The sequence below is a fragment of the Lathyrus oleraceus genome, chromosome 7 (assembly GCF_024323335.1).
Source record: "Lathyrus oleraceus cultivar Zhongwan6 chromosome 7, CAAS_Psat_ZW6_1.0, whole genome shotgun sequence".
In the NCBI taxonomy this organism is placed as follows: domain Eukaryota; kingdom Viridiplantae; phylum Streptophyta; class Magnoliopsida; order Fabales; family Fabaceae; genus Lathyrus; species Lathyrus oleraceus.
The window spans coordinates 109,420,248-109,708,605 of NC_066585.1; the positions used below are offsets into that span (position 1 = coordinate 109,420,248).

General features: G+C 36.7%; 1 protein-coding gene, 1 long non-coding RNA gene, 16 other non-coding genes and 5 pseudogenes across 24 annotated transcripts; 5 read left to right on the top strand and 18 right to left on the bottom strand.

Moving 5' to 3' along the window:
* Positions 1 to 27,596: 27,596 nt before the first annotated feature.
* LOC127108050 (endoglucanase 5-like) lies at positions 27,597 to 67,356 on the top strand (annotated as a pseudogene).
* On the top strand, positions 31,177 to 43,194 carry LOC127102279 (respiratory burst oxidase homolog protein E-like; annotated as a pseudogene).
* Positions 32,278 to 32,473, bottom strand: LOC127109492 (U2 spliceosomal RNA). The gene has a single exon (XR_007796770.1). It is a non-coding gene; the product is annotated as a U2 spliceosomal RNA (small nuclear RNA).
* Positions 35,769 to 35,964, bottom strand: LOC127109562 (U2 spliceosomal RNA). Its single transcript, XR_007796836.1, has one exon. It is a non-coding gene; the product is annotated as a U2 spliceosomal RNA (small nuclear RNA).
* Positions 41,250 to 41,410, bottom strand: LOC127109010 (U1 spliceosomal RNA). The gene has a single exon (XR_007796500.1). It is a non-coding gene; the product is annotated as a U1 spliceosomal RNA (small nuclear RNA).
* Positions 62,266 to 62,461, bottom strand: LOC127109503 (U2 spliceosomal RNA). Its single transcript, XR_007796781.1, has one exon. It is a non-coding gene; the product is annotated as a U2 spliceosomal RNA (small nuclear RNA).
* Positions 65,717 to 65,912, bottom strand: LOC127109573 (U2 spliceosomal RNA). Its single transcript, XR_007796847.1, has one exon. It is a non-coding gene; the product is annotated as a U2 spliceosomal RNA (small nuclear RNA).
* On the top strand, positions 67,344 to 207,000 carry LOC127108048 (respiratory burst oxidase homolog protein E-like; annotated as a pseudogene).
* Positions 67,408 to 163,218, top strand: LOC127108049 (respiratory burst oxidase homolog protein E). Of its 7 annotated transcripts, none has more exons than XR_007795946.1 (8): positions 68,912 to 69,136; positions 69,223 to 69,338; positions 69,450 to 69,558; positions 89,085 to 89,244; positions 89,330 to 89,518; positions 89,595 to 89,723; positions 89,901 to 89,978; positions 163,076 to 163,218. XR_007795946.1 is itself a non-coding variant. In XM_051045412.1 (7 exons), exons 2-7 carry the CDS (start codon positions 69,272 to 69,274, stop codon positions 89,904 to 89,906), a joined length of 660 nt encoding a protein of 219 aa, XP_050901369.1. In that variant the 5' UTR covers positions 68,911 to 69,136; positions 69,223 to 69,271; the 3' UTR covers positions 89,907 to 89,921. The 7 variants fall into 7 exon arrangements, 5 of the variants coding, with proteins under 5 accessions (XP_050901366.1, XP_050901368.1, XP_050901365.1 ...); XR_007795947.1 differs by lacking the exon at positions 163,076 to 163,218 and adding an exon at positions 90,069 to 90,137; XM_051045412.1 differs by lacking the exon at positions 163,076 to 163,218 and having other exon boundaries at positions 68,911 to 69,136; positions 89,901 to 89,921.
* LOC127109021 (U1 spliceosomal RNA) lies at positions 71,195 to 71,355 on the bottom strand. The gene has a single exon (XR_007796510.1). It is a non-coding gene; the product is annotated as a U1 spliceosomal RNA (small nuclear RNA).
* On the bottom strand, positions 90,481 to 90,641 carry LOC127109160 (U1 spliceosomal RNA). Its single transcript, XR_007796541.1, has one exon. It is a non-coding gene; the product is annotated as a U1 spliceosomal RNA (small nuclear RNA).
* Positions 127,650 to 127,845, bottom strand: LOC127109515 (U2 spliceosomal RNA). Its single transcript, XR_007796792.1, has one exon. It is a non-coding gene; the product is annotated as a U2 spliceosomal RNA (small nuclear RNA).
* On the bottom strand, positions 131,046 to 152,132 carry LOC127108052 (uncharacterized). Its single transcript, XR_007795948.1, has 2 exons — positions 152,042 to 152,132; positions 131,046 to 131,115 (listed from the first exon to the last, which is right to left on the bottom strand). It is a non-coding gene; the product is annotated as an uncharacterized LOC127108052 (long non-coding RNA).
* LOC127109149 (U1 spliceosomal RNA) lies at positions 131,047 to 131,207 on the bottom strand. Its single transcript, XR_007796540.1, has one exon. It is a non-coding gene; the product is annotated as a U1 spliceosomal RNA (small nuclear RNA).
* On the bottom strand, positions 148,866 to 149,037 carry LOC127109738 (uncharacterized; annotated as a pseudogene).
* On the bottom strand, positions 151,972 to 152,133 carry LOC127109207 (U1 spliceosomal RNA). The gene has a single exon (XR_007796546.1). It is a non-coding gene; the product is annotated as a U1 spliceosomal RNA (small nuclear RNA).
* LOC127109728 (U2 spliceosomal RNA) lies at positions 155,821 to 156,020 on the bottom strand. The gene has a single exon (XR_007796995.1). It is a non-coding gene; the product is annotated as a U2 spliceosomal RNA (small nuclear RNA).
* LOC127109032 (U1 spliceosomal RNA) lies at positions 163,488 to 163,648 on the bottom strand. Its single transcript, XR_007796519.1, has one exon. It is a non-coding gene; the product is annotated as a U1 spliceosomal RNA (small nuclear RNA).
* Positions 203,490 to 203,685, bottom strand: LOC127109527 (U2 spliceosomal RNA). The gene has a single exon (XR_007796803.1). It is a non-coding gene; the product is annotated as a U2 spliceosomal RNA (small nuclear RNA).
* Positions 207,001 to 207,470: 470 nt separating the features above from the next.
* LOC127109310 (U1 spliceosomal RNA) lies at positions 207,471 to 207,631 on the bottom strand. The gene has a single exon (XR_007796625.1). It is a non-coding gene; the product is annotated as a U1 spliceosomal RNA (small nuclear RNA).
* Positions 207,632 to 257,053: 49,422 nt separating this feature from the next.
* LOC127102280 (respiratory burst oxidase homolog protein E-like) lies at positions 257,054 to 270,853 on the top strand (annotated as a pseudogene).
* LOC127109678 (U2 spliceosomal RNA) lies at positions 267,745 to 267,940 on the bottom strand. Its single transcript, XR_007796949.1, has one exon. It is a non-coding gene; the product is annotated as a U2 spliceosomal RNA (small nuclear RNA).
* Positions 270,854 to 270,932: 79 nt separating the features above from the next.
* Positions 270,933 to 271,089, bottom strand: LOC127109333 (U1 spliceosomal RNA). The gene has a single exon (XR_007796646.1). It is a non-coding gene; the product is annotated as a U1 spliceosomal RNA (small nuclear RNA).
* Between the last annotated feature and the right edge of the window lie 17,269 nt (positions 271,090 to 288,358).

The window sequence follows — 288,358 nt, forward strand, 5'->3', positions numbered from 1 at the left end:
TTTATTTATGATGCCAATTTTGCAAAATAAAACATGAGGTGGCCCTTACAATGAACCATTACGTTTCGGGCAAAACGTATGGCTTCCATGCAAATAAAATTGAAAACAGAAAAATATTACTCTTCAAGTAGAGTGACAGTGATGATCTTTTCGGCCTTCCAGTTCTGGACTTCCATTCCTGGTACGCACGGCTTTATCCATTGATCAATCTCACAATCACTGTCGACTTCTTCACCCACCATACAGATGTGATCTGGATCCAGCATTCCAGCACTGGTGAATGTGAATGACGGACGACATCCTCTGCCTTGTCCAGACGAGCCTCGGCCCGGCTGATAACCCACTCCGAATTTGTCTTTCTTGGCGGCGATGTCCCTCATCTTCCCCCAACCAGGAGCTTCTCCACTCTTCACCACCTCAGCGGCCTGCTTATACGAAGAAATGGACGGTTTCTCCTCTTCTTTGGCAAAAAGAGCATTCTCCACCTTGACGGTTTCGAATGCTTGACTTGGCGTTTCCCATATATCACCGTCCATTTCAACATACTTGAACGATGATAGGTGGCTGACGAAGATATCCTCCTCTCCACAGACTGTGACGACCTGCCCGTCCCAGATATACTTCAATTTTTGGTGCAAAGTCGAAGTCACTGCCCCAGCAGCATGAATCCATGGGCGACCCAACAGACAACTGTATGTCGGCTGAATATCCATGACATAAAATACCGACTTGAACACCTCAGGCCCGATCTTCACCGGGAGCTCCACTTCCCCAAACACTGCCCGCTTAGAACCGTCAAAAGCTCTCACTATCAGGTCAGTGGGCGTCAAAATTAACCCTTCACAGTCCAGCTTCGCTAGAGCTTTCTTTGGCAACACATTTAAAGAGGAGTCAGTATCAACCAACACGTGCGAGAGCACGACCCCCTTACACTTCATAGCAATGTGCAAATCCCTATTATGATTCCTCTCATCCACAGTTAGATCTAAATCAGTGAAACCCAGCCCATGACTAGCATTGACATTTGACACCATCGTCTCCAACTGATTGATTGTTATCTCCTGGGGAACATAGGCTCTCTTTAGTATCTTCAGCAAAGCCTCTCTATGCCCCTCGGAGCTTAACAACAAGGACAAGATTGAGATCTTGGATGGAGTCTGCTGCAAGTGGTCAACAAGTTTGTACTCTGACTTCTTGATGATTCTCAGGAATTCTTCAGCTTCATCATCAAGTTCTTTCTCCGACCCACCAGGCGCCGGTGTCACCACAGGAGTACCTTCATTTATCACTTGTTTCCCTCTTGCCTTGGCTAAAGCCTCGGCCTTATCTTTCTTTTCTTTTTCTCCTTCCCCATTTCTCAAAGCATCAGGGGCAAACAACCTTCCACTGCGAGTGAAACCACTGGGTCCGACATTATCCACCTTTGAAACGGTGGTTTCACCTGCAGTCTGATCCTCCAACTTCTCCCCATTACAATAGACTTCTCCACCATAATGCCATGGCACGGCGTCATCTTTATCATAAGGAATTGGCCCAGGTACCGTGGTAGTAACTAGAGTCGCATCGGCCAACGTTGACAAATCAACCAGGTCAAAATAGATGGTTATGGTGGAGACATCTTCCTTCCCCAAATCAATCTTCTCAAACCTGAGACTTCCCTCATCCATCAGCCTCTGGACAGCCTCCCTCAAGAGTACACACCCATCGGGAACAACGGCGCACGCAGCACAACAGTCATCACAACCCGGAAAGACCCCATTCTGCAACAACTGTCGTTTGACCTCAGCCAACAGAGTCTTCAATTGATTTACACTCATCAACCCGATTCTGCCCTCTTCAGCAATTGCATTCACCCCCATTTGACCATGCGCGCGCATGGGATTAACATTAAGATTTGGAGACGGTGCAAGATTGATTGCCTTAGAATCCACCAAGTCCTGGACCACATGCTTAAAAGCTTTGCAATTTTCTACATTGTGTCCAGGGGCACCCGAGTGAAATTCACATTTGGCATTCTCATCAAAACTGGGAGGCCTCTGATCAGGTCTCAACGGTGCCAACGTCCTCAGCTGGACCAACCCCAAATCCTTCAACTTCTTCAGCAAGAATGAATAGGTTACATATGGTCTATCAAATTGACGATCATTCATTCGCCCTCGCACCTGATACCCAACCCTCTGCGGTCTCTGTTGAAATGGCTGCCGTTGTTGTTGCGGTTGTTGCTGTTACTGTTGTTGATTATCAGCAGGAATAGTTACCGCAACAGTGTGCTGGTAGTAACGATCCCTACTCTGTCCCTTTTGGGTATACACAACACTTGTATCACCCTCCCTTTTCCTCTGACCGTTTCCAAAGGGCTTCTTCGATCCAGATGACGAAGCATTACCCTGAATCTTCCCCAGCTTCAACCAACTTTCAATTCTTTCCCCAGCCACCACTATATCAGCAAAGTTAGTAACCGGGCAACCAACCATTCTTTCAGCAAAGGTCCCCTGCAGGGTACCCATAAACAGATCTGACATTTCTCTATCCACCAACGGAGGTTGGACTCGGGCAGCCAGCTCCCTCCACCTCTGTGCATATTCCTTAAACCCCTCATTAGGCTTCTGAGACATACCCTGCAGCTGGGTACGACTAGGAGCCATGTCAGCATTAAACTGGTATTGTTTAAAGAAGGCATCTCCAAGATCTTTCCAGCTTTTAATGTCAGAAGACTTCAACTTAGTGTACCATTCCAGAGACCCTCCAGACAAATTGTCCTGGAAGAAGTACATCCAAAGCTTTTGGTCCACGGTATAAGCAGAAATCTTACGGACAAAAGCCTGGAGGTGAGTTTCCGAGAAAGAACTCCCATTATACTTGTCAAACGCGGGCGCTTTAAACTTTTGCGGGATCACAATCCCCTCGACCAACCCCATGTTCAACATATTGACAACCCCCAGAGTAGCATGGCTTTCCAAGGCCCTTATTTTCTCCGCCAGTACCTGAATCTCTTTATTTGGCGGTTGAACACCGTATTGGCCAAATTGTTCATTCAACATAGAGAACTGATCTGCCTCCCTGTCCTCCTCTCTATCCTCCTCAGCCCCAAAGAAAGGAGGGAACAGACTGTCCTTCAAATTATTGCCCACCAGACCGGGTCTACCGCTTGTGGCAGCACCAAAACCCCCAGCATTGTTGATCACCACGCCAGCAGTTGTCTTCTTTCCAAGATCTCCTCCATCCCTGGAACCACCAAGGCCATGGTTAGAGACACCTTCTAAATTGACACCACTGTTAGCAGCTGAAGCCCGCTCGAGCTTCTCCACTTTATCAGCAAGTGCCTTCTGGCCCACAGCAAACCCTTGCATGACATTAATCAGTTCGTTCATCTTCTCCTTCAGTTCAAGAATATCTGCGTTGGGTAGATCCATCAGCCTGGGTGTATTGCGTCTGGTAAAGTATCTGTGCGGACGGGTTGTGTGCAAGGGAATGACTCTATGCGCACGAGCAATGATTCCTGAAACAACCAAGCACGTTAGAAACCGACACCTGCAAAATAGAAGACAAGTTATTATGATTATGCATGAATGCAATGTCTATCCACATGAGGAACACTCTGTCTTTCGATCTTGGCTTCGTCGAGACAGATAATAATCCGGCAGCAATATTCTGACATTGATCGAATGATTTCATCATACAGATCAGAGATATATGATTTAGCAAAGATACCACCTAACCATGTGTGTGCTGTGTGAGTGCATACAGGAAAGCAAGTAAAGCTTGAAGATCAATCACTGAATGAAAATAACCACTGTATACCAAAAGTGCACTACAAGTGCAAAAGTCATACATCAGGCTGATACGAGTCAAATTACAATTCTCCAGAATCAGAAAGAAAATACAAACAAGTGAATTCCGTCAACAGGCCTGACGGTAATCCAACACAAATAAGAAAGGTCTAGACTGACGAAGGTCCCACAGAAGGCCCTACATCATCAACCATCCTGGTAAACTTCGCGGCGAACCTGAGCTCGGTATTCTCCTGCTGCAATCTCCCCACATCCTTCTGGTGAATCTTCATCTGTCGGAAGTAATGATCTCTCTCAGCAATGTAGTGATCTCTCTCGGCAATATAATGATCTCTCTCAGCAATGATCTTCGCGTTCTCTGTTTCCTTAATCTTCAGCTTTGCCTCTCACTCGGCGATAAGGACTCTGACCCTGTCTTCCCTCTGATCCCTCACAAGGATTTGTCTCCTCTTCTCATCTTCAATGACCTTCGAAGCTCTAGTCAACCTCTTATTGGTGATGTCGTGCTCCCTTATGGATGACTCTAAAGCTTGGCTGACCTTGCCATAGTAAGCGGTGTCTATCTCAAAGCGCTTCACCATAAGAGCATGTCTCTTATCCTGGTCTTCCATTTTCCCTTTGATTTCCTGATTAGCCATTTGGACTCTAGCAACACTCATCTCCAATTCAGTCTTCTCTGCATGCAGCTGATCTCTCTCCCTCTCCATCTCTAGGAACTCTTCCATACTGACAGAAGAATGTGATTCCTCAATCAACGGATACCAAGGATCAACCACAGGAAATGGTAGACAAGTGAGCTTCACTCTCTTGCTAAGCCAGTCATCAAACAGAGGGAAAGACCTGTTATTAGCTCTACCCCAAGAAAACTTGCCTTTCCTTTGAATGTTGCGCCATGCATCAGACACTTGCCTCAACCGTGACTGGTTGCCCTCAACCGGGAAGTACAAAGTTTCCTGAATCTCACTCTTGAGAGGAGGAACCTCCATAGCGAATCCCATTTGTCTCTTAAGAAGTGTCGAGTTATAATTAATGCAACCCTGAACTCCTATAAGAGGCACATTGGGAAAACTCCCGCAACTGCAAATGAAGTCCTGTCCAACCCCACTACTGTGAGTCCAAGCTATGTCTTTGGCCCGCAAATCCATCAACTTGGTCGCCCAATTGACAGTATGGTCAAGAAGAACAAAAGCACCCCTGGAAGGCAAATATCCCATAAACCATTTGTATAGTAGCTGAGCACAACACCTAATCAATCCCCCACGCCTCTTCTCGTTCCGATTATGGACCGAGTAGTAAACATCCCCAACCAGGGTAGGAATAGGATTCTTCTGAGCAAACAAACGGATGGCATTAATATCCACAAAGTTCTTCTGGTTAGGGAATAGGACGATACCATAGATGCCCACAGCAATCAAAGCATAGACAGCTTTCCAATCACCTAAAACAGCATGCTCCTTGGCCTTAGCCTCTAGGAAACTCAGATGAAAACCAGGCAACTTTCCCTTCTCCTTCAGACCTCCTTTAGTCACTTCTGGACTCAAATAAAGAGCACGGGAGATCCTACTAATATCAGGTTCTTCCTTAGTAGCATAGAAAGGAACTTGATTTCTGATCTGAATGCCCAAGATACCAGCATAGTCCTCCATCAAAGGCCCTAACAAGTGATCCGGGAAGACGAAACACCTCAAACCAGGGTCATAAAACTGGAGAAGAGTATGGATGGCGCTCCTATCCCTGTCAATGAGCCTGAAAACCATCTTCAGAATACCCCCATACGTCTCACGGAACATCCCCACATGGTCAGGTGTAATCAATGTTATCATCTCCTTCAGCACACTGATCTCTGGATCAAAGAAACTATAGACAACATCGTCCTTCAAACCAGGCCTCATATCCGAGCAAATAAGTCTCTCAACCAGGATCTCAATCCAAAATGTTCCCTACATATGGATAAACATGAGTTAGATGCGGATAAATGCAAAATGAGAATGATGCTGATGTATGAATGCAACGCATTGTGCCATCCTCCAAGTCATCTGATCATTCACTGCACTGAGTTGCAGCCTATGAACTGATCACACCCATCTGAAGGAATATGTAACCACAAATCCCACTCAGGGTTCCGAAATAAACGGAACTGAAGAATACGTCACCATCATCACCAGAGATCCTCTGAACAGATAACCACAAGACCCTCTGAACCAGCCCAGGGAATCCTGAAATAAACGGATCCCCACTGATAAATACCACGGACAGAACTCCGGCGTCTCAGAAATAAATATCCATAAATCCGACTTGTAAAAAGGACCCAATAGTCACCAACAAAGAGTCACCATCAGAACGTTGTTGAATAGACAGTTTTGAAGTGTCGGGTTTTTGTTATCGTATCCACAGAGATTGTAAGATATCACTGCCGTTCAATGGTTGAATTAATCTTAACTTATAGTAACACTAGGGTTTTGGGTTTTAATCAAGTTATCTTGCATACAAAGTAATTAATTGCGGTAAAAGTTACGTTTTGATTAATATGAGAAATATTGTCAGGGTTAGGTTTCAATGATTACACTTGCTTTGCATGTTTTTGCACGGTCAACAATATTATAAACTCCTTTAGATGATAAATAATTTCACAAAGTCCTCTCAATGCGTTTCTCTCGAACACCCATTGTGAGTTTTGTCATTTTGATCCATTGTTTCTCTCGAACACAATCTATCAAAAAGACAACGTTTTGTTTCAACCTTATGGTGAACAAAATCATTCGTTACTATCTCTAGCTAACAAACAAGTTTGGATGAAAACCTAGGTCAAGAATCGGTAAACATCTCTCGATCAAATACCAACACAAAGAGTTTTAAATAGAAACAAAGTTTTCATCATATATTTACCGTTAAAGAGTTTACATATGAGGATCCTTACATTTACATACAAAGCTTGGAAATCACCTACATCTAACCTTGACAAATGGAGACTTAGCTACTCATTTTCATGGTAGCTTGGTCGGCAAGTAAGAAAAGAGGGTTGATCAACATCCAAGTCGAATGATCGAAGTTGGATGGGAATCCACCTTCTTTTTGTGGAAGATGGTTGCTAGATGAAGAGAAATGAAATTAGGGCATAAAATCCCCCACAAAGCAATGCTGTAAAATATCTAAGAGAAAGTACAAAAAATGGAAAAGTTGGTAAAAAGTGGTATATAGTGGTCTAGTGGCACCTGCTACTTATAGACAAGTGCAGAACTGTCACGTTCGCTAGGCGAGCAGAATGGCTCGCCTAGCGAAGGCCAAAAATGGGCACAAAATGCCCCTGCGCCCAGAGAAAACTGGGCCTGTGGAACTGTCATGTTCGCCTAGCGAACAGACCTTCGCCTAGCGAAGAACTCGCTTCAACCTTCGCCCCAGCGAGGTTGAAAGGTTTTGCTACTGGAATGCTCGCTGGGGACTCGCTAGAGCCTCGCCTAGCGAGCTAGTGCTGGCTGCTCTTTTCACCAAAACAGACTGAATTCGCTGCCACTTCGCCTTCAGTTCGCCTAGCGAATTAATTAACCAATTTACTGGAGCCTTTCGCCAGGAGCTCGCCTAGCGAAGGTTTTGCTTCGCCACATCCTCGCCTAGCGAGCTGGCAGATAGAATGCTTGTTTGCTTTGGTTCCTTTGCCAATTTTTTTGTGTCTTCATTATCAATTAATTCATGCCTTTCCTGCACAATAACACACACATCAAAGGCACCAAGCTTGTTTATCAATGTAATGCATTCCATGTAAAATGAATGTGGTTTTGGCAATTTTAGCAAGGCAAAAGAGTGAAAGATGCCCACATATGATAGCTCAAATAAGCACTTTTGGGCATCTAACAACTCTCCCCAACTAGATTCTTGCTTGTCCTCAAGCAAAGTATGCCTCTTTGAAGAACAAGAGGATTTGCTTTTAAGAAAACGGTTTTTCCGAAGTTGGATAAACGGCTCAAACACAAGCGAAATCCGCAAATACACGTTTCCAACGGTTTTGAATAAAATAATACATAAGAACTAAAACTTAAATAGCAATGCAAAATATATATCTATCTACAACAATGCTATTCTGAATGAATCATCCTATCTCTCCTCTTCGAATAAGGAATGAAGATTTAACGCGTTTGCAACCGCGGGACTAATCTCACTCTCTAACAAATAATGAAGAAATCAAACAGATTCATACAATGTCTAATCAATCATAAATGGTACTGTGGAAGCATAAAGATCACTAAGGGCTTTTCGGTTGAAGCTTGGTCGGGTTAACAAACAAGGGTCATTTCTAAGGCCATTGAAACGAAAGTGCCGATGCAAAAGAGACATTCACAGTAATATTCACACTACTCGACTTTGTTTCCTTTGTTTCTTATTTGTAACCTTCACAACACATATTCCACAACTCAACTCTTATTTTTCACTATTTTTCTTCCAAGCAAGCATTCATTTTCATTTTTTTATATTTTTTGTTCTTTTCTTTCACATCAAATGTACAAAATAGATGTTTATTTTCTACATTTTCTATACATATTTTTTTTATATGCTTGCTCGGTTTTTTCTTTTCATTTTCAAAAGCTGTGGTACTTACCAATTCTTTTTCGTTCTCCCCAACTTATTTCTTCCACAACCTAAGTGAATGCTCTTAACTTTTTACGGCAAAAGAACAATAATCAAGATTTTTCGGGTTGTAAAAAAAAACATTTTTGAGATCTCGCTTTATTTCAAGCCGAGATTCAACTGTTCAGGCTCAAAGGGGTTAACAAGTACTCTCTCTGCTCACAGGTAAGTTGTTTTTGGATGTAGTTGTGCTCGAAAGAAAACAAGTGCCTTGATCATTTCTAATTGCTTCCACAATTTCACAATAATAACAGACAAATAATGAATCAAATGAATCAACAAAACTTATTAGACTCCAGCATTTAAGTGTACAATGGAGGTTTCCTCACCATATATGGTTCTAAGTTCTAGATGAAACATTCATTCAATTATGTTGCAAAAAGACAATATTCTATTTACCAACAAGAGTAAAGTTCCTAATGCATTCTAAAATTCTAGCCGACGGTAACCATGTACCTTAGCTTCATTCACTTGTTATTCTTATCATTGCCATCCAAGCTCGGATGCACCTTCATTGGGTACTTCTTGAGGAGCAACCAATCTAGAAGGGTTTGCCACTCATTCAACCAAAAATTTATTAAACACACAAAATTAACAACAAACATAAATAATATTAACTGAAAAAATAAAATTTTGTTCGTGGGGGACAAAACACCCCAATAGTACAACCCATTGGTCAAAATACAAAATTCAAAAGTACAAAATAAAAATGCCATAATAATAAAAAAAAACTGAAATACAAAAAAAACAAAAACTTAACCCAGAAAGGGCTCAAGACTCCTCCTCACTACCGGCCTCTGAACCGGTCTCCTCATCATCATCCTCATCATCATCATCAGCTCCCACCCCCTCAGAATAGACTGGCACGTCCACGGGCCAATTTGCATTAGTCAGAAACTGCTCCCGTGTCATCAAAGCATGTGCACCACTACCCTGCAGCTGCAAACGCTGCATCGAGTCGTGCATGTCAATCATAGCCCTCTGTGATGCTGCCATCCACTGGAAATTGTATTCACACGCAGCCCTCAGGTATGGATCGACCCTGGGAGTAGAAGCACTAGGACCATCAGAAACCCTAGTGCTACCTGAGGCTGCACTGCTGCCGGTGGCCTTAGCTCTGCAGTATTTTGCCACATACCGGTCATCAATAGGAGCCGGGATCCTAACCTGACCCCGAGACGGAAGTCGCACTCGTGCCTTAATGCACAGGCTCATAATCAAACAAGGGAATGCAAGAGGGCAATTCACCCGAGCCCCCGACTTCAGTCCGCTCTCTATTACCGTCTTTAGCTCATTGGCAATGATCCTCGCCACATCAATCTCAACATTGGCGAGGATGGAATGTACTAAGTGTGCCACTGGGATCGGCACAGTAGATGTGTGGGATTTGGGTTGTATGTTGGTCAAAACCAGAAGAAGAATCAGCTGAGCCATGGGAGTCATGTCCTCCCGATGATATCTCATAGGAACCCCAGATGGGTTCGGCTCAACTGATTTCCCTGGTAAAAGCAGGGCGGCTGTAATTGCTGGGATATCCTTGTGCAGCCGGAGGTCAATATGGTACTGGTCTCTTTCATCAGCACCCAGCTGAAGCGGCTCCCCGAGGATTTGGTTGATTGTATCCCTGTCAAAAGGAACTGGCCGACCGGCCACTCTAGAGACCCAAGTGAAGGGCTCATCATCATCTGGCAATGCGTTAGCGTAGAACTCCCGCACCGTAGCGATGTCATAGTGTTCCAAGGGATTTATCAACCTATCCCATTTCTTAGTATCAATCAACCCGGCAAAACTCCGATACGTGCCCTGTGGGTTAATCAGAAAACGCTTCTCAGGCAAAATGTTTCGCTTCTCCAAAGCGATGTACCGTGCCGCTTGTTTCGGGCCCACAAACTTGTCGTGGTCGAATTGGATCGGCACGGTTCGTGAAGTAGTTGCCGCTCCCTTTCTTTTCTTGCCAGCACTTGATCTTGACTCCATTCTGCAAAACAAGAGATAAAGCAACAAACACGAAACAAACAGATTAGAAATTAAAACATAAATCAAAATTCTGCTATGTTCGCTGCTGCTTCGCCTAGCGAAGTTGCAGCGAACTCTCGCCCCAGGTCGCCTAGCGAGCTGCTAGCGAACCTTACGGGTTTTGGGGTTTTCTGCATTTTCAAAATTGTTTCCCCAAAACCTGTACATACAAGGTTTCCACAGCAAAACCCAATGATTCCTCATGACAATGAGTTGTTCTATGCTATTGGGGATACCTAATTTTATGGAAAACCTAAGTAAGAGTAAATCCCCAATTTAAAAACCTAAATGCACAACATTGCAAACTCCCAAAATTGCATGCAACCTCAAGGTTCCTATCACACCTATCCTATTAACCATTCAAAGTTGGAAATAAATAATGCAACAAAAGAAACATGCAATAGGGCAAACCTTGAGGTAAACGGATTTGGAAAGGAGAAGTGGAAAGTGTTTGCAATTGACCGACACACAAATGTTGTTGATATGGATGCACGGTAGAGAATTTGAGAAGGGAAATCGCACACTTCAGCAGAGCAGTTCAGAAGAATTTTTAGGGTAAGGGCAAAACTGCCCTGCTGAACTGTTTAAATATAACAGTACTGGTGCGCTCGCTACTGCCTCGCCTAGCGAGCAGCCAGCGAGCGCGCTCGCTGCAGCCTCGCCTAGCGAGCTGCAAGCGAACATGACAGCAAGTGCTTTTGCAAATGCAGCACTTGCATGTCATCCAATACTCATACAACATCAAACATAAAACAGGAAATACTTACAATGTTGGGGTGCCTCCCAACTAGCGCTTGTTTAACGTCGGCTAAGCTCGACGGTGCGATGCTCACAGAGGAGCATCGAGCGGCTGAGCACAACTCTCGCGATCCACATGACCGCCGAGATACACTTTCAATCGTTGGCCGTTCACGGTCCAACTGTCTTTCTCGTCCATGTCTTCAATGATAACGGCCCCGTACTCTTTGACTTCTTTCACCCGAAATGGCCCGGACCATTTCGATTTCAACTTCCCGGGAAACAACTTCAACCGGGAGTTGAACAATAAGACCAATTGTCCGGGCACGAATTCTTTGGTTCGGATCTTTTTGTCATGATACTTCTTGGCTTTTTCCTTGTACAACCAACTTGAGTGGTATGCGGCATTGCGCATCTCCTCCAACTCAAGTAGTTGTACTTTCCTTTTGTTACCGGCCAACTCATGTTCAAAATTTAGAAATTTAAGGGCCCACAAGGCCTTGTGCTCCAATTCAACCGGCAAATGGCAAGTTTTACCAAATACCAATTGAAACGGAGTTAGGCCAATTGGAGCTTTAAAGGCCGTACGGTAGGCCCATAATGCTTCGTCCAATTTTTGGGACCACTCTTTTTTAGAATTGGACACGGTTTTTTCTAGGATTCTCTTAATCTCTCGATTAGAGACCTCCGCTTGCCCGTTAGCCTGAGGGTGGTACGGAGTTGTCACCCTATGCGACACACCATAATGTTTTAGAATTGTTTCCAAAGGTGCATTGCAAAAGTGTGACCCTCCGTCACTTATCAACACTCGGGGAGTTCCAAAACGGGAAAAGATGTTTTTCTTTAAAAAATTTATCACCGTTTTGGCGTCCGCCCGAGGTGAGGCAATCGCCTCAATCCACTTTGAGACATAATCAACAGCAACAAGCATGTACTCATTCCCGTAAGAGGGTGGGAAAGGTCCAACAAAATCTATGCCCCAACAATCGAACACTTCCACTTCTTGGATATTTTGGAGAGGCATCTCATCTCTCTTACCTATCCCACCACTTCTTTGGCAACTGTCACAACTTTGCGCATGGGTATGTGCGTCTTTAAAAATAGTTGGCCAATAAAATCCCGATTGAAGAATTTTAGTGGCCGTTCTAACCCCATTATAATGACCGCCATAAGGCGAGTTGTGACAATGCCAAAGGATGCTCTGGGCTTCATCACCAGTTACGCATCTCCTTAACAGGTTATCGCTACCCAACTTAAACAAGTATGGGTCATCCCAAACATAATACTTCGCATCCGAAAGGAACTTCCTCTTTTGGTTCGAAGTTAGATCGGCCGACACACATCCACTAGCCTTGTGGTTTGCAAAGTCTGCAAACCACGGCCTAACTTGAACCTTAAACAATTTTTCATCAGGAAATTCTTCCCGGATTTCCTTTTCAGATGCGGTAACCTCGACATTCACCAAGCGGGATAAATGATCCGCTACCAAGTTTTCCGACCCCTTCTTGTCTTTAATTTCGACATCGAATTCTTGTAACAAGAGGATCCAACGGATGAGCCTTTGCTTCGAATCCGGCTTGGTCAGCAGATATTTAATCGCCGCGTGGTCGGTGTACACCACGACTTTAGACCCTATAAGATAGGACCTAAACTTTTCTAGCGCATACACTATTGCGAGTAGTTCTTTTTCCGTTGTGGCATAATTTATTTGAGCCTCGTTAAGAACCTTACTCGCATAATGTATAGCATGAAAAGTTTTGTCCTTTCTTTGGCCAAGTACCGCTCCAACGGCATAGTCACTCGCGTCACACATTAGTTCAAAATTTTCATTCCAATTGGGAGCGACTATTATTGGAGCGGTAACCAATTTTTCTTTTAAAACCTCGAAAGCTTGCAAACAATCGTCAGTGAAGAGAAATACCTGATCTTTGGCGAGTAAATTGCTCAAAGGTTTAGCCACCTTTGAGAAGTCCTTGATGAAGCGCCGGTAGAACCCCGCGTGCCCCAAAAAACTACGGATGCCCTTCACATTGACCGGAGGGGGTAATTTTTCAATTACATCAACTTTAGCTCTATCCACTTCAAGCCCCCTTTTAGAGACTTTGTGGCCTAGCACAATCCCCTCGGTCACCATAAAGTGACACTTTTCCCAATTTAGCACCAAATTAGTCTTCACACACCTTTCCAACACCGTCTTCAAATTTGCCAAGCATAGACTAAACGTCCCACCAAACACCGAGAAGTCATCCATGAAGACTTCCATTGTTTTCTCTATTAGATCGGCAAAAATAGCTTGGACACATCGTTGGAATGTCGCCGGCGCATTGCAAAGCCCAAAAGGCATTTTTCTGTATGCGAACACTCCAAACGGACACGTGAAAGCCGTCTTCTCATGATCAACCGGGTCAACCGCAATTTGGTTGTACCCGGAGTAGCCGTCTAAAAAACAGTAGTATTGTTGGCCCGATAGTCTTTCAAGCATTTGATCCATAAATGGGAGTGGAAAATGGTCCTTACGAGTCGCGGTATTCAACCGTCTATAATCTATACACATTCTCCATCCCGTGGCAACTTTAGTCGGGATCAATTCGTCTTTGTCATTACGGATTACGGTCATTCCACCCTTCTTCGGAACCACGTGCACGGGACTAACCCACGGACTATCCGAGATCGGGTAAATCATTCCCGCATCCAAAAGCTTCACCACTTCCTTTCTTACAACCTCTTTCATCGTAGGATTTAAGCGGCGTTGTGGTTGAGCCACCGGCTTGAAATCCTCCTCCATCAAAATCTTGTGCATACAATAGGATGGACTAATTCCTTTAAGATCGGAAAGAGTCCAACCCATAGCTTCTTGATTTGTCTTTAGCACAAATATGAGACGGGCTTCTTCTTCAATTGTCAAAAGGTTGCTTATGATAACCGGCTTGTCCTCGGTATCATCAAGGAATACATATTTCAACGTCGAAGGTAACTCTTTTAATTCAATTGACGCTTTCTCGTCAATTACCTCCTTCTTCAAATTTTCTTCCTCTACTTCCCACGGTTGTAGGTCTTCCAAGCTATCAAGTTCCTTCAAGCATTCCTCAAGAGCTAGCTCCTCTTCAACAGTGAAAACCTCCAATGAGTCGTCGAGAGCTAACTCCATAGGAGATATCTCGTGAATATGCTTTGAAACTTCCATAATAGCGTCTTCGATCACATCGATTCGAAAGCTATCATGTCTATCCTTGGAATGCTTCATCGCCTCGAATAGATCAAAGGTGACCTCCTCATTTTGAACACGCACCTTCATTAAACCGTCATCAACATCAATCATCATTCTTGCGGTCTTCATGAATGGTCGGCCCAATATGAGCGGAGCATCATCATCTTCCTCCATATCAATTACAATGAAATCCACCGGGAAGAAGAATTTGTCGACCTTTACCAACACATCTTGGGCTACGCCATGAGGATGGGTCGTCGACTTATCCGCCAATTGTAATGTCATTCGGATGGACTTAATCTCGATGTTGCCAAGCCTCTTGATAATTGACAAAGGTATAAGATTTATGCTCGACCCCAAGTCAATAAGTCCCTTTCCGACATACACATCACCAATTTTAACCGGCAATGTAACTCTTCCCGGATCAACCTCTTTCTTAGGAAGCGTCCTTTGAATGATGGCACTACAGCTCGCATCAAGGACGATGGTCTCCGGTTCCGTATACCTCCGCTTTTTGGTTAGTATGTCCTTCATGAACTTGGCATACTTTGGCATTTGTTCCAAAGCTTCAGCAAACGGAATGTTTATTTGTAATTGCTTAAAAATATCCATGAACCGGGCGTAATGCCGTTCATTCTCCCTTTTTGACGGGGCATGAGGGTAAGGAAGGTTTTGGACAGGAGTAGCGCTCACTACCTCCTTCCCTTTCGCTATTCTAGCGCTTTTCCATCTCGGCTTCTTCACTACCTCCCTTATTACCTCATCATTTTTATTCTCCTCAATCTCCACATTTTTTCATTTTCAACTTCACCATTATTTTTATTCTTTTCAACTACTTCCTCATCACTCCACACTCCTACTTCACCATCAACATTTTCTTCCACTATTTCCTCCTCAATCTCCCTCTCTTTCTCTCTTTTTTCACTCGCCATTCTTTTTTCGTTTTCACTACCCAACTCCCTTCCACTTCTCGTCACAATCGCCTTACAATGCTCCTTAGGATTTGTTTGCGTATTGGCCGAGAAAGAAGGACCGGTTTGTTGTTCAGCTAGTTGCTTGGCAAGTTGCCCAACTTGAGTTTCAAGATTTTTTATGGCCGCGTCATTACTCTTTTGATTGGCCATTGACATTTGCATGAATTGCGTCAATGTCTCTTCCAATTTAGAATTGACTACCGGCGGTTGTTGAGATTGATACGGATTTTGGGGAGGATTTTGACGGCTAGAAGAACCACCTCCATAACCTTGGTTATGATAATAGTTGCTTCTAGGTTGGAACCCTTGGTTCCCTTGGAATTGTTGTTGTTGTTGTTGTTGAGGGTGCGGTTGATAAGGTTGTTGTTGTCTTGGTTGATAGTCCCGTTGATTGGCCATATAGTTCACTTCGTCAAAGCAGGGAGGTGGACAAAATCCGGTGTCATGTTCACCTTTACAAAGTTCACAACAAGCTATTTGTTTAGCTTTTGACGGTTCTCTTAACTCTTTGATTTGTTGCGTTAAAAGTTCCACTTGTTGTGAGATGAGCTTGTTTTGGGCAAGTATGGCATCATTCGTCCCTAACTCAAGCACTCCCGCCTTCTTCAAAGAATTTCCACGACTTTGACTTTGAAGATCATTCAAAGCCATACGGTTGATAATGTTGGTGGCTTCTTCGGCACTCTTTGACATCAACGAGCCACCCGAGGTGGCATCCAACAACGTCTTACAGTTTGGTTGAAGTCCATTTCTGAAGATATGGATTTGAGTTAATTCATCAAATCCATGCCCTTTGCATTTCCTAAGCATGGACTTGAATCTCTCCCACGCTTCATTTAAAGATTCATTGGTTCCTTGAGAAAACACCGAGATGGCCGTCTTTGATTCCATGAATCGGTTATGAGAGAAAAATCTTTCAATGAATTTCTCCTCTAACACATTCCAATCTGTCATTACGGCAGGTGTTTGATCGAGATACCAATCCTTTGCTTTACCGAGCAAAGCGTGAGGAAATAAACGTCTGAACAACGGAAGCTCCTGAGCCTGATCCACTCCGGCAGCCAATGCTATCTCATAAAATTTTGTGAGAAAAGCAAATGGGTCTTCATGGTCCATTCCGGTGAATGGACTCCCATATAATAAATTCAGAGTTCCCGTCTTCATCTCAGCTTGCCTTCCAGTTTGGTTGGCAAACTGAGCGGTGTTCCTTGGACTGTTGATACATGGAGTAGAGATCGGTGGTGGTGGTTGTGGCTCCATGTTTGGTACAAATGTGTGTGGATTGGTGGTTGAAGAACTTTCTCCTTGCTCTTGACGTTGCCTTGCCTGTTGCCTCCTACGTCTTGTTTTGCTATTGAGCCTCCTTGCGGTTCTCTCGATCTCAGGATCAAAAAGAAGTTCGTCCACAGGGATTTTCCCTCGCATAAAACGTAAGCTGCACACTAAACCAAACGAATTACAAGCACAAGTCAAAAATTCACAAGCTAAAACTTAAACAACCAATGCGATGCTCGCAATATCAATTTACAATCCCCGGCAACGGCGCCATTTTGTTGAATAGACAGTTTTGAAGTGTCGGGTTTTTGTTATCGTATCCACAGAGATTGTAAGATATCACTGCCGTTCAATGGTTGAATTAATCTTAACTTATAGTAACACTAGGGTTTTGGGTTTTAATCAAGTTATCTTGCATACAAAGTAATTAATTGCGGTAAAAGTTACGTTTTGATTAATATGAGAAATATTGTCAGAGTTAGGTTTCAATGATTACACTTGCTTTGCATGTTTTTGCACGGTCAACAATATTATAAACTCCTTTAGATGATAAATAATTTCACAAAGTCCTCTCAATGCGTTTCTCTCGAACACCCATTGTGAGTTTTGTCATTTTGATCCATTGTTTCTCTCGAACACAATCTATCAAAAAGACAACGTTTTGTTTCAACCTTATGGTGAACAAAATCATTCGTTACTATCTCTAGCTAACAAACAAGTTTGGATGAAAACCTAGGTCAAGAATCGGTAAACATCTCTCGATCAAATACCAACACAAAGAGTTTTAAATAGAAACAAAGTTTTCATCATATATTTACCGTTAAAGAGTTTACATATGAGGATCCTTACATTTACATACAAAGCTTGGAAATCACCTACATCTAACCTTGACAAATGGAGACTTAGCTACTCATTTTCATGGTAGCTTGGTCGGCAAGTAAGAAAAGAGGGTTGATCAACATCCAAGTCGAATGATCGAAGTTGGATGGGAATCCACCTTATTTTTGTGGAAGATGGTTGCTAGATGAAGAGAAATGAAATTAGGGCATAAAATCCCCCACAAAGCAATGCTGTAAAATATCTAAGAGAAAGTACAAAAAATGGAAAAGTTGGTAAAAAGTGGTATATAGTGGTCTAGTGGCACCTGCTACTTATAGACAAGTGCAGAACTGTCACGTTCGCTAGGCGAGCAGAATGGCTCGCCTAGCGAAGGCCAAAAATGGGCACAAAATGCCCCTGCGCCCAGAGAAAACTGGGCCTGTGGAACTGTCATGTTCGCCTAGCGAACAGACCTTCGCCTAGCGAAGAACTCGCTTCAACCTTCGCCCCAGCGAGGTTGAAAGGTTTTGCTACTGGAATGCTCGCTGGGGACTCGCTAGAGCCTCGCCTAGCGAGCTAGTGCTGGCTGCTCTTTTCACCAAAACAGACTGAATTCGCTGCCACTTCGCCTTCAGTTCGCCTAGCGAATTAATTAACCAATTTACTGGAGCCTTTCGCCAGGAGCTCGCCTAGCGAAGGTTTTGCTTCGCCACATCCTCGCCTAGCGAGCTGGCAGATAGAATGCTTGTTTGCTTTGGTTCCTTTGCCAATTTTTTTGTGTCTTCATTATCAATTAATTCATGCCTTTCCTGCACAATAACACACACATCAAAGGCACCAAGCTTGTTTATCAATGTAATGCATTCCATGTAAAATGAATGTGGTTTTGGCAATTTTAGCAAGGCAAAAGAGTGAAAGATGCCCACATATGATAGCTCAAATAAGCACTTTTGGGCATCTAACAAACGTGCATCCGTAGGAATCAACCATCCCCTCATAGGTGAATTCTAATCAGGTCATCCTAAGGCGGATAATGATCTCGACAATCGGGCAAAGATACTCAACGGGTTTGCCCTTTCGGGTGTGCCGTTGCAGCTCTCATAAGATCGTCTAAACCAAAGATCCGGGAAAGAACGGTCACCGAAGTCAATAGCTCAAAAGAGGTAACTAGACCAAAGTGGAATACTCCACAATGGAAGAGCTCTCTCAGATGAACCTCGTCCGGCTTGTGATATGTCATGTCGCAACAACATGCCCAACCAACATGTGAGGAACGTGAGACCACACTAATCCTAGGTGTATGCTCAGGCCTGGGTTTTAGCCCCACTCAGAACACCCACCCCAAATCATAGGACCCAACCCGTACAGAATCAACACGATGATAACATGATGCATGCAAACATTTATGCAAATATATATACAACATAATAATTATAAATGCAATTAATATAGCAGTACAATCAACCTAAACTATCCTAGAGAGCGCTAGGAATGACTCGCTTAGGGAAGATGGACCAGCAGAAAGGTCAACTTCTAAGTCCCCAGCAGAGTCGCCAGCTGTCGCATCCGCGAAAAACAACCGGCGGAAAAAATAAAACAAACAGAGCCGCCACCGTGCGTTATTTATCCCAAAAGAGGGAAAGGAAACGCTCGAAGTAAACCTGGAAAAGATATGGTCTCGCGACCAAAGAGAGATGGGATCGGGAGTCGATTATGCGAAGGGAAGGTATTAGCACCCCTACACATCCGTCGTACTCGACGGGATCCACGCTCAAAGGGATAGAAGAAAGGTTGCTAAACACTGCTCAAAAGAATGCACGCACACTGAAATAAAACACAGATGGAAAAAGGGGGAACGGGCTCGCTAGGATATCGCATCATATGCCTATGTATCTCATCTGGAATGAGAATCAGAGCTACCATAGTTCGGCTAACACACGCCAAACAAAAACCCACACGGGAAACCGACTGCCAATCGTTGGACTTACGTCATACTCCACACAAACAGGCAAACCTGGAAACCGAATGCCAATCGCTAGACTTACCTCAGACTCCGGACAAACAAACCACACACAGGAAACCAACTGCCAATCGCTGGACTTACGTCAGACTCCACACAAACAAACACCAATAGGATACGGAATGCCAATCGCTGGTCTTACATCCATCTCCTAACACACACAAGAAGGTTAACAAACAAACAAGTTAATAGGGAGTCCGGCACTCGAGCCTAATAACTGTCAAGAAAACACACACAAAAAAAGAAAAGGGCGCCCGAAGAGATCTCGTACGATCTCCTGCCTACGTACCTCATCTGGTATGAGGATCAGGGCGACGTAGTTCCCCTACGCAGGGAAAGAACTTCTAACCTAACCAGAGACTGGGAAATGACAAACTAGAAGGGAGACTGACTCGAGCCTAATAGTTATCATGTAAATTCACCATGGTCCTAGGTTAAGGTTTCTATCTAACTTGCATAGGGAGCAAGCTATCCTAAACAAGCACAGTCAAACAACACAAGCACAATAAACAACCACACACACTATATGCAATTAATTGGGCTCATACAAGGTTAGGCTGTGAAACACAAGCCAACTGGAATCGGGTGTAGTTAGCTCTTAACCCTAACATTGAGAGTTAGGGTGAAGCAGATGAAATGGGAAGTAAGGATAAGACCTCACAGCTCTTATCCCTGGCCTGGGAGAGCTTGACTCAAAATAGAAGATGTGGGAGTTCAGAATGTAGGAACTCTTCTCCACAGATGACTGACACAACATAGATCTTGGGCTATTATCCACAATGCATCAACACAAGGTGTGTGAGCAAAGTGAATGACACACTGAGTAGCAGGAGATGGATTACACATCTCTTTTATCTGCCAATCGCCTCTTAAGAGGTCTTTACCTGCTTGGCACAAAAGTAAACATTCACAAGCATTGCCTCTTAAGGAGGGCTTCAGACAGGTGCCTGCCCACATAACAAAACAGGTCTTCCAGACTACATGAAGTCAAAGGAATTATACCTCAGTGGTTAAGCAACCAAGCAAAGCAAAGTTCACAATGAACTTAAAGCAACTTAAGTACCTGTGGAAACATCAGACAAATCAATACAGTACTCAGACAAACAGACAATAGTTAATAAGCAACAGACAATCCCAATGTACAAAAAGGTGTAAGCCAAAAGGCCAACTCAAATGAGTTACCATCAACCTACAAAACCCACAAGTGTTAGTAATCAAGATCAAACATCAATGCTCAAGTGATGAAGCAACATTAACCATGGAACTTGGATGTTAAACCTGAAATCAAAGCTCAAACATAAGCCACCAACCACTAGGTCAAAGCCTAGGGTCAAAGATGGAGAAAAAAATTCAAAACAGAAGCTGAAAATTAACATGAATCAACTTCAAACACATCTTGAAATAATCCAAAAGGTCTCATACCAATATCATCTACCAAATCCATTTCATGATCAATTGAAGTTCAAGGCAATTTTAAAGCTCAAATGTGACCAACCAGAATGAAAAATCTCAATTAAATCAGAAATGATCCAAACAATTCCAAGAAAATTCATGAGCAATCACAACATTCATAATATGCATCACACAAAAAATCAGGACAATTGGAGATCATTTGGTAAGGCAAACACATCACATAAGTTGAACATCAAAAGGTGTGACACAAATTGTCACACCAACTTAACACAAGCATAAAACATAGATGACAATTGATAAAAATACCAAATCAACACCAAAATGTCAAGCAAAGTCTCTAGTTTCATCTTGCAAATTTCCAGATTCATTGGATCAAAGACCAGCATTTCACAAATGAATAAGCAAGGCAATGTCAAAATAGCATACATGTTCAAATATCCTAGGGCAAAAAATTATCCAGCCAAGCACAACTTTCAAAATCATGGTGATAAAAAAGTAGAGAGCACAAGGATCATAATGCAAAAAACCTGGTATTTTTTGGAGCAATATTCAATTTGTTTTGATTTTTTAAAGATTGAAAATGAAATGAAATAAAATGTGACAAATAAAATGAAAGGAAATGAAATATTAATTAATATATTTGAATAAATTGGCGCCAGCAGCTAAACGCTGCCGTTTCATTTAATTGCTGGCAAGTCAAAGCGCAGGTCAAAGCAACTGGCCAATGGGAAGCGCGCATGGGATTCAGCATGAACCAATGAGAATTAAACCCTAAAACACCTACAGCCACAGATTAATGTTGCAGAAAGGATCCAAAAACGTTGCCAAAACTCAATCATCATCTTCTTCGTCACACGTTCATGAACAGTGTTATGCATTCAAGAACACCAAGAACAAATTCTCCAGAACTTAAAAACAAGCATGGCATCGTGTAGGTCCTTCAACGTAGAGCATGAATCCACAAATATTCCATCAAGAAACATCAAGATACGCATGAATCGAAGCAAACAAGAATCAACATCAAACATTCAATCAAGCATATCTCCATGTACAATGCATCATTTCGCACGATTTAAAGCTCAGCATGACCACAACAACAAGATCTACAATAATATCATAAGAATTTTGAGAATTAAGAGGATTGACTTGTAACCTCTTGAAGAGCAGAAGTTGGAATTTGTGTTGTCCAGGCCTTGCAATGCTCCAAACTTCCTCTATGCAGCTTGTAGAGTTGATTGGATGAGAGATTAAAGTTCAATTGTGCACGAATCCTCTAGAATTTCAAATCACCATTGATGCTTCATGCTTTGAATATGCTTCCATGTGCCACGATTCTCTTGAATTCTACCTCCAAACTTGCTCAATGATGCTTTAGAATGATGAATCAACCAAGAGAAATGCAATTTGTTTGAAGAAATTGAAAGAAAATTTGAGAGAAAAAGTTTGGAGTTTGAGATCTAGATCTGAAATTATGAGAGCTAATTGAAAAACAGTTATGGTTTAGGCTTATATAGGTTCCACTAATCAAGCTTTAATCAAGTTTAAGCCAATGCAAAGTGTAATTAGTAAGAATGAGGTGTAAGTGCAAAATGAGACTTTTCACCCTATGCATGAAATGCATGGTGAATAGTGCACGAATTTGCTTTCAAATTCACTTCAAAATTCATTTTGGAGCCAATGGTAGTGGAAAAAAGATCAAGCCATGCGCCAATTTTAAACTTCATATTTTCCCTCCAAAAATCAAGTGAATTTCCAAATGTTCATGTGATGATAATTTGTACAATGCAATGCATGATTTGGAAACTAGAGGTCAAAATAAGAACAATGCAAAAAGAGCCATCCAATTTGGAGTTTTGGTTGAGAAGTTATGCCCATTTGAATCTTCAAGTACACTTTGCCATGTTTTGATCATATCTCCTTAACCACACATGAGAAATTGATGATCTTGGACTTTTTGAAAATGGGAGAGAAAGATCCACAACTTTCATGTTCAACAAAATTTCATTTGAAGCTTTCTTGATGATGTAATCTTGAGTTGAAGTTGGATCAAAACCTTTCCATTTTTGGCAAGTTTGAATTATAGGTCACTTTCTATTTTTGGAATGTTCTGACCTGACTTTAAATTCTTCAATGTTGATGTTTGAAATGTCAAATGAGACTTGTTTGAACATGAATGAAGTATCTCTAACCACTTCCCACCTCCAAATCCAACAGTTGACCTGACAGTTGACTTTTGTGGTTGACAGATGACTTGGTCATGCACTGATGATTCTGAGCCTCAACCACTTGATGAAATGGAACCAAAATGAAACCCTAGCTTATACAAGCTCAATAAAATCCCATATGATGATCTCCATCTCATTAAAGACCTCATCTCCTTGCAGAGCCTTGACTAGAAGAATGCAACTGATTAGGGTTGACCAGAGGTCAAAACCCTAATCCCAAGGAGTCTGATCAGGAATAATGAACCATGATGATGATGGTGTACCATTTCAACCAAGACAATGCCCAACCTCCTTGAGGAACCAATAAACCCTAATTGAAGCACAAACCTCAGATGATTAGTGATCAATTCATGAGACCCTCAAGCTTGAATCTTTTAACCTCTCTATCTTCTGAGAAAGACCTAGGAGGATGACTTGCTTATTTCACATGATATGCAAAGATGTAATGCCTAATGCCCTAAAAATGAGATGCAATATGCTAAGCTAGCCCCAAGAGAGGAGGGCAAATTTTGAGGTGTTACAAAAACCTCTCAAAAAATCAAACAAGAATAAACAACCATTTTCAACACAAAAACAGAACCAAAAAGTTAACAAAGTTTAAGCTAAAATCATTACCCAAAAATATTGAAAAATGGTAGGTTGAAATGATGTTTAACTTAGATATGAAGCAAGGGGCTTGGGATGAAAGTGTTTATGATGGAAGTATAGTGAAGGAGCTGAGTTGTGAGTGTTAGAGAATAAGGAGCTTTGAAAAAAAACATGAAAGAGGACAAAAAAAGTTGGTGGGGTGACTTTTCTAAGTGAGAAAGATTTTTTGTTTTGACCTAGGTTTGGAGAGGAGAGTAAATGGTACTTGGACAAAACTTTTGGGGGCTAGGAAACATGAAAAATGAGGGGAAATAGTGCTCTATTTATACGGGAAACAAAGGGGTTGAAGTGGGTGAACCAAAGGGTCCACTGTGTAAAAAATAGAGCTATTTCTGCTGTCTGCGCAGGTGTAATCGGTTACCCCAATTAGGGTAATCGATTACACAGTCCCAAAATGGCCAAAAAATCAATTTTTGGTCTGGGTAATCGGTTACCCTGATTAGGGTAATCGATTACCCAATCAATTTATTTTTATTTTTATTTTTATTTTTTAGAACTTCAACCGGATAACCCCAGTTTTTTTCGGGTGTAAACACCATGCCTTAAGTCCGTGTAATATGTATTTAGTTATGAAAGTTCAATGAAATTATGATGATGAAATAATGAAAGCATGTATGTGCAGTATGGCCATGGATCAAATGAAGATTGTATCGGGGTAGGGACAAAATTGGGGTATGACAGGTGCCTTAGATACATCATCTAGGAGACTCCATAATCCTCTTCCTTTAACATACATCTTGAACTAAAATTCCCATAAAAAATAGTTATTGCCAGTAAAACAAACACAAAATGATCTCTTTCTTTTTCGGAAGCCATTTGAAATATTATGCTACTAGATATAACCTCGCCAATTATTCTATTATTATAATAATAAAAAGCAAAGCAATGAAACAATACTAGTGTACCAACCAATTAGAAACACGCAAGCCAACATACAACAACAAGAACATAATCTAACCCACAAGGTTTGACCAATCAATTAGAAACAACAAACCCACAAACAGTAACAAAAAATAAAACCCATCATTAATATAGATTTTAATTAGTTTATAGTATATGTATTACAAAAGAAAAGAAATATACCTCTTCATGTCATGCATGCCTAGTAGGATGGACTGCATAATGATAAAGTAAGGAGGTGTCTAATGGCCCTCTCGAGTAACTCTCCAATGGGGCATCGGGATCGCCAGCGGCTTCCTCCTGGGATTTAGGGGCTTCATGGTTAACATGGGCTTCATGAACTTCAGGTTCTACTACATCATATTCCTAAGATGTCTGGGAGAGTCGGCTATGAGAACTAGACGGTGTGTGACAATGATTTCCTTTTCTTTAACGCCTCGAAGAATAAATAGAGGTTTGGGTGGAACTTAAAATATGGCTTTCTCGAAGGTAAAATCCTTCCCCGTGTCATCTCCCATTCTCACTTGCCAGATAGAGGAATCACCACTACTTATATACCTCTCAGTTACAAATCAAGTGATGAGCTTAATACTCGTCTGGGAGACGAATAAGGTATAAATTCCCATTTGTTTTGTAAGTAAGGTGTTCAGAGGAACTGCAACACGATATCAAAAGATTGAAAAGTTGGCGCTTACCATTGTAGTCACAACGAGAAAGTAGTGACCATATTTCCAGGGTCATAAGATCCTCGTGAAAATAAACTATCATATTTGACAAGTCTTGAAAAAACCAGACATGACATGAAAAACGATGTCCTGGGTTATGGAACTTTCAGAGTATAATATCCGTATGTCCCAAGAGGAAGCATAAAATCCCAATCTCTGGCAGATTTTGTGACATAGTTTAGCTCGCATATAGACGAGAAGACACCTCTAGAGTGTACACTACCGGTCGATGGTGCCTCAAATGTGAATGGAAGTAGCGCCATAGTCTTGGAAGGTCCTGACGAAATACTGATCAAGAAAGCACTTAAGTTTGAGTTCAAAGCTAGCAATAATCAGGCAGAGTATGAAGCCCTCATTATCAGTATGGTCCTCACCCTTGAGATGAGAGCCTCCCAATTGATAGCCAAAAGCGACTCCTAATTAGTCGCCAACCAAATCTTTGGGCAATACTAGGCCAAATAACCTCACTTGATAAAATATCTACACAATGTACACAGTCTATCCTCACAGTTTGCATATTTTGAAATAGAACATGTTCCCCATGAACAAAACTTTCAGAGCAGACCTTATGTCCAAGCTTTCTAGTTAAAAAACGACAGGGTTTAACATTACAATGATCCAAGAGACTCTCACTGCCTCAATATTGATGCAAGTGAAGTTTACTCCTTGGAAGTTATTCATGAGTCTAGTTGGATGTTGTCCATACTGCAGTACCTGCAGGAAGACGAACTCTCACCATATGAAGGAGAAGCAAGGAAGGTCCGAAGACAAGCCTCCAAGTACACCCTTATAGCAATAAAACTTTATAAAACGAGGAGAGCCTCTCCAATACTGCGATTTATGAGAGAGCATGAAACTGCCATAGTATTCATCGAAGTTCACAAAGGAGTGTGCGACAATCATAATGGTGGAAGAGCTCCCGCCCACTAATTACTTAGGGTGGGATACTATTGGCCTACTCTGATGAAGGATATCACTTCTTTCATTAAGAAAAGTGACCAATGTTAGAGATAAGTTGACCTTCACCATGCCCCGACTGAACTTCTTCACTCAATGCCCTGACCTTTATACCAGTGAGGAGTGGACATCTTAGGCTCGTTCAGGTGCCAATTAAAATTCTTGATTGCGGAAGTAGATTACTTTACAAAGTGGACAGAGGCAGAAGTTATCGCCAAGATCACAATTGAAAGAGTTTGACGCTTCTACTAGTAGAGAATTATGTGCAGGTTAAGACTTCTTAGGGTCATTGTCTCTGACAATTAGACCCAGTTCGCTAGTGACACAATCAATGTCTTTTGTCGAGAAGGACTTACAATCTCATCAACCATACTCAATATAACTTCGCTTGATGGACTAATATTTTTCATTAAACAAGTTATTTAAACTCCTCGTCTGAGAGATTTGGAGTTTCCTCGAGCGTGACCCAACATATAAATCCCGCCCAAAAGGCACAACTAAAGCCTAGACTAAGAGACTTAATTTCAGTCTTGTCTGGGGGATTTATAGAAGTCTCATCTAAAAGGTCCAACACCTCGCTCGAGGGACTTACAGTCTCATTAACCCGACTCAATAAAACTTTGCCTGAGGGACTAAAATTCCCCATTAAATAGGCCATTTAAACTCCCCGTCTAAGAGATTTGGAGTTTCCTCGGGTGTGACTAACATATAAATCTCGCCCGAGACCCGACTAAAGTCTAGCCTAAGAGACTTAGTTTAAGTCTTGCCTAAGGGGTTCATAGAAATCCCCCCGAGAGGTCTAACGCCTGGCCTAAGGGACTTATAGTCTCATCAGTCAAACTCTATATAACTTCACTTGAGGGACTCGAAACCTAGTTAGTATGGTTCGCCATGCCGTATCATCTAAAAAATTATGGCCTCAAGATACTCTAATGCACGATAGACACTTATAAGATTAGGTAATTCTAATATTATAATTTATTAATACTTTCATAATTTAAATAAAAGAGTTAAAGTATTAAATTAACACACTCTTAGATGTGTCACACCCCCTATCCCTAAAATTGAATTAATCTATAAGTAATGCACTCTAAGATTAGGTAATGCAAATCATAAAACAATTAATCTATAAGTAAATCATAGAAATTGAATTAATTAAAAACTCATAAGATCACATTCTATAATTGAATTAAAGGGAGGGATATAATAATTTAAAAATATAAATACATATAAAAATGAACTATAAAATTTGCCGGGTAAAAGGAATTGGGAGAGCTGCCACTCGCTCCTTTTTCTTTTCACAAATTCAAAGAGTTGAAAACAAAAATCAAAGTTTTGAGCCTAACAACATCACTAGTCATTTTTCTTCAAGAACCGTTCCTTTTCCTTATTGTCTCTCAAATACCCATTTCTCAAAACCCTTCCTTTTTGAGATTCAACCGTCATCTCAGCTTTGTGATAAGCAAGGTTTAAAACGACAATGATTTTTGTGATTTTGGTATGTATAGGTGTTACTCCGCCGATTGCGGTCATCGCGGCGTGAATCAATCACAATTTGTTCTTTATCACAAAAGTAGTGAATAATCATTATCAGCATCTTTCGATACTGTTTTGTCTCTGCCGTGTCTCTGCCGTTTCCGCGGTAATAGACCGTTTTTTAAAACCTTGGAGATAAGTACTAGCTTATCATCTTCAAGTTAGTTGTTTTGTATTGAAAGCTTAGGGTATCTTTTAATTGATTTATCTATTTCATCAGTCCTAGCATATCACATGTCTATCTCTTTTTTTTCAGCTTATTTTGACATCTTTCCGTCATAGTTTATAAAAATTGCTTATAGTTTGTATGAAAACATTTTAAATTTAGTTTATCTTTTGTCATAGAGAATAGCTTATATCACAAGCATTTTTATGAGAATCCCTTAATTGAGTTGTTTATCCAAACATGAACTTATTTTGTCAAGATTGAGCTTATGATTCTGGAGTTTGATATTGAATATATATGACTTTAGTACTTTGAGATTAGTGATATCATATCATGCTCAAAGCAAGTTATTACTACCAACCTCTACTTTTAATAATGCATTATAAGCTTTTCTCATAATCCATTTAGCCTACAGTCATGACTAATGGCTACTAATCACATTCATTATAAATATGACTTTGATACACTTTTGATCCATAATGTTTGAGATATGAATGAATCAAAATGTTCAACATCTAGACTGCTGTTTTTGTTGGACACAAAGGTTCATTCATGTGTTGAGAAAATTCCAAAAAGTTCATCGAATTCTGATTTGAAGATTTGTGATAAAGATCATTTTCATATAAGAATTCGCTTTGGTTATAAATATGTAATGCTCTTGGTCATTAATTGTTCTTATCTTCATTGTTGTGGTTTTGAAATGTAGAAGCATTGGGATTCGAAGAGCAAAAAAGTTACAAAAATGCCATGGAAGCAAGTAAAAAATGGAAACTAGCATCTTTCCATTTTAGAGAAAGGTGATAGTATGAGGGTTTTAGCTGCAGAAATGGAGATTTTAGGTGATGGTCTATGCTTGTTTTTTTAAAGGAGGAACCAACCTTTTAGTTTTTGAGTATATGGGAAATGGTAATCCTTTTGAAGCTCTTCATAGAAATAGAAAGTATGAGAAGGTTGCATGGGATTGGAATCACAGGTATAAAATTGCATTGGGAGGTGCAAAAGGGATTTGTTATTTGCACCATGATTGTTCTCCACCTGTTTGTTATTCGTAGGGATCTAAAATCTAGCAACATCTTGCTTGATGAAGATTATGAGAAAATTGCTGAATTTGGTGTTGCAAGGTTTGCTTAAAAATAGCCTTTTTGCTGGCACCCATGATTATATTGCTCCAGGTATGTTTCGATAATGCTTTCAACATGAAATTTTAATATACTGTTTTTAGTTTCAAAAGTATCTCATGCTTTGTTTACACAATTACTGTTTGTGACATTTTATCATAAGCATTATGGAACTACAAATGCAGCATAAAAGTATTTTGAGGTATCCGCAACATCGCATTGACCGTATTTTCCTGTCATATAATTGTCTGCAGCATAACTGCAATGATTTAATAGCATGCTTGTATGCAAACTATATCAAACAAATGGTGAATATGGAAGAACAATGTACAACATATTTTTGGACATAATCAAAATGTTTGAGATATGTTAAAAATTTCATATGCAAAACTGTCTTAAGGAAAAAAGAATTGGCAGAGCGTCGGGAAAACGATTTGAGAGAAGGCTTGCTACTATAGAAATAAGACTCCCCGACTTAAAATCGATTTCTTTTTGTCTTGTTTTCCAATATGCAATAGAGACTAAGTGCAATTTCTTCTCTAGTATTATTATTATTTCACATATGTTCCAACATAATACTACACCATTTTGGATCCATTTAAGTCCCACATTGCCTAGAATATCACACAGGCAAGTGCTTATAAATGTCTGACATGCTAGTTAGTTCGCCGAGCTGAGTTGCGCCAGCTTGTGACCCATGTGGGAGCATCAAGGTGATGGAACATGGCTAAGGCTTAACAGGTTGGGTTGGTGGTTGCAGGGTTGGTGGTTGCACCATGTTGGCCTGCCCACTCCAAGTTGTGAGTTGACCCATGGGACTTGTGCGAAGGCACAAGTCTTGTGTGTCTTAGACAGGAGGGTATAGCGTGAGGCTGGTTTCACAGAGCAGCGAACACTTCCTACTCTTGACAGTGGAGGGATCACGGGCCGCTGCACCTCCAGCCCACAACACCTGGTGAGCCTAGCCCCTTGAACCAACTGTGCTTACAATGTTATAACATGTCTATCTCTTGTTTTCAACTTATTTTGACACGCTCTCCCTCCATCCAAAGTGCTGATTTGAACATTTGTGATAAAGATTATGATCATAGAAGAATTATGTTTGGTTATAAATATGTAATGTTCTTGATCATTGTTGTTATCTTCATCGTCGTGGTTTTGATCTGTAGAAGCGTAAGGATTCCAAGAGAGCAGCGAACACTTCCTACTCTTGACAGTGGAGGGATCACGGGCCGCTGCACCTCCAGCCCACAACACCTGGTGAGCCTAGCCCCTTGAACCATCTCTTTTTGTTGGTGGGCGAGGTTATGATATTAAGCTTGCCAACTGTGCTTACAATGTTATAACATGTCTATCTCTTGTTTTCAACTTATTTTGACACGCTCTCCCTCCATCCAAAGTGCTGATTTGAACATTTGTGATAAAGATTATGATCATAGAAGAATTATGTTTGGTTATAAATATGTAATGTTCTTGATCATTGTTGTTATCTTCATCGTCGTGGTTTTGATCTGTAGAAGCGTAAGGATTCCAAGAGAGCAGCGAACACTTCCTACTCTTGACAGTGGAGGGATCACGGGCCGCTGCACCTCCAGCCCACAACACCTGGTGAGCCTAGCCCCTTGAACCATCTCTTTTTGTTGGTGGGCGAGGTTATGATATTAAGCTTGCCAACTGTGCTTACAATGTTATAACATGTCTATCTCTTGTTTTCAACTTATTTTGACACGCTCTCCCTCCATCCAAAGTGCTGATTTGAACATTTGTGATAAAGATTATGATCATAGAAGAATTATGTTTGGTTATAAATATGTAATGTTCTTGATCATTGTTGTTATCTTCATCGTCGTGGTTTTGATCTGTAGAAGCGTAAGGATTCCAAGAGAAAAAAGTTTTAAAAATGGAAACTAACATCTTTTCACCAACTCAATATTGGTGTTGAGGAAATAAGTCATTTGGATGAAGATAATTTATTCCGCCATGGTGGTATCAGAAAGATTTATCAAGTCGCGTTGAAGAAAAACGGCATGATAGTCGCTGTGAAGCAACTAGACCAAGTTGATGGTTATATTGCTCCAGGTATGTTATGATAATGCTTTCAACAACAAATTTCAATATACTGTGTTTTAGTTTCAAAAGTATCTCATTTTTTATTTACACAATCATTATGTGTGTTATTTTATTATAAGCATTTGCGGATTCGAACCCATGTAGTCAGGAAATCCCTCATCTGCCACAGCCGTACAATCTAGATTGTTGAATTAATTAAGATTAGATGGTCTACATTTAGATTTCGTAATCGAGTCTATTATACAAGGTCGGATGTGAGACATCAAATCTTGATCGGATGGTCCAAAATGTTGACTTTGTCAATTGTGCGATTTCATAATTGCAAGAAATGCATATTCATAATGATTATATTAAGCATGATTTTGAATGCAATATCAAAATAGGAACGAGTTGATTATGTTGGTGACACAGAGCATGCACTGCTGCTAAATAGAAACATTTGGAGAGAAAATCTTTCACATGTTAAGTGCAATGTCAAAGTAGGAACGAGTTGGTTATGTTGGTGGGAGCCAAAACTCTACGGTTGCAACCAGTTATATGACAGTTGATATCAGAGAAGCATTAGGCATGTTAGCAGCATTGAAGTGGGTGTGAGAGCTGATCTTTAAGCAAGTTATTTTGTGGACACTTTCAGCTCAGCTGTGCTTGGTAGAAGTTGTTTTGTGGACACTTTCAGCTCAGTTGTGCCTGATAAAGAGTTGTTTTGTGGACACTTTCAGCTCAGCTGTGCCTGGATTATAACGTGTTTTCAATACGATCAAATTAAAACACGAGTTTATTTGAAGGGAGGTTGAATTGGATGTTGAGTTTTTCTAAGAGCACAAAGACTTGACAATTATGATTATCATGCTGCTTTGAAACTGTTTAGACATAAATTCTTTATTTGTGATAAATCATTTTATAGTAGTGAATTCTTTATTTGTGATAAATCATTTTGAAACTGCTTAGACAACATGCTGTAAAGATAAAATATGATTATACAAGTTTTACAGTAGTAAACTATGAAGTAATGTAAAATGTCAAAACAGAAAATAAGATTATAATTTGAACTAAATTTGGTGGGGTGTGCCGGGCTATTGCTATAGTGCAACGCAAAAGCAACACTTGAGAGACCCAATAGCAAGCTATTGTAGTGGACTCTCCCCCTCAAGAAATAAATTTAATATCGTGTGAACCATTGGCTCACATATCAGATATTAAACTGATAAGAACAGATACTACACTTGATCTTAGCCAAAAGGCCGAGAAAGGTATGAGTTGAAATGTATGCTAATTGTGTGTTTTATATCTGACATCTTTTCTGCTTCTTTGTTATATCGCGATGTGGGACTTTAATGCATTATTAGGCTTTATTCTCAAAGCACATGATTTAGTGAAGTAAGCTAAAGGACAATAATAGAGCAAGTATTGACAGTGTTTAATAAAATATGGATTTGATGACTTATAATGTTTCGTGTTCTAGTTAGTGTGCTTGACAAAGATCTTAGTGTGAAAAGATTTGTTTTTTAAATGCTACCTACTAAGTCTTCTCCTTTTTTTCTTTGCCGAATTGCTAGTTCAGTTCAAGTGAACCCTATTTTTTATATAAAAATAATAGCTGTTTGTTATGGCAGAACAATCAAAATTTATTGCAGCTGAAGATCCTTTTTAATAAACCAAAATGGAAGATTTTAACTTAACATGCATTGGATAACAATTTCATTGGTAAACGTTAATTTACTATAAACTAACTTTTGAGTAGAATTGTATACCTTAGTGTTGAGGGAGAGTGTTAGAGTTCATTTGTGTATATGATTATGTATAACCTTGTATATATACTCATACACTAGTAGTCATTCTTTTTACTAATGAATGAACATTTATCACAATCTCTATATGTGTTTTTTTATATACCTCCATCATTTTATGAGAACTATAACTATAACAGCTAGGAGATTTCATAATGGAAGTATATTCTTTAATAGATACATATAGTGTTAGATAAGTCAGTTGGTTATAGCATTAGTTAGTTTTAGACAAGTGATAGAATTAAGCTTGCCAGCTGTGCCTATATATAGATGCTACTGCATCATAATGTGAAAATTCAATCCATAGAATTGTTTTTTTCCCTTTTCCAATTCTGCTCAACTTTAAGATATAGAAATCTTTAAGGTTGTGATGAATTAAGTAAATCTTTTCCTTTATTACTCGATTGCTTATTAAAATAGGGAATAAAGGATTGGTGACTTTGTTCTTGCATAGACAATAAACATGGCAGAAACATGTTTTTTAATGAAATGTTAATCTGCATTTTGCATTTTGGAATTTTATTTTCCTGTATTTTCAGTCAACCGCTATTTGATTGAATTCTTGCTTGCCTATGGCGGCAATATCGGCTGCAGCATTTTTGGATTACAGTGTTATAACATGTCAAAGGTACACGGGCTGTTGCACCTCCAATCCACAATATTGAAATAAGGAATGTAGGATTTGTGACTTTTTTCCTCTTAAAGATAAGATAGAGATGTAAAACATGATATTTTCCATATGAAATTGTAATCTAGATTAGGACCAAAGAATTAATGGCATCTTCCTGATAATCTTAAGGTTCATTACTTTCCTGAATTAAATGTTGATGGAATGCTAATTATGAGGAAGCATTAGAGAATTTTGATTCTGTTTTAGGAACAAAGTCTGAAGTTGAAGAAGCAACATGCTAAATTTGATTCTGTTTTAGGAACAAAGTCTGAAGTTGAAGAAGCAACATGTTGCACCTGAACCATTTCTTTTTGGCGGTGGGGTTCATAATTAGATTGAGTTATTCATGTCTATCCTTCGAACCGCTTAAAAAATTATGAATGCTTTACCTTAAATTTCTATGACTTATAATCCTTAATTTCACTTCCAGTTTGATGTGCGTCATTCCTTCACAAAATAAAAGCAAACAATATTAAACCTCTCAAAATTTTCAGACTTAGTGGATTTTCCATATGTTTAACAAATGGTCATAAATTTGCAGCGAAACTAAACTAAATTATCTCATCTAATGAGATTCTACATAATTATAAAATAAATAGAGTGAGCCCAACTCATTCAAAAGAGTTTCGAACAGTGTAATAAATAAAAAGATTTAATTTCGAAGCATCCAATTTGGTAGGAGTATATCTGGATTAGGATAAAACTAATTAATGGTATCTTCATGATAATCCTAATGTCCATTACTTTCTTTTTTAAATTCCTAAGGAATGTTGAGCCAGTTTTGGGAACAAAACCAGAGCCTGATGAAGCAGCAGTGGCAAGTTATAATGTTGCTTGATGTTACTCTAAGCTAAACCAGGTATATATGGTTGTTCACTTTACAAATTGTATGTACTGCATTTCACTACTTCACTACTGTCAATGGTTTTGGATCATTTTTGTGAGTGTATTTAGTTTGTGTATAACTTTTTGAATAGATTAAATCCCTCTATATATGTAGTGACTAATTTGGTCCAGTAATCCCTCTATATATGTAGATCTAATCCCTCAATAACATCTTTTCAATGGTTAGTGTTATGACATGTCAAAAGTGATTGAGGAGTGTCGAGTTCAAAATAAGTCATTTAAAAAACCATGTTCCATCTGAATACTATACAGATTTATATCCATTAAGTCTCACATTGGCTAAAATATCATACATGTAGGTGTCGTAGCACCATGTTTGTTCACTTTTATATATGTACCGATTAATTTGGTCCAATATCCCACTGGAAATTTACCCCCCTTGTTACAAAGTACCATATGGTAAAGGCTCCTTGGACCCACTTGTAGATTTTTTTTACCACAAAGGCCCCTTTTCAAAACTGTTGGAAATTTTTACCAGTAATATTTACGGCACTTTTTATTGGCTTGGGGTTGTGCCTTGGTCTTTCCCAGGCACTTTTTATTGACTTGGCAAAATCTGGACACGTGGAGACACAGAGCATGCACTGCTGCTAAATAGAAACATTTGGGGAGAAAATCTTTCACATGCTAAATGCAATATCAAAGTAGGAACGAGTTGGTTATGTTGGTGGGAGCCAAAACTCTGCGGCTGGAACCAGTTATATGACAGTTGATATCAGAGAAGCATTAGGCATGCTAGCAGCATTGAAGTGGGTGCGAGAGCTGATCTTTAAGCTAGTTGTTTTGTGGACACTTTCAGCTCAGTTGTGCCTGGTAGCGAGTTGTTTTGTGGACACTTTCAGCCAGCTGTTCCTGGTAGCGAGTTGTTTTGTGGACACTTTTAGCTCAGCTGTGCCTGGATTGTAACGTGTTTTCAATACAATCAAATTAAAACACTAGTTTATTTGAAGGGAGGTTGAATTGGATGTTGAGTTTTTTTAAGAGCACAATGACTTGCCAATTATGATAAATCATTTTACAGTAGTGAATTCTTTATTTGTGATCTATCGTGATCAATCGTTTTGAAACTGCTTAGATGATAACATGCTGTAAAGATAAAATATGATTATACAAGTTATACAGTAGTAAATTCTGAAGTAATTTAAAATGTCAACAGAAAATAAGATTATAATTCGAACTAAATTTGGTGGGGTATGCCGGGCTATTACTATAGTGCAACGCAAAAGCGACACTTGAGAGACCCAATAGCAAGCTATTGTAGTGGACTCTCCCCCTCAAAAAATAAATTTAATATCGTGTGAACCATTGGCTCACATATCAGATATTAAACTGATAAGAACAGATACTACACTTGATCTTAGCCAAAAGGCCGAGAAAGGTATGAGTTGAAATGCAGTCTAATTGTGTGTTTTATATCTGACATCTTTTCTGCTTCTTTGTTATCTCGCGATGTGGGACTTATAATGTTTCATGTTCTAGTCCGCGTGCTTGACAAAGATCTTAGTGTGAAAAGATTTGTTTTTTAAATGCTACCTACTAAGTCTTCTCCTTTTTTTCTTTGCCGAATTGCTAGTTCAGTTCAAGTGAACCCTATTTTTTATATAAAAATGATCGCTGTTTTATATTAAATTCTTGTGTTTGTTTGTTACTACAGGTAGAGTTGGTGGGAGGGTACTATGATGCAGGTGATCATGTTAAGTTTGGGTTGCCAGCGTGACAATGCTTGCATGGGGAGCTATTGAGTTTAGCAAGGAAATAACAGACTTAAACCAAATCGGACATACACTGCGGGCCATTAAATGGGGAACTGATTATTTCGTCAAAGCGCATACTCAGCCTAATGTTCTTTGGGGACAGGTAAGACCAGTGCAACTAATCTGGTTGAATGTTAAGTGTGCTTATGGCGTAAAAAACAATTGTTTTTTTCTGTGAAACTTCAGGTGGGTGATGGAGTTTCTGATCACTACAGCTGGGAACGTGCTGAAGACATGACGACTCCGAGAACTGCTTACAAAATTGATGAACAACATCCTGGTTCTGATCTTACAGGTGAAACTGCAGCTGCATTGGCGGCTGCAGCCATAGCTTTCAGGACATACAACTCTTCTTACTCTAATCTCTTGTTAGTCCATGCAAAACAGGTAAGTGTGAGTGTACTAGCAATACACTCTCCGCTTCGCGGAGATTTTCTCAAAATATACACTCGTTGTGGAGTTATTAATATTCTTCTATCTGTTGCAGCTCTTCACGTTTGCAGATAGATACAGAGGGCTATATGATGAGTCCATATCCCGTGCTCACCAATTATATGCTTCTTCTGGCTATTCAGTGAAAGAATTCTCCTGGGACAACAAATATGCCGGTGTCCAGACCCTCCTATCAAAGGTAATAATCAATTGTGACTTGGTTCAAGGAATCATGCAATAAAAACTAAATGGTCAAATCCAATTTGTAGGTATTACTAGAAGGTAAAGCTGGTCCATATGCATCTATACTAAAGCAATATCAGGCCAAAGCAGATTATTTTTCCTGCGCCTGTTTGCAAAAGAATGACGGTTAGAGTGTCCAGAAAACTCCAGGTTAGTTGTCTTAACAATCACTTGAAAGAAACAGTCAGAGAAAAGTATCATCATATCATTTTATTTCTGCTTGTGTTTTCTCTTTACTAGGTGGCTTATTGTACTTGCATGATTGGAACAACATGCAGTATGCTTCCTCTGCCGCGTTTCTTTGCCAAATTGAGTTTCTCATGTCTATCCTTCCAACCGCCTAAAAAATTATGAATGCTTTATCTTAAATTTCTATGACTGATAATCCTTAATTTCACTTACAGTTTGATGTGCCTATCAAGTTTGACACTATCCTTCAAAAAATACATCTGGTGAGCCTAGTCCCTTGAACCATCTCTTTTTGGCGGTGGGGTTCATAATTAAATTGAGTTTTTCATGTCTATCCTTCGAACCGCTTAAAAAATTATTAATGCTTTACCTTAAATTTCTATGAATTATAATCCTTAATTTCACTTCCAGTTTGATGTGCATCATTCCTATCAAGTTTGACACTATCCTTCAAAAACTAAAAGCAAACAGTATTAAACCTCTCAAAATTTTCAGACTTAGTGGAATTTTTAGTGGATTTTCCATATGTTTAACAAATGGTCATAAATTTGCAGCGAAACTAAACTTAATTATCTCATCTAATGAGATTCTACATAATTATAAAATAAATAGAGTGAGCCTAACTCATTCAAAAGAGTTTCGAACAGTGTAATAAAAAGAAGAGATTCTACAACTTGACAAAGTACCTTATGGAGCATTATAGGACCTCCACACCCCCTTTATTCAGACACTGTAAGTCATTGCCTCCCTCACGAGAAGCTTTGAACTAAATTTAGTGGGATGTGCCAGGGTTTGAAGTAGTGCAATCCAAAAGATCTTAGTCAAAATGTCGAGAAAGGTATGAGTTGAAATACATCATCATTTGCCAATATAATACATGAAGGATATGCAATGTATTTCCCAACTTGTGTATGATTGTCGGGCCATGAAGAACACAGTGAGAGGGTTTCGTAGGCCTTTGATAGAACTAAGCAAATCATCATTTGCAAAGGTGATTGTCAAGATATAAATTGTGAATGTCCTTTCTATTGTGATTTTGCAGTGGCCCATAATATTATGGTAAAATACAAGCTAATATAGTTTATACAACCATAATATTATTGACTGCAAAAACTACATTGTTTATTAGTTTGATGGCTTACAATGTTTCATGTTCCATTATCGTGCTTGACAAATATTTTAATGTGGAAAGATGTTTCTTTAAGCGCTACCTACCAATTCTTCTCCTTTTTTTGTTTTTGTTGAATTGCTAGTTCAATTCAAGTGAAAATCATTTTTTTATATAACAATGAGAGCTGCTTGGTATGGTAGAAAAATCAATATTACTGCAGCTTTAATTAACCAGAGTGTGAATTATTTAGCAGGTTTGTATCCTTTAGTGTTGAGGGAATGTTAAGAGTAAGAAATTGATAGAGGTGTCACTTGCTCTTTTTATTCTTGTAAAGACGAGACATATAATTTGCATTGCTTTGTTTGAGACAAAAAAAGATTTAATTTCGAAGCATCCTGAAAAGTTCTCAATTGTATCTGCTGATTTCAATAACAAAAAGCCAACATACAAATCCCTTTTGATTAGCATTGAAGGTGTAACAGGAATCACAATGGTTACTTTGATGGTTATATCATTTACTCTTGCAACTAGCCAGTTTCGACGAAATGCAGTAAATCTTCCTTCACCAATCAACAGATTGACAGGATTTAATGCATTCTGGTACTCGCACCATCTTCTCGGTATTGTTTACATTCTTCTGTTCATTCATGGATCTTTCTTGAATTTGACACATAAGTGGTACCAGAAAACGGTAAGAACTTCGACCACAATCTTCGTGGGTATGGAAGAATAGTGAGCGATGATGAATGTACAATAACATATTTTTTACTTTTGATGTTAGACATGGATGTATATCTCTGTTCCGTTGTTGCTGTACATTGCAGAACGTACTCTACGAACTCGTAGATCGCAACACTATGCAATAAAAGTTTTGAAGGTAATAAAAATAAACCACACTCCATTGTCTGCTTTTAATGGTTTGATAATAACTTCCATTTAATTTTTCTAAATTTGACTTGGCAGGTTTCAGTGCTACCAGGAAATGTCTTCAGCTTAATCATGTCAAAGCCTAATGGATTCAAGTACAAAAGTGGCCAGTACATATTTTTACAATGCCCGAAAATCTCTCCATTTGAGTGGTGAGTGTGGTTCTTCTCTTAGGTCAATTTTTAATCATCCTAAATTTTACAGTCCACTACTAGCACATGCAAATAAGATCTTGATTTTTTAGCTAAGTGTTCACATTCGAACAGTAGGTGACTGGACACAAGAACTTAAGCTACTTTTCACCGAAGATGGCCAATTGGCTCCGGTAAATTCCAGCTCAACATTCGGAGAACTAATAAAAATGGATCAAATAGGGTAAGTATAGATCATGTAAAAGTTTTTAAAAAAGGGTTTATAATAGAACTGAAATTTAAGAATTTTATCAAAGTTTTCAGGCTGCATCAACCGCATTTGATTATAATTATTCACAAAATTAAATATTATGACGTGACTATACTTTAAAACTTCAACTCATATGCTTTCTAATAATTTCAACTTACAAAATTGTAAATCATTCAAACTAGAATTTTGTTACAGACAGCCGAAGCTGCTCGTAGATGGCCCTTACGAAGCTCCAGCACAAGATTACCAGAATTTTGATGTATTGCTGCTCATAGGATTAGGTATTGGAGCAACACCCTTCATTAGTATTCTCAGAGATCTTCTCAGTGACACGAGAACAATTGACGAACAAACGGTACACTCCTTGCTCTTGTTTAGTTATTTTTATAATGTTGATTACATTTTGTCATCACCTGTAAACTTTAACAAGGCCAAGTGCAGGACTCAAACACAGAAACAACAAAATCAGATGAGAGTTTCAATAGTTTCACCTCTTCAAATGTAACGCCAGGAAGACACAAGAGATCGCAAAGGATTACAAATGCTTACTTTTATTGGGTTACCAGAGAACCTGGATCTTTTGAATGGTTTAAAGGAGTAATGGACGAAGTTGCAGCAATGGACCACAAAGTAATATTCAATTCTTAATTATATAGTATCAAAAAATAACTATTCTTGTTCTCTTTATATTCTTAACCATTGTTAGGGGTTGATTGAGCTGCACAACTATCTCACAAGTGTTTATGAAGAAGGTGATGCAAGATCAACCTTAATCACAATGATCCAAGCATTAAACCATGCCAAACATGGTGTTGATATTCTATCAGGCACTCAAGTGAGATCTTCAATACTTTAAGAACTATTACTGTTTCAATTCATTTATTTCATCTCCAGTTAAAAACTAACCAAAAATTTATTGTTTTTTCACTACTGTCATTGGTTTTGGACCATTTTTGTGAGTGTATAACTTTTTGAATAGAATAAATCCCTCACTAATTTGGTCCAGTAATCCCTCTCTATATATGTAGATCTAATCCCTCAATAACATCTTTTCAATGGTTAGTGTTATGACATGTCAAAAGTGATTGAGGAGTGTCGAGGACAAAGTAAGACATTTAAAAAACCATGTTCCATCTGAATACTATACAGATTTATATCCATTAAGTCTCACATTGGCTAAAATATCACACATGTAGGTGTCGTAGCACCATGTTGTGACCCATATGGGGCCACCAAGGTGATGGAACAAATAAAACTTGACAGTTTAGGCTGGTGGCTGCACACTCCTGGCCTACCCATTCAAAAAGTTAAGATTTGATCCATAGTACTTGAGCTAAGGCACGAGTCTTATAGGTCTTAGACATGACAGTAGGGATCACAGACCACTGCATCTCAAGTTCACAACATTGGTTGGTTCTAGTATTTACAACTTTTCCTTTTAAAATAGTTCTAATTAATATATAATTGTTTTAATGGTGAACATATTAATTGAGCCTACAAATATCCCACTTTTCCTTTTAAAACCACTGCATTTAGTAAGAAAAGTTGACAATTTCATGTAATATACAAAAATTAAATAATCCTTCCAAAAAATTTCATATAAGAATAGGAAGGGGCCGCGCGAACGCAGGCCCCCACTGCAACAAATTATGATGTAGGTTCCACCACATGGGTAGACCTTAGGATAGCACCCCTCCTAAGTGCAATGGAGGTCACTCTCCTAGGCCATGGTCCTTCATGATCAACCATTGACCCCATCCAGGTAAGTAATTTGCATTGTCGATATTTAAGTTATTTTAAACCCTTGCTTATCTCAATATTTTCCCTTTCTTTCGATGTGGGACTCTTGGACTCAACTACTAGTAGGCAATGCATTTCCTATCCTCTCTACCGCTGCTTTTTATTTTTTCACTTGCAAGCTACCAATTTTAAGCATGACGACTTCCCTTTGGCTTTTTATTGAAATTTGGTATTTGGACATCAAATTTAAGAACTACATCTGGATGAATTTTAACTACCCTATCCATGTGTTTAATACTTAGATTTTTTACTAGATAGCTGAATGAAGACTAACTAGCCTATTCTATACAACTGCATCATCAGAAAACTCTGTAGACATTAACTCGAACTTGTGTTGAAGTTGATTTTCCGCTGCATAACATGCAGTCGGTTGGTGCACTTGATTTCATGAAAGCAATTACACTAACAAGTTAATTAATAACTTTATCAAAGAAAGTGATTAATTTAAAGGTGTGGTCTTAGTAGTTGGAATGCAAAAGGTAGGATTTAGCTTTGTTTTCTACTTTTAATTCACTTGTATAATATTCTAAGTAGTCACATAACATTCTCTCTCCATCGGGAAATGATTCGTTTTGACTTAAGACTGAGTAGTATTATTTGAACATCACAGATTCTCCCCGTACATAAAGGCGGTATATAAAATACATTCAACACATTAGTTGACATGACTAAAATTTAAAAACAACACAAAATTATATATGTATACAGAGTGTCTCAGTAACTAAAGTCTGGGGTAGAGCAAGCATAAAGATGCACGGCTATCTTGAAAAATATTTACTTTAACCAATGTCTGTCTGTCTAATATCTTATGCCAAGGTTAAATGGTAAAATTTAATTCTCAAGGTTGCTAATGCTATTAATGACAATCAATTTATTTAAATGGCTGAGGTGTTTGATGTATAGAAAGGGAAAGCCATTGGTTAACAAAAAAAAAGTATTTTCAATAAAGTAGAGAGAATTGTGTAACTCCAATATGTTTGAGTTAAGAGTTGAAAGAGTTAGAAGACTCTTGTTCAAAATCGGATGTTGGATAAAATACTAAGATAACAACGACATTTGTTTACCTACAAAATAATTATAATAAAGTGATAATTAATTTCTCCCCGATGTTTAAGATGTACTTTCGATCCGTTATTAAAAAGATTAGATGAATCATTTATCAATGAGAATGCAATCAATGTCATCAAATCATTTCTTGGAATATTTAATAAGAAATAACTCGTTTGTGTGGGCACAAGAAGTGGTTTTGTTCATGCAAAGAAGTGGCTCTCATTTTTTGCAACAACAAAATTAAATAGGTAAAAACTCTTATTTTCTCTTTTTGTTAACTAATAATTTTGAAATATAACATTTGTTAGAACAAGACTGAATTTATAGTTTCCTGAAATGCTAAAAACCAAAGGAGAAAAGCCCTCGTAAAAGTTGATTTGTTTCCCTTCAAATAAATTCATCTATAGTCTATGAAATACTTTTCTAATTAAGTTCAATTTAACAAACACCAAGTCCTAAGTCCTTAAAGAAGTGGCGACTCAGAATCACTAGGATTAGTCTTGTAAGCAAATTATTAGGCTTTATTTTCAAAGCACATGATTTAGGGATGTAAGCTAAAGGCAAATCACATAACAAGTTTTGACATTCTTTAATAAAATATGGATTTGATGACTTATAATGTTTCATGTTCTTGTGATTTTTGTATATGATAATGTGTAACCTTGTATATATACTTATACACTAGTAGTTATTCTTTTTACTAATGAATGAACATTTATCACAATCTCTATATGTGTTTTTTTTATACCTCCATAATTTTTTTAGACCAATTGTCAAATACACATATTGAAATCAACTCTATAATGGAGTTTGGGAATGAATATTGTATTACCGATAATTGAATCACAAAATATTATTCTATCATCACATCAACTTTTATATTGACAAAACTTGAACATTTGAATTACAATCAGTTTGGCATGCTTATTATTAAATATTATACCAATTTGTATCCATTAAATTTCACATTGGCTAGAACATCATGCATGTAGGTGATTATAAATGTCATATATGTTAGATGGTTTACCAAGCGAAGTAGTGACAACTTGTGACCCATGAGGGGGCACCAAGGTGATGGAACATGATAAGGCTTAACATGTTGGGCTTTTGTGGCTGCACCATGTTGGCCTGCCCGACCCAAGTTGAGAGTTGAGACATGGTACTTGAGCAAAGATACGAGTTTTGTAGGTCATAGACATAAGGTACGTGTGAGGTTTGGTTCACAAAACAACGAAGGGTGATGTTCACAAAACTTTATGTACTGATCACACATCCTATGAAAACCTCGAAATGTTCTTGTACTTTGGGTTCTATGTTCGAGGTAAATATTATTTGATGATTATTTAGGTTTATTTTTCATATTACTTGTGGTTCAAATCATCTCTTTATTTGAGGTTCATGGTTATCAGGGAGATTGAAATAATTGTTACTTAATTTAGAAGATTACTTGAATTCAAAGAAAAGGACAAAGTTAGAATAAAAAGAAGATTTCACTCATTTATTAGAAATCCAGGATACAATGCATATGTTTGAAATACAAATTAAAAGAATGGATTACAAGAAAAGAGGATTAAAAAATTATATCTTTAGGGTACAATTGACTTTTTGGTCATGATTATGTTAAGTGCTAATTTCCAACAAATTCTATCTTCTATCAAGCTTCACTTCCATGGCTTTTTCTTCACTTTCCAATGTTGCTTCAAGTTCATTATTCCACTACAATGTTCACTTTTTACAAGGAAGAAGGTACACCAAGTTATACATTCATATCATGAAGTTAAATCATTAAAAAGTCATGAAAATCTCAAGAAATAAAAGGAAAATGTTGCATTATATAGTGATTTCAAGATTTGTTTTTTCAACACTTTCGAACATTGATTCATGCCCGAAAATTCAGAAATTCATTCATTAGTTTACACCATTCAAAAGTTTTTTTTCCAACATAAAACCACTTCTCAAAAGCACTTGAAGGCATGAGATAATTCACCAAAAAATCAAGGCAAAAGTGGTGAAAAACCCAAGGCAAAAACATTTAAATTCAAGTTAATTACTAGTGACCATTTGCCTTATATTCCAACTTGGTACTTTTACAAAATCCAAACATCCTTGGTCTCTAACTAACTATGCATCCACAATCATTCAATTATACAGTTAACCCTTAAATACCATAACTACCAAACTAACACAAAAAAACATCCTAACACACACAAATTCTAACTTCCATTTTCAATCAAACTTTCATTCAATCCTAATCATTCTTAACAATTAATCTAAGGGTTGAAAGTGATGATCCGCAACTAAGAATTAAATTAATTTCTAACCATTGGTAAGCTTATTACTTGGATTATAATCCAAGGGTGTTCATTCACTTGCAAAGTCTATATAAACATGTCATTTCTCACATTTTTGGAGCTAGACAACCTAACTAACCTAACTAGAAAAACCACCAAAACTAACATAATTCACAACTAACCATTACTCTCCCACTATTTTTTTCTCAAGTTCTCTCTCTTTTCTTCACTCCCTCACCATCACCAAAGTTCATATTCATCACCCTCTAGAATTTCACATTGAAGTTCTAACCTGGTGGAACTTTGTCACAATCCAATTTCAACAAATTATCAATCAACAATTCATACATTATTACCAACAATCATTATCTAAAGTTTATCAAGATTCATCAACAATCATCATCCAAAGTTCATAAATTCATGTTTATTCATCAATATTCTACATTCAAGATTCATCTTCTACATTCATTCATCATCAATAATAATCATCAAGCTTGGAAGTTAATTGAATTAAATGAGCTTATTCTTGAAGTATTTTGGGTTTCTCTTTGACAATCTGATTTTCAACACTAATCAGGGAAAACCTCCACTCTGTCGGTAATCCTACATCTCTTCCACACCATTGCCATGAATTATTAGATGTTTGCTTGTTGATTAATTTAAACCACTGTTGTAAATTGATTATTAGAATAATAACTTATTTGGCATAAGACACATAAACTTGAAATATTGATTATTTTATTCTTAACTATTAATAACACGTGAATACATCAATAGAATTGATTTTTTTGTCACGATTATGAATATGTGATTATTTTTTCAAATATCATTGTAACAAATGTGAATCGATCGATTCTTTATACATTTTGTTCTTCACCTTTTCGATCGATTCTTCAAAATTTGTGGCTCATTTGTAAAATTTGATTGCACATTTGGATTCCTTGTGAAAAATTGAGTCTGGTGTATAGAATTTGCATATTGTTTATTGGATTTGGTTATTTTGGTAGATTAAATTCAAGAAGCTATGAACAATTGAAGAACATTGATAAATAAGCCCAAAACGTACAGTATGCTAACATGTGTCATGCTGATTTTTCTTTTTTCTCTTTCTCTCTTTGTGCCACATGGTGCAACGTGATTAGTGTTGTGCATGCATATAAGACGAAATAGCACATGAGGACAAAACAAATTGATTCCACGCATGAGTATGTCGTGTGCCCCCATTATCACAACCATTGGATATGGCGCAATCTGATCCAATGGCCAGCAACGACTCTTTTATTCAGTGTTGACTATCTTGATGGTGGATCCTTGACCACGCATTTTTGTTTGACCAGGCTATGGGCCTTTGTTTTTTGGATCGGTGTTGTGCCATCGTTTGCTTTCCAACCCCCCTTTAATTAGGCCAAATCCCCTTGACAACTTTACATCTAAATTGTTTCTTTTAATCTTATTTTTCTCACATATTAAAATAGACATTTTAGGTATACATGATTCATTAGATTTAATTTCTTTTAATTGCATTTAATTTTGGTAAAATTTAATTTTTAATTCAATTAATTAGGATTAGCTTTTAATTTAGTTTAATTGCTAATTTATTTTAAATTTTATTTCATGTTTACATTAGAGATTATGATTAACCTTGATTAATTTCAAATTTTATAATGCCTTGTTTCTTTCTCATTTTCATGTGATTAATATGCATTTTTTAGCATGATCATATCCTTTATTAGTTGATCAAGTTCAATCTTGATCAATTAATTGTGATGGCAAATATGTTCAGTCCTTATTTTAATGATGTCAAATCTTTCTAATCGCCCATAACATGTCTTTGAATAATATCATCATAGCATAAAATGCATTCATCCTCTAACGTGTTCAAAATATAGGTTCAGCGTGTCCAAGCATATAGGAGCATATCATAGATGTGAATCATGCACTTGATCATAGTAAATATCCTAGGTTCATAGGATATCAGTTTAAATTGGTCAAAATACATCTCGAATTGAAAAGTTTAAGAACTGTGAGTCGACTCATGACTCAGAGTAAAACTCTCGGGTCTGAACAGGTCGAGTCACAGGTCGACTCAATCCTGGGAAACCTGAATGAGTCGAGTCATCCACTTATTACGTCGACTCATTGCCTATTGTCTTTTGAACCATGTAGCCACGGGTCGGAACAGGTCGAGCCATAGGTCGACTCAACCCCGTTAAAAACTCTGTTCGAGTCGACTCATCGCCTGTTTTACTTAATTTTCTACTGTGTAACTTTGCAAAATATTTATGATATGTTTGTTATTTGGTACATGCATCATATAAATATTCAAGTGTCTCTTCTTCAATAAATAACAAGAAAAGTGAAAGATATACACCAAAGTGTTCATCATCTTCATTCTTCATTGCATTTCTCAATAATCACACATAATAATCTTTGTTGAGCATTGTGCATTGCTGTTGTGATAACGTCCAAATAAGATTGGATTATCTTAGTTTGGGTCGAGGCTTTGTGTGTGTTTTTATTGAATAAAACCATTGGGGTTTTGTCCTCCAAGAATTGGGGGATTTTGCACTAACCTTTGCTTCGCAGATTCAGCCGAGTGAAAAGTTTGAAGAACAGAAGGTTCAGTCAAACAAGTAACGGTAACCGGAGGATTTTGAAGAAAGCTTAGGGTTCAAGCGACTTGCGTTCGAAATTAGTCGAGCTGAAGTTTTGGGGAACATGGTGTTATTGCAATAAGGTAGCGGTAACCGGAGGTTTGTTCGAAGCGCTTGAAGGACCTGGTTCAACTCGAATCAAGGGGAGAGAATATGATATGCAACAACTTTAGGGGTTGATTGGTGGTGATCATTTATTCTCTTGTGTTAACTTTGCAACGTGTTAATAAAAACATCTCAATTCTAGATTTAGAATTGATGACAGACGTACCCTAAGCGAGAAAGAAAGGGAAACCTCCTCAACAAATCCGGTCTTGTTCTCTCTATCTCTTAACTCTTTAAATTCTGCATTAATTACGGTTTGTGTGAAATTAATAGTAAAATAAATATCGCTTGATTGTTATGCATAGTAACTGTTCGATAAATTAGTCCAATCACTTTGATTGCAGCTGAGTAAAATTTTGCACATTCAATTTGAGTGAAATTGAAACTTGGTGGGGAGTGCACACCAAGTGTTCGATAAAATTAATCTCGCACAAATTTAGTAATATTTTACTTGATCTCTTATTATGTTTAAGCATTATTAGAGGTAATGATATCAAGAATTATCGTGGTTAATCGATTGATTTAGATAGTGGTTGATTATCTATATCTTAGTTATTCCATTCGGTTTCACGCATATCCGATCTTTCCATTAATGGATCATTTAGACGATTATAATCTAGGGTGTTTCCGCAATTATTGAAAATATTTTTAAAAAACGCTAAATTTCAAAACTGATCTATTCAACCCCGCTTCTAGATTTGTACTATCATCTAACAAGTGGTATCACGAGCGCCAGTTCATCTAGTGCTCCGTATATAACTTTTTAGAAAATGAGTAACGATCCTAAATGGGCGTACAATAGGGCGCCTATTTTTACCGGTGAAAACTATAATTATTGGAAAGATTATATGCGTATCCATATCAACTCCATTGATAGGAAAGTATGGAAAGTCATCCAAGATGGTCCTATGGAAATAACCATGACCAGTGCGGATGGTTTTGTTATACCTAAACCTGAAGCATAATGGAATGAAGAAGATGAGAAAAAGTATAGTTGTGATTGGAAAGCCATAAATATGCTCATTGTCGCCTTAGGTGTTGATCAGTATTATAGGGTTCTCCATTGTACTAGTGCTAAATCTATGTGAGACTCATTGCAAATTACCCATGAGGGAACCAATGATGTCAAACTAGCTAGAATCAACACTTTAACTCAAGAATTTGACCTTTTTCATATGGAAGATGGTGAAACCATTACCGATATGCAAAAGATATTTTCTCATCTAATCAATCGGTTAAATGCTCTTTGTAGAAATACCTCTAATGATGTTGCTACTAATAAAATTTTAAGATGTCTTTACAGGGATTGCCTACCAAAGGTCACCGCGATTAAGGAAGCCAATGATCTAAGAACATTGGACATGACAACATTGTTTGGCAAGCTTCAAGAGCATTGCTAATTTTGTTGTTGTCCATTGCTAATGGTTTGGCTTTTTTTTTCCGCAATAGGTGATCATGTGCATGATGATTGCAACAAGTATTATGTCCTATAGAAAGTGCACTTTGTTTTCCTCTGTTAGCAACACATCAGGGCTTGTGCACCATAGCATGGTTCTTGATTTGGTTTCACTATTCTGCAGCAGTTTGGTACTTTTTTATTCAGATCTGGATATTAATGCTTCTGATTTGGTTTGAGCAGCTTGTATGTATTGTGTTCCGACTTGTCTCATGTGTTAATGTACTACAAGGTTTTTTGTTTCAACTGTGAATGCAACAATTAGCATGGTTAGTGATTGAGGATGGAATATGCCATGTTTTATTAGGCACAAGCCTGTTGTAGGTCGCATGCTTGGTATTTATCATAGACTGGTTTGTTGTGGCTACATTCTATCATGAATGGCTACGTGGAAGGTTTGGAATTGATGTGTTACTGCATTGGGTTGACTTATTGCAAGAGTTATTTTGTAATTGCACTATAGGATCAGTTATGGCATTACATTTGGTTGCTCGTAAATTGATGATGCATTATGACATGGTTTCATGCTTTGTAGGATATATGCATTGAGATGGTTTTGTAGGGTTTGTGCTAAGTTAAGCAATGCGTTGGTTTACAATTTGATCCGTAGCTGCATTCCTGAATTATATTGCACGTCCATAGGATAGGCTGCAAGCGTGGTTCACTTTAGTGCAATGATGCATGAAAATTTATTGACTGGTTGTTACTGATGCACTGCAGGGATGGTTTGTCCTTATGGTACATTGTAGGTTTGTATGGTTTCATGGCATGTTGATGTACGATCTGTCATGAATTGGATGCAATCTGCATGATGTTTTCTCTTGTTTTTCTGCAGGTATGAAATTGTTTCATGTTCTGGCTTGTGATTGCTTGGCAATTATGCCATGACTGCTTGTGAATAGGTTCTGACTTAGGCTATACTGCAAGTGGATTGTTGGTTATGAAATTCGGCTTATGTTTATGCTGGTGTGGTTAACTACTACAGGTTATTGCCAGCTTGCTACCCAATACACTTAGTTCAGGGCTGAGTAGCTTATGTTTGACATGGCATCAAATATGGTTGGTTGTTATTATCTTGGTCGGGCTAGCTAATTGCTTTGGCTTGATTTGTGCAACAAAATTGCAGGTATGGTATGTTGGTTGTAAGTTGATATCCATGTGGTGGCTTGGTTCATGCATCATAGTGGTTCAACATTACTCCAAGCTTGGGGGGGAATGAGCCACTTGCCATTGATCAACTAAGAGTAAACATGGATCATGGAAAAATTAGGGATGGACTTATGATTAGGATTGGGAAATTAGGGTTTGGATAAATTTGGGTTGACTTTGGTCAAAGTTGACCAAAAAGTCAATTGTTGATCAAAGTCAACATTTCCATTTTTCTTTTTTTTTTCACATGGAATATACATTCTCATGATTTGTATGGAATGGAATGGATATGAATGAAATTGGCTTAACTTTGAAATGAGTTTTGTACTTGTATGATCTTGAATTTGATATTTGATCATAAATTTGAATTTGAACTAAATGAACATGACTTGGCATGTATTATATAGATTGAAATGGAAAACGATAAAAGATAATGAAATGAGTGAAACATCTAACATGAACCAAAGGATGCCAATAGTAAATGAAACATAAACCTAGCAATGACAAAAATGGGCAATGACCATGACATGACCAAAGACCCGTGGATCAAACACCAATGGCATGAAGTGTATTTGTGGGAATTGAATAAAGGATCAATGGCCATATGAACAACCATGGATAACCTAACAAGACTGGAAATGGGCAGATGGAATGATCAGATGAAACAATTATGGATGTAACATATGGGAGCATGAGATCAATGGGGATCAAAACCAAGGAACCAACATGAATGGTTATGAACAAATGATCATTGGGTGAAGCTTGATCACACCAGATAAAACCCATATAATGGATGAAAGAGAATCAGATGAAGCTATGGCTATAAGTGAATGCTAATCAAACCAAGGAGACCTCCATAATAAACCATGAATAAGAGTGCCTGGAATGGATCTTGACCAAGCAAGTGAAGCATACGCACCATGGAATGATGATGTGCCAATGAAACGGGGTTAGGAGCACACCAAATGGGTGATAGCTGTAATTAGGGTTTATGGGGTAAATTAGGGTTTGGGGGATACCGTGATCAAGTGAGGATCCCAAACTAGGGTTTTGCTTCACCTAGAAGCCAGAGATGGATCACCAATGTTGGGCACAATGCACAAGCTTCAAGAGCTACCTCCAATTTAGGGTTTGATAGTTTGAGCCACCTCTATTTATAGGGAAACCCTAGCTTCCACTAGGTGTAAGCACAAAGCTTTGAATCCGTGATACATGTCCTCTTATATTGGACCATGACTATGCAGATGAAATGAATGATCACAATGATATGCAGATGATTAAGATTAGTGACCTAGATGGACTTTGTGAAGGGTAGGGTGAATTTTTGGGTATGACATGTACCATGCCTAAACATACAAGTGGCATGACACTTCATACATTTCAAGGCCATTAGATAGGAATGAATTGGTTAGAGGAAATTCTAGCTACAAGTATGCTTGAATCTCAACGTCACACGTGGAAACACAAAACAATAAATGGGGTTAGCATGAGATCAAGTCAAATGGATGAGAATGATGCAAAAAATGTAAGCACATTCAATGGTTTAAATCAATTCTAATGGTAATGGATTAATCAATGAAAAGTAATCAAAGATCTATCATGTGGTCATGGCAAATGAACTAAGGTACACAAGACATTCACCATCTAAATTGAAGTGGGATTTTCAATTTATCAATATGATCACAAACCAAGTGAATCAATTAAAAGTCAATTGAAAAATGAGTATTAATTCTAAAGATTAACAATCTATCTAAGCATAAATTATGATCAAACTTAATCAAAATGAGAAATTCTCAATCAAAATTACGATTTGAAACCTAATGGATATGATCATGGAAATCATCATACAATGGTCAAATTGAATGGAAATTTAATCTAAAATCTAACCATGGTAAAATCAACCATTAACCTTGTTAATCAACACAAAAATCCACAAAAATAATTATCAAAACCTAATGACTAATACTTTAATCATGGCAAGGTTAATCAATTATGAATTAAATCTGGAAAATCAAGAACTAAATCTAATCTAAAAAATTATTAAACCTAATTTCTAAATCCTAATTAACTAATTGATTCTAACTATGGATTAAACTAATTAATCAACAAAAAATGCTAATTCCTAATATCTAAAATCAAGGACTAACCTAAATCACAATTAGATCAATCATTCAGCACCAAAACCCTGATTTTCATTAGCCATAACCATTGAATATATGATGCTTGTTAGTAAATGTTAATCATGAATGAATGATGTGTATGAATGAGATATGGATGAGGGTAGATGGATCTCGAGTTATAGGTCAGATGAAAAGCAAAAATGGATGGAAAATTTTGGGGTATGACAACCTTTGATGAATTGTTAATCAAACCAATGAATCCTCCATGAATGACCAAAGGACCCAGATGATCCTTAAGCTTGAATGTACACAAAATAGATGATAGTGCCATAGCTGAAAATTAGGGTTTCAGGGACTTGAATGATCCTGATGATACTTGCAATATGAAAAGTTCCAATACAACCATGGCCATCACATGAAGCCTAGCTTGGGGACTTAACCTTCCTTCCATGCCTTGTGTCATTGAGGCCCTTAAATCCATGATTTTATGCTTTTCCTCAATGCAAATGAAATTTACATGACACTATAAATATGTATATGAGATGAATGCTTATCAGGATATGCAAATGCTTAGGGTTAGTGACCTAGATGATCATTGTGAAGGGTATGGTGAATTTTAGGGTATGACATCCCTAAGGCAACTTGTGAATGAATCAACTAATGGCATGAACTATGATGATGTGCACCACAATGAATAGATGGACAATAACCAATTAATCAATGCAACAACCAGTCGAGGTTTAATCAATCACGCACAATGCAATGAAACATATGATCACCAGATGGATAGGGAATAAGCCTCACATTTACCAAATAATCTTGATGGATCCAAAACCCTAGACACAAGGTAGCCCAAATCCACAATGCAAAAGATATAGTGGGTTAGGGTTTCAAACAAAACACAAAGCTCCACAAACAACATCTCCAACCATGGGCCCACAATTGAGGTTTAGAAAGTCAAGTCAAAGCACAGCAAGTCAAACACAAGATCTCATATCATCAAAATCAATAATTAGGGTTAGGATGCCCATATGAATACCATGGTGTAGAATTCATGGGTCAAGGTCCCAAAGGATCCAGAAATTAGGGTTTCACTCCTCATTATGAGCAATACCATAATCTTCAAGCCAAAACTCTGATTTTCATTAACCATAAACCTTGAATCTACGATGCTTGTTAGCAACTGTTAATCATGAATGAATGATGCGCATGCATGAGGCATGAATGAATATAGATGAATCTCAAATTATATATTAGATGAAAAGTAAAAAGGGGAGGGACAATTTTGTGGTATGACATATGCCCTGTTTAATATTTTTGAGCCTGAAGGTATGAATAATAACGACTTTCAAACATTCGTGGTAAAAAAGGATTAAATACCAAAATAACCAATAAATTTGCCCGTAGAGAATGAATGAAATGGGTGAGGTGTAAGGTAAGGGTACTAATGGAAAATTATTCAATGGATGATGTATAGGCTTTTTGTATATGATTATCTATTAGGAATTAGCTGATTATGGGGAAAAATAGGTCAATTGTACAAAGGGAATGTTTCGTAAAGGTGTGCATGAAATATGCAATATGCCATGTATGCAGGGTATGACTTATCTCTTTCATGTCTTTATGTTTTTTTTGTCTTTCTCATTCTTTTTTTTCTTTTCTTGCCTCCACTAACCAATTTTGGCATATGATTGATGATTAAGGTATTCCAGCAGGATTCCGTGAAGGTAAAAGAATCAGGTGTTTGCAAAAGGCAAATACTAGAGAAAGTAAAACTGAAGTGAGATCTCCTACAAAAGGCAGAGAGATGTCTTGAAAAAGACAAGTAGATCAATTGAGGAGAGACCTTCTCATACAATAGGTAGCAACGACTCCTTATCAAGAGAGACCTTCTCAACCGAGGGCTTCATAGAAGTCCCACCGGGAGGTCCAATGCCTCGTCTGAGGGACTTACAGTCTCATCAGCCAAGCTCAATATAACTTCACGTAAGGGACTAAGATTTCCCCTTAAAAAAGTAATATAAACTCCCCACCTAAGAGACTTGGAGTTTCCTTGGGTGGGACTAAACATATAAATCTCGCCCAGAGACGAGACTGAAGTCTGGCCTAAGAGACTTAATTTCGATCTTTTCCGAGAGCTTGATATAAGTTATGCCTGAGAGGTCCAACACTTCGCCTAAGGGACTTACAATCTCATCAACCATACTCAATATAACTTCACCCGAGGGACTGATATTTCCCATTAAACAGGTTATTTAAACTCATCGTCTGAGAGATTTGGAGTTTCCTCGGGCGTCATCCAACATATAAATCCCGCCCATGAGGCACAATTGAAGCCTAGCCTAAGAGATTTAATTTCAGTCTTTTCTGAGGGCTTTATAGAAGTCCCATCTGAAAGGTCAAACACCTCGCTTGAGGGACTTACAGTCTCATTAACCAGACTTAATATAACTTTGCCCGAGGGACATAAATTCCCCAATTAAATAGGTAATTTAAACTCCCTGTCTAAGAGATTTGGAGTTTCCTCGGGTGTGACTAACATATAAATCTCGCCCGAGACCCGACTAAAGTATAGCCTAAGAGACTTAGTTTAAGTCTTGTCTGAGAGGTTCATAGAAATCCCCCTCGAGAGGTCTAACGCCTAGCCTAAGGGACTTATAGTCTCAATAGTCAAACTCAATATAACTTCACTTGAGGGACTCGAAACCTAGTTAGTTTGGTTCGCCATGCCATATCATCCAAAAATTTATGGCCTCAGGATACTCCAATGCTCAATAGTGTAAAAGTATTTTCCCTTTTATCAAAGCCCTTGTGCTTGAGGGATTGTGAAGTGTTATATTCATAAAGGCTTAGCTAAGGCGGGAAGGTTGTAGCTCTCACAAGGGGTAATGACCATATGCCTCCCATAAGGGGAATCATCTTGTCCTACATGTCTCATACTCGCTAAACCATGAGAAACATGGAGAGATACATTTCTTGGTCAAAGTGAAATCAAAGTTAATAGTTGATTTACGTCCTCCGAAAAAATAGGGATTTAATGGTCCGCAATTGACTAGTGGGTAGTTACCATTCTCAAGGAAATCCTAGACCCTCTATAAATACTTCTCCCCTAACGGGAGATAAACATGATACAATTAACCCAACACAACACTTATACACAGAGCCTCTCACCTTACGTGAGTTAACCCTTTCACATTGCCACAAACTCGATAATCACCATGCACGGCCTCTCGCTATCGCGGGCAAGTCCTAACTCTTATAAAACTACTAAGGTCTCTCAATATCCACCGTGAAAATAATTATATCACAAAAAAATGATTATCTTATGAAAAATATTTACAACGATGGATTGACATATCTACTAAAAAGATATTTAAATCATTTCACAGTATTGGATAAAAAAGAATATATTACAAGTAAGTTATTTCATTTTTTTGTTCTTAGACATTTATAAGACTAGGTAATTCTAAATAAAAGAGTTAATGTATTAAATCAACACACTCTTAAATGTGTCACAACCCCTATGCCTAAAATTCTATCAATACAAATTTATTAAGGTAATGCAAAACATAAAACAATTAACCCATAAGTAAAGAGATTAATTACTTGTAAAAAATTTTACACAATCGATTCATCACCATCACCCGTTTGCATTACTTTATAGATTTTTAAAATAAAAATTAAACTTGTTTCAACATCCAACGACTATGATTAACTTTGTCCGAGGGACAATAGTTCCCCATTAAATAGGCCATTTAAACTCACCGTGTAAGAGATTTGGAGTTTCCTCGGGTGTGACTAACAGATAAATCTCGCCCGAGACCCGACTAAAGTCTTGCCTAAGAGACTTAGTTTAAGTCTTGTCTGAGGGGTTCATAGAAATCCCCCCGAGAGGTCTAACACCTGGCCTAAGGGACTTATAGTCTCATCAGTCAAACTCAATATAACTTCACTTGAGGGACTTGAAGCCTAGTTAGTCTGGTTCGCCATGCCATATCATCTAAAAATTTATGGCCTCAAGATACTCCAATGCTCGATAGTGTAGAAGCACTTTCCCTTTTATCAAAGCCATTGTGCTCGAGGGATTGTGAAGTATTATATTCATAAGAGGCCTAGCTAAGGCGGGAAGGTTGTAGCTCTCACAATGGGTGATGACCATATGTCGCCCATGGGAGGAATCTCCTTGTTCTATATGTCTCATACTCGCCAAGCCATGAGAAACGTGGAGAGATACGTTTCTTGGTCAAAGTGAAATCAGAGTTAATAGTTGATTCACGTCCTCCGAAAAAAAATAGGGATTTAATGGTCCACCTTTGACTAGTGGGTAGTTACCATTCAAGGAAATCCTAGACCCTCTATAAATACTTATCCCCAAAACGGAGATAAACATGATACAATTAACCCAACATAATACTTATACACAAAGCCTTTCACCTTACGTGAGTTGACCCTTTCACATTGCCACAAACTCGATAATCACCATGCATGACCTCTCGCTATCACAGGCAAGTCCTAACTCTTATAAAACTACTAAGATCTCTCAATATCCACCGTAAAAATAATTATATCACAAAAAATAATTATCTTATGAAATATATTTACGATGGATTGACATGTCTACTAAAAAGATATTTTAATCATTTCACAATAAAGAATATATTACAACTAAGTTATCTTTTTTTTTTAATTCTTAGACACTTATAAGATTAGGTAATTTTAATATTATAATTTATTAATACTTTCATAATTTAAATAAAAGAGTTAAAGTATTAAATTAACACACTCTTAAATGTGTCACACCCCTATCCCTAAAATCCTATCAATACAAATTTATTCAATTAAGGTAATGCAAATCATAAAACAATTAACCTATAAGTAAATCATAGAAATTGAATTAATTAAAAACTCATAAGATCACATTCTATAATTGAATTAAAGGGAGGGATATAATAATTTAAAAATATAAATACATATAAAAATGAACTATAAAATTTGCCGGGTAAAAGGAATTGGGAGAGCTGCCACTCGCTCCTTTTTCTTTTCACAAATTCAAAGAGTTGAAAACAAAAATCAAAGTTTTGAGCCTAACAACATCACTAGTCATTTTTCTTCAAGAACAGTTCCTTTTCCTTATTGTCTCTCAAATACCCATTTCTCAAAACCCTTCCTTTTTGAGATTCAACCGTCATCTCAGCTTTGTGATAAGCAAGGTTTAAAACGACAATGATTTTTGTGATTTTGGTATGTAATGTATAGGTGTTACTCCGCCGATTGCGGTCATCGCGGCGTGAATCAATCACAATTTGTTCTTTATCACAAAAGTAGTGAATAATCATTATCAGCATCTTTCGATACTGTTTTGTCTCTGCCGTGTCTCTGCCGTTTCCGCGGTAATAGACCGTTTTTTAAAACCTTGGAGATAAGTACTAGCTTATCATCTTCAAGTTAGTTGTTTTGTATTGAAAGCTTAGGGTATCTTTTAATTGATTTATCTATTTCATCAGTCCTAGCATATCACATGTCTATCTCTTTTTTTCCAGCTTATTTTGACATCTTTCCGTCATAGTTTATAAAAATTGCTTATAGTTTGTATGAAAACATTTTAAATTTAGTTTATCTTTTGTCATAGAGAATAACTTATACACAATCATTTTTATGAGAATCCCTTAACTGAGTTGTTTATCCAAACATGAACTTATTTTGTCAAGATTGAGCTTATGATTCTGGAGTTTGATATTGAATATATATGACTTTAGTACTTTGAGATTAGTGATATCATATCATGCTCAAAGCAAGTTGTTACTACCAACCTCTACTTTTAATAATGCATTATAAGCTTTTCTAATAATCCATTTAGCCTACAGTCATGACTAATGGCTAATAATCACATTCATTATAATGTTTGGGTATAAATATGACTTTGATACACTTTTGATCCATAATGTTTGAGATATCACTGAATCAAAATGTTCAACATCTAGACCGCTGTTTTTGTTGGAAACAAAGGTTCATTCATGTGTTGAGAAAATTCCAAAAAGTTCATCGAATTCTGATTTGAAGATTTGTGATAAAGATCATTTTCATATAAGAATTCGCTTTGGTTATAAATATGTAATGCTCTTGGTCATTAATTGTTCTTATCTTCATTGTTGTGGTTTTGAAATGTAGAAGCATTGGGATTCGAAGAGCAAAAAAGTTACAAAAATGCCATGGAAGCAAGTAAAAAATGGAAACTAGCATCTTTCCATTTTAGAGAAAGGTGATAGTATGAGGGTTTTAGCTGCAGAAATGGAGATTTTAGGTGATGGTCTATGCTTGTTTTTTTAAAGGAGGAACCAACCTTTTAGTTTTTGAGTATATGGGAAATGGTAATCCTTTTGAAGCTCTTCATAGAAATAGAAAGTATGAGAAGGTTGCATGGGATTGGAATCACAGGTATAAAATTGCATTGGGAGGTGCAAAAGGGATTTGTTATTTGCACCATGATTGTTCTCCACCTGTTTGTTATTCGTAGGGATCTAAAATCTAGCAACATCTTGCTTGATGAAGATTATGAGAAAATTGCTGAATTTGGTGTTGCAAGGTTTGCTTAAAAATAGCCTTTTTGCTGGCACCCATGATTATATTGCTCCAGGTATGTTTCGATAATGCTTTCAACATGAAATTTTAATATACTGTTTTTAGTTTCAAAAGTATCTCATGCTTTGTTTACACAATTACTGTTTGTGACATTTTATCATAAGCATTATGGAACTACAAATGCAGCATAAAAGTATTTTGAGGTATCCGCAACATCGCATTGACCGTATTTTCCTGTCATATAATTGTCTGCAGCATAACTGCAATGATTTAATAGCATGCTTGTATGCAAACTATATCAAACAAATGGTGAATATGGAAGAACAATGTACAACATATTTTTGGACATAATCAAAATGTTTGAGATATGTTAAAAATTTCATATGCAAAACTGTCTTAAGGAAAAAAGAATTGGCAGAGCGTCGGGAAAACGATTTGAGAGAAGGCTTGCTACTATAGAAATAAGACTCCCCGACTTAAAATCGATTTCTTTTTGTCTTGTTTTCCAATATGCAATAGAGACTAAGTGCAATTTCTTCTCTAGTATTATTATTATTTCACATATGTTCCAACATAATACTACACCATTTTGGATCCATTTAAGTCCCACATTGCCTAGAATATCACACAGGCAAGTGCTTATAAATGTCTGACATGCTAGTTAGTTCGCCGAGCTGAGTTGCGCCAGCTTGTGACCCATGTGGGAGCATCAAGGTGATGGAACATGGCTAAGGCTTAACAGGTTGGGTTGGTGGTTGCACCATGTTGGCCTGGTGGTTGCACCATGTTGGCCTGCCCACTCCAAGTTGTGAGTTGACCCATGGGACTTGTGCGTGTGTGTCTTAGACAGGAGGGTATAGCGTGAGGCTGGTTTCACAGAGCAGCGAACACTTCCTACTCTTGACAGTGGAGGGATCACGGGCCGCTGCACCTCCAGCCCACAACACCTGGTGAGCCTAGCCCCTTGAACCATCTCTTTTTGTTGGTGGGCGAGGTTATGATATTAAGCTTGCCAACTGTGCTTACAATGTTATAACATGTCTGTCTATCTCTTGTTTTCAACTTATTTTGACCCATGGGACTTGTGCGAAGGCACAAGTCTTGTGTGTCTTAGACAGGAGGGTATAGCGTGAGGCTGGTTTCACAGAGCAGCGAACACTTCCTACTCTTGACAGTGGAGGGATCACGGGCCGCTGCACCTCCAGCCCACAACACCTGGTGAGCCTAGCCCCTTGAACCATCTCTTTTTGTTGGTGGGCGAGGTTATGATATTAAGCTTGCCAACTGTGCTTACAATGTTATAACATGTCTATCTCTTGTTTTCAACTTATTTTGACACGCTCTCCCTCCATCCAAAGTGCTGATTTGAACATTTGTGATAAAGATTATGATCATAGAAGAATTATGTTTGGTTATAAATATGTAATGTTCTTGATCATTGTTGTTATCTTCATCGTCGTGGTTTTGATCTGTAGAAGCGTAAGGATTCCAAGAGAAAAAAGTTTTAAAAATGGAAACTAACATCTTTTCACGAGGTTATGATATTAAGCTTGCCAACTGTGCTTACAATGTTATAACATGTCTATCTCTTGTTTTCAACTTATTTTGACACGCTCTCCCTCCATCCAAAGTGCTGATTTGAACATTTGTGATAAAGATTATGATCATAGAAGAATTATGTTTGGTTATAAATATGTAATGTTCTTGATCATTGTTGTTATCTTCATCGTCGTGGTTTTGATCTGTAGAAGCGTAAGGATTCCAAGAGAAAAAAGTTTTAAAAATGGAAACTAACATCTTTTCACCAACTCAATATTGGTGTTGAGGAAATAAGTCATTTGGATGAAGATAATTTATTCCGCCATGGTGGTAACCGCTGCACCTCCAGCCCACAACACCTGGTGAGCCTAGCCCCTTGAACCATCTCTTTTTGTTGGTGGGCGAGGTTATGATATTAAGCTTGCCAACTGTGCTTACAATGTTATAACATGTCTATCTCTTGTTTTCAACTTATTTTGACACGCTCTCCCTCCATCCAAAGTGCTGATTTGAACATTTGTGATAAAGATTATGATCATAGAAGAATTATGTTTGGTTATAAATATGTAATGTTCTTGATCATTATTGTTATCTTCATCGCCGTGGTTTTGATCTGTAGAAGCGTAAGGATTCCAAGAGAAAAAAGTTTTAAAAATGGAAACTAACATCTTTTCACCAACTCAATATTGGTGTTGAGGAAATAAGTCATTTGGATGAAGATAATTTATTCCGCCATGGTGGTAACAGAAAGATTTATCAAGTCGCGTTGAAGAAAAACGGCATGATAGTCGCTGTGAAGCAACTAGACCAAGTTGATGGTTATATTGCTCCAGGTATGTTATGATAATGCTTTCAACAACAAATTTCAATATACTGTGTTTTAGTTTCAAAAGTATCTCATTTTTTATTTACACAATCATTATGTGTGTTATTTTATTATAAGCATTTGCGGATTCGAACCCATGTAGTCAGGAAATCCCTCATCTGCCACAGCCGTACAATCTAGATTGTTGAATTAATTAAGATTAGATGGTCTACATTTAGATTTCGTAATCGAGTCTATTATACAAGGTCGGATGTGAGACATCAAATCTTGATCGGATGGTCCAAAATGTTGACTTTGTCAATTGTGCGATTTCATAATTGCAAGAAATGCATATTCATAATGATTATATTAAGCGTGATTTTGAATGCAATATCAAAATAGGAACGAGTTGATTATGTTGGTGACACAGAGCATGCACTGCTGCTAAATAGAAACATTTGGAGAGAAAATCTTTCACATGTTAAGTGCAATGTCAAAGTAGGAACGAGTTGGTTATGTTGGTGGGAGCCAAAACTCTACGGTTGCAACCAGTTATATGACAGTTGATATCAGAGAAGCATTAGGCATGTTAGCAGCATTGAAGTGGGTGTGAGAGCTGATCTTTAAGCAAGTTATTTTGTGGACACTTTCAGCTCAGCTGTGCTTGGTAGAAGTTGTTTTGTGGACACTTTCAGCTCAGTTGTGCCTGATAAAGAGTTGTTTTGTGGACACTTTCAGCTCAGCTGTGCCTGGATTATAACGTGTTTTCAATACGATCAAATTAAAACACGAGTTTATTTGAAGGGAGGTTGAATTGGATGTTGAGTTTTTCTAAGAGCACAAAGACTTGACAATTATGATTATCATGCTGCTTTGAAACTGTTTAGACATAAATTCTTTATTTGTGATAAATCATTTTATAGTAGTGAATTCTTTATTTGTGATAAATCATTTTGAAACTGCTTAGACAACATGCTGTAAAGATAAAATATGATTATACAAGTTTTACAGTAGTAAACTATGAAGTAATGTAAAATGTCAAAACAGAAAATAAGATTATAATTTGAACTAAATTTGGTGGGGTGTGCCGGGCTATTGCTATAGTGCAACGCAAAAGCAACACTTGAGAGACCCAATAGCAAGCTATTGTAGTGGACTCTCCCCCTCAAGAAATAAATTTAATATCGTGTGAACCATTGGCTCACATATCAGATATTAAACTGATAAGAACAGATACTACACTTGATCTTAGCCAAAAGGCCGAGAAAGGTATGAGTTGAAATGTATGCTAATTGTGTGTTTTATATCTGACATCTTTTCTGCTTCTTTGTTATATCGCGATGTGGGACTTTAATGCATTATTAGGCTTTATTCTCAAAGCACATGATTTAGTGAAGTAAGCTAAAGGACAATAATAGAGCAAGTATTGACAGTGTTTAATAAAATATGGATTTGATGACTTATAATGTTTCGTGTTCTAGTTAGTGTGCTTGACAAAGATCTTAGTGTGAAAAGATTTGTTTTTTAAATGCTACCTACTAAGTCTTCTCCTTTTTTTCTTTGCCGAATTGCTAGTTCAGTTCAAGTGAACCCTATTTTTTATATAAAAATAATAGCTGTTTGTTATGGCAGAACAATCAAAATTTATTGCAGCTGAAGATCCTTTTTAATAAACCAAAATGGAAGATTTTAACTTAACATGCATTGGATAACAATTTCATTGGTAAACGTTAATTTACTATAAACTAACTTTTGAGTAGAATTGTATACCTTAGTGTTGAGGGAGAGTGTTAGAGTTCATTTGTGTATATGATTATGTATAACCTTGTATATATACTCATACACTAGTAGTCATTCTTTTTACTAATGAATGAACATTTATCACAATCTCTATATGTGTTTTTTTATATACCTCCATCATTTTATGAGAACTATAACTATAACAGCTAGGAGATTTCATAATGGAAGTATATTCTTTAATAGATACATATAGTGTTAGATAAGTCAGTTGGTTATAGCATTAGTTAGTTTTAGACAAGTGATAGAATTAAGCTTGCCAGCTGTGCCTATATATAGATGCTACTGCATCATAATGTGAAAATTCAATCCATATAATTGTTTTTTTCCCTTTTCCAATTCTGCTCAACTTTAAGATATAGAAATATTTAAGGTTGTGATGAATTAAGTAAATCTTTTCCTTTATTACTCGATTGCTTATTAAAATAGGGAATAAAGGATTGGTGACTTTGTTCTTGCATAGACAATAAACATGGCAGAAACATGTTTTTTAATGAAATGTTAATCTGCATTTTGCATTTTGGAATTTTATTTTCCTGTATTTTCAGTCAACCGCTATTTGATTGAATTCTTGCTTGCCTATGGCGGCAATATCGGCTGCAGCATTTTTGGATTACAGTGTTATAACATGTCAAAGGTACACGGGCTGTTGCACCTCCAATCCACAATATTGAAATAAGGAATGTAGGATTTGTGACTTTTTTCCTCTTAAAGATAAGATAGAGATGTAAAACATGATATTTTCCATATGAAATTGTAATCTAGATTAGGACCAAAGAATTAATGGCATCTTCCTGATAATCTTAAGGTTCATTACTTTCCTGAATTAAATGTTGATGGAATGCTAATTATGAGGAAGCATTAGAGAATTTTGATTCTGTTTTAGGAACAAAGTCTGAAGTTGAAGAAGCAACATGCTAAATTTGATTCTGTTTTAGGAACAAAGTCTGAAGTTGAAGAAGCAACATGCTGCACCTGAACCATTTCTTTTTGGCGGTGGGGTTCATAATTAGATTGAGTTATTCATGTCTATCCTTCGAACCGCTTAAAAAATTATGAATGCTTTACCTTAAATTTCTATGACTTATAATCCTTAATTTCACTTCCAGTTTGATGTGCGTCATTCCTTCACAAAATAAAAGCAAACAATATTAAACCTCTCAAAAAATTTTCAGACTTAGTGGATTTTCCATATGTTTAACAAATGGTCATAAATTTGCAGCGAAACTAAACTAAATTATCTCATCTAATGAGATTCTACATAATTATAAAATAAATAGAGTGAGCCCAACTCATTCAAAAGAGTTTCGAACAGTGTAATAAATAAAAAGATTTAATTTCGAAGCATCCAATTTGGTAGGAGTATATCTGGATTAGGATAAAACTAATTAATGGTATCTTCATGATAATCCTAATGTCCATTACTTTCTTTTTTAAATTCCTAAGGAATGTTGAGCCAGTTTTGGGAACAAAACCAGAGCATGATGAAGCAGCAGTGGCAAGTTATAATGTTGCTTGATGTTACTCTAAGCTAAACCAGGTATATATGGTTGTTCACTTTACAAATTGTATGTACTGCATTTCACTACTTCACTACTGTCAATGGTTTTGGATCATTTTTGTGAGTGTATTTAGTTTGTGTATAACTTTTTGAATAGATTAAATCCCTCTATATATGTAGTGACTAATTTGGTCCAGTAATCCCTCTATATATGTAGATCTAATCCCTCAATAACATCTTTTCAATGGTTAGTGTTATGACATGTCAAAAGTGATTGAGGAGTGTCGAGTTCAAAATAAGTCATTTAAAAAACCATGTTCCATCTGAATACTATACAGATTTATATCCATTAAGTCTCACATTGGCTAAAATATCATACATGTAGGTGTCGTAGCACCATGTTTGTTCACTTTTATATATGTACCGATTAATTTGGTCCAATATCCCACTGGAAATTTACCCCCCTTGTTACAAAGTACCATATGGTAAAGGCTCCTTGGACCCACTTGTAGATTTTTTTTACCACAAAGGCCCCTTTTCAAAAATGTTGGAAATTTTTACCAGTAATATTTACGGCACTTTTTATTGACTTGGCAAAATCTGGACACGTGGAGACACAGAGCATGCACTGCTGCTAAATAGAAACATTTGGGGAGAAAATCTTTCACATGCTAAATGCAATATCAAAGTAGGAACGAGTTGGTTATGTTGGTGGGAGCCAAAACTCTGCGGCTGGAACCAGTTATATGACAGTTGATATCAGAGAAGCATTAGGCATGCTAGCAGCATTGAAGTGGGTGCGAGAGCTGATCTTTAAGCTAGTTGTTTTGTGGACACTTTCAGCTCAGTTGTGCCTGGTAGCGAGTTGTTTTGTGGACACTTTCAGCCAGCTGTTCCTGGTAGCGAGTTGTTTTGTGGACACTTTTAGCTCAGCTGTGCCTGGATTGTAACGTGTTTTCAATACAATCAAATTAAAACACTAGTTTATTTGAAGGGAGGTTGAATTGGATGTTGAGTTTTTTTAAGAGCACAATGACTTGCCAATTATGATAAATCATTTTACAGTAGTGAATTCTTTATTTGTGATCTATCGTGATCAATCGTTTTGAAACTGCTTAGATGATAACATGCTGTAAAGATAAAATATGATTATACAAGTTATACAGTAGTAAATTCTGAAGTAATTTAAAATGTCAACAGAAAATAAGATTATAATTCGAACTAAATTTGGTGGGGTATGCCGGGCTATTACTATAGTGCAACGCAAAAGCGACACTTGAGAGACCCAATAGCAAGCTATTGTAGTGGACTCTCCCCCTCAAAAAATAAATTTAATATCGTGTGAACCATTGGCTCACATATCAGATATTAAACTGATAAGAACAGATACTACACTTGATCTTAGCCAAAAGGCCGAGAAAGGTATGAGTTGAAATGCAGTCTAATTGTGTGTTTTATATCTGACATCTTTTCTGCTTCTTTGTTATCTCGCGATGTGGGACTTATAATGTTTCATGTTCTAGTCCGCGTGCTTGACAAAGATCTTAGTGTGAAAAGATTTGTTTTTTAAATGCTACCTACTAAGTCTTCTCCTTTTTTTCTTTGCCGAATTGCTAGTTCAGTTCAAGTGAACCCTATTTTTTATATAAAAATGATCGCTGTTTTATATTAAATTCTTGTGTTTGTTTGTTACTACAGGTAGAGTTGGTGGGAGGGTACTATGATGCAGGTGATCATGTTAAGTTTGGGTTGCCAGCGTGACAATGCTTGCATGGGGAGCTATTGAGTTTAGCAAGGAAATAACAGACTTAAACCAAATCGGACATACACTGCGGGCCATTAAATGGGGAACTGATTATTTCGTCAAAGCGCATACTCAGCCTAATGTTCTTTGGGGACAGGTAAGACCAGTGCAACTAATCTGGTTGAATGTTAAGTGTGCTTATGGCGTAAAAAACAATTGTTTTTTTCTGTGAAACTTCAGGTGGGTGATGGAGTTTCTGATCACTACAGCTGGGAACGTGCTGAAGACATGACGACTCCGAGAACTGCTTACAAAATTGATGAACAACATCCTGGTTCTGATCTTACAGGTGAAACTGCAGCTGCATTGGCGGCTGCAGCCATAGCTTTCAGGACATACAACTCTTCTTACTCTAATCTCTTGTTAGTCCATGCAAAACAGGTAAGTGTGAGTGTACTAGCAATACACTCTCCGCTTCGCGGAGATTTTCTCAAAATATACACTCGTTGTGGAGTTATTAATATTCTTCTATCTGTTGCAGCTCTTCACGTTTGCAGATAGATACAGAGGGCTATATGATGAGTCCATATCCCGTGCTCACCAATTATATGCTTCTTCTGGCTATTCAGTGAAAGAATTCTCCTGGGACAACAAATATGCCGGTGTCCAGACCCTCCTATCAAAGGTAATAATCAATTGTGACTTGGTTCAAGGAATCATGCAATAAAAACTAAATGGTCAAATCCAATTTGTAGGTATTACTAGAAGGTAAAGCTGGTCCATATGCATCTATACTAAAGCAATATCAGGCCAAAGCAGATTATTTTTCCTGCGCCTGTTTGCAAAAGAATGACGGTTAGAGTGTCCAGAAAACTCCAGGTTAGTTGTCTTAACAATCACTTGAAAGAAACAGTCAGAGAAAAGTATCATCATATCATTTTATTTCTGCTTGTGTTTTCTCTTTACTAGGTGGCTTATTGTACTTGCATGATTGGAACAACATGCAGTATGCTTCCTCTGCCGCGTTTCTTTGCCAAATTGAGTTTCTCATGTCTATCCTTCCAACCGCCTAAAAAATTATGAATGCTTTATCTTAAATTTCTATGACTGATAATCCTTAATTTCACTTACAGTTTGATGTGCCTATCAAGTTTGACACTATCCTTCAAAAAATACATCTGGTGAGCCTAGTCCCTTGAACCATCTCTTTTTGGCGGTGGGGTTCATAATTAAATTGAGTTTTTCATGTCTATCCTTCGAACCGCTTAAAAAATTATTAATGCTTTACCTTAAATTTCTATGAATTATAATCCTTAATTTCACTTCCAGTTTGATGTGCATCATTCCTATCAAGTTTGACACTATCCTTCAAAAACTAAAAGCAAACAGTATTAAACCTCTCAAAATTTTCAGACTTAGTGGAATTTTTAGTGGATTTTCCATATGTTTAACAAATGGTCATAAATTTGCAGCGAAACTAAACTTAATTATCTCATCTAATGAGATTCTACATAATTATAAAATAAATAGAGTGAGCCTAACTCATTCAAAAGAGTTTCGAACAGTGTAATAAATAGAAGAGATTCTACAACTTGACAAAGTACCTTATGGAGCATTATAGGACCTCCACACCCCCTTTATTCAGACACTGTAAGTCATTGCCTCCCTCACGAGAAGCTTTGAACTAAATTTAGTGGGATGTGCCAGGGTTTGAAGTAGTGCAATCCAAAAGATCTTAGTCAAAATGCCGAGAAAGGTATGAGTTGAAATACATCATCATTTGCCAATATAATACATGAAGGATATGCAATGTATTTCCCAACTTGTGTATGATTGTCGGGCCATGAAGAACACAGTGAGAGGGTTTCGTAGGCCTTTGATAGAACTAAGCAAATCATCATTTGCAAAGGTGATTGTCAAGATATAAATTGTGAATGTCCTTTCTATTGTGATTTTGCAGTGGCCCATAATATTATGGTAAAATACAAGCTAATATAGTTTATACAACCATAATATTATTGACTGCAAAAACTACATTGTTTATTAGTTTGATGGCTTACAATGTTTCATGTTCCATTATCGTGCTTGACAAATATTTTAATGTGGAAAGATGTTTCTTTAAGCGCTACCTACCAATTCTTCTCCTTTTTTTGTTTTTGTTGAATTGCTAGTTCAATTCAAGTGAAAATCATTTTTTTATATAACAATGAGAGCTGCTTGGTATGGTAGAAAAATCAATATTACTGCAGCTTTAATTAACCAGAGTGTGAATTATTTAGCAGGTTTGTATCCTTTAGTGTTGAGGGAATGTTAAGAGTAAGAAATTGATAGAGGTGTCACTTGCTCTTTTTATTCTTGTAAAGACGAGACATATAATTTGCATTGCTTTGTTTGAGACAAAAAAAGATTTAATTTCGAAGCATCCTGAAAAGTTCTGAATTGTATCTGCTGATTTCAATAACAAAAAGCCAACATACAGATCCCTTTTGATTAGCATTGAAGGTGTAACAGGAATCACAATGGTTACTTTGATGGTTATATCATTTACTCTTGCAACTAGCCAGTTTCGACGAAATGCAGTAAATCTTCCTTCACCAATCAACAGATTGACAGGATTTAATGCATTCTGGTACTCGCACCATCTTCTCGGTATTGTTTACATTCTTCTGTTCATTCATGGATCTTTCTTGAATTTGACACATAAGTGGTACCAGAAAACGGTAAGAACTTCGACCACAATCTTCGTGGGTATGGAAGAATAGTGAGCGATGATGAATGTACAATAACATATTTTTTACTTTTGATGTTAGACATGGATGTATATCTCTGTTCCGTTGTTGCTGTACATTGCAGAACGTACTCTACGAACTCGTAGATCGCAACACTATGCAGTAAAAGTTTTGAAGGTAATAAAAATAAACCACACTCCATTGTCTGCTTTTAATGGTTTGATAATAACTTCCATTTAATTTTTCTAAATTTGACTTGGCAGGTTTCAGTGCTACCAGGAAATGTCTTCAGCTTAATCATGTCAAAGCCTAATGGATTCAAGTACAAAAGTGGCCAGTACATATTTTTACAATGCCCGAAAATCTCTCCATTTGAGTGGTGAGTGTGGATCTTCTCTTAGGTCAATTTTTAATCATCCTAAATTTTACAGTCCACTAGCACATGCAAATAAGATCTTGATTTTTTAGCTAAGTGTTCACATTCGAACAGTAGGTGACTGGACACAAGAACTTAAGCTACTTTTCACCGAAGATGGCCAATTGGCTCCGGTAAATTCCAGCTCAACATTCGGAGAACTAATAAAAATGGATCAAATAGGGTAAGTATAGATCATGTAAAAGTTTTTAAAAAAGGGTTTATAATAGAACTGAAATTTAAGAATTTTATCAAAGTTTTCAGGCTGCATCAACCGCATTTGATTATAATTATTCACAAAATTAAATATTATGACGTGACTATACTTTAAAACTTCAACTCATATGCTTTCTAATAATTTCAACTTACAAAATTGTAAATCATTCAAACTAGAATTTTGTTACAGACAGCCGAAGCTGCTTGTAGATGGCCCTTACGAAGCTCCAGCACAAGATTACCAAAATTTTGATGTATTGCTGCTCATAGGATTAGGTATTGGAGCAACACCCTTCATTAGTATTCTCAGAGATCTTCTCAGTGACACGAGAACAATTGACGAACAAACGGTACACTCCTTGCTCTTGTTTAGTTATTTTTATAATGTTGATTACATTTTGTCATCACCTGTAAACTTTAACAAGGCCAAGTGCAGGACTCAAACACAGAAACAACAAAATCAGATGAGAGTTTCAATAGTTTCACCTCTTCAAATGTAACGCCAGGAAGACACAAGAGATCGCAAAGGATTACAAATGCTTACTTTTATTGGGTTACCAGAGAACCTGGATCTTTTGAATGGTTTAAAGGAGTAATGGACGAAGTTGCAGCAATGGACCACAAAGTAATATTCAATTCTTAATTATATAGTATCAAAAAATAACTATTCTTGTTCTCTTTATATTCTTAACCATTGTTAGGGGTTGATTGAGCTGCACAACTATCTCACAAGTGTCTATGAAGAAGGTGATGCAAGATCAACCTTAATCACAATGATCCAAGCATTAAACCATGCCAAACATGGTGTTGATATTCTATCAGGCACTCAAGTGAGATCTTCAATAATTTAAGAACTATTACTGTTTCAATTCATTTATTTCATCTCCAGTTAAAAACTAACCAAAAATTTATTGTTTTTTCACTACTGTCATTGGTTTTGGACCATTTTTGTGAGTGTATAACTTTTTGAATAGAATAAATCCCTCACTAATTTGGTCCAGTAATCCCTCTCTATATATGTAGATCTAATCCCTCAATAACATCTTTTCAATGGTTAGTGTTATGACATGTCAAAAGTGATTGAGGAGTGTCGAGGACAAAGTAAGTCATTTAAACAACCATGTTCCATCTGAATACTATACATATTTATATCCATTAAGTCTCACATTGGCTAAAATATCACACATGTAGGTGTCGTAGCACCATGTTGTGACCCATATGGGGCCACCAAGGTGATGGAACAAATAAAACTCGACAGTTTAGGCTGGTGGCTGCACACTCCTGGCCTACCCATTCAAAAAGTTAAGATTTGATCCATAGTACTTGAGCTAAGGCACGAGTCTTATAGGTCTTAGACATGACAGTAGGGATCACAGACCACTGCATCTCAAGTTCACAACATTGGTTGGTTCTAGTATTTACAACTTTTCCTTTTAAAATAGTTCTAATTAATATATAATTGTTTTAATGGTGAACATATTAATTGAGCCTACAAATATCCCACTTTTCCTTTTAAAACCACTGCGTTTAGTAAGAAAAGTTGACAATTTCATGTAATATACAAAAATTAAATAATCCTTCCAAAAAATTTCATATAAGAATAGGAAGGGGCCGCGCGAACGCAGGCCCCCACTGCAACAAATTATGATGTAGGTTCCACCACATGGGTAGACCTTAGGATAGCACCCCTCCTAAGTGCAATGGAGGTCACTCTCCTAGGCCATGGTCCTTCATGATCAACCATTGACCCCATCCAGGTAAGTAATTTGAATTGTTGATATTTAAGTTATTTTAAACCCTTGCTTATCTCAATATTTTCCCTTTCTTTCGATGTGGGACTCTTGGACTCAACTACTAGTAGGCAATGCATTTCCTACCCTCTCTACCGCTGCTTTTTATTTTTTCACTTGCAAGCTACCAATTTTAAGCATGACGGCTTCCCTTTGGCTTTTATTATTGAATTGGATATTCCAATTGAATTGAAATTTGGTATTTGGACATCAAATTTAAGAACTACATCTGGATGAATTTTAACTACCCTATCCATGTGTTTAATACTTAGATTTTTTACTAGATAGCTGAATGAAGACTAACTAGCCTATTCTATACAACTGCATCATCAGAAAACTCTGTAGACATTAACTCGAACTTGTGTTGAAGTTGATTTTCCGCTGCATAACATGCAGTCGGTTGGTGCACTTGATTTCATGAAAGCAATTACACTAACAAGTTAATTAATAACTTTATCAAAGAAAGTGATTAATTTAAAGGTGTGGTCTTAGTAGTTGGAATGCAAAAGGTAGGATTTAGCTTTGTTTTCTACTTTTAATTCACTTGTATAATATTCTAAGTAGTCACATAACATTCTCTCTCCATCGGGAAATGATTCGTTTTGACTTAAGACTGAGTAGTATTATTTGAACATCACAGATTCTCCCCGTACATAAAGGCGGTATATAAAATACATTCAACACATTAGTTGACATGACTAAAATTTAAAAACAACATAAAATTATATATGTATACAGAGTGTCTCAGTAACTAAAGTCTGGGGTAGAGCAAGCATAAAGATGCACGGCTGTCTTGAAAAATATTTACTTTAACCAATGTCTGTCTGTCTAATATCTTATGCCAAGGTTAAATGGTAAAATTTAATTCTCAAGGTTGCTAATGCTATTAATGACAATCAATTTATTTAAATGGCTGAGGTGTTTGATGTATAGAAAGGGAAAGCCATTGGTTAACAAAAAAAAAAAGTATTTTCAATAAAGTAGAGAGAGTTGTGTAACTCCAATATGTTTGAGTTAAGAGTTGAAAGAGTTAGAAGACTCTTGTTCAAAATCGGATGTTGGATAAAATACTAAGATAACAACGACATTTGTTTACCTACAAAATAATTATAATAAAGTAATAATTAATTTCTCCCCGATGTTTAAGATGTACTTTCGATCCGTTATTAAAAAGATTAGATGAATCATTTATCAATGAGAATGCAATCAATGTCATCAAATCATTTCTTGGAATATTTAATAAGAAATAACTCGTTTGTGTGGGCACAAGAAGTGGTTTTGTTCATGCAAAGAAGTGGCTCTCATTTTTTGCAACAACAAAATTAAATAGGTAAAAACTCTTATTTTCTCTTTTTGTTAACTAATAATTTTGAAATATAACATTTGTTAGAACAAGACTGAATTTATAGTTTCCTGAAATGCTAAAAACCAAAGGAGAAAAGCCCTCGTAAAAGTTGATTTGTTTCCCTTCAAATAAATTCATCTATAGTCTATGAAATACTTTTCTAATTAAGTTCAATTTAACAAACACCAAGTCCTAAGTCCTTAAAGAAGTGGCGACTCAGAATCACTAGGATTAGTCTTGTAAGCAAATTATTAGGCTTTATTTTCAAAGCACATGATTTAGGGATGTAAGCTAAAGGCAAATCACATAACAAGTTTTGACATTCTTTAATAAAATATGGATTTGATGACTTATAATGTTTCATGTTCTTGTGATTTTTGTATATGATAATGTGTAACCCTGTATATATACTTATACACTAGTAGTTATTCTTTTTACTAATGAATGAACATTTATCACAATCTCTATATGTGTTTTTTTTATACCTCCATAATTTTTTTTAGACCAATTGTCAAATACACATATTGAAATCAACTCTATAATGGAGTTTGGGAATGAATATTGTATTACCGATAATTGAATCACAAAATATTATTCTATCATCACATCAACTTTTATACTGACAAAACTTGAACATTTGAATTACAATCAGTTTGGCATGCTTATTATTAAATATTATACCAATTTGTATCCATTAAATTCCACATTGGCTAGAACATCATGCATGTAGGTGATTATAAATGTCATATATGTTAGATGGTTTACCAAGCGAAGTAGTGACAACTTGTGACCCATGAGGGGGCACCAAGGTGATGGAACATGATAAGGCTTAACATGTTGGGCTTTTGTGGCTGCACCATGTTGGCCTGCCCGACCCAAGTTGAGAGTTGAGACATGGTACTTGAGCAAAGATACGAGTTTTGTAGGTCATAGACATAAGGTACGTGTGAGGTTTGGTTCACAAAACAACGAAGGGTGATGTTCACAAAACTTTATGTACTGATCACACATCCTATGAAAACCTCGAAATGTTCTTGTACTTTGGGTTCTATGTTCGAGGTAAATATTATTTGATGATTATTTAGGTTTATTTTTCATATTACTTGTGGTTCAAATCATCTCTTTATTTGAGGTTCATGGTTATCAGGGAGATTGAAATAATTGTTACTTAATTTAGAAGATTACTTGAATTCAAAGAAAAGGACAAAGTTAGAATAAAAAGAAGATTTCATTCATTTATTAGAAATCCAGGATTCAATGCATATGTTTGAAATACAAATTAAAAGAATGGATTACAAGAAAAGAGGATTAAAAAATTATATCTTTAGGGTACAATTGACTTTTTGGTCATGATTATGTTAAGTGCTAATTTCCAACAAATTCTATCTTCTATCAAGCTTCACTTCCATGGCTTTTTCTTCACTTTCCAATGTTGCTTCAAGTTCATTATTCCACTACAATGTTCATTTTTTACAAGGAAGAAGGTACACCAAGTTATGCATTCATATCATGAAGTTAAATCATTAAAAAGTCATGAAAATCTCAAGAAATAAAAGGAAAATGTTGCATTATGTAGTGATTTCAAGATTTGTTTTTTCAACACTTTCGAACATTGATTCATGCCCGAAAATTCAGAAATTCATTCATTAGTTTACACCATTCAAAAGTTTTTTTTCCAACATAAAATCACTTCTCAAAAGCACTTGAAGGCATGGGATAATTCACCAAAAATTCAAGGCAAAAGTGGTGAAAAACCCAAGGCAAAAACATTTAAATTCAAGTTAATTACTAGTGACCATTTGCCTTATATTCCAACTTGGTACTTTTACAAAATCCAAACATCCTTGGTCTCTAACTAACTATGCATCCACAATCAATCAATTATACAGTTAACCCTTAAATACCATAACTACCAAACTAACACAAAAAAACATCCTAACACACACAAATTCTAACTTCCATTTTCAATCAAACTTTCATTCAATCCTAATCATTCTTAACAATTAATCTAAGGGTTGAAAGTGATGATCCGCAACTAAGAATTAAATTAATTTCTAACCATTGGTAAGTTTATTACTTGGATTATAATCCAAGGGTGTTCATTCACTTGCAAAGTCTATATAAACATGTCATTTCTCACATTTTTGGAGCTAGACAACCTAACTAACCTAACTAGAAAAACCACAAAAACTAACATAATTCACAACTAACCATTACTCTCCCACTATTTTTTTCTCAAGTTCTCTCTCTTTTCTTCACTCCCTCACCATCACCAAAGTTCATATTCATCACCCTCTAGAATTTCACATTGAAGTTCTAACCTGGTGGAACTTTGTCACAATCCAATTTCAACAAATTATCAATCAACAATTCATACATTATCACCAACAATCATTATCTAAAGTTTATCAAGATTCATCAACAATCATCATCCAAAGTTCATAAATTCATGTTTATTCATCAATATTCTACATTCAAGATTCATCTTCTACATTCATTCATCATCAATAATAATCATCAAGCTTGGAAGTTAATTGAATTAAATGAGCTTATTCTTGAAGTATTTTGGGTTTCTCTTTGACAATCTGATTTTCAACACTAATCAGGGAAAACCTCCACTCTGTCGGTAATCCTCCATCTCTTCCACGCCATTGCCATGAATTATTAGATGTTTGCTTGTTGATTAATTTAAACCACTGTTGTAAATTGATTATTAGAATAATAACTTATTTGGCATAAGACACGTAAACTTGAAATATTGATTATTTTATTCTTAACTATTAATAACACGTGAATACATCAATAGAATTTATTTTTTTGTCACGATTATGAATATGTGATTATTTTTTCAAATATCATTGTAACAAATGTGAATCGATCGATTCTTTATACATTTTGTTCTTCACCTTTTCGATCGATTCTTCAAAATTTGTGGCTCATTTGTAAAATTTGATTGCACATTTGGATTCCTTGTGAAAAATTGAGTCTGGTGTATAGAATTTGCATATTGTTTATTGGATTTGGTTATTTTGGTAGATTAAATTCAAGAAGCTATGAACAATTGAAGAACATTGATAAATAAGCCCAAAACGTACAGTATGCTAACATGTGTCATGCTGATTTTTCTTTTTTCTCTTTCTCTCTTTGTGCCACATGGTGCAACGTGATTAGTGTTGTGCATGCATATAAGACGAAATAGCACATGAGGACAAAACAAATCGATTCCACGCATGAGTATGTTGTGTGCCCCCATTATCACAACCATTGGATATGGCGCAATCTGATCCAATGGCCAGCAACGACTCTTTTATTCAGTGTTGACTATCTTGATGGTGGATCCTTGACCATGCATTTTTGTTTGACCAGGCTATGGGCCTTTGTTTTTTGGATCGGTGTTGTGCCATCGTTTGCTTTCCAACCCCCCTTTAATTAGGCCAAATCCCCTTGACAACTTTACATCTAAATTGTTTCTTTTAATCTTATTTTTCTCACATATTAAAATAGACATTTTAGGTATACATGATTCATTAGATTTAATTTCTTTTAATTGCATTTAATTTTGGTAAAATTTAATTTTTAATTTCAATTAATTAGGATTAGCTTTTAATTTAGTTTAATTGCTAATTTATTTTAAATTTTATTTCATGTTTACATTAGAGATTATGATTAACCTTGATTAATTTCAAATTTTATAATGCCTTGTTTCTTTCTCATTTTCATGTGATTAATATGCATTTTTTAGCATGATCATATCCTTTATTAGTTGATCAAGTTCAATCTTGATCAATTAATTGTGATGGCAAATATGTTCAGTCCTTATTTTAATGATGTCAAATCTTTCTAATCGCCCATAACATGTCTTTGAATAATATCATCATAGCATAAAATGCATTCATCCTCTAACGTGTTCAAAATATAGGTTCAGCGTGTCCAAGCATATAGGAGCATATCATAGATGTGAATCATGCACTTGATCATAGTAAATATCCTAGGTTCATAGGATATCAGTTTAAATTGGTCAAAATACATCTCGAAACTCACTTTGAAAAGTTTAAGAACTGTGAGTCGACTCATGACTCCGAGTAAAACTCTCGGGTCTGAACAGGTCGAGTCACAGGTCGACTCAATCTTGGGAAACCTGAATGAGTCGAGTCATCCACTTATTACATCGACTCATTGCCTATTGTCTTTTGAACCATGTAGCCACGGGTCGGAACAGGTCGAGCCATAGGTCGACTCAACCCCGTTAAAAACTCTGTTCGAGTCGACTCATCGCCTGTTTTACTTAATTTTCTACTGTGTAACTTTGCAAAATATTTATGATATGTTTGTTATTAGGTACATGCATCATATAAATATTCAAGTATCTCTTCTTCAACAAATAACAAGAAAAGTGAAAGATATACACCAAAGTGCTCATCATCTTCATTCTTCATTGCATTTCTCAATAATCACACATAATAATCTTTGTTGAGCATTGTGCATTGCTGTTGTGATAACGTCCAAATAAGATTGGATTATCTTAGTTTGGGTCGAGGCTTTGTGTGTGTTTTTATTGAATAAAACCATTGGGGTTTTGTCCTCCAAGAATTGGGGGATTTTGCACTAACCTTTGCTTCGCAGATTCAGCCGAGTGAAAAGTTTGAAGAACAGAAGGTTCAGTCAAACAAGTAACGGTAACCGGAGGATTTTGAAGAAAGCTTAGGGTTCAAGCGACTTGCGTTCGAAATTAGTCGAGCTGAAGTTTTGGGGAACATGGTGTTATTGCAATAAGGTAGCGGTAACCGGAGGTTTGTTCGAAGCGCTTGAAGGACCTGATTCAACTCGAATCAAGGGGAGAGAATAGGATATACAACAACTTTAGGGGTTGATTGGTGGTGATCATTTATTCTCTTGTGTTAACTTTGCAACGTGTTAATAAAAACATCTCAATTCTAGATTTAGAATTGATGGCAGACGTACCCTAAGCGAGAAAGAAAGGGAAACCTCCTCAACAAATCCGGTCTTGTTCTCTCTATCTCTTAACTCTTTAAATTCTGCATTAATTACGGTTTGTGTGAAATTAATAGTAAAATAAATATCGCTTGATTGTTGTGCATAGTAACTGTTCGATAAATTAGTCCAATCACTTTGATTGCAGCTGAGTAAAATTTTGCACATTCAATTTGAGTGAAATTGAAACTTGGTGGGGAGTGCACACCAAGTGTTCGATAAAATTAATCTCGCACAAATTTAGTAATATTTTACTTGATCTCTTATTATGTTTAAGCATTATTAGAGGTAATGATATCAAGAATTATCGTGGTTAATCGATTGATTTAGATAGTGGTTGATTATCTATATCTTAGTTATTCCATTCGGTTTCACGCATATCCGATCTTTCCATTAATGGATCATTTAGACGATTATAATCTAGGGTGTTTCCGCAATTATTGAAAATATTTTTAAAAAACGCTAAATTTCAAAACTGATCTATTCAACCCCGCTTCTAGATTTGTACTATCATCTAACAAGTGGTATCACGAGCGCCAGTTCATCTAGTGCTCCGTATATAACTTTTTAGAAAATGAGTAACGATCCTAAATGGGCGTACAATAGGGCGCCTATTTTTACCGGTGAAAACTATAATTATTGGAAAGATTATATGCGTATCCATATCAACTCCATTGATAGGAAAGTATGGAAAGTCATCCAAGATGGTCCTATGGAAATAACCATGACCAGTGCGGATGGTTTTGTTATACCTAAACCTGAAGCATAATGGAATGAAGAAGATGAGAAAAAGTATAGTTGTGATTGGAAAGCCATAAATATGCTCATTGTCGTCTTAGGTGTTGATGAGTATTATAGGGTTCTCCATTGTACTAGTGCTAAAGCTATGTGAGACTCATTGCAAATTACCCATGAGGGAACCAATGATGTCAAACTAGCTAGAATCAACACTTTAACTCAAGAATTTGACCTTTTTCATATGGAAGATGGTGAAACCATTACCGATATGCAAAAGATATTTTCTCATCTAATCAATCGGTTAAATGCTCTTTGTAGAAATACCTCTAATGATGTTGCTACTAATAAAATTTTAAGATGTCTTTACAGGGATTGCCTACCAAAGGTCACCGCGATTAAGGAAGCCAATGATCTAAGAACATTGGACATGACAGCATTGTTTGGCAAGCTTCAAGAGCATTGCTAATTATGTTGTTGTCCATTGCTAATGGTTTGGCTTTTTTTTTCCGCAATAGGTGATCATGTGCATGATGATTGCAACAAGTATTATGTCCTATAGAAAGTGCACTTTGTTTTCCTCTGTTAGCAACACATCAGGGCTTGTGCACCATAGCATGGTTCTTGATTTGGTTTCACTATTCTGCAGCAGTTTGGTACTTTTTTATTCAGATCTGGATATTAATGCTTCTGATTTGGTTTGAGCAGCTTGTATGTATTGTGTTCCGACTTGTCTCATGTGTTAATGTACTACATGGTTTTTTGTTTCAACTGTGAATGCAACAATTAGCATGGTTAGTGATTGAGGATGGAATATGCCATGTTTTATTAGGCACAAGCCTGTTGTAGGTCGCATGCTTGGTATTTATCATAGACTGGTTTGTTGTGGCTACATTCTATCATGAATGGCTACGTGGAAGGTTTGGAATTGATGTGTTACTGCATTGGGTTGACTTATTGCAAGAGTTATTTTGTAATTGCACTATAGGATCAGTTATGGCATTACATTTGGTTGCTCGTAAATTGATGATGCATTATGACATGGTTTCATGCTTTGTAGGATATATGCATTGAGATGGTTTTGTAGTGTTTGTGCTAAGTTAAGCAATGCGTTGGTTTACAATTTGATCCGTAGCTGCATTCCTGAATTATATTGCACGTCCATAGGATAGGCTGCAAGCGTGGTTCACTTTAGTGCAATGATGCATGAAAATTTATTGACTGGTTGTTACTGATGCACTGCAGGGATGGTTTGTCCTTATGGTACATTGTAGGTTTGTATGGTTTCATGGCATGTTGATGTACGATCTGTCATGAATTGGATGCAATCTGCATGATGTTTTCTCTTGTTTTTCTGCAGGTATGAAATTGTTTCATGTTCTGGCTTGTGATTGCTTGGCAATTATGCCATGACTGCTTGTGAATAGGTTCTGACTTAGGCTATACTGCAAGTGTATTGTTGGTTATGAAATTTGGCTTATGTTTATGCTGGTGTGGTTAACTACTACAGGTTATTGCCAGCTTGCTACCCAATACACTTAGTTCAAGGCTGAGTAGCTTATGTTTGACATGGCATCAAATATGATTGGTTGTTATTATCTTGGTCGGGCTAGCTAGTTGCTTTGGCTTGATTTGTGCAACAAAATTGCAGGTATGGTATGTTGGTTGTAAGTTGATATCCATGTGGTGGCTTGGTTCATGCATCATAGTGGTTCAACATTACTCCAAGCTTGGGGGGGAATGAGCCACTTGCCATTGATCAACTAAGAGTCAACATGGATCATGGAAAAATTAGGGATGGACTTAGGATTAGGATTGGGAAATTAGGGTTTGGATAAATTTGGGTTGACTTTGGTCAAAGTTGACCAAAAAGTCAATTGTTGATCAGAGTCAACATTTGGTCAACGTTTCCATTTTTCTTTTTTTTTCACATGGAATATACATTCTCATGATTTGTATGGAATGGAATGGATATGAATGAAATTGGCTTAACTTTGAAATGAGTTTTGTACTTGTATGATCTTGAATTTGATATTTGATCATAAATTTGAATTTGAACTAAATGAACATGACTTGGCATGTATTATATAGATTGAAATGGAAAACGATAAAAGATAATGAAATGAGTGAAACATCTAACATGAACCAAAGGATGCCAATAGTAAATGAAACATAAACCTAGCAATGACAAAAATGGACAATGACCATGACATGACCAAAGGCCCGTGGATCAAACACCAATGGCATGAAGTGTATTTCTGGGAATTGAATAAAGGATCAATGGCCATATGAACAACCATGGATGACCTAACAAGACTGGAAATGGGCAGATGGAATGATCAGATGAAACAATTATGGATGTAACATATGGGAGCATGAGATCAATGGGGATCAAAACCAAGGAACCAACATGAATGGTTATGAACAAATGATCATTGGGTGAAGCTTGATCACACCAGATAAAACCCATACAATGGATGAAAGAGAATCAGATGAAGCTATGGCTATAAGTGAATGCTAATCAAACCAAGGAGACCTCCACAATAAACCATGAATAAGAGTGCCTGGAATGGATCTTGACCAAGCAAGTGAAGCATACGCACCATGGAATGATGATGTGCCAATGAAACGGGGTTAGGAGCACACCCAATGGGTGATAGCTGTAATTAGGGTTTATGGGGTAAATTAGGGTTTGGGGGATACCGTGATCAAGTGAGGATCCCAAACTAGGGTTTTGCTTCACCTAGAAGCCAGAGATGGATCACCAATGTTGGGCACAATGCACAAGCTTCAAGAGCTACCTCCAATTTAGGGTTTGATAGTTTGAGCCACCTCTATTTATAGGGAAACCCTAGCTTCCACTAGGTGTAAGCACAAAGCTTTGAATCCGTGATACATGTCCTCTTATATTGGACCATGACTATGCACATGAAATGAATGATCACAATGATATGCAAATGATTAAGATTAGTGACCTAGATGGACTTTGGGAAGGGTAATGTGAATTTTTGGGTATGACATGTACCATGCCTAAACATACAAGTGGCATGACACTTCATACATTTCAAGGCCATTAGATAGGAATGAATTGGTTAGAGGAAATGCTAGCTACAAGTATGCTTGAATCTCAACGTCACACGTGGAAACACAAAAACAATAAATGGGGTTAGCATGAGATCAAGTCAAATGGATGAGAACGATGCAAAAAATGTAAGCACATTCAATGGTTTAAATCAATTCTAATGGTAATGGATTAATCAATGAAAAGTAATCAAAGATCTATCATGTGATCATGGCAAATGAACTAAGGTACACAAGACATTCACCATCTAAATTGAAGTGGGATTTTCAATTTATCAATATGATCACAAACCAAGTGAATCAATTAAAAGTCAATTGAAAAATGAGTATTAATTCTAAAGATTAACAATCTATCTAAGCATAAATTATGATCAAACTTAATCAAAATGAGAAATTCTCAATCAAAATTACGATTTGAAACCTAATGGATATGATCATGGAAATCATCATACAATGGTCAAATTGAATGGAAATTTAATCTAAAATCTAATCATGGTAAAATCAACCATTAACCTTGTTAATCAACACAAAAATCCACAAAAATAATTATCAAAACCTAATGACTAATATTTTAATCATGGCAAGGTTAATCAATTATGAATTAAATCTGGAAAATCAAGAACTAAATCTAATCTAAAAAATTATTAAACCTAATTTCTAAATCCTAATTAACTAATTGATTCTAACTATGGATTAAACTAATTAATCAACAAAAAATGCTAATTCCTAATATCTAAAATCAAGGACTAACCTAAATCACAATTAGATCAATCATTCAGCACCAAAACCCTGATTTTCATTAGCCATAACCATTGAATATATGATGCTTGTTAGTAAATGTTAATCATGAATGAATGATGTGTATGAATGAGATATGGATGAGGGTAGATGGATCTCAAGTTATAGGTCAGATGAAAAGCAAAAATGGATGGAAAATTTTGGGGTATGACAACCTTTGATGAATTGTTAATCAAACCAATGAATCCTCCATGAATGACCAAAGGACCCAGATGATCCTTAAGCTTGAATGTACACAAAATAGATGATAGTGCCATAGCTGAAAATTAGGGTTTCAGGGACTTGAATGATCCTGATGATACTTGCAATATGAAAAGTTCCAATACAACCATGGCCATCACATGAAGCCTAGCTTGGGGACTTAACCTTCCTTCCATGCCTTGTGTCATTGAGGCCCTTAAATCCATGATTTTATGCTTTTCCTCAATGCAAATGAAATTTACATGACACTATAGATATGTATATGAGATGAATGCTTATCAGGATATGCAAATGCTTAGGGTTAGTGACCTAGATGATCATTGTGAAGGGTATGGTGAATTTTAGGGTATGACATCCCTAAGGCAACTTGTGAATGAATCAACTAATGGCATGAACTATGATGATGTGCACCACAATGAATAGATGGACAACAACCAATTAATCAATGCAACAACCAGTTGAGGTTTAATCAATCACGCACAATGCAATGAAACATATGATCACCAGATGGATAGGGAATAAGCCTCACATTTACCAAATAATCTTGATGGATCCAAAACCCTAGACACAAGGTAGCCCAAATCCACAATGCAAAAGATATAGTGGGTTAGGGTTTCAAACAAAACACAAAGCTCCACAAGCAACATCTCCAACCATGGGCCCACAATTGGGGTTTAGAAAGTCAAGTCAAAGCACAGCAAGTCAAACACAAGATCTCATATCATCAAAATCAATAATTAGGGTTAGGATGCCCATATGAATACCATGGTGTAGAATTCATGGGTCAAGGTCCCAAAGGATCCAGAAATTAGGGTTTCACTCCTCATTATGAGCAATACCATAATCTTCAAGCCAAAACTCTGATTTTCATTAACCATAAACCTTGAATCTACGATGCTTGTTAGCAACTGTTAATCATGAATGAATGATGCGCATGCATGAGGCATGAATGAATATAGATGAATCTCAAATTATATATTAGATGAAAAGTAAAAAGGGGAGGGACAATTTTGTGGTATGACATATGCCCTGTTTAATATTTTTGAGCCTGAAGGTATGAATAATAACGACTTTCAAACATTCGTGGTAAAAAAGGATTAAATACCAAAATAACCAATAAATTTGCCCGTAGAGAATGAATGAAATGGGTGAGGTGTAAGGTAAGGGTACTAATGGAAAATTATTCAATGGATGATGTATAGGCTTTTTGTATATGATTATCTATTAGGAATTAGCTGATTATGGGGAAAAATAGGTCAATTGTACAAAGGGAATGTTTCGTAAAGGTGTGCATGAAATATGCAATATGCCATGTATGCAGGGTATGACTTATCTCTTTCATGTCTTTATGTTTTTTTTGTCTTTCTCATTCTTTTTTTCTTTTCTTGCCTCCACTAACCAATTTTGGCATATGATTGATGATTAAGGTATTCCAGCAGGATTCCGTGAAGGTAAAAGAATCAGGTGTTTGCAAAAGGCAAATACTAGAGAAAGTAAAACTGAAGTGAGATCTCCTACAAAAGGCAGAGAGATGTCTTGAAAAAGACAAGTAGATCAATTGAGGAGAGACCTTCTCATACAATAGGTAGCAACGACTCCTTATCAAGAGAGACCTTCTCAACCGAGGGCTTCATAGAAGTCCCACCGGGAGGTCCAATGCCTCGTCTGAGGGACTTACAGTCTCATCAGCCAAGCTCAATATAACTTCACGTAAGGGACTAAGATTTCCCATTAAAAAAGTAATATAAACTCCCCACCTAAGAGACTTGGAGTTTCCTTGGGTGGGACTAAACATATAAATCTCGCCCCAGAGATGAGACTGAAGTCTGGCCTAAGAGACTTAATTTCGATCTTTTCCGAGAGCTTGATATAAGTTATGCCTGAGAGGTCCAACACTTCGCCTAAGGGACTTATAATCTCATCAACCATACTCAATATAACTTCACCCGAGGGACTGATATTTCCCATTAAACAGGTTATTTAAACTCATCGTCTGAGAGATTTGGAGTTTCCTCGGGCGTCATCCAACATATAAATCCCGCCCATGAGGCACAATTGAAGCCTAGCCTAAGAGACTTAATTTCAGTCTTTTTTGAGGGCTTTATAGAAGTCCCATCTGAAAGGTCAAACACCTCGCTTGAGGGACTTACAGTCTCATTAACCAGACTCAATATAACTTTGCCCGAGGGACATAAATTCCCCATTAAATAGGTCATTTAAACTCCCTGTCTAAGAGATTTGGAGTTTCCTCGGGTGTGACTAACATATAAATCTCGCCCGAGACCCGACTAAAGTATAGCCTAAGAGACTTAGTTTAAGTCTTGTCTGAGAGGTTCATAGAAATCCCCCTCGAGAGGTCTAACGCCTAGCCTAAGGGACTTATAGTCTCATTAGTCAAACTCAATATAACTTCACTTGAGGGACTCGAAACCTAGTTAGTTTGGTTCGCCATGCCATATCATCCAAAAATTTATGGCCTTAGGATACTCCAATGCTCAATAGTGTAAAAGTATTTTCCCTTTTATCAAAGCCCTTGTGCTTGAGGGATTGTGAAGTGTTATATTCATAAAGGCTTAGCTAAGGCGGGAAGGTTTTAGCTCTCACAAGGGGTGATGACCATATGCCTCCCATAAGGGGAATCATCTTGTCCTACATGTCTCATACTCGCTAAACCATGAGAAACGTGGAGAGATACATTTCTTGGTCAAAGTGAAATCAAAGTTAATAGTTGATTTACGTCCTCCAAAAAAATAGGGATTTAACGGTCCGCAATTGACTAGTGGGTAGTTACCATTCTCAAGGAAATCCTAGACCCTCTATAAATACTTCTTCCCTAACGGGCGATAAACATGATACAATTAACCCAACACAACACTTATACACAGATCCTCTCACCTTACGTGAGTTAACCCTTTCACATTGCCACAAACTCGATAATCACCATTCACGGCCTCTCGCTATCGCGGGCAAGTCCTAACTCTTATAAAACTACTAAGGTCTCTCAATATCCACCGTGAAAATAATTATATCACAAAAAAATGATTATCTTATGAAAAATATTTACAACGATGGATTGACATATCTACTAAAAAGATATTTAAGTCATTTCACAGTATTGGATAAAAAAGAATATATTACAAGTAAGTTATTTCATTTTTTTGTTCTTAGACATTTATAAGACTAAGTAATTCTAAATAAAAGAGTTAATGTATTAAATCAATACACTCTTAAATGTGTCACAACCCCTATGCCTAAAATTCTATCAATACAAATTTATTAAGGTAATGCAAAACATAAAACAATTAACCCATAAGTAAAGAGATTAATTACTTGTAAAAAATTTTACACAATCGATTCATCACCATCACCCGTTTGCATTACTTTATAGATTTTTAAAATAAAAATCAAACTTGTTTCAACATCCAACGACTATGATTAACTTTGTCCGAGGGACAATAGTTCCCCATTAAATAGGCCATTTAAACTCACCGTGTAAAAGATTTGGAGTTTCCTCGGGTGTGACTAACAGATAAATCTCGCCCGAGACCCGACTAAAGTCTTGCCTAAGAGACTTAGTTTAAGTCTTGTATGAGGGTTTCATAGAAATCCCCCTGAGAGGTCTAACACCTGGCCTAAGGGACTTATAGTCTCATCAGTCAAACTCAATATAACTTCACTTGAGGGACTCGAAGCCTAGTTAGTCTGGTTCGCCATGCCATATCATCTAAAAATTTATGGCCTCAAGATACTCCAATGCTCGATAGTGTAGAAGCACTTTCCCTTTTATCAAAGCCATTGTGAAGTATTATATTCATAAAAGGCCTAGCTAAGGCGGGAAGGTTGTAGCTCTCACAATGGGTGATGACCATATGTCGCCCATGGGAGGAATCACCTTGTTCTATATGTCTCATACTCGCCAAGCCATGAGAAACGTGGAGAGATACGTTTCTTGGTCAAAGTGAAATCAGAGTTAGTAGTTGATTCACGTCCTCCGAAAAAAAATAGGGATTTAATGGTCCACCTTTGACTAGTGGGTAGTTACCATTCTCAAGGAAATCCTAGACCCTCTATAAATACTTATCCCCTAAACGGAGATAAACATGATACAATTAACCCAACATAATACTTATACACAAAGCCTTTCACCTTACGTGAGTTGACCCTTTCACATTGCCACAAACTCGATAATCACCATGCATGGCCTCTCGCTATCACAGGCAAGTCCTAACTCTTATAAAACTACTAAGATCTCTCAATATCCACCGTAAAAATAATTATATCACAAAAAATAATTATTTTATGAAATATATTTACGATGGATTGACATGTCTACTAAAAAGATATTTTAATCATTTCACAGTAAAGAATATATTACAACTAAGTTATCTCTTTTTTTTAATTCTTAGACACTTATAAGATTAGGTAATTTTAATATTATAATTTATTAATACTTTCATAATTTAAATAAAAGAGTTAAAGTATTAAATTAACACACTCTTAAATGTGTCACACCCCCTATCCCTAAAATTCTATCAATACAAATTTATTCAATTAAGATAATGCAAATCATAAAACAATTAACCTATAAGTAAATCATAGAAATTGAATTAATTAAAAACTCATAAGATCACATTCTATAATTGAATTAAAGGGAGGGATATAATAAATTAAGAATATAAATACATATAAAAATGAACTATAAAATTTCCCGGGAAAAAGGAATTGGGAGAGCTGCCACTCGCTCCTTTTATTCTTTTCACAAATTCAAAGAGTTGAAAACAAAAATCAAAGTTTTGAGCCTAACAACATCACTAGTCATTTTTCTTCAAGAACAGTTCCTTTTCCTTATTGTCTCTCAAATACCCATTTCTCAAAACCCTTCCTTTTTGAGATTCAACCGTCATCTCAGCTTTGTGATAAGCAAGGTTTAAATTGTGAATGTCCTTGCTATTGTGATTTTGCTGTGGCCCATAATATTATGGTAAAATACAAGCTAATATAGTTTATACAACCATAATATTATTGACTGCAAAAACTACATTGTTTATTAGTTTGATGGCTTACAATGTTTCATGTTCCATTATCGTGCTTGACAAATATTTTAATGTGGAAAGATGTTTCTTTAAGCGCTACCTACCAATTCTTCTCTTTTTTTGTTTTTGTTGAATTGCTAGTTCAATTCAAGTGAAAATCATTTTTTTATATAACAATGAGAGCTGCTTGGTATGGTAGAACAATCAATATTACTGCAGCTTTAATTAACCAGAGTGTGAATTATTTAGCAGGTTTGTATCCTTTAGTGTTGAGGGAATGTTAGAGTAAGAAATTGATAGAGGTGTCACTTGCTCTTTTTATTCTTGTAAAGACGAGACATATAATTTGCATTGCTTTGTTTGAGACAAAAAAAGATTTAATTTCGAAGCATCCTGAAAAGTTCTCAATTGTATCTGCTGATTTCAATAACAAAAAGCCAACATACAAATCCCTTTTGATTAGCATTGAAGGTGTAACAGGAATCACAATGGTTACTTTGATGGTTATATCATTTACTCTTGCAACTGGCCAGTTTTGACGAAATGCAGTAAATCTTCCTTCACCAATCAACAAATTGACATGATTTAATGCATTCTGGTACTCGCACCATCTTCTCGGTATTGTTTACATTCTTCTGTTCATTCATGGATCTTTCTTGAATTTGACACATAAGTGGTACCAGAAAACGGTAAGAACTTCGACCACAATCTTCGTGGGTATGGAAGAATAGTGAGCGATGATGAATGTACAATAACATATTTTTTACTTTTGATGTTAGACATGGATGTATATCTCTGTTCCGTTGTTGCTGTACATTGCAGAACGTACTCTACGAACTCGTAGATCGCAACACTATGCAATAAAAGTTTTGAAGGTAATAAAAATAAACCACACTCCATTGTCTGCTTTTAATGGTTTGATAATAACTTCCATTTAATTTTTCTAAATTTGACTTGGCAGGTTTCAGTGCTACCAGGAAATGTCTTCAGCTTAATCATGTCAAAGCCTAATGGATTCAAGTACAAAAGTGGCCAGTACATATTTTTACAATGCCCGAAAATCTCTCCATTTGAGTGGTGAGTGTGGTTCTTCTCTTAGGTCAATTTTTAATCATCCTAAATTTTACAGTCCACTAGCACATGCAAATAAGATCTTGATTTTTTAGCTAAGTGTTCACATTCGAACAGTACGTGACTGGACACAAGAACTTAAGCTACTTTTCACCGAAGATGGCCAATTGGCTCCGGTAAATTCCAGCTCAACATTCGGAGAACTAATAAAAATGGATCAAATAGGGTAAGTATAGATCATGTAAAAGTTTTTAAAAAAGGGTTTATAATAGAACTGAAATTTAAGAATTTTATCAAAGTTTTTAGGCTGCATCAACCGCATTTGATTATAATTATTCACAAAATTAAATATTATGAGGTGACTATACTTTAAAACTTCAACTCATATGCTTTCTAATAATTTCAACTTACAAAGTTGTAAATCATTCAAACTAGAATTTTGTTACAGACAGCCGAAGCTGCTCGTAGATGGCCCTTACGGAGCTCCAGCACAAGATTACCAGAATTTTGATGTATTGCTGCTCATAGGATTAGGCATTGGAGCAACTCCCTTCATTAGTATTCTCAGAGATCTTCTCAGTGACACGAGAACAATTGACGAACAAACGGTACACTCCTTGCTCTTGTTTAGTTATTTTATAATGTTGATTACATTTTGTCATCACCTGTAAACTTTAACAAGGCCAAGTGCAGGACTCAAACACAGAAACAACAAAATCAGATGAGAGTTTCAATAGTTTCACCTCTTCAAATGTAACGCCAGGAAGACACAAGAGATCGCAAAGGATTACAAATGCTTTCTTTTATTGGGTTACCAGAGAACCTGGATCTTTTGAATGGTTTAAAGGAGTAATGGACGAAGTTGCAGCAATGGACCACAAAGTAATATTCAATTCTTAATTATATAGTATCAAAAAATAACTATTCTTGTTCTCTTTATATTCTTAACCATTGTTAGGGGTTGATTGAGCTGCACAACTATCTCACAAGTGTCTATGAAGAAGGTGATGCAAGATCAACCTTAATCACAATGATCCAAGCGTTAAACCATGCCAAACATGGTGTTGATATTCTATCAGGCACTCAAGTGAGATCTTCAATACTGTTCAATTCATTTATTTCATCTCCAGTTAAAAACTAACCAAAAATTTATTGTTTTTTCACTACTGTCATTGGTTTTGGATCATTTTTGTGAGTGTATAACTTTTTGAATAGATTAAATCCCTCACTAATTTGGTCCAGTAATCCCTCTCTATATATGTAGATCTAATCCCTCAATAACATCTTTTCAATGGTTAGTGTTATGACATGTCAAAAGTGATTGAGGAGTGTCGAGTTCAAAGTAAGTCATTTAAACAACCATGTTCCATCTGAATACTATACATATTTATATCCATTAAGTCTCACATTAGCTAAAATATCACACATGTAGGTGTCGTAGCACCATGTTGTGACCCATATGGGGCCACCAAGGTGATGGAACAAATAAAACTCGACAATTTAGGCTGGTGGCTGCACACTCTTAGCCTACCCATTCAAAAAGTTAAGATTTGAGCCATAGTACTTGAGCTAAGGCACGAGTCTTATAGGTCTTAGAAAGGACAGTAGGGATCACAGACCACTGCATCTCAAGTTCACAACATTTGTTGGTTCTAGTATTTACAACTTTTCCTTTTAAAATAGTTCTAATTAATATATATTGTTTTAATGGTGAACATATTCATTGAGCCTACAAATATCCCACTTTTCCTTTTAAAACCACTGCATTTAGTAAGAAAAGTTGACAATTTCATGTAATATACAGAAATTAAATAATCCTTCCAAAAAATTTCATATAAGAATAGGAAGGGGCCGCGCGAACGCAGGCCCCCACTGCAACAAATTATGATGTAGGTTCCACCACATTGGTAGACCTTAGGATAGCACCCCTCCTAAGTGCAATGGAGGTCACTCTCCTAGGCCATGGTCCTTCATGATCAACCATTGACCCCATCCAGGTAAGTAATTTGCATTGTCGGTATTTAGGTTATTTTATACCCTTGCTTATCTCAATATTTTCCCTTTCTTTTGATGTGGTACTCTTGGACTCAACTACTAGTAGGCAATGCATTTCCTACCCTCTCTACCGCTACTTTTTATTTTTTCACTTGCAAGCCACCAATTTTAAGCATGACGGCTTCCCTTTGGCGATTATTATTGAATTGGATATTCCAATTGAATTGAAATTTGGTATTTGGACATCAAATTTAAGAACTACATCTGGATGAATTTTAACTACCCTATCCATGTGTTTAATACTTATATTTTTCACTAGACAGCTAAATGAACACTAACTAGCCTATTCTATACAACTGCATCATCAGAAAACTCTGTAGACATTAACTCGAACTTGTGCTGAAGTTGATTTTACACTGCATAACATGCAGTCAGTTGGTGCACACTGATTTCATGAAAGCAACTACACTAACAAGTTAATTAATAACTTTATCAAAGAAAGTGATTAATTTAAAGGTGTGGTCTTAGTAGTTGGAATGCAGAAGGTAGGATTTAGTTTTGTTTTCTACTTTTAATTCACTTGTATAACATTCTAAGTAGTCACATAACATTCTCTCTCCATCGGAAAATGATTCGTTTTGACTTAAGACTGAGTAGTACTATTTGAACATCACAGATTCTCCCCGTACATAAAGGCGGTATATAAAATACATTCAACACATTAGTTGACATGACTAAAATTTAAAAACAACACAAAATTATATATGTATACAGAGTGTCTGAGTAACTAAAGTCGGGGTAGAGCAAGCATAAAGATGCACGACTATCTTGAAAAATATTTACTTTAACCAACGTCTGTCTGTCCAATATCTTATGCCAAGGTTAAATGGTAAAATTTAATTCTCAAGGTTGCTAATGCTATTAATGACAATCAATTTATTTAAATGGCTGAGGTGTTTGATGTATAGAAAGGGAAAGCCATTGGTTAGCAAAAAAAAAGTATTTTCAATAAAGTAGAGAGAATTGTGTAACTCAAATATGTTTGAGTTAAGAGTTGAAAGAGTTAGAAGACTCTTGTTCAAAATCGGATGTTGGATAAAATACTAAGATAACAACGACATTTGTTTACCTACAAAATAATTATAATAAATATAATGAATTTCTCCGCGATGTTTAAGATGCACTTTCGATCCGTTATTAAAAAGATTAGATGAATCATTTATCAATGAGAATGCAATCAATGTCATCAAATCATTTCTTGGAATATTTAATAAGAAATAACTCGTTTGTGTGGGCACAAGAAGTGGTTTTGTTCATGCAAAGAAGTGGCTCTCATTTTTTGCAACAACAAAATTAAATAGGTAAAAACTCTTATTTTCTCTTTTTGTTAACTAATAATTTTGAAATATAACATTTGTTAGAACAAGACTGAATCTATAGTTTCCTGAAATGCTAAAAACCAAAGCAGAAAAGCCCTCGTAAAAGTTGAATTGTTTCCCTTCAAATAAATTCATCTGTAGTCTATGAAATACTTTCCTAATTAAGTTCAATTTAACAAACACCAAGTCCTAAGTCCTTAAAGAAGTGGCGACTGAGAATCACTAGGATTAGTCTTGTAAGCAAATTATTAGGCTTTATTTTCAAAGCACATGATTTATGGATGTAAGCTATAACAAGATTTGACATTCTTTAATAAAATATGGATTTGATGACTTATAATGTTTCATGTTCTTGTGATTTGTGTATATGATAATGTGTAACCTTGTATATATACTCATACACTAGTAGTTATTCTTTTTGCTAATGAATGAATATTTATCACAATCTCTATATGTGTTTTTTTTATACCTCCATAATTTTTTTTGACCAATTGTCAAATACACATATTGAAATCAACTTTATAATGGAGTTTGGGAATGAATATTGTATTACCGATAACTGAATCACAAAATATTATGCTATCATCACATCAATTTTTATACTAACAAAACTTGAACATTTGAATTACAATCAGTTTGGCATGCTTATTATTAAATACTATACCAATTTGTATCCATTAAATTCCATATTGGCTAGAACATCATGCATGTAGGTGATTATAAATGTCATATATGTTAGATGGTTTACCAAGCTAAGTAGTGACAACTTGTGACCCATGAGGGGGCACCAAGGTGATGTAACATGATAAGGCTTAACATGTTGGGCTTTTGTGGCTGCACCATGTTGGCCTGCCCAGCCCAAGTTGAGAGTTGAGACATGGTTCTTGAGAAAAGATACGAGTTTTGTAGGTCATAGACATAGGGTACGTGTGAGGTTTGGTTCACAAAACAACGAAGGGTGATGTTCACAAAACTTTATGTACTGATCACACATCCTATGGAAATCTCGAAATGTTCTTGTACTTTGGGTTCTATGTTCGAGGCAGATATTATTTGATGATTATTTAGGTTTATTTTTCATATTACTTGTGGTACAAATCATCTCTTTATTTGAGATTCATGGTTATCAGGGAGATTGAAATGATTGTTACTTAATTTAGAAGATTACTCGAATTTAAAGAAAATGACAAAGTTAGAATAAAAAGAAGATTTCATTCATTTATTAGAAATCCATGATACAATGCATATGTTTGATATACAAATTAAAACAATGGATTACAAGAAAAGAGGATTAAAAAATTATATCTTTATGGTACAATTGACTTTTTGGTCCAACAATTGATTTCTTGGGTCAATTGTTGATCATTGACTCGATTTTGACTCTTGAATTTTCTTAGACCTACTCTACAAGAAATTGATCAAATGAATCACCATTATTCATCAAAAATGACTTATGTCATGATTATGTTAAGTGCTAATTTCCAACAAATTCTACCTTCCATCAAGCTTCACTTCCATGACTTTTTCTTCACTTTCCAATGTTGCTTCAAGTTCATTCTTCCACTACAATGCTCACTTTCTACAAGGAAGAAGGTACACCAAGTTATACATTCATATCATGAAGTTAAATCATCAAAAAGTCATGAAAAACTCAAGAAATAAAAGGAAAATGTTGCACTATGTAGTGATTTCAAGATTTGTTTTTTCAACACTTTCGAACATTGATTCATGCCCGAAAATTCAGAAATTGATTCATTAGTTTACACCATTCAAAAGTTTTTATTTTCAACATAAAACCACTTCTCAAAAGCACTTTAAGTCATGGGATAACCCACCAAATATTTAAGGCAAAAGTGGTGAAAAACCCAAGGCAAAAACATTTAAATTCAAGTTAATTACTAGTGACTATTTGCCTTACATTCCAACTTAGTACTTTTACAAAATCCAAACATTCTTGGTCGCTAACTAACTATGCATCCACAATCATTCAATTATACAATTAACCCTCAAATACCATAACTACCAAACTAACACAAAAAAACATCCTAACACACACAAATTCTAACTTCCATTTTCAATCAAACTTTCATTCAATCCTAATCATTCTTAACAATTAATCTAAGGGTTGAAAGTGGTGATCCGCAACTAAGAATTAAATTAATTTCTAACCATTGGTAAGCTCATTACTTGGATTATAATCCAAGGGTGTTTATTCACTTGCAAAGTCTATATAAACATGTCATTTCTCACATTTTTGGAGCTAGCCAACCTAACTAACCTAACTAGAAAAACCACCAAAACTAACATAATTCACAACTAACCATTACTCTCCCACTATTTTTTTCTCAAGTTCTCTCTCTTTTCTTCACTCCCTCACCATCACCAAAGTTCATATTCATCACCCTCTAAAATTTCACATTGAAGTTCTAACATGGTGGAACTTGGTCACAATCCAATTTCAACAAATTATCAATCAACAATTCATACATTATCACCAACAATCATTATCTAAAGTTTATCAAGATTCATCAACAATCATCATCCAAAGTTCATAAATTCATGTTTATTCATCAATATTCTACATTCATTCATCATCAATAATAATCATCAAGCTTGGAAGTTAATTGAATTAAATGAGCTTATTCTTGAAGTATTTTGGGTTTCTCTTTGACAATCTGATTTTTAACACTAATCAGGGCAAACCTCCACTCTGTCGGTAATCCTCCATCTCTTCCACGTCATTGCCATGAATTATTAGATGTTTACTTGTTGATTAATTTAAACCACTGTTGTAAATTGATTATTAGAATAATAACTTATTTGGCATAAGACACATAAACTTGAAATATTGATTATTTTATTCTTAACTGTTAATAACACGTGAATACATCAATATAATCGATTTTTTTGTCACAATTATGAATATGTGATTATTTTTTCAAATATCATTGTAACAAATGTGAATCGATCGATTCTTTATACACTTTGTTCTTCACCTTTTCGATCGATTCTTCAAAATTTGTGGCTCATTTGTAAAATTTGATCGCACATTTGGATTCCTTGTGAAAAATTGAGTCTGGTGTATAGAATTTGCATATTGTTTATTGGATTTGGTTATTTTGGTAGATTAAATTCAAGAAGCTATGAACAATTGAAGAACATTGATAAATAAGCCCAAAACGTACAGTATGCTAACATGTGTCATGCTGATTTTTCTTTTTTCTCTTTCTCTCTTTGTGCCACATGGTGCAACGTGATAGTGTTGTGCATGCATATAAGACGAAATAGCACATGAGGACAAAACAAATTGATTCCACGCATGAGTGTGTCGTGCGCCCCCATTATCACAACCATCAGATATGGCGCAATCTGATCCAATGGCCAGTAACGACTCTTTTATTCAGTGTTGACTATCTTGATGGTGGATCCTTGACCACGCATTTTTGTTTGACCAGGCTATGGGCCTTTGTTTTTTGGATCCGTGTTGTGCCATCGTTTGCTTTCCAACCCCCCTTTAATTAGGCCAAATCCCCTTGACAACTTTACATTTTATTTTTTTAATTTCTAAATTGTTTCTTTTAATCTTATTTTTCTCACATATTAAAATAGACATTTTAGGTATACATGATTCATTAGATTTAATTTCTTTTAATTGCATTTAATTTTGGTAAAATTTAATTTTTAATTTCAATTAATTAGGATTAGCTTTTAATTTAGTTTAATTGCTAATTTATTTTTAATTTTATTTCATGTTTACATTAGAGATTAGGATTAACCTTGATTAATTTCAATTTTTATAATGCCTTGTTTCTTTCTCATTTACATGTGATTAATATGCATTTTTTAGCATGATCATATCCTTTATTAGTTGATCAAGTTCAATCTTGATCAATTAATTGTGATGGCAAATATGTCCAGTCCTTATTTTAATGATGTCAAATCTTTCTAATCGCCCATAACGTGTCTTTGAACAATATCATAGCATAAAATGCATTCATCCTCTAACGTGTTCAAAATATAGGTTCAGCGTGTCCAAGCATATAGGAGCATATCATAGATGTGAATCATGCACTTGATCATAGTAAATATCCTAGGTTCATAGGAGATCAGTTTAAATTGATCAAAATACATCTCAAAACTCATTTTTGAGAGTTTAAGAACTGTGAGTCGACTCATGACTCGGAGTAAAACTCTCAGGTCTGAACAGGTCGAGTCACAGGTCGACTCAATCCTGGGAAACCTGAATGAGTCGAGTCATCCACTTATTACGTCGACTAATTGTCTATTGTCTTTTGAACCATGTAGCCACGGGTCGAAACAGGTCGAGCCATAGGTCGACTCAACCCTGTTAAAAACTCTGTTTGAGTCGACTCATCGCCTATTTTACTTAATTTTCTACTGTGTAACTTTGCAAAATATTTATGTTATGTTTGTTATTTCGTCTATGCATCATATAAATATTCAAGTGTCTCTTCTTCAACAAATAACAAGAAAAGTGGAAGATATACACCAAAGTGCTCATCATCTTCATTCTTCATTGCATTTCTCAATAATCACACATAATAATATTTGTTGAGCATTGTGCATTGCTGTTGTGATAACGTCCAAATAAGATTGGATTATCTTAGTTTGGGTTGAGGCTTTGTGTGTGTTTTTATTGAATAAAACCATTGGGGTTTTGTCCTCCAAGAATTGGGGGATTTTGCACTAACCTTTGCTTCGCAGATTCAGCCGAGTGAAAAGTTTGAAAAACAGAAGGTTCAGTCAAACAAGTAACGGTAACCGGAGGATTGTGAAGAAAGCTTAGGGTTCAAGCGACTTGCGTTCGAAATCAGTCGAGCTGAAGTTTTGGGGAACATGGTGTTATTGCAATATCGTTCGAAGCGCTTGAAGGACTTGGTTCAACTCGAATTAAGGGGAGAGAATAGAATAGGATATGCAACAACTTTAGGGGTTGATTGGTGGTGATCATTTGTTCTCTTGTATTGACTTTGCAACGTGTTGATAAAAACATCTCAATTCTAGATTTAGAATTGAGGGCAGACGTACCCTAAGCGAGAAAGAAAGGGAAACCTCCTCAACAAATCCGGTCTTGTTCTCTCTATCTCTTAACTCTTTAAATTCTGTATTAATTACGGTTTGTGTGAAATTAATAATAAAATAATTATCGCTTGATTGTTGTGCATAGTAACTGTTCGATAATTTGGTCCAATCACTTTGATTGCAGCTGAGCAAAATTCTGCACATTCAATTTGAGTGAAATTGAAAATTTGTGGGGAGTGCACACCAAGTGTTCGATAAAATTAATCTCACACAAATTTAGTAATATTTTACTTGATCTCTTATTGTGTTTAAGCCTTATTAGAGGTAACGATATCAAGGATTATAGTGGTTAATCGATTGATTTAGATAGTGGTTGATTATCTATATCTTAGTTATTTCATTCGGTTTCACGCATATCCGATATTTCCATTAACGGATCGTTTAGACGATTATAATCTAGGGTGCTTCTGCAATCGTTGAAAATATTTTTAAAAAGCGCTAAATTTCAAAAATGATCTATTCAACCCTACTTCTAGATTTGTACTATCATCTAACAAGTGGTATCACGAGCGCCGGTTCATCTAGTGCTTCGCATATAACTTTTTAGAAAATGAGTAACGATCCTAAATGGGCGTACAATAGGGCGCCTATTTTTATCGGTGAAAACTATAATTATTGGAAAGATTGTATGTGTATCCATATCAACTCCATTGATAGGAAAGTATGGAAAGTCACCCAAGATGGTCCTATGGAAATAACCATGACCAGTGCGGATGGTTTTGTTATACCTAAACCTGAAGCACAATGCAATGAAGAAGATGAGAAAAAGTATAGCTATGATTGGAAAGCCATAAATATGCTCATTGTCGCCTTAGGTGTTGATGAGTATTATAGGGTTTTCCATTGTACTAGTGCTAAATCTATGTGAGACTCATTACAAATTATCCATGAGGGAACTAATGATGTCAAACTAGCTAGAATCAACACTTTAACTCAAGAATTTGACCTTTTTCATATGGAAGATGGTGAAACCATTACCGATATGCAAAATATATTTTCTCATTTAATCAATCGGTTAAATGCTCTTTGTAGAAATACCCTTAATGATGTTGCTACTAATAAAATTTTAAGATGTCTTAACAGGGATTGCCTACCAAAAGTCACCGCGATTAAGGAAGCCAATGATCTAAGAACATTGGACATGACAACATTGTTTGGCAAGCTTCAAGAGCATGAGCAAGAGCTCGTGAATCTTGAGAAACATGAGAAGAATCAAAATAAGGAGAAGAAGGAGAAAAATAAGAACACCAAAAGGAAGTCTATCGCTTTAAAGGCTTCAAGATATAAGTCATCCATCAATGATGCATGTGAGAGCGAGTCAAGTGATGATGATAAAGATTCGAATGAAGACATGGGGTTGTTCGTAAGGAGGTATAACTGATACCTTAAAAAAATGAAGTCCAACATTCAGATAAAAATCTTGTCAACTATAGAAGATAATAGAAATTCCCGAATCGAGAGGAAGGTAAGACAACTAAGTCAAAAGGATCATGCTTTAATTGTGGAAAGGCGGGTCACTATAAGTCGGACAATCCCTTAATGAAGAAAGACAAAGGAAAAGACAAATGCCACAATAAATCTAGCAAAGCTAGAAGAGCATACATTGCATGGGAGAGCGATAGTGAGCCCTCAAGTGATGAAGAAGAAATTGTCAATCTTTGTCTTACAGCTCATCAAAAGAAGAAAAAAGAATGTAAGTCATTCCAAATATGATCATGCTGATAAATTGTCTTATGTTGATTTGCAAAATGCCTTTAGTACTCTACACAACGAGGCCAAGGAAGCTTTTAAACGCTTGGCCTCAAATAAGAAAATTTTCAATCATTTAGAAAAGAAGATTTATGACTCCGAAAAGGAATTAGAAACTCTTAAGAAATCTATGATACATGCTACTAAAGGCAAAACTAAAGACGATAAGGGATTTTGGTTTAGATGGTATGGATGTGAAACTTGTCACATTTGGCAAAGAGAGGTTAGAACTCTTCAAGCTAAATTAGACAAGGCTTTACAACCTAAAGTTACCTTTGTTATTGATCAATCACATTTTAGAAGTAACATGAATAATCCTTATCAAAAATACACTTATGTGGTAAAGGATCTGTAAGACCCTAATTTTGACCCTAAGATCCCTCATGGCATCATATCATTTGCTCATTGCATTGCCTGAAGGATCATATCATGTGTGGCTCTTTTACCCTAGGGGTTGGGACTTGTGTGAGTTGGTTTGAGACCACCAAGAATGCTTGTATTGTATATTATTGCTTTTATTAGTTGTTTACTAACCAAATTCACAAAAATATGTCACTAACTCTTTTTGTTTTGAAGCTCAAATGATCATGTGCTCCCATGCTCCTATGAGGCTCCTGAGCTCAATGAAGTGGCTAGATGAAGATGAGAACATGCATGAAAATGGTCTACAAAGATCCTAATCATCATATATGTCTCCCAAGTATCTCAATTTGCCAATTTTATCAAGATAACCCAAAGGACTTGAGGATTGTTTCCCAAGGAAACCCTAATTCAATTGTGCATTGATTGTGCCTTGATCATGAAGCAACCTCAACCTATGATCAAAATTAATCAAGGGAAGTTCTTTAATTCATTATTTTATGCATATATGAGCATATTTGAGGCCCCTCAATCATTCATTCATCAAGATTTGAAGTTTGGCCTTGAGAAGTTGACCAGTCAAGTCATCTGACTAAACTGAGGATCACTGAGAGATAACTTGTGACGTGTTTGTCAAATGAAGATTACCCCAAGAGAAAAACTGTTCTTAAGAACCATATGAACAACTTTTATGTTCATCAAAAATCCATTTTAAACTTGTAAGGTCATCATTCATTTCAAAACATTATAGGTCATTTTGATTGAAACCCTAATTTTGGGTCAACTTCCCAAGGACCTAACTTCCTTATTTTTTATGATTTTGAGGTGAGACCAATTGCATTGGAAATCTTAATATGTCTAATTCAAATGTTATGTTGGGAAAAATTTCATAATCCTAAAATAAATACATGTGATAATACAAAACATTATAGGTCACTTTGGACCTAAGCCATTGAATTTGAAAAATGTCCAACTTCAAGTGCCCATAACTTTCTCATGAAAAATCCAAATGATTCAAAATTTGAGTCTAAATTTATTATATTTAAAAGATCTACAACTTTGATGTTGGAGGTTTTTCCATTTTAGGCTTGCATCATTGAAACAGAAGGGCTTAAAAGTGCTTGCTTGTGGTGAAAATTTTCAAAGGGAACCTAGACATGTTTTGTACCCAAAACTTCACAGCCAATTTTCATAAATTTCCAAACTCCAAATTAATTTTTTCCCAACATGACCTTTGTTCTTTATTTCAGGGGCTTTCCAACCATTACTCACATTAATTTTTTGGACTTTCCATGAGTGAGTTTCGAAGAGCTTAATGTTTATGTTCATTTTTGCAATTCACTTTGTAACTTCATCTGCAAGCAAATGCAGCTCCAATTACACGTCCAATTCACTTACATTTGATCTCAGCATGGATTTCCTTTCACTCTTGGGCCTCACATGCGACTGTACAGGCCCATGCAAGAGGAATTCAAATTCCATGCACACGAGCCAAACATTGCATTGCATCACATACAGCTATAAATAGAGGTGCCTTGAGCTTCATTCTTCAACCACAAGGAGATCTGAAACGCTGCTGAATTGAAAACCAAACTCTCACCTAAAGGAATTTCAGTTTTCTATTTCATTTTCAAGCTTGAATTTCAACATCATTAGTTGATCTTCACAGCTCAATTCCTTAGCCTTGCATCATCATTATATTTCCAGATCAAAATTGGATCGAGAGCTTTGACAATTCGTGCTATTTGAAGCTCCATTTCAGAGGTATATCACCAAACTTCCTTGATCTAGATCTTGCTATACAATGTGAATTGCTTTGGTTTTTGTTGTTTTCTGAAGTCCTCAAGCATGAGGCAGGCTAGTGGTGGTCTCAATTTTGCAAATCGTGCCATTTCAGTTCATGTACCATGATCTTCGAGGTCATGTTTCTCTTTAATTAGGAATTTTGAGGAGAATCCATGGTTACAGGGGTGATGTACATCACCTCAGCTTCATTTTGATACCTTATTTTTTCATTTTCATTGAGGTCTGATTTCCTGCGCGTGGTGGCCGGAATTGGTTGTTTGGCCGAAGAAGATGGTGGTTTCCACCACCATCCCCACGTGGAAGCCTTGGAACCATTGGATGATGCTGAAATGTTATAATCCTGGCCCTTGCTTGCATTGACTTATTTTAAATCCAGATGTAGCGCGCTTGACTTTGGTCTTTCGTGCATCCGCACCTCTGAGCCCTAAGATCAATGCCACGTCAATTAATGAAATGATCCAGTGGCTGCGCATTTTTGTAATTTTCTTATTTTCTGATTAATTCCATTTAATTCCTTTTATTTTCAAATATTCATAAATATTTTATTTGAAGTCACAAAAATATGAGACCAATGCCAAAAAAATTCTTGAAAAATCTAGTTTCATATTTTGCTTTTTAATTATTTTTGTGACTTCATTTAATATTTTTTGTGAATTATTTGGTTTTTAATAGTTTTAATTCATTTTAAAATACTTCTTGATATTTGAAAAAACCAAAAATATTTTCTTAACACATATGGATCATGATAAGTCAAGGAAAAGTAGTCTCATCAATTTCTTAATTGATTCGAGATTTATTTGAGATTTTAATTCATATTGTGTTATTTTTGTTGTTTTTAATTGTTTTTAAATAGTTTCTGATTTCAAAAATTGTTTAGAAAAATTGTCAAAGCTTGTTTGACTATGTTAGACCTATGAGAATTTAATTGGACTTGTTGAAGTTGATTTGAATTGAATTTGAGGTTTGACCATATTTTGTCCATTTTATTTTGCATTTATTTTTAATTCAAAAAATACCCAAAAAATATGTTTGACTTGTTGACTTGTAACCTTCATTTCTCTTCTGTTTAGCATTGGTTGATGATGATTTGATTCACTTTTAATCAATTATGTTTGACATTTGAATTCTCTTTCCATTCATTTCATCTTCATCTCTTTCTTTCTATTTTTTGGCCAATGAGTTAATGTCTTATGGTTGGTCTTGACAAATGAGAGGTTTAACCTTCTTTGATCCAAATCAAACTCAACTTGATCCAAGATCAAGTGAGTTGCTTTGTGTCCAAGATAGGTTGCTTCTTGGTCAAGCAAAAAACCTAAAGCCCATATAAGGCCTTTCCTTTTTTCTTTTGGCATGGCAAGTTTTTGGAGCTTGGCTTACTAGTCATGATCTCTAACTTGTGTTTATTTGCCTATAATTTTATTGATCGACCTCAGATAGGTGTGACTACTACATTAGTCCACTTATGATTGCTTAACATAGCGCTAAATTGTCTTATGACAAACTAACATAACTTCACTAATTACTAACTTTAATTTGAGCATTTAATTTCTTGCAATTTACTTTAATGCAATTTACTTCTTGCTCATTTATTCATATTGCTTTTCATTTTGCTCACTTGAGCACATATTTTATGTTTATGCCATTTTCCTTTTGCTCATTTGAGCTCATTATTGTATTTAAATATATTGTTGTCTTGTGTTGGTTTTGCTTTTGTTTGTGTGAACCCAATGTAAAAAGGAGAAAGGACTTAGAATTAGGACTTACCTATGTTTAAAGGAGTTAAAGAGCAAGTAGGCCTCATGCCTTTAGAATGCTAAATTTGTTGAAGAGCAACTAGGCCTCATGCCTTTAGAATGCTAAATGTCCAAGTTGACATCAAATGACTTCCTTTCCAAAACTCTTTCTTTGTCCATTACCCTTATTGTGTTGTGAACTTTTTTATGTTTTCTCTTGTGTGATAGGGATTCCATCTTGAGATAGTAAGAAGGACCATTGTCATGGTAGCCAAGTTATGAGAGACAAGCCAAATGGAGATCCTAGGAGCTTGAATCTGATTTGTGTGATTGCTTGTTTGTTTGTTAAGTCCAAAGGAAAGAAGCATCTTGAGTCATCTCTATGATTTCAAGAAAAGGAACTCCAAGGGTTTTATCTCTTTCTCTTATCTTTGTATGCTTTAGGACTAACCCTTCTCTTCTTCTCCTCACTCTAACCCAATCCAAAATAATCTTTTCTTTAAACTTTGACATTGTTTTCAAATTAGAAACCTAGGCCTTATGCCTTTGACTTTTCAAGCTCATCTTTATTAATACTCATTGTGAATGAATCTTAATCCAACTTTGACCTCATTTTGTAAATAAATCTAACTTGTAAATACAACTTACTTCAAGGTGATTTTGTGGTTCCAATGGCCACCTTTGTTAAGACTTTTCATAAACATTAGTTATAGGTTTGAGTTATCATAGTGGTTGATGTAAACCTCACCTTATCCTTAGTGATTGGATTATAAGTCTTCCATACTTATTATAGGGTTAACCCCTCACTAGTATGTTGAAGCCTTCCTCACACGGTGGATTGTTGGTTTAGGTTGAGTTTTCTCCCTTTGATAACAAAAGACCTTAAGGCTTTTGATCAAATCAATTCACCAATCTTTATGATTTTTACCCCGAACTACGAGGTTTTGATCCTACCTTTGTGATGGTACGTAGGCAATGGGTTCATCAATTCAAACAACAAAATTGTAAATATAATCTATTCTTTCCTCATCCCCCAATCTTTTGCACATATTTTCACAAATACCAACCTACAACACATGTTTGCAAAAAGAGGTTCCCTTAGAGTACTAAGGATGTTTTGGGTGCGTAAAACCTTCCCATTTCATAACCAACCCCTTTATCTAGATCTCTGACATTTTTATTAGTTTTTGATTTGATAAAACTTCTTACTTGGCTTTTGTTCGCTTTTTTAGCATTTCCTTTGGACAAATAAAAGTTCGGTGGCGACTCAAATTGTATGTTCACTTTTGGTTTAGTCAATAAACCTAAAGCTAACGAATACCCCGCTACAGGATCAAGTTAGCAAAAGCAACTCTCATCTGAACTTAAATTGTCTATATTGTTGCAAAAAGGGACATATTATTGCTAAATGTCGATTTAGAAGATTTTTAGTTCCTAAATGCATTTTTCAATGGTTGCCTAAATGCAACCAAAGTTTCACTCATACACTAGGACCCAATGAAAATCGGGTACCTCCTTCCCTTGTTTAAATTTGTAGGTGGAATGTCTTAAGGATACGGAGAGAACATGGGTTCTTGATAATGGATGCTCAAGACACATGGCGAATGCCACTTCCTTGTTCTTTGACTTTGTGGCTAAGAAGAAAGGGTTTGTAACCTATGGTGACAATTGAAGCTAGACGATATATACCCGAACGTATCGCACACTCGAACATACAACAGAGTCGCCATCGAACTTTATTTATCCCCAAAGGGAAGGGAAAACATCGATAAAACCCGGGGGAAAGAGATATGTTGGGTAATGAAGTCGGTTATGCAAGGGGAAGGTATTAGCACCCAAACATCCATGGTACTCCATGGGAACCGTTTTGATTGTTCTCGCTCGAATAGGTGTTAACTAAAGATTACTCGCAAAAGAATAGGAAAAGGAAAGAAATAGATAAAGTGCTCGGTGAGGATTGGGGCCCTCATGCCTACGTATCCTCATAGTGCAATGAGGAATTCAGAGCTCCGTAGTTCGAAGAACTAGTGGTGGGAGATGAAAAGAAGTGTGATAGAAGTATGGCCTGAACCAAAGAATAGTGTTGTTTCAACTCCAAGAGAGGGGTGAAGACGTGAACCCAAGAGTAAACAGGTACGAACCAACAAGTGAGGGGTCTAAGATATGGTGTCACTGTATTGGAATAACCGAAAAGAAAGGGTTGCCTAAATACGACTGCAAAGTACGTAAGGAGATGTTTGTCTAAGCTACAAGGTCTGACAAGACAAACAAATCGGCTCTTAGTTCACAAAAAAGGGGTACAAGATGGAGCACAAAGGTATAGTGTATTTGGCTCAAAGAATAGGTATATCACATGAAGTGGATGAAGATAGAGTATGAAGGTATCATGGAGATGAATGGAAGAATGCCCTAGGGCAGGAGTGATAAATAAGTATGCTCACGGAGGATTCGCACCCTCGTGCCTACGTATTCTCACCGTGCCATGAGAAAATTAGAGCAATCGTAGTTCATCCCACTAGGGCTGAAAAGAAAGAGAGATTCGATAGGATTGCCCAGAGGCGAGGTAGATTGCTTAACAAGTAAGGACGTGGTACTAACTAATAATGGTAATTAACCACAAGAACAAATGAGATATTTCCAGAGTCTGAACTCCATAGGGCAAGATAGATGAGTGTCATAGTCTGAACTAAATACAAGGCAAAGAATAGATTCCCAGAGTCTGAAATCAAAGAGGAAAATGAGATATAATGTCAAAGTTTGAATTTGAAGTCAATGTCAAAGGCTGCCAGAGCCTGAACTCCATGGGCAAGATGGATAAGCATGCCATAGTCTGAACTATAAGGAAAAGGAACTGATTTGAATGCCAGAGTCTGGACTCCATCTGGTAGGAAGAGTATCATTCCAAAGCACGAACTGTATGTGCAACGCAAAAGGTAGCCAGAGTCTGAACTCAAAGGGCTGGATAAATGAATTCCAATGTCTGAACTGTAAGGCAGGGTAGTATGTTAAAGTATGAAATGTATAGCCAAAATCAAGATAGCTAGAGTATGAACTCAATAGACCGAGGATGCCAAGATCTGTATCTTATGGGCAAAGAATAAAGCCAGAGTCTGAACTCCATGGGCTAAAGAAGCTTACCAAGGTCTGCACCTTGAGGGCAAGAAGCAAAGCCAGAGTCTGAACCCCATGGGCTAAAAGAAGTCGCCAAAGTTTGTACCTTTAGGGCAAGAAGCAAAGCCAGAGTCTGAACTCCATGGGCTAAAAGAAGCTTACCAAGGTCTGCACCTTAAGGGCAAGAAGCAAAGCCAGAGTCTGAACTCCATGGGCTAAAAGAAGTCACCAAGGTCTGTACCTTGAGGGCAAGAAGCAAAGCCAGAATCTGAACTCCATAGGCTAAAGGAGGTTACCAAGGTCTGCACCTTGAGGGCAAGAAGCAAAGCCAGAGTTTGAACTCTATGGGCTAAAAAAGCTTACCAAGGTCTGCACCTTGAGGGCAAGAAGCAAAGCCAGAGTCTGAACTCCATGGGCTAAAGAAGCTTACCAAGGTCTGCACCTTGAGGGCAAGAAGCAAAGCTAGAGTCTGAACTCCATGGGCTAGAAGAAGTCGCCAAGGTTTATACCTTGGGGAAAAGGATAAAGCCATAGTTTGAACTCCATGGGCTAAAGGAAGTTGCCAAGGTATGCACCTTAGGGCAAAGGATAAAGCCAGAGTTTGAACTCCATGGGCTAAAGGAAGTTGCCAAGGTCTTCACTTTGAGGGCAAGCAGCAAAGTAAGCCATAGTCTAAACTGAAAGGCAATGCATGAAGCTATTGATTGGGAAATGGGTATGTGACCCTTGCATGAACTGAATGAGGATTGAATGATTGATCGTTATATATAATAGATTGATAAACAAGATAAGGTAGATTGGTAAATAAGGTAGCCCGCGAAGAATCCGAATTCTCCTGCCTACGTATCCTCATAGTGCAATAAGGAAATCAGAGCTTTCGTAGTTCAGCCCACTAGGGCTGAGAAGAAATTGATTAGAGGCAAGAAGAAATGGAATTATTGAAATTAAAGTGATTTGAATTGAATGGAGAGACTTGATAGTCACTGGATGAGAATCACACTAACTTTCAAATGGAGGGAGAAGAGTCTTTGTAGTTGTTTCTTGCATGAAAGATGAAGACTTTATCACTCGTTAGATTTGAATTGCACTAAATTCTATGAACGAAGGTGAATACGATGAGCGCTGAATCATACATCCCATACCCAAAGATACTCAGAATGGGGGTAGGAATACTCCAGTCTCACTCATTCTCCATTACTTAAGGCTCGTATCGTACAACTTGATTAATGATTGATAAGTTGTTAATGTCGTCCTTGCTTTTGCTTGTTTTTGCTTTGTGAAGATAAACTTGTTAATCGTATAGTTAGAATCGTACTAAAGTCTATGAATAGAGGTGAATACGATGAGCATTTGGTCATATGTCCCATACCCAAAGATACTCAGAATGGGGGTAGGAATACTCCAGTCTCACTCTTTCTCTATTACTTAAGGCTCATGTCACACTATTCTACTTTGATTTGACAAGCTTTTGAAGATGTCACCTTTGATGTGCTTGAATAATCCACTGCTTGGTATGATTGAGGATGCCTTGATCGAGAATCTAACTTGAGGCTTCAAGCTCCACAACTTAGAGAAAAAGTCTTATTAAGTGAGTAAGGGTCTTTTGGCCACTCAATTTAGACTGTGGAATTATACAAGATCAAAGGATTTAATTAATTAAAATTTATTTTGATCAATTTAATCGGGGGTTTTGTTTTAGTTTTGAGGGGAACAGATTTTGGATCTAATCAAAGTTAGTAATTGTTAGAAACTATCCTAAGGGATCATGCATTAGAAGTTGATCGAATATTCTAAGTTAGAAGTCTTAAGGGAGCATGTGCAAATTGGTCAAGATGTTGGTTAAAATTCTATGTTAAGTCCTAAAAGTGTAAGGAAATGATTAAAATTCTATGTCAAATTCTAATCCTAAAGGGATCATGCAATTTTATCATTAAAATAACAAAATAAACCCATAAGAGCAAAATGGTCATTTACAAAATATTTAATTAGTACCAAAAGATTTACTTCTAATTAAAACCTAAAAATTGCTCAAGTTCTAAAATCTATGCTAACCTAATGTTTAGAAATTAATTAAATTCTAAAATCAAATAAAACCTAATTTTAATCTAATTAAAATTCCCTAATTTCTAATAAAAACCTAAGAATCTAATTAAATCCCAAAGTCTAATTAAAATTCTACAATTTCTAACAACTTAATTAACCTAATTAGCAAGCACTAATCCTAATTAAGCCTAAGTATAATTTGATTAAGCTAAAAAGGATGCAGAATTAGAAAATAGGGGTTTGTGAAGTAAATGGGCTCAAAGTATCATGGCCCTTGAATCTCTTGCATGGGGGGTGCAGCAATACATAGGGTATGCTGAGAGCATGTTTGGGCCTTAAGCCCGAGTTGAATAAACCACAAGAAATCGGTTCAGGTCCAATAATCCGGATATCCAAGCCTGAATGAAAGGATCCACTCTCTTATGTAAAAAGATAAGGTCGCAAACAAACAACACAAAGTTGCAGCCGACCGTTTGTTCGCCGTGATCTCCGATCCAATCTCCGTCGTTCCAGAGTCATCGCACTCTATCGTCGTGTTCAAGCCGGAAGTAAAACCGCGTACGTCAAGAATCTCCGTGTTTGCCGAGATTCTCCGTCATTTTTTCATCCTCGTCAACGCACCTCCATTGTCGGGGCTCGTTCAAATCAAAACGCCGACTCTGCCTGAAGCTCCGCCGCTACCTCACGAAGTTGCTCCTCACACAAACGCGTCCACGCCACACGTAACGACCTCACCAAGTTCTCGCCATCTCCAAACAGGACTCGCATTGTGGATTCGGGCGATCAAATTCCGGAATCGGACTCACATTGCGGTTTAGGGAAACGAATCACATCTGCACCTCGCGATCAATTTTAAGGAGAAGAGGGATATAATACGTACCTTATCTGAATTTTAGAGCAACAATGTCGGTGGCGTCACGATTTTTCAGTAACAATTTTCTTTCCTCTCTTTTGCTTTTGCTTCTTGTTTCTTCTGTTATTTCTTCTTGGTGACGTTGTTCTCCGTTGATTGCAGGTGCAACGAATCGAACACGGGGATGAGGTCAAGCTGAGTCGGTTAAAGCCTCAAGGAGATAGCTTTAATGGCTATGAGAATAGAGCTCTTAGTGAGAGGTTCAGGGGGGAGAATGAGGGAGAAGACTCAAAGTGAATTGAGCAACCCCACTCAAAGTGAAATGAGGTATGCTTTATAGATTTCCCACCTTCTTCCTCTTCTCTTTCTGTTATGGATTCAGTTAGAGTTAGTTAGAGTTAGATGAGAGTTGGTTAGAATTCTGTTATGGATGTTGAAAACAGTTGGAAAACAGTTAGATGGTTGGTTTAGAAGTTAGTTATGAATGAATTTTTTCTGTTATTAGTTAGGGATAAAGAGTGAAGTGACGCTCATTAGCCTGTCGCTGGCGATGTTGGTCATTAGTGATTGCAAGTAAGGACTCAGTGATAGTCCGATGTGCTTGCTCACTACGCTGCTGGGAAGCTACTATAAAACTCATATTATCTGTCAGTTGTTGGTTTATGGTATTCAGGAGGGTGTCATGCCTTTCCTCACGAGCCAGGTGCTCGCGCCACATCTCCTTGGTGATGTAGAAACCGGAAGTGGTACCTGCAAAATGGTGAGAAGAAGAAGGTGCAGTGTGTGCAAGTGATGTGGTAGGGATATCATGAGTAGGTGATTGGTCGCGCCGGTCATACTCATCATCGGTCCCTTGCTCATCGTCCATAGGAACGTTAGGTGGCAAAGGACCGGTAAAGGGTGGAGCGTCAAGATCATACGTCCAGTTCCTTGCATGTCGCACATCTGTACACTGAGAGCAAGGTAAAACAACACTGGGTATAGTTGCACCATGGATCATTAGGTGAAAACCACCTGCTCGCCGCACCTTGTATAATTTCATATCTTTCAAAAACTTTAAGTTAATGGTGCGGTGAGGGAGTGGTTCCAAGGTGGCCAACTCAGCGTTAAGATTTAATGCTTTAGCAATGGAGGTAATCAAACCACCGAAAGAGATGGTTCCTCCCCTTTTAAGGATGGCAGACATATGGGCCAACATAAAAGGAACAGGATTGATCCTGCGATTAGTGAGACAACCCTCTAAAAACAGCAACTCACGAGCATTTACTTTGTTAGAATTCTCCCGGCCAAATATGGTACATGCCAAAAGGTATCTAAAAATACGTATGGTCGGGTTATGAATATTAGAAGCTAAAATTCCTTCAAATGAAGTCACAACCACATTAGATAATCTATTCCAAAAAGTAAATGCTTCGAGTGCCCACTCAGCATCTAAGGGTGTCTCACAGATAGCACCCTCACCGTAAGACATTCCTAGTAAACCCGCTAAAGCATCGGTAGTATACTCGTATTCTACATTAAACATTCTAAAACAGACGGTACCTACCGTGCTAGCAGTGCCAGGGTAAATAGTGTAAATTAGGGAACTCAAAAATCCCCTATTGAGCCTATCGTAGGTGGGTGCTTTACTAGCAAAAATATCGTGTAATCCTAAATTATCAAGCATGTCGAAAACACTATCGTATGTGCCTAAAGTGTACAAACAATCTTCGTCAACATACCTGGTAGCGAGGATCTCCCGAGTTTGCAATTTTTGCAAAATCTTGTTTTGTCGCTCACCGGGTTTTCCTCCATGAAGAATGATGTTGTTAAACTCCATTCCGGCCATTAATGGTGATTGTAGAGAAAAATTGGTATTTATAGGAAGGAAAATAAAAATGGAGTTTTAGTGGGTTTTTGATGGAGAAATAAAAAAGTGAAGTTTGGAAATGGTAATGGCTTGGAGTCAAAATGAGAAAGTTGGGATTTTTTTTGTGAACTTTGGTGGAGTTGTGAGAAGAAGAAAATGGGTTTGGAGAGGTTGAAGAAGGTGAAAATGGTGAAAATGAGGATTCTGCCCGTTAAAGTTGCAAACTTCATGGCGTCTGCCATGAAGCTTATGGCGCCCGCCATGTCTTTGGGTTTGGTTGGGCCGGATTTGGTCAATGCTACTTGGGCCTCAACTCTTTTGTCATCATTTCTGTAGGAATGGGGGTGCACATAGGTTTCTATGAATGTTGTTTTTTGATTTAAGCTTGATAAAACAAAATAAAATAAAACAAAATAAAATAAAATAAAATAAAATAAAACAAAATAAAATAGTAAAGTAAAATAAAATAAAATGGACATAAAAACATAATAATAATAATGCATATATATATGAAGAGTCAATAATAATTCACGAGTCCAGAGATCTTATGAAAGATAAAGCAAGCATAATGTCAAAGGAAACAATAAAAATAAGCATGAACAATAAATAACGGGAAAATAGGGAAATTCAAACGGTATTTCTTGGTTCATGATGGCATCAATGCTCAGGGTATAGTGGAGCCTCCTCGACTTCGTATCCTCGAAGCTCTGTGATCTGGCGTCGGAGGTCGACAATCTCATCATTTAGTATATCGGTTTCAGTGTCATGTGAGGCAATTGATACTTCGACCTGCAAAGCAACGTCAACAAGCTCCTGACGAAGCTGGGCTATCTCCATGTGAAGCTTAACCAATTCAGACTGCATGCTTGGAGTCTGGAGATTTTGATTGTTGGTGCGGATTTTGATTCTGATAGGTGCGATTTTCGACTCGTCTACTGTCTCTCCCTGTCCTTCTATGGCGTAGGCCCAGTTGGCCTGATCAGTAACACAAGTTACTTGAGGGTCAGGTAACGTGAAGTAGTGAATAGTCTCACCCTCGATTAAGAGCCTGTATTAACCCGGTTAGAAAGAAGATCTCGTTATGAGGCCACGGTCCAAACAGAAACCAATATCCATCAAGGTGTAGCTGCAATAAGACGCCAGGTGAGATAGTCTTCTATTAAGTCCCAGAGCTGAGGCTATATGAGTCACCGTGCTTCCAACGTGTATAGGGCTCGCAGCGGAGTGAGCATTAAGATATAGACTCTCGATCAGGAAAGCTCCACAATCTACTGGGCGTGATTGAGTGGTACAGTACATGAAAACGATCTCTTCAGCACTCACATGCGTATTCGGGTCACTCTTCCCCAGGAAGGTGTGGGTAATGATCATCTGGAAGTATCTGAAAGCAGGGTTGTGAATCTTGTTGGAGATTTGGGTGGAAGGGTCATGACTACCTCCACACGTAATGTCACTCCAAAACTTCTCGACGTCTCGGCTCAGGAAATAGCTCATGGGGAGCTCAGATGAAGCATCATAGGCAGTCTAAAATCCAAGCAAGTCGTCGAAACGCTTGTGGTTGAAGGTGTATTCTGCCCCAAACAACCTGAAATTAATGTATCCACCATCACTAGCGTGACCAAAATAGGGCTCATAGGTCAGCGAGCTCAGAAACTCCAAAGTCAGGTTCCTGTAAGTCACATGCATAACATCAGTATATTCATCCCACTGCAACTGATTGCACAAATGCCTGACACTAGGCTCAATGCCTAATGCCTCCATGCAGCTCGAGTCGGGATATTTGGTGGGCAGCATTGGACACTGGGAAAGCATGACGTAGCACTGCTCTTGAACTGGGTCACGAAAGATTACTGACATAATATCGATATTCTCCATTCCTGAAAAGTTAGATTAGAAACAGAGGACACCTGAAATCGCAAATATCATAACTATTAGTCTCCACATAGATACATATATATAAAACAACTAAAAATATAAATTGAAATAGTAAAAGTAAAGGAAAAGAAATCATGGGAAAATAGTGATAAAACCCCAAATGAAGAATGGTCTCGCAACCAAGAGAGGATTCATAAGTCGGTTATACAAGGGGAAGGTATTAGCACCCCTTACATCCATGATACTCCATGGGAACCACTTGCTCGTATCAATGCGTATGAATGTTGTTTATCTGTATGTTGCTTGCTATCGGGAATGAGATGGAGAGAGAAAACAAGTTTTAAGTTAGTGTGCTCGCCAAGGATTTTGGCCCTTGTGCCTACGTATCATCATAAGTGCAATAAGGAAATTAGAGCTCCGTAGTTCGACTCACAAATGGAACATTTGTTTGGTTGTTTTTACTGAACAATATTGACGCTCGTGGGCTACTGTTCACTTGTTTGTATACTCTATCATGAGAGCGGGAAGTATTTTCTTGTTTGCGATAAAGTGGATGCGCTTGGATCACACTCTAGCAGTTAAACATTACATGCTCATACATGGAGACTTAAGTGTCGTTCACGGTAGAACGGAAGTAACACATCATTTTTGAAAGGTTTGAAGAGAGTGAGCCAAGGCAAAAGATGATTTGATTTGTTGGGGTTGATTTTATGTACGGAGACAAGCATCAAACCCTTGGCTAGATACAATCAACAATCCAAAAAATCGGGAGTTGAGAGGACAATGTTATCCTAACCACTCTTTTTTGTCCAAAAGATATTTGAATTGTGAAAAAAGTTTGGCAAGTCTAACCATTGGAACTTAAAGGGAGACAAGTATCTGACCCTTTACTAAGTACGATCAACAATCAGAATACTTGGGAGTCGAGAGGACAATGGAGTCCTAACTACCTTTTTTCTCCCTCATAGCACCTAGATCTAACTTGTTTGAGTCATTAGATGTTTTAAGGGGGAAGTCAAGTGTCGGGTCCTAAAGCTAGATACGACCGACAACGCAAGTACTTGAATGTTGTGTACAAGCATGTACATCCTATTTTTACATTCCAGTTTGTTATGAAAATGGTTTTAAAAAAGACACTTGACGTTGGATTAAGTGTTTGAGTTTATTATGAAAAAGTTTGTGAAGAATGGAGGTGAGAGATATAATGAGGTTGAGAAGAGAATGGAGAAGAGATGTGGATCATGGATCATGGAATGAATGGGAAATATTTGATGTTGGATCAAGTATTCGCGTTGCAATGGTGTGAGTTTTATTTGGAAAATAACTTGGCGTTGGATCAAGTACGTTTTGTTTCTTTTGAAATATTTTATTTATCGTTTTGTTTTTATCTTTTTAATTATCATGCATGATGAATTGACAAAAGCATAAACCTAAACTATTACATCTTCATGGGGTGGGGGGACATTTAACCCACGATAGGGGGGTGGATCCACACAATACACCATAAATGGAAATGGAAATACAAATTAAAAACCACGTGTCATGCCTAGACCATACAAGTGATATGATACTTCAAACAATACAAGCTAATTGAATGAATAAAAGTAAAATGGGTAACTTTGATGATTTGAATCTCATATTCACATGTCAACACAAAAACAACAAATGTGGTTAGTATGCATTAACAAAATGGAAATAAAATGCTTAAAACGAATGCATGAAATGGTGAAATGATGGAGTGATATGATATTATGATCAGTTAAAACAATAGACATGTTAACACATCATATCAAATTGAAATATCATTTTCAATTTGGTTCTAATAACCACAATCAAAGAACGAACCATTAACTTGGAATTAAAGTCACACAATACATGAACATGACATGTGAAATTAAATCAATTCTTTATTCCTAACATGACATATTAATTGAATTAACATGGAAAAATATTAGTGATCACACAAACCAAAAATCCAATGGTTAATCAATATAATATTATAGGCATTTTCTAATGATTATCAAATGAATTGAATTACTATCTAACACATCTAATTAAATTACTAAGTGAATAATTAGCAATTAAATGGATTTTTACTAATATTGCAAACAACAATAAAAATCAAAACTCAAGAATTACAATCAAGATGTTAAAATCAAGAATCAAAATCATGAAAAAAAAATAGCATGGAAAAGTCAAGAAAAATAATTAAAATAAATAATGAGCGAGGGGGTTTACATTCTGGAACTATGGGTGCAGAAGCAAAATAGATGCATGGGCCTATAGGTTTAAGGCCCATTGAATATTGCCTTCAGGAAAGTGGGTGTGAAATGAAAACAAGGGGTGAAGGCCAAGTATCCAGCACAAGGCCCATGTTTATAGGCCCATCAACAACTTAGCCATGGAAAAGAATTCAGCACATGGTGAATTGGATCATTAAGCCATGAAGCCTAAGTCAAAGGGCACATGTGAGGGTCATTGATTGGGTGCTGAAAATGAATTCAAAATAAAACACGCACCACACTCACTCTCAACTCGGGTCAACACTCCCTCTCCTCATCGCCATGGACCACTGCGCCAGAAATTGCTTCCAGCGGCAGTGGCCACCAAAACATGAATCTCAACCATCATCTTGTCTGTCTCTCTCTCCTCTCCATGAATATCATGTTAATTTCATAAAAAATAAACCTAACTCACTAACAGAATCGGGATCCTCAAGAACCCTAATTTCAAGATCTTAAATTAAACGCCTCTCCCCGAGAATCAGAGCCCAAGGGATTGGGGCTTCGATTCCCATAGCTCTTCTCTGCATCATGGTGACAAAGAATTAAATGAAATAAGGAATTTTGAGATTCACCTTGCGAAAGGTGACGACGGTGACAACGATGATGGAACCTCTGTTTCCAGGTAATGACTTTATTCCCTTCTTCCCCGCTCTTGACTCTGATTCCTTCTTTTCTCCTTTTTTTCTTCTTCTTAATTCTGAGATGTTGTTGATTGGAGAGTGAGGAATATGAATGTTGAAGGTTGAGGGAAAGTGCAGGTTGAATGATGCAGGTGATTGATGAAGATGAAAATTGAGAATGAGAGAACAAGGGAGAGCTTTTGAATTAGTGATGATGAATGATGAAGATGTTGATCCTCTTTTGATGAGAGAGTGATTGGTGATTGGATGATGAATGATCGTCGATTGACGAATAAGTGGTTTTGTTATTGGTGATGATGAATGAATAAAAAATGGATGGGAAGGTGATGATTATGCTTTATAGTTTGTTAGGAACTTAGGGATTGGTGAGGATCAGTTAGAGTTTTCAGTTATGTTTAGTTGGAGTTTGTTATGAGATATTATTGCTGACTCCAATGCATTAGCTGACAGTTAGGTTAGCTAGTTATGTTTTTGGTGAGGTGGCATCATGTTAGTTTTGTTATGTTAGTTGGATAGTGTTGGCTCAGTTTAGAGGTGGTTCAATTAGCCAGCTAGTTGAATTGATACGGTGTTTAATGTTATGTCAGTTAACTTGTGCTGCTACTGACTTGGCCCTGTAGGGTATGCATCACACTTTGGCATAACTATGCCTCATTTTGACTTGGTTTGATGTGGTGCAACATGGTTCTGCAGGCATATAGTGTGGTGCATTGCTTGCTGCAATAACTTGGTCAAGTTGTTTTCCTACGGGTGTTCATATGCATGATGACAAATTGCTTGATGATTGCTTAGCTTGAATGGTTAATTTGTAATGAAATACAACTTAGGTCATTATGCTTCTGTGAGTAAATTATGTTGTTGTCCATTGCTAATGGTTTGGATTTTTTTTTTGCAACAGGTGATCATGTGCATGATGATTGCAACAAGTATTATGTTCTATAAAAAGTGCACTTGGTTTTCCTCTGTTAGCAACACATCAGGGCTTGTACACCATAGCATGGTTCTTAATTTGGTTTCACTATTCTGCAGCAGTTTGGTACTTTTTTATTCAGATCTGGATATTAATGCTTCTGATTTGGTTTGAGTAACTTGTATGTATTGTGTTCCGACTTGTCTCATGTGTTAATGTACTACATGGTTTTTTGTTTCAAATTTGAATGCAACAATTAGCATGGTTAGTGATTGAGGATGGAATATGCCATGTTTTATTGGGCACGAGCCTGTTGCAGGTCGCATGCTTGGTATTTATCATAGACTGGTTTGTTGTGGCTGCATTTATCATGAATGGCTATGTGGAAGGTTTGGAATTTATGTGTTACTGCATTGGGTTGACTTGTTGCAAGAGTTGTTTTGTAATTGCACTATAGGATCAGTTATGGCATTACATTTGGTTGCTTGTAAATTGATGATGCATTATGACATGGTTTCATGCTTTGTAGGATATATGCATTGAGATGGTTTTGTAGGGTTTGTGCTAAGTTAAGCAATGCATTGGTTTACAATTTGATCTGTAGTTGCATTCCAGAATTATATTGCACGTCCACAGGATAGGCTACAAGCGTGGTTCACTTCAGTGCAATGATGCATGAAAATTTATTGACTGGTTGTTACTGATGCACTACAGGGATGGTTTGTCCTTATGGTACATTGCAGGTTTGTATGGTTTCATGGCATGTTGATGTACGATCTGTCATGAATTGGATGCAATCTGCATGATATTTTCTCTTGTTTTTCTGCAGGTATGAAATTGTTTCATGTTCTGGCCTGTGATTGCTTGGCAATTATGCCATGACTGCTTGTTAATAGGTTCTGACTTAGGTTATACTGCAAGTGGATTGTTGGTTCTGAAATTTGGCTTATGTTTATGCTGGTGTGGTTAACTACTACAGGTTATTGCTAGCTTGCTACCCAATACACTTAGTTCAGGGCTAAGTAGCTTATGTTTGACATGGCATCAAATCTGGTTGGTTGTTACTGTCTTGGTCAGGCTAGTTAATTGCTTTGGCTTGATTTGTGCAACAGAATTGCAGGTATGGTATGTTGGTTGTAAGTTGATATCCATGTGGTGGCTTAGTTCATGCATCATAGTGGTTCAACATTACTCCAAGCTTGGGGGGAATAAGCCACTTGCCATTGATCAACTAAGAGTCAACATGGATCATGGAAAAATTAGGGATGGACTTAGGATTAGGATTGGAAAATTAGGGTTTGGATAAATTTGGGTTGACTTTGGTCAAAGTTGACCAAAAAGTCAATTGTTGACCAAAGTCAACATTTGGTCAACGTTTCCATTTTTAGTATTTTTTTCACATGGAATATACATTCTCATGATTTGTATGGAATGGAATGGATATGAATGAAATTGGCTTAACTTTGAAATGAGTTTTGTACTTGTATGATCTTGAATTTGATATTTGATCATAAATTTGAATTTGAACTAAATGAACATGACTTGGCATGTATTATATAGATTGAAATGGAAAATGATAAAAGATAATGGAATGAATGAAACATCTAACATGAACCAAAGGATGACAATAGTAAATGAAACATAAACCTAGCAATGACAAAAATGGACAATGACCATGACATGACCAAAGGCCCGTGGATCAAACACCAATGGCATGAAGTAGGTTTGTGGGACTTGAATAAAGGATCAATGGCCATATGAATAACCATGGATGACCTAACAAGACTGGAAATTGGCAGATGAAACAATTATGGATGTAACAATGGGAACATGAGATCAATGGGGATCAAAACCAAGGAACCAACATGAATGGTTATGAACAAATGATCATTGGGTGAAGCTTGATCACACCAGATAAAACCCATACAATGGATGAAAGAGAATCAGATGAAGTTAGGGCTATAAGTGAATGCTAATCAAACCAAGGAGACCTCCACAATAGACCATGAATAAGAGTGCCTGGAATGGATCTTGACCAAGCAAGTGAAGCATACACACCATGGAATAATGATGTGCCAATGAAATGAGGTTAGGAGTACACCCAATGGGTGGTAGCCATAATTAGGGTTTATGGGGTAAATTAGGGTTTGGGGGATACCTCTATTTATAGGGAAACCCTAGCTTCCACTAGGTGTAAGCACAAATCGTTGAATCCATGATACATGTCCTCTTATATTGGACCATGACTATGCAGATGAAATGAATGATCACAATGATATGCAGATGATTAAGGTTAGTGACCTAGATGAACTTTGTGAAGGGTAGGGTGAATTTTTGGGTATGACATGTACCATGCCTAAACATACAAGTGGAATGACACTTCATACATTTCAAGACCATTAGATAGGAATGAATTGGTTAGAGGAAATGCTAGCTACAAGTATGCTTGAATCTCAACGTCCCACGTGGAAACACAAAACAATAAATGGGGTTAGCATGAGATCAAGTCAAATGGATGAGAATGATGCAAAAAATAAAAGCACATTCAATGGTTTAAATAAATTCTAATGGTAATGGATTAATCAATGAAAAGTAATCAAAGATCTATCATGTGATCATGGAAAATGAACTAAGGTACACAAGACATTCACCATCTAAATTGAAATGGGATTTTCAATTTATCAATATGATCACAAACCGAGTGAATCAATTAAAAGTCAATTAAAAAAATGAGTATTAATTCTAAAGATTAACAATCTACCTAAGCATAAATTATGATCAAACTTAATCAAATGAGAAATTCTCAATCAAAATTACGACTTGAAACCTAATGGATATGATCATGGAAATCATCATATAATGGTCAATTGAATGGAAATTTAATCATTGAATATATGATGCTTGTTAGTAAATGTTAATCATGAACGAATTATGTGTATGAATGAGATATGGATGAGGGTAGATGAATCTCAAGTTATAGGTCAGATGAAAAGCATAAATGGATGGAAAATTTTGGGGTATGACGACCTTTGATGAATTGTTAATCAAACCAATGAGTCCTCCATGAATGACCAAAGGACCCAGATGATCCTCAAGCTTGAATGTACACAAAATAGATGATAATGCCATAGATGAAAATTAGGGTTTCAGGGACTTGAATGATCCTGATGATACTTGCAATATGAAAAGTTCCAATACAACCATTGCCATCATAGGAAGCCTAGCCTGGGGACTTAACCTTCCTTCCATGCCTTGTGTGATCGAGGCCCTTAAATCCATGATTTTATGCTTTTCCTAAATGCAAATGGAATGTACATGATACTATGGATATGTATATGAGATGAATGCTTACCAGGATATGCAAATGCTTAGGATTAGTGACCTAGATGATCATTGTGAAGGGTATGGTGAATTTTAGGGTATGACATCCCTAAGGCAACTTGTGAATGAATCAACTAATGACATGAACTATGATGATGTGCACCACAATGAATAGATGGACAACAACCAATTAATCAATGCAACAACCAGTCAAGGTTTAATCAATCACACACCAATGCAATGAAACATATGATCACCAGATGGATGGGGAATGAGCCTCACATTTACCAAAGAATCTTGATAGATCCAAAACCCTAGACACAAGGTAGCCCAAATCCACAATGCAAAAGATATAATGGGTTAGGGTTTCAAACAAAACACAAAGCTCCACAAGCAACATCTCCAACCATGGGCCCACAATTGGGGTTTAGAAAGTCAAGTCAATGCACAGTGAGTCAAACACAAGATCTCATATCATCAAAATCAGTAATTAGGGTTAGGATGCTCATATGAATACCATGGTGTAGAATTCATGGGTCAAGGTCCCAAAGGATCCAGAAATTAGGGTTTCACTCCTCATTATGAGCAATACCATAATCTTCAAGCCAAAACTCTGATTTTCATTAACCATAAACCTTGAATTTATGATGCTTGTTAGCAAGTGTTAATCATGAATGAATGATGCGCATGCATGAGGCATGAATGGATATAGATGAATCTCAAATTATAGATAAGATGAAGAGTAAAAAGGGGAGGGACAATTTTGGGGTATGAAGTATGCCATGTTTAATATTTTCAAGCCTGAAGGTATGAATAATAATGACTTTCAAACATTCATGGTAAAAAAGGATTAAGTACCAAAATAACCAATAAATTTGCCCGTAGAGAATGAATGAAATGAGTGAGGTGTAAGGTAAGGGTACTAATGGAAAATTATTCAATGGATGGTGTATAGGCTTTTTGTACATGATTATCTGTTAGGAATTAGCTGACTATGGGGAAAAATGGGTCAACTGTACAAAGGGAATGTTTCGTAAAGGTGTGCATGAAATATGCAATATGCCATGTATGCAGGGTATGACTTATCTCTTTCATGTCTTTATGTTTTTTTTGTCTTTCTCATTCTTTTTTTTTCTTTTCTTGCCTCCACTAACCAATTTTGGCATATGATCAATGATTAAGGTATTCCAGCAGGATTCCGTGAAGGTAAAAGAATCAGGTGTTTGCAAAAGACAAATACTAGAGAAAGTAAAACTAAAGTGAGATCTCTTACAAAAGGCAGAGAGATGTCTTGAAAAAGACAAGTAGATCAATTGAGGAGATACCTTCTCATACAATAGGTAGCAACGACTCCTTATCAAGAGAGACCTTCTCAACTGAGGGCTTTATAGAAGTCCCACCCGAGAGGTCCAATGCCTCACCTGAGGGACTTACAGTCTCATCAGCCAAGCTCAATATAACTTTGCGTAAGGGACTAAGATTTCCCATTAAAAAAGTAATATAAACTCCCCACCTAAGAGACTTGGAGTTTTCTTGGGAGGGACTAAACATATAAATCTCGCCCCAGAGACGAGACTGAAGTCTGGCCTAAGAGACTTAATTTCAATCTTTTTCGAGAGCTTGATATAAGTTATGTCTGAGAGGTCCAACACTTCGCCCGAGGGACTTACAATCTCATCAACCATACTCAATATAACTTCACCCGAGGGACTAATATTTCCCATTAAACAGGTTATTTAAACTCTTTGTCTGAGAGATTTGGAGTTTCCTCGGGCGTGACCCAACATATAAATCCCGCCCATGAGGCACAATTGAAGCCTAGCCTAAGAGACTTAATTTCAGTCTTGTCTGAGGGCTTTATAGAAGTCCCATCTGAAAGGTCAAACACCTCACTTGAGGGACTTACAATCTCATTAACCAGACTCAATATAACTTTGCCCGAGGGACATAAGTTCCCCATTAAATAGGTCATTTAAACTCCCCGTCTAAGAGATTTGGAGTTTCCTCGGGTGTGACTAACATATAAATCTCGCCCGAGACCCGACTAATGTATAGCCGAAGAGACTTAGTTTAAGTCTTGTCTGAGAGGTTCATAGAAATCCCCCTCGAGAGGTCTAACGCCTAGCCTAAGGGACTTATAGTCTCATCAGTCAAACTCAATATAACTTCACTTGAGGGACTCAAAACCTAGTTAGTCTGGTTCGCCATGCCATATCATCTAAAACTTTATGGCCTCAAGATACTCCAATGCTCGATAGTGTAAAAGTATTTTCCCTTTTCTCAAAGCCCTTGTGCTTGAGGGATTGTGAAGTGTTATATTCATAAAAGGCTTAGCAAAGGCGGGAAGGTTGTAGCTCTCACAAGGGGTGATGAGCATATGCCGCCCATAAGGGGAATCATCTTGTCCTACATGTCTCATACTCGCCAAACCAACATAACACTTATACATAGAGCCTCTCACCTTACGTGAGTTGATCCTTTCACATTGCCACAAACTCGATAATCACCATGCATGGCCTCTTGCTATCGCGGGCAAGTCCTAACTCTTATAAAACTACTAAGGTCTCTCAATATCCACCGTGAAAATAATTATATCACAAAAAAATAATTATCTTATGAAAAATATTTACAACGATGGATTGACATTTCTACTAAAAAGATATTTTAATCATTTCACAGTATTTGATAAAAAAGAATATATTACAAGTAAGTTATTTCATTTTTTTGTTCTTAGACATTTATAAGACTAGGTAATTCTAAATAAAAGAGTTAATGTGTTAAATCAACACACTCTTAAATGTGTCACAACCCCTATGCCTAAAATTCTATCAATACAAATTTATTAAGGTAATGCAAAACATAAAACAATTAACCTATAAGTAAAGAGATTAATTACTATACACTGTCAGTGTAAATTTTTTTACACAATCGATTCATCACCATCACCCGTTTGCATTACTTTATAGATTTTTAAAATAAAAGTCAAACTTGTTTCAACATCCAACGACTATGATTAACTTTGCCCGAGGGACAATAATTCCCCATTAAATAAGTCATTTAAACTCACCGTGTAAGAGATTTGGAGTTTCCTCGGGTGTGACTAACATATAAATCTCGCCCGAGACCCGACTAAAGTCTAGTCTAAGAGACTTAGTTTAAGTCTTGCCTGAGGGGTTCATAGAAATCCCCCCGAGAGGTCTAACGCCTGGCCTAAGGGACTTATAGTCTCATCAGTCAAACTCTATATAACTTCACTTGAGGGACTCGAAGCCTAGTTAGTATGGTTCGCCATGCCATATCATCTAAAAAATTATGGCCTCAAGATACTCTAATGCTCGATAGACACTTATAAGATTAGGTAATTCTAATATTATAATTTATTAATACTTTCATAATTTAAATAAAAGAGTTAAAGTATTAAATTAACACACTCTTAAATGTGTCACACCCCCTATCCCTAAAATTCTATCAATACAAATTTATTCAATTAAGGTAATGCAAATCATAAAACAATTAATCTATAAGTAAATCATAGAAATTGAATTAATTAAAAACTCATAAGATCACATTCTATAATTGAATTAAAGGGAGGGATATAATAATTTAAAAATATAAATACATATAAAAATGAACTATAAAATTTCCCGGGTAAAAGGAATTGGGAGAGCTGCCACTCGCTCCTTTTTCTTTTCACAAATTCAAAGAGTTGAAAACAAAAATCAAAGTTTTGAGCCTAACAACATCACTAGTCATTTTTCTTCAAGAACCGTTCCTTTTCCTTATTGTCTCTCAAATACCCATTTCTCAAAACCCTTCCTTTTTTAGATTCAACAGTCATCTCAACTTTGTGATAAGCAAGGTTTAAAACGACAATGATTTTTGTGATTTTGGTATGTATAGGTGTTACTCCGCCGATTGTGGTCATTGCGGCGTGAATCAATCACAATTTGTTCTTTATCACAAAAGTAGTGAATAATCATTATCAGCTTCGATACTGTTTTGTGCCGTTTCCGCTGTAACATACCATTTTTTAAAACCTTGGTGATAAGTACTAGCTTATCATCTTCAAGTTAGTTGTTTTGTATTGAAAGCTTAGGGTATCTTTTAATTGATTTATCTATTTCATCAGTCCTAGCATATCACATGTCTATCTCTTTTTTTCAGCTTATTTTGACATCTTTCCGTCATAGTTTATAAAAATTGCTTATAGTTTGTATGAAAACATTTTAAATTTAGTTTATCTTTTGTCATAGAGAATAGCTTATATCACAAGCATTTTTATGAGAATCCCTTAATTGAGTCGTTTATCCAAACATGAACTTATTTTGTCATGATTGAGCTTATGATTCTGGAGTTTGATATTGAATATATATGACTTTAGTACTTTGAGATTAGTGATATCATATCATGCTCAAAGCAAGTTATTACTACCAACCTCTACTTTTAATAATGCATTATAAGCTTTTCTCATAATCCATTTAGCCTACAGTCATGACTAATGGCTACTAATCACATTCATTATAATGTTTGAGTATAAATATGACTTTGATACACTTTTGATCCATAATGTTTGAGATATGAATGAATCAAAATGTTCAACATCTAGACTGCTGTTTTTGTTGGAAACAAAGGTTCATTTATGTGTTGAGAAAATTCCAAAAAGTTCATCGGATTTTGATTTTAAGATTTGTGATAAAGATCATTTTCATATAAGAATGCGCTTTGGTTATAAATATGTAATGCTCTTGGTCATTAATTGTTCTTATCTTCATTGTTGTGGTTTTGAAATGTAGAAGCATTGGGATTCGAAGAGCAAAAAAGTTACAAAAATGCCATGGAAGCAAGTAAAAAATGGAAACTAGCATCTTTCCACCAAGTGGATATTGATACTGATGAAATAAGTCATTTGGATGTAGATACTTTAATCGGCCATGGTGGTAACATAAAGGTTTATCGAGATGGTAGTGGCTGTGAAGCAACTAGAGAAAGGTGATGGTATGATGGTTTTAGCTGCAGAAATGGAGATTTTAGGTGATGGTCTATGCTTGTTTTTTTAAAGGAGGAACCAACCTTTTAGTTTTTGAGTATATGAGAAATGGTAATCCTTTTGAAGCTCTTCATAGAAATAGAAAGTATGAGAAGGTTGCATGGGATTGGAATCACAGGTATAAAATTGCATTGGGAGGTGCAAAAGGGATTTGTTATTTGCACCATGATTGTTCTCCACCTGTTTGTTATTCGTAGGGATCTAAAGTCCAGCAACATCTTGCTTGATGAAGATTATGAGAAAATTGCTGAATTTGGTGTTGCAAGGTTTGCTTAAAAATAGCTTTTTTGCTGGCACCCATGATTATATTGCTCCAGGTATGTTTTGATAATGCTTTCAACATGAAATTTTAATATACTGTTTTTTAATTTCAAAAGTATCTCATGCTTTATTTACACAATTACTGTTTGTGACATTTTATCATAAGCATTATGGAACTACAAATGCAGCATAAAAGTATTTTGAGGTATCCGCAACATCGCATTGACCGTATTTTCCTGTCATATAATTGTTTGCAGCATAACTACAATGATTTAATAGCATGCTTGTATGCAAACTATATCAAACAAATGGTGAATATGGAAGAAAAATGTACAACATATTTTTGGACATAATCAAAATGTTTGAGATATGGTAAAAATTTCATATGCAAAACTGTCTTAAGGAAAAAAGAATTGGCAGAGCGTCGGGAAAACGATTTGAGAGAAGACTTGCTACTATAGAAATAAGACTCCCCGACTTAAAATCGATTTCTTTTTGTCTTGTTTTCCAATATGCATTAGAGACCAAGTGCAATTTCTTCTCTAGTATTATTATTATTTCACATATGTTCCAACATAATACTACACCATTTTGGATCCATTTAAGTCCCACATTGCCTAGAATATCACACAAGCAAGTGCTTATAAATGTCTGACATGCTAGTTAGTTCCCCGAGCTGAGTTGCACCAGCTTGTGACCCATGTGGGGGCATCAAGGTGATGGAACATGGCTAAGGCTTAACAGGTTGGGTTGGTGGTTGCACCATGTTGGCCTGCCCGCTCCAAGTTGTGAGTTGACCCATGGGACTTGTGCGAAGGCACAAGTCTTGTGTGTTTTAGACATGAGGGTATAGCGTGAGGCTGGTTTCACAGAGCAGCGAACACTTCCTACTCTTGACAGTGGAGGGATCACGGGCCGCTGCACCTCCAGCCCACAACACCTGGTGAGCCTAGCCCCCTTGAACCATCTCTTTTTGTTGGTGGGTGAGGTTTTGATATTAAGCTTGCCAGTTGTTGTAACTGCCAATTGTGCATCATAATGTGAAAATTCAATCATTCAATCAATAGAATTGTTTTCCCTTTTTCCAATTCTGTTCAACTTTAAAATACATAAATCTTTAAGGTTGTGATGGATTAAGTAAATCTTTTTCTTTATTACTCAATTGCTTATTATAATAGGGAATAAATGATTGGTGATAAGCATAGATAATAAACATGGCAGAAACATGTTTTTTAATGAAATGTTAATCTGCATTTTGCATCTTGGAATGTTATTTTCCTGTATTTTCAGTCAATCGTTATTTGATTGAATCCTTGCTTGCCTATGATGGCAGTATCGGCTGCAACATTTTTGGATTAGTGTTATAACATGTATATCTCTTGTTTTCAACTTATTTTGACACGCTCTCCCTCCATCCAAAGTGCTGATTTGAACATTTGTGATAAAGATTATGATCATAGAAGACTTATGTTTGGTTATAAATATGTAATGTTCTTGGTCATTGTTGTTATCTTCATCGCCGTGGTTTTGATCTGTAGAAGGGTAAGGATTCCAAAAGAAAAAAGTTTAAGAAATGGAAACTAACATCTTTTCACCAACTCAATATTGGGAGTTGAGGAAATAAGTCATTTGGATAAAGATATCAAGTCGCGTTGAAGAAAAACGGCATGATAGTGGTTGTGAAGCAACTAGACCATGGTGATGGTTATATTGCTCCAGGTATGTTATGATAATGCTTTCAACAACAAATTTCAATACACTGTGTTTTAGTTTCAAAAGTATCTCATTTTTTATTTACACAATCATTATTTGTGTTATTTTATTATAAGCATTTGCGGATTTGAACCCATGTAGTCAGGAAATCCCTCATCTGCCACAGTCGTACAATCTAGATTGTTGAATTAATTAAGATTAGATGGTCTACATTTAGATTTCGTAATCGAGTCTATTATACAAGGTCGGATGTGAGACATCAAATCTTGATCAGATGGTCCAAAATGTTGACTTTGTCAATTGTGCGATTTCATAATTGCAAGAAATGCATATTCATAATGATTATATTAAGCGTGATTTTGAATGCAATATCAAAGTAGGAACGAGTTGGTTATGTTGGTGACACAAAGCATGCACTGCTGCTAAATAGAAACATTTGGAGAGAAAATCTTTCACATGTTAAATGCAATATCAAAGTAGGAACGAGTTGGTTATGTTGGTGGGAGCCAAAACTCTGCGGTTGCAACCAGTTATATGACAGTTGATATCAGACAAGCATTAGGCATGTTAGCAGCATTGAAGTGGGTGTGAGAGCTGATCTTTAAGCAAGTTGTTTTATGGACACTTTCAGCTCAGCTGTGCTTGGTAGCGAGTTGTTTTGTGGACACTTTCAGCTCAGTTGTGCCTGATAGCGAGTTGTTTTGTGGACTCTTTCAGCTCAGTTGTGCCTGGATTATAACGTGTTTTCAATACGGTCAAATTAAAACATGAGTTTATTTGAAGGGATGTTGAATTGGATGTTGAGTTTTTTTAAGAGCACAAAGACTTGACAATTATGATTATCATGTTGGCTTTGAAACTGCTTAGATATAAATTCTTTATTTGTGATAAATCATTTTATAGTAGTGAATTCTTTATTTGTGATAAATCATTTTATAGTAGTGAAAAGAAAATAAGATTATAATTTGAACTAAATTTGGTGGGGTGTGTCGGGCTATTGCTATAGTGCAACGCAAAAGCAACACTTGAGAGACCCAATAGCAAGCTATTGTAGTGGACTCTCCCCCTCAAGAAATAAATTTAATATCGTGTGAACCATTGGCTCACATATCAGATATTAAACTGATAAGAACAGATACTACACTTGATCTTAGCCAAAAGGCCGAGAAAGGTATGAGTTGAAATGTATGCTAATTGTGTGTTTTATATCTGACATCTTTTCTGCTTCTTTGTTATATCGCGATGTGGGACTTTAATGCATTATTAGGCTTTATTCTCAAAGCACATGATTTAGTGAAGTAAGCTAAAGGACAATAACAGAGCAAGTATTGACAGTGTTTAATAAAATATGGATTTGATGACTTATAATGTTTCCTGTTCTAGTTAGTGTGCTTGACAAAGATCTTAGTGTGAAAAGATTTGTTTTTTAAATGCTACCTACTAAGTCTTCTCCTTTTTTTCTTTGCAGAATTGCTAGTTCAGTTCAAGTGAACCCTATTTTTTATATAAAAATGATAGCTGTTTTATATTAAATTCTTGTGTTTGTTTGTTACTACAGGTAGAGTTGGTGGGAGGGTACTATGATGCAGGTGATCAAGTTTGACACTATCCTTCAAAAACTAAAAGCAAACAACAGTATTAAACCTCTCAAAATTTTCGGACTTAGTGGAATTATTAGTGGATTTTCCATATGTTTAACAAATGGTCATAAATTTGCAGCGAAACTAAACTTAATTATCTCATCTAATGAGATTCTACATAATTATAAAATAAATAGAGTGAGCCTAACTCATTCAAAAGAGTTTCGAACAGTGTAATCCTTATGGAGCATTATAGGACCTCCACACCCCCTTTATTCAGACACTGTAAGTCATTGCCTCCCTCACGAGAAGCTTTGAACTAAATTTAGTGGGATGTGCCAGGGTTTGAAGTAGTGCAATCCAAAAGATCTTAGTCAAAATGCCGAGAAAGGTATGAGTTGAAATACATCATCATTTGCCAATATAATACATGAAGGATATGCAATGTATTTCCCAACTTGTGTATGATTGTCGGGCCATGAAGAACACAGTGAGAGGGTTTCATAGGCCTTTGATAGAACTAAGCAAATCATCATTTGCTAAGGTGATTGTCAAAATATAAATTGTGAATGTCCTTGCTATTGTGATTTTGCTGTGGCCCATAATATTATTGTAAAATACAAGTTAATATAGTTTATACAACCATAATATTATTGACTGCAAAAACTACATTGTTTATTAGTTTGATGGCTTACAATGTTTCATGTTCCATTATCGTGCTTGACAAATATTTTAATGTGGAAAGATGTTTCTTTAAGCGCTACCTACCAATTCTTCTCTTTTTTTGTTTTTGTTGAATTGCTAGTTCAATTCAAGTGAAAATCATTTTTTTATATAACAATGAGAGCTGCTTGGTATGGTAGAACAATCAATATTACTGCAGCTTTAATTAACCAGAGTGTGAATTATTTAGCAGGTTTGTATCCTTTAGTGTTGAGGGAATGTTAGAGTAAGAAATTGATAGAGGTGTCACTTGCTCTTTTTATTCTTGTAAAGACGAGACATATAATTTGCATTGCTTTGTTTGAGACAAAAAAAGATTTAATTTCAATAACAAAAATCCAACATACAAATCCCTTTTGATTAGCATTGAAGGTGTAACAGGAATCACAATGGTTACTTTAATGGTTATATCACTTACTCTTGCAACTGGCCAGTTTCGACGAAATGCAGTAAATCTTCCTTCACCAATCAACAGATTGACAGGATTTAATGCATTCTGGTACTCGCACCATCTTCTCGGTATTGTTTACATTCTTCTGTTCATTCATGGATCTTTCTTGAATTTGACACATAAGTGGTACCAGAAAACGGTAAGAACTTCGACCACAATCTTCGTGGGTATGGAAGAATAGTGAGCGATGATGAATGTACAATAACATATTTTTTACTTTTGATGTTAGACATGGATGTATATCTCTGTTCTGTTGTTGCTGTACATTTTGATGTATTGCTGCTCATAGGATTAGGTATTGGAGCAACACCCTTCATTAGTATTCTCAGAGATCTTCTCAGTGACACGAGAACAATTGACGAAAAAACGATACACTCCTTGCTTTTGTTTAGTTATTTTTATAATGTTGATTACATTTTGTCATCACCTGTAAACATTAACAAGGCCAAGTGCAGGACTCAAACACAGAAACAACAAAATCAGATGAGAGTTTCAATAGTTTCACCTCTTAAAATCTAACGCCAGGAAGACACAAGAGATCGCAAAGGATTACAAATGCTTACTTTTATTGGGTTACCAGAGAACCTGGATCTTTTGAATGGTTTAAAGGAGTAATGGACGAAGTTGCAGCAATGGACCACAAAGTAATATTCAATTCTTAATTATATAGTATCAAAAAATAATTATTCTTGTTCTCTTTATATTCTTAACCATTGTTAGGGGTTGATTGAGCTGCACAACTATCTCACAAGTGTCTATGAAGAAGGTGATGCAAGATCAACCTTAATCACAATGATCCAAGCGTTAAACCATGCCAAACATGGTATTGATATTCTATCAGGCACTCAAGTGAGATCTTCAATACTTTAAGAACTATTACTGTTTCAATTCATTTATTTCATCTCCAGTTAAAAGCTAACCAAAAATTTATTGTTTTTTCACTACTGTCATTGGTTTTGGATCATTTTTGTGAGTGTATAACTTTTTGAATAGATTAAATCCCTCACTAATTTGGTCCAGTAATCCCTCTCTATATATGTAGATCTAATCCCTCAATAACATCTTTTCAAGGGTTAGTGTTATGACATGTCCAAAGTGATTGAGGAGTGTCGAGTTCAAAGTAAGTCATTTAAAAAACCATGTTCCATCTGAATACTATACAGATTTATATCCATTAAGTCTCACATTGGCTAAAATATCACACATGTAGGTGTCGTAGCACCATGTTGTGACCCATATGGGGCCACAAAGGTGATGGAACAAATAAAACTCGACAGTTTAGGCTGGTGGCTTCACACTCCTGGCCTACCCATTCAAAAAGTTAAGATTTGATCCATAGTACTTGAGCTAAGGCACGAGTCTTATAGGTCTTAGACAGGACAGTAGGGATCACAAACCACTGCATCTCAAGTTCACAACATTGGTTGGTTCTAGTATTTACAACTTTTCCTTTTAAAATAGTTCTAATTAATATATATTGTTTTAATGGTGACAATATTAATTGAGCCTACAAATATCCCAATTTTCTTTTTAAAACCACTGCATTTAGTAAGAAAAGTTGACAATTTCATGTAATATACAGAAATTAAATAATCCTTCCAAAAAATTTCATATAAGAATAGGAAGGGGCCGCGCGAACGCAGGCCCCCACTGCAACAAATTATGATGTAGGTTCCACCACATGGGTAGACCTTAGGATAACACCCCTCCTAAGTGCAATGGAGGTCACTCTCCTAGGCCATGGTCCTTAATGATCAACCATTGACCCCATCCAGGTAAGTAATTTGCATTGTCGGTATTTAAGTTATTTTATACCATTGCTTATCTCAATATTTTCCCTTTCTTTCGATGTGGGACTCTTGGACTCAACTACTAGTAGGCAATGCATTTCCTACCCTCTCTACCGCTGCTTTTTATTTTTTCACTTGCAAGCCACCAATTTTAAGCATGACGGCTTCCCTTTGGCTTTTATTATTGAATTGGATATTCCAATTGAATTGAAATTTGGTATTTGGACATCAAATTTAAGAACTACATCTGGATGAATTTTAACTACCCTATCCATGTGTTTAATACTTAGATTTTCACTAGATAGCTGAATGAACACTAACTAGCCTATTCTATACAACAACATCATCAAAAAACTCTGTAGACATTAACTCGAACTTGTGTTGAAGTTGATTTTCCGCTGCATAACATGCAGTCAGTTGGTGCACTTGATTTCATGAAAGCAATTACACTAACAAGTCAATTAATAACTTTATCAAAGAAAGTGATTAATTTAAAGGTGTGGTCTTAGTAGTTGGAATGCAAAAGGTAGGATTTAGCTTTGTTTTCTACTTTTAATTCACTTGTATAATATTCTAAGTAGTCACATAACATTCTCTCTCCATCGGGAAATGATTCGTTTTGACTTAAGACTGAGTAGTATTATTTGAACATCACAGATTCTCCCCGTACATAAAGGCGGTATATAAAATACATTCAACACATTAGTTGACATGACTAAAATTTAAAAACAACACAAAATTATATGTGTATACAGAGTGTCTCAGTAACTAAAGTCTGGGGTAGAGCAAGCATAAAGATGCACAGCTATCTTGAAAAATATTTACTTTAACCAATGTCTGTCTGTCTAATATCTTATGCCAAGGTTAAATTGTAAAATTTAATTCTCAAGGTTGCTAATGCTATTAATGACAATCAATTTATTTAAATGGCTGAGGTGTTTGATGTATAGAAAGGGAAAGCCATTGGTTAACAAAAAAAAAAAGTATTTTCAATAAAGTAGAGAGAATTGTGTAACTGCAATATGTTTGAGTTAATATGTTTGAGTTAAGACTTGAAAGAGTTAGAAGACTCTTGTTCAAAATCGGATGTTGGATAAAATACTAAGATAACAACGACATTTGTTTACCTACAAAATAATTATAATAAAGTAATAATGAATTTCTCCCTGATGTTTAAGATGTACTTTCGATCCGTTATTAAAAAGATTAGATGAATCATTTATCAATGAGAATGCAATCAATGTCATCAAATCATTTCTTGGAATATTTAATAAGAAATAACTCGTTTGTGTGGGCACAAGAAGTGGTTTTGTTCATGCAAAGAAGTGGCTCTCATTTTTTGCAACAACAAAATTAAATAGGTAAAAACTCTTATTTTCTCTTTTTGTTAACTAATAATTTTGAAATATAACATTTGTTAGAACAAGACTGAATCTATAGTTTCCTGAAATGCTAAAAACCAAAGGAGAAAAGCCCTCGTAAAAGTTGAATTGTTTCCCTTCAAATAAATTCATCTGTAGTCTATGAAATACTTTCCTAATTAAGTTCAATTTAACAAACACCAAGTCCTAAGTCCTTAAAGAAGTGGCGACTGAGAATCACTAGGATTAGTCTTGTAAGCAAATTATTAGGCTTTATTTTCAAAGCACATGATTTAGGGATGTAAGCTAAAGGCAAATCACATAACAAGTTTTGACATTCTTTAATAAAATATGGATTTGATGACTTATAATGTTTCATGTTCTTGTGATTTTTGTATATGATAATGTGTAACCTTGTATATATACTTATACACAAGTAGTTATTCTTTTTACTAATGAATGAACATTTATCACAATATCTATATGTGTTTTTTTTATACCTCCATAATTTTTTTAGACCAATTGTTAAATACACATATTGAAATCAACTCTATAATGGAGTTTGGGAATGAATATTGTATTACCGATAATTGAATCACAAAATATTATTCTATCATCACATCAACTTTTATACTGACAAAACTTGAACATTTGAATTACAATCAGTTTGGCATGCTTATTATTAAATATTATACCAATTTGTATCCATTAAATTCCACATTGGCCAGGACATCATGCATGTAGGTGATTATAAATGTCATATATGTTAGATGGTTTACCAAGCGAAGTAGTGACAACTTGTGACCCATGAGGGGGCACCAAGGTGATGGAACATGATAAGGCTTAACATGTTGGGCTTTTGTGGCTGCACCATGTTGGCCTGCCCGACCCAAGTTGAGAGTTGAGACATGGTACTTGAGCAAAGATACGAGTTTTATAGGTCATAGACATAAGGTACGTGTGAGGTTTGGTTCACAAAACAACGAAGGGTGATGTTCACAAAACTTTATGTACTGATCACACATCCTATGGAAACCTCGAAATGTTCTTGTACTTTGGGATCTATGTTCGAGGCTAATATTATTTGATGATTATTTAGGTTTATTTTTCATATTACTTGTGGTTCAAATCATCTCTTTATTTGAGGTTCATGGTTATCAGGGAGATTGAAATGATTGTTACTTAATTTAGAAGATTACTTGAATTCAAAGAAAAGGACAAAGTTAGAATAAAAAGAAGATTTCATTCATTTATTATAAATCCATGATACAATGCATATGTTTGATATACAAATTAAAAGAATGGATTACAAGAAAAGAGGATTAAAAAATTATATCTTTAAGGCACAATTGACTTTTTGGTCAAACAATTGATTTCTTAGGTCAATTGTTGACCATTGACTCGATTTTGACTCTTGAATTTTCTTAGACCTACTCTACAAGCAGTTGTTCAGAGGAATCACCATTATTCATCAAAAATGACTTATGTCATGATTATGTTAAGTGCTAATTTCCAACAAATTCTATCTTCTATCAAGCTTCACTTCCATGGCTTTTTCTTCACTTTCTAATGTTGCTTCAAGTTCATTATTCCACTACAATGCTCACTTTTTACAAGGAAGAAGGTACACCAAGTTATACATTCATATCATGAAGTTAAATCATTAAAAAGTAATGAAAAACTCAAGAAATAAAAGGAAAATGTTGCATTATGTAGTGATTTCAAGATTTGTTTTTTCAACACTTTCGAAAATTGATTCATGCCCGAAAATTCAGAAATTCATTCATTAGTTTACATCATTCAAAAGTTTTTTTTTCAACATAAAACCACTTCTCAAAAGCACTTGAAGGCGTGGGATAATTCACCAAAAATTCAAGGCAAAAGTGGTGAAAAACCCAAGGCAAAAACATTTAAATTCAAGTTAATTACTAGTGACCAAACTAACACACAAAAAATACCCTAACACACATAAATTCTAACTTCCATTTTCAATCAAACTTTCATTCAATCCTAATCATTCTTAACAATTAATCTAAGGGTTGAAAATGGTGATCCGCAACTAAGAATTAAATTAATTTCTAACCATTGGTAAGCTCATTACTTGGATTATAATCCAAGGGTGTTCATTCACTTGTAAAGTCTATATAAACATGTCATTTCTCACATTTTTGGAGCTAGACAACCTAACTAACCTAACTAGAAAAACCACCAAAACTAACATAATTCACAACTAACCATTACTCTCCCACTATTTTTTCTCAAGTTCTCTCTCTTTTCTTCACTCCCTCACCATCACCAAAGTTCATATTCATCACCCTCTAGAATTTCACATTGAAGTTCTAACCTGGTGGAACTTGGTCACAATCCAATTTCAACAAATTATCAATCAACAATTCATACATTATCACCAACAATCATTATCTAAAGTTTATCAAGATTCATCAACAATCATCATCCAAAGTTCATAAATTCATGTTTATCATCAATATTCTACATTCAAGATTCATCTTCTACATTCATTCATCATCAATAATAATCATCAAGCTTGGAAGTTAATTGAATTAAATGAGCTTATTCTTGAAGTATTTTGGGTTTCTCTTTGACAATCTGATTTTCAACACTAATCAGGGAAAACCTCCACTCTGTCGGTAATTCTCCATCTCTTCCACGCCATTGCCTTGAATTATTAGATGTTTGCTTGTTGATTAATTTAAACCACTGTTGTAAATTGATTATTAGAATAATAACTTATTTGGCATAAGACACATAAACTTGAAATATTTATTATTTTATTCTTAACTATTAATAACACGTGAATACATCAATATAATTGATTTTTTTGTCACGATTATGAATATGTGATTATTTTTTCAAATATCATTGTAACAAATGTGAATCGATCGATTCTTTATACATTTTGTTCTTCACCTTTTCGATCGATTCTTCAAAATTTGTGGCTCATTTGTAAAATTTGATCGCACATTTGGATTCCTTGTGAAAAATTGAGTCTGGTGTATAGAATTTGCATATTGTTTATTGGATTTGGTTATTTTTGGTAGATTAAATTCAAGAAGCTATGAACAATTGAAGAACATTGATAAGTAAGCCCAAAACGTACAGTATGCTAACATGTGTCATGCTGATTTTTCTTTTTTCTCTTTCTCTCTTTGTGCCACATGGTGCAACGTGATTAGTGTTGTGCATGCATATAAGACGAAATAGCACATGAGGACAAAACAAATTGATTCCACGCATGAGTATGTCGTGTGTCCCCATTATCACAACCATTGGATATGGCGCAATCTGATCCAATGGCCAGCAACGACTCTTTTATTCAGTGTTGACTATCTTGATGGTGGATCCTTGACCACGCATTTTTGTTTGACCAGGCTATGGGCCTTTGTTTTTTGGATCCGTGTTGTGCCATCGTTTGCTTTCCAACCCCCCTTTAATTAGGCCAAATCCCCTTGACAACTTTACATTTTATTTTTTTAATTTCTAAATTGTTTCTTTTAATCTTATTTTTCTCACATATTAAAATAGACATTTTAGGTATACATGATTCATTAGATTTATTTTCTTTTAATTGCATTTAATTTTGGTAAAATTTAATTTTTAATTTCAATTAATTAGGATTAGCTTTTAATTTAGTTTAATTGCTAATTTATTTTAAATTTTATTTCATGTTTACATTAGAGATTAGTATTAACCTTGATTAATTTCAATTTTTATAATGCCTTGTTTCTTTCTCATTTTCATGTGATTAATATGCATTTTTTAGCATGATCATATCCTTTATTAGTTGATCAAGTTCAATCTTGATCAATTAATTGTGATGGCAAATATGCTCAGTCCTTATTTTAATGATGTCAAATCTTTCTAATCGCCCATAACGTGTCTTTGAACAATATCATCATAGCATAAAATGCATTCATCCTCTAACGTGTTCAAATTATAGGTTCAGTGTGTCCAAGCATATAAGAGCATATCATAGACGTGAATCATGCACTTGATCATAGTAAATATCCTAGGTTCATAGGATATCAGTTTAAATTGGTCAAAATACATCTCAAAACTCATTTTGAAATGTTTAAGAACTGTGAGTCGACTCATGACTCGGAGTAAAACTCTCGGGTCTGAACAGGTCGAGTCACAGGTCGACTCAATCCTGGGAAACCTGAATGAGTCGAGTCATCCACTTATTACGTCGACTCATTGCCTATTGTCTTTTGAACAATGTAGCCACGGGTCGGAATAGGTCGAGCCATAGGTCGACTCAACCCCGTTAAAAACTCTATTTGAGTCGACTCATCGCCTATTTTACTTAATTTTCTACTGTGTAACTTTGCAAAATATTTATGATATGTTTGTTATTTGGTACATGCATCATATAAATATTCAAGTGTCTCTTCTTCAACAAATAACAAGAAAAGTGAAAGATATACACCAAAGTGCTCATCATCTTCATTCTTCATTGCATTTCTCAATAATCACACATAATAATCTTTGTTAAGCATTGTGCATTGCTGTTGTGATAACGTCCAAATAAGATTGGATTAGCTTAGTTTGGGTTGAGGCTTTGTGTGTGTTTTTATTGAATAAAACCATTGGGGTTTTGTCCTTCAAGAATTGGGGGATTTCGCACTAACCTTTGCTTCGCAGATTCAGCCGAGTGAAAAGTTTTAAGAACAGAAGGTTCAGTCAAACAAGTAACGGTAACCGGAGGATTATGAAGAAAGCTTAGGGTTCAAGCGACTTGCGTTCGAAATTAGTCGAGCTGAAGTTTTGGAGAACATGGTGTTATTGCAATAAGGTAGTGGTAATCGAAGGTTTGTTCGAAGTGCTTGAAGGACCTGGTTCAACTCGAATCAAGGGTAGAGAATAGAATAGGATATGCAACAACTTTAGGGGTTGATTGGTGGTGATCATTTGTTCTCTTGTGTTGACTTTGCAACGTGTTAATAAAAACATCTCAATTCTAGATTTAGAATTGATGGCAGACGTACCCTAAGCGAGAAAGAAAGGGAAACCTCCTCAACAAATCTGGTCTTGTTCTCTCTATCTCTTAACTCTTTAAATTCTGCATTAATTACGGTTTGTATGAAATTAATAGTAAAATAAATATCGCTTGATTGTTGTGCATAGTAACTGTTCGATAAATTGGTCCAATCACTTTGATTGCAGCTGAGTAAAATTCTGCATATTCAATTTGAGTGAAATTGAAACTTGGTGGGGAGTGCACACCAAGTTTTCGATAAAATTAATCTCACACAAATTTAGTAATATTTTACTTGATCTCTTATTGTGTTTAAGCATTATTAGAGGTAATGATATCAAGAATTATCGTGGTTAATCGATTGATTTAGATAGTGGTTGATTATCTATATCTTAGTTATTACATTCGATTTCACGCATATCCGATTGTTCCATTAACGGATCGTTTAGACGATTATAATCTAGGGTGCTTCCGCAATTATTGAAAATATTTTTAAAAAACGCTAAATTTCAAAACTGATATATTCAACCCCGCTTCTAGATTTGCACTATCATCTAACAAGTGGTATCACGAGCGCCGGTTCATCTAGTGCTTCGCATATAACTTTTTAGAAAATGAGTAACGATCCTAAATGGGCGTACAATAGGGCGCCTATTTTTACCGGTGAAAACTATAATTATTGGAAAGATTGTATGCGTATCCATATCAACTCCATTGATAAGAAAGTATGGAAAGTCATCCAAGATGGTCCTATGGAAATAACCATGACCAGTGCGGATGGTTTTGTTATACCTAAACCTGAAGCACAATGGAATGAAGAAGATGAGAAAAAGTATAGCTGTGATTGGAAAGCCATAAATATGCTCATTGTCGCCTTAGGTGTTGATGAGTATTATAGGGTTCTCCATTGTACTAGTGCTAAAGCTATGTGAGACTCATTGCAAATTACCCATGAGGGAACCAATGATGTCAAACTAGCTAGAATCAACACTTTAACTCAAGAATTTGACCTTTTTCATATGGAAGATGGTGAAACCATTACCGATATGCAAAAGATATTTTCTCATCTAATCAATCGGTTAAATGCTCTTTGTAGAAATACCCCTAATGATGTTGCTACTAATAAAATTTTAAGATGTCTTTACAGGGATTGCCTACCAAAGGTCACCGCTATTAAGGAAGCCAATGATCTAAGAACATTGGACATGACAACATTGTTTGGCAAGCTTCAAGAGCATTGCTAATTATGTTGTTGTCCATTGCTAATTGTTTGGCTTTTTTTTTCCGCAATAGGTGATCATCTGCATGATGATTGCAACAAGTATTATGTCCTATAGAAAGTGCACTCGGTTTTCCTCTGTTAGCAACACATCAGGGCTTGTGCACCATAGCATGGTTCTTAATTTGATATTTGATCATAAATTTGAATTTGAACTAAATGAACATGACTTGGCATGTATTATATAGATTGAAATGGAAAACGATAAAAGATAATGAAATGAGTGAAACATCTAACATGAACCAAAGGATGCCAATAGTAAATGAAACATAAACCTAGCAATGACAAAAATGGACAATGACCATGACATGACCAAAGGCCCGTGGATCAAACACCAATGGCATGAAGTGGGTTTGTGGGACTTGAATAAAGGATCAATGGCCATATGAACAACCATGGATGACCTAACAAGACTAGAAATGGGCAGATGGAATGATCAGATGAAACAATTATGGATGTAACATATGGGAGCATGAGATCAATGGGGATCAAAACCAAGGAACCAACATGAATGGTTATGAACAAATGATCATTGGGTGAAGCTTGACCACACCAGATAAAACCCATACAATGGATGAAAGAGAATCAGATGAAGCTAGGGCTATAAGTGAATGCTAATCAAACCAAGGAGACCTCCACAATAAACCATGAATAAGAGTGCCTGGAATGGATCTTGACCAAGCAAGTGAAGCATACGCACCATGGAATGATGATGTGTCAATGAAACGGGGTTAGGAGCACACCCAATGGGTGGTAGCTGTAATTAGGGTTTATGGGGTAAATTACGGTTTGGGGGATACCATGATCAAGTGAGGATCCCAAACTAGGGTTTTGCTTCACCTAGAAGCCAGAGATGGATCACCAATGTTGGGCACAATGCACAAGCTTCAAGAGCTACCTCCAATTTAGGGTTTGATAGTTTGAGCCACCTCTATTTACAGGGAAACCCTAGCTTCCACTAGGTGTAAGCACAAAGCTTTGAATCCATGATACATGTCCTCTTATATTGGACCATGACTATGCAGATGATTAAGGTCAGTGACCTAGATGGACTTTGTGAAGGGTAGGGTGAATTTTTGGGTATGACATGTACCATGCCTAAACATACAAGTGGCATGACACTTCATACATTTCAAGGCCATTAGATAGGAATGAATTGGTTAGAGGAAATGCTAGCTACAAGTATGCTTGAATCTCAACGTCACACGTGGAAACACAAAACAGTAAATGGGGTTAGCATGAGATCAAGTCAAATGGATGAGAATGATGCAAAAAATGTAAGCACATTCAATGGTTTAAATCAATTCTAATGGTAATGGAATAATCAATGAAAAGTAATCAAAGATCTATCATGTGATCATGGAAAATGAACTAAGGTACACAAGACATTCACCATCTAAATTGAAGTGGGATTTTCAATTTATCAATATGATCACAAACCAAGTGAATCAATTAAAAGTCAATTGAAAAATGAGTATTAATTCTAAAGATTAACAATCTACCTAAGCATAAATTATGATCAAACTTAATCAAAATGAGAAATTCTCAATCAAAATTACGATTTGAAACCTAATGGATATGATCATGGAAATCATCATACAGTGGTCAAATTGAATGGAAATTTAATCTAAAATCTAATCATGGTAAAATCAACCATTAACCTTGTTAATCAACACAAAAATCCACAAAAAGAATTATCAAAACCTAATGACTAATATTTTAATCATGGAAAGGTTAATCAATTATGAATTAAATCTGGAAAATCAAGAACTAAATCTAATCTAAAAAATTATTAAACCTAATTTCTAAATCCTAATTAACTAATCGATTCTAACTATGGATTAAACTAATTAATCAACAAAAAATGCTAATTCCTAATATCTAAAATCAAGGACTAACCTAAATCACAATTAGATCAATCATTCAGCACCAAAACCCTGATTTTTATTAGCCATAACCATTGAATATATGATGCTTGTTAGTAAATGTTAATCATGAATGAATGATGTGTATGAATGAGATATGGATGAGGGTAGATGGATATCAAGTTATAGGTCAGATGAAAAGCAAAAATGGATTGAAAATTTTGGGGTATGACAACCTTTGATGAATTGTTAATCAAACCAATGAATCCTCCATGAATGACCAAAGGACCCAGATGATCCTTAAGCTTGAATGTACACAAAATAGATGATAGTGCCATAGCTGAAAATTAGGGTTTCAGGGACTTGAATGATCCTGATGATACTTGCAATATGAAAAGTTCCAATACAACCATGGCCATCACATGAAGCCTAGCTTGGGGACTTAACCTTCCTTCCATGCCTTGCGTCATCGAGGCCCTTAAATCCATGATTTTATGCTTTTCCTCAATGCAAATGAAATGTACATGACACTATAGATATGTATATGAGACGAATGCTTATTAGGATATGCAAATGCTTAGGGTTAGTGACCTAGATGATCATTGCGAAGGGTATGGTAAATTTTAGGGTATGACATCCCTAAGGCAACTTGTGAATGAATCAACTAATGGCATGAACTGTGATGATGTGCACCACAATGAATAGATGGACAACAACCAATTAATCAATGCAACAACCAGTCGAGGTTTAATCAATCACACACAATGCAATAAAACATATGATCACCAGATGGATAGGGAATAAGCCTCACATTTACCAAAGAATCTTGATGGATCCAAAACCCTAGACACAAGGTAGCCCAAATCCACAATGCAAAAGATATAGTGGGTTAGGGTTTCAAACAAAACACAAAGCTCCACAAGCAACATCTCCAACCATGGGCCCACAATTGGGGTTTAGAAAGTCAAGTCAATGCACAGCAAGTCAAACACAAGATCTCGTATCATCAAAATCAATAATTAGGGTTAGGATGCCCATATGAATACCATGGTGTAGAATTCATGGGTCAAGGTCCCAAAGGATATAGAAATTAGGGTTTCACTCCTCATTATGAGCAATACCATAATCTTCAAGCCAAAACTCTGATTTTCATTAACCATAAACCTTGAATCTACGATGCTTGTTAGCAACAGTTAATCATGAATGAATGATGCGCATGCATAAGGCATGAATGAATATAGATGAATCTCAAATTATAGATTAGATGAAAAGTAAAAAGGGGAGGGACAATTTTGGGGTATGACATATGCCCTGTTTAATATTTTCGAGCCTGAAGGTATGAATAATAACGACTTCCAAACATTCGTGGTAAAAAGGATTAAATACCAAAATAACCAATAAATTTGCCCGTAGAGAATGAATGAAATGAGTGAGGTGTAAGGTAAGGGTACTAATGGAAAATTATTCAATGGATGATGTATAGGCTTTTGTATATGACTATCTATTAGGAATTAGCCGATTATGGGGAAAAATGGGTCAATTGTACAAAGGGAATGTTTCGTAAAGGTGTGCATGAAATATGCAATATGCCATGTATGCAGGGTATGACTTATCTCTTTCACGTCTTTATGTTTTTTTTGTCTTTCTCATTCTTTTTTTTTCTTTTCTTGCCTCCATTAACCAATTTTGGCATATGATCGATGATTAAGGTATTCCAGCAGGATTCCGTGAAGGTAAAAGAATCAGGTGTTTGCAAACCATGAGAAACGTGGAGAGATACGTTTCTTGGTCAAAGTGAAATCAAAGTTAATAGTTGATTCACGTCCTCCGAAAAAATAGGGATTTAACGGTCCGCAATTGACTAGTGGGTAGTTACCATTCTCAAGGAAATCCTAGACCCTCTATAAATACTTCTCCCCTAATGGGAGATAAACATGATACAATTAACCCAACACAACACTTATACACAGATCCTCTCACCTTACGTGAGTTGACCCTTTCACATTGCCACAAACTCGATAATCACTATGCACGGCCTCTCGCTATCGCGGGCAAGTCCTAACTCTTATAAAACTACTAAGGTCTCTCAATATCCACTGTGAAAATAATTATATCACAAAAAAATAATTATCTTATGAAAAATATTTACAACGATGGATTGACATATCTACTAAAAAGATATTTTAATTATTTCACAGTATTGGATAAAAAATATTACAAGTAAGTTATTTCATTTTTTTGTTCTTAGACATTTATAAGACTAGGTAATTCTAAATAAAAGAGTTAATGTATTAAATCAACACACTCTTAAATGTGTCACAACCCCTATGCCTAAAATTCTATCAATACAAATTCATTAAGGTAATGCAAAACATAAAACAATTAACCTATAAGTAAAGAGATTAATTACTATACACTGTCAGTGTAAAAAATTTTACACAATCGATTCATCACCATCACCCGTTTGCATTACTTTATAGATTTTTAAAATAAAAATCAAACTTGTTTCAACATCCAACGGCTATGATTAACTTTGCCCGAGGGACAATAATTCCCCATTAAATAGGCCATTTAAACTCACTGTGTAAGAGATTTGGAGTTTCCTCGGGTGTGACTAACAGATAAATCTCGCCCGAGACCAGACTAAAGTCTTGCCTAAGAGACCTAGTTTAAGTCTTGTCTGAGGGGTTCATAGAAATCCCCCCGAGAGGTCTAACACCTGGCCTAAGGGACTTATAGTCTCATCAGTCAAACTCAATATAACTTCACTTGAGGGAATCGAAGCCTAGTTAGTCTGGTTCACCATGCCATATCATCTAAACAATTATGGCCTCGAGATACTCCAATGCTCGATAGTGTAGAAGCACTTTCCCTTTTATTAAAGCCCTTGTGCTCGAGGGACTGTGAAGTGTTATATTCATAAAAGGCCTAGCTAAGGCAGGAAGGTTGTAGCTCTCACAATGGGTGATGACCATATGTCGCCCATGGGAGGAATCACCTTGTTCTATATGTCTCATACTCTCCAAGCCATGAGAAACATGGAGAGATACGTTTCTTGGTCAAAGTGAAATCAGAGTTAATAGTTGATTCACGTCCTCCAAAAAAAATAGGGATTTAATGGTCCACCTTTGACTAGTGGGTAGTTACCATTATCAAGGAAATCCTAGACCCTCTATAAATACTTATCCTCTAACCGGAGATAAACATGATACCATTAACCCAACATAACACTTATACACAGAGCCTCTCACCTTACGTGAGTTGACCCTTTCACATTGCCACAAACTCGATAATCACCATGCATGGCCTCTCGCTATCGCGGACAAGTCCTAACTCTTATAAAACTACTAAGATCTCTCAATATCCACCGTGAAAATAATCATATCACAAAAAATAATTATCTTATGAAATATATTTACGATGGATTGACATGTCTACTAAAAAGATATTTTAATCATTTCACAGTAAAGAATATATTACAACTAAGTTATCTCATTTTTGTTTTTGTTTTTAGACAGTTATAAGATTAGGTAATTCTAATATTATAATTTATTAATACTTTCATAATTTAAATAAAAGAGTTAAAGTATTAAATTAACACACACTTAGATGTGTCACACCCCCTATCCCTAAAATTCTATCAATACAAATTTATTCAATTAAGGTAATGCAAATCATAAAACAATTAACCTATAAGTAAATCATAGAAATTGAATTAATTAAAAACTCATAAGATCACATTCTATAATTGAATTAAAGGGAGGGATATAATAAATTAAGAATATAAATACATATAAAAATGAACTATAAAATTTCCCGGGAAAAAGGAATTGGGAGAGCTGCCACTCGCTCCTTTTATTCTTTTCACAAATTCAAAGAGTTGAAAACAAAAATCAAAGTTTTGAGCCTAACAACATCACTAGTCATTTTTCTTCAAGAACCGTTCCTTTTCCTTATTGTCTCTCAAATACCCATTTCTCAAAACCCTTCCTTTTTGAGATTCAACCGTCATCTCATCTTCGTCTATCAAATAATTACCACAAGCTTTTCATTTTTCCTTTTTTTTTTCACTATGAAAGTTTTTTCCTTGAGAGAATTAGATAGATGGTTGCTCGGTATAGGTTTGTGATAAGCAAGGTTTAAAACGAGAATGATTTTTGTGATTTTGGTATGTATAGGTGTTACTCCGCCGATTGCGGTCATCGCGGCGTGAATCAATCACAATTTGTTCTTTATCACAAAAGTAGTGAATAATCATTATCAGCTTCGATACTGTTTTGTGCCGTTTCCGCTGTAACATACCATTTTTTAAAACCTTGGTGATAAGTGCTAGCTTATCATCTTCAAGTTAGTTGTTTTGTATTGAAAGCTTAGGGTATCTTTTTATTGATTTATCTATTTCATCAGTCCTAGCATATCACATGTCTATCTCTTTTTTTTCAGCTTATTTTGACATCTTTCCGTCATAGTTTATAAAAATTGCTTATAGTTTGTATGAAAACATTTTAAATTTAGTTTATCTTTTGTCATAGAGAATAGCTTATACACAAGCATTTTTATGAGAATCCCTTAACTGAGTTGTTTATCCAAACATGAACTTATTTTGTCAAGATTGAGCTTATGATTCTGGAGTTTGATATTGAATATATATGACTTTAGTACTTTGAGATTAGTGATATCATATCATGCTCAAAGCAAGTTGTTACTACCAACCTCTACTTTTAATAATGCACTATAAGCTTTTCTAATAATCCATTTAGCCTACAGTCATGACTAATGTCTAATAATCACATTCATTATAATGTTTGAGTATAAATATGACTTTGATACACTTTTGATCCATAATGTTTGAGATATGATTGAATCAAAATGTTCAACATCTAGACCGCTGTTTTTGTTGGAAACAAAGGTTCATTCATGTGTTGAGAAAATTCCAAAAAGTTCATCGAATTCTGATTTGAAGATTTGTGATAAAGATCATTTTCATATAAGAATGCGCTTTGGTTATAAATATGTAATGCTCTTGGTCATTAATTGTTCTTATCTTCATTGTTGTGGTTTTAAAATGTAGAAGCATTGGGATTCGAAGAGCAAAAAAGTTACAAAAATGCCATGGAAGCAAGTAAAAAATGGAAACTAACATCTTTCCACCAAGTGGATATTGATACTGATGAAATAAGTCATTTGGATGTAGATACTTTAATCGGACATGGTGGTAACATAAAGGTTTATTGAGATGGTAGTGGTTGTGAAGCAACTAGAGAAAGGTGATAGTATGAGGGTTTTAGCTGCAGAAATGGAGATTTTAGGTGATGGTCTATGCTTGTTTTTTTAAAGGAGGAACCAACCTTTTAGTTTTTGAGTATATGCGAAATGGTAATCCTTTTGAAGCTCTTCATAGAAATAGAAAGTATGAGAAGGTTGCATGGGATTGGAATCACAGGTATAAAATTGCATTGGGAGGTGCAAAAGGGATTTGTTATTTGCACCATGATTGTTCTCCACCTGTTTGTTATTCGTAGGGATCTAAAATCTAGCAACATCTTGCTTGATGAAGATTATGAGAAAATTGCTGAATTTGGTGTTACAAGGTTTGCTTAAAAATAGCTTTTTTGCTGGCACCCATGATTATATTGCTCCAGGTATGTTTCGATAATGCTTTCAACATGAAATTTTAATATACTGTTTTTTAGTTTCAAAAGTATCTCATGCTTTATTTACACAATTACTGTTTGTGACATTTTATCATAAGCATTATGGAACTACAAATGCAGCATAAAAGTATTTTGAGCTATCCGCAACATCGCATTGACCGTATTTTCCTGTCATATAATTGTCTGCAGCATAACTGCAATGATTTAATAGCATGCTTGTATGCAAACTATATCAAACAAATGGTGAATATGGAAGAACAATGTACAACATATTTTTGGACATAATCAAAATGTTTGAGATATGTTAAAAATTTCATATGCAAAACTGTCTTAAGGAAAAAAGAATTGGCAGAGCGTCAGGAAAATGATTTGAGAGAAGACTTGCTACTATAGAAATAAGACTCCCCGACTTAAAATCGATTTCTTTTTGTCTTGTTTTCCAATATGCAATAGAGACTAAGTGCAATTTCTTCTCTAGTATTATTATTATTTCACATATGTTCCAACATAATACTACACCATTTTGGATCCATTTAAGTCCCACATTGCCTAGAATATCACACAGGCAAGTGCTTATAAATGTCTGACATGCTAGTTAGTTTGCCGAGCTGAGTTGCGCTAGCTTGTGACCCATGTGGGGGCATCAAGGTGATGGAACATGGCTAAGGCTTAACAGGTTGGGTTGGTGGTTGCACCATGTTGGCCTGCCCGCTCCAAGTTGTGAGTTGACCCATGGGACTTGTGCGAAGGCACAAGTCTTGTGTGTCTTAGACAGGAGGGTATAGCGTGAGGCTGGTTTCACAGAGCAGCGAACACTTCCTACTCTTGACAGTGGAGGGATCACGGGCCGCTGCACCTCTAGCCCACAACACCTGGTGAGCCTAGCCCCCTTGAACCATCTCTTTTTGTTGGTGGGCGAGGTTTTAATATTAAGCTTGCCAGCCGTTGTAACTGCCAACTGTGCCTATTGCATCATAATGTGAAAATTCAATCTTTCAACATGTCTAGCTCTTGTTTTCAACTTATTTTGACACGCTCTCCCACCATCCAAAGTGCTGATTTGAACATTTGTGATAAAGATTATGATCATAGAAGAATTATGTTTGGTTATAAATATGTAATGTTCTTGATCATTGTTGTTATCTTCATCGCCGTGGTTTTGATCTGTAGAAGCGTAAGGTTCCAAGAGAAAAAAGTTTAAAAAATGGAAACTAACATCTTTTCACCAACTCAATATTGGGAGTTGAGGAAATAAGTCATTTGGATGAAGATAATTTATTCCGCCATGGTGCTAACAGAAAGATTTATCAAGTCGCGTTGAAGAAAAACGGCATGATAGTGGCTGTGAAGCAACTAGACCAAGGTGATGGTTATATTGCTCCAGGTATGTTATGATAATGCTTTCAACAACACGTTTCAATACAGTGTTTTAGTTTCAAAAGTATCTCATTTTTTATTTACACAATCATTATCTGTGTTAGTTTATTATAAGCATTTGCAGATTCGAACCCATGTAGTCAAGAAATCCCTCATCTGCCACAGTACTACAATCTAGATTGTTGAATTAATTAAGATTAGATGGTCTACATTTAGATTTTGTAATCGAGTCTATTATACAAGGTCGGATGTGAGACATCAAATCTTGATCAGATGGTCCAAAATGTTGACTTTGTCAATTGTGCGATTTCATAATTGCAAGAAATGCATATTCATAATGATTATATTAAGCGTGATTTTGAATGCAATATCAAAGTAGGAACGAGTTGGTTATGTTGGTGACACAGAGCATGCACTACTGCTAAATAAAACATTTGGAGAGAAAATCTTTCACATGTTAAATGCAATATCAAAGTAGGAACGGGTTGGTTATGTTGGTGGGAGCCAAAACTCTGCGGTTGCAACCAGTTATATGACAGTTGATATCAGAGAAGCATTAGGCATGTTAGCAGCATTGAAGTGGGTATGAGAGCTGATCTTTAAGCAAGTTGTTTTGTGGACACTTTCAGCTCAGCTGTGCTTGGTAGAAGTTGTTTTGTGGACACTTTCAGCTCAGTTGTGCCTGATAGCGAGTTGTTTTGTGGACACTTTCAGCTCAGCTGTGCCTGGATTATAATGTGTTTTCAATACGATCAAATTAAAACACGAGTTTATTTGAAGGGAGGTTGAATTGGATGTTGAGTTTTTTTAAGAGCACAAAGACTTGACAATTATGATTATCATGCTGCTTTGAAACTGCTTAGACATAAATTCTTTATTTGTGATAAATCATTTTATAGTAGTGAATTCTTTATTTGTGATAAATCAAGACAAAAATTCTTTATTTGTGATAAATCATTTTATAGTAGTGAATTCTTTATTTGTGATAAATCATTTTGAAACTGCTTAGATAACATGCTGTAAAGATAAAATATGATTATACAAGTTTTACAGTAGTAAATTATGAAGTAATGTAAAATGTCAAAACAGAAAATAAGATTATAATTTGAACTAAATTTGGTGGGGTGTGCCGGGCTGTTGCTATAGTGCAACGCAAAAGCAACACTTTAGTGGACTCTCCCCCTAAAGAAATAAATTTAATATCGTGTGAACCATTGGCTCACATATCAGATATTAAACTGATAAGAACAGATACTACACTTGATCTTAGCCAAAAGGCCGAGAAAGGTATGAGTTGAAATGTATGCTAATTGTGTGTTTTATATCTGACATCTTTTCTGCTTCTTTGTTATATCGCGATGTGGGACTTTAATGCATTATTAGGCTTTATTCTCAAAGCACATGATTTAGTGAAGTAAACTAAAGGACAATAACAGAGCAAATATTGATAGTGTTTAATAAAATATGGATTTGATGACTTATAATGTTTCGTGTTCTAGTTAGTGTGCTTGACAAAGATCTTAGTGTGAAAAGATTTGTTTTTTAAATGCTACCTACTAAGTCTTCTCCTTTTTTTCTTTGCCGAATTGCTAGTTCAGTTCAAGTGAACCCTATTTTTGATATAAAAATGATAGCTGTTTGTTATGGCAGAACAGTCAAAATTTATTGCAGCTGAAGATCCTTTTTAATAAACCAAAATGGAAAATTTTAACTTAGCATGCATTGGATAAAACCTTCATTGGTAAACGTTAATTTACTATAAACTTTTGAGTAGAATTCTATACCTTAGTGTTGAGGGAGAGTGTTAGAGTTCATTTGTGTATATGATTATGTATAACCTTGTATATATACTCATACACTAGTAGTCATTCTTTTTACTAATGAATGAACATTTATCACAATCTCTATGTGTGTTTTTTTGTATACCTCCATCATTTTATGAGAACTATAACTATAACAGCTAAGAGATTTCATAATGGAAGTATATTCTTTAATAGATACATATAGTGTTAGATAAGGCAGTTGGTTATAGCATTAGTTAGTTTTAGACAAGCGGTAGAATTAAGCTTGCCAGCTGTGCCTATATATAGATGCTACTGCATCATAATGTGAAAATTCAATCCATAAAATTGTTTTTTTCCCTTTTCCCATTCTTCTCAACTTTAAGATATAGAAATCTTTAAGGTTGTGATGAATTAAGTAAATCTTTTCCTTTATTACTCGATTGCTTATTAAAATAGGGAATAAAGGATTGGTGACTTTGTTCTTGCATAGACAATAAACATGGCAGAAACATGTTTTTTAATGAAATGTTAATCTGCATTTTGCATTTTGGAATTTTATTTTCCTGTATTTTCAGTCAACCGCTATTTGATTGAATTCTTGCTTGCCTATGGCGGCAATATCGGCTGCAGCATTTTTGGATTACAGTGTTATAACATGTCAAAGGTACACGGGCTGTTGCACCTCCAATCCACAATATTGAAATAAGGAATGTAGGATTTGTGACTTTTTTTCTCTTAAAGATAAGATAGAGATGTAAAACACGATATTTTCCATATGAAATTGTAATCTAGATTAGGACCAAAGAATTAATGGCATCTTCTTGATAATCTTAAGGTTCATTACTTTCCTGAATTAAATGTTGATGGAATGCTAATTATGAGGAAGCATTAGAGAATTTTGATTCTGTTTTAGGAACAAAGTCTGAAGTTGAAGAAGCAACATGCTAAATTTGATTCTGTTTTAGGAACAAAGTCTGAAGTTGAAGAAGCAACATGTTGCACTTGAACCATTTCTTTTTGGCGGTGGGGTTCATAATTAAATTGAGTTATTCATGTCTATCCTTCGAACCGCTTAAAAAATTATGAATGCTTTACCTTAAATTTCTATGACTTATAATCCTTAATTTCACTTCCAGTTTGATGTGCGTCATTCCTTCACAAAATAAAAGCAAACAATATTAAACCTCTCAAAATTTTCAGACTTAGTGGATTTTCCATATGTTTAACAAATGGTCATAAATTTGCAGCGAAACTAAACTAAATTATCTCATCTAATGAGATTCTACATAATTATAAAATAAATAGAGTGAGCCCAACTCATTCAAAAGAGTTTCGAACAGTGTAATAAATAAAAAGATTTAATTTCGAAGCATCCAATTTGGTAGGAGTATATCTGGATTAGGATAAAACTAATTAATGGTATCTTCATGATAATCCTAATGTCCATTACTTTCTTTTTTAAATTCCTAAGGAATGTTGAGCCAGTTTTGGGAACAAAACCAGAGCCTGATGAAGCACCAGTGGCAAGTTATAATGTTGCTTGATGTTACTCTAAGCTAAACCAGGTATATATGGTTGTTCACTTTACAAATTATATGTACTGCATTTCACTACTTCACTACTGTCATTGGTTTTGGATCATTTTTGTGAGTGTATTTAGTTTGTGTATAACTTTTTGAATAGATTAAATCTCTCTATATATGTAGTGACTAATTTGGTCCAGTAATCCCTCTATATATGTAGATCTAATCCCTCAATAACATCTTTTCAATGGTTAGTGTTATAACATGTCAAAAGTGATTGAGGAGTGCCGAGTTCAAAATAAGTCATTTAAAAAACCATGTTCCATCTGAATACTATACAGATTTATATCCATTAAGTCTCACATTGGCTAAAATATCACACATGTAGGTGTTGTAGCACCATGTTGTGACCCATATGGGGCCACCAAGGTGATGGAACGAATGAAACTTGACAGTTTAGGCTGGTGGCTGCACACTCCTGGCCTATCCACTCAAAAAGTTAAGATTTGAGCCATAGTACTTGAGCTAAGGCACGGGTCTTATAGGTCTTAGACAGGAGGGTAGGGATCGCAGACCACTGCATCTCAAGTTCACAACATCTGTTGGTTCTAGTATTTACAGCTTTAATATTAAAATAGTTCTAATTAATATATATTGTTTTAATGGTGAACATATTCGTTGAGCCTACAAATATCCCACTTTTCCTTTTAAAACATTACCGACCGCTGCATTTTCAGAATAATAATCTGCAATACAATGGTTTTTGTGAACATGGTAGGTTCTTTAGTGGTTGCACAATCCTGGTTCTAACTGGAAACCGAGCTGGATCAGATTTGTAAGAAAAGTTGACAATCTCCTAAACCATGCAAGGATCAAGAAATCAAGTATTTCTTACAAAAAAAAGTTATATTAGAATAAGAAGGGGCCGCGCGGACGCAGGCCCCCCAGTGCAACAAATTATGATGTAGGTTCCACCACTTGGATAGACCTTAGGATAGCACCCCTCCTAAGTGCAATGGAGGTCACTCTCCTAGGCCATGGTCCTTCATGATCAACCATTGACCCCATCCAGGTAAGTAATTTGCACTGTCTGTATTCAAGTTATTTTATACTCTTGCTTATCTCAATATATTTCCCTTTCTTTCGATGTGAGACTCTGGGACTCAACTACTAGTAGACAATGCATTTCCTACCCTCTCTACTGCTGCTTTTTATTTTTTCACTTGAAAGCCACCAACTTAAAGCATGATAGGTTCCCTTTGGCTTTTATTATTGAACTAGAATATAACCCACGTGTTGCACGGTTGATCTATAATATATTAATGTCACTCTATATGAAATTTTAAATTTTATCAAAATTTTAGATTGTTTTTATTGAGATGGTCCACAATGCATGACTTTATCAATTATGCGATTTCATAATTGCAAGAAATACCACAAGCTTTTCATTTTTCCATTTTTTTCACTATTAAAGTTTTTTCTTTGAGAATAAGATAGATGGTTCCTCGGTATAGCTTTATGATAAGCAAGGTTTAAAACGACAACGATTTTTGAGATTTTGGTATGTATAGGTGTTACCCCGCCGCTTGCGGTCATCGCGGCGTGAATCAATCGCAATTTGTTCTTTATCACAAAAGTAGTGAATAATCATTATCAGCATCTTTCGATACTGTTTTGTGCCGTTTCCGCGGTAACATACCATTTTTTAAAACCTTGGTGATAAGTGCTAGCTTATCATCTTCAAGTTAGTTGTTTTGTATTGAAAGCTTAGGGTATCTTTTAATTGATTTATCTATTTCATCAGTCCTAGATATCACATGTCTATCTCTTTTTTTCAGCTTATTTTGACATCTTTCCGTCATAGTTTATAAAAATTGCTTATAGTTTGTATGAAAACATTTTAAATTTAGTTTATCTTTTGTCATATAGAATAGCTTATACACAAGCATTTTTATGAGAATCCCTTAATTGAGTTGTTTATCCAAACATGAACTTATTTTGTCAAGAGTGAGCTTATGATTCTGGAGTTTGATATTGAATATATATGACTTTAGTACTTTGAGATTAGTGATATCATATCATGCTCAAAGCAAGTTGTTACTACCAACCTCTACTTTTAATAATGCATTATAAGCTTTTCTAATAATCCATTTAGCCTACAGTCATGACTAATGGCTAATAAACATTCATTATAATGTTTGAGTATAAATATGACTTTGATACACTTTTGATCCATAATGTTTGAGATATGAATGAATCAAAATGTTCAACATCTAGACTGCTGTTTTTGTTGGAAACAAAGGTTCATTCATGTGTTGAGAAAATTCCAAAAAGTTCATCGGATTCTGATTTGAAGATTTGTGATAAAGATCATTTTCATATAAGAATGCGCTTTGGTTATAAATATGTAATGCTCTTGGTCATTAATTGTTCTTATCTTCATTGTTGTGGTTTTGAAATGTAGAAGCATCGGGATTCGAAGAGCAAAAAAGTTGCAAAAATGCCATGGAAGCAAGTAAAAAATGGAAACTAGCATCTTTCCACCAAGTGGATATTGATACTGATGAAATAAGTCATTTGGATGTAGATACTTTAATCGGCCATGGTGGTAACATAAAGGTTTATCGAGATGGTAGTGGCTGTGAAGCAACTAGAGAAAGGTGATGGTATGAGGGTTTTAGCTGCAGAAATGGAGATTTTAGGTGATGGTCTATGCTTGTTTTTTTAAAGGAGGAACCAACCTTTTAGTTTTTGAGTATATGCGAAATGGTAATCCTTTTGAAGCTCTTCATAGAAATAGAAAGTATGAGAAGGTTGCATGGGATTGGAATCACAGGTATAAAATTGCATTGGGAGGTGCAAAAGGGATTTGTTATTTGCACCATGATTGTTCTCCACCTGTTTGTTATTCGTAGGGATCTAAAGTCTAGCAACATCTTGCTTGATGAAGATTATGAGAAAATGCTGAATTTGGTGTTGCAAGGTTTGCTTAAAAATAGCTTTTTTGTTGGCACCCATGATTATATTGCTCCAGGAATGTTTCGATAATGCTTTCAACATGAAATTTTAATGTACTGTTTTTTAATTTCAAAAGTATCTCATGCTTTATTTACAGAATTACTATTTGTGACATTTTATCATAAGCATTATGGAACTACAAATGCAGCATAAAAGTATTTTGAGGTATCCGCAACATCGCATTGACCATATTTTCCTGTCATATAATTGTTTGCAGCATAACTGCAATGATTTAATAGCATGCTTGTATGCAAACTATATCAAACAAATGGTGAATATGGAAGAAAAATATACAACATATTTTTGGACATAATCAAAATGTTTGAGATATGGTAAAAATTTCATATGCAAAACTGTCTTAAGGAAAAAAGAATTGGCAGAGCGTAGGAAAAACGATTTGGGAGAAGGCTTGCTACTATAGAAATAAGACTCCCCGACTTAAAATCGATTTCTTTTTGTCTTGTTTTCCAATATGCAATAGAGACCAAGTGCAATTTCTTCTCTAGTATTATTATTATTTCACATATGTTCCAACATAATACTACACCATTTTGGATCCATTTAAGTCCCACATTGCCTAGAATATCACACAAGCAAGTGCTTATAAATGTCTGACATGCTAGTTAGTTCTCCGAGCTGAGTTGCACCAGCTTGTGACCCATGTGGGGGCATCAAGGTGATGGAACATGGCTAAGGCTTAACAGGTTGGGTTGGTGGTTGCACCATGTTGGCCTGCCCGCTCCAAGTTGTGAGTTGACCCATGGGACTTGTGCGAAGGCACAAGTCTTGTGTGTCTTAGACAGGAGGGTATAGCGTGAGGCTGGTTTCACAGAGCAGCGAACACTTCCTACTCTTGACAGTGGAGGGATCACGGGCCGCTGCACCTCCAGCCCACAACACCTGGTGTGCCTATATATAGATGCTACTGCATCATAATGTGAAAATTCAATCATTCAATCAATAGAATTGTTTTCCCTTTTCCAATTCTGTTCAACTTTAAAATACAGAAATCTTTAAGGTTGTGATGGATTAAGTAAATCTTTTTCTTTATTACTCTATTGCTTATTATAATAGGGAATAAAGGATTGGTGATAAGCATAGATAATAAACATGGCAGAAACATGTTTTTTAATGAAATGTTAATCTGCATTTTGCATCTTGGAATGTTATTTTCCTGTATTTTCAGTCAATCGCTATTTGGTTGAATCTTTGCTTGCCTATGATGGCAGTATCGGCTGCAACATTTTTGGATTAGTGTTATAACATGTATATCTCTTGTTTTCAACTTATTTTGACACGCTCTCCCTCCATCCAAAGTGCTGATTTGAACATTTGTGATAAAGATTATGATCATAGAAGACTTATGTTTGGTTATAAATATGTAATGTTCTTGATCATTGTTGTTATCTTCATCGCCGTGGTTTTGTTTTGTGGAAACTTTCAGCTCAGTTGTGCCTGATAGCGAGTTGTTTTGTGGACACTTTCAGCTCAGCTGTGCCTGGATTATAATGTGTTTTCAATACGATCAAATTAAAACATGAGTTTATTTGAAGGGATGTTGAATTGGATGTTGAGTTTTTTTAAGAGCACAAAGACTTGACAATTATGATTATCATGCTGGCTTTGAAACTGCTTAGATATAAATTCTTTATTTGTGATAAATCATTTTATAATAGTGAATTCTTTATTTGTGATAAATCATTTTATAGTAATGAACAAAAAATAAGATTATAATTTGAACTAAATTTGGTGGGGTGTGTCGGGCTATTGCTATAGTGCAACGCAAAAGCAACACTTGAGAGACCCAATAGCTAGCAAGCTATTGTAGTGGACTCTCCCCCTCAAGAGATAAATTTAATATCGTGTGAACCATTGGCTCACATATCAGATATTAAACTGATAAGAACAGATACTACACTTGATCTTAGCCAAAAGGCCGAGAAAGGTATGAGTTGAAATGTATGCTAATTGTGTGTTTTATATCTGACATCTTTTCTGCTTCTTTGTTATATCGCGATGTGGGACTTTAATGCATTATTAGGCTTTATTCTCAAAGCACATGATTTAGTGAAGTAAGCTAAAGGACAATAACAGAGCAAGTATTGACAGTGTTTAATAAAATATGGATTTGATGACTTATAATGTTTCGTGTTCTAGTTAGTGTGCTTGACAAAGATCTTAGTGTGAAAATATTTGTTTTTCTAATGCTACCTACTAAGTCTTCTCCTTTTTTTCTTTGCAGAATTGCTAGTTCAATTCAAGTGAACCCTATTTTTTATATAAAAATGATAGCTGTTTGTTATGGCAGAACAGTCAAAATACATGAAGGATATGCAATGTATTTCCCAACTTGTGTATGATTGTCGGGCCATGAAGAACACAGTGAGAGGGTTTCGTAGGCCTTTGATACAACCATAATATTATTGACTGCAAAAACTACATTGTTTATTAGTTTGATGGCTTACAATGTTTCATGTTCCATTATCGTGCTTGACAAATATTTTAATGTGGAAAGATGTTTCTTTAAGCGCTACCTACCAATTCTTCTCTTTTTTTATTTTTGTTGAATTGCTAGTTCAATTCAAGTGAAAATCATTTTTTTATATAACAATGAGAGCTGCTTGGTATGGTAGAACAATCAATATTACTGCAGCTTTAATTAACCAGAGTGTGAATTATTTAGCAGGTTTGTATCCTTTAGTGTTGAGGGAATGTTAGAGTAAGAAATTGATAGAGGTGTCACTTGCTCTTTTTATTCTTGTAAAGACGAGACATATAATTTGCATTGCTTTGTTTGAGACAAAAAAAAAGATTTAATTTCGAAGCATCCTGAAAAGTTCTCAATTGTATCTGCTGATTTCAATAACAAAAAGCCAACATACAAATCCCTTTTGATTAGCATTTGTTGTAAATATTAGATTGTAAATAGTAATTATTTCTATTAGTAATGAGGCCCATTAGTCAAAGCCCATTAGGTTTTCTATTCTCTCTTATTTAAAGCATGTAGATGTAACATGTAAGAATAACTTTTAATATATCAGTAAAATATATTACAACATGGTATCAAGAGCTCCCGATTTTGGGGGATTCGCTTCCGCCTAAACCCTAGCCGCCTTGTAGCGGAGTCTTTTTTTTTTTTTACTGCAGCTTGCAGTTTGTTGTTGTTTTTTGGGTGTTTGGGTCATTGTTGTTTTGTGTTGTAGCACATCGTGCTTTTTGTTTTTGTTCACTCATCTTTGAAACCCTAACCCATCCTATTTCTTGGTTTGTTTTCTCTCGATTGCCCTTTCAATGGCTGAGATTATTCTTGACTCCATGAGTAAGCCTTCTGGTTCTGGGTCTCTAGCAGTTACTGGTAAGAGTTTGTGTTCCCGATCTCTTACTGTTTGTGGTAATATTCCTAAGAATGCGTGGATTCTTAACTCTTGTGCTACTAACCATATGACATTTGATTCCACATTATTATGCTCTTATACCACACCTTCGAGTATTCCTTATATCATTGTTGCTGATGGCTCTCATGCTTGTGTTGTTGGCACTGGAAATATTGACTTGCAACCTCCATTCCAGTTGCAATCTGTGCTTCATGTTCCCACACTTTCCCACAATTTAATTTCCATCCATAAGCTTACCCGTGATCTGAATTGTAAAGTAATTTTTTCTATGTCCCATTGTGTTTTTCAGGACCTTACCACGGGGCAGACGATTGGAATTGCTAAGGAAAAGGAAGGGTTATACTACTTCTCTGATGACCATCCAAAGGTATTGTCCTCCTGTTTCCAGTCTCAGTCTTCCTCTTCAGCCTCACAAATTTGGCTTCAGCACAAGCGTCTCGGTCATCCTCCATTTTATATAATTAAGTCTATGTTTCCGTCGTTGTTCTTACACCATTCTGTTGAGTCTTTTAAGTGTGATGTTTGTCAGTTGGCAAAACACAATCGTGTATCTTTTCCTTCCAGTTTTAATAAAAGTGATGAACCTTTTGATTTGATTCATTCTGATGTTTGGGGACCTGCCCCTACCTCTAATATTTTTGGTGCAAAATGGTTTGTCTCATTTATTGATGATTGTACTCGGGTAACTTGGATTTTCTTGATGAATACTAAATCCGAAGTACCACAAATATTTATCGAATTTTATAATATGGTACAAACGCAATTTGGGAAAGGCATAAAAAGAATTCGTTCTGACAATGGTAAAGAATATGTCAATCATACCTTTTCCAACTTCACTAGTAAACATGGCATTCTCCATGAATTCACATGTGTTGACACCCCACAACAAAACGGTGTCGCAGAAAGAAAAAATCGTCATTTACTTGAAGTTGCTAGATCTCTCCTTTTTCAAATGTCTGTTCCTACCTCTTATTGGGGTGAGGCAATTCTTACTGCTGCCTATCTGATTAACCGGGTCCCATCTCGAGTGTTAGGTAATAAAAGTCCTGCCCAATTTATGCTTTCACGTTTTCCATCTGTTCCTATCTTACACACTCTTGAGTCTCGCATTTTTGGTTGTGTTGCTTTTGTTCATGTTCACAAACAATATCGCAACAAATTGGATCCCCGTGCTGTCAGATGTATCTTTCTGGGTTATGCACCCAACAAAAGAGGGTACAAATGTTATCATCCTCCGAGTCGAAAATTCTTTGTCTCCAAAGATGTCACCTTTCATGAAAATGTGTCATATTTCACTTGTTCTCAGTCTCAGGGGGAGAACATAAGTGACTTAGAGTCAGAATCAGAGTCTGAGTCCGAGTTTCTGATCCTTGGTCCTAGCCTCCCTAGAACACCTATCAGGGTTCCCTCTCTTGAACCCGAGTTGTCACCTAGTTTGAGTTTGAGTCCTAGTTCAACACCTGAATCTGAGCCAGTAAGTGTTCCTGGTCCTTCAAGGCCTTCTGTTTTACAGGAATCAGCACCTCCAACACCAACTCTAGTGTATCAGAGAAGAAGTAAACCTGACCTTCTCCAGAAACAAATTCAATCGCCTGAACCGGAGGTAAGTACTGAAAATGATTCCTCTAGTGATGATTGTGCCATTTCTGATACTTGTGACACTAATCCAGTTGATTTACCCATTGCTTTGAGGAAGGATAAAAGATCTTGTCCCTCCCTATATCGACACACCATCTCTCAATATGTCTCCACTAAACATCTTTCCACACAATATCAAAGTTTTATTGCAGCTGTTGATTCTGTGAAAATCTCATCATCTGTTGAAGAAGCATTGCAAAATAGAAATTGGGTCCAAGCTATGGATGAGGAAATGAGAGCACTTGAAAAAAATGGTACTTGGGAGATTATTGAAAGGAAAAGAGACAAAAGTCCAGTTGGATGCAGATGGATCTATACTGTAAAGTACAAATCTGATGGTACACTTGATCGGTACAAAGCAAGACTAGTGGCAAAAGGTTATACTCAGACGTATGGTATTGATTATGAGGAGACATTTGCCCCAGTGGCAAAGATGAATACTGTTCGAATTTTACTATCTCTTGCTGCTTCATGTGGATGGGAATTGCAACAGTTTGATGTTAAAAATGCGTTCTTGCATGGAGACTTAGAGGAAGAAGTGTATATGGAGATTCCACCAGGTGTTGGCATAACAAATGGAGCTAACAAGGTGTGCAGATTGAAGAAAGCCTTATATGGACTAAAGCAGTCCCCTCGGGCATGGTTTGGAAGATTCACAAAGGCAATGAAGTGTTTGGGCTATAAACAAAGTCAAGGAGACCACACTTTATTTTTTAAACATTCACAAGGAGGAAAACTGACTGTACTTCTTGTGTATGTTGATGATATTATTGTTACAGGAGATGATTTGATTGAGAGACATTTCCTCAAAGAGAAATTATCAGCAGAGTTTGAGATGAAAGACCTTGGGCAACTCAAGTATTTCTTGGGAATTGAGGTAGCCTACTCAAAGCAAGGCATCTTTATTTCTCAAAGGAAGTATGTGCTTGATCTTTTGCAGGAAACTGGCAAACTTGGATGCAAACCTGCAAGTGTTCCCATTGAACAAAATCACAGGATAAGCTTTGAGGAGGAAAATGACAAAGTTGACAAGGGTCAATATCAGAGATTAGTGGGAAAATTGATTTACTTGGCACACACTAGACCAGATTTGGCATATGCAGTCAGTGTGGTGAGCCAATTCATGCATGACCCGAGGGTGAGACATTTGCAGGCTGTAGACCGCGTTCTACAATATCTTAAAGCAACTCCAGGGAGAGGACTTTTGTTTAAAAGAGGTGGAAATCTAACTATGGAGACTTACACTTATGCAGATTATGCCGGATCAGTGAGTGACAGAAGATCTACGTCAGGCTATTGTACTTTTCTGTGTGGTAACCTTGTAGCTTGGAAGAGTAAGAAGCAAAGTGTAGTTGCTCGATCAAGCGCCGAGGCAGAATTTAGAGCTATGGCACTAGGAATTTGTGAGCTATTGTGGATGAAACAAATTCTAGAAGACTTGAAGATACAATGTGAAGGTCCTATGAAATTGTTTTGTGACAATAAATCAGCTATTAGTATTGCTCATAATCCTGTTCAGCATGACAGGACTAAACACATTGAGATTGACCGACATTTTATCAAAGAGAAGTTGGATAGTGGACTGATAACTACATCTTACGTTCCTTCCGGGCATCAGCTGGCAGATGTGTTAACAAAAGGCTTACCAACAGAAAGATTCAGGCAACTTACTTGCAAGCTGGGAATGATAGATATCCATTCACCAGCTTGAGGGGGAGTGTTGTAAATATTAGATTGTAAATAGTAATTATTTCTATTAGTAATGAGGCCCATTAGTCAAAGCCCATTAGGTTTTCTATTCTCTCTTATTTAAAGCATGTAGATGTAACATGTAAGAATAACTTTTAATATATCAATAAAATATTTTACAACAGCATTGAAGGTGTAACAGGAATCACAATGGTTACTTTGATGGTTATATCATTTACTCTTGCAACTAGCCAGTTTCGACGAAATGCAGTAAATCTTCCTTCACCAATCAACAGATTGACAGGATTTAATGCATTCTGGTACTCGCACCATCTTCTCGGTATTGTTTACATTCTTCTGTTCATTCATGGATCTTTCTTGAATTTGACACATAAGTGGTACCAGAAAACGGTAAGAACTTTGACCACAATCTTCGTGGGTATGGAAGAATAGTGAGCGATGATGAATGTACAATAACATATTTTTTACTTTTGATGTTAGACATGGATGTATATCTCTGTTCCGTTGTTGCTGTGCATTGCAGAACGTACTCTACGAACTCGTAGATCGCAACACTATGCAGTAAAAGTTTTGAAGGTAATAAAAATAAACCACACTCCATTGTCTGCTTTTAATGGTTTGATAATAACTTCCATTTAATTTTTCTAAATTTGACTTAGCAGGTTTCAGTGCTACCAGGAAATGTCTTCAGCTTAATCAGGTCAAAGCCTAATGGATTCAAGTACAAAAGTGGTCAGTACATATTTTTACAATGCCCGAAAATCTCTCCATTTGAGTGGTGAGTGTGGTTCTTCTCTTAGGTCAATTTTTAATCATCCTAAATTTTACAGTCCACTAGCACATGCAAATAAGATCTTGATTTTTTAGGCACCCATTCTCTATTACATCAGCACCTGGAGACGATTAGCTAAGTGTTCACATTCGAATGGTAGGTGACTGGACACAAGAACTTAAGCTACTTTTCATCGAAGATGAGCAATTGGCTCCCGTAAATTCCAGCGCAACATTCGGAGAACTAATAAAAATGGATTAAATAGGGTAAGTATAGATCATGTAAAAGTTTTTAAAAAAGGGTTTATAATAGAACTGAAATTTAAGAATTTTATCAAAGTTTTCAGGCTGCATCAACCGCATTTGATTATAATTCTTCACAAAATTAAATATTATGACGTGAATATACTTTAAAACTTCAACTCATATGCTTTCTAATAATTTCAACTTACAAAATTGTAAATCATTCAAACTAGAATTTTGTTACAGACAGCCGAAGCTGCTCGTAGATGGCCCTTACGGAGCTCCAGCACAAGATTACCAGAATTTTGATGTATTGCTGCTCATAGGATTAGGCATTGGAGCAACTCCCTTCATTAGTATTCTCAGAGATCTTCTCAGTGACACGAGAACAATTGACGAACAAATGGTACACTCCTTGCTCTTGTTTAGTTATTTTTATAATGTTGATTACATTTTGTCATCACCTGTAAACTTTAACAAGGCCAAGTGCAGGACTCAAACACATAAACAACAAAATCAGATGAGAGTTTCAATAGTTTCACCTATTCAAATGTAACGCCAGGAAGACACAAGAGATCGCAAAGGATTACAAATGATTTCTTTTATTGGGTTACCAGAGAACCTGGATCTTTTGAATGGTTTAAAGGAGTAATGAACGAAGTTGCAGCAATGGACCACAAAGTAATATTCAATTCTTAATTATATAGTATCAAAAAATAACTATTCTTGTTCTCTTTATATTCTTAACCATTGTTAGGGGTTGATTGAGCTGCACAACTATCTCACAAGTGTCTATGAAGAAGGTGATGCAATATCAACCTTAATCACAATGATCCAAGCGTTAAACCATGCCAAACATGGTGTTGATATTCTATTAGGCACTCAAGTGAGATCTTCAATACTTTAAGAACTATTACTGTTTCAATTCATTTATTTCATCTCCAGTTAAAAACTAACCAAAAATTTATTGTTTTTTCACTATTGTCATTGGTTTTGGATCATTTTTGTGAGTGTATAACTTTTTGAATAGATTAAATCCCTCACTAATTTGGTCCAGTAATCCCTCTCTATATATGTAGATCTAATCCCTCAATAACATCTTTTCAATGGTTAGTGTTATGACATGTCAAAAGTGATTGAGGAGTGTCGAGTTCAAAGTAAGTCATTTAAACAACCATGTTCCATCTGAATACTATACAGATTTATATCCATTAAGTCTCACATTGGCTAAAATATCACACATGTAGGTGTCGTAGCACCATGTTGTGACCCATATGGGGCCACCAAGGTGATGGAACAAATAAAACTCGACAGTTTAGGCTGGTGGCTGCACACTCTTGGCCTACCCATTCAAAAAGTTAAGATTTGAGCCATAGTACTTGAGGTAAGGCACGAGTCTTATAGGTCTTAGACAGGACAGTAGGGATCACAGACCACTGCATCTCAAGTTCACAACATTTGTTGGTTCTAGTATTTACAACTTTTCCTTTTAAAATAGTTCTAATTAATATATATTGTTTTAATGGTGAACATATTCATTGAGCCTACAAATATCCCACTTTTCCTTTTAAAACCACTGCATTTAGTAAGAAAAGTTGACAATTTCATGTAATATACAGAAATTAAATAATCCTTCCAAAAAATTTCATATAAGAATAGGAAGGGGCCGCGCGAACGCAGGCCCCCACTGCAACAAATTATGATGTAGGTTCCACCACATGGGTAGACCTTAGGATAGCACCCCTCCTAAGTGCAATGGAGGTCACTCTCCTAGGCCATGGTCCTTCATGATCAACCATTGACCCCATCCAGGTAAGTAATTTGCATTGTCGGTATTTAAGTTATTTTATACCCTTGCTTATCTCAATATTTTCCCTTTCTTTTGATGTGGGACTCTTGGACTCAACTACTAGTAGGCAATGCATTTCCTACCCTCTCTACCGCTACTTTTTATTTTTTCACTTGCAAGCCACCAATTTTAAGCATGACGGCTTCCCTTTGGCGTTTATTATTGAATTGGATATTCCAATTGAATTGAAATTTGGTATTTGGACATCAAATTTAAGAACTACATCTGGATGAATTTTAACTACCCTATCCATGTGTTTAATACTTAGATTTTTCACTAGACAGCTAAATGAACACTAACTAGCCTATTCTATACAACTGCATCATCAGAAAACTCTGTAGACATTAACTCGAACTTGTGCTGAAGTTGATTTTACACTGCATAACATGCAGTCAGTTGGTGCACCTGATTTCATGAAAGCAACTACACTAACAAGTTAATTAATAACTTTATCAAAGAAAGTGATTAATTTAAAGGTGTGGTCTTAGTAGTTGGAATGCAAAAGGTAGGATTTAGCTTTGTTTTCTACTTTTAATTCACTTGTATAACATTCTAAGTAGTCACATAACATTCTCTCTCCATCGGAAAATGATTCATTTTGACTTAAGACTGAGTAGTACTATTTGAACATCACAGATTCTCCCCGTACATAAAGGCGGTATATAAAATACATTCAACACATTAGTTGACATGACTAAAATTTAAAAACAACACAAAATTATATGTGTATACAGAGTGTCTGAGTAACTAAAGTCGGGGTAGAGCAAGCATAAAGATGCACGACTATCTTGAAAAATATTTACTTTAACCAATGTCTGTCTGTCCAATATCTTATGCCAAGGTTAAATGGTAAAATTTAATTCTCAAGGTTGCTAATGCTATTAATGACAATCAATTTATTTAAATGGCTGAGGTGTTTGATGTATAGAAAGGGAAAGCCATTGGTTAGAAAAAAAAAGTATTTTCAATAAAGTAGAGAGAATTGTGTAACTCAAATATGTTTGAGTTAAGAGTTAAAAGAGTTAGAAGACTCTTGTTCAAAATCGGATGTTGGATAAAATACTAAGATAACAATGACATTTGTTTACCTACAAAATAATTATAATAAAGTAATAATGAATTTCTCCCCGATGTTTAAGATGCACTTTCGATCCGTTATTAAAAAGATTAGATGAATCATTTATCAATGAGAATGCAATCAATGTCATCAAATCATTTCTTGGAATATTTAATAAGAAATAACTCGTTTGTGTGGGCACAAGAAGTGGTTTTGTTCATGCAAAGAAGTGGCTTTCATTTTTTGCAACAACAAAATTAAATAGGTAAAAACTCTTATTTTCTCTTTTTGTTAACTAATAATTTTGAAATATAACATTTGTTAGAACAAGACTGAATCTATAGTTTCCTGAAATGCTAAAAACCAAAGCAGAAAAGCCCTCGTAAAAGTTGAAATGTTTCCCTTCAAATAAATTCATCTGTAGTCTATGAAATACTTTCCTAATTAAATTCAATTTAACAAACACCAAGTCCTAAGTCCTTAAAGAAGTGGCGACTGAGAATCACTAGGATTAGTCTTGTAAGCAAATTATTATGCTTTATTTTCAAAGCACATGATTTAGGGATGTAAGCTAAAGGCAAATCACATAACAAGTTTTGACATTCTTTAATAAAATATGGATTTGATGACTTATAATGTTTCATGTTCTTGTGATTTGTGTATATGATAATGTGTAACCTTGTATATATACTCATACACTAGTAGTTATTCTTTTTGCTAATGAATGAATATTTATCACAATCTCTATATGCGTTTTTTTTATACCTCCATAGACATAGGGTACGTGAGCAAAGATACGAGTTTTGTAGGTCATAGACATAGGGTAGGTGTGAGGTTTGGTTCACAAAACAACGAAGGGTGATGTTCACAAAACTTTATGTACTTATCACACATCCTATGGAAATCTCGAAATGTTCTTGTACTTTGGGTTCTATGTTCGAGGTAGATCTTATTTGATGATTATTTAGGTTTATTTTTCATATTATTTGTGGTACAAATCATCTCTTTATTTGAGATTCATGGTTATCAAGGAGATTGAAATGATTGTTACTTAATTTAGAAGATTACTTGAATTTAAAGAAAATGACAAAGTTAGAATAAAAAGAAGATTTCATTCATTTATTAGAAATCCATTAAAACAATGGATTACAAGAAAAGAGGATTAAAAAATTATATCTTTATGGTACAATTGACTTTTTGGTCCAACAATTGATTTCTTGGGTCAATTGTTGACCATTGACTCGATTTTGACTCTTGAATTTTCTTAGACCTACTCTACAAGAAGTTGATCAAATGAATCACCATTATTCATCAAAAATGACTTATGTCATGATTATGTTAAGTGCTAATTTCCAACAAATTCTATCTTCCATCAAGCTTCACTTCCATGACTTTTTCTTCACTTTCCAATGTTGTTTCAAGTTCATTCTTCCACTACAATGCTCACTTTCTACAAGGAAGAAGGTACACCAAGTTATACATTCATATCATGAAGTTAAATCATCAAAAAGTCATGAAAAACTCAAGAAATAAAAGGAAAATGTTGCACTGTGTAGTGATTTCAAGATTTGTTTTTTCAACACTTTCGAACATTGATTCATGCCCGAAAATTCAGAAATTGATTCATTAGTTTACACCATTCAAAAGTTTTTATTTTCAACATAAAACCACTTCTCAAAAGCACTTTAAGTCATGGGATAATTCATCAAATATTCAAGGCAAAAGTGGTGAAAAACCCAAGGCAAAAACATTTAAATTCAAGTTAATTACTAGTGACTATTTGCCTTACATTCCAACTTGGTACTTTTACAAAATCCAAACATCCTTGGTCTCTAACTAACTATGCATCCACAATCATTCAATTATACAATTAACCCTTAAATACCATAACTACCAAACTAACACAAAAAAACATCCTAACACACAAATTCTAACTTCCATTTTCAATCAAACTTTCATTCAATCCTAATCATTCTTAACAATTAATCTAAGGGTTGAAAGTGGTGATCCGCAACTAAGAATTAAATTAATTTCTAACCATTGGTAAGCTCATTACTTGGATTATAATCCAAGGGTGTTCATTCACTTGCAAAGTCTATATAAACATGTAATTTCTCACATTTTTGGAGCTAACTAACCTAACTAGAAAAACCACCAAAACTAACATAATTCACAACTAACCATTACTCTCCCACTATTTTTTTTCTCAAGTTCTCTCTCTTTTCTTCACTCCCTCACCATCACCAAAGTTCATATTCATCACCCTCTAGAATTTCACATTGAAGTTCTAACATGGTGGAACTTGGTCACAATCCAATTTCAACAAATTATCAATCAACAATTCATACATTATCACCAACAATCATTATTTAAAGTTTATCAAGATTCATCAACAATCATCATCCAAAGTTCATAAATTCATGCTTATTCATCAATATTCTACATTCAAGATTCATCTTCTACATTCATTCATCATCAATAATAATCACCAAGCTTGGAAGTTAATTGAATTAAATGAGCTTATTCTTTAAGTATTTTGGGTTTCTCTTTGACAATCTGATTTTCAACACTAATCAGGGCAAACCTCCACTCTGTCGGTAATCCTCCATCTCTTCCACGTCATTGCCATGAATTATTAGATGTTTACTTGTTGATTAATTTAAACCACTGTTGTAAATTGATTATTAGAATAATAACTTATTTGGCATAAGACACATAAACTTGAAATATTGATTATTTTATTCTTAACTATTAATAACACGTGAATACATCAATAGAATCGATTTTTTTGTCACAATTATGAATATGTGATTATTTTTTCAAATATCATTGTAACAAATGTGAATCGATCGATTCTTTATACACTTTGTTCTTCACCTTTTCGATCGATTCTTCAAAATTTGTGGCTCATTTGTAAAATTTGATCGCACATTTGGATTCCTTGTGAAAAATTGAGTCTGGTGTATAGAATTTGCATATTGTTTATTGGATTTGGTTATTTTGGTAGATTAAATTCAAGAAGCTATGAACAATTGAAGAACATTGATAAATAAGCCCAAAACGTACAGTATGCTAACATGTGTCATGCTGATTTTTCTTTTTTCTCTTTCTCTCTTTGTGCCACATGGTGCAACGTGATAGTGTTGTGCATGCATATAAGACGAAATAGCACACGAGGACAAAACAAATTGATTCCACGCATGAGTGTGTCGTGCGCCCCCATTATCACAACCATCAGATATGGCGCAATCTGATCCAATGGCCAGCAACGACTCTTTTATTTTGTGTTGACTATCTTTATGGTGGATCCTTGACCATGCGTTTTTGTTTGACTAGGCTATGGGCCTTTGTTTTTTGGATCCGTGTTGTGCCATCGTTTGCTTTCCAACCCCCCTTTAATTAGGCCAAATCCCCTTGACAACTTTACATTTTATTTTTTTAATTTCTAAATTGTTTCTTTTAATCTTATTTTTCTCACATATTAAAATAGACATTTTAGGTATACATGATTCATTAGATTTAATTTCTTTTAATTGCATTTAATTTTGGTAAAATTTAATTTTTAATTTCAATTAATTAGGATTAGCTTTTAATTTAGTTTAATTGCTAATTTATTTTTAATTTTATTTCATGTTTACATTAGAGATTAGGATTAACCTTGATTAATTTCAATTTTTATAATGCCTTGTTTCTTTCACATTTTCATGTGATTAATATGCATTTTTTAGCATGATCATATCCTTTATTAGTTAATCAAGTTCAATCTTGATCAATTAATTGTGATGACAAATATGTCCAGTCCTTATTTTAATGATGTCAAATCTTTCTAATCGCCCATAACGTGTCTTTGAACAATATCATCATAGCATAAAATGCATTCATCCTCTAACGTGTTCAAAATATAGGTTCAGCGTGTCCAAGCATATAGGAGCATATCATAGATTTGAATCATGCACTTGATCATAGTAAATATCCTAGGTTCATAGGAGATCAGTTTAAATTGATCAAAATACATCTCAAAACTCATTTTTGAGAGTTTAAGAACTGTGAGTCGACTCATGACTCGGAGTAAAACTCTCAGTTCTGAACAGGTCGAGTCACATACAGGTCGACTCAATCCTGGGAAACCTGAATGAGTCGAGTCATCCACTTATTACGTCGACTCATTGTCTATTGTCTTTTGAACCATGTAGCCACGGGTCGAAACAGGTCAAGCCATAGGTCGACTCAACCCTGTTAAAAACTCTGTTTGAGTCGACTCATCGCCTATTTTACTTAATTTTCTACTATGTAACTTTGCAAAATATTTATGTTATGTTTGTTATTTCGTCTATGTATCATATAAATATTCAAGTGTCTCTTCTTCAACAAATAACAAGAAAAGTGGAAGATATACACCAAAGTGCTCATCATCTTCATTCTTCATTGCATTTCTCAATAATCACACATAATAATCTTTGTTGAGCATTGTGCATTGCTGTTGTGATAACGTCCAAATAAGATTGGATTATCTTAGTTTGGGTTGAGGCTTTGTGTGTGTTTTTATTGAATAAAACCATTGGGGTTTTGTCCTCCAAGAATTGGGGGATTTTGCACTAACCTTTGCTTCGCAGATTCAGCCGAGTGAAAAGTTTGAAAAACAGAAGGTTCAGTCAAACAAGTAACGGTAACCGGAGGATTGTGAAGAAAGCTTAGGGTTCAAGCGACTTGCGTTCGAAATCAGTCGAGCTGAAGTTTTGGGGAACATGGTGTTATTGCAATATGGTAGCGGTAACTGGAGGTTTGTTCGAAGCGCTTGAAGGTCTTGGTTCAACTCGAATTAAGGGGAGAGAATAGAATAGGATATGCAACAACTTTAGGGGTTGATTGGTGGTGATCATTTGTTCTCTTGTGACTTTGCAACGTGTTAATAAAAACATCTCAATTCTAGATTTAGAATTGAGGGCAGACGTACCCTAAGCGAGAAAAAAAGGGAAACCTCCTCAACAAATCCGGTCTTGTTCTCTCTATCTCTTAACTCTTTAAATTCTGTATTAATTACGGTTTGTGTGAAATTAATAATAAAATAATTATCGCTTGATTGTTGTGCATAGTAACTGTTCGATAAATTGGTCCAATCACTTTGATTGCAGCTGAGCAAAATTCTGCACATTCAATTTGAGTGAAATTGAAAATTTGTGGGGAGTGCACACCAAGTGTTCGATAAAATTAATCTCACACAAATTTAGTAATATTTTACTTGATCTTTTATTGTGTTTAAGCATTATTAGAGGTAACGATATCAAGGACTATAGTGGTTAATCGATTGATTTAGATAGTGGTTGATTATCTATATCTTAGTTATTCCATTCGGTTTCACGCATATCCGATATTTCCATTAACGGATCGTTTAGACGATTATAATCTAGGGTGCTTCCGCAATCGTTGAAAATATTTTTAAAAAGCGCTAAATTTCAAAAATGATTTATTCAACCCTACTTCTAGATCTGTACTATCATCTAACAAGTGGTATCACGAGCGCCGGTTCATCTAGTGCTTCGCATATAACTTTTTAGAAAATGAGTAACGATCCTAAATGGGCGTACAATAGGGAGCCTATTTTTATCGGTGAAAACTATAATTATTGGAAAGATTGTATGTGTATCCATATCAACTCCATTGATAGGAAAGTATGGAAAGTCACCCAAGATGGTCCTATGGAAAAAACCATGACCAGTGCGGATGGTTTTGTTATACCTAAACCTGAAGCACAATGGAATGAAGAAGATGAGAAAAAGTATAGCTATGATTGGAAAGCCATAAATATGCTCATTGTCGCCTTAGGTGTTGATGAGTATTATAGGGTTTTCCATTGTACTAGTGCTAAATCTATGTGAGACTCATTACAAATTATCCATGAAGGAACCAATGATGTCAAACTAGCTAGAATCAACACTTTAACTCAAGAATTTGACCTTTTTCATATGGAAGATGGTGAAACCATTACCGATATGCAAAATATATTTTCTCATTTAATCAATCGGTTAAATGCTCTTTGTAGAAATACCCCTAATGATGTTGCTACTAATAAAATTTTAAGATATCTTAACAGGGATTGCCTACCAAAGGTCACCGCGATTAAGGAAGCCAATGATCTAAGAACATTGGACATGACAACATTGTTTGGCAAGCTTCAAGAGCATGAGCAAGAGCTCGTGAATCTTGAGAAACATGAGAAGAATCAAAAGAAGGAGAAGAAGGAGAAAGATAAGAACACCAAAAGGAAGTCTATCGCTTTAAAGGCTTCAAGATATAAGTCATCCATCAATGATGCATGTGAGAGTGAGTCAAGTGATGATGATAAAGATTCGAATGAAGACATGGGGTTGTTCGTAAGGAGGTATAACTGATACCTTAAAAAAATGAAGTCCAACATTCGGATAAAAATCTTGTCAACTATAGAAGATAATAGAAATTCCCGAATTGAGAGGAAGGTAAGACAACTAAGTCAAAAGGATCATGCTTTAATTGCGGAAAGGCGGGTCACTATAAGTCGGACAATCCCTTAATGAAGAAAGAAAAAGGAAAAGACAAATGCCACAATAAATCTAGCAAAGCTAGAAGAGCATACATTGCATGGGAGAGCGATAGTGAGCCCTCAAGTGATGAAGAAGAAATTGTCAATCTTTGTCTTACAGCTCATCAAAAGAAGAAAAAAGAATGTAAGTCATTCCAAATATGATCATGTTGATAAATTGTCTTATGTTGATTTGCAAAATGCCTTTAGTACTCTACACAACGAGGCCAAGGAAGCTTTTAAACGCTTGGCCTCAAATAAGAAAATTTTCAATCATTTAGAAAAGAAGATTTATGACTCCGAAAAGGAATTAGAAACTCTTAAGAAATCTATGATACATGCTACTAAAGGCAAAACTAAAGACGATAAGGGATTTTGGTTTAGATGGTATGGATGTGAAACTTGTCACATTTGGCAAAGAGAGGTTAGAACTCTTCAAGCTAAATTAGACAAGGCTTTACAACCTAAAGTTACCTTTGTTATTGATCAATCACATTTTAGAAGTAACATGAATAATCCTTATCAAAAAATACACTTATGTGGTAAAGGATCTGTAAGACCCTAATTTTAACCCTAAGATCCCTCATGGCATCATATCATTTGCTCATTGCATTGCCTCAAGGATCATATCATGTGTGGCTCTTTTACCCTAGGGGTTGGGACTTGTGTGAGTTGGTTTGAGACCACCAAGAATGCTTGTATTGTATATTATTGCTTTTATTAGTTGTTTACTAACCAAAATCACAAAAATATGTCACTAACTCTTTTTGTTTTGAAGCTCAAATGATCATGTGCTCCCATGCTCCTATGAGGCTCCTGAGCTCAATGAAGTGGCTAGATGAAGATGAGAACATGCACGAAAATGGTATACAAATCTCCTAATCATCATATATGTCTCCCAAGTATCTCAATTTGCCAATTTTATCAAGATAACCCAAAGGACTTGAGGATTGTTTCCCAAGGAAACCCTAACTCAGTTGTGCATTAATTGTGCCTTGATCATGAAGCAACCTCAACCTATGATCAAAATTAATCAAGGTAAGTTATTTAATTCATTATTTTATGCATATATGAGCATATTTGAGGCCCCTCAATCATTCATTCATCAAGATTTGAAGTTTGGCTTTGAGAAGTTGACCAGTCAAGTCATCTGACTAAACTGAGGATCACTGAGATATAACTTGTGATGTGTTTGTCAAATGAAGATTACCCCAAGAGAAAAAACTGTTCTTAAGAACCATATGAACAACTTTTATGTTCATCAAAAATCCATTTTAAACTTGTAAGGTCATCATTCATTTCAAAACATTATAGGTCATTTTGATTGAAACCCTAATTTTGGGTCAACTTCCCAAGGACCTAACTTCCTTATTTTTTATGATTTTGAGGTGAGACCAATTGCATTGGAAATCTTAATATGTGTAATTCAAATTTTATGTTGGGAAAATTTTCATAATCCTAAAAGAAACACATGTGATAATACAAAACATTATAGGTCACTTTGGACCTAAGCCATTGAATTTGAAAAATGTCCAACTTCAAGTGCCCATAACTTTCTCATGAAAAATCCAAATGATTCATAATTTGAGTCTAAATTGATTATATTTAAAAGATCTACAACTTTGATGTTGGAGGTTTTTCCATTTGAGGCTTGCATCATTGAAACCGAAGGGCTTAAAAGTGCTTGCTTGTGGTGAAAATTTTCAAAGGGAACCTAGACATGTTTTGTACCCAAAACTTCACAGCCAGTTTTCATAAATTTCCAAACTCCAAATTAATTTTTTCCCAACATGACCTTTGTTCTTTATTTCAAGGGCTTTCCAACCATTACTCACATTAATTTTTTGGACTTTCCATGAGTGAGTTTCGAAGAGCTTAATGTTTATGTTCATTTTTGCAATTCACTTTGTAACTTCATCTGCAAGCAAATGCAGCTCCAATTACACGTCCAATTCACTTACATTTGATCTTAGCATGGATTTCCCTTCACTCTTGGGCCTCACATGCGACTGTACAGGCCCATGCAAGAGGAATTCAAATTCCATGCACACGAGTCAAGCATTGCATTGCATGACATACAGCTATAAATAGAGGTGCCTTGAGCTTCATTCTTCAACCACAAGGAGATCTGAAACGCTGCTGAATTGAAAACCAAACTCTCACCTAAAGGAATTTCAGTTTTCTATTTCATTTTCAAGCTTGAATTTCAACATCATTAGTTGATCTTCACAGCTCAATTCCTTAGCCTTGCATCATCATTATATTTCCAGATCAAAATTGGATCGAGAGCTTTGACAATTCGTGCTATTTGAAGTCACAAAAATATGAGACCAATGCCAAAAAAAATCTTGAAAAATCTAGTTTCATATTTTGCTTTTTAATTATTTTTGTGACTTCATTTAATATTTTTTGTGAATTATTTGGTTTTTAATAGTTTTAATTCATTTTAAAATACTTCTTGATATTTGAAAAAACCAAAAATATTTTCTTAACACATATGGATCATGATAAGTCAAGGAAAAATAGTCTCATCAATTTCTTAATTGATTCGAGATTTATTTGAGATTTTAATTCATATTGTGTTATTTTTGTTGTTTTTAATTGTTTTTAAATAGTTTCTGATTTCAAAAATTGTTTAGAAAAATTGTCAAAGCTTGTTTGACTATGTTAGACCTATGAGAATTTAATTGGACTTGTTGAAGTTGATTTGAATTGAATTTGAGGTTTGACCATATTTTGTCCATTTTATTTTGCATTTATTTTTAATTCAAAAAATACCCAAAAAATATGTTTGACTTGTTGACTTGTAACCTTCATTTCTCTTCTGTTTAGCATTGGTTGATGATGATTTGATTCACTTTTGATCAATTATGTTTGACATTTGAATTCTCTTTCCATTCATTTCATCTTCATCTCTTTCTTTCTATTTTTTGGCCAATGAGTTAATGTCTTATGGTTGGTCTTGACAAATGAGAGGTTTAACCTTCTTTGATCCAAATCAAACTCAACTTGATCCAAGATCAAGTGAGTTGCTTTGTGTCCAAGATAGGTTGCTTCTTGGTCAAGCAAAAAACCTAAAGCCCATATAAGGCCTTTCCTTTTTTCTTTTGGCATGGCAAGTTTTTGGAGCTTGGCTTACTAGTCATGATCTCTAACTTGTGTTTATTTGCCTATAATTTTATTGATCGACCTCAGATAGGTGTGACTACTACATTAGTCCACTTATGATTGCTTAACATAGCGCTAAATTGTCTTATGACAAAACTAACATAACTTCACTAATTACTAACTTTAATTTGAGCATTTAATTTCTTGCAATTTACTTTAATGCAATTTACTTCTTGCTCATTTATTCATATTGCTTTTCATTTTGCTCACTTGAGCACATATTTTATGTTTATGCCATTTTCCTTTTGCTCATTTGAGTTCATTATTGTATTTAAATATATTGTTGTCTTGTGTTGGTTTTGCTTTTGTTTGTGTGAACCCAATGCAAAAAGGAGAAAGGACTTAGAATTAGGACTTACCTATGTTTAAAGGAGTTCAAGAGCAAGTAGGCCTCATGCCTTTAGAATGCTAAATTTGTTGAAGAGCAACTAGGCCTCATGCCTTTAGAATGCTAAATGTCCAAGTTGACATCAAAGGACTTCCTTTCGAAAACTCTTTCTTTGTCCATTACCCTTATTGTGTTGTGAACTTTTTGATGTCTGCTCTTGTGTGATAGGGATTCCATCTTGAGATAGTAAGAAGGACCATTGTCATGGTAGGCAAGTTATGAGAGACAAGCCAAATGGAGATCCTAGGAGCTTGAATCTGATTTGTGTGATTGCTTGTTTTTTTGTTAAGTCCAAAGGAAAGAAGCATCTTGAGTCATCTCTATGATTTCAAGAAAAGGGACTCCAAGGGTTTTATCTCTTTCTCTTATCTTTGTATGCTTTAGGACTAGCCCTTCTCTTCTTCTCCTCACTCTAACCCAATCCAAAAAAATCTTTTCTTTAAACTTTGACATTGTTTTCAAATTAGAAACCTAGGCCTTATGCCTTTGACTTTTCAAGCTCATATTCATTAATACTCATTGTGAATGAATCTTAATCCAACTTTGACCTCATTTTGTAAATAAATCTAACTTGTAAATACAACTTACTTCAAGTTGATTTTGTGGTTCCAATGGCCACCTTTGTTAAGACTTTTCATAAACATTAGTTATAGGTTTGAGTTATCATAGTGGTTGATGTAAACCTCACCTTATCCTTAGTGATTGGATTATAAGTCTTCCATACTTATTATAGGGTTAACCCCTCACTAGTATGTTGAAGCCTTCCTCACACGGTGGATTGTTGGTTTAGGTTGAGTTTTCTCCCTTTGATAACAAAAGACCTTAAGGCTTTTGATCAAATCAATTCACCAATCTTTATGATTTTTACCCCGAACTACGAGGTTTTGATCCTACCTTTGTGATGGTACGTAGGCAATGGGTTCATCAATTCAAACAACAAAATTGTAAATATAATCTATTCTTTCCTCATCCCCCCAATCTTTTGCACATATTTTTACAAATACCAACCTACAACACATGTTTGCAAAAAGAGGTTCCCTTAGAGTACTAAGGATGTTTTGGGTGCATAAAACCTTCCTATTTCATAACCAACCCCTTTATCTAGATCTCTGACATTTTTATTAGTTTTTGCTTTGATAAAACTTCTTACTTGGCTTTTGTTCGCTTTTTAGCATTTCCTTTGGACAAATAAAAGTTCGGTGGCGACTCAAATTATATGTTCACTTTTGGTTTAGTCAATAAACCTAAAGCTAACGAATACCCCGATACAGGATCAAGTTAGCAAAACCAACTCTCATCTGAACTTAAATTGTCTATATTGTTGCAAAAAGGGAAATACTATTGCTAAATGTCGATTTAGAAGATTTTTAGTTCCTAAATGCATTTTTCAATGGTTGCCCAAATGCAACCAAAGTTTCACTCATACACTAGGACCCAATGAAAATCGGGTACCTCCTTCCCTTGTTTAAATTTGTAGGTGGAATGTCTTAAGGATACGGAGAGAACATGGGTTCTTGATAATGGATGCTCAAGACACATGACGAATGACACTTCCTTGTTCTTTGACTTTGTGGCTAAGAAGAAAGGGTTTGTAACCTACGGTGACAATTGAAGCTAGACGAAATATACCCGAACGTATCGCACACTCGAACATACAACAGAGTCGCCATCGAACTTTATTTATCCCCAAAGGGAAGGGAAAACATCGATAAAACCCGGGGGAAAGAGATATGTTGGGTAATGAAGTCGGTTATGCAAGGGGAAGGTATTAGCACCCAAACATCCATGGTACTCCATGGGAACCGTTTTGATTGTTCTCGCTCGAATAGGTGTTAACTAAAGATTACTCGCAAAAGAATGGGAAAAGGAAAGAAATAGATAAAGTGCTCGGTGAGGATTGGGGCCCTCATGCCTACGTATCCTCATAGTGCAATGAGGAATTCAGAGCTCCGTAGTTCGAAGAACTAGTGGTAGGAGATGAAAAGAAGTGTGATAGAAGTATGGTCTGAACCAAAGAATATTGTTGTTTCAACTCCAAGAGAGGGGTGAAGACGTGAACCCAAGAGTAAACAGGTATGAACCAACAAGTGAGGGGTCTAAGATATGGTGTCACTGTATTGGAATAACCGAAAAGAAAGGGTTGACTAAATACAACTGCAAAGTACGTAAGGAGATGTTTGTCTAAGCTACAAGGTCTGACAAGACAAACAAATCGGCTCTTAGTTCACAAAAAAGGGGTACAAGATGGAGCACAAAGGTATAGTGTATTTGGCTCAAAGAATAGGTATATCACATGAAGTGGATGAAGATAGAGTATGAAGGTATCATGGAGATGAATGGAAGAATGCCCTAGGGCAGGAGTGATAAATAAGTATGGTCGCGGAGGATTCGCACCCTCGTGCCTACGTATTCTCATCGTGCGATGAGAAAATCAGAGCAATCGTAGTTCAGCCCACTAGGGCTGAAAAGAAAGAGAGATTCGATAGGATTACCCAGAGGCGAGGTAGATTGCTTAACAGGTAAGGACGTGGTACTAACCGATGATGGTAATCAACCACAAGAACAAATGAGATATTTCCAGAGTCTGAACTCCATAGGGAAAGATAGATGAGTGTCATAGTCTGAACTAAATACAAGGCAAAGAATAGATTCCCAGAGTCTGAAATCAAAGAGGAAAATGAGATATAATGTCAAAGTTTGAATTTGAAGTCAATGTCAAAGGCTGCCAGAGTCTGAACTCCATGGGCAAGATGGATAAGCATGCCATAGTCTGAACTATAAGGCAAAGGAACTGATTTGAATGCTAGAGTCTGGACTCCATCTGGTAGGAAGAGTATCATTCCAAAGCACGAACTGTATGTGCAACGCAAAAGGTAGCCAGAGTCTGAACTCCAAGGGCTGGATAAATGAATTCCAATGTCTGAACTGTAAGGCAGGGTAGTATGTTAAAGTATGAAATGTATAGCCAAAATCAAGATAGCTAGAGTATGAACTCAATAGAGCGAGGATGCCAAGATCTGTATCTTATGGGCAAAGAATAAAGCCAGAGTCTGAACTCCATGGGCTAAAGAAGCTTACCAAGGTCTGCACCTTGAGGGCAAGAAGCAAAGCCAGAGTCTGAACCCCATGGGCTAAAAGAAGTCGCCAAAGTCTGTACCTTTAGGGCAAGAAGCAAAGCCAGAGTCTGAACTCCATGGGCTAAAAGAAGCTTACTAAGGTCTGCACCTTAAGGGCAAGAAGCAAAGCCAGAGTCTGAACTCCATGGGCTAAAAGAAGTCGCCAAGGTCTGTACCTTGAGGGCAAGAAGCAAAGCCAGAATCTGAACTCCATAGGCTAAAGGAGGTTACCAAGGTCTGCACCTTGAGGGTAAGAAGCAAAGCCAGAGTTTGAACTCTATGGGCTAAAGAAGCTTACCAAGGTCTGCACCTTGAGGGCAAGAAGCAAAGCCAGAGTCTGAACTCCATGGGCTAAAGAAGCTTACCAAGGTCTGCACCTTGAGGGCAAGAAGCAAAGCTAGAGTCTGAACTCCATGGGCTAGAAGAAGTCGCCAAGGTTTATGCATGAAGCTATTGATTGGGAAATGGGTATGTGACCCTTGCATGAACTGAATGAGGATTGAATGATTAATCGTTATATATAATAGATTGATAAACAAGATAGAGATAGATAAGGTAGATTGGTAAATAAGGTAGCTCGCGAAGAATCTGAATTCTCTTGCCTACGTATCCTCATAGTGCAATAAGGAAATCAGAGCTTTCGTAGTTCAGCCCACTAGGGTTGAGAAGAAATTGATTGGAGGCAAGAAGAAATGGAATTATTGAAATTAAAGTGATTTGAATTGAATGGAGAGACTTGATAGTCACTGGATGAGAATCACACTAACTTTCAAATGGAGGGAGAAGAGTCTTTGTAGTTGTTTCTTGCATGAAAGATGAAGACTTTATCACTCGTTAGATTTGAATTGCACTAAATTCTATGAACGAAGGTGAATACGATGAGCGCTGAATCATACATCCCATACCCAAAGATACTCAGAATGGGGGTAAGTGTACTCCAGTCTCACTCATTCTCCATTACTTAAGGCTCGTATCGTACAACTTGATTAATGATTGATAAGTTGTTAATGTCGTCCTTGCTTTTGCTTGTTTTTGCTTTGTGAAGATAAACTTGTTAATCGTATAGTTAGAATCGTACTAAAGTCTATGAATAGAGGTGAATACGATGAGCGTTTGGTCATACGTCCCATACCCAAAGATACTCAGAATGGGGGTAGGAATACTCCAGTCTCACTCCTTCTCTATTACTTAAGGCTCATGTCACACTATTCTACTTTGATTTGACAAGCTTTTGAAGATGTCACCTTTGATGTGCTTGAATAATCCGCTGCTTGGTATGATTGAGGATGCCTTGATCGAGAATCTAACTTGAGGCTTCAAGCTCCACAACTTAGAGAAAAAGTCTTATTAAGTGACTAAGGGTCTTTTGGTCACTCAATTTAGACTGTGGAATTATACAAGATCAAAGGATTTAATTAATTAAAATTTATTTTGATCAATTTAATCGGGGGTTTTGTTTTAGTTTTGAGGGGAACAGATTTTGGATCTAATCAAAGTTAGTAATTGTTAGAAACTATCCTAAGGGATCATGCATTAGAAGTTGATTGAATATTCTAAGTTAGAAGTCTTAAGGGAGCATGTGCAAATTGGTCAAGATGTTGGTTAAAATTCTATGTTAAGTCCTAAAAGTGTAAGGAACTGATTAAAATTCTATGTCAAATTCTAATCCTAAAGGGATCATGCAATTTTATCATTAAAATAACAAAATAAACCCATAAGAGCAAAATGGTCATTTACAAAATATTTAATTAGTACCAAAAGATTTACTTTTAATTAAAACCTAAAAATTGATCAAGTTCTAAAATCTATGCTAACCTAATGTTTAGAAATTAATTAAATTCTAAAATCAAATAAAACCTAATTTTAATCTAATTAAAATTCCCTAATTTCTAATAAAAACCTAAGAATCTAATTAAATCCCAAAGTCTAATTAAAATTCTACAATTTCTAACAACTTAATTAACCTAATTAGCAAGCACTAATCCTAATTAAGCCTAAGTATAATTTGATTAAGCTAAAAAGGATGCAGAATTAGAAAATAGGGGTTTGTGAAGTAAATGGGCTCAAAGTATCATGGCCCTTAAATCTCTTGCATGGGGGGTGCAGCAATATGTAGGGTATGCTGAGAGCATGTTTGGGCCTTAAGCCCGAGTTGAATAAACCACAAGAAATCGGTTCAGGTCCAATAATCCGGATATCCAAGCCTGAATGAAAGGATCCACTCTCTTATGTAAAAAGATAAGGTCGCAAACGAAACAACACAAAGTTGCAGCCGACCGTTTGTTCGCCGTGATCTTCGATCACATCTCCGTCGTCCCAGAGTCATCGCACTCTATCGTCGTGTTCAAGCTGGAAGTAAAACCGCGTACGTCAAGAATCTCCGCGTTTGCCGAGATTCTCCGCCGTTTTTGCATCCTCGTCAACGCACCTCCATTGTCGGGGCTCGTTCAAATCAAAATGCCGGCTCTGCCTGAAGCTCCGCCGCTACCTCACGAAGTTGCTCCTCACACAAACGCGCCCACGCCACACGTAACGACCTCACCAAGTTCTCTCCATCTCCAAACAGGACTCGCATTGTGGATTCGGGCGATCAAATTCCGGAATCGGACTCACATTGCGGTTTAGGGAAACGAATCACATCTGCACCTCGCGATCAATTTTAAGGAGAAGAGGGATATAATACGTACCTGAACTGAATTTTAGAGCAACAATGTCGGTGGCGTCACGATTTTTCAATAACAGATTTCTTTCCTCTCTTTTGCTTTTGCTTCTTGTTTCTTCTGTTATTTCTTCTTGGTGACGTTGTTCTCCGTTGATTGCAGGTGCAACGAATCGAACACGGGGATGAGGTTAAGCTCAGTCGGTTAAAGCCTCAAGGAGATAGCTTTAATGGCTATGAGAATAGAGCTCTTAGTGAGAGGTTCAGGGGGGAGAATGAGGGAGAAGACTCAAAGTGAATTGAGCAACCCCACTCAAAGTGAAATGAGGTATGCTTTATAGATTTCCCACCTTCTTCCTCTTCTCTTTCTGTTATGGATTCAGTTAGAGTTAGTTAGAGTTAGATGAGAGTTGGTTAGAATTCTGTTATGGATGTTGAAAATAGTTGGAAAACAGTTAGATGGTTGGTTTAGAAGTTAGTTATGAATGAATTTTTTCTGTTATTAGTTAGGGATAAAGAGCGAAGTGACGCTCATTAGCCTGTCGCTGACGATGTTGCTCATTAGTGATTGCAAGTAAGGACTCAGTGATAGTCCGATGTGCTTGCTCACTATGCTGCTGGGAAGCTACCATAAAACTCATATTATCTGTCAGTTGTTGGTTTATGGTATTCAGGAGGGTGTCATGCCTTTCCTCACGAGCCAGGTGCTCGCGCCACATCTCCTCGGTGATGTATAAACCGGAAGTGGTACCTACAAAATGGTGAGAAGAAGAAGGTGCAGTGTGTGCAAGTGATGTGGTAGGGATATCATGAGTAGGTGATTGGTCGCGCCGGTCATACTCATCATCGGTCCCTTTCTCATCGTCCATAGGAATGTTAGGTGGCAAAGGACCGGTAAAGGGTGGAGCGTCAAGATCATACGTCCAGTTCCTTGCATGTCGCACATCTGTACACTGAGAGCAAGGTAAAACAACACTGGGTACAGTTGCACCATGGATCATTAGGTGAAAACCACCTGCTCGCCGCACCTTGTATAATTTCATATCTTTCAAAAACTTTAAGTTAATGGTGCGGTGAGGGAGTGGTTCCAAGGTGGCCAACTCAGCGTTGAGATTTAACGCTTTAGCAATGGAGGTAATCAAACCACCGAAAGAGATGGTTCCTCCCTTTTTAAGGATGGCAGACATATGGGCCAACATAAAAGGAACAGGATTGATCCTGCGATTAGTGAGACAACCCTCTAAAAACAGCAACTCACGAGCATTTACTTTGTTAGAATTCTCCCGGCCAAATATGGTACATGCCAAAAGGTATCTAAAAATACGTATGGTCGGGTTATGAATATTAGAAGCTAAAATTCCTTCAAATGAAGTCACAACCACATTAGATAATCTATTCCAAAAAGTAAATGCTTCGAGTGCCCACTCAGCATCTAAGGGTGTCTCACAGATAGCACCCTCACCGTAAGACATTCCTAGTAAACCCGCTAAAGCATCGGTAGTATACTCGTATTCTACATTAAACATTCTAAAACAGACGGTACCTACCGTGCTAGCAGTCCCCGGGTAAACAGTGTAAATTAGGGAACTCAAAAATCCCCTATTGAGCCTATCGTAGGTGGGTGCTTTACTAGCAGAAATATCGTGTAATCCTAAATTATCAAGCATGTGGAAAACACTATCGTATGTGCCTAAAGTGTACAAACAATCTTCGTCAACATACCTGGTAGCGAGGATCTCCCGAGTTTGCAATTTTTGCAAAATCTTGTTTTGTCGCTCACCGGGTTTTCCTCCATGAAGAATGATGTTGTTAAACTCCATTCCGACCATTAATGGTGATTGTAGAGAAAAATGGGTATTTATAGGAAGGAAAATAAAAATGGAATTTTAGTGGGTTTTTGATGGAGAAATAAAAAAGTGAAGTTTGGAAATGGTAATGGCTTGGAGTCAAAATGAGAAAGTTGGGATTTTTTTTTGTGAACTTTGGTGGAGTTGTGAGAAGAAGAAAATGGGTTTGGAGAGGTTGAAGAAGGTAAAAATGGTGAAAATGAGGATTCTGCCCGTTAAAGTTGAAAACTTCATGGCGCCTGCCATGAAGCTTATGGCGCCCGCTATGTCTTCGGGTTTGGTTGGGCCGGATTCGGTTAATGCTACTTGGGCCTCAACTCTTTTGTCATCATTTCTGTAGGAATGGGGGTGCACATAGGTTTCTATGAATGCTGTTTTTTGATTTAAGCTTGATAAAACAAAATAAAATAAAACAAAATAAAATAATAAAGTAAAATAAAATAAAATAAAATAAAATGGACATAAAAACATAATAATAATAATAATGCATATATATATGAAGAGTCAATAATAATTCACGAGTCCAGAGATCTTATGAAAGATAAAGCAAGCATAATGTCAAAGGAAACAATAAAAATAAGCATGAACAATAAATAACGGGAAAATAGGGAAATTCAAACGGTATTTCTCGGTTCATGATGGCATCAATGCTCAGGGTATAGTGGAGCCTCCTCGACTTCGTATCCTCGAAGCTCTGTGATCTGGCGTCGGAGGTCGACAATCTCATCATTTAGTATATCAATTTCAGTGTCATGTGAGGCAATTGATACTTCGACCTGCAAAGCAATGTCAACAAGCTCCTGGCGAAGCTGGGCTATCTCCATGTGAAGCTTAATCAATTCAGACTGCATGCTTGGAGTCTGGAGATTTTGATTGTTGGTGCGGACTTTGATTCTGATAGGTGCGATTTTCGGCTCATCTACTGTCTCTCCCTGTCCTTCTATGGCGTAGGCCCAGTTGGCCTGATCAGTAACACAAGTTACTTGAGGGTCAGGTAACGTGAAGTAGTGAATAGTCTCACCTCGATTAAGAGCCTGTATTGATCCGGTTGGAAAGAAGATCTCCTCATGAGGCCACGGTCCAAACAGAAATCAATATCCATCAAGGTGTAGCTGCAATAAGACGTCAGGTGAGATAGTCTTCTATCAAGTCCCAGAGCTGAGGCTATATGAGTCACCGTGCTTCCAACGTGTATAGGGCTCGCAACGGAGTGAGCATTAAAATATAGACTCTCGATCAGGAAAGCTCCACAATCTACTGGGCGTGACTGAGTGGTACAGTACATGAAGACGATCTCTTCAACACTCACATGCGTATTAGGGTCACTCTTCCCCAGGAAGGTGTGGGCAATGATCATCTGGAAGTATCTGAAAGCAGAGTTGTGAATCTTGTTGGAGATTTGGGTGGAAGGGTCAGGACTACCTCCACACGTAATGTCACTCCAAAACTTCTCGACGTCTCGGCTCAGGAAATAGCTCATGGGGAGCTCAGATGAAGCATCATAGGCAGTCTGAAATCCAAGCAAGTCGTCGAAACGCTTGTGGTTGAAGGTGTATTCTGCCCCAAACAACCTGAAATTAATGTATCCACCATCACTGGCGTGAACAAAATAGGGCTCATAGGTCAGCGAGCTCAGGAACTCCAAAGTCAGGTTTCTGTAAGTCACACGCATAACATCAGTATATTCATCTCACTACAACTGATTGTACAAATGCCTGACACTAGGCTCAATGCCTAATGCCTCCATGCAGCTCGAGTCGGGATATTTGGTGGGCAGCATTGGACGCTGGGAAAGCATGACGTAACACTGCTCTTGAACTGGGTCACGAAAGATTACTGGCATAATATCGATATTCTCCATTCCTGAAAAGTTAGATTAGAAACAGAGGACACCTGAAATCGCAAATATCATAACTGTTAGTCTCCACATAGATACATATATATAAAACAACTAAAAATATAAATTGAAATAGTAAAAGTAAAGGAAAAGAAATCATGGGAAAATAGTGATAAAACCCCAAATGAAGAATGGTCTCGCAAACAAGAGAGGATTCAGAAGTCGGTTATACAAGGGGAAGGTATTAACACCCCTTACATCCATGATACTCCATGGGAACCACTTGCTCGTATCAATGCGTATGAATGTTGTTTATCTGTATGTTGCTTGCTATCGGGAATGAGATGGAGAGAAAAACAAGTTTTAAGTTAGTGTGCTCGCCAAGGATTTTGGCCCTTGTGCCTACGTATCATCATAAGTGCAATAAGGAAATTAGAGCTCCGTAGTTCGACTCACAAATGGAACATTTGTTTGGTTGTTTTTACTGAACAATATTGACGCTCGTGGGCTACTGTTCACTTGTTTGTATACTCTGTCATGAGAGCGGGAAGTATTTTCTTGTTTGCGATAAAATGGATGCGCTTGGATCACACTCTAGCAGTTAAACATTACATGCTCATACATGGAGACTTAAGTGTCGTTCACGGTAGAACGGAAGTAACACATCATTTTTGAAAGGTTTGAAGAGAGTGAGCCAAGGCAAAAGATGATTTGATTTGTTGGGGTTGATTTTATGTACGGAGATAAGCATCAAACCCTTGGCTAGATACAATCAACAATCCAAAAAACCGGGAGTTGAGAGGACAATGTTATCCTAACCACTCTTTTTTATCCAAAAGATATTTGAATTGTGAAAAAAGTTTGGCAAGTCTAATCATTGGAACTTAAAGGGAGACAAGTATCTGACCCTTTACTAAGTACGACCAACAATCAGAATACTTGGGAGTCGAGAGGACAATGGAGTCCTAACTACCTTTTTTCTCCCTCATATCACCTAGATCTAACTTGTTTGAGTCATTAGATGTTTTAAGGGGGAAGTCAAGTGTCGGGTCCTCAAGCTAGATACGACCGACAACGCAAGTACTTGAATGTTGTGTACAAGCACGTACATCCTATTTTTGCATTCCAGTTTGTTATGAAAATGATTTTAAAAAAGACACTTGACGTTGGATCAAGTGTTTGAGTTTATTATGAAAAAGTTTGTGAAGAATGGAGGTGAGAGATATAATGAGATTGAGAAGAGAATGGAGAAGAGATGTGGATCATGGATCATGGAATGAATGGGAAATATTTGATGTTGGATCAAGTATTCGCGTTGCAATGGTGTGAGTTTTATTTGGAAAATAACTTGGCGTTGGATCAAGTACGTTTTGTTTCTTTTGAAATATTTTATTTATCGTTTTGTTTTTATCTTTTTAATTATCATGCATGATGAATTGACAAAAGCATAAACCTAAACTATTACATCTTCATGGGGTGGGGGGACATTTAACCCACGATAGGGGGGTGGATCCACACAATACACCATAAATGGAAATGGAAATACAAATTAAAAACCACGTGTCATGCCTAAACCATACAAGTGATATGATACTTCAAACAATACAAGCTAATTGAATGAATAAAAGTAAAATGGGTAACTTTGATGATTTGAATCTCATATTCACATGTCAACACAAAAACAACAAATGTGGTTAGTATGGATTAACAAAATGGAAATAAAATGCTTAACACGAATGCATGAAATGGTGAAATGATGGAGTGATATGATATTATGATCAGTTAAAACAATAGACATGCTAACACATCATATCAAATTGAAATATCATTTTCAATTTGGTTCTAATAACCACAATCAAAGAACGAACCATTAACTTGGAATTAAAGTCACACAATACATGAACATGACATGTGAAATTAAATCAATTCTTTATTCCTAACATGACATATTAATTGAATTAACATGGAAAAATATTAGTGATCACACAAACCAAAAATCCAATGGTTAATCAATATAATTTTATAGGCATTTTCTAATGATTATCAAATGAATTGAATTACTATCTAACACATCTAATTAAATTACTAAGTGAATAATTAGCAATTAAATGGATTTTTACTAATATTGCAAACAACAATAAAAGTCAAAACTCAAGAATTACAATCAAGATGTTAAAATCAAGAATCAAAATCATGAAAAAAAATAGCATGGAAAAGTCAAGAAAAATAATTAAAATAAATAATGAGCCAGGGGGTTTACATTCTGGAACTATGGGTGCAGAAGCAAAATAGATGCATGGGCCTATAGGTTTAAGGCCCATTGAATATTGCCTTCAGGAAAGTGGGTGTGAAATGAAAACAAGGGGTGAAGGCCAAGTATCCAGCACAAGGCCCATGTTCATAGGCCCATCAACAACTTGGCCATGGAAAAGAATTCAGCACATGGTGAATTGGATCATTAAGCCATGAAGCCTAAGTCAAAGGGCACATGTGAGGGTCATTGATTGGGTGCTGAAAATGAATTCAAAATAAAATACGCGCCACACTCACTCTCAACTCGGGTCAACACTCCCTCTCCTCATCGCCATGGACCACTGCGCCGGAAATTGCTTCCAGCGGCAGTGGCCACCAAAACATGAATCTCAACCATCATCTTGTCTGTCTCTCTCTCCTCTCCATGAATATCATGTTAATTTCATAAAAAATAAACCTAACTCACTAACAGAATCGGGATCCTCAAGAACCCTAATTTCAAGATCTTAAATTAAACGCCTCTCCCCGAGAATCAGAGCCCAAGGGATTGGGGCTTCGATTCCCATAGCTCTTCTCTGCATCATGGTGAAAAAGAATTAAATGAAATAAGGAATTTGGAGATTCACCTTGCCAAAGGTGACGACGGTGACAACGATGATGGAACCTCTGTTTCCAGGTAATGACTTTATTCCCTTCTTCCCCGCTCTTGACTCTGATTCCTTATTTTCTCCTTTTGTTTTCTTCTTAATTCTGAGATGTTGTTGATTGGAGAGTGAGGAATATGAGTGTTGAAGGTTGAGGGAAAGTGCAGGTTGAATGATGCAGGTGATTGATGAAGATGAAAATTGAGAATGAGAGAACAAGGGAGAGCTTTTGAATTAGTGATGATGAATGATGAAGATGTTGATCCTCTTTTGATGAGAGAGTGATTGGTGATTGGATGATGAATGATCGTCGATTAACGAATAAGTGGTTTTGTTATTGGTGATGATGAATGAATAAAAAATGGATGGGAAGGTGATGATTATGCTTTATAGTTTGTTAGGAACTTAGGGATTGGTGAGGATCAGTTAGAGTTTTCAGTTATGTTTAGTTGGAGTTTGTTATGAGATATTATTGCTGACTCCAATGCATTAGCTGACAGTTAGGTTAGCTAGTTATGTTTTTGGTGAGGTGGCATCATGTTAGTTTTGTTATGTTAGTTGGATAGTGTTGGCTTAGTTTAGAGGTGATTCAATTAGCCAGCTAGTTGAATTGATACGAAGTTTAATGTTATGTCAGTTAACTTGTGCTGCTACTGACTTGGCCCTGTAGGGTATGCATCACACTTTGGCATAGCTATGCCTCATTTTGACTTGGTTTGATGTGGTGCAACATGGTTCTGCAGGCATATAGTGTGGTGCATTGCTTGCTGCAACAACTTCGTCAAGTTGTTTTCCTACGGGTGTTCATATGCATGCTGACAAATTGCTTGATGATTGCTTAGCTTGAATGGTTAATTTGTAATGAAATACAACTTAGGTCATTATGCTTCTGTGAGTAAATTACGTTGTTGTCCATTGCTAATGGTTTGGCTTATTTTTTTTTGCAACAGGTGATCATGTGCATGATGATTGCAACAAGTATTATGTTCTATAAAAAGTGCACTTGGTTTTCCTCTGTTAGCAACACATCAGGGCTTGTGCATCATAGCATGGTTCTTAATTTGGTTTCACTATTCTGCAGCAGTTTGGTACTTTTTTATTCATATCTGGATATTAATGCTTCTGATTTGGTTTGAGTAACTTGTATGTATTGTGTTCCGACTTGTCTCATGTGTTAATGTACTACACGGTTTTTTGTTTCAAATTTGAATGCAACAATTAGCATGGTTAGTGATTGAGGATGGAATATGCCATGTTTTATTGGGCACGAGCCTGCTGCAGGTCGCATGCTTGGTATTTATCATAGACTGGTTTGTTGTGGCTGCATTCTATCATGAATGGCTATGTGGAAGGTTTGGAATTGATGTGTTACTGCATTGGGTTGACTTGTTGCAAGAGTTGTTTTGTAATTGCACTATAGGATCAGTTATGACATTACATTTGGTTGCTTGTAAATTGATGATGCATTATGACATGGTTTCATGCTTTGTAGGATATATGCATTGAGATGGTTTTGTAGGGTTTGTGCTAAGTTAAGCAATGCATTGGTTTACAATTTGATTTGTAGTTGCATTCCAGAATTATATTGCACGTCCACAGGATAGGCTACAAGCGTGGTTCACTTCAGTGCAATGATTCATGAAAATTTATTGACTGGTTGTTACTGATGCACTACAGGGATGGTTTGTCCTTATGGTACATTGCAGGTTTGTATGGTTTCATGGCATGTTGATGTACGATCTGTCATGAATTGGATGCAATCTGCATGATATTTTCTCTTGTTTTTCTGCAGGTATGAAATTGTTTCATGTTCTGGCCTGTGATTGCTTGGCAATTATGCCATGACTGCTTGTGAATATGTTCTGACTTAGGTTATACTGCAAGTGGATTGTTGGTTCTGAAATTTGGCTTATGTTTATGCTGGTGTGGTTAACTACTACAGGTTATTGCTAGCTTCCTACCCAATACACTTAGTTCAGGGCTGAGTAGCTTATGTTTGACATGGCATCAAATCTGGTTGGTTGTTACTGTCTTGGTCAGGCTAGTTAATTGCTTTGGCTTGATTTGTGCAACAGAATTGCAGGTATGGTATGTTGGTTGTAAGTTGATATCCATGTGGTGGCTTGGTTCATGCATCATAGTGGTTCAACATTACTCCAAGCTTGGGGGGAATAAGCCACTTGCCATTGATCAACTAAGAGTCAACATGGATCATGGAAAAATTAGGGATGGACTTAGGATTAGGATTGGAAAATTTAGGTTTGGATAAATTTGGGTTGACTTTGGTCAAAGTTGACCAAAGTCAACATTTGGTCAACGTTTCCATTTTTAGTATTTTTTTCACATGGAATATACATTCTCATGATTTGTATGGAATGGAATGGATATGAATGAAATTGGCTTAACTCTGAAATGAGTTTTGTACTTGTATGATCTTGAATTTGATATTTGATCATAAATTTGAATTTGAACTAAATGAACATGACTTGGCATGTATTATATAGATTGAAATGGAAAACGATAAAAGATAATGGAATGAATGAAACATCTAACATGAACCAAAGGATGACAATAGTAAATGAAACATAAACCTAGCAATGACAAAAATGGACAATGACCATGACATGACCAAAGGCCCGTGGATCAAACACTAATGGCATGAAGTAGGTTTGTGGGACTTGAATAAAGTATCAATGTCCATATGAACAACCATGGATGACCTAACAAGACTGGAAATTGGCAGATGAAACAATTATGGATGTAACAATGGGAACATGAGATCAATGGGGATCAAAACCAAGGAACCAACATGAATGGTTATGAACAAATGATCATTGGGTGAAGCTTGATCACACCAGATAAAACCCATACAATGGATGAAAGAGAATCAGATGAAGCTAGGGCTATAAGTCAATGCTAATCAAACCAAGGAGACCTCCACAATAGACCATGAATAAGAGTGCCTGGAATGGATCTTGACCAAGCAAGTGAAGCATACACACCATGGAATAATGATGTGCCAATGAAATGGGGTTAGGAGTACACCCAATGGGTGGTAGCCATAATTAGGGTTTATGGGGTAAATTAGGGTTTGGGGGATACCTCTATTTATAGGGAAACCCTAGCTTCCACTAGGTGTAAGCACAAAGCTTTGAATCCATGATACATGTCCTCTTATATTGGACCATGACTATGCAGATGAAATGAATGATCACAATGATATGCAGATGATTAAGGTTAGTGACCTAGATGAACTTTGTGAAGGGTAGGGTGAATTTTTGGGTATGACATGTACCATGCCTAAACATACAAGTGGAATGACACTTCATACATTTCAAGACCATTAGATAGGAATGAATTGGTTAGAGGAAATGCTAGCTACAAGTATGCTTGAATCTCAACGTCCCACGTGGAAACACAAAACAATAAATGAGGTTAGCATGAGACCAAGTCAAATGGATGAGAATGATGCAAAAAATGTAAGCACATTCAATGGTTTAAATCAGTTCTAATGGTAATGGATTAATCAATGAAAAGTAATCAAAGATCTATCATGTGATCATGGAAAATGAACTAAGGTACACAAGACATTCACCATCTAAATTGAAATGGGATTTTCAATTTATCAATATGATCACAAACCGAGTGAATCAATTAAAAGTCAATTAAAAAATGAGTATTAATTCTAAAGATTAACAATCTACCTAAGCATAAATTATGATCAAACTTAATCTAATGAGAAATTCTCAATCAAAATTACGACTTGAAACCTAATGGATATGATCATGGAAATCATCATATAATGGTCAATTGAATGGAAATTTAATCATTGAATATATGATGCTTGTTAGTAAATGTTAATCATGAACGAATAATGTGTATGAATGAGATATGGATGAGGGTAGATGGATCTCAAGTTATATGTCAGATGAAAAGCAAAAATGGATGGAAAATTTTGGGGTATGACAACCTTTGATGAATTGTTAATCAAACCAATGAATCCTCCATGAATGACCAAAGGACCCAGATGATCCTCAAGCTTGAATGTACACGAAATAGATGATAATGCCATAGCTGAAAATTAGGGTTTCAGGGACTTGAATGATCCTGCTGATACTTGCAATATGAAAAGTTCCAATACAACCATGGCCATCACATGAAGCCTAGCCTGGGGACTTAACCTTCCTTCCATGCCTTGTGTGGTCGAGGCCCTTAAATCCATGATTTTATGCTTTTCCTAAATGCAAATGGAATGTACATGATACTATGGATATGTATATGAGATGAATGCTTATCAGGATATGCAAATGCTTAGGATTAGTGACCTAGATGATCATTGTGAAGGGTATGGTGAATTTTAGGGTATGACATCCCTAAGGCAACTTGTGAATGAATCAACTAATGACATGAACTATGATGATGTGCACCACAATGAATAGATGGACAACAACCAATTAATCAATGCAACAACCAGTCAAGGTTTAATCAATCACACACCAATGCAATGAAACATATGATCACCATATGGATGGGGAATGAGCCTCACATTTACCAAAGAATCTTGATAGATCCAAAACCCTAGACACAAGGTAGCCCAAATCCACAATGCAAAAGATATAGTGGGTTAGGGTTTCAAACAAAACACAAAGCTCCACAAGCAACATCTCCAACCATGGGCCCACAATTGGGGTTTAGAAAGTTAAGTCAATGCACAGTGAGTCAAACACAAGATCTCATATCATCAAAATTAGTAATTAGGGTTAGGATGCTCATATGAATACCATGGTGTAGAATTCATGGGTCAAGGTCCCAAAGGATCCAGAAATTAGGGTTTCACTCCTCATTATGAGCAATACCATAATCTTCAAGCCAAAACTCTGATTTTCATTAACCATAAACCTTGAATTTATGATGCTTGTTAGCAAGTGTTAATCATGAATGAATGATGCGCATGCATGAGGCATGAATGAATATAGATGAATCTCAAATTATAGATTAGATGAAAAGTAAAAAGGGGAGGGACAATTTTGGGGTATGAAGTATGCCATGTTTAATATTTTCAAGCCTGAAGGTATGAATAATAACGGCTTTCAAACATTCATGGTAAAAAAGGATTAAGTACCAAAATAACCAATAAATTTGCCCGTAGAGAATGAATGAAATGAGTGAGGTGTAAGGTAAGGGTACTAATGGAAAATTATTTAATGGATGGTGTATAGGCTTTTTGTACATGATTATCTGTTAGGAATTAGCTGACTATGGGGAAAAATGGGTCAACTGTACAAAGGGAATGTTTCGTAAAGGTGTGCATGAAATATGCAATATGCCATGTATGCAGGGTATGACTTATCTCTTTCATGTCTTTGTGTTTTTTTGTCTTTCTCATTCTTTTTTTTTCTTTTCTTGCCTCCACTAACCAATTTTGGCATATGATCAATGATTAAGGTATTCCAGCAGGATTCCGTGAAGGTAAAAGAATCAGGTGTTTGCAAAAGGCAAATACTAGAGAAAGTAAAACTAAAGTGAGATCTCTTACAAAAGGCAGAGAGATGTCTTGAAAAAGACAAGTAGATCAATTGAGGAGATACCTTCTCATACAATAGGTAGCAACGACTCCTTATCAAGAGAGACCTTTTCAACTGAGGGCTTTATAGAAGTCCCACCCGGGAGGTCCAATGCCTCACCTGAGGGACTTACAGTCTCATCAGCCAAGCTCAATATAACTTTGCGTAAGGGACTAAGATTTCCCATTAAAAAAGTAATATAAACTCCCCACCTAAGAGACTTGGAGTTTTCTTGGGTGGGACTAAACATATAAATCTCGCCCCAGAGACGAGACTGAAGTCTGGCCTAAGAGACTTAATTTCAATCTTTTCCGAGAGCTTGATATAAGTTATGTCTGAGAGGTCCAACACTTCGCCTGAGGGACTTACAATCTCATCAACCATACTCAATATAACTTCACCCGAGGGACTAATATTTCCCATTAAACAGGTTATTTAAACTCCTTGTCTGAGAGATTTGGAGTTTCCTCGGGCGTGACCCAACATATAAATCCCGCCCATGAGGCACAATTGAAGCCTAGCCTAAGAGACTTAATTTCAGTCTTGTCTTAGGGCTTTATAGAAGTCCCATCTGAAAGGTCAAACACCTCGCTTGAGGGACTTACAATCTCATTAACCAGACTCAATATAACTTTGCCCGAGGGACATAAATTCCCCATTAAATAGGTCATTTAAACTCCCCGTCTAAGAGATTTGGAGTTTCCTCGGGTGTGACTAACATATAAATCTCGCCCGAGACCCGACTAATGTATAGCCTAAGAGACTTAGTTTAAGTCTTGTCTGAGAGGTTCATAGAAATCCCCCCCGAGAGGTCTAATGCCTAGCCTAAGGGACTTATAGTCTCATAAGTCAAACTCAATATAACTTCACTTGAGGGACTCGAAACCTAGTTAGTCTGGTTCGCCATGCCATATCATCTAAAACTTTATGGCCTCAAGATACTCCAATGCTCGATAGTGTAAAAGTATTTTCCCTTTTCTCAAAGCCCTTGTGCTTGAGGGATTGTGAAGTGTTATATTCATAAAAGGCTTAGCTAAGGCGGGAAGGTTGTAGCTCTCACAAGGGGTGATGAACATATGTCGCCCATAAGGGGAATCATCTTGTCCTACATGTCTCATACTCGCCAAACCATGAGAAACGTGGAGAGATATGTTTCTTGGTCAAAGTGAAATCAGAGTTAATAGTTGATTCACGTCCTCCGAAAAAATAGGGATTTAACAATCCACAATTGACTAGTGGGTAGTTACCATTGTCAAGGAAATCCTAGACCCTCTATAAATACTTCTCCCATAACGGGAGATAAACATGATACAATTAACCCAACATAACACTTATACACAGAGCCTCTCACCTTACGTGAGTTGACCCTTTCACATTGCCACAAACTCGATAATCACCATGCATGGCCTCTCGCTATCGCGGGCAAGTCCTAACTCTTATAAAACTACTAAGGTCTCTCAATATCCACCGTGAAAATAATTATATCACAAAAAAATAATTATCTTATGAAAAATATTTACAACGATGGATTGACATTTCTACTAAAAAGATATTTTAATCATTTCACAGTATTTGATAAAAAAGAATATATTACAAGTAAGTTATTTCATTTTTTTGTTCTTAGACATTTATAAGACTAGGTAATTCTAAATAAAAGAGTTAATGTGTTAAATCAACACACTCTTAAATGTGTCACAACCCCTATGCCTAAAATTCTATCAATACAAATTTATTAAGGTAATTCAAAACATAAAACAATTAACCTATAAGTAAAGAGATTAATTACTATACACTGCCAGTGTAAATTTTTTTACACAATCGATTCATCACCATCACCCGTTTGCATTACTTTATAGATTTTTAAAATAAAAGTCAAACTTGTTTCAACATCCAACGACTATGATTAACTTTGCCCGAGGGACAATAATTCCCCATTAAATAAGTCATTTAAACTCACTGTGTAAGAGATTTGGAGTTTCCTCGGGTGTGACTAACATATAAATCTCGCCCGAGACCCGACTAAAGTCTAGCCTAAGAGACTTAGTTTAAGTCTTGCCTGAGGGGTTCATAGAAATCCCCCCGAGAGGTCTAACGCCTGGCCTAAGGGACTTATAGTCTCATCAGTCAAACTCTATATAACTTCACTTGAGGGACTCGAAGCCTAGTTAGTATGGTTCGCCATGCCATATCATCTAAAAAATTATGGCCTCAAGATACTCTAATGCTCGATAGACACTTATAAGATTAGGTAATTCTAATATTATAATTTATTAATACTTTCATAATTTAAATAAAAGAGTTAAAGTATTAAATTAACACACTCTTAAATGTGTCACACCCCCTATCCCTAAAATTCTATCAATACAAATTTATTCAATTAAGGTAATGCAAATCATAAAACAATTAATCTATAAGTAAATCATAGAAATTGAATTAATTAAAAACTCATAAGATCACATTCTATAATTGAATTAAACGGAGGGATATAATAATTTAAAATATAAATACATATAAAAATGAACTGTAAAATTTCCCGGGTAAAAGGAATTGGGAGAGCTGCCACTCGCTCCTTTTTCTTTTCACAAATTCAAAGAGTTGAAAACAAAAATCAAAGTTTTGAGCCTAACAACATCACTAGTCATTTTTCTTCAAGAACCGTTCCTTTTCCTTATTGTCTCTCAAATACCCATTTCTCAAAACCCTTCCTTTTTGAGATTCAACAGTCATCTCAGCTTTGTGATAAGCAAGGTTTAAAACGACAATGATTTTTGTGATTTTGGTATGTATAGGTGTTACTCCGCCGATTGCGGTCATCGCGGCGTGAATCAATCATAATCTGTTCTTTATCACAAAAGTAGTGAATAATCATTATCAACATCTTTCGATATTGTTTTGTCTCTGCCGTTACCGCCGTTTCCGCGGTAACAGACCGTTTTTTAAAACCTTGGAGATAAGTACTAGCTTATCATCTTCAAGTTAGTTGTTTTGTATTGAAAGCTTAGGGTATCTTTTAATTGATTTATCTATTTCATCAGTCCTAGCATATCACATGTCTATCTCTTTTTTTTCAGCTTATTTTGACATCTTTCCGTCATAGTTTATAAAAATTGCTTATAGTTTGTATGAAAACATTTTAAATTTAGTTTATCTTTTGTCATAGAGAATAGCTTATATCACAAGCATTTTTATGAGAATCCCTTAATTGAGTTGTTTATCCAAACATGAACTTATTTTGTCAAGATTGAGCTTATGATTCTGGAGTTTGATATTGAATATATATGACTTTAGTACTTTGAGATTAGTGATATCATATCATGCTCAAAGCAAGTTATTACTACCAACCTCTACTTTTAATAATGCATTATAAGCTTTTCTCATAATCCATTTAGCCTACAGTCATGACTAATGGCTACTAATCACATTCATTATAATGTTTGAGTATAAATATGACTTTGATACACTTTTGATCCATAATGTTTGAGATATGAATGAATCAAAATGTTCAACATCTAGACTGCTGTTTTTGTTGGAAACAAAGGTTCATTCATGTGTTGAGAAAATTCCAAAAAGTTCATCGGATTCTGATTTGAAGATTTGTGATAAAGATCATTTTCATATAAGAATGCGATTTGGTTATAAATATGTAATGCTCTTGGTCATTAATTGTTCTGATTTGAAGATTTGTGATAAAGATCATTTTCATATAAGAATGCGCTTTGGTTATAAATATGTAATGCTCTTGGTCATTAATTGTTCTTATCTTCATTGTTGTGGTTTTGAAATGTAGAAGCATCGGGATTCGAAGAGCAAAAAAGTTATAAAAATGCCATGGAAGCAAGTAAAAAATGGAAACTAGCATCTTTCCACCAAGTGGATATTGATACTGATGAAATAAGTCATTTGGATGTAGATACTTTAATCGGCCATGGTGGTAACATAAAGGTTTATCGAGACGGTAGTGGCTGTGAAGCAACTAGAGAAAGGTGATGGTATGAGGGTTTTAGCTGCAGAAATGGAGATTTTAGGTGATGGTCTATGCTTGTTTTTTTAAAGGAGGAACCAACCTTTTAGTTTTTGAGTATATGCGAAATGGTAATCCTTTTGAAGCTCTTCATAGAAATAGAAAGTATGAGAAGGTTGCATTGGGAGGTGCAAAAGGGATTTGTTATTTGCACCATGATTGTTCTCCACCTGTTTGTTATTCGTAGGGATCTAAAGTCTAGCAACATCTTGCTTGATGAAGATTATGAGAAAATTGTTGAATTTGGTGTTGCAAGGTTTGCTTAAAAATAGCTTTTTTGCTGGCACCCATGATTATATTGCTCCAGGTATGTTTCGATAATGCTTTCAACATGAAATTTTAATATACTTGTTGTAAATATTAGATTGTAAATAGTAATTATTTCTATTAGTAATGAGGCCCATTAGTCAAAGCCCATTAGGTTTTCTATTCTCTCTTATTTAAAGCATGTAGATGTAACATGTAAGAATAACTTTTTAATATATCAGTAAAATATTTTACAACATGGTATCAAGAGCTCCCGATTTTGGGGGATTCGCTTCCGCCTAAACCCTAGCCTCCTTGTAGCGGAGTCTTTTTTTTTTACTGCAGCTTGCAGTTTGTTGTTGTTTTTGGGTGTTTGGGTCATTATTGTTTTGTGTTGTAGCACATCGTGCTTCTTGTTTTTGTTCACTCATCTTTGAAACCCTAACCCATCTTGTTTCTTGGTTTGTTTTCTCTCGATTGTCCTTTCAATGGCTGAGATTATTCTTGACTCCATGAGTAAGCCTTCTGGTTCTGGGTCTCTAGCAGTTACTGGTAAGAGTTTGTGTTCCCGATCTCTTACTGTTTGTGGTAATATTCCTAAGAATGCGTGGATTCTTGACTCTGGTGCTACTAATCATATGACATTTGATTCCACATTATTATGCTCTTATACCACACCTTCGAGTATTCCTTATATCACTGTTGCTGATGGCTCTCATGCTTGTGTTGTTGGCACTGGAAATATTGACTTGCAACCTCCATTCCAGTTGCAATCTGTGCTTCATGTTCCCACACTTTCCCACAATTTAATTTCCATCCATAAGCTTACCCGTGATCTGAATTGGAAAGTAATTTTTTCTATGTCCCATTGTGTTTTTCAGGACCTTACCACGGGGCAGACGATTGGAATTGCTAAGGAAAAGGAAGGGTTATACTACTTCTCTGATGACCATCCAAAGGTATTGTCCTCCTGTTTCCAATCTCAGTCTTCCTCTTCAGCCTCACAAATTTGGCTTCAGCACAAGCGTCTCAGTCATCCTCCATTTTATATAATTAAGTCTATGTTTCCGTCGTTGTTCTTACACCATTCTGTTGAGTCTTTTAAGTGTGATGTTTGTCAGTTGGCAAAACACAATCGTGTATCTTTTCCTTCCAGTTTTAATAAAAGTGATGAACCTTTTGATTTGATTCATTCTGATGTTTGGGGACCTGCCCCTACCTCTAATATTTTTGGTGCAAAATGGTTTGTCTCATTTATTGATGATTGTACTCGGGTAACTTGGATTTTCTTGATGAATACTAAATCCGAAGTACCACAAATATTTATCCAATTTTATAATATGGTACAAACGCAATTTGGGAAAGGCATAAAAAGAATTCGTTCTGACAATGGTAAAGAATATGTCAATCATACCTTTTCCAACTTCACTAGTAAACATGGCATTCTCCATGAATTCACATGTGTTGACACCCCACAACAAAACGGTGTCGCAGAAAGAAAAAATCGTCATTTACTTGAAGTTGCTAGATCTCTCCTTTTTCAAATGTCTATTCCTACCTCTTATTGGGGTGAGGCAATTCTTACTGCTGCCTATCTGATTAACCGGGTCCCATCTCGAGTGTTAGGTAATAAAAGTCCTGCCCAATTTATGCTTTCACGTTTTCCATCTGTTCCTATCTTACACACTCTTGAGTCTCGCATTTTTGGTTGTGTTTCTTTTGTTCATGTTCACAAACAATATCGCAACAAATTGGATCCCCGTGCTGTCAGATGTATCTTTCTGGGTTATGCACCCAACAAAAGAGGGTACAAATGTTATCATCCTCCGAGTCGAAAATTCTTTGTCTCCAAAGATGTCACCTTTCATGAAAATGTGTCATATTTCACTCGTTCTCAGTCTCAGGGGGAGAACATAAGTGACTTAGAGTCAGAGTCAGAGTCTGAGTCCGAGTTTCTGATCCTTGGTCCTAGCCTCCCTAGAACACCTATCAGTGTTCCCTCTCTTGAACCCGAGTTGTCACCTAGTTTGAGTTTGAGTCCTAGTTCAACACCTGAATCTGAGCCAGTAAGTGTTCCTGGTCCTTCAAGGCCTTCTGTTTTACAGGAATCAGCACCTCCAGCACCAACTCTAGTGTATCAGAGAAGAAGTAAACCTGACCTTCTCCAGAAACAAATTCAATTGCCTGAACCGGAGGTAAGTACTGAAAATGATTCCTCTAGTGATGATTGTGCCATTTCTGATACTTGTGACACTAATCCAGTTGATTTACCCATTGCTTTGAGGAAGGATAAAAGATCTTGTCCCTCCCTATATCGACACACTATCTCTCAATATGTCTCCACTAAACATCTTTCCACACAATATCAAAGTTTTATTGCAGCTGTTGATTCTGTGAAAATCCCATCATCTGTTGAAGAAGCATTGCAAAATAGAAATTGGGTCCAAGCTATGGATGAGGAAATGAGAGCACTTGAAAAAAATGGTACTTGGGAGATTATTGAAAGGAAAAGAGACAAAAGTCCAGTTGGATGCAGATGGATCTATATTGTAAAGTACAAATCTGATGGTACACTTGATCGGTACAAAGCAAGACTAGTGGCAAAAGGTTGTACTCAGACGTATGGTATTGATTATGAGGAGACATTTGCCCCAGTGGCAAAGATGAATACTATTCGAATTTTACTATCTCTTGCTGCTTCATGTGGATGGGAATTGCAACAGTTTGATGTTAAAAATGCGTTCTTGCATGGAGACTTAGAGGAAGAAGTGTATATGGAGATTCCACCAGGTGTTGGCATAACAAATGGAGCTAACAAGGTGTGCAGATTGAAGAAAGCCTTATATGGACTAAAGCAGTCCCCTCGGGCATGGTTTGGAAGATTCACAAAGGCAATGAAGTGTTTGGGCTATAAGCAAAGTCAAGGAGACCACACTTTATTTTTTAAACATTCACAAGGAGGAAAACTGACTGTACTTCTTGTGTATGTTGATGATATTATTGTTACAGGAGATGATTTGATTGAGAGACATTTCCTCAAAGAGAAATTATCAGCAGAGTTTGAGATGAAAGACCTTGGGCAACTCAAATATTTCTTGGGAATTGAGGTAGCCTACTCAAAGCAAGGCATCTTTATTTCTCAAAGGAAGTATGTGCTTGATCTTTTGCAGGAAACTGGCAAACTTGGACGCAAACCTGCAAGTGTTCCCATTGAACAAAATCACAGGATAAGCTTTGAGGAGGAAAGTGACAAAGTTGACAAGGGTCAATATCAGAGATTAGTGGGAAAATTGATTTACTTGGCACACACTAGACCAGATTTGGCATATGCAGTCAGTGTGGTGAGCCAATTCATGCATGATCCGAGGGTGAGACATTTGCAGGCTGTAGACCGCGTTCTACAATATCTTAAAGCAACTCCAGGGAGAGGACTTTTGTTTAAAAGAGGTGGAAATCTAACTATGGAGACTTACACTGATGCGGATTATGCCGGATCAGTGAGTGACAGAAGATCTACGTCAGGCTATTGTACTTTTCTGTGTGGTAACCTTGTAGCTTGGAAGAGTAAGAAGCAAAGTGTAGTTGCTCGATCAAGCGCCGAGGCAGAATTTAGAGCTATGGCACTAGGAATTTGTGAGCTATTGTGGATGAAACAAATTCTAGAAGACTTGAAGATACAATGTGAAGGTCCTATGAAATTGTTTTGTGACAATAAATCGGCTATTAGTATTGCTCATAATCCTGTTCAGCATGGCAGGACTAAACACATTGAGATTGACCGACATTTTATCAAAGAGAAGTTGGATAGTGGACTGATAACTACATCTTACGTTCCTTCCGGGCATCAGCTGGCAGATGTGTTAACAAAAGGCTTACCAACAGAAAGATTCAGGCAACTTACTTGCAAGCTGGGAATGATAGATATCCATTCACCAGCTTGAGGGGGAGTGTTGTAAATATTAGATTGTAAATAGTAATTATTTCTATTAGTAATGAGGCCCATTAGTCAAAGCCCATTAGGTTTTCTATTCTCTCTTATTTAAAACATGTAGATGTAACATGTAAGAATAACTTTTTAATATATCAGTAAAATATTTTACAACAATACTGTTTTTTAATTTCAAAAGTATCTCATGCTTTATTTACACAATTACTGTTTGTGACATTTTATCATAAGCATTATGGAACTACAAATGCAGCATAAAAGTATTTTGAGGTATCCGCAACATCGCATTGACCGTATTTTCCTGTCATATAATTGTTTGCAGCATAACTGCAATGATTTAATAGCATGCTTGTATGCAAACTATATCAAACAAATGGTGAATATGGAAGAAAAATGTACAACATATTTTTGGACATAATCAAAATGTTTGAGATATGGTAAAAATTTCATATGCAAAACTGTCTTAATGAAAAAAGAATTGGCAGAGCGTCGGAAAAACGATTTGAGAGAAGGCTTGCTACTATAGAAATAAGACTCCCCGACTTAAAATCGATTTCTTTTTGTCTTGTTTTCCAATATGCAATAGAGACCAAGTGCAATTTCTTCTCTAGTATTATTATTATTTCACATATGTTCCAACATAATACTACACCATTTTGGATCCATTTAAGTCCCACGTTGCCTAGAATATCACACAAGCAAGTGCTTATAAATGTCTGACATGCTAGTTAGTTCGCCGAGCTGAGTTGCGCCAGCTTGTGACCCATGTGGGGGCATCAAGGTGATGGAACATGGCTAAGGCTTAACAGGTTGGGTTGGTGGTTGCACCATGTTGGCCTGCCCGCTCCAAGTTGTGAGTTGACCCATGGGACTTGTGCGAAGGCACAAGTCTTGTGTGTCTTAGACAGGAGGGTATAGCGTGAGGCTGGTTTCACAGAGCAGCGAACACTTCCTACTCTTGACAGTGGAGGGATCACGGGCCGCTGCACCTCCAGCCCACAACACCTGGTGAGCCTAGCCCCTTGAACCATCCCTTTTCCAATTCTGTTCAACTTTAAAATACATAAATCGTTAAGGTTGTGATGGATTAAGTAAATCTTTTTCTTTATTACTCTATTGCTTATTATAATAGGGAATAAAGGATTGGTGATAAGCATAGATAATTGTTTTCAACTTATTTTGACACGCTCTCCCTCCATCCAAAGTGCCGATTTAAACATTTGTGATAAAGATTATGATCATAGAAGACTTATGTTTGGTTATAAATATGTAATGTTCTTGATCATTGTTGTTATCTTCATCGCCGTGGTTTTGATCTGCAGAAGGGTAAGGATTCCAAAAGAAAAAAGTTTAAAAAATGGAAACTAACATCTTTTCACCAACTCAATATTGGGAGTTGAGGAAATAAGTCATTTGGATGAAGATAATTTATTCCGCCATGGTGGTAACAAAAAGATTTATCAAGTCGCGTTGAAGAAAAACGGCATGATAGTGGCTGTGAAGCAACTAGACCAAGGTGATGGTTATATTGCTCCAGGTATGTTATGATAATGCTTTCAACAACAAATTTCAATACACTGTGTTTTAGTTTCAAAAGTATCTCATTTTTTATTTACACAATCATTATTTGTGTTATTTTATTATAAGCATTTGCGGATTCAAACCCATGTAGTCAGGAAATCCCTCATCTGCCACAGTCGTACAATCTAGATTGTTGAATTAATTAAGATTAGATGGTCTACATTTAGTTTTCGTAATCGAGTCTATTATACAAGGTCGAATGTGAGACATCAAATCTTGATCAGATGGTCCAAAATGTTGACTTTGTCAATTGTGCGATTTCATAATTGCAAGAAATGCATATTCATAATGATTATATTAAGCGTGATTTTGAATGCAATATCAAAGTAGGAACGAGTTGGTTATGTTGGTGACACAAAGCATGCACTGCTGCTAAATAGAATCATTTGGAGAGAAAATCTTTCACATGTTAAATGCAATATCAAAGTAGGAACGAGTTGGTTATGTTGGTGGGAGCCAAAACTCTGCGGTTGCAACCAGTTATATGACAGTTGATATCAGACAAGCATTAGGCATGTTAGCAGCATTGAAGTGGGTGTGAGAGCTGATCTTTAAGCAAGTTGTTTTGTGGACACTTTCAGCTCAGCTGTGCTTGATAGCGAGTTGTTTTATGGAAACTTTCAGCTCAGTTGTGCCTGATAGCGAGTTGTTTTGTGGACACTTTAAGCTCAGCTGTGCCTGGATTATAATGTGTTTTCAATACGATCAAATTAAAACATGAGTTTATTTGAAGGGATGTTGAATTGGATGTTGAGTTTTTTTAAGAGCACAAAGACTTGACAATTATGATTATCATGCTGGCTTTGAAACTGCTTAGATATAAATTCTTTATTTGTGATAAATCATTTTATAGTAGTGAATTCTTTATTTGTGATAAATCATTTTATAGTAGTGAACAGAAAATAAGATTATAATTTGAACTAAATTTGGTGGGGTGTGTCGGGCTATTGCTATAGTGCAACGCAAAAGCAACACTTGAGAGACCCAATAGCAAGCTATTGTAGTGGACTCTCCCCCTCAAGAAATAAATTTAATATCGTGTGAACCATTGGCTCACATATCAGATATTAAACTGATAAGAACAGATACTACACTTGATCTTAGCCAAAAGGCCGAGAAAGGTATGAGTTGAAATGTATGCTAATTGTGTGTTTTATATCTGACATCTTTTTTGCTTCTTTGTTATATCGCGATGTGGGACTTTAATGCATTATTAGGCTTTATTCTCAAAGCACATGATTTAGTGAAGTAAGCTAAAGGACAATAACAGAGCAAGTATTGACAGTGTTTAATAAAATATGGATTTGATGACTTATAATGTTTCGTGTTCTAGTTAGTGTGCTTGACAAAGATCTTAGTGTGAAAAGATTTGTTTTTTAAATGCTACCTACTAAGTCTTCTCCTTTTTTTCTTTGCAGAATTGCTAGTTCAGTTCAAGTGAACCCTATTTTTTATATAAAAATGATAGCTGTTTTATATTAAATTCTTGTGTTTGTTTGTTACTACAGGTAGAGTTGGTGGGAGGGTACTATGATGCAGGTGATCAAGTTTGACACTATCCTTCAAAAACTAAAAGCAAACAACAGTATTAAACCTCTCAAAGTTTTCGGACTTAGTGGAATTTTTAGTGGATTTTCCATATGTTTAACAAATGGTCATAAATTTGCAGCGAAACTAAACTTAATTATCTCATCTAATGAGATTCTACATAGCGAAACTAAACTTAATTATCTCATCTAATGAGATTCTACATAATTATAAAATAAATAGAGTGAGCCTAACTCATTCAAAAGAGTTTCGAACAGTGTAATCCTTATGGAGCATTATAGGACCTCCACACCCCTTTATTCAGACACTGTAAGTCATTGCCTCCCTCACGAGAAGCTTTGAACTAAATTTAGTAGGATGTGCCAGGGTTTGAAGTAGTGCAATCCAAAAGATCTTAGTCAAAATGCCGAGAAAGGTATGAGTTGAAATACATCATCATTTGCCAATATAATACATGAAGGATATGCAATGTATTTCCCAACTTGTGTATGATTGTCGGGCCATGAAGAACACAGTGAGAGGGTTTCGTAGGCCTTTGATAGAACTAAGCAAATCATCATTTGCAAAGGTGATTGTCAAGATATAAATTGTGAATGTCCTTTCTATTGTGATTTTGCAGTGGCCCATAATATTATGGTAAAATACAAGCTAATATAGTTTATACAACCATAATATTATTGACTGCAAAAACTACATTGTTTATTAGTTTGATGGCTTACAATGTTTCATGTTCCATTATCGTGCTTGACAAATATTTTAATGTGGAAAGATGTTTCTTTAAGTGCTACCTACCAATTCTTCTCCTTTTTTTGTTTTTGTTGAATTGCTAGTTCAATTCAAGTGAAAATCATTTTTTTATATAACAATGAGAGCTGCTTGGTATGGTAGAAAAATCAATATTACTGCAGCTTTAATTAACCAGAGTGTGAATTATTTAGCAGGTTTGTATCCTTTAGTGTTGAGGGAATGTTAAGAGTAAGAAATTGATAGAGGTGTCACTTGCTCTTTTTATTCTTGTAAAGACGAGACATATAATTTGCATTGCTTTGTTTGAGACAAAAAAAGATTTAATTTCGAAGCATCCTGAAAAGTTCTCAATTGTATCTGCTGATTTCAATAACAAAAAGCCAACATACAAATCCCTTTTGATTAGCATTGAAGGTGTAACAGGAATCACAATGGTTACTTTGATGGTTATATCATTTACTCTTGCAACTAGCCAGTTTCGACGAAATGCAATAAATCTTCCTTCACCAATCAACAGATTGACAGGATTTAATGCATTCTGGTACTCGCACCATCTTCTCGGTATTGTTTACATTCTTCTGTTCATTCATGGATCTTTCTTGAATTTGACACATAAGTGGTACCAGAAAACGGTAAGAACTTCGACCACAATCTTCGTGGGTATGGAAGAATAGTGAGCGATGATGAATGTACAATAACATATTTTTTACTTTTGATGTTAGACATGGATGTATATCTCTGTTCCGTTGTTGCTGTACATTGCAGAACGTACTCTACGAACTCGTAGATCGCAACACTATGCAGTAAAAGTTTTGAAGGTAATAAAAATAAACCACACTCCATTGTCTGCTTTTAATGGTTTGATAATAACTTCCATTTAATTTTTCTAAATTTGACTTGGCAGGTTTCAGTGCTACCAGGAAATGTCTTCAGCTTAATCATGTCAAAGCCTAATGGATTCAAGTACAAAAGTGGCCAGTACATATTTTTACAATGCCCGAAAATATCTCTATTTGAGTGGTGAGTGTGGTTCTTCTCTTAGGTCAATTTTTAATCATCCTAAATTTTACAGTCCACTAGCACATGCAAATAAGATCTTGATTTTTTAGCTAAGTGTTCACATTCGAACAGTAGGTGACTGGACACAAGAACTTAAGCTACTTTTCACCGAAGATGGCCAATTGGCTCCGGTAAATTCCAGCTCAACATTCGGAGAACTAATAAAAATGGATCAAATAGGGTAAGTATAGATCATGTAAAAGTTTTTAAAAAAGGGTTTATAATAGAACTGAAATTTAAGAATTTTATCAAAGTTTTCAGGCTGCATCAACCGCATTTGATTATAATTATTCACAAAATTAAATATTATGACGTGACTATACTTTAAAACTTCAACTCATATGCTTTCTAATAATTTCAACTTACAAAATTGTAAATCATTCAAACTAGAATTTTGTTACAGACGGCCGAAGCTGCTCGTAGATGGCCCTTACGGAGCTCCAGCACAAGATTACCAGAATTTTGATGTATTGCTGCTCATAGGATTAGGTATTTGAGCAACACCCTTCATTAGTATTCTCAGAGATCTTCTCAGTGACACGAGAACAATTGACGAACAAACGGTACACTCCTTGCTCTTGTTTAGTTATTTTTATAATGTTGATTACATTTTGTCATCACCTGTAAACTTTAACAAGGCCAAGTGCAGGACTCAAACACAGAAACAACAAAATCAGATGAGAGTTTCAATAGTTTCACCTCTTCAAATGTAACGCCAGGAAGACACAAGAGATCGCAAAGGATTACAAATGCTTACTTTTATTGGGTTACCAGAGAACCTGGATCTTTTGAATGGTTTAAAGGAGTAATGGACGAAGTTGCAGCAATGGACCACAAAGTAATATTCAATTCTTAATTATATAGTATCAAAAAATAACTATTCTTGTTCTCTTTATATTCTTAACCATTGTTAGGGGTTGATTGAGCTGCACAACTATCTCACAAGTGTCTATGAAGAAGGTGATGCAAGATCAACCTTAATCACAATGATCCAAGCATTAAACCATGCCAAACATGGTGTTGATATTCTATCAGGCACTCAAGTGAGATCTTCAATACTTTAAGAACTATTACTGTTTCAATTCATTTATTTCATCTCCAGTTAAAAACTAACCAAAAATTTATTGTTTTTTCACTACTGTCATTGGTTTTGGACCATTTTTGTGAGTGTATAACTTTTTGAATAGAATAAATCCCTCACTAATTTGGTCCAGTAATCCCTCTCTCTATATGTAGATCTAATCCCTCAATAACATCTTTTCAATGGTTAGTGTTATGACATGTCAAAAGTGATTGAGGAGTGTCGAGGACAAAGTAAGTCATTTAAAAAACCATGTTCCATCTGAATACTATACAGATTTATATCCATTAAGTCTCACATTGGCTAAAATATCACACATGTAGGTGTCGTAGCACCATGTTGTGACCCATATGTGGCCACCAAGGTGATGGAACAAATAAAACTCGACAGTTTAGGCTGGTGGCTGCACACTCCTGGCCTACCCATTCAAAAAGTTAAGATTTGATCCATAAGGCACGAGTCTTATAGGTCTTAGACAGGACAGTAGGGATCACAGGCCCCTACTGCAACAAATTATGATGTAGGTTCCACCACATGGGTAGACCTTAGGATAGCACCCTTCCTAAGTGCAATGGAGGTCACTCTCCTAGGCCATGGTCCTTCATGATCAACCATTGACCCCATCCAGGTAAGTAATTTGCATTGTCGATATTTAAGTTATTTTAAACCCTTGCTTATCTCAATATTTTCCCTTTCTTTCGATGTGGGACTCTTGGACTCAACTACTAGTATGCAATGCATTTCCTACCCTCTCTACCGCTGGTTTTTATTTTTTCACTTGCAAGCCACCAATTTTAAGCATGACGGCTTCCCTTTGGCTTTTATTATTGAATTGGATATTCCAATTGAATTGAAATTTGGTATTTGGACATCAAATTTAAGAACTACATCTGGATGAATTTTAACTACCCTATCCATGTGTTTAATACTTAGATTTTTTAATAGATAGCTAAATGAACACTAACTAGCCTATTCTATACAACTGCATCATCAGAAAACTCTGTAGGCATTAACTCGAACTTGTGTTGAAGTTGATTTTCCGCTGCATAACATGCAGTCGGTTGGTGCACTTGATTTTATGAAAGCAATTACACTAACAAGTTAATTAATAACTTTATCAAAGAAAGTGATTAATTTAAAGGTGTGGTCTTAGTAGTTGGAATGCAAAAGGTAGGATTTAGCTTTGTTTTCTACTTTTAATTCACTTGTATAATATTCTAAGTAGTCACATAACATTCTCTCTCCATCGGGAAATGATTCGTTTTGACTTAAGACTGAGTAGTATTATTTGAACATCACAGATTCTCCCCGTACATAAAGGCGGTATATAAAATACATTCAACACATTAGTTGACATGACTAAAATTTAAAAACAACACAAAATTATATGTGTATACAGAGTGTCTGAGTAACTAAAGTCTGGGGTAGAGCAAGCATAAAGATGCACGGCTATCTTGAAAAATATTTACTTTAACCAATGTCTGTCTGTCCAATATCTTATGCCAAGGTTAAATGGTAAAATTTAATTCTCAAGGTTGCTAATGCTATTAATGACAATCAATTTATTTAAATGGCTGAGGTGTTTGATGTATAGAAAGGGAAAGCCATTGGTTAGAAAAAAAAAGTATTTTCAATAAAGTAGAGAGAATTGTGTAACTCAAATATGTTTGAGTTAAGAGTTGAAAGAGTTAGAAGACTCTTGTTCAAAATCGGATGTTGGATAAAATACTAAGATAACAACGACATTTGTTTACCTACAAAATAATTATAATAAAGTAATAATGAATTTCTCCCCGATGTTTAAGATGCACTTTCGATCCGTTATTAAAAAGATTAGATGAATCGTTTATCAATGAGAATGCAATCAATGTCATCAAATCATTTCTTGGAATATTTAATAAGAAATAACTCGTTTGTGTGGGCACAAGAAGTGATTTTGTTCATGCAAAGAAGTGGCTCTCATTTTTTACAACAACAAAATTAAATAGGTAAAAACTCTTATTTTCTCTTTTTGTTAACTAATAATTTTGAAATATAACATTTGTTAGAACAAGACTGAATCTATAGTTTCTTGAAATGCTAAAAACCAAAGCAGAAAAGCCCTCGTAAAAGTTGAATTGTTTCCCTTCAAATAAATTCATCTGTAGTCTATGAAATACTTTCCTAATTAAGTTCAATTTAACAAACACCAAGTCCTAAGTCCTTAAAGAAGTGGCGACTGAGAATCACTAGGATTAGTCTTGTAAGCAAATTATTAGGCTTTATTTTCAAAGCACATGATTTAGGGATGTAAGCTAAAGGCAAATCATATAACAAGTTTTGACATTCTTTAATAAAACATGGATTTGATGACTTATAATGTTTCATGTTCTTGTGATTTGTGATTATGATAATGTGTAACCTTGTATATATACTCATACACTAGTAGTTATTCTTTTTGCTAATGAATGAATATTTATCACAATCTCTATATGTGTTTTTTTTATACCTCCATAATTTTTTTTAGACCAATTGTCAAATACACATATTGAAATCAACTTTATAATGGAGATTGGGAATGAATATTGTATTACCGATAACTGAATCACAAAATATTATGCTATAATCACATCAATTTTTATACTCACAAAACTTGAACATTTGAATTACAATCAGTTTGGCATGCTTATTATTAAATACTATACCAATTTGTATCCATTAAATTCCATATTGGCTAGAACATCATGCATGTAGGTGATTATAAATGTCATATATGTTAGATGGTTTACCAAGCTAAGTAGTGACAACTTGTGACCCATGAGGGGGCACCAAGGTGATGTAACATGATAAGGCTTAACATGTTGGGCTTTTGTGGCTGCACCATGTTGCCCTGCCCAGCCAAAGTTGAGAGTTGAGACATGGTACTTGAGCAAAGATACGAGTTTTGTAGGTCATAGACATAGGGTACGTGTGAGGTTTGGTTCACAAAACAGCGAAGGGTGATGTTCACAAAACTTTATGTACTGATCACACATCCTATGGAAATCTCGAAATGTTCTTGTACTTTGGGTTCTATGTTCGAGGCAGATATTATTTGATGATTATTTAGGTTTATTTTTCATATTACTTGTGGTTCAAATCATCTCTTTATTTGAGATTCATGGTTATCAGGGAGATTGAAATGATTGTTACTTAATTTAGAAGATTACTTGAATTTAAAGAAAATGACAAAGTTAGAATAAAAAGAAGATTTCATTCATTTATTAGAAATCCATGATACAATGCATATGTTTGATATACAAATTAAAACAATGGATTACAAGAAAAGAGGATTAAAAAATTTTATCTTTATGGTACAATTGACTTTTTGGTCCAACAATTGATTTCTTGGGTCAATTGTTGACCATTGACTCGATTTTGACTCTTGAATTTTCTTAGACCTACTCTACAAGAAGTTGATCAAATGAATCACCATTATTCATCAAAAATGACTTATGTCATGATTATGTTAAGTGCTAATTTCCAACAAATTCTATCTTCCATTAAGCTTCACTTCCATGACTTTTTCTTCACTTTTCAATGTTGCTTCAAGTTCATTCTTCCACTACAATGCTCACTTTCTACAAGGAAGAAGGTACACCAAGTTATACATTCATATCATGAAGTTAAATCATCAAAAAGTCATGAAAAACTCAAGAAATAAAAGGAAAATGTTGTACTGTGTAGTGATTACAAGATTTGTTTTTTCAACACTTTCGAACATTGATTCATGTCCGAAAATTCAAAAATTGATTCATTAGTTTACACCATTCAAAAGTTTTTATTTTCAACATAAAACCACTTCTCAAAAGCACTTTAAGTCATGGGAAAATTCACCAAATATTCAAGGCAAAAGTGGTGAAAAACCCAAGGCAAAAACATTTAAATTCAAGTTAATTATTAGTGACTATTTGCCTTACATTCCAACTTAGTACTTTTACAAAATCCAAACATCCTTGGTCTCTAACTAACTATGCATCCACAATCATTCAATTATACAATTAACCCTCAAATACCATAACTACCAAACTAACACAAAAAAAACATCCTAACACACAAATTCTAACTTCCATTTTCAATCAAACTTTCATTCAATCCTAATCATTCTTAACAATTAATCTAAGGGTTGAAAGTGGTGATCCGCAACTAAGAATTAAATTAATTTCTAACCATTGGTAAGCTCATTACTTGGATTATAATCCAAGGGTGTTCATTCACTTGCAAAGTCTATATAAACATGTAATTTCTCACATTTTTTGAGCTAACTAACCTAACTAGAAAAACCACAAAAACTAACATAATTCACAACTAACCATTACTCTTCCACTATTTTTTTTCTCTCAAGTTCTCTCTCTTTTCTTCACTCCCTCACCATCACCAAAGTTCATATTCATCACCCTCTAGAATTTCACATTGAAGTTCTAACATGGTGGAACTTGGTCACAATCCAATTTCAACAAATTATCAATCAACAATTCATACATTATCACCAACAATCATTATTTAAAGTTTATCAAGATTCATCAATAATCATCATCCAAAGTTCATAAATTCATGCTTATTCATCAATATTTTACATTCAAGATTCATCTTCTACATTCATTCATCATCAATAATAATCATCAAGCTTGGAAGTTAATTGAATTAAATGAGCTTATTCTTTAAGTATTTTGGGTCTCTCTTTGACAATCTGATTTTCAACACTAATCAGGGCAAACCTCCACTCTGTCGGTAATCCTCCATCTCTTCCACGTCATTGCCATGAATTATTAGATGTTTGCTTGTTGATTAATTTAAACCACTATTGTAAATTGATTATTAGAATAATAACTTATTTGGCATAAGACATATAAACTTGAAATATTGATTATTTTATTCTTAACTATTAATAACACGTGAATACATCAATAGAATCGATTTTTTGTCACAATTATGAATATGTGATTATTTTTTCAAATATCATTGTAACAAATGTGAATCGATCGATTCTTTATACACTTTGTTCTTCACCTTTCGATCGATTCTTCAAAATTTGTGGCTCATTTGTAAAATTTGATCGCACATTTGGATTCCTTGTGAAAAATTGAGTCTGGTGTATAGAATTTGCATATTGTTTATTGGGTTTGGTTGTTTTGGTAGATTAAATTCAAGAAGCTATGAACAATTGAAGAACATTGATAAATAAGCCCAAAACGTACAGTATGCTAACATGTGTCCTGCTGATTTTTCTTTTTTCTCTTTCTCTCTTTGTGCCACATGGTGCAACGTGATAGTGTTGTGCATGCATATAAGACGAAATAGCACATGAGGATAAAACAAATTGATTCCACGCATGAGTGTGTCGTGCGCCCCCATTATCACAACCATCAGATATGGCGCAATCTGATCCAATGGCCAGCAACAACTCTTTTATTCTGTGTTGACTATCTTTATGGTGGATCCTTGACCATGCGTTTTTGTTTGACTACGCTACGGGCCTTTGTTTTTTGGATCCGTGTTGTGCCATCGTTTGCTTTCCAACCCCCCTTTAATTAGGCCAAATCCCCTTGACAACTTTACATTTTATTTTTTTAATTTCTAAATTGTTTCTTTTAATCTTATTTTTCTCACATATTAAAATAGACATTTTAGGTATACATGATTCTTTGGTGGTGATCATTTGTTCTCTTGTATTGACTTTGCAACGTGTTAATAAAAACATCTCAATTCTAGATTTAGAATTGAGGGCAGACGTACCCTAAGCGAGAAAGAAAGGGAAACCTCCTCAACAAATCCGGTCTTGTTCTCTCTATCTCTTAACTCTTTAAATTCTGTATTAATTACGGTTTGTGTGAAATTAATAATAAAATAATTATCGCTTGACTGTTGTGCATAGTAATTGTTCGATAAATTGGTCCAATCACTTTGATTGCAGCTGAGCAAAATTCTGCACATTCAATTTGAGTGAAATTGAAACTTTGTGGGGAGTGCACACCAAGTGTTCGATAAAATTAATCTCACACAAATTTAGTAATATTTTACTTGATCTCTTATTGTGTTTAAGCATTATTAGAGGTAACGATATCAAGGATTATAGTGGTTAATTGATTGATTTAGATAGTAGTTGATTATCTATATCTTAGTTATTCCATTCGGTTTCACGCATATCCGATCTTTCCATTAACGGATCGTTTAGACGATTATAATCTAGGGTGCTTCCGCAATCGTTGAAAATATTTTTAAAAAGCGCTAAATTTCAAAAATGATCTATTCAACCCTACTTCTAGATCTTTACTATCATCTAACAAGTGGTATCACGAGCGCCAATTCATTTAGTGCTTCGCATATAACTTTTTAGAAAATGAGTAAGGATCTTAAATGGGCGTACAATAGGGCGCCTATTTTTATTGGTGAAAACTATAATTATTGGAAAGATTGTATATGTATCCATATCAACTCCATTGATAGGAAAGTATGGAAAGTCACCCAAGATGGTCCTATGGAAATAACCATGACCAGTGTGGATGGTTTTGTTATACCTAAACCTGAAGCACAATGGAATGAAGAAGATGAGAAAAAGTATAACTATGATTGGAAAGCCATAAATATGCTCATTGTCGCCTTAGGTGTTGATGAGTATTATAGGGTTTTCCATTGTACTAGTGCTAAATCTATGTGAGACTCATTACAAATTATCCATGAGGGAACCAATGATGTCAAACTAGCTAGAATCAACACTTTAACTCAAGAATTTGACCTTTTTCATATGGAAGATGGTGAAACCATTACCGATATGCAAAATATATTTTCTCATTTAATCAATCGGTTAAATGCTCTTTGTAGAAATACCCCTAATGATGTTGCTACTAATAAAATTTTAAGATGTCTTAACAGGGATTGCCTACCAAAGGTCACCGCGATTAAGGAAGCCAATGATCTAAGAACATTGGACATGACAACATTGTTTGGCAAGCTTCAAGAGCATGAGCAAGAGCTCGTGAATCTTGAGAAACATGAGAAGAATCAAAAGAAGGAGAAGAAGGAGAAAGATAAGAAAACCAAAAGGAAGTCTATCGCTTTAAAGGCTTCAAGATATAAGTCATCCATCAATGATGCATGTGAGAGTGAGTCAAGTGATGATGATAAAGATTCGAATGAAGACATGGGGTTGTTCGTAAGGAGGTATAACTGATACCTTAAAAAAATGAAGTCCAACATTCGGATAAAAATCTTGTCAACTATAGAAGATAATAGAAATTCCCGAATCGAGAGGAAGGTAAGACAACTAAGTCAAAAGGATCATGCTTTAATTGCGGAAAGGCGGGTCACTATAAGTCGGACAATCCCTTAATGAAGAAAGACAAAGGAAAAGTAAATGCCACAATAAATCTAGCAAAGCTAGAAGAGCATACATTGCATGGGAGAGCTATAGTGAGCCCTTAAGTGATGAAGAAGAAATTGTCAATCTTTGTCTTACAGCTCATCAAAAGAAGAAAAAGAATGTAAGTCATTCCAAATATGATCATGCTGATAAATTGTCTTATGTTGATTCGCAAAATGCCTTTAGTACTCTACACAACGAGGCCAAGGAAGCTTTTAAACGCTTGGCCTCAAATAAGAAAATTTTCAATCATTTAGAAAAGAAGATTTATGACTCCGAAAAGGAATTAGAAACTCTTAAGAAATCTATGATACATGCTACTAAAGGCAAAACTAAAGACGATAAGGGATTTTGGTTTAGATGGTATGGATGTGAAACTTGTCACATTTGGCAAAGAGAGGTTAGAACTCTTCAAGCTAAATTAGACAAGGCTTTACAACCTAAAGTTACCTTTGTTATTGATCAATCACATTTTAGAAGTAACATGAATAATCCTTATCAAAAAATACACTTATGTGGTAAAGGATCTGTAAGACCCTAATTTTAACCCTAAGATCCCTCATGGCATCATATCATTTGCTCATTGCATTGCCTCAAGGATCATATCATGTGTGGCTCTTTTACCCTAGGGGTTGGGACTTGTGTGAGTTGGTTTGAGACCACCAAGAATGCTTGTATTGTATATTATTGCTTTTCTTAGTTGTTTACTAACCAAAATCACAAAAATATGTCACTAACTCTTTTTGTTTTGAAGCTCAAATGATCATGTGCTCCCATGCTCCTATGAGGCTCCTGAGCTCAATGAAGTGGCTAGATGAAGATGAGAACATGCATGATAATGGTCTACAAAGCTCCTAATTGTAACACCCTTCTAAAATACCCCAATAATTAATTAAAACAACATAATATAAATCAGAGTAGATATGCAATTTCAGGGTGTCACACTTGACACTTCACACCATTCACCAAAATATCTTGTCATGCTCATTTATTAATCAAAATAAAACATTGCACAATTCGCAGCGGATAGAAATCCAACAACATGCAAACCATGTAACACATTACATGTAAAGTTGTTCAACAACCACAAATGAAAACAAAGTAAACATCCCGTCCCGATGTTACATATACCAGAGCATGACCCACTAAGGAACTACACTAGACTCCAAGCACTAGCTTCTACTCAATCACTGCTCGTTACCTGAAACATAGTTGTAAGGGTGAGTTCCTCAATCGATATAATAAGCATTATAAAATATCATGTAATGCTAAGTAAATTAACACATTCATCACCCTAATCAGATCACACATTCAGCAACGGCAACATCAACTCAAAATCATACTCAACACAAACACAAAACACACGTATAATATTGGAATACATCCATTCATATTATACGCCATACATACATTATGCAATGAGACTCCATGCATGCGGTACCGACTATTCGTGAACACATAGTTCAACCTCACCGATCAAACCCAGATACGGCTACCAAGCTCACTAGTCCCACTCATTTGAGACCTAGTGACTCACTCACTAATTCCTCACCATGGGAATTAGCTACCACCATAAAGGCCATGCTATGCACGCTAAATTACCTAGCATGCAAACATCAACAACAATCCACAATGGACATATGCTCAAACTCTAAGCCATAAACAACTCACTAATTCCTCACCATGGGAATTAGCTACCACCATAAAGGCCATGCTATGCACGCTAAATTACCTAGCATGCAAACATCAACAACAATCCACAATTGCATACATAATAGATATATTCCCAGCATTATGCATACCATCACACATCATCAGCATATTTATCACAGAATCATATCATGTCATGCCAAATAATAATTCACAGTATTAGCACACTCTACTAATACCTATACTGCTCAAAACAGCGGGAAATGATCCCTACTATGTCATACCTCAGCTAAATTACATCACTCAGCTGAAACGACCAAAACTGCACAACAACAGCTCAGAAAAATCCAACTTCTGCCCATACGCGTATAGTCTGTCTCATACGCGTATGATACGCGTACCCCTTCTCCCATACGCGTACCAACAGAGACAAAACTACGTTTAGAACATCATCTTCTTCATTCATACGCGTATTGCCTCACTCCATACGCGTACCAGGCCATCTCATACGCGTACGGCCTAGTGTCATACGCGTATGACCAGAAACCAAAATTCCAGATCTGCTATGGGTTCTTCTCTGCTACGAGATTTCTCAAATCCAACCTCCCACAGTCCAATTTTTTACACATCATTCGTTCATATTATCTAACACAGATCATACCCATTCAATTCCACAATTTCTAACCTTATTACATCTAATTCCTACGAATTTTCTTCAATTATAGACCCATATCTCATTCATCCACAAATTCACAATTTGCAACATTCATCATCCTAATTAGAGTCGATTCAATGGTTTATTACTACCCATTACATGTTAACCCATAATACCCATTAAACGACGATAAACCCCCCTTACCTGAGTTAATCCGACAAATCCTTTAACTTCAAGCTTTTCCCTTCTTCAACCCTTCTTCTCTTGCTCTTCCTTTTTGCCCTTTTTCCACTTTTGAGTCGCTTCTCTCTTTTCACGTGAAAAAACCCTTTTTACCAAATGGGACTCTTTACTGATTCCAACTTTATTATTCCAATAATAATAATCCAATAATATTCCAATTATTTAATTAAATTAATAAATATACTAATAATAATATATATGAATGGTTTATCTTTTATTTTGAAAAATAATACCCTCTCATTCATATTATCATCATAATATACTATTAACTTAAATTAGATAATTATCATATTTTATCGGGGTGTTACAACTCTCCCCCACTAAAAGAGTTTTCGTCCTCGAAAACATACCTCAAGCGAATAACTCTGGATAAGACTCCTTCATCTGACTCTCAAGTTCCCAAGTCACATTGCCACCTGCTGGTCCTCCCCAAGCTACCTTTACCAAAGCATTCTCTTTACCCCGCAACTGCTTCAACTCTCGATCCTCGATCCTCATAGGTGATGTTTCAACAGTCAGGGTATCTCTCACCTGTACATCATCTACTTGGACCACATGCGACGGATCAGGAATGTACCTCCTCAACTGAGACACATGAAAAACCTCATGCAAATTCGCAAGTGACGGCGGTAAAGCGATACGATAGGGTACCTCCCCTATCCTCTCCAAAATCTGATAAGGACCAATAAATCGAGGTGTCAACTTCTTCGACTTCAAAGCTCGACCAACCCCAGTTATCGGAGTAACACGAAGAAACACGTGATCTCCCTCTTGAAACTCAAGTGACTTCCTCCTCTTGTCGTGATAACTCTTTTGACGACTCTGAGCAATCCTCATCTTCTCCTGAATCATCTTAATCTTTTCCGTAGTTTGTTGAACAATCTCCGGTCCAACCACATCACTCTCACCGGACTCATACCAACATAAAGGTGTCCGACATCTCCTACCATACAAAGCTTCAAACGGTGCCATACCAATGCTCGAATGAAAACTATTGTTGTAGGTAAACTCAATCAAAGGTAAATAACAATCCCAAGCACCTCCCTTTTCCAAAACACAAGCCCTCAAAAGATCCTCCAGTGACTGAATCGTCCTCTCAGTCTGACCATCAGTCTGCGGATGATATGCAGAACTCAATCTCAGCTTAGTTCCCAAAGCCCTCTGCAAACCTTCCCAGAACTTCTATGTAAATCTAGGATCTCTGTCCGAAACAATACTCGACGGAATACCATGCAAACTTACAATTTTCTCAATATACAACTCAGCTAATCTCTCTAACGGATAATCCATTCTGATCGGAATGAAATGAGCCGATTTTGTCAATCTGTCAACAATCACCCAAATAGCTTCAAAATTCTTAATTGTCCTCGGTAAACCAGAAACAAAATCCATACTGATACTATCCCACTTCCACTCTGGAATAGCCAACGGTTGCATTAGCCCAGACGGCTTCTGATGCTCAATCTTTGACTTCTGACAAGTCAAACAAGAATAAACAAAATTCGCAATTTCTCTTTTCATTCCCGGCCACCAAAATAACTTTTTCAAATCATGATACATCTTCGTAGCCCCAGGATGAATACTCAGGCCACTACGATGTCCTTCCTCAAGAATACTCTTCTTAAGTTCGGTAACATCCGGAATACACACCCGATTACCGAATTTCAAAACACCATTCTCATCAACTCTGAATTCACCACCTTGACCTTGATTCACTAGAGTCAACTTATCAACCAAAAGCATATCGGATTTCTGACCCTCTCTAATCTCATCCAGAATACCACTCGTTAACTTCAACATTCCCAATTTAACACTATTGTGAGTACTCTCACACACCAAACTCAAGTCTCTAAACTGCTCAATTAAATCCAATTCCTTAACCATTAACATAGACATATGCAATGATTTCCGACTCAATGCATCAGCCACTACGTTTGCTTTACCCGGATGGTAATTCAAACCAAAGTCATAATCCTTCAGAAACTCTAACCATCTCCTCTGTCTCATATTCATCTCTTTCTGATCAAACAAATACTTTAAACTTTTATGGTCACTGAAAACCTCAAATCTTGACCCGTACAAGTAATGCCTCCATAACTTCAGAACAAATACCACAGCTGCCAACTCCAAATCGTGTGTCGGATAGTTCCTCTCATGAACCTTCAGTTGTCTCGAAGCATAAGCTACAACCTGCTTATTCTGCATCAAAACACCACCCAAACCCAACAATGAAGCATCACAGTAAACCTCAAATGGTTCCGACGGACTTGGTAATATCAGAATAGGAGCAGTAGTTAACCTTCTCTTTAACTCTTGGAAACCTTCTTCACACTATGAGTCCCAAACAAACGCTTGCCCCTTTCTAGTCAACATCGTCAACGGTAACGCCAACTTAGAAAATCCCTCAATGAATTTCCTATAATAACCTGCAAGTCCAAGAAAACTCCTTATCTCAGAAACTGACTTCGGAGCTTCCCACTTAGATACCGCTTCTATCTTAGAAGGATCAACAGCAACACCACCTCTTGAAACCACATGACCAAGAAAACTAACCTCTTCTAACAAAAATTCACACTTGGACAGTTTAGCAAATAACTTCTTTTCTCGTAGAACTCCTAAAACCACTCTCAAATGTTTAGCATGCTCTTCTTCAGATTTCGAATACACCAAAATATCGTCAATAAACACCACAACAAACTTGTCTAGGTACGGATGGAAAATCCTATTCATATACTCCATAAATACCCCAGGCGCATTAGTCACACCAAAAGGCATTACAGAATACTCATAATGTCCATACCTTGTTCTGAAAGCAGTCTTCTGAATATCCTCAGTTTTCACACGGATCTGATGATACCCCGATCTCAAATCTATTTTGCTGAACACACTCGCACCAACCAATTGATCCATCAAATCATCAATCCTCGGCAAAGGATACCGATTCTTGATCGTCACTTTATTTAGTTGCCTGTAGTCCACACACAACCTCATAGTACCTTCTTTCTTCTTAACCAATAACACTGGTGCGCCCCACGGTGACACACTCGGACGAATAAATTTCTTATCGAACAGATCTTCCAGCTGACTCTTCAATTCAGTTAACTCAACAGCAGACATACGGTACGGAGCCATGGATATCGGCCTAGTACCAGGTACCAAATCAATCGAGAACTCAACTTCACGCTCTGGCGGTAATTCATTCACTTCTTCAGGAAACACATCAGGAAAATCACACACCACGGCTAGATCGCAAATCACCAGTTTATCTTTAGCCTCCAAAGTCGCTAACAGCATAAACAACTCTGCCCCATCTGCTACTGCCTCATTCACCTGCCTTGCTGATAGAAACAAACTCTTTCCTTCCTCAATCTTAGGAAAGATCACAGTCTTATCAAAACAGTTGATATAAACTCGGTTAAACACCAACCAGTTCATACCCAAGATAACATCAATCTGCACTAGTGGAAGACACACGAGGTCCATCCCAAAGTCTCTACCAAAAATACTCAAAGGGCAATTTAAACAAACTGAAGTAGTAGTCACTGAACCCTTCGCAGGAGTATCAATCACCATACTCCCATGCATCTCAGACATCTCTAATTTAAGTTTCACAGCACAATCCAAAGATATAAAGGAATGAGTCGCACCTGTGTCAATAATAGCTACAAGAGGAAAGCCATTAATATAACACGTACCTCGGATCAAACGATCATCTGCAAAAGTCTCAGAACCCGATAAAGCAAAGACCTTGCCTCCCGACTGATTCTCTTTCTTCGGCTTAGGACATTGTGGACTGATATGACCCACCTCTCCACAGTTGAAACAAGTCATAGTCTTCAACCGGCACTCTGCAGCCAAGTGACCACCTTTGCCACACTTGAAACACTTCTTCTCAGTACTGGTACACTCATGGATACGATGTCCAGCCTGACCACATCTGTAACACTTAGCAGGGGCACTGAAGTCTCCCCCACTAGGTCTCTTCATCCCACTCTGTCTCTGGAAACCTTTGCCAGCTGCATACGGTTTCCCACGATCATTTTGATTCTTGCCTTTCCTATCAACCCTCTGCTGATAGCTCTCCGCTCTGGCCTTGGTATCTTGTTCAAAAATCCTGCAACAGTCAACCAAGTCAGAAAACACTCTAATCCGCTGATACCCAATAGCCTGCTTGATCTCGGGACGTAACCCGTTATCAAACTTCACACATTTCGAAAATTCCCCAGTAGCCTCATCATAGGGAGTGTAATACTTCGACAGCTCTGTGAACTTAGCAGCATACTCAGTAACAGACCGATTGCCCTGCTTCAATTCTAAGAACTCTATCTCTTTCTTTCCTCTGACATCCTCTGGAAAGTACTTCCTCAGGATTCTCTCTCTGAACACCGCCCAAGTGATCTCAGCACTCCCAGCAGCTTCCAACTCAGTGCGGGCAGCAACCCACCAATCATCTGCTTCCTCTGACAGCATATGCGTACCGAACCTGACCTTCTGGTTATCGACACACTCAGTCACTCGGAAGATCCTCTCGATCTCCTTCAACCACTTCTGAGCACCATCTGGATCGTATGCTCCCTTGAACATTGGAGGATTGTTCTTCTGGAACTCACTCAGTTGACGAGCAGCTCCCATTCCCACAACATTCGGATTCCCTCCAAGTACTCCAGCTAGCATACCCAGAGCCTCAGCAATCGCAGCATCGTCTCTACCTCTTCCAGCCATCTCTATTCTGAGAACCCAATAAGCTAAAACAATAAGTACTGATAGGGTTACACAACACCTATCACATACAGGGAAACAGAATAATTACGACTCGACTCGACCGACTATGCTCTGATACCACTAATGTAACACCCTTCTAAAATACCCCAATAATTAATTAAAACTACATAATATAAATCAGAGTAGATATGCAATTTCAAGGTGTCACACTTGACACTTCACACCATTCACCAAAATATCTTGTCATGCTCATTTATTAATCAAAATAAAACATTGCACAATTCGCAGCGGATAGAAATCCAACAACATGCGAACCATGTAACACATTACATGTAAAGTTGTTCAACAACCACAAATGAAAACAAAGTAAACATCCCGTCCCGATGTTACATATACCAGAGCATGACCCACTAAGGAACTACACTAGACTCCAAGCACTAGCTTCTACTCAATCACTGCTCGTTACCTGAAACATAGTTGTAAGGGTGAGTTCCTCAATCGATATAATAAGCATTATAAAATATCATGTAATGCTAAGTAAATTAACACATTCATCACCCTAATCAGATCACACATTCAGCAACGGCAACATCAACTCAAAATCATACTCAACACAAACACAAAACACACGTATAATATTGGAATACATCCATTCATATTATACGCCATACATACATTATGCAATGAGACTCCATGCATGCGGTACCGACTATTCGTGAACACATAGTTCAACCTCACCGATCAAACCCAGATACGGCTACCAAGCTCACTAGTCCCACTCATTTGAGACCTAGTGACTCACTCACTAATTCCTCACCATGGGAATTAGCTACCACCATAAAGGCCATGCTATGCACGCTAAATTACCTAGCATGCAAACATCAACAACAATCCACAATGGACATATGCTCAAACTCTAAGCCATAAACAACTCACTAATTCCTCACCATGGGAATTAGCTACCACCATAAAGGCCATGCTATGCACGCTAAATTACCTAGCATGCAAACATCAACAACAATCCACAATTGCATACATAATAGATATATTCCCAGCATTATGCATACCATCACACATCATCAGCATATTTATCACAGAATCATATCATGTCATGCCAAATAATAATTCACAGTATTAGCACACTATACTAATACCTATACTGCTCAAAACAGCGGGAAATGATCCCTACTATGTCATACCTCAGCTAAATTACATCACTCAGCTGAAACGACCAAAACTGCACAACAACAGCTCAGAAAAATCCAACTTCTGTCCATACGCGTATAGTCTGTCTCATACGCGTATGATACGCGTACCCCTTCTCCCATACGCGTACCAACAGAGACAAAACTACGTTTAGAACATCATCTTCTTCATTCATACGCGTATGGCCTCACTCCATACGCGTACCAGGCCATCTCATACGCGTACGGCCTAGTGTCATACGCGTATGACCAGAAACCAAAATTCCAGATCTGCTATGGGTTCTTCTCTGCTACGAGATTTCTCAAATCCAACCTCCCACAGTCCAATTTTTTACACATCATTCGTTCATATTATCTAACACAGATCATACCCATTCAATTCCACAATTTCTAACCTTATTACATCTAATTCCTACGAATTTTCTTCATTTATAGACCCATATCTCATTCATCCACAAATTCACAATTTGCAACATTCATCATCCTAATTAGAGTCGATTCAATGGTTTATTACTACCCATTACATGTTAACCCATAATACCATTAAACGACGACAAACCCCCCTTACCTGAGTTAATCCGGCAAATCCTTTAACTTCAAGCTTTTCCCTTCTTCAACCCTTCTTCTCTTGCTCTTCCTTTTTGCCCTTTTTTCACTTTTGAGTCGCTTCTCTCTTTTCACGTGAAAAAACCCTTTTTACCAAATGGGACTCTTTACTGATTCCAACTTTATTATTCCAATAATAATAATCCAATAATATTCCAATTATTTAATTAAATTAATAAATATACTAATAATAATATATATGAATGGTTTATCTTTTATTTTGAAAAATAATACCCTCTCATTCATATTATCATCATAATATACTATTAACTTAAATTAGATAATTATCATATTTTATCGGGGTGTTACACTAATCATCATATATGTCTCCCAAGTATCTCAATTTGCCAATTTTATCAAGATAACCCAAAGGACTTGAGGATTGTTTCCTAAGGAAACTCTAATTCAGTTGTGCATTGATTGTGCCTTGCTCATGAAGCAACCTAAACCTATGATCAAAATTAATCAAGGGAAAGGAAAAGACAAATGCCACAATAAGTCGGACAATCCCTTAATGAAGAAAGAAAAAGGAAAAGACAAATGCCACAATAAATCTAGCAAAGCTAGAAGAGCATACATTGCATGGGAGAGCGATAGTGAGCCCTCAAGTGATGAAGAAGAAATTGTCAATCTTTGTCTTACAGCTCCTCAAAAGAAGAAAAAAGAATGTAAGGCATTCCAAATATGATCATGTTGATAAATTGTCTTATGTTGATTTGCAAAATGCCTTTAGTACTCTACACAACGAGGCCAAGGAAGCTTTTAAACGCTTGGCCTCAAATAAGAAAATTTTCAATCATTTAGAAAAGAAGATTTATGACTCCGAAAAGGAATTAGAAACTCTTAAGAAATCTATGATACATGCTACTAAAGGCAAAACTAAAGACGATAAGGGATTTTGGTTTAGATGGTATGGATGTGAAACTTGTCACATTTGGCAAAGAGAGGTTAGAACTCTTCAAGCTAAATTAGACAAGGCTTTACAACCTAAAGTTACCTTTGTTATTGATCAATCACATTTTAGAAGTAACATGAATAATCCTTATCAAAAAATACACTTATGTGGTAAAGGATCTGCAAGACCCTAATTTTAACCCTAAGATCCCTCATGGCATCATATCATTTGCTCATTGCATTGCCTCAAGGATCATATCATGTGTGGCTCTTTTACCCTAGGGGTTGGGACTTGTGTGAGTTGGTTTGAGACCACCAAGAATGCTTGTATTGTATATTATTGCTTTTATTAGTTGTTTACTAACCAAAATCACAAAAATATGTCACTAACTCTTTTTGTTTTGAAGCTCAAATGATCATGTGCTCCCATGCTCCTATGAGGCTCCTGAGCTCAATGAAGTGGCTAGATGAAGATGAGAACATGCACTAAAATGGTATACAAATCTCCTAATCCTCATATATGTCTCCCAAGTATCTCAATTTGCCAATTTTATCAAGATAACCCAAAGGACTTGAGGATTGTTTCCCAAGGAAACCCTAATTCAGTTGTGCATTGATTGTGCCTTGATCATGAAGCAACCTCAACCTATGATCAAAATTAATCAAGGTAAGTTATTTAATTCATTATTTTATGCATATATGAGCATATTTGAGGCCCCTCAATCATTCATTCATCAAGATTTGAAGTTTGGCTTTGAGAAGTTGACCAGTCAAGTCATCTGACTAAACTGAGGATCACTGAGATATAACTTGTGATGTGTTTGTCAAATGAAGATTACCCCAAGAGAAAAACTGTTCTTAAGAACCATATGAACAACGTTTATGTTCATCAAAAATCCATTTGAAACTTGTAAGATCATCATTCATTTCAAAACATTATAGGTCATTTTGACTGAAACCCTAATTTTGGGTCAACTTCCCAAGGACCTAACTTCCTTATTTTTTATGATTTTGAGGTGAGACCAATTGCATTGGAAATCTTAATATGTCTAATTCAAATGTTATGTTGGGAAAATTTTCATAATCCTAAAAGAAACACATGTGATAATACAAAACATTATAGGTCACTTTGGACCTAAGCCATTGAATTTGAAAAATGTCCAACTTCAAGTGCCCATAACTTTCTCATGAAAAATCCAAATGATTCAAAATTTGAGTCTAAATTGATTATATTTAAAAGATCTACAACTTTGATGTTGGAGGTGTTTCCATTTGAGGCTTGCATCATTGAAACATAAGGGCTTAAAAGTGCTTGCTTGTGGTGAAAATTTTCAAAGGGAACCTAGACATGTTTTGTACCCAAAACTTCACATCCAGTTTTCATAAATTTCCAAACTCCAAATTAACTTTTTCCCAACATGACCTTTGTTCTTTATTTCAAGGGCTTTCCAACCATTACTCACATTAATTTTTTGGACTTTCCATGAGTGAGTTTCGAAGAGCTTAATGTTTATGTTCATTTTTGCAATTCACTTTGTAACTTCATCTGCAAGCAAATGCAGCTCCAATTACACGTCCAATTCACTTATATTTGATCTCAGCATGGATTTCCCTTCACTCTTGGGCCTCACATGCGCCTGTACAGGCCCATGCAAGAGGAATTCAAATTCCATGCTCACGAGCCAAGCATTGCATTGCATCACATACAACTATAAATAGAGGTGCCTTGAGCTTCATTCTTCAACCACAAGGAGATCTGAAACGCTGCTGAATTGAAAACCAAACTCTCACCTAAAGGAATTTCAGTTTTCTATTTCATTTTCAAGCTTGAATTTCAACATCATTAGTTGATCTTCACAGCTCAATTCCTTAGCCTTGCATCATCATTATATTTCCAGATCAAAATTGGATCAAGAGCTTTGACAATTCGTGCTATTTGAAGCTCCATTTCAGAGGTATATCACCAAACTTCCTTGATCTGGATCTTGCTATACAATGTGAATTGCTTTTGTTTTTGTTGTTTTCTGAAGTCCTCAAGCATGAGGCAGGCCAGTGGTGGTCTCAATTTTGCAAATCGTGCCATTTCAGTTCATGTACCATGATCTTCGAGGTCATGTTTCTCTTTAATTAGGAATTTTGAGGAGAATCCATGGTTACAGGGGTGATGTACATCACCTCAGCTTCATTTTGATACCTTACTTTTTCATTTTCATTAAGGTCTGATTTCCTGCGCGTGGTGGCCGGAATTGGTTGTCTGGCCGAAGAAGATGGTGGTTTCCACCACCATCCCCATGTGGAAGCCTTGGAACCATTGGATGATGCTGAAACGTTATAATCCTGGCCCTTGCTTGCATTGACTTATTTTAAATCCAGATGTAGCGCGCTTGACTTTGGTCTTTCGTGCATCCGCACCTCTGAGCCCTAGGATCATTGCCACGTCAATTAATGAAATAATCCAGTGGCTGCGCATTTTTGCTATTTTCTTATTTTCTGATTAATTCCATTTAATTCCTTTTATTTTCAAAAATTCATAAATATTTTATTTGAAGTCACAAAAATATGAGACCAATGCCAAAAAAATTCTTGAAAAATCTAGTTTCATATTTTGCTTTTTAATTATTTTTGTGACTTCATTTAATATTTTTTGTGAATTATTTGGTTTTTAATAGTTTTAATTCATTTTAAAATACTTCTTGATATTTGAAAAAACCAAAAATATTTTCTTAACACATATGGATCATGATAAGTCAAGGAAAAATAGTCTCATCAATTTCTTAATTGATTTGAGATTTATTTGAGATTTTAATTCATATTGTGTTATTTTTGTTCTTTTTAATTGTTTTTAAATAGTTTCTGATTTCAAAAATTGTTTAGAAAAATTGTCAAAGCTTGTTTGACTATGTTAGACCTATGAGAATTTGATTGGACTTGTTGAAGTTGATTTGAATTGAATTTGAGGTTTGACCATATTTTGTCCATTTTATTTTGCATTTATTTTTAATTCAAAAAATACCCAAAAAATATGTTTGACTTGTTGACTTGTAACCTTCATTTCTCTTCTGTTTAGCATTGGTTGATGATGATTTGATTCACTTTTGATCAATTGTGTTTGACATTTGAATTCTCTTTCCATTCATTTCATCTTCATCTCTTTCTTTTTATTTTTTGGCCAATGAGTTAATGTCTTATGATTGGTCTTGACAAATGAGAGGTTTAACCTTCTTTGATCCAAATCAAACTCAACTTGATCCAACATCAAGTGAGTTGCTTTGTGTCCAAGATAGGTTGCTTCTTGGTCAAGCAAAAAACCTAAAGCCCATACAAGGCCTTTCCTTTTTTCTGTTGGCATGGCAAGTTTTTGGAGCTTGGCTTACTAGTCATGATCTCTAACTTGTGTTTATTTGCCTATAATTTTATCGATCGATCTCAGATAGGTGTGACTACTACATTAGTCCACTTATGATTGCTTAACATAGCGCTAAATTATCTTATGACAAACTAACATAACTTCACTAATTACTAACTTTAATTTGAGCATTTAATTTCTTGCAATTTACTTTAATGCAATTTACTTCTTGCTCATTTATTCATATTGCTTTTCATTTTGCTCACTTGAGCACATATTTTATGTTTATGCCATTTTCCTTTTGCTCATTTGAGCTCATTATTGTATTTAAATATATTGTTGTCTTGTGTTGGTTTTGCTTTTGTTTGTGTAAACCCAATGCAAAAAGGAGAAAGGACTTAGAATTAGGACTTACCTATGTTTAAAGGAGTTCAAGAGCAAGTAGGCCTCATGCCTTTAGAATGATAAATTTGTTGAAAAGCAACTAGGCCTCATGCCTTTAGAATGCTAAATGTCCAAGTTGACTTCAAAGGACTTCCTTTCCAAAACTCTTTCTTTGTCCATTACCCTTATTGTGTTGTGAACTTTTTGATGTTTGCTCTTGTGTGATAGGGATTCCATCTTGAGATAGTAAGAAGGACCATTGTCATGGTAGCCAAGTTATGAGAGACAAGCCAAATGGAGATCCTAGGAGCTTGAATCTGATTTGTGTGATTGCTTGTTTGTTTGTTAAGTCCAAAGGAAAGAAGCATCTTGAATCATCTCTATGATTTCAAGAAAAGGAACTCCAAGGGTTTTATCTCTTTCTCTTATCTTTGTATGATTTAGGACTAGCCCTTCTCTTCTTCTCCTCACTCTAACCCAATCCAAAAAAATCTTTTCTTTAAACTTTGACATTGTTTTCAAATTAGAAACCTAGGCCTTATGCCTTTGACTTTTCAAGCTCATCTTCATTAATACTCATTGTGAATGAATCTTAATCCAACTTTGACCTCATTTTGTAAATAAATCTAACTTGTAAATACAACTTACTTCAAGTTGATTTTGTGGTTCCAATGGCCACCTTTGTTAAGACTTTTCATAAACATTAGTTATAGGTTTGAGTTATCATAGTGGTTGATGTAAACCTCACCTTATCCTTAGTGATTGGATTATAAGTCTTCCATACTTATTATAGGGTTAACCCCTCACTAGTATGTTGAAGCCTTCCTCACACGGTGGATTGTTGGTTTAGGTTAAGTTTTCTCCCTTTGATAACAAAAGACCTTAAGGCTTTTGATCAAATCAATTCACCAATCTTTATGATTTTTACCCCGAACTACGAGGTTTTGATCCTACCTTTGTGATGGTACGTAGGCAATGGGTTCATCAATTCAAACAACAAAATTGTAAATATAATCTATTCTTTCCTCATCCCCCCAATCTTTTGCACATATTTTCACAAATACCAACCTACAATACATGTTTGCAAAAAGAGGTTCCCTTAGAGTACTAAGGATGTTTTGGGTGCGTAAAACCTTCCCATTTCATAATCAACCCCCTTATCTAGATCTCTGACATTTTTATTAGTTTTTGAATTGATAAAACTTCTTACTTGGCTTTTGTTCGCTTTTTAGCATTTCCTTTGGACAAATAAAAGTGCGGTGGCGACTCAAATTGTATGTTCACTTTTGGTTTAGTCAATAAACCTAAAGGTAACGAATACCCCGCTACAGGATCAAGTTAGCAAAAGCAACTCTCATTTAAACTTAAATTGTCTATATTGTTGCAAAAAGGGACATACTATTGCTAAATGTCGATTTAGAAGATTTTTAGTTCCTAAATGCCTTTTTCAATGGTTGCCCAAATGCAACCAAAGTTTCACTCATACACTAGGACCCAATGAAAATCGGGTACCTCCTTCCCTTGTTTAAATTTGTAGGTGGAATGTCTTGAGGATACGGAGAGAACATGGGTTCTTGATAATGGATGCTCAAGACACATGACGAATGCACTTCCTTGTTCTTTGACTTTGTGGCTAAGAAGAAAGAGTTTGTAACCTACGGTGACAATTGAAGCTAGACGAAATATACCCGAACGTATCGCACACTCGAACATACAACAGAGTCGCCATCGAACTTTATTTATCCCCAAAGGGAAGGGAAAACATCGATAAAACCCGGGGGAAAGAGATATGTTGGGTAATGAAGTCGGTTATGCAAGGGGAAGGTATTAGCACCCAAACATCCATGGTACTCCATGGGAACCGTTTTGATTGTTCTCGCTCGAATAGGTGTTAACTAAAGATTACTCGCAAAAGAATGGGAAAAGGAAAGAAATAGATAAAGTGCTCGGTGAGGATTGGGGCCCTCATGCCTACGTATCCTCATAGTGCAATGAGGAATTCAGAGCTCCGTAGTTCGAAGAACTAGTGGTGGGAGATGAAAAGAAGTGTGATAGAAGTATGGTCTGAACCAAAGAATAGTGTTGTTTCAACTCCAAGAGAGGGGTGAAGACGTGAACCCAAGAGTAAACAGGTATGAACCAACAAGTGAGGGGTCTAAGATATGGTGTCACTGTATTGGAATAACCGAAAAGAAAGGGTTGCCTAAATACGACTGCAAAGTACGTAAGGAGATGTTTGTCTAAGCTACAAGGTCTGACAAGATAAACAAATCGGCTCTTAGTTCACAAAAAAAGGGTACAAGATGGAGCACAAAGGTATAGTGTATTTGGCTCAAAGAATAGGTATATCACATGAAGTGGATGAAGATAGAGTATGAAGGTATCATGGAGATGAATGGAAGAATGCCCTAGGGCAGGAGTGATAAATAAGTATGCGCGCGGAGGATTCGCACCCTCGTGCCTACGTATTCTCATCGTGCGATGAGAAAATCAGAGCAATCGCAGTTCAGCCCACTAGGGCTGAAAAGAAAGAGAGAGATTCGATAGGATTGCCCAGAGGCGAGGTAGATTGCTTAACAAGTAAGGACGTGGTACTAACCGATGATGGTAATCAACCACAAGAACAAATGAGATATTTCCAGAGTCTGAACTCCATAGGGCAAGATAGATGAGTGTCATAGTCTGAACTAAATACAAGGCAAAGAATAGATTCCCAGAGTCTGAAATCAAAGAGGAAATGAGATATAATGTCAAAGTTTGAATTTGAAGTCAATGTCAAAGGCTGCCAGAGTCTGAACTCCATGGGCAAGATGGATAAGCATGCCATAGTCTGAACTATAAGGCAAAGGAACTGATTTGAATGCTAGAGTCTGGACTCCATCTGGTACGAAGAGTATCATTCCAAAGCACGAACTATATGTGCAACGTAAAAGGTAGCCAAAGTCTGAACTCCAAGGGCTGGATAAATGAATTCCAATGTCTGAACTGTAAGGCAGGGTAGTATGTTAAAGTCTGAAATGTATAGCCAAAATCAAGATAGCTAGAGTATGAACTCAATAGAGCGAGGATGCCAAGATTTGTATCTTATGGGCAAAGAATAAAGCCAAAGTCTGAACTCCATGGGCTAAAGAAGCTTACCAAGGTATGCACCTTGAGGGCAAGAAGCAAAGCCAGAGTCTGAACCCCATGGGCTAAAAGAAGTCGCCAAAGTCTGCACCTTTAGGGCAAGAAGCAAAGCCAGAGTTTGAACTCCATGGGCTAAAAGAAGCTTACCAAGGTCTGCACCTTAAGGGAAAGAAGCAAAGCCAGAGTCTGAACTCCATGGGCTAAAAGAAGTCGCCAAGGTCTGTACTTTGAGGGAAAGAAGCAAAGCCAGAATCTGAACTCCATAGGCTAAAGGAGGTTATCAAGGTCTGCACCTTGAGGGCAAGAAGCAAAGCCAGAGTTTGAACTCTATGGGCTAAAGAAGCTTACCAAGGTCTGCACCTTGAGGGCAAGAAGCAAAGCCAGAGTCTGAACTCCATGGGCTAAAGAAGCTTACCAAGGTCTGCACCTTGAGGGCAAGAAGCAAAGCTAGAGTCTGAACTCCATGGGCTAGAAGAAGTCGCCAAGGTTTATACCTTGGGGCAAAGGATAAAGCCAAAGTTTGAACTCCATGGGCTAAAGGAAGTTGCCATGGTATGCACCTTGGGGCAAAGGATAAAGCCAGAGTTTGAACTCCATGGGCTAAAGGAAGTTGCCAAGGTCTTCACTTTGAGGGCAAGCAGCAAAGTAAGCCATAGTCTGAACTGATAGGCAATGCATGAAGCTATTGATTGGGAAATGGGTATGTGACCCTTGCATGAACTGAATGAGGATTGAATGATTGATCGTTATATATAATAGATTGATAAACAAGATAGGGATAGATAAGGTAGATTGGTAAATAAGGTAGCTCGCGAAGAATCCGAATTCTCCTGCCTACGTATCCTCATAGTGCAATAAGGAAATCAGAGCTTTCATAGTTCAGCCCACTAGGGCTGAGAAGAAATTGATTGGAGGCAAGAAGAAATGGAATTATTGAAATTAAAGTGATTTGAATTGAATGGAGAGACTTGATAGTCACTGTATGAGAATCACACTAACTTTCAAATGGAGGGAGAAGAGTATTTGTAGTTGTTTCTTGCATGAAAGATGAAGACTTTATCACTCGTTAGATTTGAATTGCACTAAATTCTATGAACGAAGGTGAATACGATGAGCGTTGAATCATACATCCCTGTAACACCTCAAAATTTGCCCTCCTCTCTTGGGACTAGCTGAACATCTATTACATACATTTTTAGGTCATTAGGCATTGCATATTGCATATCATGTGGTTACATTGTGCAAGCTATCTTCCCAAGTCTTGATCAGAAGATGAGGAAATCAGAGTGCAAGCCTAAGGTTTATTGACTGATCATTGGCCATCTGAGGATTGGGCAGTGAATTAGGGTTTCATGATTCTCCAAGAATGTTGGTCTTCATCTTGATTGCAATGATACATCATCATCATCATGGTTGGATGTCATCAGGAGGTTGAAGCAGATTCCTTGAGATTAGGGTTTTGACCACTGGTCAACCCTAATCAGTTGCATTGGGCCAATCAGGGCTTAATCAGGAGATGGGGTCTATGATGGTTATGGGGTTCATAATATGATTATATGGTGCTTATTGAGGCTAGGGTTTCACCCTTGAGCCATTTCAGTTGAAGATTGAAGCTCAGATTGATCTATGCATTGCCAAATTCATCTGTCAGATGAAAAGTCAACTGTGGTCAACTGTACATGATCTGATGGATTTGGAGGTGGAAGTGAGTTAGACACTTTATTCATGTTGTAACAAGTGTTATTTGACATCTCAAAGCTCAAGAATGAAGAAAATCAAGTCAGGACAAAAACTGCCAAAAATAGAAAGTGACTTGTAATGGAAGTTTCCAAAAATGGAAAGTTTTTGACCTCAAGGCCACGTGTCCAAGGAAGCTTCAAATGAAAAATTGTTCAACATGAAAGTTGTATATCTTGTTCTCACCTTTCCAAAAAGTCCAAGAACTTGAAAATACCATGTATGGTTGGAAAATTATGGCTCAGTGAATTTCAGAAATGACCCATAATCAGGAGGCCATAACTTCCACATGGTTTGTCCAAATTGCAAGTTCTTTATATGCACAAACTCCATTTGACATGTACTTTCATGGTGCATAATTGGATTTTTCCAAAAGTGGTCAATGCAAAAAGTCAATTTTCAACTAGACAGTTAAAATGGACCAAGGGCAAAATTGTCCAACTTTCAAAATAATTGGAATTTTTGAGTGGGGATTTTTGCAACACCTCATGAATGGTATTTAAAATTTGTTGGAATCATCACTTCATGGCTAGGCTTCATGGTTTGGGATTTGGCTTGAAAAATGAAATGGCAAAAATGGACAAAATGCAAATACATAGTGAAATTGAGAATGGCCTATCCAATGAGCATGAGACAAATGGAAACAGCTCACACATGGCATTTGGATGTTGTGTGAGCTGTCAAACAGGTGGCAATGAGCTGGCAAGTGAAATTCCCATTTTGCCCTCACTTGAAAAAATTACCATTTTCATTAATCAAGTCCAAATGGCTAATTACATGATTAAGAGATGGTTTAAGCACACATATATAATCTTAATCCCAATCTAAACATAACAGAATTTCACATTCACCAAAACCAGATCTGAAACCTTTCCAATTCTCTCAATTTCCTCAAGAACACCAAAACTTCAAATCCAAAATTCATCATCAATTCTTGATCAATCTTCATAATTCCTTTTGCATCGAACTCCAATCATCATCATATCCATCTGTTTTGGAAGTTTGGAAGGAAAAGAGTATGGAATCGCAAATGTCCAAGAATGCATTATCAATGGTGAATTCGAGTTGTGAGCACTAGGAGCAAAGGCAAGTGAATTCGAGCGCATCAATCATCTTCCTCATCATTCTTCTTCAACTGTTTGAGGAGAAATCGTGCAAAGCTCAACTGGAATCACACTGCCATTTCCAGGTTGGTGAAATTCGAATCTCATGGTATGTTTAATGTTCATATGCGTTTGAAAGAGCATGCTACGTAGATTATAGTGATGCTTGTGGTTTTGTAAATGGATGACTGTAGCTCACGAAATCTGGAAATGAGTTTTTGTGTCCAAACCCTAACCTCTTCGATTCGCATGATATAGGAACATTTAGCCAAAATTAAGTTGATATTCGTGTTGTGTGTTCTTAGACGGTTTGAATGACTATAGACTTGCTCATTTCCATGAAGATTTTGTGTTCTTCGATTTTGTGAGAATTCTGGAAAATTGTTGGTTGAAGACGATGATAAACGCATGCTAGATCTTGTTTTCTGTTTAAATTTTTGAATAGCATGTTTCCCGCTCCCGCCACCGTTAATTACAAGTTTGCCATTGTGTAATTCTAATTATTTTAATTAATTCTTAAAAATTACCATGACCTTAAAGAATTCATAGAAAATTGTAGAAAAATCAGAAAAATGTGGAAATTTTTGTGTTGACTTTGTTGTTGAGTGTAGAATTTGTTTGACCTATTGGTCAAAGTTGTGCATGGTAGAATTATTGTTTGACTTAGGCTTGTTTCACATGTGTGCATTTTTGATACCTTTGGCCAATTTCATTGTGAAATTCTCATAGTTACAAATAAATGTCTGGAAATTTTTGTGATGATTGTTGACTGGTTGATGCTTATTTACATGTAGATTTCATGAATTTTTGATGCCTGGCCATTGAGTTATGAATTTTGGAACTTAGGTGTGACAATTGGTGTCACACCTTATTATGTCAATTTGCTGGAATTAATTGTGTGACCTAGGCTTGGTAGAATAATGTGAAATTTTGCATGAGGATTGATTAACATGTTGAGGTGCTATATGAATTTTTGTGGAATTTTACATTGCATTTTAAAATTGTTTGGTATTTTTCATCTCTGGTGGTTGAATTTACAAGTTCATGTGACATAGGTTGGTAGATTTGATGTGAAATGCTCATATGGTATTGGATAACCATGAAATTTGGCATGCTTGTAATAGACACATTGTGTGACATCCCTGTTTTGGTCTCATCCATTTCTTTTTTGTTTTCATTGAGTTATGAATTTTTGAAGTGGATGTATGTGTTGATGTTGTGATTTGGAGCCTATAATTGTGTCTGTTTTTGTTGATTTTCATTGACATGGTTCTATTTGCCCAATTAAGCTGAAATTTGGTGTGCCATACCTTGATTATCCCCTGTTTAGGAGTAATTTATTTGAGAATTTTTGGATTTGTTTTGATGTGGATTTGATGGCAATAGTTCTATTTGCATGTTTGGTGCTTCATTTGAACTAATTTGCCTTGTTTTGTGCATAACATGAACATGATGAATGATATAAACATGAGACCAATGGTGTTTGCTCTTGTTTGACATTAATTTGAGTTTGGTTTGGGAATGCCTTGCTGTTTAGGATTTTTTTCTTGCTTTGGACCCTAGGCTTGGCCTAGTGGTCTTGTGGCTAATATTTGCTTGATTTTTCAGGATCAAAAGCATAATGCACATGGAGAATGAATCAAGTTAAATGCAATTGATGTTGTTTGATGTTTGTACACTAACATAACATTGTTTTGTAGGTTGTGAGGTTTGGGATTGAGCTTTGAACTTGCTTTGTTGTGCATTGATCTGTATAGATTAACTGATTAAAACTTTTGCTGTTTAGTTTTGTCTGTCTGAGTACTAACTGTGTTTGACTGTTTCCAGGTACTTTTAGTTGCTCAGTTCCTTGCGAACTTTTGCTTTGCTTTGCTTAAGCAACTTGCATTGAGGTAGGTCCTCTTGACTTCATGTAGTCTGGAGACCCGGCTGTTACCGGGCCGGGCAAATAAATGTTTGAAGTCCTCCTTAAGAGGCGATGATTGTGATTGTTTAATTTTGTGCCTAAGCAGGTAAAGTCCTTAATCAAGGCAATTGGTGGAAGGTAGGGATAAGCAATCTATCCCCCACTATTCAATCGAGTCTTCTCCTTGCTCCCATTACATGGTTGTAGCATTGAGATCCAAGCCCAAGATCTTGTGCAGTGCACATTGTGTCAGAGTCTCTGAGTATAGAAGGGTTCCCCCATTCTGGACCCATGCTCATTTGTCAGAAGCTCTCCCTGGTTAGGGATAAGAGCTGTGAGGTCTGATCCTCACTTCATCCTTTCATCTGCTTCACCTTAGCCTCGTAATGGCAAGGTTAAGAGCAAACCCAGCCCGTACAGACGACTCGCTTCGGCAGTCAAACCTATTGTGTGAGCCACTTGTTTGGTTATAGTGCGTGTTGTGTGGATATCTGTTTGAGATGCTTGTTCTCATTTAATGTGTGCTTGAATTATGCTGTATGCTTGTGTGCTTACTTCTTTCCTGGATAGGGGTAGTTTGCTTATGCAAGTAGGATAGAAAACTGAACTTAGGGACGACTTTGCATGACAACATCTAGGCTCGAGTCGTAGTCTCCCTAGTGTTGTGTCTCCTTCTGTTCTGGCTAGTAATTCAGTCCCTTTCAGGGGAACTACATCGCCCTGATCCTCGTTATAGACGAGGTATGTAGGCAGGGGGTCGTGCGAGACCTCTCCGGGCAACCTTTTTCTTTTTTGCGTGTGTTTACTTGTTATCTGATTGTGTTTTGGTCCGGATGCCGACGTAAGCCCAGTGATTGGCCGTCGGGCTCCACGTTTGCTTTTTTGTGTGTGTTTTGGTTCGGATGCCGACGTAAGTCCATTGATTGGCAGTCGGGCTCCACGTTTGCCTTTTGAGCGTGTTTTGGTTCGGATGCCGACATAATTCCATCAAGTGGTTGTCGGGCTCCATGTTTGCCACCCTTGCTTGTTTGTATGTTTTGTGTTGTTTGGCGTGCGTAAGCCGAACTACAGTGGCTCTGATTCTTGTTTCAGACAAGATATGTAGGCATAAGGTGCGATACCTTATCGAGCCCGTTTCTCCTAACCCCACCTACGTTCCCTGTGTGTGTGTGATGTTTAGCAACCTTTTCTTTTCTTAGAACGTGGATCCCGTCGAGTACGACGGACGTGAGGGGTGCTAATACCTTCCCCTTGCGTAACCGACTCCCTTACCCTTTCTCTCTGGTCGCAAGACCATTTCCTTTCCAGGTTTCTCTGAGCGTTTCCTTTCCCTATTTTGGGATAAATAACGCGCAGTGGCGGCTCTGTGTTGTGTTTTTATTTTGAGCTTCGCCGGTTGATTTTTCGCAGGATGCGACAGCTGAGTCGCCAGCAGAGTCTTAAAATGCATTGGAAGGAACCTGTATGTCTTAAAATGCAAGATTCTTTATCAAAAATACCTGGATGTTTTTGCAATCAAAGCAGTAATGAAAAACAAAAACAAAATTATTTGACTGAATTTGCATTTTATTGATTTGAAAATGGGTGGCTCAAGTTGAGCAATACAAAGGAAGCAATTCCTGAAAAGAGGTAATTGCGCTCAAAAGGAAAAATCTATCCTAATGGCAATGTGAAACCCGTGATCTCATCGAGTTCCAACTCGGTTACACCCCATATGTCCTCAGACTCTCCATGCTTTCTGCCTTCTGAACAAGACGATTCTGATTGATCCCTACCGGGTATTATCCATGATGCTTTAACCAAAGCGCAAACGATCATGCTGGACGCAGTTGTTCGTTTCAATCCCTCTTTTGCCTGGACCGCCCTTTCGGGTTTTCAGCCCACCAGGATACCCATTTTTACCCAAGTCGCCTTCTCAGGTTTTCGACTTGCCGGGTGTACAATTTTCATTTATATCCCTAACTTTTGCCCGAACCTTTTTCTGTTTTTGGTTCGTCGGGATGCCCATTTTTGCCTGGACTATTTTATTCTTTTCGTCCAGCGGGTCTATTATACGAAGTATTTTTTAACTGCGTCCGCATTCACAGGGGATGGAAAATCCTCGCCATCCATGGTCGTTAACAACAAGGCTCCGCCAGAGAAAACCTTCTTGACCACGAATGGACCTTCATAATTCGGCGTCCATTTGCCCCTTCGATCGTTTTGAGGAGGAAGGATCCTTTTCAGCACCATATCACCTACGTGATACACACGAGGTCGCACCTTCTTGTCAAAAGCACGCTTCATCCGTTGCTGGTATAACTGCCCATGACAGATGGCTGCCAGCCTCTTTTCTTCAATCAGGCTTAACTCTTCATACCGGGTCCTTACCCATTCAGCCTCTTGGAATTTCACGTCCGTCAGGACTCTTAAAGAGGGAATCTGAACTTCAACAGGAAACACGGCTTCCATTCCATATACCAATGAGAAAGGAGTTGCCCCAGCAGAGGTACGCACTGACGTTCAATATCCAGGATACATACTTCGTACTCAGCCACCATTGTTGGTGTATTCAAATGTTATCCGGGCAACACAAGCTTATTCACCTTAACCTCCCCCATCAGACATCAGAATCCGTTCGGATTCAGGGTCAGGCCCCTCCTCCGGGATCGGTTACTCTCAATCTTTCGATTAGAGCACCTCAAGATGTCCTCATCGGGGAACTCAAACTTCATCAGTTGATAATCCTCAATGGGTTGCGAAGCGATGTAATCAGACAATACACCCATCTGTGCTTTCTGAGAGTATCACAAATCAGTCAACATTCTTTTGCTCTTCTCGCAACCCGTCCGATCATTGCTGGCTTCTCGGATATGTACTCGATCAGATCCATCTCGAAATCCACAAAGTGGTATGAACCAGCATATACTGTCTCAGCCGGCGAGCAGCCTATGCCAAAGTACATCAAGTTTTCTCGAACAGTGAATGTACTGTTTCACAGTCGGTAAACTTTTTGCTAAGGTAAATTGCATGCTCTTTTCGACAAGACTCGTCATGCTGACCCACTTCACCTCGTAGACCCCTCGAAGGCTGTCAAGTACCAGATTAACAATTGCTCCTTCCACGGAAGGCATCGGAATCAGAGGTTCCTGCAACTTATCCTTTTATTTTTTAATGCCCCTTGGCAATCATCATTTCACCTGACCGTTTGATCTTTCTTTTCTTGAATGGGTTCCCACGTGGCTGTTAGGTGAGATGTGAACCATGACAGGTAGTTCAATCTTTCTAAGAAACCACGAACCTCTATTTCCATTCTCGGTTCAGGCATTTCTTTTTTTTTTTTTTTTTTTTTTTAGCAGGATGAACCTCGATTCCTCCCTTACAACGAACCCCACAGCTTACCGGCCCGCACTCTGAAAGTGCACTTACTTGAATCCAACCTCGGTTTGAATTGTCTCAACTGGTCCAACAGCTTGGCCAGATTCGCCAGATGCCCCTCTTCCGTTTGGGACTTTGCTATCATGTCATAGCATAGCATTCAACTTCATGATGAATCATATCATGAAACAAAGTCACCATGGCTCTCTGATAAGTAGCACTGGCGTTCTACTTCTCTAGAGGACAGTCTCCTTTCCACGGTAGCTTGTGCGCACTGACATCGGTATCCGACCCTGGCATATCCTGACATGACCAGGTGAAGGTATCCACATGCTCTTTCAACAGGGCTACCATTTTGCTCTCGATTCGCCTCTGAAGCGGCTCTAATTTCACTTCCTTCCTGACCTCGGCGGTGCTTGGAATAACAATCTCAATCCGCTCCTCGGGCGGCTGAATCACCCTCTCCTCTTGTTTTAACAACCTGGCTAATTCCAGCAGATCACAATCTTCTTCGTCTTCTTCTTCAGCCTGATCGCTCGGATTGTCGAAGTCATATGAGGGGTAACCAAATTGTTATCAACGAGATCCGGAGAATTATTTTTGAAGTTGGGACGAGACAAATCAAAAAAAAGAGAAAAATGAAAATAAACATTGCCATTTTTATTTGTTTTTAAACTGCAAAAATAAATGAAAAACAGGGAACACCGCTTTTTGACTGAAAAACATCCATTTATTTATGATGCAGAAATGCAAATTTAAACATGAGGTGGCCCTTACAATGAACCATTACGTGTCGGGAAACACGTATGGCTTTCATGCAAATAAAATTGAGAAACAAGAAACATTACTCTTTCAGTAGAGTGACAGTGATGATCTTTTTTTTAGGCCTTCCAGCTTCCTGGTACGCACGGCGTTATCCAACCATCAAACTTGCAGTTACCATCAGTCTCTTCACCCACTGTATAGGCGTGATCTGAATCTAGCATTCCGGCACTGACAAAGGTGAACGACGGACGACGTCCTCCGTTCTGCTCAGACGAGTCTTGACCTGGATGGTAACCAATCCCAAACATATCCGCCTTTACCACAATGCCTATGATCTGTCCCCAGCCTGGGATCCCTCCATTTCTCACCACTTCCAATGCCTGCTTGTAAGAAGATACGGACGGTTTTTTCTCTTTTCCAATACCGATGGCATTTTCCACCTTGACGGTTTCAGCGGCCAGACTGGGTGCTTTACGTCTTACATCCTCCATTTCTGCTTTCATCCTTCTCTGAACCGTTTCCCCAATTACCACATACCCTTTTGTAGCGATGGTCGCACAACAATCATCAACACAAGGGAAAGCTCCATTCTTCTTCGAACATTTTGGGACCACGGACATTGGCATTTTTAACTGATCTTTCTCAGTCACCTCTATCCCTTTCTTGTCCTTCGACATCATCTCGACCTTTACAGGACCATGCCTTGGCACGGGGTTAACACTATCATCTGTCGTCAGTGCAAAATTGATTGCCTTAGAATCCACCAAGTCTTGGACCACATGCTTAAAAGCTTTGCAATCCTCAACATGATGTCCGGGTGCCCCAGCATGGAACTCGCACCTGACATTCTCATTATAACTGGCAGGCCTCTGATCAGGTTTCAACAGAGTCAACGTCCTCGGCTGCACCAACCCAAGATCTTTCAACTTTTTAAACAGAGAGGCGTAAGTCACGGGTGGTTTATTGAAATGTCGGTCTGTCGTCCTCCTTCTCAATTGGCCCACAACTCTCTGTGTCCTCTGTTGAGGTGGTGGTTGCCGCTGTGGTGCAGATGAATCACCAACAGGAATGGTTACGGTGGCAGCATAAGGGTGGTAACGATCCTTACCGCATTCTCTTTTAGTCTGCGCACCACCTGATTCAACCTTCTTCTTGGGCTGACCACTGTCAAGGGATTTCTTCACTACAGAGCCAGAGGGATTTGTTACTTCGGATGACGGAGCCTTCCCCTGAACTTTCTCCTTGATCATCCAGCCCTCAATCCTTTCCAATCTCTCGGCCATGGCTTTCTGCCCCAAGGCAAGCCCTTGCACAACACTGAACAAATCCCTCACCATCTCTTTCAGTTCGAGGATGTCGGTGTTGGGAAGATCCATCAGTTTGGATTTGTTGCCCCTAGCAGGATATCTGAGCAAACAAGCTATGCGCATCGGTTGACACCTACAAAACAGCAAATGGGTTAATATGCATGAATGCAACATCTACCCATATGAGGAAGATTCCGTCATTTGATTCTGGTTTCATCGAGACAGATAAAATTTCACCAATAACATTTTGACATCCAGATGTCTCTCAACCAGATTCTCAATCCATAATGCTCCCCATATGGCTAGACGTAGGTTTGGTGCAGATGAATGCAAACTGAGAATGATGCAGATGAATGAATGCAATGCATTGCCATCCTCCAAGTCCTCTGATCATCTGTTGCTCTGAAACCTGGTCTCCGAACTGATCATAACCATCTGAGGAAACCAGTAACCACCAATCCGACCCACGGGTTCCAAAATAAACGGAAGACAGATACATCATCATCATCATCATCACCAAACTCTGATCAGATACCATAACCACTGAATCGGCCCGGGGAATCCTGAAATAAACGGATCCCCACTGATAAATAACTCGGCCCGGGGAATCCTGAAATAAACGGATCCCCCTTGATAAATCACGGACAGCACTCCGGCGTCTCGGCAATAAATGGCCATAAATCCGACTCATAAATAAGACTCTGATCCACGGAACAAAAAGTCACCATCTGAGCCCATCTGAAAAATGCATCTGAAAGAATCAACCCTCCCCTCACAGGTAAATTCTAATCAGGTCATCCTAAGGCGGATAATAGTCTCGACAATCGGGCAGAGATACTCAATGGGTTTGCCCTTTCGGGTGTGCCATTGTAGCTCTCCTGAGATCGTCTAAACCAAAGATCCGGGAAATGATCGGTCACCGAAGTCAATAGCCCAAAAGAGATAATCCAACCTAAGCGGAATAACTCCACCCGGCCAGACTCTCTCAAATGAACCTCGTCCGGCTGTGGTGACATGTCTCCGCATCATGTCGTACAACATGTGAAGAGACATGAGACCACGCTAATCCTAGGTGTGCACTCAGGCCTGGGTATTGGGCCTCACACAGAACACCCACCCCAAAACAGAGGAACCACCTGCACAGAGGACAGCAACAACATGATAGTATGATGCATGCAGACATTAATGCAAATATATACAATGGTTAGAATAATAAATGCAATAAATAAAGCAAAACAAGCAACCTAAACTATCCTAGAACGCTAGGAGAGACTCGCTTAGGGAAGATGGACCAGCACAGGTCTACATCTGAACATTCCCCAGCAGAGTCGCCAGCTGTCGCATCCTGCGAAAAATCAACCGGCGAAGCTCAAAATAAAAACACAACACAGAGCCGCCACTGCGCGTTATTTATCCCAAAATAGGGAAAGGAAACGCTCAGAGAAACCTTGAAAGGAAATGGTCTTGCGACCAGAGAGAAAGGGTAAGGGAGTCGGTTACGCAAGGGGAAGGTATTAGCACCCCTCACGTCCGTCGTACTCGACGGGATCCACGTTCTAAGAAAAGAAAAGGTTGCTAAACATCACACACACACAGGGAACGCAGGTGGGGTTAGGAGAAACGGGCTCGATAAGGTATCGCACCTTATGCCTACATATCTTGTCTGAAACAAGAATCAGAGCCACTGTAGTTCGGCTTACGCACGCCAAACAACACAAAACATACAAACAAGCAAGGGTGGCAAACATGGAGCCCGACAACCACTTGATGGAATTATGTCGGCATCCGAACCAAAACACGCTCAAAAGGCAAACGTGGAGCCCGACTGCCAATCAATGGACTTACGTCGGCATCCGAACCAAAACACACACAAAAAAGCAAACGTGGAGCCCGACGGCCAATCACTGGGCTTACGTCGGCATCCGGACCAAAACACAATCAGATAACAAGTAAACACACGCAAAAAAGAAAAAGGTTGCCCGGAGAGGTCTCGCACGACCCCCTGCCTACATACCTCGTCTGGAACGAGGATCAGGGCGATGTAGTTCCCCTGAAAGGGACTGAATTACTAGCCAGAACAGAAGGAGACACAACACTAGGGAGACTACGACTCGAGCCTAGATGTTGTCATGCAAAGTCGTCCCTAAGTTCAGTTTTCTATCCTACTTGCATAAGCAAACTACCCCTATCCAGGAAAGAAGTAAGCACACAAGCATACAGCATAATTCAAGCACACATTAAATGAGAACAAGCATCTCAAACAGATATCCACACAGCACGCACTATAACCAAACAAGTGGCTCACACAATAGGTTTGACTGCCGAAGCGAGTCGTCTGTACGGGTTGGGTTTGCTCTTAACCTTGCCATTACGAGGCTAAGGTGAAGCAGATGAAAGGATGAAGTGAGGATCAGACCTCACAGCTCTTATCCCTAACCAGGGAGAGCTTCTGACAAATGAGCATGGGTCCAGAATGGGGGAACCCTTCTATACTCAGAGACTCTGACACAATATGCACTGCACAAGATCTTGGGCTTGGATCTCAATGCTACAACCATGTAATGGGAGCAAGGAGAAGACTCGACTGAATAGTGGGGGATAGATTGCTTATCCCTACCTTCCACCAATTGCCTTGATTAAGGACTTTACCTGCTTAGGCACAAAATTAAACAATCACAATCATCGCCTCTTAAGGAGGACTTCAGACATTTATTTGCCCGGCCCGGTAACAGCCGGGTCTCCAGACTACATGAAGTCAAGAGGACCTACCTCAATGCAAGTTGCTTAAGCAAAGCAAAGCAAAAGTTCGCAAGGAACTGAGCAACTAAAAGTACCTGGAAACAGTCAAACACAGTTAGTACTCAGACAGACAAAACTAAACAGCAAAAGTTTTAATCAGTTAATCTATACAGATCAATGCACAACAAAGCAAGTTCAAAGCTCAATCCCAAACCTCACAACCTACAAAACAATGTTATGTTAGTGTACAAACATCAAACAACATCAATTGCATTTAACTTGATTCATTCTCCATGTGCATTATGCTTTTGATCCTGAAAAATCAAGCAAATATTAGCCACAAGACCACTAGGCCAAGCCTAGGGTCCAAAGCAAGAAAAAAATCCTAAACAGCAAGGCATTCCCAAACCAAACTCAAATTAATGTCAAACAAGAGCAAACACCATTGGTCTCATGTTTATATCATTCATCATGTTCCTTTTATGCACAAAACAATCCAAACTAGTTCAACTGAAGCACCAAACATGCAAACAGAACTATTGCATTCAAATCCACATCAAAACAAATCCAAAAAATCTCAAATAAATTACACCTAAACAGGACCTAACCTAGGTCTAGCATGTCAAATTTTAGCCTAATTGGACAAAGGTAACTATGTCAATGAAAATCAACAAAAACAGACACAATTACATGCTCCAAATCACAACATCAACACATGCTTCCACTTCAAAAATTCATAACTCAATGAAAACAGTAAAGAAATGGATGGGACCAAAACAGGGATGTCACATCATGTGTCTATTACAAGCATGCCAAATTTCATGATTATCCAATACCATATGAGCATTTCACATCAAAATTACAAACATGTACCACATGAACTTGTAAATTCAACCACCAGAGATGAAAAATACCAAACAATTTGAAAATGCAATGTAAAATTCCACAAAAATTCATATAGCACCTCAACATGTTAATCAATCCTCATGCAAAATTTCACATTATTCTACCAAGCCTAGGTCACACAATTAAATCCAGCAAATTGACATAATGAGGTGTGACACCAATTGTCACACCTAAGTTCCAAAATTCATAACTCAATGGCCAGGCATCAAAAACTCATGAAATCTACATGTAAATAAGCATCAACCAGTCAACAATCATCACAAAAATGTTCAGACATTTATTTGTAACTATGAGAATTTCACAATGAAATTGGCCAAAGGTATCAAAAATGCACACATGTGAAACAAGCCTAAGTCAAACAATAATTCTACCATGCACAACTTTGACCAATAGGTCAAACAAATTCTACACTCAACAACAAAGTCAACACAAAAATTTCCACATTTTTCTGATTTTTCTACAATTTTCTATGAATTTTTTAAGGTCATGGTAATTTTTAAGAATTAATTAAAATAATTAGAATTACACAATGGCAAACTTGTAATTAACGGTGGCGGGAGCGGGAAACATGCTATTCAAAAATTTAAACAGAAAACAAGATCTAGCATGCGTTTATCATCGTCTTCAACCAACAATTTTCCAGAATTCTCACAAAATCGAAGAACACAAAATCCTCATGGAAATGAGCAAGTCTATAGTCATTCAAACCGTCTAAGAACACACAACACGAATATCAACTTAATTTTGGCTAAATGTTCCTATATCATGCGAATCGAAGAGGTTAGGGTTTGGACACAAAAACTCATTTCCAGATTTCGTGAGCTACAGTCATCCATTTACAAAACCACAAGCATCACTATAATCTACGTAGCATGCTCTTTCAAACGCATATGAACATTAAGCATACCATGAGATTCGAATTTCACCAACCTGGAAATGGCAGCGTGATTCCAGTTGAGCTTTGCACAATTTCTCCTCAAACAGTTGAAGAAGAATGATGAGGAAGATGATTGATGCGCTCGAATTCACTTGCCTTTGCTCCTAGTGCTCACAACTCGAATTCACCATTGATAATGCATTCTTGGACATTTGCGATTCCATACTCTTTTCCTTCCAAACTTCCAAAACAGATGGATATGATGATGATTGGAGTTCGATGCAAAAGGAATTATGAAGATTGATCAAGAATTGATGATGAATTTTGGATTTGAAGTTTTGGTGTTCTTGAGGAAATTGAGAGAATTGGAAAGGTTTCAGATCTGGTTTTGGTGAATGTGAAATTCTGTTATGTTTAGATTAACATGTTGAGGTGCTATATGAATTTTTGTGGAATTTTACATTGCATTTTCAAATTGTTTGGTATTTTTCATCTCTGGTGGTTGAATTTACAAGTTCATGTGGTACATGTTTGTAATTTTGATGTGAAATGCTCATATGGTATTGGATAATCATGAAATTTGGCATGCTTGTAATAGACACATGATGTGACATCCCTGTTTTGGTCCCATCCATTTCTTTACTGTTTTCATTGAGTTATGAATTTTTGAAGTGGAAGCATGTGTTGATGTTGTGATTTGGAGCATGTAATTGTGTCTGTTTTTGTTGATTTTCATTGACATAGTTACCTTTGTCCAATTAGGCTAAAATTTGACATGCTAGACCTAGGTTAGGTCCTGTTTAGGTGTAATTTATTTGAGATTTTTTGGATTTGTTTTGATGTGGATTTGAATGCAATAGTTCTGTTTGCATGTTTGGTGCTTCAGTTGAACTAGTTTGGATTGTTTTGTGCATAAAAGGAACATGATGAATGATATAAACATGAGACCAATGGTGTTTGCTCTTGTTTGACATTAATTTGAGTTTGGTTTGGGAATGCCTTGCTGTTTAGGATTTTTTTCTTGCTTTGGACCCTAGGCTTGGCCTAGTGGTCTTGTGGCTAATATTTGCTTGATTTTTCAGGATCAAAAGCATAATGCACATGGAGAATGAATCAAGTTAAATGCAATTGATGTTGTTTGATGTTTGTACACTAACATAACATTGTTTTGTAGGTTGTGAGGTTTGGGATTGAGCTTTGAACTTGCTTTGTTGTGCATTGATCTGTATAGATTAACTGATTAAAACTTTTGCTGTTTAGTTTTGTCTGTCTGAGTACTAACTGTGTTTGACTGTTTCCAGGTACTTTTAGTTGCTCAGTTCCTTGCGAACTTTTGCTTTGCTTTGCTTAAGCAACTTGCATTGAGGTAGGTCCTCTTGACTTCATGTAGTCTGGAGACCCGGCTGTTACCGGGCCGGGCAAATAAATGTCTGAAGTCCTCCTTAAGAGGCGATGATTGTGATTGTTTAATTTTGTGCTTAAGCAGGTAAAGTCCTTAATCAAGGCAATTGGTGGAAGGTAGGGATAAGCAATCTATCCCCCACTATTCAGTCGAGTCTTCTCCTTGCTCCCATTACATGGTTGTAGCATTGAGATCCAAGCCCAAGATCTTGTGCAGTGCATATTGTGTCAGAGTCTCTGAGTATAGAAGGGTTCCCCCATTCTGGACCCATGCTCATTTGTCAGAAGCTCTCCCTGGTTAGGGATAAGAGCTGTGAGGTCTGATCCTCACTTCATCCTTTCATCTGCTTCACCTTAGCCTCGTAATGGCAAGGTTAAGAGCAAACCCAGCCCGTACAGACGACTCGCTTCGGCAGTCAAACCTATTGTGTGAGCCACTTGTTTGGTTATAGTGCGTGCTGTGTGGATATCTGTTTGAGATGCTTGTTCTCATTTAATGTGTGCTTGAATTATGCTGTATGCTTGTGTGCTTACTTCTTTCCTGGATAGGGGTAGTTTGCTTATGCAAGTAGGATAGAAAACTGAACTTAGGGACGACTTTGCATGACAACATCTAGGCTCGAGTCGTAGTCTCCCTAGTGTTGTGTCTCCTTCTGTTCTGGCTAGTAATTCAGTCCCTTTCAGGGGAACTACATCGCCCTGATCCTCGTTCCAGACGAGGTATGTAGGCAGGGGGTCGTGCGAGACCTCTCCGGGAAACCTTTTTCTTTTTTGCGTGTGTTTACTTGTTATCTGATTGTGTTTTGGTCCGGATGCCGACGTAAGCCCAGTGATTGGCCGTCGGGCTCCACGTTTGCTTTTTTGTGTGTGTTTTGGTTCGGATGCCGACGTAAGTCCATTGATTGGCAGTCGGGCTCCACGTTTGCCTTTTGAGCGTGTTTTGGTTCGGATGCCGACATAATTCCATCAAGTGGTTGTCGGGCTCCATGTTTGCCACCCTTGCTTGTTTGTATGTTTTGTGTTGTTTGGCGTGCGTAAGCCGAACTACAGTGGCTCTGATTCTTGTTTCAGACAAGATATGTAGGCATAAGGTGCGATACCTTATCGAGCCCGTTTCTCCTAACCCCACCTGCGTTCCCTGTGTGTGTGTGATGTTTAGTAACCTTTTCTTTTCTTAGAACGTGGATCCCGTCGAGTACGACGGACGTGAGGGGTGCTAATACCTTCCCCTTGCGTAACCGACTCCCTTACCCTTTCTCTCTGGTCGCAAGACCATTTCCTTTCCAGGTTTCTCTGAGCGTTTCCTTTCCCTATTTTGGGATAAATAACGCGCAGTGGCGGCTCTGTGTTGTGTTTTTATTTTGAGCTTCGCCGGTTGATTTTTCGCAGGATGCGACAATCCCATACCCAAAGATACTCAGAATGGGGGTAGGAATACTCCAGTCTCACTCATTCTCCATTACTTAAGGCTCGTATCGTACAACTTGATTAATGATTGATAAGTTGTTAATGTCGTCCTTGCTTTTGCTTGTTTTTGCTTTGTGAAGATAGACTTGTTAATCGTATAGTTAGAATCGTACTAAAGTCTATGAATAGAGGTGAATACGATGAGCGTTTGGTCATACGTCCCATACCCAAATATACTCAGAATGGGGGTAGGAATACTCCAGTCTCACTCCTTCTCTATTACTTAAGGCTCATGTCACACTCTTCTACTTTGATTTGACAAGCTTTTGAAGATGTCACCTTTGATGTGCTTGAATAATCCGCTGCTTGGTATGATTGAGGATGCCTTGATCGAGAATCTAACTTGAGGCTTCAAGCTCCACAACTTAGAGAAAAAGTCTTATTAAGTGACTAAGGGTCTTTTGGTCACTCAATTTAGACTGTGGAATTATACAAGATCAAAGGATTTAATTAATTAAAATTTATTTTGATCAATTTAATCGGGGGTTTTGTTTTAGTTTTGAGGGGAACAGATTTTGGATCTAATCAAAGTTAGTAATTGTTAGAAACTATCCTAAGGGATCATGCATTAGAAGTTGATTGAATATTCTAAGTTAGAAGTCTTAAGGGAGCATGTGCAAATTGGTCAAGATGTTGGTTAAAATTCTATGTTAAGTCCTAAAAGTGTAAGGAAATGATTAAAATTCTATGTCAAATTCTAATCCTAAAGGGATCATGCAATTTTATCATTAAAATAACAAAATAAACTCATAAGAGCAAAATGGTCATTTACAAAATATTTAATTAGTACCAAAAGATTTACTTCTAATTAAAACCTAAAAATTGATCAAGTTCTAAAATCTATGCTAACCTAATGTTTAGAAATTAATTAAATTCTAAAATCAAATAAAACCTAATTTTAATCTAATTAAAATTCCCTAATTTCTAATAAAAACCTAAGAATCTAATTAAATCCCAAAGTCTAATTAAAATTCTACAATTTCTAACAACTTAATTAACCTAATTAGCAAGCACTAATCCTAATTAAGCCTAAGTATAATTTGATTAAGCTAAAAAGGATGCAGAATTAGAAAATAGGGGTTTGTGAAGTAAATGGGCTCAAAGTATCATAGCCCTTGAATCTCTTGCATGGGGGGTGCAGCAATACGTAGGGTATGCTGAGAGCATGTTCGGGCCTTAAGCCCGAGTTGAATAAACCACAAGAAATCGGTTCAGGTCCAATAATCCGGATATCCAAGCCTGAATAAAAGGATCCACTCTCTTATGTAAAAAGATAAGGTCGTAAACGAAACAACACAAAGTTGCAGCCGACCATTTGTTCGTCGTGATCTCCGATCACATCTCCGTCGTTCCAGAGTCATCGCACTCCATCGTCGTGTTCAAGCCGGAAGTAAAACCGCGTACGTCAAGAATCTCCGCGTTTGCCGAGATTCTCCGCCGTTTTTGCATCCTCGTCAACGCACCTCCATTGTCGGGGCTCGTTCAAATCAAAACGCCGGCTCTGCCTGAAGCTCCGCCGCTACCTCACGAAGTTGCTCCTCACACAAACGCGCCCACGCCACATGTAGCGACCTCACCAAGTTCTCGCCATCTCCAAACAGGACTCACATTGTGGATTCGGGCGATCAAATTCCGGAATCGGACTCACATTGCGGTTTAGGGAAACGAATCACATCTGCACCTCGCGATCAATTTTAAGGAGAAGAGGGATATAATACGTACCCGATCTGAATTTTAGAGCAACACTGTCGGTGGCGTCACGATTTTTCAGTAACAGTTTTCTTTCCTCTCTTTTGCTTTTGCTTCTTGTTTCTTCTGTTATTTCTTATTGGTGACGTCGTTCTCCGTTGATTGCAGGTGCAACAAATCGAACACGGGGATGAGGTCAAGCTCAGTCGGTTAAAGCCTCAAGGAGATAACTTTAATGGCTATGAGAATAGAGCTCTTAGTAAGAGGTTCAGGGGGGAGAATGAGGGAGAAGACTCAAAGTGAATTGAGCAACCCCACTCAAAGTGAAATGAGGTATGCTTTATAAATTTCCCACCTTCTTCCTCTTCTCTTTCTGTTATGGATTCAGTTAGAGTTAGTAAGAGTTAGATGAGAGTTGGTTAGAATTCTGTTATGGATGTTGAAAATAGTTGGAAAACAGCTAGATGGTTGGTTTAGAAGTTAGTTATGAATGAATTTTTTCTGTTATTAGTTAGGGATAAAGAGCGAAGTGACGCTCATTAGCCTGTCGCTGGCGATGCTGCTCATTAGTGATCGCAAGTAAGGACTCAGTGATAGTCCGATGTGCTTGCTCACTACGCTGCTGGGAAGCTACCATAAAACTCATATTATCTGTCAGTTGTTGGTTTATGGTATTCAGGAGGGTGTCATGCCTTTCCTCACGAGCCAGGTTCTCGCGCCACATCTCCTCGATGATGTATAAACCATAAGTGGTACCTGCAAAATGGTGAGAAGAAGAAGGTGCAGTGTGTGCAAGTGATGTGGTAGGAATATCATGAGTAGGTGATTGGTCGCGCCGGTCATACTCATCATCGGTCCCTTGCTCATCGTCCATAGGAACGTTAGGTGGCAAAAGACCGGTAAAGGGTGGAGCGTCAAGATCATACATCCAGTTCCTTGCATGTCGCACATATGTACACTGAGAGCAAGGTAAAACAACACTGGGTATAGTTGCACCATGGATCATTAGGTGAAAACCACATGCTCGCCGCACCTTGTATAATTTCATATCTTTCAAAAACTTTAAGTTAATGGTGCGGTGAGGGAGTGGTTCCAAGGTGGCCAACTCAGCGTTGAGATTTAACGCTTTAGCAATGGAGGTAATCAAACCACCGATAGAGATGGTTCCTCCCTTTTTAAGGATGGCAGACATATGGGCCAACATAAAAGGAACAGGATTAATCCTGCGATTAGTGAGACAACCCTCTAAAAACAACAACTCACGAGCATTTACTTTGTTAGAATTCTCCCGTCCAAATATGGTACATGCCAAAAGGTATCTAAAAATACGTATGGTCGGGTTATGAATATTATAAGCTAAAATTCCTTCAAATGAAGTCACAGCCACATTAGATAATCTATTCCAAAAAGTAAATGCTTCGAGTGCCCACTCAGCATCTAAGGGTGTCTCACAGATAACACCCTCACCGTAAGGCATTCCTAGCAAACCCGCTAAAGCATTAGTAGTATACTCGAATTCTACATTAAACATTCTAAAACAGACGGTACCTACTGTGCTAGCAGTGCCAGGGTAAACAGTGTAAATTAGGGAACTCAAAAATCCCCTATTGAGCCTATCGTAGGTGGGTGCTTTACTAGCAGAAATATCATGTAATCCTAAATTATCAAGCATGTGGAAAACACTATCGTATGTGCCTAAAGTGTACAAACAATCTTCGTCAACATACCTGGTAGCGAGGATCTCCCGAGTTTGCAATTTTTGCAAAATCTTGTTTTGTCGCTCACCGGGTTTTCCTCCATGAAGAATGATGTTGTTAAACTCCATTCCGGCCATTAATGGTGATTGTAGAGAAAAATGGGTATTTATGGGAAGGAAAATAAAAATGGAGTTTTAGTGGGTTTTTGGTGGAGAAATGAAAAAGTGAAGTTTGGAAATGGTAATGGCTTGGAGTCAAAATGAGAAAGTTGGGATTTTTTTTTGTGAACTTTGGTGGAGTTGTGAGAAGAAGAAAATGGGTTTGGAAAGGTTGAAGAAGGTGAAAATGGTGAAAATGAGGATTCTTCCCGTTAAAGTTGCAGACTTCATGGGCCTGCCATGAAGCTTATGGCGCCCGCCATGTCTTCGGGTTTGGTTGGGCTGGATTTGGTCAGTGCTACTTGGGTCTCAACTCTTTTGTCATCATTTCTGTAGGAATGGGGGTGCACATAGGTTTCTATGAATGTTGTTTTTTGATTTCAGCTTGATAAAACAAAATAAAATAAAACAAAATAAAATAGTAAAGTAAAATAAAATAAAATAAAATAAAATGGACATAAAAATATAATAATAATAATGCATATATATATGAAGAGTCAATAATAATTCACGAGTCCAGAGATCTTATGAAAGATAAAGCAAGCATAATGTCAAAGGAAACAATAAAAATAAGCATGAACAATAAATAACGGGAAAATAGGGAAATTCAAACGGTATTTCTCGGTTCATGATGGCATCAATGCTCAGGGTATAGTGGAGCCTCCTCGACTTCGTATCCTCGAAGCTCTACGATATGGCGTCGGAGATCGACAATATCATCATTTAGTATATCAGTTTCAGTGTCATGTGAGGCAATTGATACTTCGACCTGCAAAGCAACGTCAACAAGCTCCTGGCGAAGCTGGCTATCTCCATGTGAAGCTTAACCAATTCAGACTGCATGCTTGGAGTCTGGAGATTTTGATTGTTGGTGCGGACTTTGATTCTGATAGGTGCGATTTTTGGCTCGTCTACTGTCTCGCCTTGTCCTTCTATGGCGTAGGCCCAGTTGGCCTGATCAGTAACACAAGTTACTTGAGGGTCAGGTAACGTGAAGTAGTGAATAGTCTCACCCTCGATTAAGAGCCTGTATTGATCCGGTTGGAAAGAAGATCTCCTCATGAGGCCACGGTCCAAACAGAAATCAATATCCATCAAGGTGTAGCTGCAATAAGACGTCAGGTGAGATAGTCTTCTATCAAGTCCCAGAGCTGAGGCTATATGAGTCACCGTGCTTCCAACGTGTATAGGGCTCGCAGCGGAGTGAGCATTAAGATATAGACTCTCGATCAGGAAAGCTCCACAATCTATTGGGCGTGACTGAGTGGTACAGTACATGAAGACGATCTCTTCAGCACTCACATGCGTATTAGGGTAACTCTTCCCCAGGAAGGTGTGGGCAATGATCACCTGGAAGTATCTGAAAGCAGGGTTGTGAATCTTGTTGGAGATTTGGGTGGAAGGGTCAGAACTACCTTCACATGTAATGTCACTCCAAAACTTCTCGACGTCTCGGCTTAGGAAATAGCTCATGGGGAGCTCAGATTAAGCATCATAGGCAGTCTGAAATCCAAGCAAGTCGCCGAAACGCTTGTGGTTGAAGGTGTATTCTGCCCCAAACAACCTGAAATTAATGTATCCACCATCACTGGCGTGACCAAAATAGGGCTCATAGGTCAGCGAGCTCAGGAACTCCAAAGTCAGGTTCCTGTAAGTCACATCCATAGCATCAGTATATTCATCCCACTGCAACTGATTGCACAAATGTCTGACACTAGGCTCAATGCCTAATGCCTCCATGCAGCTCGAGTCGGGATATCTGGTGGGCAGCATTGGGCACTGGGAAAGCATGACGTAGCACTGCTCTTGAACTGGGTCACGAAATATTACTGGCATAATATCGATATTCTCCATTCCTGAAAAGTTAGATTAGAAACAGAGGACACCTAAAATCGCAAATATCATAACTGTTAGTCTCCACATAGATACATATATATAAAACAACTAAAAATATAAATTGAAATAGTAAAAGTAAAGGAAAAGAAATCATGGGAAAATAGTGATAAAACCCCAAATGAAGAATGGTCTCGCAACCAAGAGAGGATTCAGAAGTCGGTTATACAAGGGGAAGGTATTAGCACCCCTTACATCCACGATACTCCATGGGAACCACTTGCTCGTATCAATGCGTATGAATGTTGTTTATCTGTATGTTGCTTGCTATCGGGAATGAGATGGAGAGAGAAAACAAGTTTTAAGTTAGTGTGCTCGCCAAGGATTTTGGCCCTTGTGCCTACGTATCATCATAAGTGCAATAAGGAAATTAGAGCTTCGTAGTTCGACTCACAAATGGAACATTTGTTTGGTTGTTTTTAATGAACAATATTGACGCTCGTGGGCTACTATTCACTTGCTTGTATACTCGGTCATGAGAGCGGGAAGTATTTTCTTGTTTGCGATAAAGTGGATGCGCTTGGATCACACTCTAGCAGTTAAACATTACATGCTCATACATGGAGACTTAAGTGTCGTTCACGATAGAACGGAAGTAACACATCATTTTTGAAAGGTTTGAAGAGAGTGAGCCAAGGCAAAAGATGATTTGATTTGTTGGGGTTGATTTTATGTACGGAGACAAGCATCAAACCCTTGGCTAGATACAATCAACAATCCAAAAAATCGGGAGTTGAGAGGACAATGTTATCCTAACCACTCTTTTTTGTCCAAAAGATATTTGAATTGTGAAAAAAGTTTGGCAACTCTAATCATTGGAACTTAAAGGGAGACAAGTATCTGACCCTTTACTAAGTACGACCAATAATCAGAATACTTGGGAGTCGAGAGGACAATGGAGTCCTAACTATCTTTTTTCTCCCTCATAGCACCTAGATCTAACTTGTTTGAGTCATTAGATGTTTTAAGGGGGAAGTCAAGTGTCGGGTCCTCAAGCTAGATACGACCGACAACGCAAGTACTTGAATGTTATGTACAAGCACGTACATCCTATTTTTGCATTCCAGTTTGTTATGAAAATGGTTTTAAAAAAGACACTTGACGTTGGATCAAGTGTTTGAGTTTATTATGAAAAAGTTTGTGAAGAATTGAGGTGAGAGATATAATGAGATTGAGAAGAGAATGGAGAAGAGATGTGGATCATGGATCATGGAATGAATGGGAAATATTTGATGTTGGATCAAGTATTCACGTTGCAATGGTGTGAGTTTTATTTGGAAAATAACTTGGCGTTGGATCAAGTACGTTTTGTTTCTTTTGAAATATTTTATTTATCATTTTGTTTTTATCTTTTTAACTATCATGCATGATGAATTGACAAAAGCATAAACCTAAACTATTACATCTTCATGGGGTGGGGGGACATTTAACCCACGATAGGGGGGTGGATCCACACAATACACCATAAATGGAAATGGAAATACAAATTAAAAACCACGTGTCATGCCTAAACCATACAAGTGATATGATACTTCAAACAATACAAGCTAATTGAATGAATAAAAGTAAAATGGGTAACTTTGATGATTTGAATCTCATATTCACATGTCAACACAAAAACAACAAATGTGGTTAGTATGCATTAACAAAATGGAATTAAAATGCTTAACACGAATGCATGAAATGGTGAAATGATGGAGTGATATTATATTATGATCAGTTAAAACAATAGACATGCTAACACATCATATCAAATTGAAATATCATTTTCAATTTGGTTCTAATAACCACAATCAAAGAACGAACCATTAACTTGGAATTAAAGTCACACAATACATGAACATGACATGTGAAATTAAATCAATTCTTTATTCCTAACATGACATATTAATTGAATTAACATGGAAAAATATTAGTGATCACACAAACCAAAAATCCAATGGTTAATCAATATAATTTTATAGGCATTTTCTAATGATTATCAAATGAATTGAATTACTATCTAACACATCTAATTAAATTACTAAGTGAATAATTAGCAATTAAATGGATTTTTAATAATATTGCAAACAACAATAAAAATCAAAACTCAAGAATTACAATCAAGATGTTAAAATCAAGAATCAAAATCATGAAAAAAAATAGCATGGAAAAGTCAAGAAAAATAATTAAAATAAATAATGAGCCAGGGGGTTTACATTCTGGAACTATGGGTGCAGAAGCAAAATAGATGCATGGGCCTATAGGTTTAAGGCCCATTGAATATTGCCTTCAAGAAAAGTGGGTGTGAAATGAAAACAAGGGGTGAAGGCCAAGTATCCAGCACAAGGCCCATGTTCATAGGCTCATCAACAACTTGGCCATGGAAAAGAATTCAGCACATGGTGAATTGGATCATTAAGCCATGAAGCCTAAGTCAAAGGGCACATGTGAGGGTCATTGATTGGGTGCTGAAAATGAATTCAAAATAAAACACGCGCCACACTCACTCTCAACTCGGGTTAACACTCCCTCTCCTCATCGCCATGGACCACTGCGCCGGAAATTGCTTCCAGTGGCAGTGGCCACCAAAACATGAATCTCAACCATCATCTTGTCTGTCTCTCTCTCCTCTCCATGAATATCATGTTAATTTCATAAAAAAATAAACCTAACTCACTAACAGAATCGGGATCCTCAAGAACCCTAATTTCAAGATCTTAAATTAAACGCCTCTCCCCGAGAATCAGAGCCCAAGGGATTGGGGCTTCGATTCCCATAGCTCTTCTCTGCATCATGGTGACAAAGAATTAAATGAAATAAGGAATTTTGAGATTCACCTTGCCAAAGGTGACGACGGTGACAACGATGATGGAACCTTTGTTTCCAGGTAATGACTTTATTCCCTTCTTCCCCGCTCTTGACTCTGATTCCTTCTTTTCTCCTTTTTTTTCTTCTTAATTCTGAGATGTTGTTGATTGGAGAGTGAGGAATATGAGTGTTGAAGGTTGAGGGAAAATGCAGGTTGAATGATGCAGGTGATTGATGAAGATGAAAATTGAGAATGAGAGAACAAGGGAAAGCTTTTGAATTAGTGATGATGAATGATGAAGATGTTGATCCTCTTTTGATGAGAGAGTGATTGGTGATTGGATGATGAATGATCGTCGATTGACGAATAAGTGGTTTTGTTATTGGTGATGATGAATGAATAAAAAATGGATGGGAAGGTGATGATTATGCTTTATAGTTTGTTAGGAACTTAGGGATTAGTGAGGATCGGTTAGAGTTTTCAGTTATGTTTAGTTGGAGTTTGTTATGAGATATTATTGCTGACTCCAATGCATTAGCTGACAGTTAGGTTAGCTAGTTATGTTTTTGGTGAGGTGGCATCATGTTAGTTTTGTTATGTTAGTTGGATATTGTTGGCTCAGTTTAGAGGTGGTTCAATTAGCCAGCTAGTTGAATTGATACGGTGTTTAATGTTATGTCAGTTAACTTGTGCTGCTACTGACTTGGCCCTGTAGGGTATGCATCACTTTGACTTGGTTTGATGTGGTGCAACATGGTTCTGCAGGCATATAGTGTGGTGCATTGCTTGCTGTAACAACTTGGTCAAGTTGTTTTCCTACGGGTATTCATATGCATGATGAAAAATTGCTTGATGATTGCTTAGCTTGAATGGTTAATTTGTAATGAAATACAACTTAGGTCATTATGCTTCTGTGAGTAAATTATGTTGTTGTCCATTGCTAATGGTTTGGCTTATTTTTTTTGCAACAGGTGATCATGTGCATGATGATTGCAACAAGTATTATGTTCTATAAAAAGTGCACTTGGTTTTCCTCTGTTAGCAACACATCAGGGCTTGTGCACCATAGCATGGTTCTTAATTTGGTTTCACTATTCTGCAGCAGTTTGGTACTTTTTATTCAGATCTGGATATTAATGCTTCTGATTTGGTTTGAGTAACTTGTATGTATTGTGTTCCGACTTGTCTCATGTGTTAATGTACTACATGGGTTTTTGTTTCAAATGTGAATGCAACAATTAGCATGGTTAGTGATTGAGGATGGAATATGCCATGTTTTATTGGGCACGAGCCTGCTGCAGGTCGCATGCTTGGTATTTATCATAGACTGGTTTGTTGTGGCTGCATTCTATCATGAATGGCTATGTGGAAGGTTTGGAATTGATGTGTTACTGCATTGGGTTGACTTGTTGCAAGAGTTGTTTTGTAATTGCACTATAGGATCAGTTATGGCATTACATTTGGTTGCTTGTAAATTGATGATGCATTATGACATGGTTTCATGCTTTGTAGGATATATGAATTGAGATGGTTTTGTAGGGTTTGTGCTAAGTTAAGCAATGAATTGGTTTACAATTTGATCTGTAGTTGCATTCCAGAATTATATTGCATGTCCACAGGATAGGCTACAAGCGTGGTTCACTTCAGTGCAATGATGCATGAAAATTTATTGACTGGTTGTTACTGATGCACTACAGGGATGGTTTGTCCTTATGGTACATTGCAGGTTTGTATGGTTTCATGGCATGTTGATGTACGATCTGTCATGAGTTGGATGCAATCTGCATGATATTTTCTCTTGTTTTTCTGCAGGTATGAAATTGTTTCATGTTCTGGCCTGTGATTGCTTGGCAATTATGCCATGACTGCTTGTAAATAGGTTCTGACTTAGGTTATACTGCAAGTGGATTGTTGGTTCTGAAATTTGGCTTATGTTTATGCTGGTGTGGTTAACTAATACAGGTTATTGCCAGCTTGCTACCCAATACACTTAGTTCAGGGATGAGTAGCTTATGTTTGACATGGCATCAAATCTGGTTGGTTGTTACTGTCTTGGTCAGGCTAGTTAATTGCTTTGGCTTGATTTGTGCGACAGAATTGCAGGTATGGTATGTTGGTTGTAAGTTGATATCCATGTGGTGGCTTGGTTCATGCATCATAGTGGTTCAACATTACTCCAAGCTTGGGGGGGAATGAGCCACTTGCCATTGATCAACTAAGAGTCAACATGGATCATGGAAAAATTAGGGATGGACTTAGGATTAGGATTGGAAAATTAGGGTTTGGATAAATTTGGGTTGACTTTGGTCAAAGTTGACCAAAAAGTCAATTGTTGACCAAAGTCAACATTTGGTCAACGTTTCCATTTTTAGTATTTTTTTCACATGGAATATACATTCTCATGATTTGTATGGAATGGAATGGATATGAATGAAATTGGTTTAACTTTGAAATGAGTTTTGTACTTGTATGATCTTGAATTTGATATTTGATCATAAATTTGAATTTGAACTAAATGAACATGACTTGGCATGTATTATATAGATTGAAATGGAAAACGATAAAAGATAATGGAATGAATGAAACATCTAACATGAACCAAAGGATGACAATAGTAAATGAAACATAAACCTATCAATGACAAAAATGGACAATGACCATGACATGACCAAAGGCCCGTGGATCAAACACCAATGGCATGAAGTGGGTTTGTGGGACTTGAATAAAGGATCAATGGCCATATGAACAACCTTGGATGACCTAACAAGACTGGAAATGAGCAGATGAAACAATTATGGATGTAACAATGGGAACATGAGATCAATGGGGATCAAAACCAAGGAACCAACATGAATGGTTATGAACAAATGATCATTGGGTGGAGCTTGATCACACCAGATAAAACCCATACAATGGATGAAAGAGAATCAGATGAAGCTAGGGCTATAAGTGAATGCTAATCAAACCAAGGAGACCTCCATAATATACCATGAATAAGAGTGCCTGGAATGGATCTTGACCAAGCAAGTGAAGCATACACACCATGGAATGATGATGTGCCAATGAAATGGGGTTAGGAGTACACCCAATGGGTGGTAGCCATAATTAGGGTTTATGGGGTAAATTAGGGTTTGGGGGATACCATGATCAAGTGAGGATCCCAAACTAGGGTTTTGCTTCACCTAGAAGCCAGAGATGGATCACCAATGTTGGGCACAATGCACAAGCTTCAAGAGCTACCTCCAATTTAGGATTTGATAGTTTGAGCCACCTCTATTTATAGGGAAACCCTAGCTTCCACTAGGTGTAAGCACAAAGCTTTGAATCCATGATACATGTCCTCTTATATTGGACCATGACTATGCAGATGAAATGAATGATCACAATGATATGCAGATGATTAAGGTTAGTGACCTAGATGAACTTTGTGAAGGGTAGGGTGAATTTTTGGGTATGACATGTACCATGCCTAAACATACAAGTGGAATGACACTTCATACATTTCAAGACCATTAGATAGGAATGAATTGGTTAGAGGAAATGCTAGCTACAAGTATGCTTGAATCTCAACGTCCCACGTGGAAACACAAAACAATAAATGGGGTTAGCATGAGATCAAGTCAAATGGATGAGAATGATGCAAAAAATGTAAGCACATTCAATGGTTTAAATCAATTCTAATAGTAATGGATTAATCAATGAAAAGTAATCAAAGATCTATCATGTGATCATGGAAAATGAACTAAGGTACACAAGACATTCACCATCTAAATTGAAATGGGATTTTCAATTTATCAATATGATCACAAACCGAGTGAATCAATTAAAAGTCAATTAAAAAATGAGTATTAATTCTAAAGATTAACAATCTACCTAAGCATAAATTATGATCAAACTTAATCAAATGAGAAATTCTCAATCAAAATTACGACTTGAAACCTAATGGATATGATCATGGAAATCATCATATAATGGTCAAATTGAATGGAAATTTAATCTAAAATCTAATCATGGTAAAATCAACCATTAACCTTGTTAATCAACACAAAAATCCACAAAAAGAATTATCAAAACCTAATGACTAATATTCTAATCATGGCAAGGTTAATCAATTATGAATTAAATCTGGAAAATCAAGAACTAAATCTAATCTAAAAAATTATTAAACCTAATTTCTAAATCCTAATTAACTAATCGATTCTAACTATGGATTAAACTAATTAATCAACAAAAAATGCTAATTCCTAATATCTAAAATCAAGAACTAACCTAAATCACAATTAGATCAATCATTCAACACCAAAACCCTGATTTTCATTAGCCATAACCATTGAATATATGATGCTTGTTATTAAATGTTAATCATGAACGAATTATGTGTATGAATGAGATATGGATGAGGGTAGATGGATCTCAAGTTGTACGTCAGATGAAAAGCAAAAATGGATGGAAAATTTTGGGGTATGACAACCTTTGATGAATTGTTAATCAAACCAATGAATCCTACATGAATGACCAAAGGACCCAAATGATCCTCAAGCTTGAATGTACACAAAATAGATGATAATGCCATAGCTGAAAATTAGGGTTTCAGGGACTTGAATGATCCTGATGATACTTGCAATATGAAAAGTTCCAATACAACCATGGCCATCACATGAAGCCTAGCTTGGGGACTTAACCTTCCTTCCATGCCTTGTGTGATCGAGGCCCTTAAATCCATGATTTTATGCTTTTCCTAAATGCAAATGGAATGTACATGATACTATGGATATGTATATGAGATGGATGCTTATCAGGATATGCAAATGCTTAGGATTAGTGACCTAGATGATCATTGTGAAGGGTATGCTGAATTTTAGGGTATGACACCCCTAAGGCAACTTGTGAATGAATCAACTAATGACATGAACTATGATGATGTGCACCACAATGAATAGATGGACAACAACCAATTAATTAATGCAACAACCAGTCAAGGTTTAATCAATCACACACCAATGCAATGAAACATATGATCACCAGATGGATGGGGAATGAGCCTCACATTTACCAAAGAATCTTGATAGATCCAAAACCCTAGACACAAGGTAGCCCAAATCCACAATGCAAAAGATATAGTGGGTTAGGGTTTCAAACAAAACACAAAGCTCCACAAGCAACATCTCCAACCATGGGCCCACAATTGGGGTTTAGAAAGTCAAGTCAATGCACAGTGAGTCAAACACAAGATCTCATATCATCAAAATCAGTAATTAGGGTTAGGATGCTCATATGAATACCATGGTGTAGAATTCATGGGTCAAGGTCCCAAAGGATCCAGAAATTAGGGTTTCACTCCTCATTATGAGCAATACCATAATCTTCAAGCAAAAACTCTGATTTTCATTAACCATAAACCTTGAATTTATGATGCTTGTTAGCAAGTGTTAATCATGAATGAATGATGCGCATGCATGAGGCATGAATGAATATAGATGAATCTCAAATTATAGATTAGATGAAAAGTAAAAAGGGGAGGGACAATTTTGGGGTATGAAGTATGCCATGTTTAATATTTTCGAGCCTGAAGGTATGAATAATAATGGCTTTCAAACATTCATGGTAAAAAAGGATTAAGTACCAAAATAACCAATAAATTTGCCCGTAGAGAATGAATGAAATGAGTGAGGTGTAAGGTAAGGGTACTAATGGAAAATTATTCAATGGATGGTGTATAGGCTTTTTGTACATGATTATCTGTTAGGAATTAGCTGACTATGGGGAAAAATGGGTCAACTGTACAAAGGGAATGTTTCGTAAAGGTGTGCATGAAATATGCAATATGCCATGTATGCAGGGTATGACTTATCTCTTTCATGTCTTTATGTTTTTTTTTGTCTTTCTCATTCTTTTTTTTTCTTTTCTTGCCTCCACTAACCAATTTTGGCATATGATCAATGATTAAGGTATTCCAGCAGGATTTCGTGAAGGTAAAAGAATCAGGTGTTTGCAAAAGGCAAATACTAGAGAAAGTAAAACTAAAGTGAGATCTCTTACAAAAGGCAGAGAGATGTCTTGAAAAAGACAAGTAGATCAATTGAGGAGATACCTTCTCATACAATAGGTAGCAACGACTCCTTATCAAGAGAGACCTTCTCAACTGAGGGCTTTATAGAAGTCCCACCCGGGAGGTCCAATGCCTCGCCTGAGGGACTTACAGTCTCATCAGCCAAGCTCAATATAACTTTGCATAAGGGACTAAGATTTCCCATTAAAAAAGTAATATAAACTCCCCACCTAAGAGACTTGGAGTTTTCTTGGGTGGGACTAAACATATAAATCTCGCCCCAGAGACGAGACTGAAGTCTGGCCTAAGAGACTTAATTTCAATCTTTTCCGAGAGCTTGATATAAGTTATGTCTGAGAGGTCCAACACTTCGCCCGAGGGACTTACAATCTCATCAACCATACTCAATATAACTTCACCCGAGGGACTAATATTTTCCATTAAACAGGTTATTTAAACTCCTCGTCTGAGAGATTTGGAGTTTCCTCGGGCGTGACCCAACATATAAATCCCGCCCATGAGGCACAATTGAAGCCGATTGCGGTCATCGCGGCGTGAATCAATCACAATTTGTTCTTTATCACAAAAGTAGTGAATAATCATTATCAGCATCTTTCGATACTGTTTTGTCTCTGCCGTTAATGCCGTTTCCGCGGTAACAGACCGTTTTTTAAAACCTTGGAGATAAGTACTAGCTTATCATCTACAAGTTAGTTGTTTTGTATTGAAAGCTTAGGGTATCTTTTAATTGATTTATCTATTTCATCAGTCCTAGCATATCACATGTCTATCTCTTTTTTTTGAGCTTATTTTGACATCTTTCCGTCATAGTTTATAAAAATTGCTTATAGTTTGTATGAAAACATTTTAAATTTAGTTTATCTTTTGTCATAGAGAATAGCTTATATCACAAGCATTTTTATGAGAATCCCTTAATTGAGTTGTTTATCCAAACATGAACTTATTTTGTCAAGATTGAGCTTATGATTCTGGAGTTTGATATTGAATATATATGACTTTAGTACTTTGAGATTAGTGATATCATATCATGCTCAAAGCAAGTTATTACTACCAACCTCTACTTTTAATAATGCATTATAAGCTTTTCTCATAATCCATTTAGCCTACAGTCATGACTAATGGCTACTAATCACATTCATTATAAATATGACTTTGATACACTTTTGATCCATAATGTTTGAGATATGAATGAATCAAAATGTTCAACATCTAGACTGCTGTTTTTGTTGGACACAAAGGTTCATTCATGTGTTGAGAAAATTCCAAAAAGTTCATCGGATTCTGATTTGAAGATTTGTGATAAAGATCATTTTCATATAAGAATGCGCTTTGGTTATAAATATGTAATGCTCTTGGTCATTAATTGTTCTTATCTTCATTGTTGTGGTTTTGAAATGTAGAAGCATCGGGATTCGGAGAGCAAAAAAGTTACAAAAATGCCATGGAAGCAAGTAAAAAATGGAAACTAACATCTTTCCACCAAGTGGATATTGATACTGATGAAATAAGTCATTTGGATGTAGATACTTTAATCGGCCATGGTGGTAACATAAAGGTTTCTCGAGATGGTAGTGGCTGTGAAGCAACTAGAGAAAGGTGATGGTATGAGGGTTTTAGCTGCAGAAATGGAGATTTTAGGTGATGGTCTATGCTTGTTTTTTTAAAGGAGGAACCAACCTTTTAGTTTTTGAGTATATGCGAAATGGTAATCCTTTTGAAGCTCTTCATAGAAATAGAAAGTATGAGAAGGTTGCATGGGATTGGAATCACAGGTATAAAATTGCATTGGGAGGTGCAAAAGGGATTTGTTATTTGCACCATGATTGTTCTCCACCTGTTTGTTATTCGTAGGGATCTAAAGTCTAGCAACATCTTGCTTGATGAAGATTATGAGAAAATTGCTGAATTTGGTGTTGCAAGGTTTGCTTAAAAATAGCTTTTTTGCTGGCACCCATGATTATATTGCTCCAGGTATGTTTCGATAATGCTTTCAACATGAAATTTTAATATACTGTTTTTTAATTTCAAAAGTATCTCATGCTTTATTTACACAATTACTGTTTGTGACATTTTATCATAAGCATTATGGAACTACAAATGCAGCATAAAAGTATTTTGAGGTATCCGCAACATCGCATTGACCGTATTTTCCTGTCATATAATTGTTTGCAGCATAACTGCAATGATTTAATAGCATGCTTGTATGCAAACTATATCAAACAAATGGTGAATATGGAAGAAAAATGTACAACATATTTTTGGACATAATCAAAATGTTTGAGATATGGTAAAAATTTCATATGCAAAACTGTCTTAAGGAAAAAAGAATTGGCAGAGCGTCGGGAAAACGATTTGAGAGAAGGCTTGCTACTATAGAAATAAGACTCCCCGACTTAAAATCGATTTCTTTTTGTCTTGTTTTCCAATATGCAATAGAGACCAAGTGCAATTTCTTCTCTAGTATTATTATTATTTCACATATGTTCCAACACAATACTACACCATTTTGGATCCATTTAAGTCCCACATTGCCTAGAATATCACACAAGCAAGTGCTTATAAATGTCTGACATGCTAGTTAGCTTGCCGAGCTGAGTTGCGCCAGCTTGTGACCCATGTGGGGGCATCAAGGTGATGGAACATGGCTAAGGCTTAACAGGTTGGGTTGGTGGTTGCACCATGTTGGCCTGCCCGCTCCAAGTTGTGAGTTGACCCATGGGACTTGTGCGAAGGCACAAGTCTTGTGTGTCTTAGACAGGAGGGTATAGCGTGAGGCTGGTTTCACAGAGCAGCGAACACTTCCTACTCTTGACAGTGGAGGGATCACGGGCCGCTGCACCTCCAGCCCACAACACCTGGTGAGCCTAGCCCCTTGAACCATCTCTTTTTGTTGATGGGCGAGGTTTTGATATTAAGCTTGCCAGCTGTTGTAACTGCCAACTGTGAAAATTCAATCATTCAATCAATAGAATTGTTTTCCCTTTTCCAATTCTGTTCAACTTTAAAATACAGAAATCTTTAAGGTTGTGATGGATTAAGTAAATCTTTTTCTTTATTACTCTATTGCTTATTATAATAGGGAATAAAGGATTGGTGATAAGCATAGATAATAAACGTGGCAGAAACATGTTTTTTAATGAAATGTTAATCTGCATTTTGCATCTTGGAATGTTATTTTCCTGTATTTTCAGTCAATCGCTATTTGATTGAATCCTTGCTTGCCTATGATGGCAGTATCGGCTGCAACATTTTTGGATTAGTGTTATAACATGTATATCTCTTGTTTTCAACTTATTTTGACACGCTCTCCCTCCATCCAAAGTGCTGATTTGAACATTTGTGATAAAGATTATGATCATAGAAGACTTATGTTTGGTTATAAATATGTAATGTTCTTGATCATTGTTATCTTCATCGTCGTGGTTTTGATCTGTAGAAAAAAGTTTAAAAAATGGAAACTAACATCTTTTCACCAACTCATTATTGGGAGTTGAGGAAATAAGTCATTTGGATGAAGATAATTTATTCCGCCATGGTGGTAACAGAAAGATTTATCAAGTCGCGTTGAAGAAAAACGGCATGACAGTGGCTGTGAAGCAACTAGACCAAGGTGATGGTTATATTGCTCCAGGTATGTTATGATAATGCTTTCAACAACAAATTTCAATACACTGTGTTTTAGTTTCAAAAGTATCTCATTTTTTATTTACACAATCATTATTTGTGTTATTTTATTATAAGCATTTGTGGATTCGAACCCATGTAGTCAGGAAATCCCTCATCTGCCACAGTCGTACAATCTAGATTGTTGAATTAATTAAGATTAGATGGTCTACATTTAGATTTCGTAATCGAGTCTATTATACAAGGTCGGATGTGAGACATCAAATCTTGATCAGATGGTCCAAAATGTTGACTTTGTCAATTGTGCGATTTCATAATTGCAAGAAATGCATATTCATAATGATTATATTAAGCGTGATTTTGAATGCAATATCAAAGTAGGAACGAGTTGGTTATGTTGGTGACACAAAGCATGCACTGCTGCTAAATAGAAACATTTGGAGAGAAAATCTTTCACATGTTAAATGCAATATCAAAGTAGGAACGAGTTGGTTATGTTGGTGGGAGCCAAAACTCTGCGGTTGCAACCAGTTATATGACAGTTGATATCGGACAAGCATTAGGCATGTTAGCAGCATTGAAGTGGGTGTGAGAGCTGATCTTTAAGCAAGTTGTTTTGTGGACACTTTCAGCTCAGTTGTGCTTGGTAGCGAGTTGTTTTGTGGACACTTTCAGCTCAGTTGTGCCTGATAGCGAGTTGTTTTGTGGACACTTTCAGCTCAGCTGTGCCTGGATTATAATGTGTTTTCAATACGATCAAATTAAAACATGAGTTTATTTGAAGGGATGTTGAATTGGATGTTGAGTTTTTTAAGAGCACAAAGACTTGACAATTATGATTATCATGCTGGCTTTGAAACTGCTTAATAAATTCTTTATTTGTGATAAATCATTTTATAGTAGTGAATTCTTTATTTGTAATAAATCATTTTGAAACTGCTTAGATAACATGCTGTAAAGATAAAATATGATTATACAAGTTTTAGAGTAGTAAATTTTGAAGTAATGTAAAATGTCAAAACAGAAAATAAGATTATAATTTGAACTAATTTGGTGGGGTGTGTCGGGCTATTGCTATAGTGCAACGCAAAAGCAACACTTGAGAGACCCAATAGCAAGCTATTGAAGTGGACTCTCCCCCTCAAGAAATAAATTTAATATCGTGTGAACCATTGGCTCACATATCAGATATTAAACTAATAAGAACAGATACTACACTTGATCTTAGCCAAAAGGCCGAGAAAGGTATGAGTTGAAATGTATGCTAATTGTGTGTTTTATATCTGACATCTTTTCTGCTTCTTTGTTATATCGCGATGTGGGACTTTAATGCATTGTTAGGCTTTATTCTCAAAGCACATGATTTAGTGAAGTAAGCTAAAGGAAAATAACTGAGCAAGTATTGACAGTGTTTAATAAAATATGGATTTGATGACTTATAATGTTTCGTGTTCTAGTTAGTGTGCTTGACAAAGATCTTAGTGTGAAAAGATTTGTTTTTTAAATGCTACCTACTAAGTCTTCTCCTTTTTTTCTTTGCAGAATTACTAGTTCAGTTCAAGTGAACCCTATTTTTTATATAAAAATGATAGCTGTTTGTTATGGCAGAACAGTCAAAATTTATTGCAGCTGAAGATCCTTTTTAATAAACCAAAATGGAAAATTTTAACTTAGCATGCATTGGATAACAACTTCATTGGTAAACGTTAATTTACTATAAAATTTTGAGTAGAATTCTATACTTTAGTGTTGAGGGAGAGTGTTAGAGTTCATTTGTGTATATGATTATGTATAACCTTGTATATATACTCATACACTAGTAGTCATTCTTTTTACTAATGAATGAACATTTATCACAATCTCTATATGTGTTTTTTTGTATACCTCCATCATTTTATGAGAACTATAACTATAACAGCTAGGAGATTTCATAATGGAAGTATATTCTTTAATAGATACATATAGTGTTAGATAAGTCTGTTGGTTATAGCATTAGTTAGTTTTAGACAATCTTCTCGGTATTGTTTACATTCTTCTGTTCATTCATGGATCTTTCTTGAATTTGACACATAAGTGGTACCAGAAAACGGTAAGAACTTTGACCACAATCTTCGTGGGTATGGAAGAATAGTAAGCGATGATGAATGTACAATAACATATTTTTTACTTTTGATGTTAGACATGGATGTATATCTCTGTTCCGTTGTTGCTGTGCATTGCAGAACGTACTCTACGAACTCGTAGATCGCAACACTATGCAGTAAAAGTTTTGAAGGTAATAAAAATAAACCACACTCCATTGTCTGCTTTTAATGGTTTGATAATAACTTCCATTTAATTTTTCTAAATTTGACTTAGCAGGTTTCAGTGCTACTAGGAAATGTCTTCAACTTAATCATGTCAAAGCCTAATGGATTCAAGTATTGACTTAGCAGGTTTCAGTGCTACCAGGAAATGTCTTCAGCTTAATCATGTCAAAGCCTAATGGATTCAAGTATTGACTTAGCAGGTTTCAGTGCTACCAGGAAATGTCTTCAGCTTAATCATGTCAAAGCCTAATGGATTCAAGTACAAAAGTGGTCAGTACATATTTTTACAATGCCCGAAAATCTCTCCATTTGAGTGGTGAGTGTGGTTCTTCTCTTAGGTCAATTTTTAATCATCCTAAATTTTACAGTCCACTAGCACATGCAAATAAGATCTTGATTTTTTAGGCACCCATTCTCTATTACATCAGCACCTGGAGACGATTAGCTAAGTGTTCACATTCGAATGGTAGGTGACTGGACACAAGAACTTAAGCTACTTTTCACCGAAGATGACCAATTGGCTCCGGTAAATTCCAGCGCAACATTCGGAGAACTAATAAAAATGGATAAAATAGGGTAAGTATAGATCATGTAAAAGTTTTTAAAAAAGGGTTTATAATAGAACTGAAATTTAAGAATTTTATCAAAGTTTTCAGGCTGCATCAACCGCATTTGATTATAATTCTTCACAAAATTAAATATTATGACGTGACTATACTTTAAAACTTCAACTCATATGCTTTCTAATAATTTTAACTTACAAAATTGTAAATCATTCAAACTAGAATTTTGTTACAGACAGCCGAAGCTGCTCGTAGATGGCCCTTACGGAGCTCCAGCACAAGATTACCAGAATTTTGATGTATTGCTGCTCATAGGATTAGGCATTGGAGCAACTCCCTTCATTAGTATTCTCAGAGATCTTCTCAGTGACACGAGAACAATTGACGAACAAACGGTACACTCCTTGCTCTTGTTTAGTTATTTTTATAATGTTGATTACATTTTGTCATCACCTGTAAACTTTAACAAGGCCAAGTGCAGGACTCAAACACAGAAGCAACAAAACCAGATGAGAGTTTCAATAGTTTCACCTCTTCAAATGTAACGCCAGGAAGACACAAGAGATCGCAATGGATTACAAATGCTTAATTTTATTGGCTTACCAGAGAACCTGGATCTTTTGAATGGTTTAAAGGAGTAATGGACAAAGTTGCAGCAATGGATCACAAAGTAATATTCAATTCTTAATTATATAGTATCAAAAAATAACTATTCTTGTTCTCTTTATATTCTTAACCATTGTTAGGGTTTGATTGAGCTGCACAACTATCTCACAAGTGTCTATGAAGAAGGTGATGCAAGATCAACCTTAATCACAATGATCCAAGCATTAAACCATGTCAAACATGGTGTTGATATTCTATCAGGCACTCAAGTGAGATCTTCAATACTTTAAGAACTATTACTGTTTCAATTCATTTATTTCATCTCCAGTTAAAAACTAACCAAAAATTTATTGTTTTTTCACTACTGTCAGATTAAATCCCTCACTAATTTGGTCCAGGAATCCCTCTCTATATATGTAGATCTAATCCCTCAATAACATCTTTTCAATGGTTAGTGTTATGACATGTCAAAAGTGATTGAGGAGTTTCGAGTTCAAAGTAAGTCATTTAAAAAACCATGTTCCATCTGAATACTATACAGATTTATATCTATTAAGTCTCACATTGGCTAAAATATCACACATGTAGGTGTCGTAGCACCATGTTGTGACCCATATATCTCAAGTTCACAGAACATATTCGTTGAGCCTACAAATATCCCACTTTTCCTTTTAAAACCATTGCATTTAGTAAGAAAAGTTGACAATTTCATGTAAGATAAAGAAATCAAGTATTTCTTACAAAAACTTTGATATTAAAATAAGAAGGGGCCGCGCGAACGCAGGCCCCCAATGCAACAAATTAGGACGTAGGTTCCACGGGTAGACCTTAGGATAGTACCCCCTCCTAAGTGCAATGGAGGTCACTTTCCTAGGCCATGGTCCTTCATGATCAACCATTGACCCCATCCAGGTAAGTAATTTGCATTGTTGGTATTTAAGTTATTTTATACTCTTGCTTATCTCAATATTTTCCCTTTCTTTCGATGTGGGACTCTTGGACTCAACTACTAGTAGGCAATGCATTTCCTACCCTCTCTACCGCTGCTTTTTATTTTTTCACTTGCAAGCCACCAATTTTAAGCATGACGACTTCCCTTTGGCTTTTATTATTGAATTGGATATTCCAATTGAATTGAAATTTCGTATTTGGACATCAAATTTAAGAACTACATCTGGATGAATTTTAACTACCCTATCCATTAATACTTATATTTTTCACTAGATAGCTGAATGAACACTAACTAGCCTATTCTATACAACTGCATCATCAGAAAACTTTGTAGACATTAACTCGAACTTGTGTTGAAGTTGATTTTCCGCTGCATAACATGCAGTCAGTTGGTGCACGTGATTTCATGAAAGCAACTACACTAACAAGTTAATTAATAACTTTATCAAAGAAAGTGATTAATTTAAAGGTGTGGTCTTAATAGTTGGAATGCAAAAGGTAGGATTTAGCTTTGTTTTCTACTTTTAATTCACTTGTATAACATTCTAAGTAGTCACATAACATTCTCTCTCCATCGGGAAATGATTCGTTTTGACTTAAGACTGAGTAGTATTATTTGAACATCACAGATTCTCCCCGTACATAAAGGCGGTATATAAAATACATTCAACACATTAGCTGACATGACTAAAATTTAAAAACAACATAAAATTATAGGTGTATACAGAGTGTCTGAGTAACTAAAGTCGGGGTAGAGCAAGCATAAAGATGCACAATTATCTTGAAAAATATTTACTTTAACCAATGTCCGTTTGTCCAATATCTTATCCCAAGGTTAAATGGTAAAATTTAATTCTCAAGGTTGCTAATGCTATTAATGACAATCAATTTATTTAAATGGCTGAGGTGTTTGATGTATAGCCATTGGTTAACAAAAAAAAAAGTATTTTCAATAGAGGGAATTGTGTTACTCAAATATGTTTGAGTTAAGAGATGAAAGAGTTAGAAGACTCTTGTTCAAAATCGGATGTTGGATAAAATACTAAGATAACGACATTTGTTTACCTACAAAATATTTATAATAAAGTAATAATGAATTTATCTCTGATGTTTAAGATGTACTTTCGATCCGTTATTAAAAAGATTAGATGAATCATTTATCAATGAGAATGCAATCAATGTCATCAAATCATTTCTTGGAATATTTAATAAGAAATAACTCGTTTGTGTGGGCACAAGAAGTGGTTTTGTTCATGCAAAGAAGTGGCTCTCATTTTTTGCAATAACAAAATTAAATAGGTAAAAACTCTTATTTTCTCTTTTTGTTAACTAATAATTTTGAAATATAACATTTGTTAGAACAAGACTGAATTTATAGTTTCCTGAAATGCTAAAAACCAAAGGAGAAAAGCCCTCGTAAAAGTTGATTTGTTTCCCTTCAAATAAATTCATCTATAGTCTATGAAATACTTTTCTAATTAAGTTCAATTTAACAAACACCAAGTCCTAAGTCCTTAAAGAAGTGGCGACTCAGAATCACTAGGATTAGTCTTGTAAGCAAATTATTAGGCTTTATTTTCAAAGCACATGATTTAGGGATGTAAGCTAAAGGCAAATCACATAACAAGTTTTGACATTCTTTAATAAAATATGGATTTGATGACTTATAATGTTTCATGTTCTTGTGATTTTTGTATATGATAATGTGTAACCTTGTATATATACTTATACACTAGTAGTTATTCTTTTTACTAATGAATGAACATTTATCACAATCTCTATATGTGTTTTTTTATACCTCCATAATTTTTTTTAGACCAATTGTCAAATACACATATTGAAATCAACTCTATAATGGAGTTTGGGAATGAATATTGTATTACCGAAAACTGAATCACAAAATATTATTCTATCAGCACATCAATTTTTATACTAATAAAACTTGAACATTTGAATTACAATCAGTTTGGCATGCTTATTATTAAATACTATACCAATTTGTATCCATTAAATTCCATATTGGCTAGAACATCATGCATGTAGGTGATTATTAATGTCATATATGTTAGATGGTTTACCAAGCTAAGTAGTGACAACTTGTGACCCATGAGGGGGCACCAAGGTGATGGAACATGATAAGGCTTAACATGTTGGGCTTTTGTGGTTGCACCATGTTGGCCTGCCCGGCCCAAGTTGAGAGTTGAGACATGGTACTTAAGCAAAGATACGAGTTTTGTAGGTCATAGACATAGGGTACGTGTGAGGTTTGTTTCACAAAACAACGAAGGGTGATGTTCACAAAACTTTATGCACTGATCACACATCCTATGGAAACCTCGAAATGTGCTTGTACTTTGGGTTCTATGTTCGAGGCAGATATTATTTGATGATTATTTAGGTTTATTTTTCATATTACTTGTGGTACAAATCATCTCTTTATTTGAGATTCATGGTTATCAGGGAGATTGAAATGATTGTTACTTAATTTAGAAGATTACTTGAATTCAAAGAAAAGGACAAAGTTAGAATAAAAAGAAGATTTCATTCATTTATTAGAAATCCATGATACAATGCATATGTTTGATATACAAATTAAAAGAATGGATTACGAGAAAAGAGGATTAAAAAATTATATCTTTAGGGTACAATTGACTTTTTGGTCTAACAATTGATTTCTTGGGTTAATTGTTGACCATTGACTCGATTTTGACTCTTGAATTTTCATAGACCTACTCTACAAGCAGTTGATCAGAGGAATCACCATTATTCATCAAAAATGACTTATTTCATGATTATGTTAAGTGCTAATTTCCAGCAAATTCTATCTTCCATCAAGCTTCACTTCCATGGTTTTTTCTTCACTTTCCAATGTTGCTTCAAGTTCATTCTTCCACTACAATGCTCACTTTCTACAATGAAGAAGGTACACCAAGTTATATATTCATATCATGAAGTTAAATCATCAAAAAGTCATGAAAAACTTAAGAAATAAAAGTGTAGCGGTGTATTCGTCACTTTATGATTTATTGATTAAATCAAAAGCAAAGAATCGAGTCGCCACCGCACTTTTATTTATCCAAGGGAACGGCTAAAAAGCGAACAAAAGCCTAAGAAGTTTTACACATAGAAAACCAATGAAAAGATCAGAGATCTGGGTAAGGGGTAAATTACGCAATGGGAAGGTGTTAGGCACCCAAAACGTCCTAGGTACTCCTAGGGATCCCTTTTCACACTTGTTGTACGAAATGTTATTTGTTTATGAAATATTTATTGTGCAAACATGATTGAAGGGATGAGAAAAGAATATACAAGTTATTATTTTTGTGTTTGGATGGATAACCATTGCCTACGTACCTTTACTGGATCAAAACCTCGTAGTTCGGCTAAAAGATTTCCAAAATATGAGTGGGTTCATTTTAAAACAAAAGCCCTAAGGTCTTTCATTATCCACGGGAGAACACTCAACCTTATACAAACAACAAATCCACCATGTGAGAAAAGCTTCAACTTGCTAATTAGGGGTTAACCCTATAATAAGCAAGGAAGTCTTACAATTCAATCACTAAGGACAAAGGTGAGATTTACATCAACCACTAAGATAATTGAGATCTATGGCTAATGTATGAAAACTTATCAAGAATGGACAAAGCCATAAAACAATTGAATGAGTGAAATTAACCAATTAGGATTTATTCACAAAAGATGGTCAAAGTGTGATTAGAATTCAATTCAAAAGAAGTATTATGAAAATGAAGTTTGAAACTCAAAGGCTTAAGGCCTAGGTTTCTAATTTGAAAACAAATGAAAATGTTTGCACAATATTTTTCAATTTTGGATTAACATGCAAATGGAGGTTTAAAGAAACAAAAGGTGGGAGGGTGAGGAATGTAAAACTTCTTAGATGTTCACCTCTTGAGATCATATGTAGATGATTCAAGTGATTCCTTTGGAATAGGCAACAATGCAAATAACAAATGGACAAAGTAAATGGATACCGGATGCCAATCAATGGACTTATTCCAATCTCCTAAAACAACACATGGATACCAGATGCCAATCAATGGACTTATACCAATCTCCCGAAACAAAATAAAACATGGATACCAGATGCCAATCAATGGACTTACACCAATCTCCTAAAACAAAAAGAAACAATGATACCAGATGCCAATCAATGGGCTTATACTAGTCTCACAGGAATGATCATAGGAAACAACTGCCAATAAATGGACTTACAATTGACTCCTCACAAAACAAAACAAAGAATGCAATAAGCAAGAGGAAACAAGTTGCCAATAAATGGTCTTACACTCGACTCCAAGGAAAGGAATGCCAATGAATGGTCTTAGTTCCAAATCCCTCCAGATCATAGGAAACAACTGCCAATAAATGGACTTACAATTGACTCCTCAATGGACAAACAAAGTGTCACAAAGATATGAATAATGATCATGAAATGAAATACAATTAATGCTCAAAGATGAAAACAATGCACAAAGGCACACTCAAACAATTATGCACATATGGGCAAACCAGCAAGCAAGAAATCAATTAGCACACACTATATACAATCAATTAGGCTCAAACAAGGTTAGGCTTTACAACCAACTGGAATGGGGTAATTTGAGCTCTTAACCCTAACATTGAGAGTTAGGGTGAAGCAGATGAAATGGAGATGAGGGGTGTGCCTCATAGCTTTCATCCCTGGTCAGGGAGAGCTTTAAACAATAGAAGGTGTGGGAGTTCAGAAAGTTGGAACTCTTCTCCACAAATGATTGACTCTATAAGATCTTGGGTTATTATTCACAATGCATCAACACATTGTGTGAGCAAGGTGAATGACACACTAAATAGCAGGAGATGGACTACACATCTCTTTTATCTGCCAATTGCCTCATAAGAGGACTTTTCCTGCTTGGCACAAAGATAAACAAACACAAACATTGCCTCTTAAGGAGGACTTCAGACAGGTGCCTGCCCACATAACAGGACAGGTCTTCCAGACTACATGAAGAAGAGATATTATACCTAAGTGGTTAAGCAACCGAGCAAAAGCAAAGTTCAAGTGAACTTAAAGCAACTTATGTACCTGTGGAAACATCAAACAAATCAGTACAAGACTCAGACAATCAAACAACAGTCAAATAAGCAACCAACAATCCCAATGTACACAATGTATAAGCCAAAAGTCAAACTCAAATGAGTCAACATCAAACTACAAAACACACAAAGATTAGTAATTAAAGGCAAACATCAATGCTCAAGTGATGGAGCATCAACAACTATGGAACTTGGATGTTCAACCTGAAATCAAAGCTCAAATGTGAGAGGCAAACCACTAGGTCAAAGTCTCGGGTCAAAGGTGAAGAAAAAATCCAAAACAGAAGCTGAAATTTAACATGAATCAACTTCAAACACATCTTGAAACATTCCAAAAGGTCTCACATCAATATCATATACCAAAAGCATTTCATGATTAATTGAAGTTCAAAGCAATTTTAAAGCTCAAATGTGATCAACCAGAATGAAAAATCTCAATTAAATCAGAAATGATTCAAATAATTCCAACAAAATTCATGCTCATTCACAGCATCCATAACATGCATCACACAAAAAATCAGGACAATTGGAGATCATTTGGCATGGCAAACACATCACATAAGTTGAACATCAAAAGGTGTGACACAAATTGTCACACCAACTTAGCATGATCATAAAACAGAAATGACAATTGATAAAAATACCAAATCAACACCAAAATGGCAAGTAATGAGTCTAGTTTCATCATGCAAAATTTCACATTCATTGGATCAAAGACCAGCATTTCACAAATGTATAAGCATGGCAAGATCAAATAAGCATACATGTTCAAACATTCTAGCACCAAAAAAATATCCAGCCAAGCACAACTTTGAAATTAATGATCAAAAAATAATAGACAGAAAAAGAAACACAATGCAAAAAACCTGGTAATGTTTGGATTAATTTTCAAATTGATATGAATTTTCTAAGATGAGAAAAAATTAAAACAAACATGTGAAGCATGGTACATGGCAAAGGAGGGAAATGAGAAAAATAATGAAGCATTTTGAAATAATGTTGCAACGGGGAATCGAAGCCAGGCGCAATTCAAATGTGGTGCGCAATGAAACGACATCGTTTCATACTCAAACCCTAGCGCCAAAGCAAAGGCAACAGAAAAGCGTTGCCAAATGGATCAAAAGCGTGGCCTAAGCAAATTCGCAGCTAAACCTATGAACATTGCAACAAAATCCGCAGGAATTCTGGAAAACTGAAGAACACATGAAGGTTGAAGATGAAGATCATGAAGATCTTCATCTGGATTTTCCAGAAAATCTCAAAGTGTCCAGAAATTATCCACAAGCATACCAATCGATTCCTCATGCAATGCACATTCAAGATCCATAATCATTTCAACATAAAACACCAAAACAAGCACGGATCGAAGACATTAAAAATCATGCATGAAACTTCAAACTAGCATATCTCAGTCAATATTGCACGAAATCTCATGGTTCAAAGCTCAGAATAATCAGCATAAGGAGATCTACAACAACATCATAATAGATTTGAGAATTAAGAAGATCGATTCATGACCTCTTGAAGAGCAGATCTGGAATTGGATGGATTCAAGGCTTGTGATAGCTTCAATATTCCTCTATGATTCTTGTATAAGTGATTGGAGAAGAAAATGAAGCTCAATTGTGCATGAATCCACCAAAACTTTGAATCACCATGGATGCTTCCATCTTCAAGAATGCTTCAATGTAGCTCTGTTTGCTTCAATTCCACGTGCAAATCTTCTTAATAATACCTCAGGAACAAGAATCAAGCAATGGAAATGGCTTTGATGTGAAGAAATTTGAAGAAAATTTGAGAGAATTTTTTTTGAGAGTTTTGGATCAAGATCTGAAAGTTGTTGTTAATGCTGAAAACAGTTAGGTTTTAGTTTATATATGCCATGCTAAACCTGTTTTAATCATGCTTAGGCCAATGCTAATTGTAATTAGCAAATTATGGAGTGTAAGTGCAAATTGATCTTTCACCTCTATGCATGAAATGCATGCATGAACAATGCACGAAATTCCTTCCAATTTCACTTAAAATCTGATTTTGGAGCCAATGGCAATGGAAAAAAGATAAAGCCATGCACCAAATTTGAATTTCATGATTTCCCTCCAAAAATCAATGAATTAGCAAGTGCTCATGTGATGATAATTTGTGCAATGCAATGCATGGTTTGGAAACTATAGGTAAAAAGGAGAAGAATGCAAAAAGAGCCATCCATTTTGGAGTTTTGGTTGAGAAGTTATGGCCATTTGAATCTTCAAGTACACTTTGCCATGTTTTGATCATATCTTCTTAACCACACATGATAAATTGATGATCTTGGACTTTTTGGAAATGGGAGAGAAAGATCTACAACTTTCATGTTTAACAGAATTTCATTTTAAGCTTTCTTGATGATGTAATTTGAAGTTGAAGTTGGACTAAAACCTTTCCATTTTTGGCAAATTCAAATTATAGGTCACTTTCTATTTTTGGAAAGTTTTGACCTGACTTTAAATTCTTCAATGTTGATGTTTGAAATGTAAAATGAAACTTGTTTGAACATGAATGAAGTATTTCTAATCACTTCCCACCTCCAAATCCACAGTTGATTTTGCAGTTGACTTTCTAGGCCTTCAGATGACTGGAGAATGTTCTGATGAAATTCAAGCCTCTACCACTTGGGATTTTGCTTCAAAATAACCTTATGGTTCATATGAACTCTTAATAATGATTGTGGGTCCAAATTCTCAAGAATGGCCACCATCTATTGCTCAATGATTGCCTTTGACTACCTTGACTTGTGGTTGCTTCATCTGCAAGACAAAGGTTAGATGACATATTTTTGTACTTTTGGTTAGTGTTAGAAAGAAAAGCAATGATATACGAATGCAAACATGCTTGGTGATCAAGAATCACTCTTAAAGAGATAACCCACCCACAAGGAAGGAAGCAAGGTGCACAATGATCCTTGAGGCAATGAAATGTTATGATATGATGCCATGAGGGATCTTAGGGACAAAATTGGGGTCTTACAAAAAGGTAAATTTTGCACTGTGTAATGATTTCAAGATTTGTTTTTTCAATACTTTCGAACATTGATTCATGCCCGAAAATTCAGAAATTGATTCATTAGTTTACACCATTCAAAAGTTTTTATTTTCAACATAAAACCACTTCTCAAAAGCACTTGAAGTCATGGGATAATTCACCAAAAATTCAAGGCAAAAGTGGTGAAAAACCCAAGGCAAAAACATTTAAATTCAAGTTAATTACTAGTGACCATTTGCCTTATATTCCAATTTGGTACTTTTACAAAATCCAAACATCCTTGGTCTTTAACTAACTATACATCCACAATCATTCAATTATACAATTAACCCTTAAATACCATAACTACCAAACTAACACAAAAAAACATCCTAACACACACAAATTCTAACTTCCATTTTCAATCAAACTTTCATTCAATCCTAATCATTCTTAACAATTAATCTAAGGGTTGAAAGTGGTGATCCGCAACTAAGAATTAAATTAATTTCTAACCATTGGTAAGCTCATTACTTGGATTATAATCCAAGGGTGTTTATTCACTTGCAAAGTCTATATAAACATGTCATTTCTCACATTTTTGGAGCTAGCCAACCTAACTAACCTAACTAGAAAAACCACCAAAACTAACATAATTCACAACTAACCATTACTCTCCCACTATTTTTTTCTCAAGTTCTCTCTCTTTTCTTCACTCCCTCACCATCACCAAAGTTCATATTCATCACCCTCTAAAATTTCACATTGAAGTTCTAACATGGTGGAACTTGGTCACAATCCAATTTCAACAAATTATCAATCAACAATTCATACATTATCACCAACAATCATTATCTAAAGTTTATCAAGATTCATCAACAATCATCATCCAAAGTTCATAAATTCATGCTTATTCATCAATATTCTACATTCATTCATCATCAATAATAATCATCAAGCTTGGAAGTTAATTGAATTAAATGAGCTTATTCTTGAAGTATTTTGGGTTTCTCTTTGACAATCTGATTTTCAACACTAATCAGGGCAAACCTCCACCCTGTCGGTAATCCTCCATCTCTTCCACTCCATTGCCATGAATTATTAGATGTTTGCTTATTGATTAATTTAAACCACTCCTGTAAATTGATTATTAGAATAATAACTTATTTGGCATAAGACACATAAACTTGAAATATTGATTATTTTATTCTTAACTATTAATAACACGTGAATACATCAATAGAATTGATTTTTTTGTCACGATTATGAATATGTGATTATTTTTTCAAATATCATTGTAACAAATGTGAATCGATCGATTCTTTATACACTTTGTTCTTCACCTTTTCGATCGATTCTTCAAAATTTGTGGCTCATTGTAACACCTCAAAATTTGCCCTCCTCTCTTGGGACTAGCTTAACATATTGCATTGCATTTTTTAGGTCATTAGGCATTGCATATTGCATATCATATGGTTACATTGTACAAGTCTTCCTCCTAAGTCTTGATCAGAAGATAAAGAGGTTAAGATACAAGCTAAGGTTTCATTGGACTGGATCACTAATCATCTGAGGGTGGTGGTCCAAATTAGTGTTTTTGATTCTCAAGAAGATTGATCAGATACCTTGAGGTTAGGGTTTTGACCACTGGTCAACCCTAATCAGTTGTATTGGGCCAATCAAGGCATGGCATGAAGATGGGGTCTACAATGGATATGGGGATCATCATGTGATTGTATTGAGCTTATGGAAGCTAGGGGGTCATCATTGAGCCATTTTATCAGGAGTTTGAGGCTCAACTTGATCAATGCCTGACCAAATTCATCTATCAATCAGAAAAGTCAACTGTGGTCAACTGTGCTGGATTTGATGGATTTGGAGGTGGGAGAGGGTTGGATATACTTCATTCATGTTGAAACAAGTTTCATTTGACATTTCAAACATCAAGAATGAAGAAAATAAAGTCAGGAGAAAACTTTCCAAAAATGGAAAGTGACTTGTAATGAAAGTTTCCAAAAATGGAAAGTTTTTCACCTCAAAATTACATGTCTAAAAATGCTTCAAATGGAATTTTGTTCAACATGAAAGTTGTAGATCTTGCTCTCACCTTTCCAAAAAGTCCAAGAACTTGAAATTCTCATGAATGGTTGACAAGTTATGATCAATTCATTTTCCAAAAATGCCTAAATTCAAAGTGGCATAACTTTCACATGGAATGGCCAATTTGGGTGATCTTTCTTTGAGAAAACCCCATTTCACATGTACTTTCATGATGCATGGTCATATTTCATCAAAAATGGTCATGGCAAAAAGTCATTTTTCAAGTGGACTATTTAGCATTTTTGGTGTGGAATAGTGAAATTTCAAAATACAAGGCCTATGCACTCAAGACCAATTCCAACACATTCCAAATGGCAAATATGACTTGTGGGAACTATCATTTACTGTTACATTGGCATAATTTGGAAAAGGCTATTTTGGACTTTCACTTGAAATCACATTTCACTAATTCACTCAATTTGTTAATTATGATTAGCAAAGTGGATTAAGCTTGGTATATAACACTAATCATAACAGAAATGATAAACACCTTTCATTCTCCAAGATTGTAACAACTTTTCCCTCCAAAACCTCTCAAATTCTCAAAATTTCTACACACTTTTTTTTCATCAATTCTCAGTGATTTCTTCATCATTTTCGATCATTCTTGTTGGAGCTATCTTCTATAATCATCATAGAGGAACTGTTTTGCAAATTCAAGGCCAAAGGAGTGGAGATTCACAACTGTTGCATTCAAGATCAACAATGGCAATTTCATGATTCTTCAAACTGGAGCTGTTTTGAGCTAAGCTGATCGTTCCAATCATCTTCCTGGACATTAATCATCATCTGTTTTGGCTGTTTGGACATTGAAAAGCAAGAATCACGATCTGCCATCTCCAAGAGGTAAATGCTCGAACTCTTCGATTGTTTGAATCATCATATGGCTTTTGTAGATCTTTCAACGTAGATTATCATGATGCTCGTAGTTTTTGATTCGGTGGAGTATTGGATGAGAAATCTTGAATTGAAGTTTGATGTGTAAACCTTTTCTTGCTCGATCCGGTTGATATGTTGATAGTTAGGTTAAATGCTTTTCATATTCATGATGTACATGCTTAGACGGTCACAGTGATATACAGTTTGTGCATTTTGGTTGAGAATTCGTGCATGTTGAATTCTGGAATGATGAACGTGTGTGGACGATGAAGAACGCTTCTAAATTTTCCAGAAAATCGTCTTTGATCCGCGTCTGCTGTGCCTTGCGTTTGAAAATTGTTTCCCGCTAGCCTAGACCAATTGCGTGCCGCCACCACATAAATGAGGACGACGTCGTTTTGCCTTGCTGAAGCTTATTTACAAATTTGCCATTATTTCATATTATTTTCATGTCATTTCTTTTTCTTTTTCATTTCATTTCATTTTGGTGCATGAACTTAGAAAATCCATAACTAATTCATCATTTGTCCAAATTTTGTGAGATTTTTTGCATGATTCTCCTTGTAATGTGTAGTTTTTTATGGTGATTTTTGTGATTTTTGTGCACGTGTGAAAATTAAAAATGCCTAGAGTTTGATTGAATGTGTTCATTTTGTACATGCCATGCCATATCCCTCATGAAATGATGATGCTTCCAAAGAAATTGATGAAATTTTTTGTGCTTATTCTGGACTCTTTGCTGGTGATTTTGATATGTGGTTTGCACTTTTTGGATCCCTGGTTGATGAGATATGAATTTTTGAATAGAGGTGTGACAATTTGTGTCACACCATGATTGGTGAATTTCATGATTTTATTTGATGTACTTGTGGACATTGAATTGAGCCAATTGTTTGCATGATTGAGGCTATGTATGTTGAGAACACATGGGAATTTTTCTGGATTTATTGATGGCATTTCCTATTTGATTGGAATTTTTCCCTCTGTTTGGTCATTTGTTGATTTTTTGTGATACATGTTGGTATTTGCTTTGTGAAATTCTGGTCATTAATTGGATGAGTGTGAAATTTGACATGTGAATTCTAGACACATTATAGGTCATTGTGGTTTTGATCCCATTCATTTATCATGTATTGTCACTGTTTTATGATTGATGGAAGTTGGTGCTTGTTTTGATACCATGTGTTGGCTTGTTTGAACTTGTCTGAACTTTATGAATTTAATTTCCCTACTTCCACTTGTCCAAATGAGCTGAAAATTGATATGCTACTCATTAAATGTGTTCTGTTTAGACTGGAATTTTTGTGGAATTTATTGAGTTGTTTTGATATTGATTTGGTGGTGATCATTCTGTTTGCTCTAATATGGTTCCAAAGTGCATAGTTTGGCATGTTTTGTATGTGAAATGAATTTGGTACATAGTTTTGGTGTGAGACCAATTGGATTCTCTTTTTGCTTGATAGATCTTGGTTTTGATTAATTTTCACTTGCTGTTTTGGATTTTTCACCTCCTTTGGACCCTAGGCTTGTCCTAGTGGTCTTGTTTCTCACTTTTGAAATGTGCAATCCATCCCCCGCTATTCTGTTGAGTCGTCCCTCTGCTCACACCACTGTGTTGATGCATTGGGACATTAACCCAAGATCTTGTACATTTGTACAGTCGAGTCAGAGTCTTGAGTGTAGAAGGGTTCCTCCATTCTGGACCCACGCTCCTTTGTCTGAAGCTCTCCCTGGCCAGGGATAAGAGCTGTGAAGTCTCATCTTCACTCACCTTTCATCTGCTTCACCCTGACTCTCAATGTCAGGGTTAAGAGCGAATACTACCCTGTACAGTTGACTTGCCTCGGCAGTCCACCCTTGTTTGAGCCTCACTTGAATGGATATAGTGTGTGCTATTTGAAATGTTTGCTTTATTTTAATTGAGCATGTGTGTTTTGCTTTTCCTGGTTAGGATTAGCTTGCTGTTGAGCAAGTTAGGATAGAAACCATAACATAGGGCAATGATGCATGATAACACTAGGCTCGAGTACAGCTCCCTAGTAGTGTGTCTCCCTTTGTATCTGGTTGGAATTTCTTTCCCGTTCAGGGGAACTACGTCGCCCTGATCCTCATACCAGATGAGGTACGTAGGCAGGAGACCGTGCGAGGTCTCTCCGGGCACTTTTTTTCTTTTTGTGTATGTTTGCTTGTTTCTTCTTGTGTGTCAGGATATGGATGTAAGCCCAGCGATTGGTTGTCCGTATCCTGATTGTGTTTGTTTGGTTCGGAAGCCGATGTAAGCCCAGCGATTGGCATTCGGGTTCCAGGTTTGCCTGTGTTTGTGTGTGTCTTGTTTGGCGTGCGTGAGCCGAACTACGGCAGCTCTGATTCTCGTTCCAGACGAGATACGTAGGCATAGGACGCGATGTCCTAGCGAGCCCTCTTCTCTTTTCCCCCACCTGTGTTGTCTTCGGTGTGTGTGTGTGATGTCTGTTTAGCAACCTTTTCTTTCTTTTAGAGCGTGGATCCCGTCGAGTACGACGGACGTGAGGGGTGCTAATACCTTCCCCTTGCGTAACCGACTCCTGATCCCATCTCTTTGGTCGCGAGACCATTTCCTTTCCCAGGTTTACTCTGAGCGTTTCCTTTCCCTCCTTTGGGATAAATAACGCACGGTGGCGACTCTGTGTTGTTTTTGTTTCAGCCCGCCGGTTGTTTTTCGCGGATGCGACAGCTGGCGACTCTGCTGGGGACCCTAAGATGTTGACCTGTGCTGGTCCATCTTCCCTAAGCGAGTCTCTCCTAGCGTTCTAGGATAGTTTAGGTTGCTTGTGCTGTTATTTATTGCATTTATTATTCTGACTGTGTATATATTTGCATAAATATTTGCATGCATCATACTATCATGTTGCCGTCCTCTGTGCATGTGGTTCCTCTGTTTTGGGGTGGGTGTTCTGAGTGGGGCTAAAACCCAGGCCCGAGTATACACCTAGGATTAGTGTGGTCTCACGTTCCTCACATGTCGGTTGGGCATGCTGTTGCGACGCGACATACCACAAGCCGGACGAGGTTCATCTAAGAGTGCTCTTCCTCAGTGGGGTTTTCCACTTTGGTTGGGTTACCTCTTTTGAACTATTGACTCTGGTGACCGATCATTTCCCGGATCTTTGGTTTAGACGGTCTTAAGGGAGCTACAATGGCACACCCGAAAGGGCAAACCCATTGAGTATCTCTGCCCGATTGTCGAGACTATTATCCGCCTTAGGATGACCTGATTAGAATTTACCTGTGAGGGGAGGGTGATTCTTACAGATGCATGTTCTGTTGGTGACTTTGATGGTGACTATTGGTTCCGTGGATCAGAGTCATATTTATAAGTCGGATTTATGGACACTTATTTCTGAGACGCCGGAGTGCTGTCCGTGGTATTTATCAGTGGGGATCCGTTTATTTCAGGATTCCCCGGGCCGATTCAGAGGATTGTGGTTATCTGCTCAAAGATTGTCTGATGATGATGATGATGTATCTTTCAGTTCCGTTTATTTCGGAACCCTTGAGTTGGACTTGTGGTTACATATTCCCTCAGATGGTTGTGATCAGTTCAGAAATCAGGGTTTCAGTGCAGTAAATGATCAGATGACTTGGAGGATGGCACAGTGCATTGCATTCACGCATCAGCATCATCCACCATTTTGCATTCATCTGCACCTAACCTATGCCTAGCCATATGGGGAGTATTACTAATTAAGAATCTGGTTGAGAGACATCCGGATGTCAGAATATTATTGTCAATTTTTTATCCGTCTCGATGAAACCAGAATCAAAGGACGGAATCTTCCTCATATGGATAGACGTTGCATTCATGCACATTAACCTGTTTGCTGTTTTGCAGGTATCAGTTCTAACGTGCTTGATTGTTTCAGGAATCATTGCTCGTGCTCGTAGAGTCGTACCTTTGCACTCAACACGTCCTCACAGATACTTCACCCGACGCAATACTCCCAGACTGATGGGTCTCCCTAATTCAGACATCCTCGAGCTGAAAGATAAGATGAGCGAACTGATCAACATCATGCAGGGGTTTGCAGTTGGTCAGAAAGCTCTGGCTGATAAAGTTGAGAAGCTCGAGCGGGCTTCAGCTGCCAACAGCGGTGTTAACCTGGATGGTGTCTCCAACCAGGGGCTGGGTGGTTCCAGAGATGGTGGAAAAAGAACGACCATGGGTATAGTGAACGATGTCGGTGGTTTTGGTGCTGCCACTGGTGGTCAACCTGTTCAAATGGGCAACAATATGAAAGATAGTATTTTCCCGCCATTCTTTGGGGTTGACGATGACAGAGAGGAAGACAGAGAGGCTGATCAGTTCTCCATGCACAATGAACCATTCGGTCAATATGGTGCCCAACCACAGAACAAGGAGATCCAATTGCTGGCTGAAAAGATCAGAGCTTTGGAAAGCTATGCCACTCCTGGGGTTGTCAACATGTCAAATATGGGGCTGGTAGAGGGGATTGTGATCCCACAGAAGTTTAAAGCGCCCTCATTTGACAAATATAATGGAAGTTCCTGCCCAGAAACTCACCTTCAAGCCTTTGTCCGTAAGATTTCTGCCTACACAACAGATCAGAAGCTCTGGATGTACTTCTTCTAGGACAGTCTGTCTGGAGGATCCTTGGAGTGGTACACCAAACTGAAGTCTTCGGATATCAAGAGTTGGCAGGATCTTGGGGATGCATTCTTTAAACAGTATCAGTTCAACGCTGATATGGCTCCGAGTCGTACCCAGCTGCAGGGTATGTCTCAGAAGAATAATGAGGGGTTTAAAGAATACGCTCAGAGGTGGAGGGAGTTGGCTGCCAGAGTGCAACCTCCACTGGTGGACAGAGAGATGTCTGATCTCTTCATGGGTACCCTGCAGGGGGCATTTGCTGAAAGAATGGTGGGTTGTCCCGTCACTAACTTTGTTGACATTGTGGTGGCTGGGGAGAGAATTGAAAGTTGGCTAAGAATGGGGAAGATCCAGGGTGGTAATGCTTCGTCATCAGGATCTAAGAAGCCCTTCGGAAATGGCCAAAGGAAAAATGAGGGTGAATCAAGTGCTGTGTATGCCCAAAGGGGACACGGTAGGGATCGTTACTACCAGCACACTGCTGCGGTAACCACCCCTGCTGGTAATCAGTCAGTACGACAGCAACGTCAGCCACCTCAACAGAGGGCCGGGTATCAAGTGAGGGGGAAAGGGATTGATCGTCAGTTCGATAAGCCGCCCGTGACATATGCTGTTCTGTTCAAGAAGTTGATGGATCTTGGGTTGGTTCAGCCGAGGACGATGGTTCCGTTAAGATCAGACCAGAGGCCGCCCAATTATGATGAGAACGCCCAGTGTGAATTCCATTCTGGCACACCAGGGCATAACATTGAGGGCTGTAGAGAATTCAAGCACGTTGTCCAGGATCTGGTAGACTCCAAGGCCATCAATTTTGCACCATCACCGAATGTTAATGCTAATCCCATGTCGGCGCATGGTCAGGCAATGGTGGGTGCAATTGCTGAAGATTCGGATCACACCTGTGCGGTAGGTGAAGAAACTGACAGTGACTGCGAGTTTGAGGGTTGGATAAAACCGTGCGTACCAGGGATGGAAGTCCAGAACTGGAAGGCCTAAAAAAGATCATCACTGTCACTCTACTTGAGGAGTAATGTTTCTTGTTTTCAGTTTTATTTGCATGAAAGCCATACGTGTTGCCCGACACGTAATGGTCCATTGTAAGGGCCACCTCATGTTTTATTTTGCAACATTTCTGCATCATTAATAAATGGATGTTTTTCAATTAAAAGCGGTGTTCCCTGTTTTTCACTTATTTTTGCAGTTTAAAAACAAATAAAAATGGCAATGTTCATTTTCATTTTTTTCCTTTTTTGATTTGTCTCGTTCCAATTTCAAAAAAATTATTCTCCGGATCTCGTTGATAACAATTTGGTTACACCTCATATGACTTCGACAATCCGATCTATCTTGCTGAAGAAGAAGGTGAAGAAGATTGTGATCTGCTGGAATTAGCCAGGTTGTTGAAACTAGAGGAGAAGGTGATTCAGCCGCATGAGGAGCGGGTTGAGATGGTTATTCCAAGCGCCGCTGAGGTCGGAAAGGAAGTGAAAATTGGGATCGTTTCAGAGGCG

Excerpts from the sequence above, each read along its gene's own strand:
- LOC127108049 (XM_051045409.1), top strand. The coding sequence starts at position 69,272 with ATGGATTCAAGTACAAAAGTGGCCAGTACATATTTTTACAATGCCCGA. Across the intron at positions 69,941-70,026 it reads GAACAATTGACGAACAAACG|GACTCAAACACAGAAACAAC; the intron begins GTACACTCCTTG and ends GGCCAAGTGCAG. Across the intron at positions 70,216-70,291 it reads TTGCAGCAATGGACCACAAA|GGGTTGATTGAGCTGCACAA; the intron begins GTAATATTCAAT and ends AACCATTGTTAG.